Raw genomic sequence first — 288358 nt, 5'->3', positions numbered from 1 at the left:
AAGTGATACCTGTATAAGTATAAGCGATCATGGATTTAACCTTCCAAAGATAGTCCTTTGGGTCTTCAAAGTGATTTAGGACAATCCAAAATTTTGTTTACATGTTAACTTGAGCCAGTGGTCAGTGTTTCAGAGGGCAGAAACTCTTGGAGGTGTTGCTTTCAGAAGTTAAAATAAAAAACTACAGAGATTTGGGAAAAAAAGAATAATCCTGTGTAAATATTTTCCACTTTATACTTAACACATTACTAATGGGCATCATGGAAAAAGTGGCTGTTGGACGTGAATGTGACTTCATACTAAAAGCCTGTATTTCATAAGTTTGGTGTTTATCTTCTGTGCTGTAGTTAATCATGCTGCCCTTGTGCTTTAGAGAACTACAGAAGAGATTGAAGCCCAGCAGAAGTAGGGGTTTGGTAGGTCCCATACTAAATGCCAGTCAAAAACAGTCAAGCTGTCATGCATGCTTTGACCTAGGATGCACCACCACTTCACTTTAAGACACGTGAAACAATATTTTTTTTCCTCTTCTGTACCAGAACTTAGCTGAATTGACTGCTCTGGTTTTAGGCTCCTCATTGCAGAAGGCTGTGGACTAATTAAAAACTCAGTATGGAGAAACATGATTAATCTGATTTTTAACACAGAGGAAAAACATACAGTGGAGCTTTTCAATCTTGAGATGAGAAAACTATGGCAAGATCAGAGACACAGTGAAACAGAGGAGTAGCTGTTTTAAATACTCTTTAAGCCACAGAAGAGTTCATCATCATGGCTGGGCTTCGCGAACGAAGATTTGGGAAGGCTCTATCCACATTTGATACAGGTACGCTGGTGACTTATGAGGCCAATACGTGACAGACAAATCCGATTGCAAAAGGCACAGCAGAAAGACTCCCTAGGTGGTATATTTTGCAAGACACGGTTCTTTCTGCGTTGCCTTTTTTCCTCGAGGGTGATCCTGCGTGTGTTCTCAAAGGAGACAGCTGCGTTATAGATGGTGTGTCTCCAGGCCTCCCGATTTGAGGCCAGAGTAGACCAGTTATGGTGATCAATATGGCCAAGGCTGAAATGTTGTTTCAGAGAGTCCTTGTATCTTTTCTTCAGGGCTCCTCTCATGTGGCAACCAGTGGCAAGTTCACCGTAAGGCAAGATCTTAGGGAGGCGGTGGTCCTTCATCCTGGAGACGTGTCCTGCCCAACGCAGCTGTGTTCTCAGCAACATGGCCTCAATACTTGTGACAGCTGCTTGCTCTAGAACAGATGTGTTGGTCACATAGTCTGACCAGTGGATGTTTAGAATCGTTTAGAGGCAGTGTTGATGGAAGCGTTCTAGGAGACGCAGGTGGTGGTGGTAGATGGTGGTGGTGTGACTCTTTAAGCCACAGAAGAGCTATGGCACCTCTAGAACACTATAAAGAGCCAAGGACTTAGCATTCTGCATACTTGGAAACTGGTGGAGTTAGATAGAGGATGTGTACTGCTGAGCACTATGGAGGTGGGAGCAAGACCTTCACTGGGAAAACGAATGAATCACAGGCAAAATCTCTCATATTCTAATATCCTACAAAGTTTGTAGAAGTCTTTTAGATGTTGAAAGAAAATGAGCTGTTCTCCAAATTCACTAGGGATAAGGTACAAAAATGAGTTAAAATTGTCAAAAAAAGTGTGTTCTGACTGAACATAAAAAGATAGCATTATTTATGTGTAGACTAGCAGATGTCCAGCTAGACAGTAACAAATGTTTTCTGAGCAATAGAAGGTACTGCTTGGTAGGAATCATGGAATTTTCTTCCAAGAACATTTTTTAAAAAATAATTCAGAGAAAACTCTGTTTTGAATAATGTAGAATTGGTAATTTTTGTTGCTTTGGAACAGAGAGATAGATTTAATGGCTTATTTTGATTAGAGTAGATATTCTATTGTATATACCCTGGGAATCATTCTATCACTGCAAGATAAGTGACAAGAATTGATCTACCATTCTTTCATTATTCTTCATTAAACATATCACTGTATGTTCAAGAAGTGACAAGCTTTTTATGAAATAGTTAGACATACTTTTTGTGTTTTGGTTACTTTCACAGTGTTCAAATTTTTAAATTGGGATAGCAGATATGTATAGCAAACCACCTATGGTAAGAATTTTTATAAACTTTCATATTCATCCCAATGGTAAACACCATCAACCCTTGTTATCAATGATGTAATATCATAAAATCATCCAGAAAAATACTACCTGATTACTCATCCTACACATTTTAAAGCAGGGAATTTATATATGTATGCCAACGTAAGAATTATCAATCCTATTTTTAATAATGACTTTTTAAGTATATTCTTACATGCACACTTTCTTTTGGGTCAAATTGTAACTTATGGCTTGCACATAATTTTATAGCCTATTCTTTCATTAGCATGCTTAGTTTGAAAGCACAACCAACAGAGTTATGCACACAAATCAACTGTATGGTCAGATACAACATTATTGTTGCAGTTGTTAATTAGGCATGCACAGTCTGTGTACTTCTGATGTGAATTTGAGGTACTATTGCACAAATTGCACACCTGCTTCTGTAAATAGGTTACCAAAATTTTAACCACAGAAAATACATATTTGTGTTCATAAAAGCAACACAGACCTGGATGCTACAGAGCTGTAGCTGGATGTTACAGGCTAAACTAACTCTCAGAAGATCAGAAGGCTGCTGTGGTTAACAGATTTGCTATTATCCAATTTCTCCTATCCACTTACTGTATGTAGGCACTCCATCTATCAGGATGGAGGTAATGACCTCAGTGCACTTGGGCGCCTGAATCTGCCTTCCACCTCTACCTTTGTACATCAGGGAGCTGTCTAGCCTGAAAGAAAAGAAAAGAAAAGAAAAGAAAAGAAAAGAAAAGAAAAGAAAAGAAAAGAAAAGAAAAGAAAAGAAAAGAAAAGAAAAGAAAAGAAAAGAAAAGAAAAGAAAAGAAAAGAAAAGAAAAGAAAAGAAAAGAAAAGAAAAGAAAAGAAAAGAAAAGAAAAGAAAAGAAAAGAAAAGAAAAGAAAAGAAAGAAAAGAAAAAAGAATGAAAAATAAAATGAAATGGAAGTCTAAAAGATTGAAAAAGAATAGGAGACAACATATTAAATAAGGTTTCTGACTTGAATGTGTCAATTCAGGCATGGATTTTCTACCTAGAAGCAGACCTTTAAGTACCAGGTTTCACACATCAGTTAGCAATTTTCCTGCTATTTCACCATAATTATAACTTTTACTCTGTTCTTTCCATTCAATGATTACAAGCACTGTCCATATATGAGCAAACAAATGTTCAGCCACGCTGAACATCTATGAAAACAGTATTCATATTTTGCAGGGGGAGAAATGGGAAAAACAAAAATACTTCTTAAGATTTTCCATGAAGTTTGTGGCAGAATTGCAAAGGAATCTGACTTTTTTAGTCTTTAGCTCTGCACAATATTTTCTGGCAAAATTTTTGACACAGTGAGTGAGAAATATTGTCATCATATGAATGGATGGAAATTTCCAAGGAACAAGTTGTTTATGTCACTATTATATAGGGGTAATTAATTACAGAATATACACAGCTCCACGCAATTTTAGTTTCATCTTTCTTGATGTTTTTTGCTTTACCCAATCATTACTTTTCAAATACATTACTAGACCTAAAGGACCAATTCTAATACACAGAGTAAAAAAATGAATTGACATGATGAAAACTCTTATTTTCTCTGTTGCTGTGCTCTGACAGATATTTAACCTGAGGGGGAAAAAATTAAATTCCAAACTAAGAAAATTTTTCCCAGTTTGAGTAAATCACATGGAGAGGAAATAATGTTTCTTGGAGACATAATCTTGAATGCCAATATTCATAAATGGAGAAATCCCAGGCTAGAATTTTTTATCAATATTTCCAGAGATGGAGGCCTTACTGCTTCTGAATGTTCCTCTCCAGGAAATTAAAGCCTTCATCTATTTGTGGTGCTTCTGCATTGTCCAAGCAAACTCTGTGAGTTTCAGTGGGGATTTTGTTGCTGTTGTCATCATGCTATAACACTCAAACTTTTGAAAGTGTCTCTCCAGAATCTGAGAGAAAATTGAGCTGATAAGATAACTCTGTGTGGGCCTGGCAAGTGGGTTGTCCATTTCTTTATTCTAGAAAGCTACATCTTACAGGCAAAACTGTCTGTAGCTATCAATGTATTCATTATCGCTCCAATTAACTGTACGTATTTAGGAGGCAATAACTATAGTAGTGATTTTTTCTTTATTACTGCCAATAATAACTGAAGTGAGAATTTGACTTCTAGCATGCCAAAAACCAGCAAGAACTGCAGAAGAAACAAAATATTCTGACCAAACTATAATTGCTTGGACAGCCACCTTCCTTTACCCAAGTGCAGTCTTTACGAAAGCTCTGCCCCAAAATTGTGAGTTAAAAACCAGCAAACAAGCAGTGATACATACATTGCCAGATATGTCTGAAGCTTGCTTTGGCAGTATGTGTAAGACACTGCTTTAACATTAGCTGCATGAGATACATAGTAGAATTCTTATTCCACTATCAAAATAAGCAGAAAGCAAACACCAATTTGATTTTTCAGAGGAGTAACATAGGTGTAACACTTGATAGGAATTCCACTTTTACTTTTTACTTTCAAAATTAAATTCAGATATGAAGTTTGCATTGGAGTACATTTGCAGGGTCATGTTTTAGCCTTTCCTTTAGGAAAAATGTCGATAAACTCTTTTACCTTCTTCTTTGTTCCCTGAAACACATAGCCTCTTACATACCTTTGACATCATTGTTTTGTATCAATTAGCATGGAAATCAGTCAGCAGATGGACATGCTCACAAGCAGAATGATCACAAACATAATTTCCATAGCTAACTGGTCTGAGAGTTACTGAAATTTGAAAGACAAACTAGTATTATCCTCCTCATATTTGTTGTGGAGGCATGCATTTGGGAAAAATGTTGATTTTTTTCTCTACTACACACTCCTGCCAAGACATAACTACTACTGACAGCAATGTAGAAGCAGATCTAATGATGCGCGGAATAAGATATTAAATCAATATTGGATAGAACAATGCAGAACTTAGAAGTAGGTATTTGCTCCAATGTAATCCTCAAAATTACATAGGGTTTCCAATCCCTAGGAAATTTTAAAGATTGTACATACTGCTTGAAGTAGGACGTTAATCCCTGTGGCTTTCTTCCCATTTATGCATCTATCCTATGTTAAATTCAGAATAGTTTACTAATAGTAGCCACACGTTTCAGGTTTTATATACATAGATATTCTCAATTTTTGTTTTTTTTTGCTGAAGTGACAGTCAATGCTTTCTTTTGTAATGACCTTTTGTCAGATCTCATGAGTCACCATCACTTAGGTCTCTACCATGCAGTGATGGATGAAGCTGGTCAGTCCCCAGTACCTGGAGATACATGGGCTGAATGTAAGAAAAAAGGATAGCTTTCTCAAGCATATCTGCAAGATTAGTGTCTCCTTTGTATCACACTTCCTGGAACAGTGGTTCTTATTTTAAGAATTTTTACAGGCTAAGGGAACATGATCAATCTATTTCTCCAGCTGATCTTTTCATGTTACATTAGTAAATAAACTGCTCAATATTTAAATTAGCAAACTACACATTTTTTTTGGAGTCCTGGTCAATATACTTACATAGAAAAACATTAATTGTGTCTACATTATGCCAGGCACTGTTGTCTATCTTTAGATGCATATACCTATGCATCTATCAGATGTACAATGTGTGATAAAACAAAGGAACCTCTAAATTATACACCTTTGGGAATCTAGGAAGGATTCAGAAGGATCCAGAATCTAGGATCAGATGTTGGATGTGATGCCTGTGATCCTTGTGCAATGCCTAAAGAGTTGCAAGCCTGAGAAGACATTTGTAAACTGCTGAGGGGGGACACTTCTAGCAACATGGCAAAGGCAAAATGCTAGGGCTAGGGTATTTCTGAAACTTCATCTTCTCTGGAAATGAGATAGGGGAGGCAAGGCTGCAGGTAGATTTCCCTCTTCCTACAGGCTTGAAACCTGAAGGTATGTAGAGCTATTAATTTAGGCATAAAACTGGAGTTAATTCTTTGTTTTAAAATGCAATTATTGATATTTACAGCAAATGGGAGACTTAGATTTAATATATCTTAAGCCTAATGAGTATACCAAGTTGTATCTTTTGCCACAAAATGGTCTGCATGGTTTGGGCTGTTGCCAATGTCCTTAACAAAGTATTTTAACCAGGTAACACACAATAAGAAATTTAGGAATCTAAGAAAGAAGACTAGAAGAGGAGAAATGAATGGAACCTAAATATCAAGCTCTGTAATGAGTGAACTTGCTGATGTACCAGTAGAATAGGACTTCTGTGGATCAGAGCCTAGGATTCCCCAGATTCAGCTCAGGATTAGAGGGGCATCAACTTCTCCTGACAGGGTAGAAAGTGCCACTCCACTTAGCTCAACAGCTAAGGAACTCTCCTGTAAGTAGAAGTTTGATTTGAATACTTAATTCAAATTGTGGCAAATCTAGCTATGAAGAGAGGTAGATGTTTAAAGAAAATTGTAGATGATTCCTGCTAATTTGTATAATTCTAGAATGCTAGACTTTCATAATTGTTCTCTTCTGGTTGTCTTGGTGCTTTTTTTGTATCAAGCTCAATTTTGTTCAAGTATCTGGTTGTCAGGTATTTTAAAGTAGGGGCAAAATATAACCTTACTTTGGGACCCTGCTTATTGTCCTAATTTTCAACATTCAAAACCAGTATTGGCTAAAATAGTTGGATCCTTGAATGAAACTGTCAAAAAAGATGTTATTGATTTTTGCTCTGCATTTTATATCCTTTTTCTTAGCCATATCTACATGTGTTTTCATTTATGATCCTAGGTGTTCTACAATTTGAAGAATATATCATTGTGCTACAACTTTTTCATGATGCTAGGAGATTGATTAACTTTTTATTTGATATTTATACCATTCTTTTTTGTATCCTGAAACTGCATGTTCTTTTTCTTTTTTTCCCTCAGCATAGAACAACTAAACACCACACTGAATACCTCCAAATAGTTTGACAATTATTGCTATGTTGATTTTTCTCTTCATGTCAGTTATTTTCAGTATATATTCAGTAATTTTATAAAATGGATTAATGTAAATTTTATTTCTTAACTGCTCATGCTTCTCAGGAATGATTTGTTAAGCGAACACTTAAATGAACCTATATGGTCTCTTTTGAAAAGCAGAGGGAAATCCTGTAATAGCTTGGACTCATATTAATTGGAGCAAGAATAATTTGAAATTTAGAAGAATTTATTTTCAAATTTGCATTGGTACCAAGACATGTAGAGAGGGGCATCATATTGGCAAGTAAGATCTCAATGTGACTTTAAAAATTATATTGGTTAGATAATTATTTTATAATTGTTTTTATTCACAGGTGCATAAATAGCCTGCAATTTTTCCCACTATGTGGACATAAGAGGATGTTACGGTGAAGTAAGTCTGGGTGTGTGTTGCATAGGTCATGTCTGAATGTGTGTGGTTTTACCCTGTGACATGTGAAATATCAAAGACCTTTTATTTCCTGAATATTGTAAGGAAGGCTTTAACCCAGATTAGTTTCATGGTGGACTTCATCACCCCGGAGCTTGTGTAAGCGGTCTCTTTGAGCGTGATACAGGAAACTGGTTGCTAAGAGGCCTGAGACCTATTTAGCTAGATAGTTGAAACAGTCCACTAGTGACATTTGAGACGCAGTTTGATCATCTCTCATCATCCTCACTGTAGTGGTTTGAACCTTGTTTTCCCCAGAGGCTAAGAGAAGTGGTAGACCCCAAGGGGTGGAAACCCCTGGAAGTTTTGAAGTTCTGCCCAATGGGCGCTCCTGCAGAAATGTAAATATATCACAACCAGACCGGAAAAGAAGAGTTGTAGTTTGGTTGGAGGAGAGGTGGCCATGTTGTAGAGCCACGAGGTAGGGGCTCTGAGCCCCTTGGGGCCTCTGGCCCCCTCCCAGCCCCTGGCTGGGGGCTGCAGGGACCTGGAACAGCATAAAGCTGGGCTAGGTGCCTGTAGTATGCCGGGAGATGTTTTCTCCATGGGCACAGAGCAGCAGCCGACGCTGACCAGAGAAACAGTGGCAGAGAGCCAGAGATAAGACCTGAACTGAAGAAGCAGCAGAAGCAACATGCAGCACTGCAGAGGAGACTCCTGGAAGGAGAGTCGAGGAAAGGAGAGCCAGCAGCTGAGAGCTACAGAGTTCTTGGGGGTAAGACTGATACCAGATCCCCAAAACTCCTTTGAGACCTCCTGGAAGGAGGAAGATGATGGACTCTTACTTGAAAGAGCCTTGAAGTGCGACATGCACTGTAGAAAGGAGCTAGAGAGCTCCGAGAGGAATGCAGGGGGAGTTGACCTTGGCTCCCCCCCCTTGCACTGCTGCCACGGTGGCAGCCTGAGAGACAGGGCACAGAGGCCCTGCAAGAGATACCAGACCGTCACGAAGACCCCCCTGTGTCTCGTGATATGACGTGGTGAAACGACCTTGTCTGGGGTTACGAAGTCCACGGAAGACCCCTCGGTTGTGAGGCGATGGGGCCGGGGGAGCTTGAATACCTCCCTCGTGGATGCTGGCAGAAAGCCAGCTATCAGCTGCTGCATGAGAAGAAGAAACCTGCTGCCTCAGAAGATGCTGCTGTTCAGAGACTGGAAGGGATCTGTCCTTCTTTCCCTCCTGGACTTTTATTTGGAGGGGAGAAGAGATCTGATCCATTGTAAATACTATATGTCATGGTAGAGATAGTTTGTGATCATGTGTATAATGTGATATGGTATTTATTTGTACAGTCATTGTAATATATTTCCCTTTTCCCCATTTGGAGTCTGGTGTGTTTTGTCTGGAAAAACCCATCTCACATTAGGTTGAGATGTGGGAGGGGGAATGGAGCTAGGGAATTGGATGTTGAGGCTATCTCAAACCATGACACTCACTTCTCTTCAGGGTTTGCTACCACATAGTGTATGGGAAGAGAGGACTTACCTAAGATCAGATAGTCCTGGAGTATTGAAGTGAAACATGCTGAGAGGAAATGATGAAATCCGTATTCCTCATGCAGCCTCAAACAATACAGCTGGATATCTAATGTGATATGGTGTGACAGCAAATATGGAAAAAGAGGGTAGGAAAATCACTAAAACCACCTGAAATATATTTGCCTCTGGAAATACGTGGAAGATCTCAGGTAATGCTTTCTTGAAAAAGTCAGAAATTAGAACAAAAAGACAAGGCAGAGCAACATTCTTGGAGCAATGATGTATAATATTGAAGCACAGTAACAGTAGACTCCATTATCCAAACTAAGCACAGAATAATGAATGGAAGTTAAAGCAGGGTGATGAAACACTATGTCCAGTGTTAGGTCATACAGATGAATGTCAGTATTTGTGATGCTTTTTCTCTCCACAGAAGTAATACATTTTAGTACTCTTCAATGGAAGCCAAAATAGGTATGATCTTAAACAAAGCTATAGGATAATTAAATTAGAATAAAAGAGTTATTTTATCAACATGATGCTCTGTCATGAAAAAAAGCAGTTTTGAATCACAGGTGGCGTGCTCCCAAATATATCAAACCAAGACATCTTGACAGCAGAACAATGTTGTTTATGAAAACACAAAATCAAGGGAGGTGTGATTAATTATGCCTGTTCTTGGAAGGTGTCAGAATTGATTAGCAGATAAATGGCTGAATGATTCACCTCCTGCAGGTCAAAGTGATTGCACAAAGCTGAAATTAACATACTTAATACAGGGGTTGCCTCAGCAGTTATCCCACTGCAGAAGAAAGCACTGGAAAGTGATATCAACTACTAGCAACCCCTCTAGCTTGGCTTGTGCTAGCTCTTGATTTCACAGGAGATTAGAGTTCAAGGAATGCTGTACTAATCATTCTGCATGCAAAAGATAGAGATTTTTTTTGAATTTCAAGAATAAATGTATTTTGGGTGACTCCTTTTGCATCCTTTCTATTCTTTCTAATGTGAGTCTTTTTCAAAAAGCTAAAAACGAAACACTGCTTAAGTTAAAAAGAAAATGTGCAAAAAACCCACTGATATTAATGAAGTAATAAGATATTTGGGAAGTTAAACTGCATATAGATCAGTGTATCTGGAGATCACTCATTCTTAGTGTATAGTAAATAGCATATAGTATATGTATAGGAAATAATACATGAATGTATTGAATACGTAGAGTTTTGAAAAAACCTTGGAGGTATAAGAAGTTCTACAAAGCTTATAGAAAAATTGTACCATTTTACCAATCTCCCCCAAAATGTATTTCAGTCAATTTCTTTAAGTATTATTAATATATATCATAGTTTTTAACTTCTGACATCGGCCGTGATACTGGCCGTAATTGGAAAAACACTGCAGTTATTTCTAGTTATTTCTACTAACTTTCTTCTTCACCTATAGAAATGAATTTAGGAATTAGTCTATTTTGGTGATATTCCCTGTCATACTCACAACTGATACTCTTCAACATTCTACCCTGAACGTGACTCCTAGACTCCTGAAGATGCCGTAAAAAAATCTATCTTGGTAAAATGCTGAAATACTTTGGTGTTAAACACCTTAAGAAAATGCAGAATGGCAGGTAATAATTCTATATAGAGTTCAGTGTTTTATATATAAAATATAAACCCATACATTTTGCCATGAAGATTTAGAGATACAACAGGTAGGTTCTCATTGAGATTAGGTTAGCCTGTTACTCTTGACGGAAAGCGTCTTAGAGCTGCAGGTCTTCTTTGGGCATCAGCTGGAACTGTGTTTAAATGAAGAAGGGAAGAAAAAAAGGGGGTATATTAATAGTGCGTAGGAAAGCAGAACTCTGATATTTCTGAATTTTGAATTAGTTGCATTAGCAGTGTAGCAGTGTTCTGAGACTGCAAGAAGAAAGCATCTGCATACACACACGCACACCACAAAACCTTGGCTGAAAACAAGTAAAGTATGGTACTGCTTTAACCGGTGCGTGAAATTTAGGAGCTTTGATCTCAGAACAATTTAGTACTGTAAAGTACTAAAGAAAAGACTTGCAGAGATTTCAGGGGAACAGAGAACATTTAGGTACATCACAGTAAAGACACAGTCAGCAGTTCCACCAGTTCAATAAGCAGCTCAGTAGTAGCATTTCAAGAGTGTTTAATTTTATTTTTTTTTCCCCTGTACTTGGAGGAATTGTTGTTTGGGTTTTTTTGGGTCTGTTTTTCCTGTTTATTTGGCACATATAGCTCTCCACCCCGGTTCTCACAGCTTTGCACATCTTCCTTTACAATTCACTTTTCATCTTCAATGAACATTTATCAGAGCAACATTGAAGTCCAAAAAGTTTGCTGAAGGGACAAATCCCTAGAGCTGCCTTCATCAGACCAACAGCCCAGCAGACACCTGTACTGTAAGTCAGTGTGTTTCTTCTCAGGAGCCAATGAAGCTCTGATTCTAAAGGCTTAAAATTAAATCAAAAAGTGCAACCCGTTCTCAAAGAAGTGAAACCAAAACACAGCAGATGTCTTGCACCTCATTTTGTCTTGATGCAGATGCTGTTACTTCTAATCAGTTCTGCTGAGGTACTTTGCAGTGAGTGTTCCTGATTCGTGAGCACCAACTGCCATACAGCATAGGTAACATTCTGAGCACAAGTAACACTCAGAGCTGATTCTACCAGCATATGCCGATTCACAAAATGGTCTGATGACTCCTTTTTTTATGACACCTTGCCACAGGTACAGACTTTTCTGTTATTTTCCTCTCTCAACCTAAGTAACCTGCAGCTATCATTCAGAAATCAAGTTTTCTTCTTAGTGTTAATAGCTAAAGTGCATTTCCACTTCAGTAGCAGCGACACTGTTAGTGGTTCTTATCTATCATCTAACATCAAGGTTGCAGTCAGGCTTTCCTGCAAGTTCTATGGGAAGAGAAACTATTTTTCATGACAAAAATCTGGAAGAAATGTTTTCAGATTGACACTGGAGTTTTTCTTGTGTTTTGTTTTGTTTTGTTTTCCCTGTGGTTGTATCCTTTTGCCTCTGAGAACTGCAACAGCTGAGTACATTTGAGTACGCACCCTTTCCTTTGCCTCTCAAACCTGGCAAAATGGCTACATGTCTAACTTTATGCCTCTTTTGAACCCAAGTTTGCAAAACAAACAAGCTATGAAAACCAGAAATCTTACATAGTGACTTTGTAATTTAGATAAAAGTGTAGTAAAAAAGATACTCCTCATTTTATCCTTTAATTCTACTTATCTGACTCACTTAAGCCAACTTTGAATGAAAACTATATATATACACACACATATAAATTGTGCCCAACGATATGAATTACTCTTGCCACATTTTCTTTCCATATATGACACCTGCAATGAGGTACTGAGTCCTGCTCAGCACTGAATCACTCATTTTCAAAATTCTTGCTTTTAGAGAAGATGTTTCCAGAATAAGCAGCTCAGATCAGTAAGGGACATGGAAACCTAAATTCCAAATAACATATTTTCTTTACTAGTGAGATAACAGGTAGCTAACAGAAACTCAAGTACAGAGATGACCAGGTCTAGAGTAATTTGAGAGATAGGGTGTTTTGTTGGTGGTAGTTTTTTTGTTTGCCTGAGGTTGTTGGCATTTTTTTCTTTGATGTTTTGTTAAGGGTGCTTCCTTTAAATTGCTTTAAATGGCATGAAAATTTACAATTTTTTTGTAAGATAATTGCAGGCTCTATAACTATACATTTTCTGCAGAGTGCGGATCTGCTGGCTGCAGATGTGCCTTGCTTAGGTTTTAAATTACAGATGAGAAAGTAAAGTGCCTACTTGAGAAATTATCTTAAACATTGCGTCTTCACTTTGCCAGGCTCCTGCAGTGAACACTGCAGAACAGCAGGAGGTTGCAGAATGCAGATAATGCAGAAAGAAAATGCACTTTCTCCTATTCTGCCCTAATCCTATTAAGAGCAAACATCAGGGCAAAAGAACAATGTGGGTGGCATTATACCAGATGCTTTTATCACCTGCTGGAAGACTGTAACTTTACAATGTATCTCTTATCAATTTAATAAAAGAAATAATTTTTTTCTGTCCAGATATGAGAGTTTTAATGCTCCAAACTAATGTTTAGATTTTCTTAGTAATATCACAATTCTCTGGAGTGTGAATAGAAAGAAAATCTAATTATTTCATCATCTATTTTGATGCCTTTCATAATTGTTAATGAACTTAACATCACTGAATCAATTCAACAGGGATCCTCTAAGTCCAGGTGTTAAGCTCAGCTCAGTGCTGGGACTAGCAAGCATTTTACACAAACCCCTTCCTGCTGTGAGCTGGTTAGCTAAAATGTTGCTAATATTGGCTTTTTCCATGAATCTAGGAGCTGGTGAGTGACTAGGTGGTTAAACCTGGTCTAAGCTCTGTGGCTGTGTTTCTGCAGACAAATTACACCATAATGGTACTTGCAACTTGATTTCAAAAGAGGTAAGTTCAAAGTTAAATATGGCCAAATTAATTAGTGCATTAAACTGTTTTCCACACTGCATCTTTGAAATGCTGCATCAGACAGTAGCAGGTGGAGGATGGAAGTCAGCAGGACTAAGAAGACAAAGATTTGGAAGACAATCAGGAGCATGAAACTAGCTGGAAATCCCAGCTTCAAAAAAACTGTCCTTAGATCCATACATATCTGACGATGTTTCACTATTACACTGAAACTGAGGAGCACATATAGCTCTACCAGAACAGGGACTTTTGTCCCCTCTGAGCTCCAGAGGCAGAAACCCACAGTCACTAAGGTGACAGGCCGCCTGCTTTGGGGATCCAGCTGGAAGGGGAAAGGAGGCAATGTTCTTGCACCTACTCTCTGTTGCCTTCTTGTGCGGACAATGAAGAGAAAAAGGCAGTTTAGTGTGCTGCTAGAAATGGCTCCAAACCATTGAAACCATCTGGATTTGTCAAAAACTTGACAGATCTCTGCTGCATCTTGTGTCTGAATTTCAGCTGATAACACTGTGCTCTGAAGTCTTTATGTAGTTGTAACAAGTCTGTCATTTGGAAATTGGCTTGCAATTTAAGACTTATAGGGCAGAGAGGCATCACAAGACTTCAGGTGAGCAGAGAGAGTGAGCACAATGCACCCACTGACATAAGACTATTACTAAAATTCCAGCGATATTTGAAATAATGATTTTAGGCATCATCTTGCCACATTTAAGGTCTTCTTTTGCGGTATATGTACCCAAAGAAGCAAAAAAAGTAATTTGAAAAGTCTTATTAAATTAAAAACAAACAAAAAAAGAAAGTTGAAATCCCTTTCAGCGGGTTTATATTACATTGCCACTGGAGATGAACAATAATTAAGAGCAACAGAAAACTGACAGATTAATGTGACAGTACACTGGTGTCATGGTTTGAGAGCCTCAAAATCCAATTCCCTAGTCTAAGCCCCCTCTCACATCTCAACCCAATGTGAGATGGGTTTTCCAGACAACCACACGAGACTCAAAATGGGGGAAAGGGAATATATATTACAATGACTGTACAAATAAATACTACAATACATTATATACAATCTTAATTATCTCTACCATGACATAAGTATTTACAAGGGATCAAATCTCTTCTCCCCTCCAAATAAAAGTCCAGGAGGGAAGAAGGAAAGATCCTTTTCACTCTCGGAGCAGCAATGTCTCTAGGGTAGCAGGTCTATCTGTTTTGCTCTTCTTCTCATGCAGCAGCTGGATCTCTGCCAGCACACACGAGGGGTATCCAAGCCCCTCGGCCACTCGTCTTCAATCGAGGGTCTTACTCTGTAGGCTGCGTTTCCCAGGACAAAGGGCGCTATCACCACGTCATACCACGAAGCGCAGGGGTCTTCGTGACGGTCCTTATCTTCAGGGGATTCAAGTTCCCTACAGAGCTCTGTGCTCTGTCTCAAGCAGCGGGGGGGGCCAAGGTCACCCCCTCCGCATTCTTCCTCTGAGCTTTTTAGCTCCTCTCTGCAGTGCTGTTGCAGGTTTAGGACTTCCATTCACTAGGAGTCCATCCTTTCCACTTAGGAAAGGTCACAAAAGGAGTTTGGGGTTTTTATTTCAGTTCTTACCCCAACTTCCTCTCTCTCTGCTGCTCTCTCTCTCTCTCTCTCTCGGTTCTCTAAGACAACTCTGTGTCTTCCTTGCTCAGTTGCATGCTGTTTCTGCTGCTTATCTTCTGCTGGCTCTTAGCCACAATCTCTGGACACTGCTGCTGCTCTGCCTCTGCTCACTCATGGTGCAGAAAACTTCTTTAGCTTTCAGCTACAGGTACTTAGCCCAGTCTTATGCTGTTCCAAGTCCCTGCAGCACCCCCCCAGCCGGGGGCTGGGAGGGCCCCAGAGGCCCCAAGGCGCTCCGAGCCCCTTCCTTGTGGCCTCAGAACACAGCTACCACTTCTACCACCAAAACTACAACTACCTTCTCTTCCGTTCTGAGTGTGATATGTTTATATTTTGCAGAAGCACTCATGGGGTAAAACTTCAAAACTTCAAGGGTCACCACCCCCTGGGGTTTTACCCTTTTATAACTACAGGAGGATAAACTGTTCCCCCCCCCCCCCAACTCTAAAGGAAGGAGGCAATTCAGTCGGATCATTGACTCAATGCTTAATGCCTCAAGTCCCTTATCATTTAAACCGGAGTGTAAACTTCTACTGTGTTTGGCATCAGACGGAAATTTCATGGCAGTTTCTTTAGTAGCAAGAAAAAGCTGGACCATCACTGGCCCTTAGCAATAACTCACACAGAAACCACAATGCAAGTTTGTTCAATGATTATGCCAAGAGCATGATGCTAGCACAATAGCAGAAAAATTCAAAAACTATCAAGATTTGGCTCTCAAGTCTGATTCACCCTTGAAAATGCTGTTTAAACTTGATCATCAAATTACAGAACTCTTTTATTAATATAACTGTTATCTGTACTTATTATTCTAAATGACTTTAGCAAACCGACGACAGCTATGGGAAATACAAAGGTTGTCTATAAGATTTGAAAATGCATCCTTTGTTTCTTTACAGAGAAAAAATATGACTCATTCCATTTTACTTTTTTTTTTAATTTTTTTTCAGAGAAGAGGGTCATGTCATTACAGTTCTCATCCATAGATGCATATTGCTGCCATTGGAAAGATTGAGGCTTGATGTGGAAGAAAAGGCCTTGCTTCCTACAGACAGGAAAATAAGCTTTTCACCTACATTTTTTGACATTAGAAAAGCCAAGAAATGACAACGTTGCAGCTTTCATAATCTCACTGTGGCCCATAGCTGGTGACATTATCACACAACCCTTGTTAAGCATTCTTATGCCATTTTTTAAAACTGTGATACCTCACATAACACTATACACAGTTGTATTGATCAGTAAAATTTAACTGGCATGTCTTTACCTAAGCACTGCTGAAAAATGTGAAAACTGCCAAACAGACAGGTTTGCCAATCTCCAGATTTTATTGTGGGTATCAGAATGTTTATTGCTTTTCTTAAATATCTAGTAACACAAGACTTGTGAGCAAAGGGTAACTTCTTTCCCCTTTAAATTAAATAATAACAAGTAATTAGATTCATTTGCAATCAATTCTATCAGCTAGTTGAAGAAAACGGATCATCACTGCAGTGTGCACTATGGAGATACAGAAAGCAAGGGAAAACTTTCAAAACATTTTGCTATTTAAGTGAACCTTTCAAGGGAGACACTGATTTGACTACTGAAAGTTTTCAGTGGTAATAATGTACTACTTTATTTCCCTTTTATGCATGCACACTCTGAGGCTGCTATGGGTATTTCTATATGGGATGATAAGACTCTTAGTTAAATAAAACCTACTGAAAAGCTCAAATGTGCCAGCTGGGGTATAGAGAAATTTTGGAACAAATTAAGGAACAATAAAGCTTGTTCTGAATGTTGAGAATAGGACCTTAACTCAAACAATCTCGCACAAATCAGCATGTCTACGTTCTGAGCCCAAAAGTGGAACCAGCTTAGGCATTGCTGCACCATATACTCCAGAGCTTCCAATGCTGAGGTCAAAGCCTGTGCAGCCATAGCAAAGGATAAAGTTGTGTTTGCAATGGGCCCCAGGTAAAGACAGAGCTTAACCTAGATGGAATGGATGAATCCTTCACTGGTCCATTATATCTATAGCATCAAACAAGTGTTTGGGCCCCTGTTTTCCCTGCTAGTTTGCACACCTTGCTCTTTTTTTGAAGGCATAGGTACATGTGTTCTTATACCTAAAGCTCCTATTGAACAAATAAAATTGACCTAAGGCAAATACTCTATGAAAAAAGCAAAGTCTATTATTGTTCAGCTTTTGATTCATTGTGACAGCAAGAAACAAACTGCCACCTTTGTGTGCCATTACCAAAACATCTGGTTTGCATGAAGAAACTAATTCAGCAATGTCAATGAGTGCACGAATAAATACTACTGGGTATGCTTCTTCTTCCTTACATATAAAAGGATTCATGGTCTTTGCTTATTTTCTTCTGGAGTGCTTTACTGGTTTAGGTACAGAACATGAGTTTATGCTAATTAAAACAGCATTAGTTAGAACGGTGCAGATTACATGTATAGAAAGGTTTATTTTTGATTAAAATTGTCTTATTTAAATTTGATTCTATGCAACTTCAACTAAACTGAAAGAAGGCTAATTTAAAATGATGAGTTTTCAAGCTTCACTGATTTAGTGAAATTGTTTGAAATCATATGTCAGATTGATCACTACTGTTTTTTATATAAATAAACACTAAAGCTAGATTTTCATGTGCTCTACATCTAGTATGAATAATTTAGCTTGATACTTGAAGCATTGGCATTTGGTGCTGCCAATAATTTATAAAAGAATGTTAACTTTCTGTGTATGTAAATGCCCACCTAAAGTGGAACGCCATTCCTTTCACCATCTGTGATCAGATTCACAAGTCAGTCTATCCTTGGCTTACACCATACAGACACCTAAATCTGTTAGACAGAGGTCCTAAAGCACAATAAAAGTGGTCACAAAAATAATAATCAGAGCTACTCTGTTGATTAGAGTGAAAGATATCTGTATATGAAGTAGAATGAGAAGTCGTGCCATTTTGGTAGCACAAAGCAGGTTAATTAGTTGTCCCTCTTGGTGGCCTCTTAAGTAAAGAAGGCGACAAATTTGGAGAAGGGACTGGAGAGTACGTCATATGAGTGGCTGAGGGATCTGGGGTGGTGTATCCTGGAAAAAAAATGAGGCTCAGGGGAGACCTTATCTCTCTCTACAACTACCTGAAAGGAGACAGCAGCAAGATGGGGTGTGGCCTTTTCTCCCAGGCAACTATCAACAGGACAAGAGGAAATGGGCTTGAGCTGTGCCAGGGGAGGTTCAAGTTGGAAATCAGGAGGAATTTCTCCACTGAAAGGGTGGTTAAGCGTTGGAGTGGGCTGTCCATGGAAGTGGTGGAGTCACCACCCCTGGAACTAGTTGGCATAGTAGTGTTTGGTCAGAGGTTGGACTCAATGATCTTGGAGGTCTTTTCCAACCTTAATGATTCTGTGATTCTAAAACTACTTTACTGTAGTATTTGAAACCACTGCTGCATCAAATCTTGTATAAATTCATTGAATGATTTGTGTGCGTTACAAATGTTTTCTCAGTTCCATTTGTGACACAAAGAGAAATTAGTAATATTTTCACATATTTTTAGAAATGTTTAAATTGTATGGAACCTCTTGAGATCCTGTAGTCCAACTACAAGCAGGATCAGATAGATCCAACACTCCTGGAGATTGTCCAGCCAGGTTCTGAATATCTTCAGGGCTGGTGACTCCACAACCTATCTGGACAGACTATTCCAGTGTTTGACTATCTTCAAAGGAAAAATTAAATTTATTATGTTCAGATGTAATTTCTTGTGTTTGTTTTCTCTTGTCCTGTCAGTGGGCAATACTGAGAAATGGCTGGCTTCTTCATCTTTATCCCTCACATCAGGTATTTACATGTCTTGAGAAGACATGAGACTTCTCTTTTCCAGACTGAAAAGTTCCATCTCTCCTGTCCTGGTCCTCCTCCCAAGGGTAAGTCTTGGTCCAAAACTTCCCTCTGGCCTCAAGGGTGTGGCCAGGATCCCTAAAGGACAGTTTTATCGCTAAAGATCTTTTTTAACTGGGAGGGAATTTTTCTCTCACAGTTAGTGAGAAGTGTGTCTGGGATCTTCCCTCTATCATTACCAGAAACCACTTATATGGTTCAGGAACTAAGGTTAGTCTGCTACAGTTTAACAGGGCCTTGCTACAGGCTTAGTTCATCAAAGTGTAGACTGAGGAATACTCCTACTTGAACGGCAACTGTATAGTATGGACTATACTGGAAACAGTGTATTCACCCCTTCAGATTTCAAGCAAAGGGCTGAAAAACGCATCCAGAACAGCCTGGGGACCTGATCTGTAGCTGGTGATAGCTACAAGTACAAACGATTAAGGAAGGAGTAATGATCAATGCAGTAAGAATTATTAGTGGACAGCTTCCAAATAAAGCAAGTTAATAAAAATGGAGTCTAATTAAGTCATACTCCCTGTGTCTTATCTCTGCCTGCATGCCTGATGCAATGGCTTTCATTCAGGTAACCTGTTTGGAAAGCACAAAAGAAAAGAGAGTAGTTTCTTGCCTCTACTGGAAGAAATTAAGTAGGAAAATGGGTTACAAGAAATTCTACTGGGAATCTGGGGGTTTTATGATTTCTGTGGAAAAAATGAACTCTGACATACTTTGCATTAAAACTTTTTGGGTATAGAACTGCTGAAAAGTGATATTTTGTACTTTTGGTTCTGGAATGTATGAGGTTACAATTTCTCAATTCCTATGTGTTCCAATCAGTTAAAAATATAATTACCATCTCAATAAATGGTTTCAGTAACTTTGCTAATGTCCCTCTTTCCTGAGGGAGTGCTCATTGAAGCAATATTCTCCTGAAGATGGCATGAGAAGCATCTGGGGCTCTTCCTACCACCATTGTCATTCAAAGGCAAAAAACCTTCAAGCAGTGGGTACTGCTTTTAGATGGAAGATGGAAATGCTGAAATAAATAAAGACTTTTGGTAGGTAGAGCCTAGTCTCCCATGTAATTACTGTGAATTTTATGTATTACCTAATAGTAAGAATAATTTAATTTATATATGGCTGTGGGATAAGTTTTCAGATTTTTGACTGTAATAATAAAATTTATCTTTGGTATTTCTGCTAGAAAAAAATATATGTGCCTAATTTTTCAGAATGTTTCTTTCTCAGCCATCCAGAAAAATAAAATCTGTCCTTTCAACTCTTCTCTCACATTTATTCTCTTTACTTGGGACTTTATTGCAAAAATTTTTAAATGGCGTCCAGGCACAGATCTACCAAGTAGGAAGAGAGAAACTAGCAAGATGGGTGTCTGTCCATTGACACAGTGCATGATGTCCTCTTTACTCCTGTCTCCAAAACATCACTACTGGCAAAGTATTAAGGAGATTTTGCTATAATTTTTCCATAACACTTCAGTTTTTATCTTATGTTTCTTTATTTCTATTTGTTCTACTGCATCCATTGTTAAAATACTGTTGACATTCACAGAAGAGAAGGAGGGATACCTTTTCTTTTCTGAAGGTATATATTCTGTGAATAAGGTGGGGGACTAAGGATTTTTTTTTAACATTACATTATCAAAAAGATGTGGAGAATATGAGATTGTGCTGAATATTAAAATATTTTATGTGTGTTAATGTTAAGCTCTACTTGCCTCTCTTTTAATTAATCAGACGGGATTATATTTGTCTTGCTCTGAGATGAGACAATGAATGTTACACAAGCACTTAAGCACTAGGTATCGATGCTACATAACTAGGAAGCACTAGGCCACATAACTAAGGAAATAATTTGGTTATGGAATGTGGAGTTTCTGCCAGATCTTTGCTAATTACAAAGAATGCTTAGGAGCAGCTGTCAAAGAAAATTGTAAGCATAATATTTGCTTAGAAGAGAAAGGTTGAGAGCTAGTCAGTCTAGCAATATCTTGGAGGGAGTTGAAATCTAGGAGAAGAATCACTTCATGAATGGAAAACAAGATGGCCTATTACTTTGTTATGTGATTGAGAAAAACTTTCCATCAGTGACACAATTATTTATAGTTCCAGGGCTTCCCATGAATCCTTTTTTTTCCCCCAACTGTTCTGCTATGACTTCTGTAATGTGCCCAGAGCTATAGGAAAATATCTGTGCGACTTCCACAAAAAGTTTGTGTTTGAAATATCTTATCTGATGACAGATTTTGACTTCTGATGATCTTTAGGTCATGACTGTAGGAAACTCTACCACACACTTATCCCAAGTGTTTGAAAATTTCTGTGTTTGTCTTGTTACCTTACAACAGACTTTCTGTATTGTGTCATCACTGAATATCAGGTTTTGAGGCTCTGCTGTTCTATTTTTTCTCCAGTAATTAAAAAATCTACTCGATAGTGGTCTCTCTCTCTACTTATCTCTTATACGTGAAGTGTGTCACTCCATCCATGACACCTACCCAGTCTGAATCCATTTAACTTGAACATAGTCAAGTGGCTTTTTCACAATTGTATTAGTACCCCACTGATGCATATAAAAGGATTGAGAATTATACTTTCAGTTGATTTCTTCCTTGACAAGCATTTCTAAATTACCACTTGGCCTGTTTTTAATCAGATTTGAATTTCTGTCAGGCTGAGACGTATTCTGTGTTTAATGAAGCAAATTGTTGATTAAGGCCTTTGATATCATTAAAATTATTTGGCCCTTATTTTCCATTCTTTTTACCTCTGTTATGAGAGAATTATGCTAATTTGGAATGATGAGGTTGACAGTGATATTTGTAGCAGACTTAGTCTTTATTGCCCTGTTTGTACAGCCTTTATTACACTAATACAATATACTCTTTATTATACTAGTGCAATTTTTTTCTTCTACAGCATAACCAGAAGTGGTCCATATATTCCCTTCAACATCCTAACTGTCAAACCTTTCAAACTCAAAATAAATATGAAGAAAAAAGAAAAAAGTTTTGTGCAATCAGTGTCCACAAAATTGTACATCATCCTTTCTCATTGTTGTGCAAAAGATAAAATTACTAGTTTGATACCCTTTATCTCAATTAAGCGCAGGCTAGGTGTTATTTATGAGTTCCATATCATTCTTGCTTTGGTAAAGATTATTTACACCCATCCTAACTTTGCCCATCAGCTATATTGACTTTAAATGTAATTGAATATCATCCTAAATTTCACTGGAAGTCACTTTCTAGTGTCCAGTCCAATTCCTACTGTAGGAAACTGTTAAGTACTATCCATTTTCTAAATTTATTAAAAAAATCTTGACATTAAAAGATTGAAAATTGGAAAAACACCCCCCTAAAGCCCATAGTCTATTGCTATTTTTGCTATTCTGCTTCCCATTGATATTTACTAACTTTTTCTTTCAGTAGTTTTAATATGCACCAGGTACATGGCCAAGTTAAGCTCCTTTACTTTTTATATCATAATTTTTTAGTCAAACAGGTCTTTTTTTGCTGCAGTGATTACCTCCTGTTGTACGCACAGACAGTAGAATTGTCCTACACTTACTTAGACTATTATAAGGAGATGTTATTTGCACTTCATATGGTAATATCTAAGTTCCTTTTCTCTGCTTTCTCTGTATTTGCTCTAGCATGATCTCATGTTTTCTGAGTACAGGTGATATGGGTTTTATTTACCCTTCCACATGAGTTTTTTATGATGATATTAATAGTTCTCCATCTTCACAATACCCTATCAACTGATACATTCTTGACTTTTTTTTTTATAATTATACTATGCTGTTGAATGATAGTTGAATGATAGGTAATCCCACGATTACCTAATGGCACAGAATCCAATTCTCTTTTCTCACTTCTAACTGATAAATTTCATTTCAGAGCAGAAATTCTCAGTATTTAAGTGCATGACCTCGCATCTTATTCTCTTAGACAGTGTTTTCATTTTTTTGAATCTTCTGATCCTCTGCAGTGTGAAGGTTATCACTCAGCTTTCCCTCATCTCCAGACGTCATAAGAAGAATTCCACTCCTTGTCCTAGAGTTCCACATTTATTGGAATTTTTAAGTGGCTTCAAGATCTACTGAGGAGCTCTGCTCTATATATGCTCTACATACTCAGATTGTATATTTAGACCTACTCATTTTTGTCCCCCTCCCCAATAATTCAGTCTCTTCTCCATTTGACGGGATTTTATCAATCCCTACCCTCTTCAGCTGTAGTAATAAAATTTATTGCATGACATCCCTTCAGATGATTTATACTAATCCAGAGAGATTAGATCAATTGCTTCTCATCTGTCTGACAATTTATATAGCTCTTCACGTGAACAATAAATAAAAGTAAGATTTGTTTAAATAAATGTCCAAATAATAACACAGAATTGCATACTAATGTAACCCCCAAACTAGAACACTTCATTTCTTTTTAAGTCTTTGATGAAAAAAAAGGGTTTGATGCCAAAATCCTTCATTCTTTAATTTGTTGAATACATTGACGTAGAGCTGAAAGGAAAAAAAAGAGATTCCCTTTTGTGATTTATTTTGATGTTTGTAAAACTGTTCTCACTCTGACTTGGATCAAAATACAGAAATTTTCATGTTTGCTTGGAAATAGTATGGGATTTTGGTGCCAGGAACATCTACCTGTCTTTCTATCTTGTGGCTCCTGGAAGATCCGGAGCTAGGGGTCATGGTACCCAGCAGGTGCTTTATTGAGGAACCACAGAGATGAGCTGGCAGGATACCAAGAAAAGTTCCAGAGCTTTTCTGGTGGCAGATTTCCAATGGGATTTCAGCACAACTGGACTATTTTAGCAAAAATTTGCATTCTGAGGAAATAAAAAATCCCAAAGTAAAAATATTTTCTCTGAATTTTCTGACCAGTTTTAACGTTAATTGTTCTTGCTATGGGAGAAAGCAGATAATCTCTGGGTGATACACAGAGTACAAGTTATTTACTGTGTTGGCACTTGCTCTAAACACACTTCTGGCATGTCCTGGTGGGGTCTTGATGGCACTAAGGACCCACCTGTCCCTGCCCAGCTTCTCTGGGGTTTCACCCCACCCTGCCCAAAGCCCAGGACTCCATGTCAGCTGCCCAGGACCATCAGTCCCTGTCTCATCAATGCTGAAGAAGGGCTGGTCTCCTGCTCCCCACAGCTCTGTCATGCCCAGCCATGGGGACACATGACAAAAGACCTCCATGGCTTCCAGGTTAAGTTGATGCTGACTTGCCAGATTGATACTTTGATGAGATGTGCTCTTAACCTGGTTTTCTAGCTGGATTGTAACCCTTTCTGTTATCATGGGTATACTGAGATCTCAGAGCTGGCAGCAAGTCTTAGATGGTTAGTAAGGCCCGTATTTATCATAACTCTTGCTGTAGACAAGGAAACAAGTTTGGAGAAGCGAAGTGCCTTGCCAGTGTCACAAGAAGAAGACACTAAGTCCTCACAAAATTTAAACTTTTCTCACAAATAGCAATCTCACAAACTCATTTTAGACTATAACTTCCTCTGGATTTATATGGTTTGATATAAGTGAATTAATTTTATTTGGAAGTCTTGTCATAAGGCAAAATTTAGGGCATAAAGTACTTAAACTGTAGCCATATATGTTCTATTTTGATAAACCTAAAAAATTGGTCTAGGATTAAAAACAAAATTATTCCTTATTATTATCTGCTGTAAAGCCACAGTTGGCAGGATTATTAACCCCATGTAAATGTCTGGAATAATGTCCACTTGCAAATTTTAGAAGAACTATAAACTACAATATAGTTTATAGTTTTTCAATGTTTAGAAAAACTTCATTCTATGAAGTTGATCCAGCTGAAAAGTAATAACCCAGGTATTTTTTTTATAAAAAAATTTTTTTTTCTTCACTTCACGTAACGTTCCCAGTTCAGTTTAATGTAGGATCGAATTTATGAGCTGGAGCACTGGGCTGAAGAGGAAGACAGATATTGCAGAGCATTGAAAAACAGCCAGGATATAAGGAGACAAGAATGTGAGTATTTCAGCTGCCATTTCCTGCAGAAAAGACATAAAGTGATGAATTACTAAATAGGTTAAGCGTAGCTTTCTTTTTTTTTTCCTTATGTTTACAAACCTTTCTAAATATGCTACTTACTTCCTTTTGTCTGTAAATTAAACTGATGCTGACTCAAAGGTATAGCTCTGGGACAGAAGGCAATCTACTCCCTTTTTGTGGTAGTCCATTTAGCTATAGAATATTCATACCCAGCTTGGATCTCCAATGTGTTTCTTGGTAGTAACTCAAAAGTTGTGCTTTCAAGGCTGCAGGAATCAGTTTGTGAATTTAAGAAACAAAATATCATTTCTCAAATGTTCCATACAATATTACAGTTATTTTGGAAATGCACACTAACAACAATTATAGTCCAGGTTGTAAAATTTCTAAACTGAAAGTTGCAACTAAAACAGCATTCAGGGCTTCATCTCAGCTTCAAATCAAATTCACATTTCAGAATATTGATATTTCCTTTCAAATCTACAGTTGTAAAAATATTTTTTATCCTACCTAATATACCTAATATTTAAAGCTTACACTCCAAAGCACAAACCAGTTATTAAGCCACAGGAGGGATGAAGAAATGTGTCCTATCAGCAATTTATCCTGTATTTGTCAATGCTGGAACTTTTTGGTGCTTTCTGAATCATCTGGTGCTAATCACAGTGAGACAGCATACTGAGTAAAACAGGCTAATGGTCTGATCCAACCTGGCAGTTTTTATGAAGCTAAGTCACAAACGGAGGTGGGTTTATCCTATAGACAACAATGGCAATTACATACTTGTTAGTACAGCTTGACCTAGTTTTCCTTTGATTTTTGCAGAAGGTGACAACTAAAGCTAATCTATGACAACTATTGTTAAAACACAAGTATGGCAGCATTCTAGAACCACATAACAGCAAACACTGTTGTTTCTGCTGTCTCCAAATATCTAAGTCTCTATACATGTGCAAATTTTCTTTTGTCTTTTTATCTCCTAAAGTATGGCAACACTAACTCATTTCAGTTCTGTATATTGCCACAGAATATATACTGACTGTTTATTGCCCTGTCTGCCTCTCTAATGCATTTATAAACTCAAATAACTGCTGTACTGGGAATTAGACTGCATCCTAGAAATTGCGACTTTGAATGGATTAAAGCATACTATTTTTTTGGCTATTCTTTTTGGGGTTTTTTCACTTTTTTAAAATTTTTTTTTATTTTCACTCTAGAAAATATTCTTTTCATCTCCATTTGTTTTTCTTAGCTGAGAAAAAATGAGCGAAGACTTCAGATGTTGTCTTCCCAGTATTACTTCCTAGCAGGACTGTGAGGTCTGAAATATTTCTTGAACCAACCTTACTGTGCTTTTATTCAGTCTTTTTGATCAGTTGGTGTGCCCTGCAGAGATGCTATGTTACTCCAGTGATTTACCATCTTTACACTCCTGAAAAATAAGGAAGTCAATAATATTAAATAAACTTTTAGCGTTCACCTCCTGTAGACTTTGAGTGCTTCCTGTCTTCATGAAATATGTTTTTCTTAAAATGTAAGCTCTTCTGGCTATAAACTGTGATGTTTTATGTCTTAAAAATCCTGGATACATTTATTCGTCTTTAAAAAAAACAGCTTGGCAATGTGTTAGGTGGCTAACCCTGCAGTGCATGGAGAGAGGCAGGCACTGTTAACTGGGGTGCACCTGTCCAGAGCACTGGGCAAAGAGCTGCCTAAGCAGGCTGGTGGGGACTGCAGAGGTGGCAACTTGCATTTTTCTCCTCTGTTGTCTTCAGCACCCATCTGGGATTGAATGGAAAGATTTACATTATCCTACGGTCCCTAGCCTATCACTAGAGTTCCTCTGAAAAACAAGGAGGGCTAGGGCATGTCTTTGTTTCAAAAAAGCTACCAGTGAAGATGATATTTGAGTGGGATGAGTTTGCTTGTTTGTGGAGGTGGGAGGCCTGGCTTCAACGCCTTCCTTTGCTTAAGAAGGTATATTTCACACAACTGAAATTTCTTTAAACACCAGCTGTCCTGGGTTGACCTTTTTTTGAACTTCTTTCATTTTGCAAAAAGCAATAAAAGATTCATTGCCTCAGGGGCATGGATAAAGGAAGAATGCCTGGATCACAGGGCAGCACCCAACATACCCAGGGAGAAGAAAGAATAGCAGAAATGCCAAGTCAAACTAAGGAAAATCGAAGCATTAAGGCTCTGTCTACATTAGCAATTTGGTTTTGGTGGCAGTGCAATACTGAGACAAATCCCTTGATTGCCCCTAACAGTGGTTTGTTTCACAAAGAGGTTTAGGTACATACAAATGAGACTCCTTTCAAGGATAATGACATTAGAAACTCTGCTTCAGGTGCTCACCAGATGCAGTCTAGCCTCTAATGGGAAAATAATGGTCCCAAGCAAAGATTACTTCTTCCAGCAGATCGAAATCACATGTGGTGAGGTGCCAGGTCCAAGAAACTGACTAGCTTGAATTAAACTCCCAAATTACATTTATTATAGATGTAGAATTCTCAGAAATTCCTTTGGTCTTCTCTGCTCCTCTAGTGCTGAAGTTTGGATCAGTAGATAAATAAATTCACATGATATTGGACCAAGAATGAAAAGTTAGATTTTTGAAATAGATAGGAAGAAAGAATTCAACCAGGAAAATGGATGCTTCCTAGACACCTCTAATATTACACTCATTTTAAAGCGATATGCAGAAAACATTTTTTTAAGATAGGAGCCATTGAACTGAGAGGCAATGGGAAACAAGAAGAGTTTAAGTACCATTAACTCATTTTAGTGTAATTTTCTTTAGTTCAATTGGTTCTTGAACTAACAGATACAAGAATACAAGATAACACATAGTTTTTCATTGAAGATATGTAGGCTACAAGTACACACTTATGTTCCAGCTATTGAAAATATGGTTAATAGAATTTCTGAATGCTTTCCAATCATTCCTTTTGATACTTACAGCGTCATTTGGGGAAACTACATTATGCATTTTTAAAATGCCTCAATGACCACTTGTAAATTATTTCTGTTGTTAAATGTAGTTCTGTTTTCAAATGCAAATGAATTATTTAATAGGACATATTTCAGTAAAATCACTATTTTTCTATTACAATTACTGTTTTACCTTTTTAGATAGTCTCCTAAGAAAAAAAATCTGGCAATTTAAAATCACATAGAAAAGTAGATCTTGGACTAAACCCTATCAGTTTTTAAACAGAACTGGTTTTCAGTTACATTGAAATGAAATGCTGATAAAAACAGTAGTATTAAAAGTATTATACCGTATTTTAGAATGCTCTAAATCAGATAGTGTAATCTAAAATTGCATCTATATTCATCTGCTTTATGCCCTCCTTCTGGCATGGTTTCAGCAGTTAATAAGAGAAGAAATATATAAAACAGAAACAATGCCTAGAAATTCATAGTTTCTTGGAAATCAGGATTAATTATAATGGCATTCATAAAATTTAAATCTGTCTCAGAGAATAGTTGACACATTTAGTTGATAAAGGCTTTGGAAAAGAGGGTGTGTCCAGCAACACATATTTCCAGGATGACTAGAGCCTTGACAGAGGCTTGCAGAGACTTGGGTTAACAATATTTTCAGGCAAAAACAAGGAGTTTAATGCAATAAGGAGAACTACAGAACATCCTATTTCATAGCAATGTTTGACTCAGAAATACCTTGTTCCCAGAATGACATCCAAAATCTAAAGTTAGGTGCATGGGAGGCAGAAACATTAAAAGAGGAGATCAGAAATGCAACTACTGAGCAGGGCAACCCCTAAACCTGGCTGACAGAAAATGCTGGGAACATCCTGAAATTTTGCCACAGGGCATAAATAAGTACTTGGCACAGGGCAGAAGGCTGACATCTCTCTCTAAGCACAAGGCACATAAAATTATATTTCCTAATGTCTGTGTAACTTGACCTTTTATCTCCATGTGATGGAGTGAGCAGGCATCTTTCATGTGAGGGCAATGGAACAGTTGCTCAGGTAGCATTAAATCTGAAGGTTAGTGCAGTGTGCATGGAAAGGCACAGGTTCCTTTAATCTATGCTAAAGAGCTGAGTCCGTTGTGTACAGCAGATTACAAGATGATTGCATAGGTTGAAGCATTTCAGTCACAATGTACATGTAAAAATCATAAGCTAAAATTTGTCATGAAAATGTGCATATCTATATTTACAAGCAGGCTTTCACAACTAGAAAATTTAATATATCCTGTAATCAACAATGACATGTGGTATGCAGCTACTGGAAAGTGCAAATTGCCAAACTCTGGACCAACTACTTTTAGTATGGAACAACAAATAGTATTAGCTCTTGGAGGAACGTAAACTAAATAATAGGAAAGGAATTACTACTAGCTAACCATGTAACTAAGTAGGAAATGTAATGAATACTTAAATACTGTTTTAGAAATCTATCACGTGTGGTCAAATCAGGCCACAGCTGCTAGTAAGTCACACAGCATCCAGAAATGAAGTGACAGGTACTTCGGATAAAAGAATAATATACCAAACAGTTCAGATGCACATCATATCACCCAGTTTCAATCTAATCTTCCATGAGCTTAAAGAGTATTGAAATAAACACGAAAGTTTTCCTTCTGCCACAGCAACAGAAAAGTAGAACATTTTTTTTGTGTGTGTTAGTAACAAATTACATTTTGCATCATGGTGACATTTGAAAGCCACATCTTTCTGTGTTGGACAAGAGTCCTACCAACCATTCATAGAAGTCACTTCTGTTCTGAAGATCTTACAATCTAAGTGTACAAGCACAGCTGATAGATAAAACAAAAGGTGGGAAAAGACAAGAAAAGAAGAGACACAGGAAAGTAATACAATACCATTCAATATCAATCTGTTATAAAGAAATATATTCATATCTCTTGTATCTCTGGCTGGGCTAAGATGTAGTTGGTAAAGGAACACATTTTTAGACAGCAAGGCTGCTGTTCAGATTGCAAGATACTGTCCTGTTTTCAGAATTCAAGAATCATCATACTGTGTGTGTTTTTTCCCTGTAGGACTTTCCTTCAATAAATCTATGGTCGACTTGGAAATAAAATCTTAGCATGTTGTAAAAACTGACTAGTTAGCTGATTTAGGTTAGTATTTAGCAGCTTTTCTCTTAGAAAGAACATGTGGTTCAAATAAGTCATAAATAGACCTAGCAGAAGAATCTGGGGTATTGTTAGTTAGGAATTTGCATTACAAGTGAGCTATTGATGAATGACAGGAGACACAAGGTGTCTCTGTTAAAGGTAATGTAATGATTAGTATGCATCGTGAAAAATCTACAAGTTCAGTTTTGGAAGCAAAGAGGTCTGGACAATTTCTCTGCATGATTAGCTAAAATTAAATGGTATATGAAAGTTTAGAAGGTCATCCATTCTTATAAGATTCAATGCACTTTAGGTTGTGGTTAGATACTGAAACTGTATAATCCAAGCCATTTGTGTGTATATATACATATATATATATATAAAAACATGTCTAAAGGAAATTTATATATATATACATATATATGTTCCTTCGGATAAACTATTTACTGAAAATGTCTCACAGTTGTTCATAGTTTTTAATCTGAAATAAGTGAGGCTAGTTGGACTGTCTGAAAATACTACTTCTCTCCTCCTTTGTTAATTACGTTGACTGCCTAGTATGAACTGGTTTTTTAGCCTCTGAAGCCCTCCAGCTGGCAACTGGAAAAGAGTAAGCACAAAATCTGCACTACAATGCAGCGTGCTTGAGTGGTGACTAATGTGCTTGAGTTAATTTGGATACAGAAAATTCACATTTATTGCGACTGCAGTTAACAAGATCCCTCCCTTTTGCCCTGTCATTGAAGTTTGAAACTGAGGACTCCTTCACAGTGGGGAATCCTGATCTCTTTAGACTTTTAGACTACTGTTTTGCATTAGCATACATGGGTAAACCTGTATTGTCTTACTGTGACTCTTCAATAAGGGTGTCTGATCATACCCTGGTGTGGTGGGAAAAAAAGTGTTTTTTCCCCCTGGAGTTAAAAAAATGGTAACCCCCGAGGGAGTGGTGTCCCTTGGGGTTGATCCAATCAGCGCCCCTGAAAAATTAAACATATCACAACAGACCGGAAAAGAAGGTTGATGTGGTGGTAGTTGGAGAGAAGTGACCATGTTCTGAAGCCACGAGGAGAAGGGGCAGGAGCCCCACTGGGGGCCACAGCCCCCCAGTCCTTGGTTGGTTACTGAAACTTGGAAACATTGTTAAACTGGACTGAGGTCTGTAACTGAGAAGCTGGGAGTTTTTCTCCACTGTGAGTGGGCAGCAGAAGACAGAAAAGCGGCGGCAGAGACAGCAGTGAAAGGAGACTATGGCTGAAAGTCAAGAGATAAGAGAGAAGCAGTAATGAGGGCATGCAGCAATGCAGAGAGATATCCTGCAAAGAGAGAGAAAGAGAACCAGCTACAGAGCAGGACTAAGCTCTACAAAGAGAGTTTTGGGGTAAGAACTGAGCCAAACCCCCCAAAACCCTTTTGAGATCCCTCCTAAGTGGAGGGGGTGGACTCCTACTGAATGGAAGTCCTAAAATGCAACATGCAGCAGAGAGAGGAGGTGAAAAACTCAAAGACATCCCAGAGCTGGACCGGGACGGCCGGATGGAATGTGGAGGGGGTGACCTTGCTCCCCCCTACTGCTGCTGCCAGGTTGGCAGCTTGAGACAGAGCACAGGAGCTCTGATAGAACGGTTGAGGCAAAAACTTTCCACTGAAAGCTGCCCTAACGTTCTGACTCAAGGGAGTTTGAATCCCCTGAGGAAAGGGACCGTCACGAAGACCCCCTGCACTTCATGATATGACGTGGTGAGGTGAACCTTTGTCCCGGTTATCGCAGTCCACAAAAGAGAGAGAGACCTTCAATTGGAGTCGAAGGGCTGAGAGGGGGAGAGGAGAACTCCCTTGTGTGTATTGGAAAGAGATCCAGCTACAACAGTCCAGCTACAGCTGCTGAATGGAAGAAGAGAGACACTGCTGCCCTAAGAGTGGAATGGATCTTTCCTTTTCTGTTCTGGACTTTTACTGGAGGAAGAAGAGATCTGATCCATTGTAAATACTGATTTATCATAGGAGAGAGAGTTAAGATTGTATATATAATGTATTATAATATTTATTTGTGTAGTGATTGTAATATAATTCCCTTTCCCCCATATTGAGTCTTGTGTTGTGTCTGGAAAACCCATCTCACACTGGGGTGAGATGTGGGAGGGGGGCTTGGACTAGGGAATTGGATTTTTAGGGGTCTCAAACCATGACACCACGTGACCACTTCTGTCTTTATAAATGTCATACTGACATCTTGCTTTTCTTGGAGACTAGGCAAGATTAGATCTTTAGAAGATTAGATCCATCTAAAGTTACCAGCTAATGACCTTGTCCTCTTTAAAAATAAATAATTTTGGAATGAAACTCTGTCTTTTCACTGCATTATGTAAATTTTTCTTCTATCTTACAGATGTGTATCTTGAGCATCAGGTACAAAGTGGGATATAAAAAGCTCCATCATATAATTTATATTCCCTTACTCTGGGAATGGTTCCTTTTAAATTTAGTTTCCAAAATGTTTCGGTGAGGAAAAGTTTAAACAAACTAATTTCAGAATTGTTTTTTTCCACTTGTTTCTTTTAACACCTTTATCTGAATTTTATATCAGTGCATAAATATTTTTATTCACTCAGAATTACCTTTTCAGGAATAAGTAATTTAAAAAGTCATAATTTCTAATCCTAGGGAATATGTGCAAAAGCATAAATTAGTGACATTGCACCAGTGGTAGTCATGCTGGTATTTTCTAACTTATTTTGTTTCTGACTTTTTTGCCTTAGTAATGTTCTTCTAATATAGATTTTGTATGTGTAATATATTTTATTATTCCTTCTTCCTTTCCATAATATTTATTCAGCTGTAGTCTGCAAATTGGCTTTGTATGCTTTTGTGTCTTTAAATATTTGCTCTTATAGGAAGACTCCTACATGTACATTTCTGGTGATGATTCTAATGAGGTACCCCCAGCCTTCAGGGCACAGTTCTGTCAGCAGGTGTTCCATACAAAGCAATGTTCAAGCTTGCAGGTTATCTTCACAACAGTGTAATTTTCTGGAATGATTCAGCATACAGCGGGGGAAACGCTGGCGTAGGGCCCAGAGAACTTAAGCATCTCTTTTTCTTCTGAACTAATATTTATAAATTAAATCCCACATGCTTTATAATATAAGTTGAAGGTTAACATTACTAATACCAGTGGCATTGTACTGGCAGTATTTTTATGGTGGTCAATTTTGCTCATTAAAAAAAAAAACAACTGGAGAAGCCCACTCCTCAACCCCAAAAGTTCAAGTTATTATTAGATTTGTGATTACAAAAGCAAAGATGTTTAATGTCAGTTTTAAGTTAGCTAGATTTGCTTGCAGGTCTCTCTTTTCACTCTATTTTTTAGTTACAAACAAGAAATAAACCTGATATTATTCACCCTTCTGACTTATGCAATGATTATTCACAGTGGCCATGCATTACACAAAGACCTCTTTATGTACTTGTGGCAACACGTGTACTATATAAAAACACCATGTATTTTATGTACATCATAAATTTCTTTTCACTCACAATGGGAACTTATTAAAATACTGAAAAAAGAAATGAATTATTAATTCATTTGGTATTTAAAATCCTTTATAGTTACAACATTGTTTGCAAAATAGAGTATGAATTAAAAATCTATAATTAAAGACTTTGAATTTTAAACAGAATTTTAAAGAGAATGCTATATACCTCCTTTCCAAACTTCCCTATTACAAGTTCATGCTTATAATAGAAGAGATTGTAAAATTTTAGTAAAAAGAAAAATCAAAGAAAAATCATCTTGTTCAAAAAGTCAATATGTCAAACAAAATTTTAGTCAAAATGACGCAGCCTGTCTTTAATCATTATTTTTTAATTTTTACAAATTTTCTCAATGAACAGGTATGACCTTCTAAAGTTTACAGCAGAGAGCAAAAATTGTTGTCATCTCTTTATGCTACTCCTTAGAATAATTGCAGACCTGAGTCCAAAAGTGAATTCCATAAACGATCTTTGCTGGAAAGCATTTTTAAATTATTTTCCAGCAGTTAAGTGTATCAATCATCAGTCTACTTTTTGACAGTGTTCTTCCTGGTAAAATCAATATTAAGTCACACAGGTAGTACACAGTTTGAGAGATTTCCATTTCATACCAAATGCCAGGAGTTATTGCCAGGAAACAGCTGGAGTGCTGCCCTGCATAGACAGGAAAGCTGAGATACAGGAGCTGGAGGCAATGGTGGGGAGGCAGGCAGGACTAGTGAAATCATCAATTATAGAACAATTTGTGTTTAAAGGGACCTTCAAAGGTCATCTAGTCCAACTCCTCGGCAATGGTCCAACCTGACCTTGAATGTTTTCAGGGATGGAAACCACCTCTCTGGGGAACATGATCCAGTGTTTTACCATTCTCATTGTAAAAAACTTTGTCCTTAAATCTAGTGTAAGTTGACCCTCAGTTTAAAACCATTTCCAGTTGTCCTATTGCAACAGGTCTTGCTATAACATTGTAGAAATGATGTGGTTGTACCTACATGGTACGGCCTACCTCACTTTAGTTTCAATATCAGCCACATGCCAGTCATCTCAGTGAGGAGCTGAATTCAAGCTAACATACCCACGGTGGTACTCAGTGTCCTGCTGGGGTATCAGGTGTGTGCAGGATCCATCTGCCAAATATCGTGCTCCAGGGGCCATAGGCAAGGGAAGACCAGAACTGAGAGTGTCAGTCAAACTGAAGCGTGAGGGCATTCACCCTGTCAAAGGGTTATTACTTACAGCTGTCATGCATCTTTGGGAAGCTTATTGTAGAACAAACAGTTAAACGTACTTTCCTTTTACTTCAAAATTCTCTTATACTTAAAAGATCCATATATTTAAAAGATAATAAAAGACCATCAAAGCAGGGATTAAAAAAAAACCCAACAGATGATAAACTGAATTAAAAATTTGGACCAATGGGACTACATATTTAAACTAGTTCATAAACATCTTCATTGGCAAAGTAATTTACTATAAAAGAAGGACATTGATGATAAATGTTGTCAAAATGAAATGTTTCAAACAATTCTGAATAGGATATTACCAATAGGTTAAATATAAATTATTTATCATGAGTCTTCATTTAATAGACAAGATTTTTCACTGCTTCATTTGAAAAAGGTCATTTAAAGATAGTAGATGTATGCTTGGAAAGGCCAGATGAGAACCTGATCAATTGTCTTTTTTTTGTTGTTGTTGTATGTATTCAGGAGACTGATCCAGATAAAGTATCCAGACAAAAAGGTTATAGATACAATTGCTATTTACAGCTAGTAGCTTATCATTACAGAGTGTTTGTACTGAAGATCCTTGGATTTATCATGTTTTTGCAGGTGTCTTTCATGAGATATTTTAAATTTTTAAAAAAATTCATGTGTTTGCAGAGACCATATGAACATCTACTATTTATGAAATACATTTATAACAGCTTCTTTAAAAAGATTTTTCGAGTTCAAAATTTTCACTGAAACCATATTTTGCATGAAGAGTAAATGATGATTAAGAATTCTCTTTGAAGTTGAACACTTGTGGAGAAAGAAATGAAACATTTTATACATTTGTCTCTGTGCTTTCACCTATCTAAAAGTAAAGAATTTGCAGATGGTTTTGAAGAAGGTGGAAGGGAAGGAATCAGATATTTATCTCATTTAGAAATAAAATTGTGCCATAATAGTGAGATTTTAATGATGGATTTTGTTTTGAAATACAACAGAAATAAATATTACTCAGTGCATGAGAAATCCTAGGTTTCAGGAAATTTGATGTGAGACAGTTTGAAATCAACAGCCAAGATAAATAGCAGCTGCCTGAGAACGAAATAAATATTTATCGTAGTGCTTGTCCTGAGGCAGATCAGGGTGCCATAACCACAAGAACAGAAGCGTACCACTCAGTAGTATGACATATGATTTATTTACACAGAACATGAGATAATGACTTCTGTGCTGAGATCCCAGTTCTAAGATGTCTGTTCCTTGACACAAGCACACTATGCAGTCATGCCAACACAAGCTCTGGGTTTCTGCTTGACTTTTGTTCAGCTCAGACATCCTGATGAACCTGAGGAAAGAGGATCCACACCAGCCGAGTCCTGTCCAGCAGCCCCAGCCTCTGCTTGTAGCTACCCTTCAAGCCCAGAGTGATACAAGGTGCCGAACACCCAGGCACCTGACACCCAAGCAACCCCTGAGTGGCAACTGTTTTCGCTCTTTATTGCTGTTTAAAAGCAGATTGTTAGCATAAGCTGCTGAAGGCTTTGCTGCTTATGTAGCCCCACGCTGATGTCTGTGATCTTCCCCATATCGATCACCGGTCACAATTTGTTACCTGTGCTACCATCACCTTCCACTCTCCTCCCCCAAACCACTACAGAGATATAAAAGCTGCTAATGGCTCATCTGTTTTTTCACTCTTTTCCTGTATGTACCTAAAACACTCGAGCAGGACAGATCAAGCTGTGTCACATTTAGCAGTGCTCTTGGCTAGGCATCCCCATGACGTTTATCCGTGCATTTCTGTTCTCTGAGCAGACACCAGTACCACCTGACCAGTGAGGTTTTGGCAGCTGTAGTCAAGGTCCCAACTTCCTGAGTTATGTTTTCAGATGGGCTTTATCCTAAGTTATGCAGTCATATTTCCAAGTTAAATATGTCTGTTACCAGCACACATTATTTCCTGAAGGTAGAATTCCCTATCAGTTATATGCATAATTTAAAAAGTTATTTAAAGAAAAGACCTTGTCCCTTATAAAAAGCATGACAGTCTAACAGGTGGTCTAAAGCTGCTTAGCAATTTTCCTGGTACTATTTTTGCATTCCTTTGAAATAGCTTCAGAAAAATAGGATCATATTTAGGTACTTTGTGAATTTTGGTTTGGGGTAATGTATTATGAGAAGAAAATAAATGACTTTAAAGCTTTAGACACGGGAAGAAACATTCTGATTTCTAGCATAGGTAGTCATTACATTTACTAGGTTTTCTGAGCATTTATGTGGAAATAGTTTCAACTGCAGGCAGCCTGATACTTCATAATAAAACAAGAAGATTGATTTTAGTGATCTGAAAACAGAGGGGTAATTATATTCTCATTTTCATGTTCATGATGTGCACAATTCTCCTATCAAACTTTAATGGTGTTACAAGTGCAAAAACATATGCAAGAGCCTAGGAAAAACACCACAAAGCTGTTAGCTTTGAAATTCATTGTCAGATTGCAAGTATTATCACTATAAATCTTAACTTTCACAGCCAACGAGAGCTGCAGGGTAGACTAGAGAAAAAGACAGGCATGGAACTGTGTGTTAAAAGTAACACATACTCTATGTTGCTAAAATATGTATTGTGATTAAGTTAATATTGAACAGGGAATTTTATAACCTTTTCTGATTTTCTTTTCCCCAGGCAAAAATCAACACTTTTCTAACTGCAGTATCCTTCACAATTCATTTTCTGTAGTGTCAAAAGAGGTGTATTAAACACTCTGGGAGAAAACACACTCTCTGATATGGTGGCAGCAGGGTGCATATGGTTTCATAACAATATTAAAAGCTCATCTTTCCTTCTATCTCTTTCCAGGAGTTGCTGTGGGAAGGGTGACACAGAAGTGAGAGTGTACTCCCTGTGGTTGTTTCTCAGAGAGCTGTGAAAAAAGATGGCATGGAGGAGTGCAGGGTGTACTAAGTAACATCTGTTCCTAAATGGATGCAATAACATCCAACCTGCTCAGCACAAACAGAAACATGTCAAGTTAAATAGGGTAACAGTGGGACTCAAAGTGCAGCAGGTGGAAGTCATGAAAATAAGCAAGTGGACCACTAACATTTGTGACACCAGTCAAATGCTTAAACAGGCTGCTGCAATCCCGGTGACAAGTCCGTTTATTGAAAATGTGGAATACCAGCCATTTTACAAAACGCAGAAAAGAAGTATGTGGAATTGTGATTTACAGTATGTCTTTTTTAGAAGGCTGGAGGACAAGTAAAGAGTTTTCTCTTAGTTTTTGACCCAAACAAAATTTTGAAGGTGAAGATGGACAGTTAAAAAACCATGACAATAAAAGGAGGGTGAAGTTTACAATCAAAGAGAGCTGGACTGGAATTTGAAGGAGTAACCAGAGAGAAACCCTTTCCTGTGCTTTCCAGGGACTAGGTTGTTTGCTTTTCTTTTTCTTTCTTAAGATTAATGATTTTTTTCCCCCAAGCCTTTTCTGCCATCTTTATTCAAGTTCAGCATATGCTGTGTATATATTTTGGTTATATATATATAAAAAATCTAAGTATAATTATGCACAGACGTTCATTCCTTTCTCAGAGAAAAAACTCTCCCATTTACAAAAAAGCACCAAATCTGCAAGCTATCTAATGAAACCTCAGTGAAGGAGGGAATTGAAAAACATCAGTCAAAGTAAAAATAGATGTTTCAAGACAAAAATTAAAGATAGCACATGACACAAGTGAAAAGAAATACTGGGTGGCTGATTTAAATTAGGTGTAACAGAAAAGTTAGATTTACAGGTAATTTGATTAATTGCTTCCTATGACATTTGCAACTGTGATGATTTTAGCCCATAGCTTTACTCTGTGGCATGGCACCACCAACATGTCCTCACCCATATGAGTGCTCCATGCTAAATCCTCCTTGCAGGAAACATTTCAAACACATCTTCTTCTTCAGCCTTTAATTGCAAGTTTTCCTTTCCCCAAAAAAACCTTTTCTAGTAGAAAAAAAAATATGATTTTTGTGTCTTATTGGAAACACCACGGAGACTGTAACATGTTGGATAATTAAATTTTTTTTCCACCAGAAGAAAAACAGAGAACAAGGACACAAAAAAGAAAATCTATAAGTTCTTTTAATAAAGGGTAAGACTGTCTCTATCAAAAATTAGATGAGGTTTTGGGAGGTAGTTTTATACTTCCCTGTAGGGGGAAATAATTTTATACTGCTTTTCCACCAAGTACATTAAACATAGGTCTAGCAGCTTCATCTAGCTTTTCAGTCATTCTTCACTCAGTGCTACACACTGAGCAAAATCTGACTCACTTTACACTGGTAATGTTTTTAGTGAGTTGCCATGAAAAACAGCGTGGCATTTTAACCTAACAGTGTGAAGGTATACACTCAAGCATCTCTACTGGGAAAAATATAAAATAGAGGTAGATAATATAACCAATTCTACATGCATAATGCTGAACCACTAACCAAGTGCTTGTAAACATTACAAAATACAGACACTAACCCACAGATTCTGCACTTTTAAAGTTTAATTTTGTGGAGCCCCTGTGCCTGGCAGCAAACTCTGCAGCATCCAAACTACCAGATGCCAACTTGTTTTGGTTTGCTCTTTAGTTTACAGTTGGATATTGCTAAGTGGGTGAAGACTATCCGGTTTATTACTTTGTCTCCTTATTTATTTATTGGTTTTCATGCACAGGATATAAACAATTCTCTGTTTAGCTGCCAGTAAATCTCTGGGCTGGAGTGTATGGTGTGACAGTCCTTAGTTGAATTAATTAAGAGACAAAATCAAACCAAAGAGTGGCTGTGGAAGAAGGGGAATCAATTTGCTCTTACAACACTCTCTATGAGAATAGGTCTGTTAATGGGGGATGGTTTTGTGTGTGTGATACAGGGGTGGAAAGCAGGAAGGGACATCTGTATTTGGGAAAAGCAAACTAGCCAAAGCATACTTTTCAAAATTCTTTGATAAAACAAACTCCATGTTTTATTGTGGGGAGGGAAATTGGGAGAAACATGCTTAAGCATTTCAGTTAGCATAAAGTGTCTGATCTAATTTTGAAATTATAAGTTATGTTTTTTAATTTTTTTAAGATCAGTTTTGAAATTAAAGTCGTCTTACGACAATTACTTTTGTTCTGAAAAAATACATGAATTCATTTGGTTAAATGCAGAAATTAACAGGTTGGTTTTGAGGATAAAAATAAGGGAGAGAGAAAAAAAATGAGAAAAAATTGTGGCAGTGGAATATCTTTAAATTACTCCAGAAGAATCATAATAAAAATTAACCTATATTTGCAATATTCTTTTAAGAGGTAGCACACCATCTTACTGATGTGAAATTCCATCTGTCTGGAAAGACTAGATTATAAAGCAAATTACTCTGCCGCTGCTAATGGTGTATACAGTTTTAAATCTTGTTCTGAAAAAAGAATAGAAAGTAGTTCACAGTTGGTGGCAGGTTCTTTCAAATACAGAAGATTAAAGTCTGAACTTGGTAAGGTTTTCTCAAAACAAGTAGAGTAGGCTTCATCTGGCATTGCTTTCAACTTCTATATCATAGATAGTTAGATCTAGATGAGACAGGTTAATGTCTCTTTTTAGACAGTTCAGAAAGAGAATTACAACTCAGCTTACCCTGAGATAAAAACATGGAATGATTAAGTTACCTGCTAAAAAAATATCTTCTTCCTCCTCAGCTCCTTACAGAATTAACAGTCAGGTGTAGACATTTATATTATAGACAAATGAATTCAGTTTAATAAACCCTCCTGTAGCATTTCTGGGATTTCTCAATGCTGTAACAGTCTTCTCTGTGTTCTGGACAGCTTCCGGAGGAGCCACTGTCCATCGCTGCTGTGGTACAAGGCTCCTGAGCCTAGCTGGCCAGCAGAGCTGGAGGTACTATGCTGGTTTTGGCCAAACACACTGTTATAAAAATTACCCAGTTGACCCTGGTAGACCTAGAATAGAGTCAAATTTGTAGGACAGAGTAGAATGTCTTTAAATATTTTGTAAATCTACTGCTGGTGATTATCAGAGCTCATGTTTAAGGAGATTCCAAGTTCCAAATGGTTTAGAGGTGATTAGGCCTTGTGTTTTGCATATTTTCAATAAGCATTGTCATTCTCATCCCAGCATTTCTGTATTAAGTTTGTTTAAAAGGTAAAAAAAGTTAACACCTATGATGTTTGAACTAACCTCCCCCTCCATCTTCAAGTGAAGTGGCAGCAGCACATCTTTCAAGTTTAGTCATTGGCCTTGCAACAACACTGTGGCATTTGTTTTTCTGTATAACAAGAATTACTTTTTCATCAATAAATCTTTTGGGTTCAATAGAAGAATAAATTTTATTGATGCTGTTTGTAACTGTATATGGTTTGGAAGGGGAAGCTGGGGGAAGCTGGTCTCTGGAATTCCTCTAGCTTTACCTCCAAAGGGTTTATATTACTATACTTGTTAGCTTCCTCTCTATCTCTTAAATTTTTTCCATTTTATATTGCATCGCATTAAAGGCTGCTGAAAGAAAATCCCACAGGTTAGGACAAATAAAAGCATTCTTTGGAAGGTATAGGGATGGCAAGGACTCTTCAAGCTTGCCTAAAGAACGAAGAGTTCGGACAGGCTGATCAACAAAACTCTCAGCAGCATGATCAGATGTAGTAGGCTCTGGGAAGAGAGCAAAGGAAACTGCTACTGTAGAAAAGAATAGGCTGAACAGAGCAGCAGCAAGAGATTTTGCTCACCGATAATGTTGTAGATAATGTGTTACAATAAAGAAGAATGAAGGATGTAGGAGAACAAAAAGCTGACTGACAAATAGTATATAGTCTCTTTATCAGGTACCACTAAGGTGAAAGTAGAGATCCTGGACTGGGGCTTTCAGGAGCAGTTTAGAAAGAGTTTTTCAAAGCATTATCATTTCCAGAAAGGCAAATGATAGCTTCGTTTTTCACCCTAAATGCTAAGGTGCCTCTAAATGCAAAATATCTTTTCGCTAGTCGAAAATGAAACATCTGGTTTGTGAGATACATGTCTTCATTTTACAAGTTACTTTATGAAATTAATGATTTAATTAAAAAAAGTCATGGCAATTTTACATACAATTGTTACTGTACAGAATTTATTTTAATTTATTAGTTAACCTTTGATTTTTATGATAACACATACTATGTTAAAGTAATTATGGTTAAATTACGATGATGATATTAAATATTCCTAACATATTTTAACAGACATGATCATTGATCAGATTTCATAGTTGCGCTGACTGTGCACCCTTACGATCCTTATAAATATATATTTGGTACAATTTTTTAAACTAAATCTCTCTTGCTGTAAATTAGACAGCTTACATAACTGAAATACATTAATTATCCACCTTTTCTTACAGTAATACAGTATTCTATAATATAATTTGAAACTGAATTAAACTTGTTCTACATTTCAGAATTTTGAAGCTTGCATGAATAGTGGTTAATTTTGAGAACTTGTTGAAAACTAAAACACAACCTGGAATTTTTTTTCTCTTTGTTTACTTTTTAAAGCAAAAGTAACTATATTTGTCTTTGTAAGGACTGTCACATGAACAGATAATCACATAAACAGGAGTGCATGGTGTTATGTGAAATGCAGGAGTGAAAAACAGGTATGTTATTTCCTTCTATTCTTCTCTAAGCAAATCCAATTCACTTTTAAATGTTTCCTTCCAGGTTATGTTTTCAAAACCTTGTATTTCTGTTGTTCTTTCAACTTGTTTCAATTTGTTGAGATCTTTCTTAGTGTGGTATCTAAAGCTGGACACAGTAGTCCAGCTTAGTCTTACCTTGCATGGAGCAATGTAAAATAATTACTTTCCATAAGATAATAATGACACTCAATTATATTATTTCTTTTTTACTTAGCAAAGTGGCCATTGAATTTTTTTGAGTAATCTTTGGTTTTCTTGCTGTCTGGTAGGAGAATCTTTGCTCTTCTTGTTTGTTTGTCTTGTTTATAAAAGCTTTCCTAACTTTGTGTCCCTTACTAAGTGTTATTTCTTTCAATCTTTTGTTTTTCTGTTTTATATCTCTATATGGGTATGTATTTTCTGTGAGATTGGGTCTTAGAGACAGAGACAAGTTAAATACCAACCTTCTTAGTTTCAAGATTTTGTAGCAGTAATGGCATATAATTTCCCATCTTTTCTCTGTGTTGAAACAGTATGTTCTTTTGACTTAACAGTGACATTTGTCAAAACCAAAGCTTTTTCTACACTTTTTCTTTCCCTGCCTGGGGTCTATTCTAGAAATTCTCTATGCTGAAATTTGCATTTATTTGAACATTTTTATTGTTCTACTGCTCTCACTGTTTCGCACCTTAAAGTCACAAACTATTGCTTTGTGATCAGTTTTATCCATTGTTGTTTTCTACAGTGTGAGTTAACGCCTTCTTATTCAAAACATACTCTAAGAAAGCTGCTCTTAAATATTGCTTTCAACCTTTTTATAACCTACTATTTTCGAACACATACTGCTATATATTTTTTCCAAAAATATGGTGGTAAAGACCATACTTATAAAGACCATCCATTACTGTTTTTTGTTTTTGTGACTTACCTGATAAGTCACAAATAAGCTTGTTTCACCCATATCTTTTAATTATTTTTTAATTAAATTTTTATAATTAAATCAATTTTGGTTTATTCTGGTTTATTTTCAATCATGTTTTCAGCAGATATTTCTCTCAATTCTTTATAAGCATCAAAAGGCCTGAGAGGATAGAAGTTGTTCATCAAATGTGAAACAAGAAAAAAAGCAGATGGTGCACACATGTGTGTAACTGTCTTCAATTTTTTTAAAGTAAAACTTTATTCCTACACTGATTTCAGACAGTTTATCCTTTTTTTTCCCCCTCTAGTTCTGATAAAGTCACAGTTTGATTTTTGTAATTATACTCATTTTTTCTGTTTGATCCCTGTACTCAGAGTACAGTCACATGTTATTTTGCCCAAGACTCCATTTAAATATGCTGCTATTCTACCCTACTTCTATGAAAAAGGCCTCTATCTCTCTTTTTTTGGTAACCTACTTTGTGGACATTTTATTAAGTTGACAATTCTCCATTTAATATCAGATCTGCGTCAGCAAGGAATGCTGCTTTCACTTAATTTCTTCCAAGTATAATGGAATCATAGAATAGTTTGTGTTCCAAAGGACTTTAAAGGTTGTCTAGTCCAAGCTCCATGCAATGAGCAGGGATATCTTCTACTAGATCAGCTCACTCAGAGCCCACTCTGGACTCAGAACCCAGTCCAGACCTTGAACAATTCCATGGGTAGGACACCTGCCACGTCTCCAGGCAACCTGTTCCTGTGTTTCACCATCCTCATGGTAAAAAATTTCTTCGTTGTATCTAATATAAATATACCTTCTTTTATCTTGAAACCATTACTCTTTGTCCTATTGCAACAGGCCCTGCTAAAAAGTTTGTCGATATCTTTCTTGTAAACCCCTTTTTGCTACTAGAAGGCTCCTGTAAGGTCTCCCTGGAGCCTTCTCTTCTCTGGGCTGAAAACCCCCAACTCTCTCAGCCTTTCTTCATAGGAACTGTGCTCCATCCCTGATCATTTTTTGTGGCGCTCCTCTGGATCCACTCCAACAGGTCCATGTTTTTCCTGTGCTGAGGACCCCAAAGCTGGATGCAATTCTCCAGGTAGAGTCCCACCAGAGCAGAGTAGAGGGGCAGAATCTCCTCCTTCGTCCTGCTGGCCATGCTGCTTTTGATGCAGCCCAGGACACAACTGGCTTTCTGGGCTGCAAGCACACACTGCAGGCTCATGTCAACCTTTCATCTGCCAGCACCCCAAGTCCTTGGCAGAGCTGCTCTCAATCACTTCATCTCCCAGCCTGACTGATACCACCTGACTGATATGTGCACTGTGTCATATTACAACCAAAACTGAGAATTTTTGTGCTGGTCTTAACTGAAATGAGGAGTCCCCCTCTGTACTCTTCTGTGCCAGCTTCTGTGCACCCTATTGCGTCTGTGAGCTGCACTTCAGACATATCTCTTTTATAAGCCTCTCTCTAGCACCACCTAAATCAGTGTTTGACCATCTGAAATCAGGATGACAGCTTCAACAAAGGCTTCAGGCACCTTTAGGTCAAGGACAGCTGGTTGAACTCTCAGAAGGTGACAGAGCTTTCTTAGTTCTTACCTGGCAGCAGCAGGTACCCTCAGGTTTCTCAGACTTGAAATCCAGGCATTCCCTAACAGTCCTGGACCTTGTCCCCAGGAGCTCCAGAAGCTCCCAAAGCAGAACCCAGAGATGACTGTGCAAACTGTTAGTTACACTTGTCAGTGAAGGGTATGTGCCACGTGTATAACACATTTCAAAGCAAGAAATGTCTTTCTTAATAAAGAAGGTGAAAAGCAGGTCACCAGTTGAAACAATCCCAGCATTTAAGGGTTGTTTCTTTTCACTAACCATTGCAACTCATGAAAAATGGTGGAGAGGGTAAGAGAGAATCCAGAAACCTCAGCTCCAGACTATCCTTCTGCATTAACAGAACATCTCAGGGAAGCTAACAACATAATGCTCAAACCAGCTCTCCTTTGTGAATATGTGAAGGACTTAAGTTCTTGGGCTGCCACATAATTCTTCATAAGCCATTTCTCGTATCAGGGGAAAGAGAGCGCACCGTGGAAACTGTCTTCCAAATCTGAGAGGTTTTTTGTTTGTTGGTTGGTTGAGTTGGTTTTTTTTTTGTGAAATCTTATGCTCATTTCCAATCCTCTTGCAATACTTTTGATCAAATAGCACATCTCATCCCTACTCCCACTGTTGTATAATATCACCTCCAGTAAAATTTGGTGTTTGTGGTATTCATGACACCTACTTTCTCACTTTAATATTATTAGTTTTGAAAGAAAGAAACGGCCAAATTTTATCAGGCCAAGGGTTCATCTAGTCCAATATCTTTGCTCTAACAGTGGCAAGTAGCATATGCTTGAATAAAACGTACAAATAAAAGGAATCTATTAAATATCCTTCCTTTAAATGCCCTACTGCCCTCTGGCAATCAACAGTTTTGGGATTCCTGCTGACTTATTCCTACTTGCATTAGACAGTATATATATCTTTCCTGTCACTCTACAAATTCCAGTGCAATCATGTGAAATAGTGTGAAAATAGGAGGATCATTCACTGAGGTGCTTTATTTCCCATAGTGTGATATCACTTAGGAATTGAGTATAACCATATACATGGTTCTTTTCTTAGTTGCTTTATAATACAATGATACGAACATAGGCAAGAAAGCCTCCGAATTATAGCTATTTTCTATGAAAAATAATAATCAATTGGCATGGTAAATAAATCAAGAGAATTAGAGATAGAAAATTTCTTTATTTAGTTTTAGCTCTGTATTTACACATATATATCTCGACACAGATTAAATGATTTAAACTTGATGTGCACTTTATGGTTTCAGCCAGAAATTACTCTAAAGCCAAAGAAGTTATAGGATCCATGTACCTCAACTCGAGAATCTTCAGGGAAAGATTACTTGAGGTGCCGAGCACAGCCTGTGAAAGTAAATATTTTAAAAATCATGAAGCACCCTAATATTATAGAGAGGGGGGAATGCAGTTACTTCAGTTCATGATGTACCTTCTCCTGTCAAGCTGACGTAGCTTTGCTGGTTTAGATTGTAAACTACAAGGTTCTCTGGAAAAAGTAAAAAAAAAATCAAGTAAATTATAAGAAAGAGCAACAAATGCATCTGGAATTTAAATGGAACTGAGAATTAAACAGCTGGGTCAGATTCTGCAAAAGCCTGTGCATTTTGTGACTGGTGCTGAGCATTCTTGACTCCCATTACAGCCATTGAGTTCCTAATGAGCTTACCTCCTATTTTAAATACTTTGCAATGGAAGCATTCATCACTGGATAATCTCATTCTTGTAATGACTGCCAATATAGCCATTATGCTAATAAGACAGCTAGAAATGAAAGGAGATAAAAGGAAAAAATGATAACTGAAATCCAAAGCAGTTAACGCTTCTAGTTTTAGTTTAATTATGTTCTTCCAAAGAATTATGACTGAATTAGGAAGAAAGGAGGGTAAATATTGCAGACTAAAGAAGAAAATGCTTTAGTACTTGTGTAGAGTCAGAGGCCATTCAATATTCTCATTTATGTTTTAATAGTTAACTTAAGTAGGACCCCATCCTGAAAGACTTCCCAGAGACATGTTTCAACTTCAGAGAACATTGGTAAGCTAGATGGCATTATGATAGTTAATAGAGACAATAAAATACTATGGCTAAAGGAAACCTTAAGAGTTGAACTGACACAACAGCACACGAAACAGAAAAAAATAAAGTGAAATAGAGTTAAAATGATTTGCTTGAAAGATAATTAAATTATGAAACAGATTAAAATAATAAAGTATGATTCAACATAGAAAAAAATGAAAATATTAGGATGGTTCTAAGACGTGTACATGACCAGTTTCTATGGTTAAATACTTTAGAGAAGATCTTCATGAACCCTTTGGACACTAATAAAGCACAAAGTCCATCCAACCTTGAACCTAGCTTGGGAGAACAACTAATGATTTTTATTTTATGCCCTAAACAAAAGTTTATAGTGACTTGAGAATAATATCACATTAATTAGTGTTGCTTTGTTATCAGGAATGTTGTTACCCAGCATAATTTGGAATAACAGATGCCTGCAATAGCCTGCACCACTTTAGGAAAAGTGAAATAGTGCAGAGGGAGTTTGAAGCCCACTTTGACCTCATTCTGACAACCAGTTTTAGATGTCAAGTTTGACTTGGGAAGGTCTCTTTCTTTAAGAAAAGATTTTGCCCTGAAGAAAGATCACTGATGCAAACTTCCAGAACCTGAATCTTGTTCATTAACTTCCCTTAAAGCAACTTTGCAAGACTCAAAATTCTGTTGACTTCTAACAAGATTTTTTATTTTTTTTAATGACAGCTTTCCAGGTGGTGATGACTAGTCCTTAGTCATATTCCCATGATGTTTTTCATTCCATGACTTCAACCATTTCCAGCATCCTAGCCTGTCACATTCAGAAAAGTTGGAAAGCTTTTGAATACCTCTCAAGAGTAATTCTTTGTCATGATGACTGCACAGAGCCATACAAGTAAAATGCTGGCAATAAATAAAACTTGCAAACTGCATGAAAGTTGATAAAATAAACATAGGCTGCAAGAACAAATGCCTTAAACAATGCACCATTAAATTAGTCTAGGTGTTCTTAAATGGAAAGTTAGAGGCAGTTGCCACATTACAGAAGTCACCAGTGAATCAGTTTGTTTCTCTCTCATCTTACTATCCTCCATGAGGCAACGGTGGACAGTGAGAACTCTGGTGTCACCCATAGGAAAAACAAAAAAAAAAACTTGAAAAAAACTTTGCAAACATTAGAAAACTGTATGTTAAAGAGATCCAAAACAAAATAAAACTGCGACTAACTATTAAAAGATGAAGTCTACATTATCATTGAACATTTCATCAGATCTTGTTGTTTTTTATAAACATGTCTAGGTTAATGATGATATACAGAATATATGTCAATAGCACTATGCAAATTGCAAAGGGGAAAACCCATAGATCTTGTGAGTCTCACCACTATGAGAATTACATTTCAGGTAACAGAATATAGTTTCTGTAAAAGGAAATTAAAAAGTAATACCTTAAACAAGAAAAATAACTCACCCAACAACAGCTGTTGAAACTTAGGAAAGTTCTAGCTTCTTATATTACACTTTTTTTTTCTCCAGTAGACAAAAATCAGAACTAAACAAGACCTGAGGAGGATCCAAACAAATTTTAATCCAGATTTAAACATTTACCATGGAGAAGATGACAAGGATTAGTGGGGGGCAAAGATATGAATGTGTAACAGGAAATAAATCAGATTTAATGATGGAATATTTCTGTGCAAGCAAGAGAAAAGCTAATAATGCTGGCAAACTAAAACAGCAAACAGAAAAAAAAAGTGCTCTGATTTGGACATCAAGCATAGAGAGGTAAAAGACTATCTTTTCATGCCAAAGAAATTAATTTAACCCAAGTCACAGAACAGTTTTTAACCTTTTTGCTGAAACAAGTTCTTCGACGTGGAAATGCCAGTGAAGACTGAACAAATGTGTCTCCTGATGTTACACAGTCGTCAGCCCCCTCTAGTCCACCCCCACAATCCTTCATTTGGGAGAAATTCGAGGTAACCCTTCCTACTGTCCTTTCTCTTCCAATCAACCAGAAACAGATAGGTATTAAACAGCCTTGAGATACTGGGTTAATTTTGTTTGTTCGTTGTTGAAGGTTGGGGTTTTTTCTACAGTGAGAATGCATTTGTTTTCAGTAAAGAAATTCCCTTCCCTCACCACCTCCAGTTTTCTTTAAGTGAGGCCATTTGTTTTCAGTAGTGCTGAATTTTCTTCCCTCTTGCAAACATGTTCACTTTTTGCAGCTAGAGTACAAACAGCAAATGCTCACCAGAATCACTCATGTCTACTTTTTCCCTCCTTCCCCCACACCCTCAGCCCAGCTCCTTCAACGAGCCTAGCAGTGGTATGTCTATGTTATACGTTAAAGACAGTCAGAGAAGTTAATATTCATCACTATGCTGCCTGCATTGACAGAAATTGCAGATTCAGAAAAATTACGTTTATTTTCCTTAACTTGAAATTTTCTGAATTTCTCAACAGATGATAACACTTTGAGAAGTTGCATAGTTGAATTTATTAATAATTTTTTCCTTATGCCTTCCAACAATTATTGCTATGTGTAATTATGGGAATGCATCTCCCTTTTCCTCCAGAAGGAAATAATACTTTTATCTCTTCTATGCATACACTCTCATGTATACTCTATGTTTCTTATTTAACCAAAATTGACATAACTTACGAGTTCTGAACAAGAAGCATCCTCCTTCTAGCAACAGATAATGAGCAATGCACCTATTGTCTAATCAAGATACCAGAAACCTCAGCCTCCTGACAGAAATATGTAACCTTTACTTTGTTTATGAGTGTTATATTCCTGTCGTGCTGCATAACCTTTGGCTTACAAAAAGATTGTATCTGTGCTCTTTATGCAAAAGCTTTTCTTTGTATTTTTAAAATGGGCAGCAGTGGGAGTTTTGCTTTTGCAGAATCAGGTTTAAAGAAAACAAAATCTGCGTTCTCAGAGTGGAGTAATGTAGGCGAAACAAATATGCATACAATACATATAGAAATTCAAAAGTCATCTGCATAGTCAGTATTCTTCTCCTATAGAAGTGCAATGAGGATTTTTCTTGCTCTCTGTAATGGAACCAGTGTCATTGATTTTGCAGTGCTGCTTCTGACTATTTGATGTCTGAAAACATCCATCCACAGCTGAGGGAATATTGAGCAGAAAAAAACAGTGAAGATGAGACGTTGAATGTCCTCTCGGTAGCACAGACTGTATCTAAACAGCTCTTTGTGCTGAGACTATTCAATATTGCCTTTCTTAAACAACGACAGACAATTGATGCTTCTTTGCATAACTTTCACACTTGGTTTTGAACGAGCCAGAAGACACCCAATTGTGCAGGTATGAGTATCACTGTTAAGTATCACTTGTCTCCAAGATCAGTTCAGTAATCTGATTTCTTACTGTCTGTGACTAGTACTACAACATGCCTTCTGTAAATCATATCAAGAGCAGAAGTCCAGAGGCCAATTTATTCTGAAAAATCTGTCTCTATTTAATTTCAAATTGTCTATATAGACAGAAAATATTGCTGTGAATTCACTAAATCCAAGATTCATTGTGTTAAATTTGAACATTTTTTTCTCCGAAATGTGTTGTTTTTACTTCCAGTATGTTTCCACCTTTCTTTTTCAAGATGCTAAGCCAAGTGAGAGCTTGATTATCTGATCTGGTGTTGTTTTTCTGTAATAGCTTATGCTTGTCTTCTTTGAAACTATGATCCATCTTCTTGAAAGCCTTCTTCTTGTATCATCACTATACTACAATTGTCTATATGATTTTACAGGATATTACTCTGATATTTCCCACCTCACAACCCAGATCTCTTCATTCAGCTAGTTTGTTTTTTATCCAGTCTATTGTCTACCAAACTGAACCTCCAAGGGTGGGGATGGCAGGTGGGGATATGTACTTATTTATACCAGGGAAAGCCTAGTTTAAATTTCTTAAATTCTTTTCAAGATCTGAGTATCAGATCAAGCCTAACATGGAATACTATGTAAACATTTATCACATGTACTTTTAAAGTACTTTTGAAAGTTAAATCCTAACAGACAAATTCTTCACTGGGTAGGTTCAGGACAGAATAGATGATTTGGGACTGGGGACACTACGTACTACTGGTTCCCATTATTACTTTGAAAATATTTCTTCCTAAAACTTTGCAACCATTCTCTGATTCCCTCTTACTGTAACCTAAACAGTTCTGTTATGAAAGAAATTTAACTTAAAAGAAATTTATTGCCTCAGTAATCTCCCTCCCACTATCCTTTCAAGTAAAGCATTCAGGAGGCGTCTGAAGCTCCTAATGACCTCTCTGGTTTATATTACCCTGCAGAAACAGTCCTTTGTGAAAACACCAGAAAAATTAAATTGCAGGTTACACAAATTTTTACGGTGTGGTAACAATGAGAGATAAACTCTGCTAACTAACTTTGAAGAAATGAATTTATTCTACTAAGAACTGCCAATGTTCAGTTACTATATGCTATGATTTATATGCTGATTTAAAAGTCAAAATTGAGTGTGAAGTTGAGTCAAGATGGCAAAAGTTTATATGAGCAAAACTGGAAATTTCTACTGTATTTTTCAAGTATTTCATGACCCCAACTTTCAGTAATCTTTTCAAATCCTTTGGAAAGGACAATTTCTCCACTGTTATCATGATGTGAATTATTAAAATTTAATTTTGCAATTAACCTTCTTGAAAACCAGTATTCAGTCCTGAACTATGTCAAATGAATCCAAGACATGTAAAATTGTCTAAAATACATCTGTATCAGATGTATTTTTAACTAATCAGGAAAACTGTTCACTATAAATGAGGAATGGATCCCCCTTGATGTCTGTGTGTGCGTTCGTGTGTGTTTATGTTCCAGCATTGACTATAATCTTGTACGTGGTGAAAAAATAATAAAATGATACCTTCAAAGATGTTCAAGAAACTCTAGAGTAGTCCACTGGGAAGTACAGGCAAGTAACTTCTGAGAAGTACATGATGGTGAGGACTGAAAGCAATGTTTTTCAGGAAGAAATGGTAAACATTTCTGAGGCAGTTTGCTAGATCTCTTTGTGGTGGTTCCACCATCTGTTCTTTGTTTTAAGGTACTGGCAAACTGGTCACTGGACCATTTGGATGAGGCTGTTGTTATTCTTCAAGTCTGCTTGTACATGTCCTGAACAGTTAAATAAGCAGCTCCTGCAGCTCCTAGGACCTAGGCTAAGCAGCAGCTTACTTTCCATAGCGCTTCAATTTCTTATGCAGTCAGGTTATACTGGACCTTCCAGAAAACATGGTTGTGATTATTACGGTTTTTAAAGCTTATGGTGCCTTTTGCACATTTTTTTTTTTTTACTCACTGCTAGAGCACTTGCAGATCCTAAAGAAACAGAGAATTCAATCTTTTTTCTTCAAGTTTTAAATTGGTGTCTCTCTCTAGGTATCTGCCAAGTGCCAGCCTCAGTACAGTGAGGCATCTTTTCATCTTTCTGGCTGAAATTGGGCCTTGGTGCATCCCTTAATGCAAGATTTCTGGCACTAGGAAGAGAGAGGCCAAAAGGAGGGAGAAAAATTATGTCTGTGCCCAGGACTATTTTGTATTAATCAAATGGTTGGTAGAAAAGCACATATCAATGCAGGAGAGGTGTTCAGATCTCTCTGAATGGTTCATGCATTAAGGTTTGCATGAAGAGTTATGAAGAGTTAACAGTCACCATCAGCAAAGGAAAACAAGCCTTTCTCAGCTCTTTGCAAAAACACTTTGTAGCTGTCTACCATCAGTATTCCTGTCTCCAGATCCTGATCAGATATAGAGGCATCTGTTTGGAGCCTTTAATAAGCTGCTCAAAACTCAAATGTGAGTAGAAATATAGGCACTGTCTGTAGCATTTGCTTTTGGACTGGTACCTCCCCACTTACTCTAACTTTGGCCTTTGAGAGCAAGGTCTTGAAAAGCAGTTTTCATGGCAACTTTGTCCTTATACAGCTCTGATTCTCAGTCACTTGCTCTCTCATCAACCCCATCTGGTAGAACAGAGAGTTAAATACAGGTTTCACTTTTTCTAATGATTGAAGCTCTTGAACTCTATTTTGTTTGCAGTATCTGTCAAGAGATGATTTCCTTGTTGAATGTAGGGCATAGGGAACTGTATTTGCAGATTTACTTTGGAGATCAGCTATTTATTTCCTGTCTGTGTTATCTGATTCCACGCTATGCAAAGACTCTCTCTCTTGCTGAGAGAGTTTTTAATAAAAGTTGGTAACTGATGCTTAGCATTACATTAATATTGATATAGTAGCAGCATTTCCTGCTCCTTCAAGAGGATCTTCAAAAAAAAGCAGGGGAACAGGGGAGGCTGCCACAGTCTTTCACTGTTTTACTTCCTGTAGCAGCTACTTTCAAATAACTAAAAATTGCACAGATTCCCCAAAATCAAGAAACAACTTCTCTCAGATTAAATATCCTTGTGAAAGTAAGCTGGTGTCATTGGTGTGATAGTTCAGCAACCCAGGATAATATTTCCTATGAATAGGGTCCATAGTGATAGGCCCCTTGGAAATACACACAGTAGAAAAAGAAAAAAAAATCTTTGGCAACGGCGAAAGCACATTTCTGGAATTTGGCATATTCTAGTTAGACTATAGTTATCTCTTTCTTGAATAAAGACCGGTGCTATTCATTTGATGTTGAGACGAATTAGAAACCCTGCTGAGAACTTTAATAAGATACCTAACAAGGGAAATTCTCCACATTAGGCAGTCTGGCTAGCTGACAGTCACTGCTGTGCTATTTCAAGATGCTTTAATATGCCTGTAGTTAATATAATGGACCTCTAGGATGCTTCAATTAATTCCGGTTTTGTATAATCTTTATTGAGATATTATATAAGTATACATATATGCATATAAACACACACATATATGTGCACTTACAAGATGAAGTATTACAGCTGTATGAAGTTATATCACCATGTGAAATTGCTGATCATGGTACTAATCCTTCCATTTCAACCTATAAAAACAACCTTGTGTTTCAGAGACAGAAGCTCAACATTTAAATGCTGCTGTTGTATGCTAAGAATTTAATTGAAAATATAACTCGAAGTGAATTTCTTCAGGACTCAAACTCAATCAACTTGAAAATTAACACAGAAAAAGAGAATGAGTTTGCAAAGTTTTTAAAATTTGAATTCTTTATACTCTTTCCCACTTTCAAAATACAAATTAATACTTTTAAAATTAGCAGTAGCTTTGAAAAAAAAAGAGTCTTGCAGTTTAAAAATATAATTACTTTTTTCTCAGGCTATTTTCAATAAAATTTGGTTGAAACTATAAGTACGGACAAGCAGTGCCTATTGAATGACTAAAAATTATTAAATGTTTCTTTTAATTAACTGAAGCATTTCCAACAAAGCCTACTGACAAAAAAGGAAGCTTTTGTTTTGTGAACCTATATTTGTTACGAATTTATATGGGGACAGTTGGAGTAATTCCATCCATTCAGCTTGGGAAAGAAATCTGAGAGTTACCAGAAGCATTATTATATATGAAGCATTTCTGCTTGAAGGGGATTTTTCAATGTAGAAAGTATAGGAGAACAAAATAAAAATAAAAGTTTTTCTCAATGTACAGCTTAAACATGCATGAAACTCTGGAATACGTTGCCTAATGAGGGGGAGGTTCTGAAACAATTTGATGAAGTCAGCTGTTCAAATAAAAATCTCACCTGATTTTTCTGTACTGCTCACTTTCTCAGAAGACATGCATCTGATCTTTGTCTTGCTGGGTGATTCATATTTCTTCCTGCCCACCTAGACTTGACCCACAGATCCTTTTTGCAGCCTCCACACTTGCCAAGTTCTCTCATAGGATTTGTTTGTGTTAGCTTGCTAGCAAACCCCCGCATAGTGTTGTTTACCAGATATTTGTAAAAACAACTTAGCATAGTTGACTTTACCTTATGTCATTTAGCACTTTCTGGATTTACCTTCCTATAATGTCATTACTTACTTGAAAAAGGCCCTGACAATTTTCCTCTTACAAGTGGGATATTGATTTAAAAACTAATTTATATATTCACTTGTTTGGATTCCTGTAATTTTACCTATTAAACTAGCTCTTGTTATTTAAAACAAAATGTTTCTGGACATGATTACATTTTTTTTCTATCTTTAATATAAAGAAAAGGAAGCAGTTATAAATAGATTATGAGAATCTGTGCATGCACAGTGATTTTTAATTGTTGAGAAGTTTCTACTACATACAGCTTGCAGCTGGCTGTATTGTTATTGTGTTGGTCACATTATAGTCGGCTAACTTATTTTTTGCCTTCCCAGCTATATTTTGGACTTTGGACTATGCTTTAATAAGCCCAGATGGATTTCAGCTTAAGTAATACGTTTAAACATAAAATATAGATTAAACTAACTGAAAATATTGCTTCAGTCCCAGCAATGTTGGGTTGCATTTATTGTCTGATATTCCTGCAAATAGGTAAAATGATGTATGTTGGTTTTGGACAAACTGTGTTTACATACGAAATATGATTTTGTATATGAAATGTTGGATCATGCTATCAAACCCCATAATGATGATTTTGTTCATCTCAACAGAGGTTCTAGGTTTATGCTAACACACCCATATTCGGCAAAATACTTAACTATGTGCCAAGTTAACAACTGCTTAACTTTATATGCTATTATATAACAGGCAATATACAAAACAGATTTGTACACTTTGGTGTTTTGTTTTGTTATGGAACATTTATTCTAGTTTGAGCACACCTTTGAGAATTAATCTGACAGCATGTATCCAAGCTACTCTGAAAGTGCTGGTAACATGGCAGAGCCTATCCCTACTGGAATCAGCGCTAGGTCAGTCCACTGACTTCCTTCCTGCTCAAAGGAAGAGACAGTACAAATATGTTTACATATATAAAGCAAGCATACTGCTTAATTATTTGATATTGTCTTAGTGTAAGTTAATGGCTTACTAATAACTGTGCCTCCTATTACCTGCCACACATCATATTCACACGTCCCAGCTGGTGCATTGCTTGCTGTTATAGTGGTGTGTTATTTTTGTGGCTTCATGAGACTCCAACCAGGCCGCCGTTTCATTCTCTACTTTGATCAACACAAGATCTATCCTGACACTCACAGTGAGGATACTGCTGCATGCTTGTGGTACTGGCAGCTTCTGTGAAAATGTTGCAGCTAAAAGAGAACTGCAGTGATTAGTCAAAACCTCTGAGACAATAAATTTTTTTATTAATAAAAAAATAAAATTTTACACAATTTTTTCTCCAAAACACATGGTAGAAAAAGGAGTTGTGCTTCAGAGTCCTCATAACTCTGGGTGTTTCTCAACAGAAACTGTCACTTTATTGCCATTTTTAGCAGGTGGTCCAATAGCAAAGATTTTTAATAACTATTTTATATTAAATACTACTATACAGATGAGAAGTAGTAAACATGGTAGATATGTTTAAAAAGTCACAGAACACATAAACCAAACACTAGTAGTCTTATTCCAATTATTTAAATGTTTTAAAAAAGTTTTTCCTTTAAAAAGTAAAAGTAATCAGACACAGGAGTAAGCAGGAAAGTGGTAAAAGTATATAATACATATTCATCAAGTCCACCTTGCTGTACTTATATGATATTTCCTTTGATAAGGTATGTGAGTTTCTAGACAAAAGACATTTAAGTTGCTGTTAAACTAAAGAAGATAATGTAATAGTCTAAAAAATGTAGGCTGCACAAAAAAGCTAGTAAAAAGATTAACGTTGGTTTGAAAGGAATATTATTATACTACTTAAAAATTTTCACAGAGGTAAATGCTGTTTAGTATTTTAATTTCTGACCATAGCACAGACACTAAGAGTGTTCTGCTATTTTTTTTTCCATCAAAAAGTGGGATATATTGTCAATATGTGGATAACATAAAAGTCTTAAAAAGAATAATTGTGATGAAATAATCTTTTTATTAACCACAATATCACTCAGCTAATGATCATGTTAATGACTATTACTGTAAGCAGGAATTTGGGCTAAATAACAGAGGGGGAAGAAAACCAAAGCGTATTATTTAGCCATGAAAGACAGTCAAACATCAGTATAATATGGCTGTGAAAATCAAAGAGGCAATCGTAAGATTTACCAGCTGCAATACTTCTTTAAAAATATGAAAAAGTAGTGCCATTTTAATATTCAAGTGAAAACAGAGGAGTTCTGGCCATCTAGCTCTAAAAACCCCACCAAATTCTATCTGAAATAGCCTTGGAAAATACTAATCAGATAACCAGGAAAAGGAGAGCCTATATTCTGTGAATCTAAAATACATTAGATTCACAGATCTTCTTTGGTCAAGCAAAACAAAGATTAATGTCTGTGATTAAATCCAAGAACCAAGCAGCAGGAGGAGAAAGCATTTCTTAAAGGATGACACCTATAAAGGAAAAAGTGATTATGAATTGGTAAGGAACTGATTCAGACCTGAATTTTCAAATTTTCAATCATGTTTGGAAGAAGTTTATTGAGAAAATTTCCAATATGAATTGCAAGGCAAATAATTAAACTAGTTTTGAATGGTCCTCCATTAGTTTAGGAATGGTTTTTATGATTCTGCATCAGATACTTTGCTCTACCAAGAGGTATGGTGATATCTTTATGGCTGACCAAGGAAATCAGAGTTGTGAAACATTTTTCTGGTTTTGCTATGAAGAATTTTAACTATGGTAGCTATGTTATAAGTCACAGATGGTTCATATTAGCAAGAAACAACAATGTTTTAATATGATTAAAAGCATAATGATTCTACATTCTTAATCAACTGTTGACTTTTTTCCTATTTCAGTATATCCACATCAGTCTTCAGTAGCTCAAGGCTGTACACTTACACATGTTTTTTCAGGAGTCACGTCCAAGAACTGAAACTTCTCCCAAGTTTCTCTATCAAAATATCAGATATGGTAAAACAATTACCTTCAAGTGACATAAATCAATTATGTGCATTTTATACAACATTCCTGAACAGACTTAAGAATAATTAGTTTAATTAAAATTCAAATTATTAAAGATAATTATTAATTTGTCTTTTCTGACAGAAATTATTTAACCATCCATGCCTGCTTGTTTCTTTCTTTTTCTGTACAAATTTTCATTCCTTTATACAGACAGCTGAGGGTTTTCATCTGCTTTTCCTTTACCTCACTTCTCAGTACTCAACAGTTTTGAGAACTGCTTTTACCTTCTTTCTACTATTTCCATTCCACGTTTCCATTCCATTACTGGGACACAAGTATTTTTTCAGAAAAGGACAATGCATTTTCAAACATAGAAAAAAAGAGAAATCTTCCTAGCACTATATCAATACATATTCATCATTGCTACATTGGAATGAAAGAGAAATTTTTACTTGGAAGCTCAATATTTCTTCAAATAAAAATAATTTTATCTTTGGAAATACAAAAACCTTCTTTCTTTTTTTGTATACTGCAATGCTTCCTTAAAAATATTAGGGTGCTCATTGTTAAACATTATGCAGTTTGGTCAGATTCTGAAAACATAAAGATGTAGAAAATAAATGAAATGAACCACAAGTACAAGTACAATGTACTGTCTTAGTACAAAGATATTCATTGCAATCAAGAGGTACTAACAATGATGCAGGCTTGCCTACTTTGATTCAAATTACGTGAGCACTTAGCCATAGATTGATTTTTAACCACTAGAAAGTGAGATGAATTATAAAGCAGCCAAACCCCCGCTCCTGAGCACTAGAAAAGAAAAGGATGTTGTGCAACTCAGTGCCCAGAACGCATAAAATAGCAAACGAACCAGGTGTGATAGTTGATATTTGCTCCCTGAAACCTAACCAACACATCTGCAACACTTGAAATCTACTCTTGGAAATAAACAAAATGTGAAGTTGATTAGAGTTTAATGAAAACAATATCTAATTTCAATTAGTTACAGTGGAAGTTTACTAATTTTCACTCGGCTAACTCCCAAACTCCGTAATTTTAAAAGAAATGTTATCTCTCCCTTATTCTCAAAAGCATTTAAAAACCAGAGAGCCATGGGAATACCGTGTCAGAAAGAAATTATTACCTTCCTAAAATATATAGCATTATATTACAGAGTTTGTACATGGATTCTGTTGCATCATCACAAAAGTTAACTGGTAATACCTTGATCATACTCTTTGAGGCTCCTTTGACACTGTTGAAAATTGAATCTAACCCTTTAGTGCTATATTGTGCTTGCAGGATTGAGATGCTTAGTTTGTGTTTCCCAGGTCTTCATTATTAACCCTGTGAGCAAACTTGTGAGATGACTGGACTGCAAGTAGCTCATAGCAGAGTTTTACTTTTGGTGTACTAGAACTGAATTAATCTCAGTGCACATACAAACAAAAAACACTTTATAGAATTCAGAAGAAGTGCCCAGGCCTAAAGTAGCTCTTAGCTATTCCTTCATTTTATGGAAATTATCAAAAAGAAAATGTGGGATTTAAATTAAACTGTAGTCTAGTCCTCACAGCATGACTAAGCAGGTACTAAACAGGTAGTTCATTCTGATGAAAAGCTGCCTCAAGTGGCTTTTCAAGTAGTCCCTATGTATAATCTAGTAGATTAGTGTGCATAGGTTAATTAAAAACAAACAAACAAATAAACCAAAAGCCAACAATGGCGGCATCTTTATAACAAACCTAATGGAGCATACTTAGAACCTTAACAAGGTTCTACCTTAACAAGTGTACTTTTATTACTCACTGGTCATGTAAAAAAAATAAAACCAGAAATATCTTCTAGTGGAGTAAAAGATCTTTAAAAAATAAAAACTTTCACTAACAATGACAGAGAAAACAAGACAGAAGATTTGCCTAATCATTGATCTTCTTTTGGAAATGAAATCAACAGCTCTGCATGAATCACTTAGCTTAATTGTCACAAAGGATTTCACTTTTTCTCTGTTTTTATGTAGGATACTGTCTTCAGTTTTATGAAATTAGTGGTTCACTTAGAGTAACATGCTGGACTAATCTGTAGCTTTTTATCTTTTTTACAAGAAATAGCCTTCAATGTGCAGGAGGTTGATAGCTGGTGTAATTTATACAACACTTAAATTTTCTTTTTATTTTCTTTCTTTTCCTCCTTCACATAGATTCAGGACTACTTTCATTGTGTTATCTGCATAGCTGAAGACATCCACATTTACTCAGAGGTTGTAAAGCATATTCAGTGCTTAATCATATTCTTTTTGGGCATTGCATGATGGTCTTTTTTCAAAATTAGAATAATGAGACACATGGAGTCAAACATCCATCTTAGAACACAACAGTTTGTAATTAAAGTATGTAAAGTATGTATTTAGTAGTGATCAATCCTGAAAATCTTCCTTAATGTAGAAGTCTTTACTGAAAGTCTCCCACTGACTTCAAATACATGGAATGGTGATGTGTACAGATATCTGCTTATCGGGATATCTCTCTGTCCCTATTTTTAATATTTACCCTAAGCTTTGTGATGTGTGGTTACTGCTCCTGACAGTTTTACAGAGTTGTAAGGGTTAACAGTCTAAAAAATTGCTGCTCCAGGCTGTTTTTTTATGGTATTCCACAGAGAAAGAGACAACAGTTCCCTACGTAGATTTCTTCTGAGAATGTAATCTTTACTCCGTCTAGTGGAGTCCTCATATTCTGGTTGCTTTCTCATTCATTGTTAGCACATAATACAGGGTAGATAATGATTTCCAATTTTGGTTGTTTTCTCTTATTTCTAATGTGGCAAAGGAAGCCAGTGACAAAGCAAAAACATTTTCTGTTTTGTTTTGAAGACAAATATAACACCTTAGTGGAATCTCAACTGACTAACAGAATCTTTGGCAAACATTTTTAGAAGGTTGTAGCTATAACTATAATTGCCCTGGAATTGCTCTGATGTTCACTATACTTCAGATCTTCATTTTTCTGTAAGGTAATCTTCCATTTTACTATAGGCCATCAGACATCTCAACTAAGGAGACCCCAACACCATTAGTATTGAGAAAATAGTTTTCTAAGAGGAAAAAGGCTTGTAATTTAGTGAAGTATACTGTAAGTAAAACACTTCTATGTTTTTGCCTCCTAGGACAGATCAGATTCTGCTGATAAGTGTATAGAAAACAGTCTTTCCAGAGTAGCAGTTGCTTTCAACAAAGCATAAAATACATTGCTTTGAGGTGAAGTGTGATTATACTACAAGGTGCTCAGTAGTTATTTCACTTTGCATGGCTTCCTAACTAGAGGTATTTGAATGCTTTAATAACTCCCAATGCATTCATCATTGGGACATAATTTACAGGAAGCTTACCAGGAGGTTTTATAAGCTAACGCAATACCATCAAAAACGTTTTTGTTTTTCAGTTGACTGAAGACAAAGAAAAAGTTCTCTGGTTTGTCATCTCAATTTCTTAGTATGAAGGACCTGATTATGTTTTCAAGACACATGTAAATGAGTTTTCTGTAAGCAGTTGTCTCAATTTACACTAACAACTGGTTTACTGTTTCTTTTTAAATATTTTGGGTATACCTTAAGCTTTTGGTTTACTTCAGGCTTACCTTAAATAATTTGCATTGCATTAATAAACAGGTATTATTAATGTTTGTTGATTTTCTTGTGTTTACTTATTCTGTGCTGTGTGCCCACTTGTTAGTGTTTGCTTGTCTTCTTTAGTTTGGCATCAGAGTTTATTTTTTTACCCTCTCTTCCTTTCAACCTACCTTATCATCAAGTATCTTCTACTGCAAGCTTGAAAGTAAATGTCATGGTATATTCAGAGGGTGGGCTCAAACTAGGCTTCGTCCCTGTCCTACTGACATTTTTTACTTGAAACATGAACTCTACAACATGTGGGTTTTTTTTAGAGATGAGTTTAAAAACTAAACCCAAACTTTCTGCACTTTAGGGATTTTCTTATAAATTCAGATCTGATTCCAGGCACAAACATTGTTAACCTAGCATTGTTTGAGGTTAGTATTAGTATTTCTCATGGTTTGGCTTCTTGACAGATTTTTTTCTTATAAACAATGTCATTTTCTTTCAAGCTGGAGCTTCATTTACACTATTTAGAATTTTCTCAATTTATTATAACAAAGTGTTCATAAAAAAGTACACTTTCCAGAACTGTTAATTAAAAGGGCTTGCTGGGATAAATAAACCCATATGCTGTTGATTAACCACCTTTTAGGGGTCAACAGTTGGAATCTCCTGCTGTGCTTATTTTAATTGTTGTCCAAAATTTTACCAGAAACTGTTTTGTCCATATGGCACTTGCTGAAGATGTAAGGCCTATAGAGAGAATGAACAAAGCACAAAGAAAAAAGGTATCTCAGGCTGTGCTGTATATGTGACAACTTCATGGTGGTACTTGAACTGCTCTGTATCTTATCATATGTAAAATACAGAAAAATTTAAAAAGCAATGGAGAGTTTATGTGGGTGTATGCGTGTATTCGCCATTATCATGTCTATGAATATCTCTTGCTATTTATAGAAAGAATATCTACCTGCATATAAGGAAATATAAAGGTAGATTTTCTAAACAATGAAAAACACAAAGACATAACAATATGTTTTAAAGCCCAAAAGTACTGGGCAAAGAACTGATATTGTTGACTCTGGACATGTTTTTCAGCTGAAAAGAAAGCACTTTTCCTTGTAACACCCAATATATACTGACATTTCTTTTTGTTGGTTAATTATCCCCTGAAGATGTCTGTCTTCATGGAAGGTGAATCACAGAAGTGTCTATAAGAGTGGAAGATTTACCCTTTGATTCTCTTTTTTGAAGTTTAAAAACACAGTTACCATTACTAAAAACTCTTTTTTTTTTGATTCTTTTTAAATTTTAGGCATTCAAATTTTTCACTTCCATCATTCAAAATGCAAATGTCTATGAAATAATTTGCAAATGAGTTAGAAAAAAAGCCAAACAAGCCCCAGACATTAATATGTTATGCAGAGATTTAAATGAGACGAAAAGTTTTGCCTAAGACTGTTAAAATTCAGTACCTATTTCACCACATTTCTGCTGAAATTATGAAACACTGTTGGACAAGTTTGAGCTTTAAACAGTGGTATCATCAGGTGGGTCAGAAACAACTCAAAAAAAAATTTGTATTTATCATTTCTTTTACTTACTTTTTAAGAGATACAATCAATCACTATTGACAAAGCCTCAAACATTTAAAAAACCCTCTACTTTAGTTTCAAAAGGAAGAAGAGAAAGGGAATAACTGAGATGTAGATTAATTTAGTTTAGTTTGGCAGTTCCGAAGGAGATAGTAAGTGACATATCTAAACACCTGGATCACAGGTGAGGAAAACCACTATTTTCAGTGTGATATTTGCTGCCCAAAAGTTTCTACATGGAAGCTGACTTCCACTGAAGATCTGACTCTGCATACAGTCCTGCCCATTAAAGAATGAGAAAATCCTGTAACAAATCTCCTTCAGTTAAAGAGAACAAATTAGCAAATTTTTTGTTTCACAGATGACCAAATGATGCCAACCATGTGGCTGCCTCCACTCACACTGCAACAACTGTGAGTTCTACTCCAGAAGAGTTGGAGAAAGTGATGGGCTGGATGACAAAAATGCAAAGTGTTTGACTAGGTTGAATGATCTGTGATACCACAATCTCACAGAATAAAACCAATTTCTCTTGGTCCAGTCCATGGTCGTATTTCACATTGTCTGGCAAAACATTTACCTCTTTGTCTGGAGAGAAAAAGTAATGAGGTGCTTTTGGTTTAGGAAAAAAAAATTATGAACTATTTTAAACAAAATATTGCAGTGATGTATCTTTGCTTTGTAAAGGGGCAGAGTTATGTCTCATTCTCCTCAGATTCCTCAGATTTTAGTGTGCTTTGAAGCAATATTGTATAAATATTGTTCAGCACACAATCTCCTTTCGTTCTTTATTGGTCAGAAAAACTAGTCCAGAAACTCCAAATTTCAGTCTGCTTCTGCAGACTGTTCTCCTTTTCCACTAGGTTTGTTCCCATCTTTGTTGTATATATGCCTGTGATCTTACTTAAGGAGTATTTCTAGCTTATTATTTGATTCAACTCTCCTCTACAAAGAGCAATACAAACCACAGACAAGTCCTTCTGGATGAATTGCCTCTGAAGCCATTCAAGCTTGAATTGGTATCAGCAATGGTACAGTAAAACTATGGAAACAAAAATGAAAGTGGATTTCTTTCTCACTTGCTTGCTTTCTCTCTCCTTTCACGCTCTTATCTTTTGCCTAGATCCTAGTTTCTTGGCTGTACAGCTAGTTTCTTGCCCTCTCATGGTGTCCCTCAGCATGTATTTCCTGGTTATTGTCAGGGAGGACCCAGCATGGCATTTGCTTTGCTACCCCACACAAGTCCAGGGCTGGGGTAGTAAGAGGTTCCTTGGAGAGAGAAGGTGAAAAAATAAGTCCAAGGTCAGCCTGTGAAGTCAAGTGAGCAAGTCAGGGACCAGGGAGGGATAGAGCTGGAGACAAGCACTCCTACAGCATCGATGGGACAGGGAATGGTGGCTCTGGGATGGGCTGAGATGGAGTCATCAAATATGGACAGAGAAGAGGAAGGCACTAGGGCAGGCTGGGCAACAACAGGTAGACACCTCCATGCTCTCAGGGACATGAGAGGTTATAAGCATACCTTGTAAGTTCCCTCTTTCAATAGATATCATTCTAATGATCTCCAATTTCATATTTCATCCAGCATAAGCAATCACTCAGGTCCCCTTGCTCCCAAATTATTTTCAAATATTTCAGTTGTTAGTGTTTTCCTCTCAGTACAGAGCTCCACTTCCTCTTTGCTTATTATAACTAATAGGAGGATAACAAAGTGAGTAATTCTGTTAGAACTGCCAGTTTCAGAATGATAAGAAAACAATTAGGTGAAAGGAAAAGATAAAACTGGAAATTAGTCATGTTCAGAGAGCAATAGAGAAATTATTGTTTAATTCATATTTCCACTGAGATTTTTTTGGGTTTTTTTTTCTGAGATCTCTTAGGTATCAAGCATATTTTCTAGCAAATATATTTTTCTAATAAACATATTTTCTAAAATAGCCTGCAAATTTTCTGGAAGTAATCATCAGATGCTGCCCATGTCAGTACCATCTAAAGCTTCTTGAAGAACTCCAGGCAAAACTTTTTAAAGAATACCCACTATTGAACAGTTGAACAGTTCCAAAGGTCAGGTAAAATCCTATTCTCAGCAATGGCTGATGATTGCTGAGGGTACACTTTTCTGTCATTTCTCGTATACTGTCAGAGACCTGCTGCATATTATTGCTGGACTTTTCCAGCTAAACTAGGTTTATTAATGTCCTTGGCTTCTTGACAAACAACAACTTCATATAGCACAGGATGAAACTGTGGGAATAAAATTGAAATTAAATCTCTTGCAATAGCAACTACACACTTAAATAAAATACCTTCTGCAAATCCACCATTAAATGCTAAGAAATTCAGTCTATGAGAAGAAATCAAAACAACTTCAAAAGAAAACTGGCACTTTTTAAAATACCATAATTTATGGACAATGGCTATGAATATGAACAATATGTATAGGGTATGGCCAAAAAATCCTCTGACAAAACCTAAAAAAATGTAAAAATAAAACAATTAACATTCCAATTCATTTGTCTTTTGTCTTCCAAATGATAAAAACATTCCTCTTAAAATGCAGGAATTCTACACGTAGATTTAGACCAAACTCATGTTCTGTTTATAAAAATATCAGTTGGTTGGTGGTTTTGAAACTAGAATTGGTACTCTGCTTTACCGCTGTAAGAAAAGCACTACACTGAAATAATCTGCCTTAATGAAATGTGATTTCTCTATGAAAAAAGGAATAGTATTACCGAAATTTAGATTTAAGAGGTTTAGATACTGGGTTTGGAATGATGGTTTTTGGGATATTACATTGTTATGAATGAAAATTTTGATGTTTTTGAGTAGATTCTCAGCTGGTACTAGGTTGCTCAGTGTAGTTGTTCTGATTCATGCCATGCAAGGATTGACTCTCACTCTTTGTTCATTTGTACTAAAGCTGTTTTCCTCTGTATCATTCATTAAAAAAACAATTTAAAACCTGAATGAAAAGAGTATCTATAAATAAGAAAACTTGCAGATAGCACCTTGCTTAATTTAGTATATCTGCACACTCACATGCTGAAGCTGTTGATGATAATAGATGCACTGCCCATTGCTCAGAAACCTGCTTTCAAATTTCAAAGCAATCTAGCCTTGGGTTAGATAGTTCTGCAGGAGAGAATATAAGAAGCCAGAGTGACTGTGATGAGTATTCTCTACAGCTCAATACACTGCTGATCACTTATTAATATTCTACCAAAATATGTTATTAGATTTTAATTTCTTTATCACCTTTTCTTCCTTTGGTTTCTATCAGAAATACCTGCCTGAGGCACTTGGAGATGTCATTTTGCATAATGAAAGAGGGCTAACATGAATGCAAATTTACAGCAAATATTTTTCTTTTTTTTAGAGACAAATTCTCATGAAATTTTCTCAAATAAAGTTCTCCTCCTTTGGTACTTTTACTGTATACTTCTGTATACTTTCCACAGCCTCATTTTGAGTGTCAAATTCAAAGGTGAATTAAAATAGTAATTTAAAGCAGTTTAAAGTATCTCCAGATGAATGGAAATAAAAACCGCAAAATTTTCCCATTTCTTATTACTCATCTTAGAATGTCAAACTGGAGAGTTTATCCAAAGTACTTACTGCTACACTGCTGAAAAGGGTCTCTTTATAAAAAATTCAATTGTTTCTTTTTGACATGGTACAAATAAAGTGTAATTGAATATAAGAACTACATTTCTTGGGTAACTAATAGCGAAAATCAGAACATAAAAATCCAATTCTTCCTCGTCCAGTATGCATGTTTCAAACTTTAGTAACGTCAGTTCATTATTCAGCAGTACCTTTGGAAACTAGAGAAGTGCTTCCATTTAAGTGCTTGTTTAGTGTTTACAAAACTAATTTGAGAAAATGTCCAGATTAGTCATTCTCCAGTGACTAAGTTATCATAAGAAACTGAAAACATTAAGTAAAAGGAAAAAATAGGTCAGACACACATAGGAGCAAATAATCTGGTTCAAACCCTTGCTAAATCAGGCGAGGACATTGTATAAACATTTCAGAGATTTCAGTATTATTGATGCTGACTCAACCCCCAAGTCTACATCCTTGTTTCTTGAACACAGATGCAAATGATTACTTTAGTTTTAGTATTACACAGTGGTTATCTTTAATGTCAAGAAGATGAAGATAATTGCAGAGAGGGGTCCATTTACATATTATTCCCCTTTTATTTGAAAAAATAACTTTTATCATTCAACTTTTGTCATGTCTGTCTGCATTCTTGTAGTTTTTTCATGATTCCTTTATCCAGTTCCCCCTTATCTCTTGGTAAACTCTTTTTTCAGTTGATTTTCATGCATTTCCTATTGCTTTAAGTACAAACTCTAACTAGTTTAATGTTTTTAACTTGATATTCTAAGCTGGTCCTACATCTGAGGACTAGAAGTACCTTTGTCTCTCAGGACTTCTAATTAGAGCACAATTTTCATGGAGGTATAGAACATTGTTCTAAAACTGCCTGACGATAAATTCTTTGCCAGTCATTCCCCAAGTGCTTTAAATCTAAGTATTCAATTTTTAAAAATCATTTTTTAACCAGTATTTCATATAATTAACTTACAACACTACCTCAACATTTTTATTATTATCTTCCCTTATCAATACATAGTTTTCCACTACTCTATTTTAGTCATGTTTGGCTTTGACATTCTTGTAACACTAGATCCAGTTTCTGCATTTTCTCGATCCTGTCCTTCATTCTCCTGCAACTTGCATTCACTGAGAGAGAATAACTCAGATAATTATAGAATAAAGTGTAAAAAAAAACTAATTTATGAAATTGAAATGCCGTGACCTGAGTGTTGAGAAAAACATACAAAAATTCACCCAGTTTTTTCTGAACACATGCACATTGCTATGTGGCTTGTCAAGCCTTATATCCTCCTATTCTGATTTCTAGGCAGGAGAAAACCACAACTGTCAGGTTTTTGACAACTGTCATCTGCACTGTAGACATAGGTGTGCATTTCAGCTCCTGGATTCAACTGCATCCCTTGTCTGTGACTCTTCTGTGCTGGTCTAGAGCTGGGCAACCACCGCTTTCCTTCCTCATGAGGTACGTATGAAGGCTGTGTTTGGAGTCAAACATGGTATTCCAGTAGGTATAATAAGCACAGCGGGACTTTGTGAGCTTTGGCCTCCACATAGTAGTGTTTATCTTGAAAGCTATCTTTTTATTATATGGAATACTTTGCATTTAATATGCGGTGGAAAATGATATTAGTTCCTTTTTTTTTTTACTTTTTTTATTCAACTGCAAGTCATTTGCAACTGATTGTAAACAAGGAAAGTTATTTTACCTACTGTCCTTTCATTAAGAAAAATAGACTCTTTAAACAGTTTTATGGAAGAAAATTTCCAATAAACTTGTCTACTGTGATTAGATTAATTAATTACTTATTCATATGAATCAAATCATTTTCCCACAGAAATGAAGAAAATATTTAATTGGCTTTTTTATTTACTAGTTTTGATATAGGTTTCTTTCTCTTTAATAAGGTGAGATATTATGATAATGGTTTTTCCTTTCTCTTTTATAATTATGTGTTTTCCTGCTTAGAAAAGTTGCAACATAATTTAATACTATTTTAATATTACTAATTTAATATTTGTGCCCAGGTAATTTTTGAAATGCCTTTTTTAGCAATCTGTGTGGAATTATTTCTATAAACTCATATTTTTTGTTGGGTGAAGTAACCATAATATCTGAGGCTGATTTTTTCGTACAGCATTTGACTATGCTGTTCGCAAACACATCAATGCCTGTTTTTATCCCGACAGTGGTTGAAAGACTCTGGTTCGCTCTTTCCTTATGTTTAGACATGCTGATAAATATTTGTCAACCGTTAAGTGTATTGCATCAACTCAGGAACAAAAGGAAAACTTTTCAAACAAAATTGCTGTGATTTCTATCCAGTACATGTGAATGTCTTCTCTTCCACAGAAACATCCACTAACGTATCATTGTCAATATCTCATCCTCCCTCAGCAGTCAAAACATGCTTAGAAAATAAGTGCCACCTACCCTTAACATACTCCAGTGTAACATACAAACATACACACTTTTTTATACTCCTCCCATGCTGGGTGATTCCATCTGAAATATAGGTAGATAGCTCTCTTTCTCTTGCAGTTGCATAGTGTGTTGCTGTGAAAACAAAACCAATTTTAGTATCAGGAGATATTTTCGAGTTGTTTTTTTTTCTTATGTTTTTGCTACCCCGAGTCTGCTGCTAGATTCTTCAGTTACCATGGTGAGCAGGGGTGTAGGCAGTTCTAGTCAGGGAAAAAAAATAATCATGAAATGAATGCTAATGTGAGAGGAAACTGGCAATACTCAGTTTTATAACCCAGTCCGGTTCATAAATACAGAGCTTTCCACCTCAGGGGGAATCACAGGAAAAGGTCATAAAAATAGGTGCTCATCTTGAAATAAATTCCTCGCTTTTTGTTTTGCAATCAAAAAAAGACCATGCAGAAGAGAATAGTCCAGTGATTCAAGAAAGACACTAGGAAATTAAAAGTCCTCTGGCTGTAGTGCTGCCAGTCATTACTGAATGAGGTAGGTGAAAGGCAGGCACTGCAATGATGGGCAGTGGTCTCTTTGGCAAACCAGCATTTGGTCTCCTTCGTTGAGAAGCTCACCCCACAGTTTTTTTCTTAGGAAAACACTAATTTGATTCATCTGTGTGTACTAGAACATCAGAAATAGAGTTAACTAGAAAACGTGAAGTTTTACACACACTTATACTTTTTAATTTTAAAATTTCTCTTTATTATAAAATCAGAGATTCATAGAATGGCCTGAGTCAGAAGGGACAATAAAGATCATCTATTTCCAACTCCACTGACATGAGCTGGGACATCTTTCACTGGTTTTGGTAGCTCAGAGCCTTATCCAATCCAGATTTAAACACTTCCAGGGATGGGGCATCCACAGCTTCTCTGGGCAACCTGTTCCAGTGCCTCACCATCCTCAGAGTAAACAATTTTTCCCTAATATCTAATCTAAACCTACTCCCTTTCAATTTGAAGCCATTCCCCTTGTCTTGTCACTACATGCCCTTGTAAATAGTCTCTCTCCAACTTTCTTGTAGACTCCCTGAAGGTACTGGAAGGCCACAATTAGGTCACCCCAAAGACTTATTCAGGATGAACAATCCTAATTTTCTTAGCCTTTCCTCAGAGGAAAGGTGCTCCATCCTTCTGATAGGGTCTTGGTGTCCCTCCTCTGGACTCACTCCAACAAATGGATGTCCTTCCTGTACGTGGGATCCCAGAGCTGGATGCAGTACTTATCACCCTTCAAAATATATCACCCTTCAAAATATAGCAATTTTCCATGAATGACGTAAGTTTCTTCATATCCATGTGAAACACTGTTTTCCATTCTATGCTTTTCTTTCCATTCTACCTTTCCTCTACATTTTCTTAATTTTGTTTTTCTTCTCTTATTTTTTAGAAGAAAGGCGTGAAAATAGAAAAACATTAAAGAAAATACTAATTTCTTTGAAGGAAGCATCATTTGGGGAGTTTAAAAGCTTTTCACAAAACACCTTTTTATCCTCCCTAGCAATCATCTCTCTAGGAATATGGTTTATTAATCTATCCAGTGAAAGTAGTCAGCACTTCTTTTTATAGACAAAGAAAAATATTGGCAAATGTTTGCTGTAATTTTAAGCTGGTTGGCATCTTCTGTCTTTCATCTTTGAGACACTCAGCAGTGCTTTGGTTTCTGACTGGAAGTGGTGGCACTGGAGCTATGGCTGTCGATGATCTGATTCCTCGCAGCTGCCCGTCCTGCCTGGACAGTGGAGCGAGTACTGACTCCTTGTGAAATTGCTGCAGTTTGCACACATGTCTGTTAAGCTGTTTTCCCTTTTTGATTCTCTTAAGATACTGTATTGTAGACTCGGATAAATTAGTAACCTCTGAGCTGCCTGGGTATGCTCAGCTGTGGACTCTGGGCAGCATGGAGCCAGAGCAGGGGATGGGACAGGAGAAGCACCTGGTCCCAGCTAAACTTTCTAGTTTAATTCAAGTACTATTAAAACCAGTACTACCAGGGCTACTGTATTTGTGGTTAAAAGACAGAGTTACTATTAGGTGCACAGTTAACTTTATATCATGATCACCTGAATGCAATGTATCATGTCAATGTGACTAGAAAGTAAAAACTATTTTATGAAACACTGAGTACTTGAAAAAAGTAGATGTTGACTTTTAAATAGTGAACGTACTACATAGCTTATTACTAGATATAAGGGTTATTGTAAGGCATAATTAACATCTGTAAGGTATTTCAAAATCTTGTGCTATACAAATGTCTAGCATTACTGTCATTGACGTGGAACCCCTTAAGAGATGTAAGAAACTATTCACTCTCTTAGGTTTAATTTAGAGATGGTGATCCTGTAGATTACTGATATTAAATCAATATCTCATTGGAGGAATAGCAGTATGTTCCCTCCCAACATATTATTTATGTGCTTAATAGTGGAAATGTACTCTCTTTAGAGCTGGATGAAATTTTGCTGTTATGGAAGCTTCTGAAAAGACAATTTTAAGTTCTGCTTCTGAAAAATATCCATAATAATACCTTTTTTTATTATTTGCAATTGGAAATTTTGAATCTTTGCTTAAGATTAGATAATAAATTATCTGTAACAGTCAAAAAAGTATTTACAGTATGTTTGCAATGGGAATTGCTTTATATTTAGGTAAAATTTGGGGTAATTAATTTTTAAATTTTCTGTAAATGAAAGAAATTTTCTAGAAATAACTACTTTTACTTGTTCAACCTTAAGCTTCTTGATAGCTAAAACTCTGTGGATAATTCTTCAAATAAATAAAATAAATTGGTTTGCCTTTTGTGTGTTTATGTGTGATGGTTATCTGTTATTATTAACAGATGGTAAAGCACAACAGTTCCTAGCCAAGTCTAACCTAGGATTTACAGAATCTTAAACAGACAAGGGAAGTTTCAGATCTTCTTGCCGGGGACAGGGAAATGAGCCACAGAAGGCCATGAAGGCACCTTCTGCATGCAAAACTTTCTTTAAATCTGAGGTCAAGACAAAGCAATTGCTCATTGCACTTATCCCAGTAAATCCCTTTATGACCAAATATTGTATGAACAATGCTTTAGTCAAGGTCTAGATGCTCTGAAAATAAACATTTTACTCTTTTCTAAGTTTTAAAATACATTTCCTAGCAGTTTCTTTCATGTGTTTAGAGATATCACTTGACAGATATATTCTATCATAGCTAAACTGAACCATTTGGCTGCTAAGCACTAAAAATATTTCAGTTTATTTATTAATAATGATTATATCCTGGAGGTTTAAAATAAAAACTTTTAAAAAATCAAGCCAAAGAAATTCTCACAAATTGGAAAAATATCTACATTTAAAGATATAGAGGACTGGAGCACCTCTCCTATGAGGACAGGCAGAGAGAGTTGGGGGTCTTCAACCTGAAGAAGAGAAGGTTCTGGTAATACCTGACAGCAACCTTCCAATACCTCATGGAGGCTGGAGAGGAACTTCATACAAGAGCATGTAGATATAGGACAAGTGAGAATGGCTATAAACTGAAAGAAGGTAGTTTTAGATCAGATATGAGGAAGAAATTCTTTACTGTGAGGGTAGTGAGGCACTGGAACATGTTGTCCAGAAAAGTTGTGGATGCCTCATCCTTGGAGATGTTCAAGGCTAGGCTGACTGTGGCTATGAGCAACCTGATCTAGTGGAAGGTGTCACTGTTTATGGCAGGGAAGTTGGAAGTAGATGATCTTTAATATCTCTTCAAACCCAAACCGTTCTATATTTTTATGAAAAACAAATCTTGATGTGTTTCACCCACAAACAACAAACTACATGACCAAGATATTTGCTTCATACATATTTTATTACTACAGTCTTTATAGTGTTTATCTCTTTTTCCTTGAAAAAGAAGTCTAAAGAATCATAATCTTCCAGTAAAGCTCATAGAGTGTTGCCTGAAGAAATTATTACTCTTACCCTATTCATTTAAACAGCCGCTCTTTGGGATGATATAGAAGGCATGCAGATTTGCTTCAGCAAGAAACAGGTTAAAGTTAATCCAGGTGTTTCAGATAACTCTCTTGTATTCTTTTCATCAGAGTAATTGGTACTAACATTGCGCAGAAAAGATGATTAATGACAGTATATTCACTGCAGAGCACAGCAAATGTTGAAGTCAAATTATGTGGCTCTAGGCATTTTGAGAGACAGAATAAACAGTGATTCACTGTGTCACAGTCCTCATGACCCACCTTCACTTATGAAGCTGCCCATGATTTATGTGTGCCTAAAAAAGAGAAAAAAAGTACACAAATATAAGTAGTAATTAAAAAGTAAAATAAAAATGTGGTAAGGAATGAATATATCAAATATTCATGCTGTTGTGAATAGGGTTGGATGTTTAGGTATGGATATGAAGCCCCCGTAGCAGTTTACTTTCTTCTCTGTCTTTGTCCCAGAATACCTGATATTATGGGCTGCGCTAACAGGGGAGTGGATAGCACAAGCAGCACCCTTGTAAATCCCTCTCTTCATCATAAAAGAACCCCAGGATTGAAGGGGGAAAAGCACTGCTACATAAGCTTCAGTGGCAAATAGACTTTATGGATTGAGAGACAGATTTTAGATAAGAAGAAAAAGTAAAGTCTAAACTAAATTAAAGAAAGATAAAGCTTGGGATCTCTTAACCTGCTTGAATATATAAAATCCATGGGAACAGGCAGGATGCTGGTATAGCCAGCTTTCTATCATCTTTGGAAGATTATGCCAGCTGGGAGAGCTTCTTGATTTCTGAAAAGGACATACATCACACTGCAACCCTGCAGGTTATGGAATAAATCCTACACAAAGCCGTTTCCAGGCCCGAGAAGAACAAGGTATTTGGGAACAACCAGCAAAAACTAATGAAAGGGTGAATCATGTTTGACCAACCCAGTAGCCTTCTATGATGAGATGACTAAGCAAATGAGAGTAGTGAATTTTTGACACTGACAACATTTTCAACGTAATTTATGATAGTATACCTTGTAAGAAAAGTAGTGAATATGAACTGAATAAATAACTGAAAAACTGGCTGGAGAGCTGGACTCAAAGGGAGGTGATCAGGAGTATGAAATCCAGCTGGGAGATGATTATTAGTGGTATCTCTCAGGGACAATGTAGGAGCCAATACTGTTTAGTATTTCTGTTAATGGTGTGGAAAACGGGACAGAAGGTACCCTAGCAAATTTGCAAATGATATCAAACTGTAAGGGAGTGGTTGATATAGTAGAAAATAGAACTGCTATTCGGAGAGACCTTAGAAGGAAATATAAATAGGCAGAAAAGACATTTCTGAAGTCTAGCAAATGCAAGATTCTGCCTCTGGGACTGAATAAGCATATGCAAAAGTGGAGGCTGGCAGCTGATTGGCTAGGAAGCAACACAATTATATGTCTGGCTCCATCCTTGGAGATAGTCAAAAGCTGTCCGGTTATGGTCCTGGGCAACTGTTTCTAGGTGGCTCTGGTTGAGCAGGGAGAATGGACCAGATGATCATCAGATATCTCTCTCAACTTTCACCATTCTGTGAGTCTGTGACATATGGTACTAATTTGATTTCTGGTAACATTAGGACTGTACGGGCACAGTACTCTGTATGGTCTAGTTACCACTGCCGATTATATATATATATATATATCTATATACGTATGTTTCTGTGTGTATACATATATATATATACACACACACATATATATATGTATATGTAAAGCCAAATGAAGCACTAACTTCACTAGCATATGCTTCTTATGGTGTCTGAGACAGCTTGAACACCTTTGCATCCTTTCATCTATGGCATCCTTGGCAGCCCTGAACTATTTTACACTCAACTGATTTGAAAGCTCCATTGAAGTTCACCAGATCTCACTTAGAAATATTGAATCCATTGGCATTGTCAGAAGATGACAGTAGGTTATGCCTTGCATAAAATCCAAGAGGAAAGATTCCAGTATACTCTTCAGATTCTCCCTTGCCTGGGGTAAAGTAGCTCTGTATCAGACTCCAGTTAGGAAAGTTCTCTGCCTGTTCTTATGGAGTGACTCATTCAAGATAGCATCCTCAAATGACAGGAGCCAAAATAATCTGAAGTAAGGTATTTTCTATTTTATTTTTTTTTAAAGGTTGTTTTAAAAAATAGATAATTAAAAAATACAGTGATCCACAACAGGAAGTGTGTGAGCATTCTGTGGTAACTGAGATACCAATCTGGTATATCAAGGAGTAAAGTTTGAAACTCTTTACTTGGCAATGTGTTGCATAAGAATGGGTTCATGTAACTAGGAGAGGATTCATGGGGTTAGGAATTACAAATGCTGTACTAAGAAGGATCAAAATGTGGGACTTTAGATGAAGAGGGAGCCTCTAGAGCCTCTAACAAGCAAACTTAGGCAGCTCAGAGCTCTGGTAGCTGACATGTGAATGTCACTCTTCAATAACTTATTCTTATGATGTACTGGGGGAGGGTAGCTACACAAATTGGATTTTAAGTTACAGCAGATAGGTTCACATTTATTGACATAAATGATCTTATTTGGACTTGATTCAAAGAAGTTGGTTGTTGTTATGCCTCATTCTCCTTTAATGAGCACTAGTTTGCTCATTGAATCCATATTTCAACACAGTGCGCACTGCTTTCCTTAAAAATAAACCTACAAAACAAACATAAACCTTCATAACAGTATATAGGAGATGTAAATGGTACTCTGAAAAAGAATCTGCTTTTAGAGGCTTTTGGCATACCATCCTTGTTAAGCATCTAAGACAGGAAAAGTCTTGCATGACAGAGAATCTTAGAATTTTTTGCTTCTCAGTTAGAGATGAGCTTACACTGAAACTGTACCAAAATGTCATAAGTTGGGCCAGTCTCAGTGTTCACAACTTAAGCAGGGATAATCCATGTATCAAATCAGTTTATGCTTGCTGCGAGCAAGATCAACATTAATCAGTAAAAATCAGAAGAATTAGTTTCTGTCCTAGATGAATTCAGTAATTTTGATTTTATCACCAAAAAAAACCCTAGAGCACTCAAATCTCAGTTGTTATTTCTTTGACACTGGAGAAGAAATTCTTGTATTAGATGGCAAGGTTTTGTTAGCAGGAGGGAAACTACAGGAGCAGCTTATGGAGAAACTTCTAGAAGCTTCCCCTATGTCTGATAAAGCCAATACCAGGTGACTCCAAGATGGACCTGCTGCTGGCCAAGGCTGAGCCCATTGGTGACGGTGATAGTGCCTCTGGAGTAATAGATTTAAGAAGTGGGGAAAAAAGGAACTGTGCAATTGCAGCAGGAGAGATAAGTGAGAATATGTGAAAGAAACAGCCATGCAGATGCCAAGGTCAGCAGAGAAGGAGGGGGAAGAGGTGCTCCAGGACAAGTAAGGTGGCCTAGTTTTCCAAAACTGGAAATACTGTGTTTTGGCAGCCCAAGTTTTAAAAATGTTAAGATTCTAAGTGCAATACCCAAAAGTAAAGCATGAAAAATCAATATGAATGATAAATAAATGATAAATATCAATGAAAAATCTTCTGTCACAAGATTTTACAAATGTCAAGTCATCAGTTTTTAATGTATATAAAAGATGACACATTTAGCAGTACATTGCCATCTAGTATTGTGCTGTATATGGACTTAGATTTTCTAAGAGGTCTGGATAGTCCTAGGAAGTGTCTGTTCCAAGTAGTAATCCATCCTGACCTGACCTAGCTTAGGAGATCTGATGGGATCCTAGTATAAGATAGTATGTCTAATGGCAATTTTTCTTTAAAATATTAATATAAAAAAATTTACCAGTGTGGTTCTGCCATGTAAAGAAAATTATAGATAAAGAAAATATAAAATGAAAATGAAGATCAAACGACCAAAAATCCAATGATTCCATTCCCTTGGAATGTAGTGAATTATCTAGACTTCCAAAGAGGGAGTCTTGAGTTATGAGCTCGACAAGGGAGTTTACTTTAAAAATATACAGGGCTCCAACAATATAATTTAATATGTATTGCTAGACAAGGAAAATTAGGTCCTTATTAATTTAGGTATTTGTAAAATCCACTACGCAGCTCTCCTGAGCTTAGGTACCTGAAGATTTCTTTATACTCTCTGGTGTTGTGAATGTGTATTACAGGACATTTTTATTAATGACCTCTACTAAAGTATTTAAACTACAGCTAGACTGACTCTCAGAAATTGTCTCATTATTTCTGATGGGGCAAAGAAGTGCTGAAAGAACCTTTATAAAGAAACATCTACTCTATTTAGAATAGAATAGAATAGAATAGAATAGAATAGAATAGAATAGAATAGAATAGAATAGAATAGAATATTTTCTTCTTTATGTTTCACATTAAGAAAGTAGGACTATCTGGTTTATTTTGAAATTACCATACAAAGTCTCCCCTGGCAAAAGACAATATGGGCAAAACTCAGGCAATAAAGAATCAGGCTGAGACAACAAAGCCAGGTATGATCTTATTCTTAAAAAAAAAATTTCAATTCATGAAATGTTTGGTGTTGGCAGGGGATAGTACGGTGTGTTCAAAATCACATATCTTATTAGCTGTAGAAATCCTTCCAAGAAACTGATTTCATCAGACCAAACAAATATGATGGCTGATTTTTTTCCCCCTCTGCTTTATAATCCATCACAGTAGGAACATCTTGAGGCATTTTCTTCATTCATTTATTGTTAGTAAATGCTTCTAAAACTGAATCTTCAACTAGATAATAGAGGCAAAACAGGACATCAACTCTTTGCACTTATCAAAGCACACATATCATCTCTGGAGAGAAAATTTTTGATCCTTAGCCTTGTCTTTTAGAACATAAGTGAAGCAGGACCTTAGATTTCCTAGAATTACAGTGAAGAAGCATAGAATCATAGAATCATAGAATCGATTGGGTTGGAAAAGACCTCCGAGATCATCGAGTCCAACCCTTGGTCCAAATCCAGTCCATTTACTAGATCATGGCACTCAGTGCCACGTCCAATCTGCGTTTAAAAATCTCCAGGGATGGTGAATCCACCACCTCTCTGGGCAGCCCATTCCAATGCCTGATTACTCTCTCTGTAAAGAATTTTCTCCTGATATCCAACTTAAATTTCCCCTGGCGGAGCTTAAGCCCGTGCCCCCTTGTCCTATTGCTGAGTGCCTGAGAGAAGAGACCAACCCCCACCTGGCTAGAACTTCCCTTCAGGTAGTTATAGACGGTGATGAGGTCACCTCTGAGCCTCCTCTTCTCCAGGCTAAACAACCCCAGCTCCCTCAGCCTCTCCCCATAGGACTTATGCTCCAGTCCCTTCACCAGCCTTGTTGCTCTTCTCTGGACCCGCTCCAGCACCTCAATATCCTTTCTGAACTGAGGGGCCCAGAACTGAACACAATACTCAAGGTGTGGCCTCACCAACGCAGAGTACAGGGGAAGGATCACTTCCCTGCTCCTGCTGGCCACGCTATTTTTGATACAGGACAAGATCCCATTGGCCTTCTTGGCCACCTGGGCACACTGTTGGCTCATGTTGAGCTTCCTGTCAATTAGTACCCCCAGGTCCCTTTCTGCCTGGCTGCTTTCCAGCCACTCTGTGCCCAGCCTGTAGCGCTGCAGGGGGTTGTTGTGGCCAAAGTGCAGGACCCGGCACTTGGCTTTATTGAACTTCATCCCATTGGAATCAGCCCATCTCTCAAGTCTATCCAGATCCCTCTGCAGAGCCCTCCTGCCTTCCAGCAGGTCGACACTCCCTCCCAGGTTGGTGTCATCAGCAAATTTGCTGATGATGGACTCAATCCCCTCATCTAAATCATCAATAAAGATATTAAACAGGACTGGACCCAACACAGACCCCTGGGGAACACCACTGGTGACCGGCCGCCAGCTGGATGCAGCTCCATTCACCAGCACTCTCTGGGTCCGACCCTCCAGCCAGCTCCTAATCCAGGAGAGGGTACACTTGTCCAAGCCATGGGCTACCAGCTTTTCCAGGAGTATATTATGGGAGACAGTGTCAAAGCAGATGAAATCTTGACACATCTGGCTGTAAAATGTGCTGCCATTTAGCTCGTTGGCAACCGCAGAATGCATGACAATGTGCCACAAATGTTAGAGTATTATTCACCGAGCTTTACTTTCTGTGGTGAAGTGTTTAGGAGTTATTCGAATGACAAGCCCTGACAGCTCACGTAAGTATTTTCATTGTGCTGAAGCTGAAGAAATAATGTGGCCAAACTGCTCCAAAGAGAAGAATGAATTGTCAGAGTTTGTGTGAGGTCTGCTATTGAAAAAAACAAAACAAAACAAAACAAAAACAGGTACTTATAGGCCATTATTTAAAGGCTGCTTGGATAATAAGGAGGACTAAAATGGCTAAGACTGTGTCCATCAGAGATGGGCTTTCCTCTGAGGGGGGCATTAAGCTCACAACTACTGACTAGCAGCTAGTGACTTTTGAATTAAGAGAGACCTTCTTTGTGAAGATTAAAATGGAAGTCTCAAGCCTGCGGAGAAGAGGTGTCTTGTTGAAAATGTCAAGCTTAGAAGACTTTCAGGATTCAGGAAATTAGTTATTTCTCCTGGGGTTTGAAACCACATTTCGAATTCTTACTAGAGATAGGAAATAACTCTTTTCTCTGAGTCAAATTCACAAATTGTAGTATTAGAAAGAACAATTATTCTTAAATTCTTATTGAAATTATTCATTACACTCTTTTGATTAGTATTATTATTGTTTCATTGTGTTTTTATTACATGTCTTAAAAATAATCTTTTCCACCTAGGTGCAAATGAAGCCATGTGATTTTCGAAATCACTAACACCAGTTCAATATGGTATAATATCACAGACATTTACAAGGCTTTGAAAATCCCCTCTGTGACCTATCACCCCAACAAACAAGACCACTGGTTCCTTCCAAAAGCAATTTATACTGAAGAGCATTATACTGAAGAGCATTCTTCTATGAGTGTTCGACTGCCTTACCAGAGAGTCAGTGTTGAATCATTGCAAATACCTTCTGAATTCATATTTCCCAGGGGAATATTTTAAACTTTGGAATATGAAATTGAACTTTTTCTCTTGTCTCATCTTGGGGTTTGGGATTGAGTTTTTTTGCATGAATTCCAATTGTATAGGCACTTCCCAAAAACAGCTTTCAAACTAGCCACTCTGAAATACAGGCAAGGTCATATTACACAGGCAGTAGAGCCTGAGCAGTTATGTGAAGACAGGACAGAGGAAGTTCTGTACCTTCCCATAAAAAGAAACACTGATACTAAGGAGACTGATGACTGTTCATTATGCAGTCATTATTTCCCTGCCCCTGGGTTGAATGATGGATAGTACATAGGTGACAAGTGGGCTTCCAGCCTTTCGGATGCTTCACATCATGCTTATTTATACTCTAAGATGAAAAGTGAAGGTCTATCAGTAAGATAAGTATTTGCATGAGTCTTTTCAGGTCTCCAAACTTTAATTTGCCTGTAAATCCATTTTTATGAATGGTTAAATAATTGAAGAAAAAAGAAATCCATCTGTATTACTCAGATCCCAGACTTAGGACTGATTATTACAAGAGACACTGTTCAATGTTAGGTGGCTGCACTGTTGCCTCTTTCACATCATCTTATGCTTCTAATTATTTTAATTCAAATCAACTTTCAATAGAACATGATCACTTAAAACAAACTAGATTTTAACATATGATACAGAAATATTGTGGGGTTTTTTCAAGAAATTTTAAAGGTTGCATCTTATCAATACTTAAAAAAAATGTATTATATTACTGGCATTTCATTTGATGTTGATTAACTAGGAATACGATTGACAATTTCAGCTGAATTTTGAGGGGAAAAAAAAGAACCATGCAATATTTTGACTAAATATCATTTTACTTTATATGTGTCACATCCTGTCAGCCTGTCTTATTCTTCCTCTCTTTTGCATGCCTAGTGTCTACTTATGTTAAGTAGAATAATGTATACTGCCTAAAGAGACAGTACCAGAAATCTTCTGGAATTTACTGGAGACGGGTAACTGCAGAAGCAAAAGCGACTTGGATCTGAAAACCTGTAGTTACTGTTGCACCACCTAAAGATAGGATTTTTATTATTTATAGCATAAAAGTTCCATACCTATTTAAATACTAATTCTGAAATTAAATTAGAAAATTAAACTAGGACTCATAATTTATGGATACATTCTGGAAATTTTACTCCAAACAAAATAATTGGTCTGACTCACCATGACAACTTACGTGGGATTTGAAGGAGTAATCAATTTGCTCGCAGAAATCTTTGCTTCACCACCTCCCAAGATTAGGGTAAAAATACGTCAGGCTATCCATAATCTTGATATTTTTAAGATATTAAAATCTTTATGTTAAATCTAGTGCAGTTAATCAGAATGACTAAAAGTCAGATATCTTTCATATTGACAAAATAAACTTGTAGAAACTAAGAATTTGTGTTTTGTAAAGGCCATTTTAAACAAATGAAAATACACAAAATAATTTAATTTTCAAATTTAATTCTGTAGTGTATTACCCTTCATATCTTTTAGTAAAGATATTCATATTGATCATATTGATTTTCATATAGATTTTCATATCCGAAAATGTTTCATATTAGTAGGAAAAAAGCACTAATAAAGCAATGTACATCATTTAAAAAACAGCATTTTATTTTACAGTGGAATTAAGATCTGGCTTATTTTGTTATTACTATCTCTGGACACAAGTTTCCTTAAAATTGCATACAGGACAAAAGAAACACACAAAAATTCCCACACCCTACAGAGAGCACAGTGTGCACAAAACACATATTTTCAGGTGGTATTTTGTTCTTAAAAGTTGGCATTCTTCTCTCTTGGTTCATCGTGGCTGACACCACTATAGTCTTACCTCAGTCCTTCTGTAATACAATGATTCTAAGGAGTGAGGTTATATATTCCTAAGTTAAAATTTATTTGGACTTTACCTGAAATTCTTCTGTATTAAAAACTATAGAAATAAATCTTCAAGAAGTATGCTCTGCTTTTATTGCTAGTATTGGCTAAAATAGGCTATACTGGTGATGCAATTTAACCCACAGCATTAAGCAGAATAAAATTCACTTTCATTTGATTTTTTTTTAATGTCAGTGTAGAACATCTGCATCCATACACATCACTGAAGACTAACTTACAGTCAATGGGGAGAAACAAACACTGTCAAAGTGTGATTCATCCAAACAGGTGTAGATATCTACTTCAGGAAAAGACATTTTACCATTAAAGTGCCTATTTCTCTGCAGTGACTATGGATAGACCCAAAGTTGACCAGCTCAGATATAAATATGTGCAAGGTCTGCATTTGATCAAATGAATCATAACTCAGGAATCAGCCTGATCAAATTCAGATGTTACACATCTAGGCAAAAAGCGTTTAGTTGTCTGTCTTGACAGAAAATCAGAAATCATAATGATTTTTTAATAATTTAAAAGACCAGCTTGACTTTTTTAGCTTTGATTTCTATGTATATGACTGGGGGAAAAAAAAAGAAAGATACGTGCATATCTCCTTTTATGGAATACAAGAGTGAATTAAGAGCTTAAGTGTGTTTTTCTCTGTAATAATTACTATGTTTAATTGCCAGTCCAAAACATGAACTTCTGTGAGAATAATTTTACTTAAGCGTGTTAAGTATCAACTCAAAATTTTAAAACACCCTTAGAAATTTCAGTAGGAATTATGTCAAACATGATTCTTAGCAACAGCTAGGCAATCATCTAGTTCCTTTCAACAAATGTCCATCATCCATCAAATTCATGAGCAGATGTCTCAAATAGTAAAACTTAACTAACAAAAGCAAATATAGTCATGTAATTCACATGACGTGATTCTGATTCGAACTAATTTTCCCCCCATCATACTATATATTGTTAGAAATCTTTTTTTGTCAAACTGCTTCTAAAATCTTAATTTATTATGAAAAGCATTTTGCTAGTTTCTTAGTCTGTTCCTTTCTTTTTTTTTTTTTTCCAAATGTGTTTCCATTTTTGTTTCATAAAACCAATGCAGTACTCTCTGCTTGGGATTTTAGCACTCACAAATGTTATAATTCTGAAGAGTTAATTTCCTTCACTACGTTTTCCCCCTAAAAAATCGTTCATCTGTAAAAATTGTAGAGATTTTTCACCTATGTGAAAGAAAGAGCAAAAATAGAAAATTTTTGAACATGATTGAAGACATATTTGAAGGTATTATTAGAGGAGTTCCAGAAGTTAAATGAAACCAAAATGAGAGCTAATACTTGACAAGTAGAGATGCTGTACATTCCCAAAATAATTAGGTGTGCAGAAAAAAAGACGAATTGATCCAGCTGACTGGTTAGATAAAATACAAGGAAGTTAGACTGTTTGGGGCAATTGCGTTACGGAAGGTTATGAAATTCAGTGGCTCACTTAAACGTTTTGTGTCATACAGTTGAGCATGACTAGGAAAAAATCAATTTAAAAAAAACAGATACATTATAAATCCTAAAGCTATATTTGCAGAGCTTAAAAAATGAGGAAAGAAAATATTTTTAAAAAATTAAAAAAGAAAATTAAAAAATCAGGGGACTGATTCCAAATAAACTTGTCTCTGGATCCGTTTCCCCACCCACGACGTGGGGGAGCCCAGCTCTAGTTCCATCTCCATCTGAAGAACCATTCCGACGTCTTGAGGGACGGGGAAAGGGAACTCCAGGGGTTTCCTCAGGGGTTTCTCAGGCCCCAAGCCTGGAGGGGAGAGGTGCCCTCCCCTCCCCCCAGCACCCACGTGGTTCCATGGCAGGCACAGAGACAGCACACCGGGCGAGGAGAGGAGGCAAGAGAGTGTTTATTGCTGGGGGTTGTTACATTTATAGGGTTAGGGAGAATCACAGGTTAACCAATTAGAAGTCTCAAGGGGCTTACAGGAACACCCAATCACAGGAAGGGGTTAACAAGGTCCAATGGGAAATACCTTAGGACACCTTCCCAGGACATTCCTGAGATAACACTACCGTGGGGGGTCTTGGGAAGAAGAAACATGTGTTTACAAAGAGACCACCAAAAGCCATTTTAAGATATGTTTAAACAAGTTTCTCATCAGATTTAGTGCTACACTCATCCTTTACTAAGATTGTGCAGAGGTAAAGCCCTTTATGAACATGATCTTTCATCTTTCCTTTCAGGTTTGTAAATTATGTGTCCACCCCAACCTTCAAGTAGTGCTCAGGAATTAAGAGTTCACAGGGGAAGCAACCGCTCTGTAGGCTCAGAAAAATACAAAGGAAGAATGTGTCTTTTTGTATGTTTGTGGTGGATACTCAAATGAAACTAAATAGGCTTTGTAAAATAAACTCAGCTGAGTCAGATGCATGTTATTTAATATGGAATTTACATATCTTCATATATGTACTTCTAACATTCTGAGCGTTAGCTAATTTTCTCCTCCCAGAATGATGGGTGCAAGAAAAGTCTCCAGTCTAGTCAGACTGGAGACTAATTGAAAACAGTTGAGCATCAGTTTTCTGTGTCCTGCTGAGATGTCAATAAACAAAACAACTATTGAATTATTGTGTCTTTGGTCTTAGATTCCAGGCGGTCATATGTACTGGTTCATCTACTCTAAGTTGTGTAAAGTGATTAATTCTCTTTGTGTGGAAGCATAGCCATATCAAGTGTTAGAATATCCTCATCTTTATCTCTACCAACACACATTTTATGGTAGTAATCACATCTTTTTTCATTCTTGGTGCTGGTCTTCAAGATTTCCTTATGTTTGCCAAAAGGGATAAAGTTTAACAGGGCAGTCAAGATGAAAGAAAAACAGAATAAATACTGATGACATCAATTATCTACTTGAACACAGCACAAAATGTCTATTTTCTAATTAGCAGTATTAAATTTCTATTTAATGTAACTCAAATACAAAACAATGCACCTTGGATGCAAAAAAACCCCTCAAATAATTCACAGGACTGAAAACTTAACTGCATTGAGAAATGCACCAGGTTATCACTGCAGACAACTCAGTGTGCATCTGTGTCAAAAATTATCAACATGTTATGCTGCATATGCAAAAAAAAATAGAGAATATTATAATTCTCTAATACAAACTAGTGCTGCAATTTCATCTAGAATAAATGGTCTTGTGCTAGTCTTAACAGTTTCAAAAGAAAAACAACAAGAAAACTGTTAGCTAAACGTGAGAAGAATAACCAAGACCTCCCATTGACTCATTTGAGTCAATGCTGTAAAACATGCAGCAAACAACGCAACCGAGCACTCTACCTGATTGAGGCCATCATCATCTTTCAAAATTATGCTGTGCATCACAGCTATACAGCAGCACATTTCTTCCACATGCTCCTAGAAGAAGTGTACCTAGAAAAAAAGTCTTTCCTGAATTTGTCTCCACCTGGAGAATATTGCTGCTAGCACAGCCTATTCTCTGTCTCCACCCTCTTCCCTCAAACATGTTGTGTTACCCCATCTCTTGGTCTTAGGACAACCACAGGGTTACTCTAGAGTCTGGCCTGGAAGGGCCAGAAATGGCTCCAAGAAAACAATTCACAGAAAAAGCTGCAGCCCATATGAAATGACCCACTGGCCACTCTAGACTGTCTTAAGAATCATTAAGGTTGGAAAAGACCTCCAAGATCATTGAGTCCAACCATTAACTCAACACTGCCATGTTCACCACTAAACCATGTCTCCAGATGCCACATCTACATGTTATTTTAACACTTTCAGGGATGGTGACTCCACCACTTCCCTCAGCAGCCTATTCCCATGCTTGATCACCCTTTCCATGAAGAAAGGTTTCCTAATATCTAACCTAAACCTCCCCTGTTGTAACTTGGGGCCATTTCCTCTTGTCCTGTCACTTGTTACTTGGAAGAAGAGTCTAACGCTGATCTTGATACAGCCTCCTTTCAGGTTTCTCTTGACATGCTCCTGCACCTCATTGTTTTTCTTGTCATGAAGTGCTCAAAACTGAACACAGGATTTGAGGTGTGACCACACTAGTGTCGAGTACAGGGTAAAACCACTTCCTCTTTAAGAAGTTGATCATGGCAGGGAGTGGAGTGGCTCAAGGCATCAACTGAAGGTCAGAGGAAGAAAGGAAGAAAATCCCTTCATGAGATTTAAGATTCTATCCCTCACTGAGAATTCTTACACTGCAAAGAGGGCCTGACCTCATTGGAAAGAGTGGCAAAGGTACATCCTCAGTGACTTCTTCCAAACAGGTGTCTATCACAGTGCTGGTGCCATGCCCAGACCAGTTGCCTTGACTGATATGAAAGACACCATACATTGCCCCTTACATTACGTTTTATTGATTTTCCAAAATCTGTATGGCTTTCCTGCATGCTTTTTCCTCTTCCTAAATATTGATTTTTTTTTTAAAGTAAAGGTTATGCATAGTTCAGACTTGTCCTAAAGCCTTTCTTAAAATAGAGGCTGCTGTCTACTGTGATGTGCAGATGTCTTGGCAGAGGTTGTCTAAGTACAGAGATCACAGACATGGGGTTATTGAAGGATCTTGTCTAGCTATGATGGCTTCTGTCATAATGGTTTGCAAGCTTTATTTGGCATAAAAAGAATGATATGTGCTGTCCCACATATCATCCCACTAGTGAGGCACTGCCACCAGAGTGCCAAATCTCTGTTCTAGACAACAGGTATTGTATGCAATAGGTATTGCAAACAACAGGTATCGCCTGTATCCTGTTGACTTAGGCATGTGGTACGTGTAGACAAAACTTTTCTGCCGTGTATAGGCCAAAGGACAGCATGTAAGTCTTGTGCAATACATTTTGTGAAATCACAGGGCCTGTGCCAGCTGACTAGCAGTTGGAAAAGGATACTCTGCTTTGGGAGACTATGAATGTAATATCAAGGATGGGTAGAGAACAAGCTTTCATAATCTTAGCACAGAACTGTCAGGGAAATGTACATCGTGTAGTTAGTACTCATAGTCCAAGCAGAGATGGTTATAGAAATAGGACCAGTGTATTCTTGGAAGGAATAAGTGGAGTGCATGAATAATTTCAAATATGTTTTCCAAAACAGGTAATCTCTTAACAATGATTCTTGGATAAGAGAAGTGAAGAAAGGAGCTGTTAACACCGTGTCTGCAACTACTCCTCACTAGTACGGACTGTTCAGTAATTTATAAACCTTAAATTAGAGTACTACAAGGTGTTCTACTCAGAATCCTTACAGAGCATTTCAGTGGTTCTGCTCACACAAAAAGTCTGGCAAACTGTCTTTATGAGCACATAATGGAAGTGCCCTGTTATTCAAGGAGCATTGCTTTTAGAGAGTGTCTTTAGAAAGAGAAAAGAAGTGGGGCGGGGGGAGGGAGGTATGGGAGAAAAATGATGTCAGATGTGTATTTTCATCAGCAGAGAGGAAAAAGATTAATTTATACAGAAGTAGTGGAAACAGACGGAATAACTAGAAAATCCCTGACAAAATGTTTATGTGGAATTGGGTCTTCATGAATATTACTGTTTAGCTATTTATTATTTGTTTTTCATGTCTGAGATTTTTTAACTGATCATGGCTTCCTGAAATGTTCCTTGTTAATATTTATTTAATCAATACTTTCTACTTTTGATAGCTTATTCAGAAATTTTATGCTGTCCAAACATGTTTGGTCAGACAAGACACCGGATGTGGCTTTTCTTTCTCAGTTAGAAAGCCTTTCCAACTAATATTTCTCTGTATTTTCTATGTCATCATTAATTTCCTGTAAATGTTTGCACTGGAAACTAGCTAAATGGATGCATGAGCTCAAACAAAACAGTTTAATTAATAATTGGTGCTTTTTGGCCTTATATGTTTACTCAGGAACAGTGGCATATTGGCAAACCTAGTAAAAATGGGGTGCTAATAAGAACGAAAGCCAGTAGGGTCCAGTGAGGTGAATTAATCAGGCTAGTTTCTAGAACTGTAACCCAAAGTATTATTTCTATAAAACAAACAAATTGCTTTAAAAAACATGTTTGGAAGTACGACAGAGAAACCAAAATCTTGTTCCAAATTTTTCAGGAAATTTAAAAAAAAACAAACCAGAAGTTAATTTTCCGTCTCATCTTATGTCCCTATAAGTTCACCCACTTAAAGTACCTATTCACTTCTTCTGCATTAATTGTATTCTCAGATCTTCATTTAAAACATATATAATCTTTACATGTTACTATGTTTGAAAATTGAGGGCCCTCCATGCATATTTGTTAAATGTTTTCCACAAGGAAACTTTCTCTCTTGGGGAAAGTTTGAAACTACAGTTCCTCAGCAACAAACTTTTCTGATAAATGTCCATCAGTAGCCTTGAGTCTGATACTTGGAGGACATAAATCTGCAGAAAAAAATTAAAATGGATGCATGACGACAGAGATTACATGGAGATGAAGGTTGTTGTAATATGATAGGGACTTCAACTCTGTATTTCTGACTAATCTTTCTGAATACATATATTTTCTAGGAGAACAACAGGTTAAAAAGAGGCAGGGATACAATTAGCTTATTTATGGAAATGTAAAGTATAACAAGAAATACAAGCTTTATACTGGCAGAGGAATTAGTTTTTTGTAAATTAATGCAGATAGCTTTAATTAATATCAAATCGTATACTCTGCCCACCTTGCTAGCTTAGATTTAAGGGAAAGCTTTGAGAAATATTTATCTGGGCAGATGTCTCACTGAGATATTTGTACAGAAATACATCTAAGAATTATGCAGCCCTTTCAAAATTAATGTTGTTTAGTTTGTTGTGTAATTAAGAACATAATTGAAAATATAAATGCTTGAATTATTAATAAGGCCCGGACTGTCTATTATCCACTCTGAATACTCCTCCATGTTTAGAATGAGAACAAAGACACCACTTAGAAAATTCCTATAGCCTGAGTGAGAGAAACAACGTAGTAATTGATTAGCCACGTTTATATCAGCAGAACCTTATTTCTCCTTTATTTTTTTTATGTTTATGTATTAAAACTGTACTGTAAGTTTGCTTGTTGTAACATTAGAATAATGACAGAACCACTTTTTCCTGCATACAGAATGCTTCTGCCCCTCCTAGGGGCACAAACATTCATTAATTTAGGAAGTGAAGAATTACTAAATTCGAAAAACTGAGGATGATGAGTTCCCCTGTCAGTCCTAGGATTGTTTTATATTCCCATGCTTTTCCTGCTGCCTAAAATTAAGTATGTTTGGACAATATCTGCATAGCATCTATGGAAATATTTTGTCAGGATGAAGCTCATTCATCAAACCCTCAAAGCAGAAGATGGACAAATCTAAATCCTCTACTGTGAAAGTTGCCTGGAATGGTGTGCCAGTTTAAAAGTAAACTGGTGGGAAAAATGAACCCAACCCAAGAGAGATTACAAGTCAGAGTTACAATTTAGTAAAAAAGATTACAATAAATACAATGATACAGAGGAAAAACTAGCTTTAACCCATAAAGACAGATGTATGACCCCATCACCCTGGGACAAGAACAGAACAGTGTTTGTCAACCTCTGTGCTGAGCACCACGTTGGCCCCCTGGATACATAGTTAAAGGAAAGGAAATCCTGTTAGTCCAGGTGATGGTCGCAGTTCTGTTGAAGTGATGATCGCAGTCTTGTCGAGAGTGGCAGTGGCAGTCCTGTTGGAGTTCTGGTCCTCCTCTGGATCTGACGAGTGGTCCCAGAAATCCCAAAACCCTAAGATTATATATGCTCAGGTTCAGGTGGGAATGTCCAGTACCTCCCCCAGGGCAGGGAGTTTCACAATGGGTGATTTATGGGATATCGTGGGATATTTTTGGAATCTTTGATGTCTAGGTGTTGCAGCTGCCTATTACGCCAGTCCAGTATGGCCCATTAGCAGACATGACCCTCAGGCTGGGTGTGAAGGTGCTAATGCCTCCACGGAGGGGAGTTATCACAGATGAGTCATTGGTGTGAAGACAAAGAAACACTTCTCACAGGGTTCTTTGAGACCCAGCTTGTAGCCTGAGGTGTCAGGTGTGCCCTGGGCAGCTGCTGCAAATGGTCCATTGTTAACAGTCCATCAGAAATGACATAGAGGGTATAGAATACACAGTTTTGGTTATACCCACATAGTGATAAACCGGTCCCAGCCCCTGTAACTAGGACAAATGTTTACATGTGTAGAAGGAAAAGAAATTCCTAAATTCACTTTAGATTTGTGCTTTTAGCTTAGTGGCTCAAATGTTTTGTAATTCATGGTGTGTGGTGGCATACATTGTGACACTGGATAACAGTCAAGAGCAGATTACCTTTGTCATCTTTTCCCGAGAATAGATATGTGAGAGAGAGATTCACAACTGTTGAGGCAAGAGGGACAGAGGTAAGCCCCTTGCAAGGAGGCCAAGCCCTTTCACCCCTGCAGTCAGACTGCAGAGCTCGGGACAGCTCATAACTGGACCAGATGCCTGTAGCTAGCTAGGGGGCCTTTTTCCCCCCACACTCTAGGTGGGGGGTGGATGTAAGGCTTAGTATTTTAAGCTGACCCACGGAGGAAGGGCTGAAAGAAGCTTGGTGCCAGGAGAAGAAAAAACTCCAGGCGAAATTGGAGACGGGCCAATCAGGCTCGGAGGTGCCATACGTTGGGTTTGGACGTGGCTACCAAAATTGAAGCTGCAGCAGCTGGAGAAAAGTGAGAGAACCAACTAGTAGCAGGCATGTTCAGGGTAAGAACTCAAAACAGCATCTTACCCCTGGGAGGAAATCTTCATCAACCAAGGAGGAAGGACTGTTTTTAGGGGTGGTCAGAAGGAACTCTTTTCCGTGATACCCCAATGAGAGAAAGACTGCTTACCTATCAGCCTGAGGGCTTCTCCTGAACTGATTGTGGGAGGGGCTTGAAGGGGTGGTAGAAGTGTGTTAATATCGTGTATATAATTGCTCTTTAGTTTGTATAGTATATATTTTGTATAGGAATAAATGTATAAATTTCCTTTCCCCCATACAGAGGTGTGCCTGCCTGAAAATTTATCTTTGGTGTTGAGGTAAATTGTGGGGAGATGGAGGAAGCTTGGAGATTGGATTTTTATGGGGCAAACCACCCACAGGCTTGTACAATTTTGTACAATAAATTAGGAGCAGCATTCCCAAATGCACCTCTGAAACTGAAAGTTTTAATTTTCATCTCCAAAATAATTTTGGCAATGGAAAGCTAAGCTTCCATGCTCTGAAGTACCCTGAAAGAACCTTTCTTTTTTTTTTTGGCAAGTAGGAGAAGATTCTTCATTGGGATATAATTAGCTACTAAAAAATAGTTCCTGTTCCCCCAGGAATCACCAGTGTACATGGTTATATTATTATAGTACCCCGGGATGGCAAAAGTTACCTAGGAAATATGACAAAGCCTCTAAAATGAAGTTATGTAAAGTACATAGACTGGCTTTATGCCTATGGAGCATATCATAAACATTTCAGTTACCTACATACTGTCTAAACATCTGTTAACTTTTAACATCTTATGAAGTTTTTTGACATACCTAATATTAAAAATATTCCATCATTTATTCATCTGTATCTTCGTCATCCAAGGGGTAGATAAATTGCAATTAAGAAATCAAATTTCTGCCAGAAGGCTATAAAAAATTATGAAATTTTTAAGTCCTAACTCCACATTTCTGGATGGAATTTCTCCATATGACATAGAGTTCTCCATATCGCTCTATCTATAAAGCAAATAAATTTTTCATTTTTCTTGTCCATTCTTTATGCCACTTCTTAACCTAGCTATGCTGGTTTTGCTTTTGAAATTCCCTAAGAGAGGATTTTATTCACTCTAGTGGTAAATTTAAAACCTGTAAGTCAAAGCATCATTTAATTTGGTCTGCTCTGACAACTTTTATGAGCAACACAAGTTTCACTGTTTTGAACACCCAAATCTGTCTTTTCATTCAAGCTAGTCACTGCAGAAAGTTCAGACTGAGAAGAAGGAGGGTGACTTTTAGAGCAGCCAATAAATAAGGCAGCCAGAAATATTTATTAAAAAAAAAAAAAGGAAAAAGAAAAACAGTGGTTTTCCATTTCAAAAGGGTTTCTCCAAGTTTCAGTAATGTTGATATGAATTATGATCTCCCCACTGGTTATTCATTAACTATGTATTTACTGTCATAACACTCTCACCCTTCCCGATCCTATGTCTATCAACCACTTACTACACCTTCTCATGATTTTAATTTATGTGCCCTGCACATCAGAGACTCTGCAGAGCAGTCTTAAGCTCACTTTAGGAGCTAAACCAGCTCCTTCCTGAGGCTCAGTGAACAGACAGGAGAGACAGAGGTTCTCCTGCAGGATGATGTAGAGAAGGGCCTAATTAAAATTATTCCTTTCAAAGCATCCTATCTGTCTACACCGACTAAATGAAGGACTTTAGAGATTAGCTATCTTTATTGAATTCCCTCTTTTTCAGTGTTAATTTAGGTATCTAACATATAGTGGTGATTCCCACTACCTTTTTGCATTTTTTTTACTAAAAGGGATCTATAATTCAGGATTTCAAGAAGTTGCTTACTATAAGTAATTATAAGAGATGTTAAAAAACCCTAATAACAGTGAAACTGAACTATTTTTTGGAGGAATACCAGAAAGGAGCTGAAGATCATTGCCCTTCTGTGGTATTTTCCCTTACTGTTTCATGGAGCCCTTATGCAGCAGAGCTAGCCAACACATCATAAAATTATGATCTGTGAACTCGGAGAGCATGCAGTCACCTCAGCAGCATACAGTGCACTTCCACTGGCCCTGGACCAGCCCTGTTTGTGGTTTCAAGAAAATTATAGCTATAATGGTGGTACTTAGAGGCAGAGTCTGTCTGCCTATCCCTTGCAAAGCTCAGAATGTGTAAGGTAACAGGCTGGAAGCAGTATTTGCTTTGGCGCTATGGGAGAAGTGAGTGTTAGACAGACACAGCCAGCCATCAGGGCTGTCTCCAGAAGCAAAAAAAGAGAGCAAGATAAAAGGAAAGAGAAGAAAAATGAACTTCAACAGAATGTAAGAGTTAAATCTAAGACCCGGTGAAACTAATTAGGAGATTAAAGTACCCAGTATAATTAAATTTCCTTTCTCTGTCTTCCCCCGACAAGAAAAAACCCATGCAAATAAAGTCCCCTTTTCCAGCAATTCAATGTAACGAAAATGTAACATATCACCAAATGTCGAGTAATATATATTACTGGAAAATTAGAAGAGAAACACTGTTCATTTACTCTAAGATTGAGAATGATCTGAATGGGATGCCTTTTGTAGTAACACACAAAGATATGTATGTCACTCAGAAAGGGAGAGCAAGCTCTTTGAAACAATAACAAATATTCAGTCCTTAGGAGCTAATGAGATAAGAAATAACACATTGTGCTGACCTATAGTAGCCCATCCAGAGGAAAATTAATTATTTCTACTATTTAAAACAGCAGTTTGCAAGCATTACCCAATTCTCCCAGTCTCCCCTGTTTATAAACAAAGATGCTGAGGAAGAAGGAATGTATACTTTGCCAGAATCATGACCCATCTAAAGAGTGGAAATAGAAGAAAATCTTGGGAGCTCTTTGTTTTCAGCCCGCACTCAGTTCTCTGAATCTCTTGCAAGGCATATGAAACAGAAGCCAAAGTTTATAAAATTGCTGGTGATGTTGCAGACAAAAGGAGACATTTGCCTTCAGGTCAGACACATTAAATTGATTGTGGGATGACTCCGAAAAGACCATAAGAGCTTGAGTCATCCTACAACTTGAGTCACATGCCTTCTTCACAGGAATAACCCTGGAAGGCAGAGAGAAAAAAACCACCCTCTCTCTCCCTTGCTGGCAGATGGCATCGCAGCCATTTGGCAGAAGGAAGGATGTTACAATTTGACGGAAAAGGATCTGACCGGGCTTAAAAAATAACGACTGTCAATGTATGGCATTCATGTCTGCTTTACTAGTAAACAACAAAATATGGTATGAAAGGAAAGATAAAAAAAGTCTCACATACGTATTTCAACACTCATCTGCAGCTTTTTTCCTGTGAAGACTCTTTTGTAGGACACAAAGACAAGGCCAAAAACCTGGTTGATTAACTTAAAATGATTGCATATCTTTTAGATATTATAAGCTGGGTGCAATAATATCATGTGTAAACCCCAGTCAGCAACACAGCCCCACGCAGTTGCTCGCTCACTCCCCTCTAGTGAGATAGCAGAGAGAATTGGGAGGGTAAAAGTGAGAAAAATCATGTGTTGAGATAAAGACAGTTTAATAGGGAAATCAAAAGCCACACATGCAAGCAAAGCAAAACAAGGAATTCAATCACAACTTCCCATCGGCAGGCAGGTGTTCAGCCATCCCCAGGAAAGCTGGTCTCCATCAGGTGTAATGGTAACTTAGGAAGACAAACATTATTATTCCAAACATTCCCCCCTTCCTTCTTCCCACAGCTTTATATGCTGAGTATGACACCATGTGGTCTGGGATATCCGTTTGATCAGCTGGGGTCAGCTGTCCCAGCTGTGTCCCCTCCCAGCTCCTTGTGCACCCTCAAACTGCTCGCTGGTGGAGTGGGGTGAGAGGCCTTGATGTTGTGCAAGCACTGCATAGCAATAACAAAAACATCCCTGTGTTATCACCACTGTTTTGAGCACAAATCCAAAACATAGCCCTGTACTAGCTACTCTGAAGAAAATTAACTCTATCTCAGCCAAAACCACCTTAGATAAGCATTAATTTAAAGTTAATCAGGGAGATTTCTTCCATAATCAGTGTAAAGAGATGACAGAAGATGACTGGCCATACAAGAGTGCCTGTCTTAGAAACCTATTTAAGGATGGAATAAGCTGTGCTCTGAAGGTAACTGTATTTTTTATTAGTAAGATGATGAAAGGATAAACTTTGACTGGATGCTTAAGTCTACATAGCTAAGGCTAGATGACATGAAAAGTGCTGAAAACTGTTTATTTTCAGATATATATATGTATGTTACAATGATAATTATTCAATCTATAGTCAAGCTCTATATCAAATTTATACATAATTATGTATGTTTCAGTAGTAGGGAGTTTTTTCTGGTCAAAGGAAGAAGAAGAAGAAACCCCTATATGTGTGCATGTCTCTTGCATGCCCACGCTGTCATGCATTTAAAATTTACTCTGCGGCCATGAATACTTAAAACATATTACCAAAGATATTACCAAACTTTCATATGGTCAGTCTGAAAAGAGTTTTCTAGGATGGTATGTTTCCCAGGAATGTGGAATAAAATGTGGGGTGAAAAACGGGGAGGTTTACTTGGTAGCATGCATTATTTCTAAATTAGTTCTTTTTTTTCCACATTCTTCATACCACAGACATGGGTAAACACAGGGCCACAAACAAGTTAGTGTGAATTCTGGAATAGCAAGATCATATCAGTGCACCCCAAAAAAACCTACCTAATGTAGGCATTGTAGTTCAAGCTGATAAAAAACATTCTACAGTAACATGCCTCAACAGGAAACCAGACTATGAATGGAAGTGAGGTTATCTCTGAAAGTACTTTTTTTTCCCCCTTTTGGTGAGGCTGAGAGAGAGCAAATAAAAACTATTTGATTGATCAAGCAAAACCTAAGACTTTTTACATAGTGCACACATATTTAAAAAAAAATATAATAAAATATTTCTGAGAAAAATCAAGTATTCTCTTTTTCCTACGAGGTGAATTTTGACACAAGGAAGGGCTAGGATACCTATAAAACAACCAAGCAGAAAAGATTAAAAAGATGTCTTTGATGTCTGTAAAAACTTAACCACATAATCAGGCTATAACATTTATTAGAAAACAGGAAGTGTTTACAATTAGTTAGAGAAGGAAAATAGGAAAAAACCGTTTCAAAAGCTGTAATCTACCTTTTGGTGGTGCTTTCAATCCATTTTCTCTCATCGTCATATGGGGTGAATCTTTATTCTTCTGTCTATTTCCTTTCTACAAACCTGGTTAAAAACCCATTGCAATCTTTTCCCTGATCTCAGCGTGCCGTGGATCAGACCTTCTTTTAACAGACATAGGCTAATTTGCGCAAGACATTTATATTATCTTTTTCCTGCTGCAGACATGTGCAAAAGTTATATTTCACTTGTTTGATGGATTCAGTTAATGAAGAATAGCCTCAGTTCATTTCGGCTCATGCCCAAATATACCAGCTGGATGTAATATTATGACTGAGCTCTCATTATAAAGATGTCATGATAAAGATACCTACAATTTTTGGAGAGAAATTATTGGACTCCCTATGTTATCCATTCATTGTTCCATGGCTGATAATGTCAACAAACAAATATATGTTCTCATTCTCTAGGAAGAAGTCTCATAGGATACTGAGCAAACATCTGCAAGATAATTCAATCAAATTAACAACATCAGTATCTTTGAAGTTTGTAGTGCACAACCTTTTAAAATTCAGTCTGACAAACTTTTATAACTTAGTGGGTGATAGTTAATCCTCTAACTCGGTAAGAAAGGATGAAAAAAATCAAGCCAAAGGGGCAAAATTGAAGGAAATGTGGAAAGCAGGAAAAAAGAGCCTGCATGAATTTAAAATCTGAATTAGTGCAGTTCGAACAGGGATTAGGAGCTTCTGTGCCTGATGACATTAACATAAATTTCCCATTGCTTTGGGGCAATCAGGCCTAGATGCCTGAAGCTTTCTCACAGTAATTCAGCTTTCCAAAAAATACTGAATAGGAATCTAAAACATTAGGAATGTGATGAGAAATAAAATGAATTCTACAGTGCTCTTAACTTCTTTGTGTCTTAGAATCGTCATGGATATTATCAAATGGATTCAGATAATTAAAGCTCTGACTCCCCTCCCAAGTACTGGGAAATATAATACCCAAACTTTGTTGTAAGAAATCAAAATAAAACAAAAAATATACAACTGTGAGGATGCTAAACCACATACTTGACATATCTTTTTGCCTATGAAGACTGTATAGATATTCCTGTAGAATACAAATTGTTTAACCTTTTAAGGAATTATTAAGAGGAACTAATAAAGGGCCTGATAATGCTAGCTTGGTATTAAAAGTGCTGGATGAGCCTCCAGTGCAAGGGTTTAACTGAGTATTTCTGTTAATAATTGTTGCAACAATTGCTACTATCAGTAGAACCAGTCAGCCCAAAATTTAACTGAAATCTACTCTTTTAAAAATACCTTGTTTTTTTACAAAAAGAAATTATGCTTAGCAATTACAAGGTAAGTTTTTTCTTGTATAAAGAATATGCATTACAAAGACAAGATGTGGCTCTCAAACCAGTTACAATCATCTGAAAGACCTACATACAGTTCTTTAGATATTACAGTTTTGTAATCAACAATCAAAGTAATGCGAGAGAGTAATGCAGAAAATTACTGTATGCGTGATATTAGGCAGAAACAGCAAAGCCTTCTATTCTGACAAGTTTATTACCATTAAAATGTTATGTCAAATATTTCTACTTCTTAAGCTGAAGTATTTTCACAAAGAAAACACATGGTATGCAGGTGAAACAATAGCTTCAAGTATCTTGAGTTTGTGCATGCTCATTCTATTGGACTTTGTCCTCACTGCTTGATAGATCATCTATCTTACATATTATGAGTCAAGCAATTATAGAACATCAGCTCTGATTGTATTGATTAAAGCACAATACAGCAGAGCCGACACTGAACTACATTACTTTAAGGAGATCCGTCTGTGAAACATCTGGTGACTCCACCAGCTAGAGAGGCAGATTTCCATGAGTTCCTCACACTTGCCAAGCTTTGGAACAAGAGTAATAAATATTCCCAGTAAAAAGTGAAATTTCAAAGTGAAACGAGTATTTTGCACCACTAGAGTTATTTAAGAAGAATGATGAATACGGGTACATACTTTTGTAATGGTATTTTTGAGGAAGGTTTTTCCCTTTTCTTCACATTCATATAATTCGTTAAGCTATTTTAAATAAATGGCCATTATTTACATCAGATTTATGATAAAAAATATTGAAGGAACTTTGAGAGAAAGCAGCTACAGTAAAAAGAAAAAGAAAAAAGTAAAAAGAAAGCAGTTTCAGATTCTTTCCTCCACTACATGCAGCTTCTTGGTTTTCATGCATTATTTTATAGCCTTATTTTTTCCCTTGAGCTCCAAGACCTAACACTAAGGGGCACCAGAGAACTGAACTGCATTTGTTCATATCCATCAGGAACCAACTATTGCAGCTAACATTGCAAGTTATTCACCATGCTAGGTGGAGAGGGAATGGGGAAAACACAACAGACAAAACAACAGTTCTGTGTGACATATTCTTTGTTACAGAAAACTGCCACTGGAAAAGCAAGGATGCATACATTTCAAAAATACTGAATGTCTTATTACAGTTTGTTGCTAGGTGTTGAAAAAGAACTCTCACTGTTTTTCCAGGCAAAAGTTGGGAAATGTGTGAAAATATGACATGACACAAAAATGGATTATTTTTGAGAAGTCAAGTGTATCTAAACAATCCTAGCATATTGAGTATATGTACTTTGATCTTAGACAAGTGTATACAGAGGAACGCAGATTTAGGAATTCATTTGTGTATTAAGTTAGGATGAGATTTGAATGCCAGAATGTTTTCATTTCCAACTCTTGAAGTTCCACTATGGAGATAAAGAACTTTTCTCATTTTTTTGTGGATTGTAAAATTGCCTATTATCCTCTCATGTTCCCAACAGGACAAAAGGGAAACAATATTAAAAAAAAAAAAGTACATAAATTAACCCTGTTTGCTAGGTGCAGACCCCAATGCCAATTTTCTTCACCCCAAGTTTGGCTGTCAAACACAGAATAATTATGCAGCTACTGCCACGTATCTTAATAGAGCACATTTTGAAAATCTCAAACCTGATATCAGGAACCTGTTGTTTATCCCAGTTGTGTATGGTTTGGTTTAGCTTTTTTTTTTTGTCCTGTATTTCTGCTGCAGTTCCTTTATTCTATCACGAAATTCATAATCAAACTAGCAAAAGGAAACTAAATAAATGACATTACATTTTAGAGATGTAAAGTTATTCTGATTCCCTTTTAAGAGCTTGGTCACAGTATCATCCTGGAACAGAAAGCATTACAAAAAGGCAGATTCAGTACAGGGTCCAGTGTGTCAAATCATTGCAATCAAAGCTTCAAGATCAAAATTAATAATGTACCATTAGCAGATGGTGTGACTAAGAATTGCAAACATGCATTCTGATTTGAGTACTGTAGACCTTTCCTTATAATATTAGCACTTATTTCTGTGTCTTTAAATAGCCTATCAAAATAAAATCAACAGATAACTCCTGCTCAGTGTAGTATTTGACTCAAAGATCTTTTAAGGCCAGATGAGACCATTATGATAATGTACTTTGACCCCAGCATAACACAGGACATAGTATCTCTCTCTGCAATTCCTCCCTTGGGTCTGCATCTTCTGTTAGAGGTATACTGTCTCCTTTTGAAAGACATCTAGCCTTGATTTATTGCTCAAAGTGACAGAAATTTCAGTACATTCCTTCTAAGCTCACCCCTCAGTTAACGACAGCTGCAGTCAGAAACAGTACAGGTTTTGTTCTCCTCTGGTATGGTTTAGTTTTAGATTTCTTTCCACTACACCTTTCAAAGTTGAATTTGAGAACCATCACCAAGCTATATCAGCTTATACATGGTCATGTTTGTTAAGAAAAAAAATCTTTTTTTAACCAAAAAATATGACAAGTCACCTTTTGGGATACATTGTACACCTTGTTCAAGGGCCATTAACAGTTTCTCAGGACAGAGAAAGGACAGAAGGTGGTTGATCTCTGCTGTGGGTCCAAGTGGAAATCATCAGCGATTCATCACCCTAGCAGGAGAGCTAAGCCTGACCTTTCTGTCTTTCTCTCTAGGCACTGACATCTAAACTGGGACACACACAGACTGGTAGTATTTACCCAGCTCAAGTGCTGGACCAAGGTTCTGCAAATCTCCTGGGGGAACAGCTTGGAGTTTATGGTCATTTTCCTTTCCAGCTTGCTGACTGAAAGACAGGCAGCTGTGATCAGGCATTTTACTGTGTGGCCATAACCGGACAGGATGCAGAGCCCGGAGTTTCATATGATATTTGTGATTTGCTATGACAAGGACAGACACGGCAACAGACCTCTCCAGACAGTATCCTGCATGGACATGGTGTTCCATGGTCACAATGGGAAGGAGAGAGGGGTGGAGAGTGGTACCGAGCAGTCCCTTCGGTGAGATGAGTAGAAAGAGTTGCACCGATGAAGCCCCTTGGAGGGGCCATGTGGTCCCCAGTGCCTCTCCCACCTCCTCCTCCTCCTCCTCCTCTGGCAGGAGGAGACAGAGTGGCTGCTGCTGCCAATGCGCCAGGATAGAGAGATCTCGGCGCGGGAGGAGATGACGCAAAAGGGAGAGCTCCCCCCAAAAAAGTGTTTCTCCAGGACGAAGATGGCGGCAACTTAGCCCAGGGGCCCAAGATGCCTGTGCCCATCGGGGGCCCCCAGCCAGGCAGTTCCGCCCCGTGCGCCCGGGGACACCGCGCCCGGCGGCAGCAGCGGCGGCAGCCGCAGCCCATTGTCACCAGCAGCAGCGGCGGCGGCCCCGGTAGCCTCCTCCTCCTCTTCCTCTTCCTCCTCCTCCTCTTCAGCATCCTCAGCAGCGCTCCGGGAGCCTTGCAGCAGCGTCTCTCCAGTTAGAGCGGAGGGGGGAGAGAAGAAAGAGGAGACTAAGACAGCGGTGCAGGCATCTGTGCCGCGGCTCGGGGCTGAAGAAGAGGAGCAGCGGCGGCGGCAGGGAGGAAGAAGAGGCGAGGAGCCCTCCCGGAGCCGTCCGTCGGCAGCGGGGGACGCGGCATGCGGTTGTCCGGAGGCAGTGGGCTTTTCTCAGGAGGGAGATGGGGAGCTGCGATCTGACCATGCCTGGGTGAGAGGGGCAAAGGACCAGTCGCGCAGCCCTGCCACCACCAACTATCACCACTACCACCACCACCATCTCCTCTCCCTCCTCCTCTCTCTGCGTTATTGCTCTTATCTTCTCCACGGCACTCCGCGTTGGATGGACTGGGGCTGCTTCTTGTGGTGAGACCAAGGTAGAGCCACCGGCGAAAACCAACATTATCTCAGAGGAAGAAAAAGAAGGAAGAAAGAAAGAAGAGGGAGAAAGAGAGAGGGGGGAGAGTGGAAGAGGGAGAGAGCGAAAGAGCGAGAGAGAGAAGGGAAGGCAGACAAGAAAATCCCCCCAATCTTTTAAGTCAATGCATATTGTGGTGACACTGGCAAAGGAGCCCTCACGGTGGAGTCGGCCAGGGCTGTGCGTTCCCAAAATATGACCAGGGGTGCTTGGATGTGTAGTCGGCAGTATGATGACGGCTTAAAAATCTGGTTCGCACCCCGGGAGAACGAGAAACCCTTCACGGATTCAGAGAGGGCTCAGAAATGGCGACTGTCCCTGGCATCGCTCTTGTTTTTCACGGTCCTGCTCTCTGATCACTTGTGGTTCTGCGCCGAGGCCAAATTCACGGGGACCGGAGAGAAGGAGCAGCCGCCACCCGAGAAGCCGGAGCCCGCGGAGCCGGAGCTGCTGGCGGGCATGGGGGAGCCGGCGCCCCCCGCGCCCCGGCTCCTCGCCCCCCCCTCGCCCTCCCTCCCGCCCTCCCCCGGCAGCAGCAGTGGCGGCAGCCGCGGCAGCCGCAACAACGGCACCGAGCCCCGGCACGGCAAAGCTGCTTTCCTAGGGAACTCCACCACCAGGCCCCTGGAGACGTGTCCCCCCCCGGGGTCCTCGTCCGGGCAGTGCTTCAGCGTGGGGGACGCGGAGGCGGTGTGCCGGCCGCGCAGGGGGTCGGGGCCGCCGCCGGGTGCGGGGCAGAGCCCGGCGCCCGGCTGGGACCTGACGGATTTTTACCTTTCCTTTTGTAATTCCTACACACTTTGGGAGTTGTTTGCCGGGTTGTCCAATCCGGACACTTTGAACTGCAGTCTGGATGTGGTGCTGAGGGGGGAAGGCTCCTGCAGCCAGTGCGTCCAGGCTTACCAGCGCTACGACCAGCACGCTCAGGAGAAATATGAAGAGTTTGAGGTTATGCTCCAGAAATATTTACAGTCGGATGAGTACTCGGTGAAATCGTGTCCTGAGGATTGTAAGGTAGGAGCCCCTGCTGTGTTTCCTGTCCCTGGCTGGCGGGCTGGCGTGCCTCCCTCGGCTTGTTGTGGCTGCCGTGGTCCCTGTTGTGCCTGCTTCGGTCTCTGTCCCTGGCGCCGGCGGCCGCGGTTCGTACGGTGCAGGCGGAGCTGTGGGGTGTATCGGCCGGGATGCCCCCGTTAGCGCGTTGTTAAAAGGGAGGAAGAGAGAGGGGGAAGCTTGGGAAAAAGCAAAAAGAAGTGATCCTCGGTCCTCTGGGAGCGTAGCGCTGGATTTCCCCCTCCTCATGAATATGCGATTGGCTCCGGCTCGGCTGCCGGCTTCCAGCGGGCTCGGATGCGGCTTGGCGGCAGGCAGCGACAGGGGTTGCATGACAATGAGCGGGGCTCGGAGCGGCGGTCGAGGCCGGACTGCCCGACAGTGCTGCCCTGGCCCCCGGCCCTCCGGGCTGTGGGTGGCCGCGGTGCCCCCCCGAACTGGTTTTCCGTCCCCCTGCGGCGACCAGGGGCACACTCCGGAGGCTCCGGATGGTTCCGTCGGGCGCTTGGCCCCGGGGACGGCGGTGCCCTAGGGGCGGCGGAGCATCGTGGCGCCGGGCCGCCTCGGGAGCGGAGAGCGGGACCGTGCTTCCTGGCGCTCTGCCAAAATCTGTGGACCTGGGAAAAGCTGGAGGACGAGGGTGTCTGTTTAAGGGCAGTGCGATGAACCTTGGTTGGGAAGTGATGGTAACAACGTTTTGATAAGACACAGCTCATTTCTTTGGTGCCACTGGTGACGGCTCAAAGAGATCCAGAGGTTTTTCTTTTCCTGTGCTAGAAGGCAGAGGGTCCTACTTTGTCTCTTGTTGTTGCCTTCTCTCTACTTTTGCACAAGATTAGTTGGCCTATCTCTCAAGACAGGGCAGAAAAAAGTGTTGTCCTGAGCACCTAAAATAGCTACCGACATTCTTCTTTCCCCGTTTCAGTACTTATTGAGGTGAATAGTTTCTGCCCTGAACTGGATTATCTCAACTACTGTAGCTCTACACTAACCAGTCTGAACCAAATTCTGCTTTAGCAGTTAAACACAACAGTGCACAGGCATCACTGCTCTGAACAGGAGGCCTAGAGTACCTCTGCACTTTGTAACTTCAGCAGGGCCTTCTCAAATCATTTCATGGTAACAGTCCATGCCTAAAGAATCCCATTCACCAATACGTTAGTGTAATTTTCACGTCTTTGCCACAAAAATCAATCCACAATCCCTCCAGGAGCTGAAATAGCCCATTATCTAATTGGATAAAGTAGGAAAGTTGCTATATTTATTTGTTCTTGTTAAACCTGACAAGAATAAGGTAGATTCATCAGTAGTTTTGATTCCACTGTTTTTAGGTTGCAAACTGTGTGTGTACACACTCATTGTATATATACTATGTACTCAGTTACTGATAATGTAAATCCATTTTATTTCCAGAGTGAATTGGAAAAGTAAAAAAGGGTGTCAAATGTAAATAGATGTCTACTGCTGTAAGGACATCTTTACCATTTCAGTATCTCTTTAAGTAGAAATTGACCTACTATTCTGTGCTGCCAAACGATCAACATCTACTTGCTTAAAGTGATTTTTTTGTGTCACAGTTTAGTTTGGCTGAACTTTACTGCAAAGTGCGCATTTACTCTACAGAATATGAAAGTGTAAAAGATGTTGAAAATGAACAGAACAGTAAATGTATACTGTATAATGATTTCCCCTGCAGACACCCAATGAGAAGGAATATTTGTCTAATGATGGGGAAAAAGTTGTTGACATTAAGATGATTGTGTGAAACTTAAATGAGCTAGACAAACACAGTGCCAACGACCTACATCTCTCCAGTTCTGAGTGCCAGACGATATTGCTCTATGTTTTGAGAATTTGGCCGACCAGTCTGTGTTAAAAATGAAAGATATTCCAGCAGGGGAAAGGAAGAAAACCCCAACCAAGGGTGCGACTTAGTGGGTTTTCCCTTTTTCCATGGTCTCTGGTGGGCAGTGCAAGTGCCCAGCTAGTGCAGGTGCGGAGGGCAGGGGATGAGCCCTCTGGTGCGGGGCTGGGCCGGGCTGGGCTGGGCTGGGCTGGGCTGGGCTATACTGCGCTGAGCGGTGGGCCCGGAGACCGCTGTCCAAGGTGCTGCAAGGCAGCCCAAACAGCCGGGGCCAGGAGGGGAGAAGCCTCTCTCTGCCCCGCGCCCTGACTTGGTGCTTTTGGGTCCCTCTGGAGCCTTTTGATCCGTGCGGGTGGCCGAGAGAGAGAAGCGGATGGCACGTCCAGCTGTCTGATAGCCGTGTGTGTTGATGTGCTTGTGCGTGGGCTACTCCGAAGAGTGTAGAGGTGAAACTTGAAACTCAAATACTTTGTGACTAATGCAATGTTTTGCTGGGCTTTCTGGTGTTTTATATATTCATTTATAAGACTCAATCAGGAAATTATTATTTTAATGTGTTGGATATTTAGATAATTCTTAGCTTAAGAATCAGAACAGAAAATAACTCGACATCTAGCTATGTGGCTTAGACACATGCTATTGGTTCATGTCATGATTTATGTGGTAAGTTGCTTTTCTTTTAAACAAAATACTGAAAATACTGCCTTTATTCAATAATCATGTATGTAAGCCTTGGCTTAATGCAATGAAAGGCTTGTTAAATAGTATATTTCTATTTAAGACATCTTTAGCATTCTGGGAGGGTGGTCCCATTCACAGAAAAAAAGCTTTTCACCGAGTTCACCAATTATATTAGATGATAAAAATCAATAAAATTTACACTGAATAACACTCAACCTAAAACTTGTAATTGGGTGTTGCTTTCTCCTTCCCCATGTCTCCTCAATACTATCCCCCACCTTTGACACAGTCACTTCTCATAGCAAAGTGTGAAAATCATGGGGGATTTCTCAGTCCAGCAAGATATGCTTTTCCTGAAAGTACTATTGGTGATAATAAACAGTACATCTCAAAAATGCCTTTGGTGCACGAGTCTAAACCTCAGACTTTATCTTTATTCATTTATCTGAAACCAGAAGAAAATGACCTTTACTTTCAAAATATTCCATGTTCCACTACATGTCTCCTGGTCTCTGAAGAATACTTTAAATTAATTGCTTGGTATTGCAGAAGTTTGCAGGCAGAAGCTGTCTGACTTATCACTTCACATTTAGCTATTCTATGTGGTGAGCTTTGGTTTTAATATATAAGTATACTCAGTCTTTTTTTTCTTGCTGTTTTTCCTTTTTTTTTTTTAAGAGTGCTGTCCTGTAATTAAGGTCTTACTATTAAACTTGTTATTGAATTACACTGAAGTTTTTGAAAGTTTTGTAGAAAATGCTGAGAATTTTGCACATTTAGAACATTAGGAAACCCACTTTTTTTGATAGTATCAATGAACATGCATATTCATTTTATATTATTAGAATGTCGGTAGACTTTATGTGTTGTTCAGGGATATCAGTGTTGTCTCAATATAAATGCATCTTCAATTTATTTCTTGGAAACTATCTTTAAAGTCTGATGTCTCTCTATATTGTTTCCTTGTTAGGATAGTCACACAACAGTAGTGGCTAGACAGTAAATATAAGAAAAATATTTGAATGCATTGCATATTCAACTAGATGACATAATAAATTGCTGTAGCTTTATTGAATCACTAAAGTAACGGAGTAACTGAAAGTCTGGATCTACATTTCTGTTTTTTTGTCCTAAATTTAATTTAGATTTTTAAAAAATATTTATGAAATTTGGCTTTTGCATATTATAAATTTGTGATTATATTTGCAGGGATTGCTCTTGACAATATCTATAATTTCTTGATTTCCAGAATATCATTTTTATATGCAGTGTGACACAGTACTGTATTCAGACAATTAACAGAAACTGTATTGACTTGATGCTGGAAGACAGAGTTCCTCATTAAGACTTGTCAGCCTTCTATCAGGGGAAATACTCAAGTTCTTATTCTTAAGGCAGCAGGCAATTGCTCTGTGGAATAAAAGAAAATTCTGGCTACTTCTGATTAAGAACTGGGTCAAATGACTAAGTAGGACATAAAAATGTAAAGGTTTTTAATTTTTTTTGATTTTTTTTTTTAGAGATAGAACTTACATCTTTGTGATAAGTGTCAGAGGCCAGGGCTTTCTTGGCAAATGTATTTGTTAATGTTTGAAGATGACACTAGTCATCATTTTTTGATGCAGGTTTCTTTAACCTAGTGAAAGTTGTGAGTGTTTAAAATGTGGTCTCACTTGTGCTAATTAAAATATTGAAATGTATAATTCAGGTAATGCATTAGAATTAAAATAACATTAAAATTATTCAGTTTCCCTCCTAGAATATCAAAGGAGAAAAATAAAAAAATACCAACTCTTTTTATATCAATATTGTTAAAAGCAAACTTTGGCTGACATCCTAGGTGCTTAACACATATACATAGATTTTTGTTTTTCAGAAATTAAATATAATTTGATAATTTCTGATTTGAGGTTTATGATACTGGTATGTATATGATATGATATATATATGATATTGAGTTATAGCTATTTATAGTTATTATAGTTATTATGGTTGAGTTATAATACTTCTTAGTTGAAAAACATGCATATCAATAAAGGGTTTCATCATTAAACATAGATGGTGTAGCTGATAGGAATATACAGTTGGTATTTCTGTTACTGAAGAATTTTTTTTTGATCAAAGAACTGTGTTCAACCACTTTTATTTGAGTAAGAGGATGATTGAAAGTTATTTAAAACAATTAAAATCACATTTCTTTTTAGGTGTTATCTGGAAATATCAAAGCTTATATGAATCATTACTTTTCCAAGAACTTTTTCCTAAACAGCATATGTAGTCTAATTAGGTTTTAATTTAAACTCTCAACTAAGCTGGCAGAAAAGAGCAGATGAGAAATATGAAACCAAAAGCTCAAATGATAAAAGAACCCTTCTGTTACAAAAGGTTACACAGACCAGCATCTGCCACAAAGTTAGATATTTCAGTGTCACATCTTAATCACATATTTCTGCTATGTGCAAGAGTGATACCTAAGCTAATCAGAAGAAACTCTTACAAATTAAACCTTGAAGATCTGCACTGATAGTCTAGTATAAAAAGGAAAAATCCCATTAATTACTGAACTAAGGCCTTTTCAGAATCTTTTGAAATTTAAGTCTTTATTTTAAAGCTCTCTTTAAAATGATTACTATTTACTCTCTTTAAAATGCTATATTTAAGCAGGTTTAAGTGTTTAAAGAAATAAACATTATTTAAATAGTATAAAATATATACATTAAAATTTATAAATTATATAAATTACATAAACATAAATAATATTTAAATGTTTATACTTTTTAAAATTTTGTTTTAAAATACTGTGAAACTAATGTGACTGTATAAATTGATGTTTGCACAATTTGATGTTTTTTTGATTTTATTTGGTCAGCTAATTTTTTAAAAAAGTAGAAGTTGAATTATTCTTCAAAACTAATTTAAGACAAATATATGGATGAATTTAGTATAACTCTTCTTGTAATACTGCACTGATATAATAAAGGAAGTTACACTGACTGTGTGCTAATGGATTTGTATTTTGATCCAAAATCCTGATTCGGCAGTATGTTTCAGTCTCCAGTTTTGAGCCAGATGAATGGTACTGCACTCAGGGAGAACTGTGCACATGCTTGTGGTCGTTCAATTGCTTAACTGCTCTGCTGAATCAGGATCAGATCTCTTCACTCCTAAAATTCCCCAGGGTGTTCTTTCCAAGTGTTTTAATCCCACTTAACTTTTTGCAAGTTTACATCTAGTTGATCATCTAGATACTTATCCCATTCATAATGTCAATGGGTACGTCATTCCTGATTTAGGAAAAAAAGGACTGTGGATGACTGGCACAGAGTAGTTGAAGTGGATTCTACCCTAGTTCAACAGCTGCCATTTAATGTTTCATGGTGTTAACGTCACATAGCTAGGGATGTCATGGCTCTGACCTCAATTTTACTGGGTTCACTTATTCTCTTTACATCAAGCAATATGCTTCACATGTACCTTGCAGAGACTGTGACAATCATACTTCATTTCGTGTTCTTCTAGGAAAAGTAATCAAAATGCAAATTATAGTTCTATCACTTATCCTGCCTAAAAATCATTTGGTCTATACTTAGTAATTTATCACTTCAGTCTTGCACTAAGATCCATAATGTATTTAGATCTGTGAATTGCCTAAAAGGGAGAAAGTAACTTAGAAGCTGAACTCTTAAATATTACTTTTTGGTAAGTATCAGTCATAATGTCCCAGAAGATAGAAAAATAAAATAATCCATCTGATAAAAACAACAACAAAAAAGTAGATATCCATTATGGACATCCACACAAAATATTAAAGCTCAGACTCTCTTTGTAGTCAGTGGAGATACATAAGTAATTTTAGAGTCTGAGTCAGTTCACAATAAAGTGGACATCTAAAATAGGTCAGGTGGATTATGCCCTAAAAGTACCTATTTTCTGTCCATTTTCTCTAAAGAGGACATACTGTCATTTTATCTCAAATACACACACTTCCACCCACTGTTGACCTCAAAAGTCATATTAGATGAATCCTCAAAAGGGGGTTTTGGTAGAAAAATTAAGTTTGGAGGAAATTATGTTCATATGCAAAATTCAATTGTGAGAAAGTTTGTAAAATCCCGCTACTCGTGCTGTGCCACACCAGCCTAGTGAAATCACAAGTCTCTTTCACTATTCTGTTGCTGAAGACTGTGTGAGCTATGCAATCTACTTCTTAGGGGTGAGAATAGGAAAGTGTCTTGTATGACATAACTGTATTTTTATGACTTTTTTTTTTAAGAGAGGGGAGACCAGGAGTTTCTACATATGGCTCCTCCGGTTTTTATTTCTGTTAAGAAACCAGACAATAACAATTCTAGGTCATCTTCTTAATAGACAATGTTGCAGGTAGATCTATAGAGATTGTTTCTCTTATTCTCCCTTCTATCTGTAGAAAGAGGATGGATTTCTTTTTTTTTGTGTTGGAGGTGTCTATATGTGTAAGAATTCCTATACATTTCATTTTCTTCCCTTAGTCCAAATCAGAGGGAATTTCTAAGACTCCCTCAAGAAGCACATAGACATTTATGCCACTTTACTACAATAACTATACTTTACTTTTCTATGTACTTTTCACTGTACTTTTCTCTTGTCAGAACTGTATAGCAAACATCTCTAAGTGAGAACGTGTTTGAGCTTGATTTACTTTAAACATCAATCAGTTAGATGAATACAAATATAGTGAGGCACTGGAGATATGTTCTGGCCTGGAGAGAGATTTAATTAATTTGAAGATATGTTAAAAGAATAAAGACCAAATTTATTTTTGGATTCGTGGTCTGACCATGTTTGCAAATGGGGTAGATATATGAAATATGTAAATTGCTTCTTTAGAACATGCACATTGAAGAGCTGTACCTAATGGGCTCCCAGTCCATAATGGCAAAAAGAACAGGGTATGAGGTAAGTGGCTTTGAAGGGAAGTAGATTAACACTTAATATTCTCCCACCCATCATCTCATCTCTTTCATCCAACTGATGGGCGTGTCGAAACCTGTGTTTGAAATGACATCGTTATGGAAGAACCCGGTACGACCCTTTGAAACACTGGTTGAATGCAACCAAATTTTTTGGGACGAATGGTGATAATATGCCAAAGTGAAAAGCTTCAGCAGTTATATGTGGGTATTTTGGTCCTTTGAAGTGTATTGGAGAACCTGATAGGGATGCTTGCCTTTCATATACATTGCTCTTGAGAGTTCATTCAGTGGTTTCACATTTAGAAGAAAACTTTGTGATTAAAAACAGTAGTGAAGATGATCTGAAGTTACCAACAGCATGTTTGTGTCTAGGTTTTTAGAAATTCTGCTGCATTTTGGAACTCATTGTCAATGTTTTAAATTACTCCAGTGAAATTAAAGGGAAATGGTAGCTGAGCGACTAAAAAAAAAAAACAACCCACATTTTAATTTTTGGGATATGACATTGACATTTTTATGGGTTTTTTTTTTTGGGTTTTTTTTTTTTTTTTTGTGTTACAATTTAGGTAATTTAATTAGTTAAGCCATTATATTTTCAAATATATCCATTCTAAAATTTTTAAAAGGAAAACGATTGTATTATGTTTGCATTTTAGAATGTACTATATATTGCAGTATTTAGGAGACATTTTCCATGGAGAAAGCATGATATCTAGAGTGCTTTTTTAATGCATTTTTAATTCTTGTTGATCCTCTGCATGTTAGATGAGATGTTGCCTTCAATTTGCCTGAAAACTTATGTAAATGGTGTCTTGGGCCTGTCAACAGACTTAATCTCTGTAAAACATCAAAATGAAGTATCTTTATTACATATTAAAGATATAAGCAATCCAGAACCAGAGGACATTCTTTATTAAAGGGATGGGAAAAAGATATTTAGAAAAAATATTTTTCTCATTTTATTCACTCTTTGAGGAGAATAAGAGAGTTTCCAGAGTTTGCTGACTGATGATTTACTGATCATTGCTCTATATTGGCTAGCTTGTTCTCTGTATTTGAGGGGTTACACTCACAGGTTATTCTCAGAAAAATTAATTTTGCATGAGATGTATTAATTTAGATAAATACTTGGATTTAAAGGAAGAACTTGAGCAACTCTTAAATAGTTTAAAATCTGTATTAAGTTAATTACATATCTTAGAGATTTCTGTGTGTAGCAATAGACAGTTAAATGTAAGATGAGAAATATAAGAATTTATTCATGTATGCTCATTCTTCATGAGAAACTATACAGACAGAACTTATTTTTCTAGTGTGAAAATTATATTCTTAACTCATTAGTTGATTTGTTGTGCTTATGAGTCAAGAAAATACAATTTTTTACTAGTATAACTTCATTATTTAGAGAGGTATCTTTATCACTGTTAAAGTTATATTTTCAAAGGCACTAAAAAGATATCTGTTGAGACAAATGTTTGTATTTGTATATGTGCACATTGGATTAAAAAAATAGATGCTCCTTAAAGTAAAACCCAGCTTGTAGAAGAACAACAAAAAATAGCAAATGAAAAATCCAATTTGTTTTTATTTGGAATAAATAATACAAGTATATATACTTAAAAACATATCTACAAAAATTACATGCAAATTTCCCATGAATACTTTTAACATTGCCTTCACATATATTTGCTGAAATCGGATTTCTGGATAGAAGGGCTTCAGGATAATGAAAACTTCAGAGTTGGAAGTAAAATTTCTTCTGTATTGAAAGACTTGCAACTGACTTTTAAAGAAAAAGATCACATTGTAGTGAAATCTGGTATAGCACATCTCACATGAAAGGTAAATTATTTTTAAAATATGAAAGAACTATAAATTCCAGTGTATAATATAAAAAAGATAAAAATCAAATTACGTGTCAGTTGTAATCATTTTAATAAAAACTTCTACAAATTATCCCAAATCCATGCTTTGATAAAGATTAAAATCTCTAAAAGATTTGAAGAGAAATAATACTGTAACATCTATTTAGAATACAGATCATTTGTAAACTCCTTAAGCAAGTTTCTGGTGATTTTGCAGTGGCATATGTCTATACTGATTCCAGCCATGTTAAAGTCAGGTAAATAGTGTAATCAGTGCAAAAAGATCCATGTTGTCAGAGTCTCATTTACTGGTCTTTTTATTATTTAATAAAATATCCCAAATGCATCTATTTTGGGACATTTCAAATTTTATGCCTCTTGAGGTATAAATCCATCCTTTCATGTTTTTCCTTTCACTCTGTGTTCAAGCTGTTAATGCTGTAGTACAGTACTTTAACGAGAGACTGGGCAGTTTTTATTAGAAGAAATTTTTTTTACAGAAGGGAACAAGTATGGGAAGCTCCCAGCATCCTGTGCATGGGGATGTCCTGGCACATGCTGCCAGCCAGGAACATAGAAGCTCTGCCCTGGACCAGTGCCAGGGCTGAGCGATATATGGGCATTAGATTCCACTGGCTTGAGGTTCTGCACTTAAAAAAAGGAAGCAAGTCAAAAACATGGCCAAGGTCCCGTGGGATGGCTTTTAAAATTCTTCGTGCATTCAAAGGTGAGATGTTCATTTCCAGTCCTGTTCTGCTGTAGAGTTAAAATCTTAAAGTAATATTTCTGCAGAGAACCTGACAGAACTTGGACCACTATTATGAAGAAGAAGGAGTTTCTGAACAAGATACATTTGAAATATTACCCGAATTATATTAGAAACAGAATTAATTTTTTTATTTTTACATTTTTTTCATTTATGCTTTCTGATAGTTGGGGAAATGACCGCTATTATAAGCTGAGTTTAGCTAACAAGATATAGCATAGCACAGGAGTTCAGGAAATGAGGCTTGCTGTTTTATATCCCAATTCAGTTAGAAGTGCATTACGATTTCTTTTGCCTCTATTTAAATCTTATAAATATACATTTTTTTGCAACCTCACTATATTAATGAAATGAAATCATTACTATAGCACTAGTTTTTCAAAATCTGGGTACTGGGATTGATTCCTGGGACATGACTCAAGTAAATGTACTCTGTAATGATAGATGTGAATTTAAAAGATTGTTTTATTTTCATTTGTAAATATGGACCAATTTTCTTTAGTCAGTAATCTACGGTGACAAAAACCAGGACTAACTCCATTGAAATCAACGGCTTTGCTTAAATGTAATACTGTTCTGAGAGAAGGAGACACATTATATGCTTTAAAACTCAAATGTATGAATTCAGAGGGACAGATTTGACTCAGACTAATTTGTTTTACAAACCTTGCTACAAAAAACAATATGCAGAGTGCTTTAAAAGCTGTTTTCCTTGTCTTTGACTGACATTACTAATTTGTTATTGTTGTTAGATTAATGATTTTTTCCCTTTTCTTTGTTTTTGTACAAGGTCTTGATTGTATTCTCTTATTCTTTTGATTTTTCAGGCAGTACTGTAGAAAAATATTATAAGCTTAACTTGTTCAGCTATCCAGGGATGGGAAAACCTTGAAGAGAACAAAGGAAAATTAATTTACCTTTTCCAGCCAAGAGTGTACGTCATCCACAGGGTTAAAAGGAGAGATGCTGATCAGTAGTATTGCTAGTTTAAATCCAGAGAAGTTGCTTTGATTGCTGTAAAGACACTCTGTATTTATGTTGACATAAATACAGTTAAATTTAAGCATAAGTTGAAGAATTGATAAGGTAATGGAAGTTTTGCTCTGTGGTACATTACAACACATAAAAAAGGCAGTCATTTTAACAATGACTCATCTGAAATAAAAATTACAGGTATTATACACACATATGTATGTGTGTATCTATCTATCTAGATATATCTATATATCTGTATATGTCTTAGAGGAGGTGGGACAAGATATTATTGAAATTGGATCAAACATCCTGGAGAGGCTAGGACAGTCCTGAAGTAGAGTCCTTTGGAAATCTGAAATGTCATGGATTATGCAAAATTAAGAAATAGTTTAGGAAGTACAGGAAAATGTAACAATTGTTAATAAATGGTCCTTTAATTTTTCAGTCACTGATTTGTTTTTTTTTTCTGACTGATCTAGAAGTGTAAGTTACTTAGGGTGTTTTCTTTCTTTCATCAATACTTCAGAAAATCTCCACAGAAAAAGTAGAATGCACAAGCATCGATTTCTAGGATGTCATAGCCAGGATATGCACTAACCCTGTCTTACACTGGTCTTTGCAGCTCATTTGCAGAAACCCTTTGTAAGTTTAAACTGAAAGTTGGATCACTGCTTGGTACAAAACCACCTAAAACTCCATGTGTCTCTGTTATCTAGTATTAACCGATAATGGAAGAAGTTACCTTAATGTTCTATTTTCTTAAGTGGAATATTTTAGATTATTTTTATTTCTGCTTCTTTATTTGCACATCACAATGAAGTTTATGTTTTTTTTATGTTTGGGGGTTTTAAGGTTAGGATATTTTGATTGCTGTAATTATCTGGGAGATCGGGTTCAAATTACTCTTGTATAATGTGATTTTTATATTTTTTCTGAAATATTTTAAGAGGCAGAATGATGTTAGCTGGTGCAATATATAAGCATGAATTATGGTGACTTCCCAAATATTTATTTTTTTATATTATGTTTGTATTATTATGTATATTTAGAGAATAAATATATCATTTATATATTTTTCTGTAGTTTCCTTTGTAATTTTTAATTGCTGAAAAAACAGTAAGGTTTTTATATAGACCTGATTTGAAGAGAGGCAATATTTCAGATGGAAGAGACCTTTTTCTCCTTTTTTAGCTGTTTAGATCTTCAGGAGGGGGAGATATTATGTTTTGCAGCCTGGAGGAAATATTTAAATCTTTTATTTTTACCAAAATCATGACTGACAAGGAAGATCAGTAGCTCATAGGGAGGAATAAGATAACTGTGAATATCAATAAGCTTTTGTTTTGGGATTCCTCTAAAATTGTGATCCTGGATACAGGATAAAATATATACAAATAGAAGGATGTTTGAAATGATTTTATGATATGTTTGAAAGAGAAGCAAAAGACCTGAAATTCTTCAGTGGTTTTTTTTTCCCCTGCAAGTAATGGCACTATTGGGGTACTCAAATATTACAGTAATTCAGCAGTGCAGGGGCCCATAACATGTAGGTGCACCATGAGGTGCACCTGTTATGTGGCTCAAAGGGCTGGTCCTGCTTCAAACTCTGTTCTTCACTTCACGTCTTAATAGAGTTAAAAGGCAACTACTTATTTCTTGCAGAATCTGTGCACAGTCGGGAAGCTCACAAATCTCAAGTGCTTGAGCTGTGTACAGACAGCTGCCCTCAGGCTGTGTCTCCATTAGCATTTCAGTTCAGGTCAGGGGTGTGCTTTTGAAACAAACCTTCCACTCACTCCCACTGCCACTCTTACTGCATCTTGATTCACCACACAAACAGGGTTGCTTTCTGCTGAAAGCAAAGGTAAACGAGTGCCCCAGAAGTGCTCCTAAATTGAGTTGGAGGCAGTAAGGGACATGCAGCCTAAAGAACTAGGGCTAGCCCGAAGTAAAACTGCTGAAACACACATTATGTGGATGCCAGGCTCTCAGCACTGTTTCAGTTTACAGACTGTGTCTACAGAGCCACACTCCTTGTTAATATTCACATAGGTATAGTTAAAAAGACTGAAATTCAAACTGGAGATAATTCCCAGAGTATCTCAGCAATTTCTTCAGGACTGCAGCGCAAACTCAAGGCCCTGAGCCAAATCTCTGAAATTATTTGCTTCACCTGGCTGTATAGAATCATGGCATTAGTGATAATCTATTATCCTTTATTAATTTTTTTTAAAATTTTTGTTTAACTTCTGCTGGCATGCCTAAGGAGGTGATGCGGAGTTTTGCTCTATGCCTTCCCTGCGGCTGCCAAGCCTCAGTGCAGCAGAACCACTGCAGCTTTGTGCATTTTGGACTCTCGGGGCTGCCTCTGTCCTCACCATGGAATTCACAGCACCTTCCCAACACACGGACATAAGGCTGAACAGAACTGTCTGTGAGTGCCTCTTTATAGCAACTCTGGAGTTTTTGATTTCAGAATGGTGCAAAAATACCTAAAGAATCATGAAAATGAAAAATTTGTGTGAGGGAAATCAGCAGCAGTGAAAGAAGTCTGATCTGTCTTAAAAAAATACTAGCCTCACTATCTCCTAACTTATTTTCTTGTTTCCTGATAGAAGAAAAAAAAGAGTTCAGTCTAAATTTTAGATAGTCACTGAACTGTCAAACAGATATGCAGGAAAGCATAAGCAACTGATTTTCTTTTTTAATTATTTCAATTTCTGTATACCTGTGCAGACTTCATTTTCTTTGGATTTTTTCAGCATAGAGGACAAAACTGTCTCTACAGTATGGATTGATATTATTTTTCTTCACAGAGTAAAGCTTTTTTCCTTGAGTGATTAGAAAGTGATGCTTAGTTCTCTACAAAATATGACACTGGAAGAATATTGACATGCTGATAGAATATTTGCTGTTAGTATGGGGAACCACTACCATTCCAATTTTTGTTATTTAGGTATTTTTTATTGCAATACTCCCAGTACTTAGAGGTGGTCATTGCTTTTGAACCCTGAGAATTCATGTCACGTTGTGAGTTGTTTTTAAGTAAATTTACTGCAATTCTAGGAAGAAAATCAGTTCTTCTAGAGGTTATATTCCAATCATAACAATATTCCTGAAGATCTGTGGGGTTTATGCTTTTAGCCTTTGGTACACCAGGAAGTTTTCTTACCTTTTCCCCAACTTTAAACCTGAGTAGGAATAAAAAGAGACAAGAAAGGAGATACATTTGCCTAGCAAAAATGGCTAAAGAAATAATTTGCTGAAATAGTATCAGTGTGTGTGATTGATCAAAACATAAGTGGAAGACCTGCCAGATGATCAGCACTTTCTGCACCACCAGATGCTACTGAGGTGACCGGGAAGTGCAAGGGAGACCAAGCAGCAGAGACATTGTCCTGCCAGCAGGAAAAACAATCAGAATGGCAGATAGCCAAAACTGCAGATGTTTAACTTAGATCATCGTAAGAGTAGATAGACAATATATTCATATAAGGCTTCTATTGGATGTATCTCAGATTATACTCATGTTCCTTTATCCTGAAGCCTGAAGGAGCTGATCCTGAAGAATCACAAAACTGAAGAGAGTAGGTTTTGGTAAGCAGGGTATAGGAACTGACATATTATGCTGCTCCGTGATCTACTTAGTGTCTTGTCCTACCTCTGGGAATAAGATTGGGAGGTAAAATGAATGCTACAACAGACCAGAAAATTGTTTGTCAGTTTGCAAAGTTTCTTCTTTATTCATATTAGGCAGTAGTCAATTTATCATGCTTATAACTCAACAAAATGCTTTTCTATATTCTTTTCTATTAGTATAATTTCATACACGAAGGGATATTTTATTGTTAGAGATAAATGGTTAGAGATAAATTTAATTTTCAATGGTGTTTAGAACGGTGTTCAAAATCTAATTTTTCTCTCACTCTTATTTTTCATCAAAATATGGTTCTTTCTATGTTTCGAGCATTAGTTCTCTTGGTTCTTTGTAATAATTAAGTTAGGATCTCTGTTCCTATAGTTCTTACTAATTTTTCTTTGTGTAGTTCCTGTAGAATTTTCTTTTTCTGATGTTTAAAGGCAAATTGTTAGATTGAAATGGAGAAGGGTGGAAGGATATGATTACATGTATGTGAATTATATTAAAGGGGTATAGCCAAAGCAGGAATCAAAATCAGGAAAATATAATTTTGAATATACTGAAATACCAGTAGAGAGATATGTTTCTTATATACCCCTTGCACATAGAGTTTTTGGGCTGTATTAGTGGCTACTGACTGATAAAGGCATTTAACTACAGTTTCTTGCACAGTAGAGAAGGATTTTGTGTATTGTCCATAGAAATGAAAACGTCTGTACATCTGCTGTAACACAAGAGTTTCCTACAGCTCTGACCATTACAATGTAGACGTTATCTATGATTATTGGTAAAAAGTATGCATGTGTCAAGTCCTTGTGCATTAAGCTTTCCCCATGAGCAGTTTCTCATAGGCACATGTTACTCTAACACACTAAGGGACGTTTTTACACAGAACACTTCGGTTTGATGCTGCCAGGGTTGTACTAAATACATTTCCAATTCGTGCCTACCAGTGGTAAAGATGGCAATTTAAAATACTTCTTAGGATATAGCTATACTTTTCGCTTTACTGTTTACCACTACCTTGCCTTTTCTCTTTTCCCCCTCCTTAAGCTCTTTACAAACCAACCTCTCCTGATACTTTTGACTGTGGGTCTTTGATGCAGTAATATACTCTACTAAGAAGAACAGTTTTCTGAAAGGGGAAATGAAACATGAGTAACCATGACAGAAGAGTTGCAACTGAAAAGAGTGGCTTATGATGTGTAGAAGTTGCAATAAGAATAAACTGTGTGCCCATGAAACAGAAGAGCAAAACTAGCTTGATTTTTCATTTACTGTTTGTATTGGTTTGATTCTGGCTTACTGTACAGAACAGAGTACTGTGAAGAACTTTTATGCATAAATACACAGAAAAATCAAAGTCCTTCATTAAAACGCTGTTACCTTTAGACTTGGCAACATCAGTTATGAAGTTCTGTATCTTTGGTTTAAATAATAATAAAAAAATTGTTTGTTTAAATTTTCAGTTTTGCTGAATTCCCCATTTGTTTTATGAAAAGAGTTACTATATTCATGATTTACATTTACTTATTCATTATATCTTTTTAAACTCTTCCTTTGGGGGTGCCAGGCTTCCCTCCTAAATAAATAACTCTCAGCCTTTGTAGCCTTTATAACAGTATTCTTCCCTTTTTTTGTTCTTTCTCAACAATGTTTTTATTTTAGATTGTGGTTCATCCCAGAGGTAAATTTTGATTATCTGTGTATATCAAGAGGTTTTTCCCACCCTTCAGTGGTCATACTGAGTTTTTAATTCAAAATGAAGTGTTTCATATGGTTCTTTCTCCTATGCTTCTATTAGGCTTGGCAGTGCTGTGTTCCATCTACCATTGTTTCCCCTTTCACTGAGCTCTTTTAAGGAACCCAAAAACTCCTTGGCCCGCTTTGGCCTTGATCAATCTAAGACTTGTTGTGTCCCTTGTAAACATATCCATCTTATTGTTAATCCAATTTCCAGATGATTAATAAGTAGATTAAACACTTTCATCCTTTGTAGAGAACCTGAGGGCACCCTGCTGTTAACCTTTAGCCACATGGAGCAGTGACCACTAATAAATGTATTCTGTTTCTGTGTTCTCGTTTTTGTAGCTGGTTTCTAATCAATGACAATGCTTTACTTCTCACCCTGTGATTACTTAGTTTCTTTAATAGCCTTTTTTGAGAAGCATTCTCAAAGGCTCTTTTTAAGTCCAGAAAACTTGTATCAGCCAGTTCTTTCTTATCTGCTCTTTGTTAACATGCCAAAAGAATATTAATAGGTTAAGGAGATGCACTAGACATTAAGGCTTCTAACTTTAATCCACATATTTAACACTTTTGTTTTTAATTGGTTCTTCAATTATTAATGCACTAATAGGTGTGTGAAGCTGAATTTTTTCTAAGTTTCTCTCAGTAATTACAGGAAGATGACTCTTGTCCTGCGTGGTTCAGTATACAAACTGTTTTCAATGTGAAACTGCATAACTGTGGATTTCTTTTCATTAATCTTAAATTGCTTTGGGACCCTTGAATAAACAGCATCTCATTCTTGAGATACATTCATCTTTTACTTATTGATTTGTTCCAGCCATTCCTCTTACAATATCTGAATCATCAAAAACTCCTTGTCTTAACTTGGAAATGCTGGTATATCCTTGGTTCGCTGAGACAAAAAGTGATGTAAAAAATAATTGCTTTCTCTTCTATATACTTATCTTGTTCATTTTCTCCTTTAACTTCTTGGGGGGGGGGAATTCATGGTTTCTCTTGGTCATATTTTTTCTACCTAGTTACTCCATATATTCTCATTTAGCCACCGCACTTCCCTATTCAGATGTACTTGTCATTATTAATGCATCTTGAAGACCGTGTTTTGTGCCAGGTGCACTGGAAAATCCACAGATAGCTTACTTGTTGCAGTCCCAAAAGTAACCAGAATCTTCCATGTTCAAAGATTTGATTGAGTTGAAGTGTAATTTATTTATTTTATTTTTACTTTTAACTCTACCACCTGGAAGGGAGAGTAACATGTTTTTCTCAAAGAAAAGGTGCAGAAATGGAGCTATGTGTGCTGGGTCATGCAATAGGGTCACAGGTTGAAAGGAAATAGCAGGGTCAACTTACATTCTGATCAGAAATCTAGAACGAAAGAGAATCCTGAAAATTTTTACTGACATACAGTCTCTAAGCAAACTGTTTTCCAGGTCTTTCTACCTGGATGTGTTGTAGCATCTATGCACACACATGCCTCATTTTCTCAGGTGCTACTTTATAAAACCACCATAGTATGCATGGTTTCTGTACTTTTTCTTTCAGAGAAAAAAACAGTTTGGGTTTTTTTAAAAAACTCTCCCTCAACGGCTTTGGGATGCCCTTCTCCACTATTTGTGTAATTCCCTGGTAGCTGGAGAACTTAGTTAAGATGTAGGGAATTTATTGGTGTTATTGTTCAGTGCCTTCCACAGCTTGAAGATATTCAAAGGCACTTAAACATCGTGAAGCAGTAGGAACATCGTCAAGTGGTAGTTGACGGGCTTTAGATGATAAATATGTAGTGATAAGTTGCTTTGTCTTCAAAATTAATTGGTTTTTTTTTATCTGTATTTTGAAATTTCCAGTTAGATTTTGCTGAGAACTATTTTTAATATGATTAGTACTAGCAATAATTCTAAAAGTATTTAATAGAAAATCTTCAATCACATCCGTTGAATTATTTTGATCACATATGTCTCAGCTATCTCTTTTGCCTCATACAAAACTGCTGCTGCACAAAACCCCTCATCCTCTGAGCAAAGAAAGGTACTTTTATGCTACAAAAAGTGTGAAGTAACTGCTCAAACTCTCCTATCTATCCTATTAATGATTTTGGGCTTTGGACAGAGCAATAGTGGAACAACTAGCCTGTTTGAAGACATTCCCACCTGACCATGCCTATATCAATATATGCTCTCCAGGGAATGTTTTAAACCATTAAAGGTTACAAGGTTTGAAACTTTACCAAAGCTATATATATGCAGCAAGAGACTCAGAGGAACTTTTGCCTCAGTAATAGCTTCTTTTGAGTCTTCCAGCATACACCAGGGTTTATTACAAACATCAAAATATGCTCAGTGGGTACAGGCTACATTTCAGTTCCTCTAGGGACGTTTTACAGCAATGGAAATAGAATCCCTTCTGTATTCCACTCTCATAAGCATTCAAGTAGGAAGTACTTAGAAGGATAGAGTCAGGAAACAGTGTCCAAAGGAAATTAAGAGGAATGACCTGGCTTTCAGAGGTGCTAAGCGCTCATATCCTGAGTTGGACACAAATTAGGATCTAATTTCTATCAAGTGAAAAAAGTTAACACAGGAAGAAATGCTTTTTAATGAACTGAAGACAGTTTAATGTACTTGGTAGGAGATAATGCAGTCCTTTTTGAATATGGAATATTTTTTCATATTTTTTGATGTTTGTCACTGATCATTCTGGATGTTTCTGTAAGATCATCTTAATGCCATTATAAAGAATGAAGTATTCCATAGTATCATTAAAGTGAATTTTGTTAGAGGGGTTTGTTTTTTTTTCTAATGTACAACACAAATAGGTAGTGAAGGCAGCCTACAAGAAAACAATTGTCTTCAATACAAGTGATTCACCTGAAGATGTTGCTGATGCACTAGACTTAACATTCACAGCCAGGTGAAATGCCTACCTCTCTTTACATGAGAAAGAACGTGATGTCTGGCAGGAGATGAGGTCTCTAGGTTGAAGAGAAATACAGAGTTTGGTCTGCAGATCCCTTTAATATAAACCTGAGCTGCTTAGCTGACCTAGTACTAGGAATTTTGTACTTGTAAGCAACTCACTTCAAGTTGACATTATGTCTGATTTTGCATTCTGTTTGAATGTGATCAGTCATACATGCAAGGGTGAGGGATTTTTTGATAAAGTATTTCTGCTTTCTGTTTAACTAGAAAAAGACAATTGATGGGCAGCTGCAAAGGTATTAAAAGAAAAAAATATTTGATTTGATTCTGGTTAAGCAGCATATTAAAAGAAGTTCTTGCATTCACTGTGCAAAATAGTGACAATAGAAACTGTTTGGGAAAACCCTTCCTTACACATAATTTTTCAAAGGTTTACTGAAGGTCAAAAGCTTTATCATACAATTTTCCTTCTCATGAACAAGTTCTGTATTGTTTTCTTCCTTTCTGTAATGAGAAAAATACCTACTTACCATCTACCCAGTTATGCCATATTAATAAAACTCACCCAAATGTCTTTCAAAAGATTCTCACAGACAAGGTGAGCCCAAATTCTTTTAGTAATATTTCAGTCAAAAGAAGTTTTGCACAAAGCCTGTTTTTTTCTTCTTCTAATAGTCACCTCCATGAGAAGAATGGCTGTTTGCCAGAACTACTTTCCTCTTGCAGAAGCTCACCATTCAAAGACTGAAAGAGCATATGTACCATCTCTACAGAGTGAGGACAATTTCCATACTGATGCCTTTTAAAACAGGTGCAGCACTAACCACTCTTATAGGTAACACTCCATGGCCATAGTGTTTCAAGTGAGATCTTTGGGACCATACCGTGGGGCATGTATATTTAGTGCTTTATGCATCATTCCTCAGGAAAGCAATTGATTGGCTTGAAATAATGCCTCGTGGTTTCCCACCCTAAAACCAGATATATTTCATTCTGTCTGGCCTGACTGTAAGATGTTTCCCTGTTCAAATGTTCCCATGTGCTGGCAGTCACTAGCAGTTGAAGCAGTTCCTTGAGATCATCACTAAGAATAAGTAGTAGCAACTCATAGTTTTCCTAGTGGCTGGCATTAAGGACAAGCTGAAGTAGACATTTTGAATGAGTGTTGGAAAAAAAGTTAACTATCTTTTTGTGCAGTATAATTGTTTTCTGTACATAACACCTACTTTTCTAAGATTTTTTTTCTGCCAAGTCAACAAAATTAGCTTTAACAGCATTAGTTAATGAGCTCCCTGTGTCCAAAAGGGAACTAAAGTATGGCTGTTTTGTAAAAAAAGGTTTTTTTGTGTGTTTTTTGTTTTGTTTTGTTTTGCTTTAGTTATTGGGTTTTTGTTGGGTTTGTTTGGTTGGTTTTTGTTTTGGGTTTAGTTTATTAGACAGAAGATGATATGTTTTCATGCATCTTTAAACTTTTAATATACAGAAAATTCCTGGCACTTCAGGACATTAAGGTCAGAATTCAAGGTACATTAAAATAACAATGTTATGAACGTCTTAAATGATTCTAGACTGGAAATTTGACTGGCCACTACAGGAAGTTTAGACCGACTGCAATTTGGTGCTCTCTGTCTGTAATATCTGTAATATTCTATTTGTGTAAAGGAGCTTGAAAGGAAATTTTAAATAAAAAAAACTGGATGGATGCCTTTACTCAATAAAAAATGTTATACGCAGGAAGCCTGTTTTCTGTTTTGTTAATTCAGGAATCAAGTATGGGATCCCAGAATTTCTTGGATCTAGGGGATCAAGTGTGTTTGTGATCAATAGTTTGCTTAGAGAGAAACATCATCTTTATTTTTGAGAGACCAGCTGCATGCTGACGGGAAAAGTTAGAAAGCACCTTCTAAGATTAATTTTTCTGTATTATTGTGAAGAGTTTTACCTGGAGATGAATGATGTTTTGTGTCTCAAATTTGTGCTTTAGGCTGGTAATTGCCCATTATTGAGTTAGTAAAGACATAAAATGACCTATGTTTTCTTAATGTAAAAGAACAATAGGACAGTGTCCCTTTGAAAGGTCTGAGTGCTGTAAAACCTAAGAATAAAAGTGTGGTCAATTAAATGACTTCTAAATTCCACTTATGAACACAATTTGCAAGCAAATTATTTGTTCCTTCAGTACTTAGCACTTCAATCTAAAAGATTCTGATCACTCATAAAACAATTAGATTTGCTAACATGAAAGTGCATTGAAGTAGTGGCCTTCTATAAGAAATTTGCAAGTTACCTTTTTTACATACTGAAATTTTTAATGAAGAGGGATTTTTCGAAGCTGACCTTTGCAATTGTATTCCAGCTATGTGTTGATTGAGGACTTGAAGATAACCTAGTACGTTAAAAGTGATATTTAGCTTGGAGTTGTTTGTCCTACTCTCAAAAAAAAAAAAAAAAAAAAAAAAAAAAGAAGAAGAAGATGAGGAACAAGAAGAACAATAAAAAGAAAAAAAAGAAGAAAAGCATCTCTAGGTGTCCCTGAATTATATTTGTCTCAGTCAGAGAGCTAAATCATGACTCCCCTGTGAAGTCTGAATAAGCAAGCTTTATGACGGGTTTTGCTAGGATTTGAAGGGATAGAAAGAAATCCCCTTATGGGCTGCAGAATGCTTGGTATATAATTCATTTTAGCAACTTTTACTGTCCAAAAGCTAAGTATTCAGTTAAGCAAGTTAACTTGGCTCCCTACATAGTTAATGGGAAGAAAATGGTTTCCTCTCTTCTCTAAATAGGCATTTAAAATAGATGGGTTGAATTACCCTCTGGAGTTTCTGCACTCTCTCCATTAATTAGGGAAAGATTAATAACTTCCAACTTTATTGTCTAAAAGTTAGACTTCAAAGTCTTAGTTAAACTCTGTTTATCAAAGGGGGGAAAAATAGCATTTCCAAAGAATCATTCATCTTCCTCTAACATGAGCATTTGTGACATGGCAAACGAATCTCTGAAGGGATCCTAAGGAGGTATCTAAAAAAGATGGGAGGTTAGGCTAGGTAGCTAAAATGAAACAAGATGAATTTCTTTCTGGTTACTCTGACACCAAGTTAGCCACAATAACTGCAGATCAGCTGTTTCTCTGCTCCAAGGAAAGTAGGGTTATCATGTTATAGATGTGCTGCCGATCTCCCATTGCCTTTTCTCCTGATTTTGTGTTAGGAAAAAAGCTGTATGGTACTTCAAAATATGTTTGAGAAGTGAAGTGCCTCTGCAGGATGTCTCTGCATCAGAGCTTTCTGCACAGTGGAGGCTCTTGAATGCTGTGCCTTTGGATGCTTTCCGCAGACATTCTGCAGGTTTAGATGTCTAAAGGAGGTGGGACTGTTGTTTGCAACAAGACTTTGTGAGTGAAAATACTACATTTCCTACATGCCAAGGGATGTAGCTTCAAATTACTTTTCCATGCAACAGCAAGGATTAGGGAATCTACTGAATGGAATTGCTCAAGATGTACATGGTTCCCATTCTTAGCAAATGATGCTGTTCTGCATAATATTTATTGTACTTCTCTACCATTCAGTGATTTCCTTTTAACTCACACTTAAAAACAAGCTTATCTTTAGCAGCAGTCTGTATTTTAGTACTAGGGATTTGGTTTTTTTTGGAAAATTTTCAACTATTTACTATCAATGAGTCCCTGCTGCCTAGTTTGATTGCAAACCTATTTCTTTAGGCTTTGGTTTAAGGAGTAAATTATTGCAGTATCAAGTAGAATACAGATGTGCAGGGTGCCAGCTACTACTCTAATTGCCTGTGTGCAAATACTTGTTCTCTGACAGTTTTGAGAGCAGTTCAACACTACTTATTCTACCCACATTGTCAGTATTATTAGGCGAACATATGGAGATACTGAAAGATATATTAAGAGTACTTTTTTTCCACCTCTCTTTTCTCTCTCTCCCTACCCCTCCTTTTCATCCAGGGCTGCCCAAAAAAAGTGTGGGGAACTAAAAGATAGAAGAAGCACTTTTCCTCATTGTCTCAAGTCAGTTATTCATAGAGGAGGGACAGTTAAAAATTGAAAGTAACAATGGAATGGTGAAAAGCTAAATAAAAGTTAAAGCTATAACAATGAACCTAAGGTCTTCCATTTACCTACCCTTTCTTACCAAGGCAACTGTAATAAGGTTATCTTGAAGTTCCTTAAGGTATGCTTAAGGTTATCCTTAAAGGTAATCCTTAAAAGTAAAAAGCCATATCTTTATGGTTTTACTCTATCTTTATTCAGTCCTGGACTTGATCTTTTTATTTTCAGTCTCCATATGTCTCTTTCCATGATCATATCATCATTCCTCTTGGAACTATTCTAGTTGAAACCCAAACCAAGAAAGGAGTGGAGACTAACAGTTTATCTAGCCCTCTAAATTAAAAATTGGTATGCCCTGCAAAAGCAGAAGGTGAGTCAAAATATTTAAAGATTGTGAAAATTTGCTAAAATTACATTATTTTTATTTACCTGGTTGTTTTTGCTTTAGAAAGTTTTATATTTTCTTGTGTTCCTCAGAAAAAATGAGGATAAGTACTTGCCTCTTTCTTTCTGCTGTGAGAATTATCTCCAAATTGCCTTTAAAGAGCACAACATCAGGATATGACACTTTCAGAAAGAAAAATGCAGTGCCATGAGTTAGCCTTAATTCAATGTGATCGATACTACTAAACATTAATCTTTTTTAGGGAATCTTCAATGAACATTTTCATATTAGATTTCCTTCCTTTACTTGTACACTGGTTGCTAAGGAATGATAAACACAAGATACGTGTCTGATTAACACCACAAATGTAGGTATCAGGAAGATCAGGCTGAGAACTGCGCAGAGCTCTCTGAGAGAAAGAAGAATTTCTTCTGTATTATACTGAAGTAATGAGAGAGTTCAAGTTCTAAATCTCATAGAAGGGGTGTTTATAAATAAGATTTCTCCAGGTAGTTGCTGTGTTATTTTTTATATATATTAGACAGAAAGTATTTGTCTCTTTTTTTGTCCCTTTCATATCCTATTGATCTAATGTGCTACTTAATCTCCGTCTTTGGGGCTTAGCATTTACACTATTTGACTTTTGCATGAATAACCATCTGTCTCCGACTGAGATTCCCATCATATTTTGTCCCATCAAATGAATGTTCAGCATATGGTAGGGGAAAGCATAAGACTTAATTAGGTATAATTGTGGCATAATGGGGAATTACAGTAGAGACCACTGGAAAAGTAGTCACTGTTGCTACATACTTTAGGTGAAAAAGAAAAAGGAATGTAAAGAGATGACAGTCTAGAAGAGGAAAGAAAGGAGTAATGAGTTAAAAAAATAAACTGTGTTGTGGCATATAGTGTTGGTTTAAAGGGGTGTTATTACAGGGCTTAGGAAACAGTTAATGAAACAAGGGAGAGGTCTATGTTCATGTTGACACTTTGGTATGTTCTTAGTCCAGTGGTTTTCCTATTGCACTTCTGGGTACATCTTTGGCATAGTCAGATGTGATGGAGAAGGAGGATCAAGAGAAGGGAAAGGGAAGAAGATAATCTGGGAGAAATATAAGAAGTCTTTATCTGCTGCCAGGCTGAAAGAAATTGAAGGAAGCCTTCACATCTCTCAGATGCAATTTGAAAGTCAGATATATGTTTTGTACTAGCTATAGTAATTTTATCAATTTTATCACACTAAACTGGGTGAACTTCTATCTACATAGAGGAAACACTTTAAACACCATAGGGTTATAGAACTTTTAGAAAGGGAAGAAGCACAATAAATATAAAAGTAGCTGAAAAGTAGCAGTTTCTATTATGAAACTTTCAGAGCAACACTGTACAATTCATACAATTCATACAATTCATAATTGATATAATTAGTAGCATCAGCATTGAGTATTGTAATGATCTAGAGAGCACAAAGGATGTACTTCACATTTTAAAGAGAAGCTAGAGTAAGTCTTGAATAGAAAAATTGTGTGATATCAGAACTGAAGAAAAATTTAAATATTATATGCTTAAATCTCAAAATTTGCATGTTAACCTTTTGTTTATACAGTTAGTTCTGAGCAGAAACAGGAACTCTGCTCTTGAGTTCAGAAGAGAAAGAGCGTTAGCCATGGGATTTTTTTCTGATTCTGAGAAAATACTGCAGAATGCAGACTGTTCAGAAATACTACATTCCAAATAAGTTTTCTTTGTAAGAATTAAATAAATAAAGAGAACTCCATAGTCTGGTCTTGAAGATAAGCTTGAATCTGAACCAACCAGAAACAAATATTGCTATTTGAAGTCTGTGAACACAGCATGTGAAATGATTAACTTGTGTTACAAGAATATTTATGGCTTCTTCTTCACTAACTCTGAAATCTAACAGTGCATGTTCCAATAGTTGAATACTGACAATTTGTAACAGTGGCAGTTTAATATCTTGGTCAACAATAATATTAAAAATCCCTTAAGCTGACCTCTCAGATGCAAACAAGCATCTGAACTTGAGTTGCCTTATCACCAGTTTGCTGTCTTCTCAAAAGCAGACTGTCAGCTACTGTTAGCTAAACATAACAGGGAAATAGGGCAGAAATTGCTATGATATTGCTCTATTTTTTAACTCCTGTGGTGCCTTTGCTATCAGCAATGCTGATAGGTGGACAGGTGGACTTGTATAGAGCAGATTTAAGGCTAGAGGATTCAACTGTACTTCTGAGATGTTATTTCCTGACTTTAGCTTTGGTTGGTCTTGTGCTGAGAACAGAAGTTGCACATATTTTGTGAATGGAACAGACTAGAAAGGACTTGCCAGCCCACTGTATCAGTCACAAAAAACCCCAAAAGAATCAGTACAGTCTAGAAAGTCTGTACTTACTTTAACTGTCTCTAAATGTAGATAATATATGATTGAAGTATGAAAAGTCAACAGGAATGACAGAACGTATAATTCCGTTTCAGGCAAATTTCAGGTATGCTTCAAAACATATTTGAAGCTGTATCAGAAACTGTGCAGTTAGAGCACAGAATCACCATGAGAATGCTACATAAGCTCATGGGATTTGTCAAGGAATTTAGCTTCTTATCTATAAAAAGAACCTTTTTATGGGTTTAATCATGGCTTTCAAAAAGACTTAAACATGTTGTGACAGTCTAGGAAATACGTGTGTGGGCAACTGGATGTATTAGAACCACAGATTCATGGAATCATTAAGGTTGGAAAAGAACTCATGAAGTCCAGCTGTCAATCCAGCACCACCACCATGCTCACCACTGCTGCTGGTCAGGGAAATTGCCTGGTTTCATTGCTCAGAAAGATTTTCCTTGTTTTCAGGAAATTTGGGGAAATGATGTTAAGCAAGGGAAGCATAAGAAGAGAGAGACCTGTACTAGAGTAAAATATATCAATCTGATAAATGTTCAGCTGAAGAGCTCTACTAGAACTGTGATATGTATTTAATTTTATGCACAGCAAGTACTTCCTGGAAAGACATACCAAGACAGTGCATATGTCTTTGTGAGACAGAATCCTGAATTTAAATCATCAGTGAGTTAGAACTTCGAAAGCATAACCGCCCATCAGATGTCAGTAAAATACTCATGTCTGCCAGCATCTTCTTGATTTACAGCTTCAAATATGTTCACTGCTCTAGACAGAGGCTAATGGTGGCAATGGGATGGTCTGTTAGTAGAAATAAATAAATCTGACAGAGAAGTCTGAGCATGGAAATGGCCCCTCGAAATGGTGTAGATTGTGATAGTCACTTCCACCTGAGAGTGCTGTCAGTTTATACATCTGTCTGTATATACGACCCTAATTGTTCTATATTCTTGAGAATATGTCTGAAAAAATGCTTAAAAAAATAGTTGGTGCACAGATGTAGCTTTAGAGAGCAGTGAAGGACAAATGAGTTTCATATCTGAATAGTTTAGGTTATTGCTAGAGGGGAAAATTTAGTTCATACAAGCCAGTGAGGCTTTGTCAATGTGGTGTTCCAAGTAGCTGTTCACAGGTGGTGTGCTATTGTACCTGCACTCAAAATAGCGTTGCCTGTTTTTTAAGCCATAATGATAATTTAAAGTTTGGCAGTCACAATACTTCACGTCATTCAACTTTCAGCCTGCTTGGTGGAGTTAGTTAAAGGAAGTACAATACGCTGAATCTCTGGCAATTGCACGGGAGCAGCTTTTGTGGCTGAGGGTAGGCTTTAAAAAGGAAAGCTATACATAGCATAAGCATGTATCATTTAGAATATCACTTTTCTTACCGTCTATGGCAGTTGCAGCTGAGATTAGCTGGAGTGCCTGTGCTAGCAGAATATCACTATTTCTTAGCAGGGGTCTATGATGCTGTGGATGTAATGCAACACAGACTGTTGACTAAGAATCTGTCTGACTTTTTTGGACATTGTCTCATTAAATCTAGGTAAGAGGAATCACATCAAGCTGCTTGTGTGAAGCTGAGATATTGAAGTTTGCTGTACGCTTTTGTCATACAGTCGGGGGAATATAATAGTTTGTGTCATTTTCAGCTACTTATATTGTTCTAGAATATTGTTTTTGTATTTCATTGGATGAATTTCGCATTTAGATAGAAATACATTAAAAAGATAGAATTTAATGTAGAATCGGATTTTTCTCATTTGAAATGAATAGGAATAATAGGGCTTATATCTTTGTGAGCAAAGCAGGGCCACAGAGAGACCATTTTTTTTCCCAGAGTATGCAACACGCCAGTTTTTGGCAACTGTAGCCTAGCCATTCATTTTAGAAAGATTTTTCTAAAATGACTAAAACCATTTTTTTTGGAAAGAGACTTCCAAGTATGACTCTCCACACAGCTGAACCATGTCTAATAATTTGTTTCAGTTTATAGGTAGATAGATATTGTTACCAAATTAGATTGTGTTATCTTTGTGAACTGACTTTGAATTAGTGCAAATGAGCATATAATAATCAGGGCAGTGAGAAGTCATGCTGTTGAAAAATGGGTTAGCTAGTGCTACAAATCTGCTTCCCAGGAAAATGGCCAAGTGAAACCTTCAAAAGCTCTTATTTTTGCTTGCCTTCAATCAGGAGATGGAATAAACTTAAGATGTGAATCAGATAATTTGTAGGTTAGTGAAAAATGTGAACAAATCTGTAGCTAGGAGCTGAAACCTGAAAGACCATTTGAAATGAGATCCTTCTGGCTTCATTTTGAACTTTGTCTTTTATTTCCCTAAACAAACAATTATTTTTTTTTTTGTTCCCAAAACCTTGCTACAAAATATTTACCTGGGCAGAAGGAGAGGGCCATGCAGCTTTTCATCAAGACTGATTCAATTAAACTCAAATTAGGAAATGTTTGGCTAATTGTACTGGGTGAGGCAAAAGTATAACTTGAGAGTTGGAAGAAAGTGGTAAACCTGGTGTGACTTCTGTTCAAAGGTGTTGGATTCTCTTATCCCGTATAGGAGATATACATATATGTATATCCTAACTACACATATATATGTGTAGTTCAGGTCTAACAGAGTTGATATCACTGATGTTATGCTAGGTTAAAAATTAAGGAAAAAGCAGTAAACTTGAGAATAAAGCTGAAGATAAAATAAGAACAATTTGACTCTAAATTTAGAGGAAGCTGTAAAAGAAGAAAAATCCACATCCCATGTTTTTATCAGGGACATGTAAGCATCAGAACAGAGGAGACAGAAGATGAACATCTAAATCACTTATACTTAAAAATCCTAAAAATGCCTTTTCTTCTCTGCTACAATGTGCTGATAAGTCTACATTCCCAAAGCAGTAAGTGTGGAGAACCTTTGTGGTTTCCCCCCCCCCCCTCTATTTTATTCTTAAGAAGCCTATTTTTTAAAGGCTGAGCTTGTCTTCAACAACCAATATGAAGTACTCTCTAAGAATGTAATTTTGTTCTAATAGAGAAAATTTCATGGTTTATTTAAAAATACTTTAGCCTCATTGTAGCTACTCTATACTTACCCATCAATTTTATGGTGCTTGCATAAATTTCTGCTCTCATAGAAACTGATGAAAAAGATCCAGAAGCAGAATGTAGGTTGAACTTGGTCTTTTCTATGGTTTGTATAGGGGAAAAAAAATAGTCTAAAGGTCATTATCAGTCCTTTTCTATGAATGTTCTTGCTAACAGATTCTCCTGACTACTTAGATTACTCTGGGAAAAAAAAAAATCTAGATGTCTTTTTTTGAGTCTTTAGTGATTTTTGTATCACTCAATTTAGCTCTCTAGTAGTCCAAAAGAATGGAAATTGAATTTCAGAATTCAGCCCCAGGTTCTTCCGGATCTATCAGCTTTTTCCTATTCGCTCATTCCAGCACCCATGAGTCAGGACACCAAATGTTCCCAGCGAGGCTGCTTCCAGTGCCCAGCTGAAGTTGCAAGCATTTAGTCACAGATGAAAACGGCATGGATGAGTATCCATGTGCCATCAGAAAAAATACCATGAAGATATCTTTTTCAGCTGAATAACAACTGACTGAGATACTTACAGTCATAAGCAACCTTTTTGCGGGTGAAAATGGGAAGGAACTTTCCCATTATGAGGCAGTGGGGGAGAGGGCAATGGCAAGATGGCAAGGGTTATCTGTATGCAGAGGGAAGACTGAATTAAATGAACAGTGGAGAGAAATATTAAACCATTTGTATTCTTTAAAAGTATATTCCACTGTCAAATTATGAGTTGTTAGATTTCCTTAAATCAAAGTGTGATTTATATAATTACTGCATTATGATTATCTTTATTAAAGGACTCAACATTTTGTAATGGTTTCTGAAACTAAAAGGAAATTTTTTTTTTTGAAGGGAACTTCTTCATTCAATATTTAAATGAATTCAGTCATTGTTTGGCATTCTCTGTCTCTAGATTATGTATTCTGACTTTTTCCATTTCACTGAAACTTCTTGTAAACATAATCTGTAATATGGAATCCATCAAGATCCAACACTCATACACAGGAAAAAAAAAAGCCCAAATCCAATCCATTCTAATTATTGAGTTAATTAAAATATGCTTGCAGTGATTTTATTTGTTCAGTTGATTGTTTTTTTTCTTCATGGAAACATGGAAAATATTTGGTTTTGTCAGCTTTAAAAAATCCACTTGCTACATTTATCTTGTTATTTAGGCAAAGTAATTTAACATTTAAAACCATATGTCATAAACATTTGTTAAATCTGTATATGAATGATGTTCAAGCCAACAAAAGAAATGAAGCAGAGAAAGAAAGAAGAACAATCATTTTTTAGTTCAGTCAGTAGTAGAGCTCATATCATTATGTATGCATTACTTCTGTACAGGTAGTCCATGTTACAAAAACTTTGGCAGAGAATTAAAAAATGGAGAAATGTTGTTGCTTAGGAAGATTAATTTGCAACATCACATTTATAACTTTTTTTAAACTCAGCTGTGTCTCATGAGTAAGTCAGTATTGTACATTTCTGAACTTGTCTGTAAACAAGAGTTGTTTTCCCTCATCATGGAATGAAGTTGCACTTACTGAGGCTGTCCACACTGATTTACTCCTCCATGTACTGTTGAGTTGAAGAATGTATCCATCCTGTTCCACATTTTATGTTGAAAGAAAAGGGTCAAAGGGTCAGATTCTGCATTATAAGCTACAGTGATAAAGGTTTACTTGGTGAAGACCCAGAAAGCAAAGGCAACTAGCAGGTCTCATCCTGAAACCTTAAAATAGTTACAAAGTCGGTATAGCAAATCAGACAGCTGAAACTAAGGGTGAAGTTAATCACGTTGGTGAAGAGAGCTAGCACCAGCCACAGTGCTGAATTCTGGTGTGTTGAAGTCAGACAAGAGGAAGGTTTGACTGAGGTGTGGCTGAAACTCTTTATCTTTGGTGTGTCAACGTCTGAAGAAATGGAATTCTGAACCCAAAAGTCATGTACTGAGCATTATGGCATATGGCATCTTTTCTTCAGAAGTGAGACTGCTCTTTGTTTAGGAAGGAGAGGTTCGAGGATTCCTTCACCTCAAGTAATCTTCTCCTATGACTTAATCACCAAGGTAAGGATTTCTAGAGATGATTATTTCTTAGTCCCTCTCTTAGTTCTACACTACAGTGCAAGCAGAAATGCAAAATTCCTGGACCCGCATGACAATAAGCCAAAAGACGCTTTACCCTGAAGTCTGCATTTTTCAGTTTTGATTCTGATTTCCTTCTGCTTTTGATCTAATGGTGTTTCCATTTTCGGCTATACCGTTTTCTGTAGCATAATACTTGGCACTGAACTGGAAAATAATGGCCATAAGTTCAACCTCCTCAAAATTCCACGAGGTTAGAAAACAGTCTCTGTTTTCTCTGTAAGTCTTATCACCAGAAGGCTGTCTTGTAGTAAAGGAGTAGTAGGACCATTTTCAACTGAGATCTGTGCAATCCTGTATGTACTAAACTAGCAAAACAAGTTGATTAGAGTACTTGAGTGAATGATTGCTTTCAGGAAAATAGGAACTTTTTTGAGTTTATATAATAGCACAGCTTGAGACAAATAGAGAATTTTCCCAGAAAACTCCAAGTTTTAAATCTCTTGCAATTCTAACTAGGCATTCTTGAATTAATTTTCTGAACACAGATATTTCTGAGTTGCATGAAACTTGTAGCCTAGACTACCCTTTCTACTGAGAGATGAGTTGAGAGTGGTTAAAGCCAATCATTATATAAATTACTATAGAGTTCTGTCAGATAGTAACTTGAATCCAGTTTAAACCACACAATTCTATGAAGGCAGAACTGATTGATTTTGCATAATTATTTATTTATTGACATTTATAATCATATAACTATTTTATTTTCATCTATATAAAGATTATTTTTGTTATTCATACAGTAATTTAATAAGTTAAATGATTTAACTGTCTTAATTCTGAACATATAATTGTTTAATACTTTGCTTCTTTCATTTACTATAGTACATTTCTAGGTGTTAACATTTTATGAAAGTAAGTAACATCCTTTTCAGCAAGCAACATTAAAGAATCTTTCAAGATTTCAATAGATGTAAAACCTAGCTGATTTAATGGCCTTACCAAATGCCTCTTATGATTAGAGAGGGGAGATTTGTGATATATCTGAAACAAATTTGTATTTTCACTGGACAAGAAGTTAGGTGATCTTAATTTACCATTCATGTTCGTCAGACTTTAGAATATGTCTAAATGTGAGAGTGAAAATGAATCTATGCATGCTCCCTCTAAGCTTAACAATGATTTAAAATAGGAAACATATTTTATTTAGAGAGCAAAAATTAGTGTGAGTAGCTATATTTTTTTTTAGTTGTTAAAATGGAAAATAAGAAAACTCACTGAGGTTCTCCGGGCATTGTAGATGTAACATATCTTATGTTAATGCTTAATTGAAACTTAAAAGTTCATTGAGGTGAATAGGAATAGAAAGGTGGGATTTATCAGATTTGTGCTACATGATTAAATGGGATTTTTCTGTAGGTCTTTGTTTCTTAAATTGGTTGTAAAGACAGTCTAAGTGTTTGGCTTAAATGCGGACATCCGACATCAGTTGTTGACATCCAAAAATAAATTAGGTTAATCCTTCTCAAAAGAACACTGTTTTTTTTTTGTTTTTTTTTTTTTTTTTTTTTTTTTTTAAATTTTTATTATTATTATCATTTTTCAGTTTACTAGAATTACATGGGACTTGGCTTTCACAAATATTTTAGTATTTTGGTTCTGATCTAGATTACTCTTTTGACGTTAATTTCTTGATCACTCTTGTTTTTTGAGCTTTGGTTCACCTTACAGGTGTCATCAGAGCATGTGATCCAGATTTCTTTGGGTTGAAATTCAACTGGAAGATGTGCTTCAGCTGCTTATAGGCATTCAGTCTGTGCAGCCATGCTAGACATTCTCTGAAATCCCCATCCCACAGAACATAAATACGATGTGCATCAGAACATCAGAACCAAATGCTTCAATCTATAAATTCACCCATATTGAGTTGCACTGCATATTCCTAGAGAAAACCTCAAACATAATTTCTTGTTGACAGTACAGTCACTACAGATAGTGCAGATAACTGATGAAGGCAAAGAGAGGTGATGGTAATGTGCTGGTGAAAAACAATAAAAAATTCAGCAATTTTTGCTATGTTATTACAAAACTGAGTGCCAGAAAGGGAGTCAGGGCAATTAGACATCCTGAGCTGGCAAGACAAATATACAAACCGAAAATAAAACACTTTTCATATTTTCATTAAAAACCATGAAACAACCAACCATCCAACATATCTAATATTAATTTTTGGTATTTTTTCTGGAAATTTTGAACAAAATTAAACTGGTTTTAAAACGTAACCTGATACCTAAAAAACTGAACTCCCAAAGTGCTCACTAAAGTAGTGTTCATTATGTTAGTAATTAGGGTTTTTTCCCAAAGTGTGAAAATTATTGGTTGAATCGGCTTAATCAGAAATTCGTGAAGAGGCTGATTGTCCTGTTGAAACAGAAGTAGAGACAACAGTATGAATATAACAGAATTTCAGAGATTGATCTCCATCAATTATATTTATGAGTAATGTATAACATACATGTAATTTAAAGCTGGTGGCACCACATTTTGAACTACAGTTTTCCCAGTCTTTTTAAATAGATGAAAGTTGGTTACTGCTTAGGACATAAAGAAAATTAAATACAGAAAAGGAAAAACTATTTAAATTAGCAAAATTGCTCAAAGCCTGTTTAGGTTTCGAAACTGTTAAGCAGTCCTGTATTAAAAAATTGGCTGTCAAGGTTAGGACTGTGAATAGGGCTGTGATAACTGTGCTTTTGCTGGGCTGAACTCATTTGAGAGCACTCCTCACAATTTGGGACTCACATCTGTTTTGATTAGAACCCAAATCTTTGCCTAGTGTCTGGGTTCAGCCTCCTACAGATACCCTCCTTAACCAAACAGACCCAACAGCTTTTGTTATCTGTAAACTCATTTCCTCTGGAGATCTGAGATGACTCAGGTATGCTTTCAATCACAATCCATTTTTTTTTCTTCCACCCACAAGCTGCAAAAATGTGGAGCAGACAAGATAAAATTTAACAAGAGACCAAGTTATAAATTTTCCTAATTTAACTTAGTTTCTATATGACTTGCTTTCTGCTTTAGTTTGGAACACACATTCTGCTTCATGCAGTCCATGTGTGTGATTATGTCTGCCTTGTATTTTAGTTCAGGTCTATGCCTGCACAAAAACAAATAAGAGAGAAAATACAACATAAATATAAACCCGAGTCACTCTGGGGAGTATTGTTTTTGAACCAGAGAAAGACTGAAAAGTCACAGCTCCTTAGCAGCAGAAGTTATACAGTTTCTACCATAAAGAAGTCAGTAGTCAGTAAAACATTTACTGCACATCAATGGTATAATGATGTAAGAAACTGCTAGTTACCCTTTCCCCTCAGAGAAGATGATGGAGTTTTGGAGATGACTTCCATTTTCACCCCTAATGAGTTCTTCCCAGCACCAGTCAGGTGTTATAAATGTCCCATCAGGTGTGTCGCAGCAGCAAGACAGCGCTAGCTTTTGAAAACACATGGGATTGACCAGAATGCTTTCTGAATCCTCAGGTTTAAGCATGCTTCTTGGAGTTCATCTTTGTATAATGGTCCAGTTCACTATGATTGAAGAGTTTTTACCCATTGAGAAGAATATTGATGAAAAAATGAGAAAAGAGGCTTTGAAGGAAAACAGATGCAGTAAAACTTGTCAAAATTAATGCACTAGGTTTTCCTGTATTATATTACTTTTATTTAATGTTCTTATGTAACTACAAAAGTAAGTCCCTTGAAAGTTCTATTCCCACTGACAGTTTCCCTGCAATTTTAGGGTTGGCATCCTCTGTAGTTAATGGTCTGTCACAGCTTCCACTGTAAGTTCTGATTTGTCAAGGCTTTATTGTAGCAACAAAATTGTTAGAAAGGGATTTCATTCTGTGTGAGACAAAAATTAATTTTAGTTTAACATGGTCTAGCTATGTATAAATTAGAGGCAAAGATTTTTTTTTTTCATTTTTCAGGTTTATTTGTCTTTTTCTTTAATAGATCAATTTCTTTTCTAATATAAACTGATATAGTTCCTCTAAAGTTGAAAAAAAGAGCCAGAACTTTGGCCACTGACTAGAATATGTCTTGAGAATCAAATAAGTAACTATTTTAGTGCTTTCAATGCACTGCAGATCTGAGTCTGCAGATATGAACTTGGGCAATTTTTCAACACATACCCAACAGTGGGAAAAATTTATAATGTGTGAAGGAGATGTACAGATGCTCTGCATGGCGAAGCCCCTGACCAGTTTCTGACTTACTTACTTACTTACTTACTCTGCATTACTCTTTGCTGTTCAATTTACATCTTCAGCACCTAAATGTTACTAGATTCTTTACTACCTTTTCAAATCTAAGTAACTGTCATTTAAGAAGTTGGCTCTTTTCCTTCCTGCACAGACCAAAAATACAATGGAAAGACTAGGTGTTGTACTGAATCCCTCATGCTTGTGTCACTGAAGGTAGAGTAGACATAGCGCCCTATTTTGGGCACCCTGCTGCAATATCAGGCTTTTACTTGATAAAACTGCAAGTGGTGTTGTGGAAAAAATACAGCACAACCTTTGCTGAAAAGCCATCCATAAGAAAATAGCTTTCTGCATAAACTGTAGAAAAACCAGAAGTGTAACAATATGCCACCTACATAAAGTCAATGTTCATCTGTTCTGGACAGAGAAACAGCAGCCTTTGACCATACTGTAGCAAGACAACCTCAGATTTTTTCAACAAGGACACAAGAATAGGCCTGCACTGCTTCTTTTGATGTGTTCTTGCATGCATAAATTCATAACTTAGAAACAGCCTTCCAAAAAGTATGAATTCTGATTTTTTTCATAAGGGTTAAATAATTGATTTTACCATGTACAGGACTTGACCTATAATTTTAAAGAACATCAAATGCATAGGCAGATTTGATGTTCATATTTAATATTAGAGGTTAAAATAATGGTTTAGATAAATTGTTCACCATTTTGAAGATATAAGTCTGTGAAATTCATAACTAGCTCACTTTACTAACAGAGGAGTCTGATGGAGGTCCTTTTTCTGTCAAAGTCCACCTTCAAACTTTGTGGCTCTCTTATAAATAGGTTTTTATGGATTGCAATGACCAGTAGCAACTCATTTTTGCAAGTGGTACTGCCTCTCAGTCTGTTGAGATACAGTGGACTTCTGAATGGTGGAGGAAAAGACCTTAGTTTCGCCTGTTCTATGAACACCTTTCAAAGAAGTGAAACATTTTTGGGTGCTTACCTGTTTGTTTTTGACATCAGCATCTAAGTTTTGCAAGAGTCTTATGAAAATGACCTGTAGTAAAATATTACAGGAATACTCTGTGTCTAAGGATGTAGAGTAACATGTAGAAAAAAAAAAAAGAAAAGAAAAATAAGTGAAGACTGAAGATTATATAAATAAACTATACGTGTATAGTATGCAGATATTTTTCTCAAATGTGCGGATGTGTGTATATGCAATAATTTGATTATCTTTGTTAGCATTCTTTCATTTCCAAGTGGCATTATTGATCTTTATGGTACATTATAATCTACAGTGTTGCTTATGGTCTAACACTGCTGGAATTTTATTGTGAAAGTTTACTTTTTTATTGCAGAAAATATGTAGTTACAAACAGTTGCAATAAAACAAGCTACCTGAAGTGTTTTCTGATGGGATCCTCTTGAAGCAGTCTATTGCACTACTGTTAGGTTTTTGTCTGTCTTTCCTCTCCTTTTAGGACAACAGTGTGAGGAAAGCAATTACCTGGCTGTGAAACATATTTCTTGAACAGCAGGATTTGGCTCAGTGGCTTGTTCCTTATATCTACAGAATTATTCAACAGATGATGGCAGGAGGGAAAATAGGTGACCCTTTAGCATCCGCCTTTGTTAGTTAAACTGTTGATTGTTTTTGCTTAAAGGCTTTTTTTTAAGGAGGGTGTATGGCATTCTGTTTATGATTTACAATAATTTCTCCTCTCTTATGACTATATGATGTTAAATTCCCAGTGCCTATATATTAATTAAATGTCTGTGTGTATAAGGGAGGAAAAAAAAATCTCACTTTCAAAAGGATAAATATATATTAAAGTGTTTTTAAATAAAGATGTGCCTTTAACTTCAGACATAGATCTTGAGAGCTTGATTTGTTGACAAGAAAACAGGTAATTAAATTGCTTCTTCAGCAGGATCCAAAAAAAACCTTCATCCTCTGCTGATGGGTTGATAAACAGGGATTCTCTGTTGGTAAGTTCAGAGAGGGAAATGCATGCTCTTTATTTTATTTCCATATGTTTTTTTTTCCTGGAGGAAAAAATACAGAAGCCACCTTCTTACCAGAAGTTTTCATCTCTGACAGCAAAATGCGTTCGTTTTTCTTCTTTTAAGGTGCAGAGATTAGTAAAGGATTCATTCTTTGCAAAGTTCAGTGGAAGGGTACATGTTCTGCCTGTTTTTAAGGGCATATTTAACCATGCTGCAGGTAGCTGTGCACAAAGTACTTAGGGTTTTGCTACCTGCATAGGGGGGTTCCTGGATAAAGATCTGCTGAGTGAAGATCTGACATTTTTGTTTGTAAAATAATTTTACTTCCAAATCAGTTGCTTATCAAACACACCACTGGATAAGGAAGGTTGACAAAATGTCTGTGTGATCAATAAGAGAATATTTTCAAAGCAACCTTATTATTTTGTTCCATTTAAATTCATGGTGCATTATAGTTTATGAATGAAATATTTTTTCAATATTTTGCAACAATCTCTTTATAGTAGAGTAATCCAAAGGACACACATTTTAATCTGCAAATGGCGTATTACGTTCCAGTGGCTTACTGTATGATAAAGCAGTGGTAAATAAAATAATATATATAATTTACCATGAGAGAAGAGCTATCTAATATGGTAGATTAAAGATTTTTGTGCTGTTAAGATATTATTAATGATATAAAGAGTGATTTTGATGCATCATAGTAGTTGAAAACTGTCCAGATAAGCCAGTCAAATATTAAATAAAAAGTTAGAATGAGTCCTCTTACAGACACTTGAAATGCAGCTAGCTACTCAGTATCCCAGCAAAAGAAAGACCAAAGTAATATAAAAACCTATATATTTTTATTAATCATGAGGCAATCTGTGAAAAGAAAGTCAAAGACTGTATCCTGGATAAACAGAGAACTTAAAACTTGTTATTTAGTTATCTAGATGCCCTCAACAGGGACCTAGACTCTAAAATATCTTTGGAAAAATGTAAGTCTAGAAGAATACATAATGTGATATGCTGTAACACCTACATATTTTTAAACTAGGTTATATCTATAGGACCACAGAGATCTTCCCAGTTATTAAGATTGGTAAAGCTTACACCAAGGTTATTTTATTTGGAATTACAGTATATACCATGACGGTCCTCCCCATTCCTCCACATTGGTTTCAACTGGAAGAAAGCAGGGGCTGTGGGTGGAAAGTGAGTTGCTTTTCACAGCCCATGATCTTCCATCTGGCCCCTAATCTGGATGTAACCATAGATGCCTAAGGGAATGTTTGCATCCCCCAGAAGAGTGACTTTTCCCAATAATATGAGATGATCTAATGGAAGATATTGATTCTACCCGGAATGCTCGCAGTCACGTAATTACAAACATTTACATCAGATGTTCTCTTATTAATTTGTAGGAGATGCTCAGTTTGTAGCACAGAGCCTCTTTATTATTCATAGTTAGCACCTGCCAGAGTAGAGCCACATACAGTCACGTGCTTTGCTCACAGTTCCCAGCAAGCATGGCTGCATTTGCTGCTTCTCCCTTCCTTCATCTAGGGAAAATAACCTCATGTATCTAGCCTGTTTATTAATTTTTTTAAGATTTTGCACCTGCACCCTAAACAGCAGGATACCTTAAATCCTAGTCACTACCCAGCACTGCTGGACCCATCCACCTCTCTCTGGTCCCTTGTACATTAAAAGACCAGTTTAGCTCTGCTGCAGCAGAAAGCAAGGAGCAATGTCTGTAGAGGAATATTTAGTTAAAGACATTCAGTGATGGGTTAGAATCACTCAAGCACTCCTGAAGTTTGATAAATCAAAAATCCAGACATGCCCTCTCCCCTTTATTCTTCTGGGAGTCTGATTTTTAGCAGCATTCAGGCTGGACATGCTTTGCACGTGAAAAAAGATTCCTGTCTTGTTTACTTGCATGCAGTTTCTGTCTCCCTTGGCCATATCTTTAGCCGACCGTAGTCAAACCCTGAAAGCACCTATCATTATTGTGGTGGTGAGATTCCTCTCACTTCACACAGTTTGCCCATTCTGAAAGTGTTTGCCATTAAAATAATCTGCATTTTCCTTTCCTTACCTTCCTTTAGTTGCATTTGAATTTTGCCAAATAATTTACATCTCGGATGCTTCTGTTCATGTGCATGTTCCTTCCATCATGTGATGAATACCTGTTTTTGCATAACCTAGGAGGATATCTTAAGTCAGAAGTAGAGAATTCTCTAATATTGCCAGTGTTTAGAATTAGATTTATCTTTATTCGTGTTTACAACATTTTCCATTGAAAATTCTCTTCCAACTCTCCTTGTGTGATATTCACTGTCATATAAAACCTGGTATTAGTTTGCTGTACTTGCCTGTTTCCTTAGAAACCTTTCTGAGTGATTTCCTGTAAAAGAAATTATCATCCCACATTTAGGAAGGTACAGTTACAACTGAATAATGTTTTGACAGAATTATCAAAATTAAATTGCACACCTTGAGTATCACATCTGAATTAGCCTAATTTATATTTTCAAATCCTAAATGCCTTTCCTCCAATACTGAGCTGCAGATCAATGTCCATCACATTTAGAAAGGCATCAGATGAAGAAAGGTCATGGCTAATCTAGACACTGAAGCATTATATGCAGTAATTTCATTTTGTAAAGCTGATTGTTTTAGAGTCTTTTTAAGTGACAAACCAGACATTTGCATCAGACTTGGGAAATGTTATTACACCATCGGTAAATTTTGCTACGAGCCTTTACTTCAGGACCACACAATGGGCCAAAAGTTAGGCTGTCTCTGAATTTGGCCTCCCACAGTGTGCGGAATTACTTGGGGATGTTAAGGCTTTGATTCTGATTTGTAATCAACGGGTTTACTTGCGCTGACTGGTGGTTGTGTGAGACTTCAGATACCATGGGTCATCCAAGAAATTCAGACATGAGGCAGAATCATTTGTTTTATCCTGCTCGTTTGTGAGCATCTGTAGCAGATTATTTTAGCTTGTGCACCCCTGTGTGTGTGCATTTTGCCACTGTTTTAGTGGCACGGTGATGTTACAGGGCTGGCAGCAGCTGATTATTCTTAGTTTGCTTGCTAAAATGTAAACAACATTCTAAAAAGCCTTAGATATACATTTATTATTAAAGTAAATGATACATGATATGTATTGAGGTAAATAATGTTGTATTATGTATATTATAGAATGATATTGGATATGATAAATTGAATGCCATTTGTTGCAGTTGCCCACAGCCATGAACTCTTCACTCAAAATAACCCAATATATTGTGAATCTTTCAAAATTAACAATGATCTCAGAGGCACTACTTTCCATAAGACTAGCAGAGATATTTTTATCCACTATTATTAGATGTATATAATGAAAAGTAATGTTCTTGGATTTTCTGCTGCAAATTAAATGAGCTGAGCATTTCTGGTTTCAGATAAAATCTGAAACTATAAGTTATATTAGTTTATGATTGCTCCCTTTTTTTTTTTCACTCTTCCATATTTTCTTTGTAAGGAAAACACAGTAGTGATGCAGGTTCATGTATATGTAAGCATTGGAGGCTGATCCTTGGTTTGGTAGTGTGTGTCCCTTGTGGTCAAAATATATGAGATTAAAATGTTGTGGTTCATTGCTCTCTACTTCCAAATGTACACTGGTATTCCTTGCCTCTAATGCCAATTGATTTTTTTCCTTTACTTGTAAAATTTTTGCTCTGAAATTTTGTGGGTATTCAACTGAGACTCAAGATTTCCATCTTTGTTTAAAATCCATCGATGGATGTTATTATACCCATGAATGCAAAATATGTAGGTCTCTTTGTAAAAAGCTGTGTACCAGAACAATCTCACCCCCCCAAGTTTAACAGTACATCATGAATTCATGGAAAGAAAGTGGGATGACATTTTTTAAGTAAGAAAAATGGATGTTTTGATTGATTATTGATGCATTGAAAATAAGTAACAATGTATACATACTGTGATATATTAAGAATGTATACAGCTAAAGCTTTACAAGTTAAATACTTAACTTCACGGTTACTAGTATGCTGATGAAATGAGGTGATAAGATTAATTAATTCTGGGCTTTTGTATGACACAGTATAAGGTAAAAGCTAGAGCTGCTGGGCAATAAAACTTACATGGATGCAGCGTTTTCTTAGTCACTGATCACTTTGCTGCTGTTAATTTTTAAAATCTACTTAGTGGTTTAGACTTGCAATCTTCTGACTGACATGGAATCGTATCATAGAATCATAGAATCATGAAACAGTTTGGGTTGAAAGGAATCTTCAACCACTGGACCAAGTTGCTCAAAGCCCCATCCAACCTGGCTTTGAACATTTCCAGGGAATAAGGCATCCACAATTTCTCTGGGCAACCGGCTTCAGAGCCTCACTGCCCTTATAGTGAAGAATTTCTTCCTTATATCTCTACTTCAGCCATTCCCCCTTTTTGTATCACTACATGTCCTTGTCAAATGTCCCTCTCCATATTTCTTGTCAGCTCCCTTTAGGTACTGGGAGGCTGCTATAAGGTCTCCCCAGAGCCTTCTCTACTCCAGGCTGAACAACCCCAGCTCCTCATCCTGTCCTCATAGGAGAGGTGCTCCAGCCCTCTGATCATCTTTGTGACCTCCTCTGGACTTGCTCAGACAGATCTATGTCCTTCTTGTGCTGAGGATGTCAGAGATGGATGCAGTACTCCAGGTCTTATGAGAGTGGAGTAGAGGGGGAGAATCCCCTCCCTTGACCTGCTGACCACGCTGCTTTTGGTGCAGCCCAGGACACATTTGGCTTTCTGGGCTGCAGGCGCACATTGCCAGGTCATGCTGAGCTTCTCGTCAACCAGGAGGCCAAGTCATAGGACTATTATAAATTTGATTAATATTCTGACATATCACTCTGATTTGAATTAGTGAGCATAAGGTAGATTATACAGTCAAAAATAGCTAAGCAATGTCCCTTAGAATTCTGATATTTCAGATAGGTACGGGATTTAAACACTGTTTTTAAAACCATTCTAAGAGAAGTGGTTTGGATTTTGCACACATAAAATTAGAGAGTTACTATACAAACTGTATCTGTTTTTTTCAGATGACATTAAAATCCAGACCACAAGCAGCACTGTCTTCAAAAAGATATCTGATCTGATGTCAAATGGGATTATTAAACCCAAACTGGGAAATTCGGAGAGTTCTGGATATTCCAGTAAGAGATACTCTCCTGACTGATGACCCGAGTTTAGGAGATATCATGCATAACACCATTTTAATGCAACCCTCTGCTAGTATACACATTCAGAAATGCATTTGCACCTACCTCAGTGATACCTAATATATAATATTATAAAAAACCCACAAACATAAAGAGACATGTAGCAAAGTTTATAGATTATTTAACAAAGCATATTTTTAAAAATCTAAACGTTTCTGCTAACGATTTTTTTCTTTTTGACAACCAAAAACCTTCCCAGACATATATTTATAAGAGGTCCTGTTTTATGGGCAGAGATGTAGCACCAATAAAATATTAAGTCTTTAAACTACTGAATATTTTTATGCTATTTGCAACACAAAATAGGAAATGCATGATTTCAATTTATGGATAAAAAACTTTTATTACTCTTTTCTAGGCCCTATCCAAAGGATTAATCTGTAGCTCAGCCTTTCACTATGCGTAATGTGTAGATTGTTGAGTCCTTAATATAACATATCTGCTTTATAGTTTACTATAAATTATAGTAAAGTGCTTTTTCACAATCAAATAGGGAAATACGGTGCCATTAATTAGTCATGTTTTGTTGTATTTTGCTGTGCTCTTGTGAACCGTGTGCTGGTCTGAGCTGTAAAAGCCAAAACCATTCTGAGTAATTATTAGGAGCATCGAATGTATGACACTCATCCATAAAGAAGATGCCGCTGTGTTAATCATTTTCACATCACAATTGTTATAACTGTAGCTCCAGCTGTCTTCTTTCGAAGGATGTTTCATGCAGTTAATGAACCTTGACCATTAGTTCTTTTTACTGAAAAACATGCAAGAACTAATGACTCACTAGAAATACACTCTTTCTTAAGTGTTACTCTTTAAACTAAGTGGAATGGAATGTACCTTAGATGTTGGCAGAGAAGAGGCTTTTTTCCTAATGAAAGAAACTAGGAAAAGTGCTAGGAAGATAGCATTGGAGACACAAATAAATGATTAAACAGGCTATATATCAGCATGACTATCTATCCTTTGGTTATATGTGAGTCTGTAACTCCCTTATGCACAGTAATATGAATCAGAATGCATCATGCCTTTTAGTCTCTCTCAACCTTTCATTTTAAAATTCTAGAAGAACTAATTTGAAGTATATCTTTATAAACATTTGATTTTCATATTGTTCAGTTAAATTATAAAGTTTAGAAAAAATTTTGATTCATGCCCAACACGATGTTTGCAGTTTTAAAACCAACCAAAAAAGGAAATATAATAGGTCAGCTTATTCACAAGGTTTACTTTAATTTTCAAAATGGTTTTTAACATTTTCTGACTTATACTGAATTATTTTTAGCAATCTGTAGCAAAATGATTTTCATTTAATTTAAATTTGTTTAATTTAAAATCCATAAAAACACAACTGGACACTTTTTTAGCATGTTTCTCAATTGTTTTCACTGCAGGAGTTTGAGAAACATTTCTTAAATGTCTTGGTAAATCTAGAGCTGAACTCCATCTTTTGAGGAAAAAAGCCTGGTGCCTGCAAAACCTATGTATCTTTAGTATAATGCACACGTGATAGTTGAACAGACAAGTGCAGAACTTTTGTGAAGAATCTCTGCATATTTCTGTGTCTCTACAGGAATAGTTTTCAGTGTTTTACTGCATTGGTCTGCCTCAGATCCTGTTATACACTAGGGTGGAAATCTAAATAATTAATTGAAACAGTGGATCTGTTAGCCTTACAGCTGATAACCATTGATAGCAAAAAATAAGCACCTCTATACCTGCTCTTTCATTTAATTCACATTAGCATACCCCAGGTTCTGAACTAAAATAGTCTATGTAAACATATGTGGAAAAATTGCTGTGTGGCATCTACTTTAGAACTGTTTTCATTTACTGCGTTTGAACAGTGTAGCCAAAGTCCTGTTTTGCCTAGTATGGTGCTGGGGAGGGAGACCTAGATGTCAGGTTAGTTAGCTAGTCACTCCTCACTGCTCATCTAAGTGTTTATCTGGCCTGAGAGCTGATGTCTTCCCAGAAAATTGTCACGGCACACCATGGCAGGCTGCTGTTGCCTGTCTATCAATCTGCTGCTACTCATATTGTGTCATTAACAATTGTTCTTTCAAAGATGTTTGTGTTGCAGTGCACAAGTTCCTGACATGTTTTAATCTATTCAGTACTTGGTCTATCTGGATTTTTTCCTAGCATATAGGATTGATGTTTATACAGATTATAAGAGAAAGAAAAAGGCTAAGCTTTGTGAGCAAGGAAAGATCAGCTGTTAGCTGAAGTGTACATAATTTTCTTAGAAGCACAGTGTCATGGAATGGTTTGGGTTTGGAAGGGACCTTAAAGGCCAGTTAGTCCAACCCCCCTGCCATAGACAGGGAACCTTCCACTAGACAGGGTTGCTCAAAGCTCCCATCCAACCTGGCCTCAAACACTTCCAGGGCTAGGGCATCCACAGCTTCTCTGGGCAACTTATTCCAGATTGTCAGTCTTTCAGACCACTTTTTATGTGATATATCACAGTTAGACTTTTTTTTTTTAAATTTTTTTTTTTTTGGTATTTTGTTTGAGTATTTTTTGCTGCAGCTCTATGTATAGAGTAGAAGGGATATTTCAGGTACATGTGAAATCATGTAGATGTACTCATGAAGATGACTGCTCCTATCAAGGCCTATAGACAGATAAAAGATGACGTGAAATTGCAATTCAAATACTCTTTTTGTTTACTAAGATGCTTAAGGCCTTTACCACCTGCTGAGTGCCTGGAAGTATGAATAAGCATTGGAGTGACAGGTTTTGCACTGCTATGTCATAGATTTGCATAGTGGGACTGAGTGGTTTCCAACACCATTGACTGATATGTTTTTCAAATAAAAGCGTGTGTTTCAAATGTTGAGAAAAAAAGATTATTTTCATCTTTTTTGTTCATAGATTAAATTAACTTTTTACCTAATCCTTCCTGAAAATTATAGAGTTGCTTCGAGTACAGAAGGAGCATTATACTAGTCAATACCCTGAAGAAGGGAATATAATTTAGGAGCTTAAACCCACGAGGAGACTATACACATTTATATTTGTGAAAATTACCAGAAGTCATTATTCTTTGTAAATTGTCTCCTTTAAAACTGTTCTTTTGTAAGAGCAGTACAGATACCAGTTGGTAGAAAAAAAGGCAAAAGACATAAAGTAAATCACTTTGTAATTCAATTACTCTGAGCCAAGGTAGGGTTCCCATGGTGGCAGCCTGACACATTAAGTGTTGAGACATTGGAATGATTCCTCTGATCATGGTGAAGTTAGACTTGAAGATATTTCTTTAGGCAGTTAGTGCTCATCCTTGGTAAGCAGCAAAGCTTGCATGCCATTCTTTACAGTGACTTGTCTGTAGATAGTAAAAAAGTAAAATTTATTATTATTCAAATGTTCAGTTACTGTTTGGCAAGCCTCTAAAGATGTCTGTGTACAAGAAATAAAATAAATACACATTTAAATTGTTGATTAATTTCCAACAATAATCTCACAGTCATTGTTAATAAACAAATAAGGAAAGAAACATTTAACATAAAACAGAAAGAATTTTAGGAACCCAGAACTCTTTTCAAATAATGATTGAGAAGTCCCTGGGTATAGAGGCAGCCACTGTAATTGATTTTGTAGATAAAATTATTGAGACATGGACTGATGTAAGTTTTTGATCACAGGCAGTCCATTTTGGAAGTCATCAGCAGAATTTAATGGTTTTTTCTTTCATATTTTTTATGTATAAGGACAGCCATGGGATTAAAATCTAATAGCAAATATTAACAGAAGAGTGTGATGTTCAACACACCAAGATAGCTTAGCAACCAAGATACTTTCAGTAAGGAGTAAAATAAAAAACTGATGTGGTGGTGTGTAGAAGAAAGTTGATGAGGGTATAAACGGGTGCCTGTGTCCCAGATTTAAAGCTGCACTTGCTGTCCTCTTCACAACAGAAGAAATAAAAGCCCATCAGGATGCATGCAACAAGGATTTAGTTTTTAAAAAATATTTTGTGTGGGGAAAAAGTTACTTAAAATTGCTGAAACCAGAAAAAAAAATGCAGTTGTCATGGAACACAGAAGACATGAATTCAATTTCTTATTTCAACTTTTCCACAAGAAGATCCTGAAGTCAAGTGCAGGCCAGCCCAACTGAGTAGCTTCTGGGTACTTTCTGGATGGAGTGAATTATTCTATATTTATGTTGTTGATACTCTTCCAGTTTACGTAAATAAACAGTTGATGGTGTGGAAAATTAAACTTGAGTCTCTTCTTCTGAGATGAGCAAACTTACAACTAAATAGAATCAATATCTCTTATGTAGCTTCTCAGCTTCTTTAGAAAATAGCTTTTTCTTTTTTTTCTGGTGGCAGCTACCACCTACTAAAGCCTATGCTGGCTTTTCTTTACTACTATTGCAAAAGAACATAGTATAAGCTACAATTACACCTTCGTTTTGGTAGCTGACATATTATATTGCCTTCATCACTGTAGTAACTTGGTGCCTCCTACTCATAATGTATTTATCTTCACAGTACTCCTATGTTGTTGAGCAGATGGTAAAGTGAGTCACTAGGTACAGAGCTTGACTCTTGAAGATGAGACAAGAAGACTGTGATGAAACCAGTCCCGGTTTATCTTTCTGCTAGACCCCTCATGCTCTACTGGGAACTATGAGAATCTCCCCTCAAGGGACAGTGGACACGGGTTATAGATAGTGGACAGATTCTCCTCCTTAACCTACACCTTTGGGGAAAAAAGAAATGAGGATGTCCTGTGGTGGACCTTGTCTTATGTAAACCTCCAAAAGTGATGGTTCAGGTTTGGCATAGCTGAAAAATATTAGAGTTCTCAAATTAGTTTGATTATGAGACAGTTTTGAGACACAAAAAGTACAGCTCTCTTATGTTTCCTCTGACTCCTACTGAGTTCAGCCAGCAGATGATTAATTTCAGTCTATCGATTCTACTGGCAACTGCTACAAATGTCTTGGATAAGGACACGGGAGCTGTGAGTGATATATTATACCGCTTCCGTGTAGTCCTCTGCACAAGGTAACTCTCTGGCAGCACTTCTTTGAGATGTGGTGGATATGACTGAGCGAGGCAGACTCTTTTCTGGGAATCTTCTCATCCTCCTAGTGTGAGACACTGTTGTTTCCTAGTCAACTCATTTGAAAAGTATTTGGCTCTGATGCACCACTGGCAGCCTTTTTGGGAGCGGAGGTGACGGTACCTCATTTAATACTCTTAAGTGATGTGAGCTTTCACATTATTAAACCTGTATTCCATTAGCCATCTAGTCTAGTAGTCATGTTATTTTGTGTAAAATGTAAATGCATCAGCATGACATGGGAAAGGTTCCCAGAAAGTACAGAAAAAGGCTTTTGGTCTTTAGTGCTAACCTGACGCAATCGCCGCAGAATACAGTATATTAAAGCATGTCAGGTGCTACCTTTTCCTAACAATCCTAGATTCCAATTTCGTTTTCTTTTCTCACTGTCTTCTGTTGTCCCTCCTCCCATTTAATCTGTTACATTCTCAGGGCAAATAATTTAATTATGGAACTTTTTTTTAACTATAGGTGGTCAGAAATTTTTCTATGAAATAAATTTGTTTTGGGGTTTAGTTTTGTTTTGTTCTTACCTTGAAAACTTTTGTAGAAATTTCATAGAATATGCTAGTTTTAATATTTTTGTATGCATGGTTGATATGATTTAGCATGATCAGAAGCTATGAAATTGAAATATTGATACTCTACATGCTATGAATTTCAAATTTAAAAAAACAAAACATTTTTCATGTCTGAAGTCTAAAATTAAAGGGGAAAAGTCTAGAAAGTCTAAGTTAGGGTAAAGTATTAAAGGATTTTGCCTAAATTGATTGTTTTTTATTTTATTTGGATCAATGAAATTTCTAATTTTTGATTTATTATACCATTCATAGTGGAAAAAATAATTAAAGTCTTGAAGTTTTTATGAGAAAAAAACCCGAAAAATTTCTTCTGTAATTTCTTTCACAATCTATCCAATAATTTCTTGGTGTAAATTTTAGATTTGAAGCATTTTAAGCAATGGAACTTTAAAGATCTCTCCTGAAAAGGTAATGTTGTAGTTGATACTGTGGTAGAGAAGATGTTTATTGCTTCTGCCTGAAAAACCTGGCAAAGGAACCTATAGGAGGATATATAAGACAGGGAAGATAAGCCACAGCCGCATGTCTAAACTTTACAGAAAAATATAATGTACGAAATTTATATTCTGAGATTTTGAAAATAAAGTTTCTTCTTTTTTTCCATTTTGAAGTTTTACATGAAATAAGCAACTTTAAGCAATAATTGATGTAGAATACTACAGATTTCCCAGAATACTTTTACAGATTTTTTTTATTATTTTAACTAATGTGTTATTTTAGTTTGTGTTTACTTTTGAAATTACCGTGAATTAGAATAAAGTTTTATTTGTTAATATACTAATAAGTAGGAGAAGAATTTATAAGAAAAAGTGGAAACTTGCATAACCAAATTTATCTGTAAACCTTCTGCCATTCCTGAAATTCAGCAGTATTTTAGGGGGTTATATTGAAGGAATAAGAGGAAACCTTACCAAAATCCCTTCTGTTTATAGCGTCTTTACTTGTGCTACTACGTAACATTTAATTTTCCTATTCTTTACTCTCCACTCTGATAGGTGTCAGACTTTCCCCTGTCCTTTAATGCTAATGTGGTCATCTAAGGGTATGGAAACAATGAAAAGCTGCTAGTTGTCTATGAATTTATTTTCAAGTGCTGATATTTTTTGAGGATTGCAGAATACCTGTATGTGAATTCATGTGTCTTAAAATGTTATTACTATGCATGTCAAGTTTGTCAGTCCCCTCTGAAGCTTACATTTCTCTTTCTCTTTATTTTTACAGTCCCAGGGAAGTTGTAGGAATAAGTAAAAGTCTTCTTGGGCAGAAGACACCACCTACAATATAGAAGAGGTGTAGATTTTGGATGCCACACTGCAGTGTTGGGGCCAGGAGCTGAGAGCTCTACTTCCTTAGGAAGACAATTTGGAAAGAGTGCAGCTCTTTGCCTTCCAGAAGGTCCAGGAACTGGTCTCCACTGGCAAACGCCGTTAAGATTAGATCAATAAGGTGACTGGCAATAAACATAATCCTGGATTTGAGAAATAAACCTGCAGTTCACAAACTGTTCTGGTCAGGTTGCTACATCTGCCCTAGGGAGTCTGTATATATGATGCAATGGTGCAGAACAAATTACATTTTAAAAGAAATGAAGGAAAGGATATCAAAATGCCTAGAAATATTAAGCTTGGTAGCAAAATAATCAGGACATGAGCTGAGTTAGCACTGTTAAGCCAACAAGTAGGGTATTCAGTCTTTAAGTAAAAGACTGCTACAGAAAAAAAGAAGTGTCTAGTTCTCCATGGCCACTGGAGATTAGGCAAGACTTGGTGTAGATACTTCTGCTTTTGGACAGGTCTGTTGACCAGATGACTCTCATGAGCCTTTCAACCATACGTTTTGTAAGGGTGAATCCACATAACATCATCAAACTGAAGAAGAATTGACAGAGTGAGGAATTTGGTGTTTTAAAACTTTTGTTTTTAAACCTAAAAAGAACGGAAACCAAACAGTTGACTGCTGATATTAAGGCAGGTCACTCACAGGGGATTTTAGCTAGGTGACAGGTGGCGAGCAGCTCCTTAGTGTCTCTCCAAGGAAAAGCTGATGATGGCATGTATTATGGTTTTTGAAGTGATGATGGAGGATGGAAAGTGCATTTTTGGGAAAAGATCCTTGAAATTGTTTTTCTCAGCTGCCCTCTTAAAGATCTGCAATCTCAAAAACAAGGAAATACTGCATAATGTAGAGGGTCCAAAGACAAAAAAATAAAAGAGCGTCTTGAGAGTATTACATTCTGGGGAACTTCATTCTGTCATCTCTTGCTATAGGAAGAGAACAATGGAAATAAACTTGTATTGATTTCATTATTTTGTGTGCAAAGAAGGATGTGCCAGAGGCTCTGTTCAGGAGTTTCAGTGAGATATAGCTTTGTTCCAAGAGATATTACCATCTAAATTTTAAATATGACATGATGAATGAGGATGACATGTAGTAAAAGAGATGCTAGGGTAAAGAGGGACAAAGAGCACAGTGATGAAATGTTACAGGGCTCAGGTTAGGCGTAAGAATAAATTGCATAAGATAATAAAGAAAAATAGAATGGTGAGTGTGTTGTTTTGCCTACTCTGGTCAATAAATAATTTCGGTAATGTTGTGAATATCATCCATCTTTATATATCACATCAAGCGAGACCAAAGACCTAGGATCTATTGCTACCTGGCTTCATTCAGAGCCTCTCATCACCCACGTGCATGTGGCATCTCTGGTGGCTTTGCCCAGCACCCTCCTCACTTTATAAAACTGTTTTATCCTTCCCCATCACCGCTGTGGTGCCAGAACCCCAGCTCTGTTGAAGAGGATGGGCAACGTGCCCCAGGTTTCAGCATAGCCAAGATTATGCTTGAGCTAAGAGTAGAGTTTTGCCATGGTTGGCAGACAAGCTCTGCTCGCTCCTTCTGCCAGAGTGGCAGCAAGGGAAGCATCTGGAAATAGAGTTGGTGCTTCTGCCTTCCCCATGCTGGGTGACACTCTGCCAGCCGTGGGGTTGTAGTGGGCACAGAAATAGCACAGAGATGGGTTCACATTGAAAATCTGGGTAGATGAGCAGACAGCTTTTGGCCAGAGGAATAATAATAATAATAATAATAATTTCTGGTCATAGAAATTGTCACAATACTGCCTGCCAAGACATGTAAAGACTTATCAGGCAAAAAAATTGTTAAAAGGAAAGAGATAAGGCAGCAAGATAAAACTAAAAATTGAAACGTTCTCTGTGAATGCGGTAGGGTATCTCATGGTCAAACGAGAAACATTTAGTTTGTTTTTCCCATATAATGTGGCAAGTTCTGCATTGTCATTCTTGACTGTAATATTCATGATTTCAGCGAACACGATGTTAAAAAATAATATCATTTATTTTCTTGAAGTGCTTACAATCTTCCATCTACTTATTATTATGAACACAAATGTTTCCTTCATGTTTTAAATTAAAAATGACAAGCTTATTAATAATAGAGAAACTCTACAAAATTATTCATTTTGAAATATTAACATTGCAAACCTTTCCCCAGCAGTATATAAAACAAACACTTCACAATCACATTTTGTTGCCAGATTCTGAGTTTTGATTAAGGCAGGCTTATGAACTGATTTCTTTTACCAAACCAGTAACTCTCTTTTGAGTACTGCTAATCTTTAGACTTTAAATTGCAAATTAAATATAAACTAATGGAGGCTTCAGTTGTTGCAACAGAATATCAAAACCACATGTAATTTTTTTTATTAAAATGTATTTATTTGACAACTTAAAAAAATTACTTCTGTGTCAAATTTGAGTAGACTAATTTGGTTCACAACCAAATTGGAAATGAGCATTGACTCTTTTTTTTTAAAAGCTGAGCTTTATGCCTTTGTAGTATTGAAGAAAAAGAAAAATTATGTGCATTAAATATTTCATAATTTTGAACTGTCTATCCCATCTCATTGTGAAAAAATGATCTTTTTGTTTAGAAATCTTTTTTCCTATGAATATTTACTTGTAGCTACAAAGGTTGCACATGACTAATGAAAATCAGAAGTCATAAAATATAAGTCTATTGCACACTCTAAAATTGTTCCTGCATGGAATTCCTTTTGTGTCCATGTATTTGTTCAGGTTTTCTCACATATAAAAGCAAGACCATCTACTCTGTCTGATCCTAATCCCTTTAAAGCCCACTTTTCCATGTGGGTTAAGAGAACTGAAAATATGTTTTAGGTTTCAGGTGGAGCAACAAGATGTACCACAGACATTCCATGTTCCACTGCAAGCTCAGGTCACTTCAAGATTGTCATATCCAGGGCAAAGAATCAAGTTGCCCTCTATAAACTTTTTTTTAACTTTGGAGGTCAAATTGCTGGGAGACAGGTTTTGGACAAGACTCTGAGAAAGGAGTAGGGGACATGGAAGATGGTGCAGATGTCATTTATCTCCAGAGCACAAAGTCTGCTTGCGTAGTTGGGGGTGCCATTTGCAGAATCTTGTTTATGGAAATGTGGACAACTGCTCCTGCTTGAAATTTCCTCCTCATTATCGAAGAACAGACCCCTGTTTTTTTCTTCCTAGTGTCCCTCCTTCTATCCATCTCCTCACCCCTGTCAAGTCATAGCTTCAGGTGAGTATTTGTGAGCAATTTACATAGTATGGGACTGAACTGAGCTTATCTCTGTTGGAAAACCAATGTAAAACTCTTGCACTTTTACAATGAAATATATGATCTTATAGGGGAGTTTGAAGTTGGTCACCCTAGATGCTTTCTTAAATTAGGACAGCAGACCACAATACTAGGGATATACTGAATAGTGAAATGGTTGTACAATTAGTATCAATATAATTCTATCTATAGCAATATAAATCTACTAAATTTATATTAATATAATATATTTATATTAATTGACCTGAGAACAATCTGGTCTAATGACAGTTCTTCCCACAAGGAAGTCCATATGCGGAAACATAAATACTTTCTTAGATCATCTTTATTTCCCATTTGAGACGTATATACCTCTTGTGGATACCACAGTGCTGGTAGAGACAGTTTGACTACTGAAAGAGGGGTTCATCTGCCCACTTGTTTTGTAGGGCAGGCATGGTTGATACTTTGGTTGTACAGTATAAACATGAGTGATATTAAAGTTCTGCATGCTCCAAATGCTATTTTTAGAAAAAACTGTATATTGGAAGTTCACAGAATGGAGAATATGGTATAACAATGCCAGCCCAAAATGTTTTAATGTTTACAGAACAGAAGTGGCAAGGCCTCAAGCTTAGCTCTGATTCCTTATCATTTTTACACAAGTATATTTACATTATTAACCCTATGTTTATTTAAAGAAAATAACCCTGTACTCATGATGAAATAACTTTCTACTGAATTTCTTAGAAAGAAAATGTCTGACTTGAACATTTTAAATATGCTCTGCTAATATTTGGACTGGCATTTTTAAAACTAGTATAATCAGTCAGTTAAGTAGAAATTGGTTTTAACTTGACAGAAAATTTATTCCATACCAAAAGATTAAATTCTCTGATTTCTGACAGGATGCTGTGACTAGAATGCTTCAATTCCTATTCCAACTTGCAAAGTTGAACTCAGACTTTTCTCTAAAGCTGTGTTCATCGCTTCCAAAAAGCCACAGAAATTCTTATTTGTTGTTAGAGATACTGTTTTACAAGTTAGAAATTCAGTGCTTTGATCTAGAATTGTTTGAAAAATTATTCTAATCAAGTTCTGATACATCTGTTTTCTCGACAGCTAAGCTGTATATTAAATCTGCTTGCAAAAAGCATTTAAACAGCCTTTGCCTTAAAGTGGGAAATACCTGTGGAGCTATATATACCAGTTTTGGAAGATACAGAGATAAAATCCATTCAAAATAGAAAGGAGAAAAATAAATCATCTCAGGAAGAACAAGTAAACAAAATTATATTTGAAATCCCCAGCTGTAAAATCACTGTTTGTTACTGCTTAGCACAGGAAAAAAACCACAATAAACATGAGACACCTGTGCCAACAGACAGTGATTTTCTCGATCAGTGGGCCAACATTTCCCTCTGTTTTTGTTCCACCTCCTGTTTAGCTGTACATGGGATGGGGTCAAAATGTTGTAGTAAATGAGACACAAGGGGAACATTATAGGTAAAATATTTAATAACACATGTGTTAAATTTATTTTTACCTCTCTCTGCATTATATATGTATCTCCTTCTAAAAAAGCCTTCTTGATTTCTGTGAATGAAAGCATAAGATGATAGTGCAGTATCCTCTTAAGGAGTAGCAAGAGGCTTAGTTTCTTACACTGGGAGCCATGGGTAGTCAGGAAAGGACTGTGCATCCACAGATGTTGGTCCTCTTTGTCTTTTTAGGGTCCTTGGTGGACTGAGTTGAACTTCTCTGCTTCTCACTCTGGATTTTGACTGAAAGTAAATTTTGTGTTATTGCAGTCCAGTGCTCGTGAGGCCCTCTGGGAAGCCAGCAAGCTCCCCAAGCATGACAATACTTGGAGCTACTATTTTAATTTTACTTTGGCTTTAGTTTGCAAGTATCAAGAGTCTACAGAAACAGTTTATCCCTTGATAATTTAGGAAGGAATAGAGGAATGCAGTCATGCACAGTATCCTTTCAGATTAGTCACTTTGAAGTCAAGCTGGAGTGAGGCTTCCAAATGAGCTGATAAAGACCTATTCAGACCATCACACATAACCAAATTGTATGCCATGCACCTTTTCCTACACACTTTAACATAAACTGCTTCAACTGTAGTTTAATGCCTTCTTATTCTGATCCTGCTTTGTACTTTGTGAAAACCTTTACACCGCTGAGTATATATGTAAATTAAAAAGGGCAAGGGCACTGCAACCCCGATGGTCCACAATTGCAGTGTTTACAGCTAGGACAGTTCCTAGGTCTGTTTAGGACAACTGCATCTGGGTTTTTCTCGCACATTTCCTCTAGAGAAGGGTCTAGCCTTAGGCAATCAGTGTGAGCCACAAGAATCAATCCCAGATTATCTTCCATTTAGTGCAGAAAACCAACTTATTATGACACTAATTTGCCATTTCTCATTTTCCTCAAGTCAGCATCCAGGAATTCTTCATTTACCCCAATACAATCTATTTTTTCCAGCTTGTCTGACACCCAAAAGTAACTAATGGGGCCACTTGAATCTTCATTTTTTCTGTCAAGGCACCCCCCATTCTACATGCTAATAACATCTATCAACCTCCTGCATCTACCTCTAAAAGTGAAATCTACTCTATCCAAAGACTTCCTGTTTTTCCACTCTGCAGTCTAGGGACCACCAGAAAGTTCTATTTCTCTACCTTTTCTTTTTCCTCTTTTTCCTTTTTTTTTTTTTCATATATATGTACAACAGTTTTTCTAACAAAATATTTTGCAGGTATTGAGACAGCTCATTATATTTGGATCTGGAAGCAGAGATGAAAGAGCATCAAAAGATTTAGTAGAGGTGCTTGTTTGGCTGAACAGTCCTAGCAGGCAAATTTTTTTTGTGTTGGAGCTTTTTGGTTAAAATTGTTTTTTGCATTCTGTTTTTATCCAGCCTTTACTTAAGATGCAGGAGGAATCTGAAGGAAGTAATTTTCTTCTGACGCAGCTGAAGTTTTCAAGCAAAGTCCTCCAGGTTCAATTTTTCAGGGTGTTTTCTTTGACCAAAGATTCCTGCCAAAAGTCAGAACAATCTGTTTTAGATATGTTCTTGAGTCTAAGATCTTTGATAGTCCTTTTCATCCTGAGGAAAGGCAAGGAAATAATAGCTGAAGATGAAGAAGAGCTGAGAGAAGAATACTTAAATGAGGAAGAGTAGTAGTCGAATAATTGGAATTTTTGTTAATGTTTCTCTTCAGAAGCCTATAGTACTTGATGCAGCTTGACATCTATGTCTCATATATATCCGATCTGTGTCTGTTTAGACTATTTTTCTCTTTAGGTGTCTTTAAATATTGTTGGATTTCTATAGATCAGTCTTCACACACAAACGAGCATATGGATTATATATGTGAATAAGTGGCTTGCCTGGAGTTACACAAATAACAAATGAGGTTGGGAGTATAATTCCAATTTATTAGATTACAATTGGATTTAGCTACTTGTTTTCCACTTCTGTGGTTAAGTGCAGATGAAAAATACAGTGAAAGTATGAAGCAGAAGTTCAGGGACAGAAGTAATCACACTGGCACTGTGAGTTTGGAGAGTATAGAAAATACCTTGGAGGTTTGCATTTCTTTGTTTTCTCTCTGAAAAAAAAAATCAAATTGCCTGAGTATGGGTGGGGGAAGACACTGAAGTAGAGTGTGACCCGATGATCCACCAGAGAAAGTTCTTTTCAAAGATAACATCAGAAGTATGCTAACTGAGAAATTAACCATGCTGCGTATGACTTTCTGGTACCTAAGGTAAGCTTGAAATAAAATCTGTTAAGGAAAATGGTAGGTAGCACTGTGTGGGAAAGATTAAAGATGAAGATCAGAATTATGGTAAGATGGTAAAGAAAAATTTGCAGTTGTGTTTATTCCTCTGAGTTTTGTCTGGGGGTACATTACAATTTGCCTGGACCGTGACTTGCAGTTGTCAGTTCCACAAAAAATGTTTCTGTCCCAAGGGTTGCAAAATGGTCCCTGTTTCCATTCTGACTCTGTTTAGCTTCTTGCTTCCCCCAAGTCTAAATCATACACTTGTCTGTAAGCTGTAATATGGTCTCTTCTTGAAAAGTCTTTTAAGTGTTGAACAATAACTAGTGACACACTTTTCCCAACTTTAATACTGCATGGTAAGGTATTTTGAGATGCTATTACCCAGTGTGTCCAATACTTTTGTTGCACACAAGCTGTTAAAGCAGAACTCACATTTATGCTAAAGATTAAAAAAAGGCAATGCAATCTCTAAATTGGTTCATTAAATGATGTAGGCTTTTTACAGAGGTGAGGCTATGGTGTAAATGTGTCTTAAAAATTTGCAATCTTTTGTTAATATTATTTATTCCAAATTATTCTCTTTATTTGAAATATATTTCATTTTATTCATTTTACTTGGTATAATCATTAACTTTTGACAAATATTCAGTAAAAACATATGTATCTATCACTTGGTTAATTTTTACTCATAAAGGCAGAAATAGGCTGGAGTTGAGTTTCTCTTTGTTACCTTGGAAACAAATGGAGGCTTGACTTCAAGTAGCTCCACACTCGAAATGAGGGGCGGAGCTTTGATGTTGCAGTTCTTACTGTGATGCAGAAAGGGAAGGCAATTCTTGAAGAGATTCTATGAAGTCTAGCTAACATGACAGGAACCAGGTAGTTTCATGTAATAGGATGAAAGGGAAAATGGCAGTTGCATCAAGTCATTACCCTTCAGCTTCTGATACCGGGTTGAGTAGCTCATCCTCCTGCAAAGATGCCTAGACAAGACAGGATAATTGTTGCTGTCAATTTATTTATCTTCCATGGAAAAGAAACTCTGCATTTTTCCTTGCCAGTAATTTCCAGCATCATCTGTATAAATGTACACTGTTTATGCTTACAGTAATAATTTATTTACAATTTTCGAGTCAGTTCATGGACTGAATTAAGTTTCAGATGTTTGAAGGAGTGTATAGTAGATAATTTTTTGTTGCTGCTGAAACAAGCTTTGAAATTTGACCAAGAATCCCTTTCTAATAAGTCATTTGGATAAGAAGATGTTTTGAATTGTAGTTTGGGTAATGATGATATCAAAATCAGGTATGTTATTTAGGATTTTGTCACTTAGTTTCTATTGTTATCCTTTGCTTATGTAGTGTGAACAATAAGATTGATATATATTGTCAAGACAATTTCAAACTAGAAAAAATAAGTTATGGAATGTTACTACTTTGTTGAATTTTTCACAATAGAATGAGATAAAGGACCTCTGGGATTTACAGGGATTTGAATTAATCCTCTCTATGCTCTGGTTGTGGTGAGAACTGTTAATATACCCATTTTACAGTAAATGTAATTAGGCTTTAATTCCACAGTTGTTAATACCTGATCTGTGTGCTATTGGGTCACCCAGGAGTGCTAATTTCATCTGGATGAGGAATGGACACACAATTGCATTTCTGGCAAATTTACCAGAACACATATATAGAGCTTATTGGCGTCTCACTTTTATGCTCCTTTTATATGGGCAGCAGTGGACAGGCAGTATTTGAGCAGTTGCCAAGCTTGCCAGTGTAAAGCTAACTCATCAAAAAAAACCTGCTTTGAACTCAGTTGAACCAGCAACTTTCTACATGATCAGTGGTTTGCATCATGAATCTGTGATGTTTTTGATCTGACAAGGTATTTCAAAGCTGGATTCATTTTAGTATCAAATTCCATACTTAGGCATAGCTTTTGGCAACTAGTTAATCTTCTGAAGGGATTGTATAGGAGTAGAAATAGGAATACGGAAGACTAAAACCCCGATTCACTTTTCTGTGTCTAAACATTGGTTCACCAAAGCCTGTGAGCACGGCTACTTAAGATGCTACTAAAAGCATCTTAAATTTCTCTTTTTTATTAACATTATCTGAAATCTGCTGCTTCTGCAAATGTTTGTTTGGGAAAGTATTTTGTATGTGGTTGCTGTTTATATGTGAAGACTAGCAGGCTGTTCACAGGGATTTATAAAATTGGTTCCTAATTTACTTTTTACTTTTTATTCTTGCTTCTCAGTATTCTAGTTTCACTTAGGGTGGGTAATGAAAGCAGCCTGCTGTCTGTTTCAGTTAGTTTGAGGTGTAGTCTCCAGCCAGTGTAATTTTATGGTTTACACGTATTAGCACAGCATCGGCATGCTCAAGTTTCCATTTCAGCAGGAACAAGAAAACCAAATAAGTAAGTTGTTTCAGTTGATTTCCTCTGTAAAATACATCATGACAACATTACAACTAAGGTAAATCTGTACATTAAATAAAAACACCTTCCCTCTGGTCAAACCCCAAACACTACCAAATAACTACCAATTGAGCAGGACTCAATTATGTGAAATGTTTTTGTTTTGTTTTGAGTTTTCTTGTGGGGTTTTTTTGGGGGGGGGGGATACAGCTTTATAGGATAAATTTTGGAGCTTTTCTGTCTAACTCTATTACTAATAAATAGGTAGATCCTAATTTAGGAGTGATTTTCTTCAAGAAAGTTACTGTCCATGGACAGGGTATTTTAGGACAGTGTGCTCTTCAATCTTGTGCATGGCAGGAATTCAGTGGTGACTCCTCTCTCACAAATCTCAGGCACTAAGGCTCCATCTCCTATGGCCATGTGTTGTGGTGGCAGTAGCTCTCTCCCTCCCCTGCCAGAGCCCGAGTCATGCAGCCAGGCAGTGTGAAGTACCACAAAGCCCTCATGGCATTCCTCCATCTGACTGGCTCGTGCAGATCCAGGGGGAAGAAGATAATATTTTGGGGATGCAGGGAACTGGAGAGATTTGATCTTACTTCTGCTGGTGATTGCACTTCCACGGCACTTTGAAGTATCACTGGCTGAGGATTGCTGTTGAATTCACGGTACCAAATGTGGTATTCTTGCAATAAATCTGAATTAGCAGATCAGACATTTGTTTCCTGTACTTTCTGTATTGTAAATTAAGCTGCATAGCAGTGACATTGTCCTGTGGCTTTTATAAACCTGCTTTTTTCCCTGAATATTGTCAGTTTAATGGGATGATACGGGTGACGTGGGTCTCTCCTGCTTCAGGGAAGCTGTCAGGATAGTCGGACACATAGAGTAGATATATATACTACCATATGATCATTTTAAAAAGAGTCTTTTTTTTTTCTTCCTGATTAGATACAAACTTTGACCTTTTAACTACTACTGATTTACTTACACAGTATGTTCTATTGATCTACTTACGTATGAGCTCATTAAACACATAAAATGAACTACAAGTGGAGCACAATATGGCATTATTGAGACTAACAGAGAGATCCCATTATTATATGCCCAATAATGCCCAATACTGCTGTTTATCTAGTTCCCTGGAAGGAGAAACCCTTTTCTAGCAGATATCTTTTTGCACCACTGCACTGGTTTATCTCCTGTCCTGCACATAGTTTTGGTAAATGAAAACATAGTTTCATCTTCTCGGCCAATGAACATGCTCACAGAAATGCTCAAGTGTTGTACAAACATAAAATGGCAAAAGCATTTGTGAAAGTTCCCAGAATGTGTGGTGTTATATGCAAAAAATACCAGTAGTCTAGTGGCCAAACATTAATGAAAAAGTGCTTTCCAGTACTAATACATGCTTTCCTGCTGGATTAGAATAAAACATAGTGGCTTTGTTTATAGTCATTAATCCAATTTAAGAGATGAAAACATCCCACACTAGGGGTGATTTAGTTTGGATAATTTCTGTACAAAGCTGGATGCAATATTTTCCCATTCATTTTCCTTCATTTTTTCACCTACTTATTGGTTTATCTACTCCTGGCAAACTTTGGGATAATTCCTCGGAGTTAGGTGATGCCATATCATATGCAGCTTTTATGAGGACACTAAGCATTTGGCATAGGAAAGGGATGAATGAAGTAATCTTCTTTCTCTCTTTCTTCCTTCCCCTTCCTCTTCCCCTTCCCCTTCCCCTTCCCCTTCCCGTCTCTTTCTTTCCTCCTTGCTTGCTCTTGCTTTCTTACTTTCTTACTTTTTTCTGCCCCTCCTTCCTTCCTTGTTTCAGTGGTATCCAAAACTAAGAGGAATACCAGGGGAAAAAGTATCAAAAGCAAATAAACAAGACTATCTTCAGATCAGCTGTCTTTTGGCAGTTTTAAATGTAAACGATACAGAGTTTATTTTCTTTTTTTAAATAATCTTAAAAAATCCCTAGCAGTTCTGGAAGACTAGCTAGTATTCTCCAAACAGTTATTTACATAGCTTTTTAGTGACAAGTAGATACTTTATCTAAGCAGTTATGTATGATATGTATAAATATCAATATCAGCAAGACTGCTTTCCCTACTATTTTTGTTTCATTGTGATCCAATATTTTTTTATGTTTTATATCTAAATTATAATACATGCAGTCATATTATTTTATTATATCTTTCCACTATTAAAATGGCCTAAAACCTTGCATTAGTTATTGTGAATCTACTAAGGTTTGGGAAAAGAGACTAAGAAATACTGCTGACACTGAATATCATTCATGGTTGATTTCAGAATTCATCTATTGAAATGTTTGCTATTTTCATTCATGTTTTCACTGATAACGTAAATTTGTATGTAGAGGTGAGCAAATAATTGAAATGGTACTTTCTCTGTTGTGTGGTTATATCTTCAGGAATGATACTGTTTCCTATAGATGTGTTTGTCTTCAAAGCCACAGATCCACTGCAGTCCAGTGTTTGCAGGTGGGGGTGATTGCAAGGAAGAAGTGTTCTGCACTTACAGGATAGGAAGCTTTTGGGGAAAAAGTTGAATAGGTTGTTAAGGGGTCCATATATAATGTGATCCGACTAGCCAAATCTTCTTACAGGAAAATAAAAGCAGCCAAAACTGGTAGTAGAAGTCAGTAAGGAGCTTACGTGCTTTATGATGTGGATGAAGGAATTTATATCTTCTGTGTGCAGATTCTGGGGGCCTGGCACAATGTCCTTATCCTCAGGTTTTGCATGGAGTTATGGAGATCTCTGAAAACACTATTGCAAAAGACCAAACAAATCTATGACAGCTACATTTTTAGCTGCAATTTTTGTTTTAGAAAAATTTTACCTCCATTTTAGATTCATTTGTTGTTTAAGGAAAATCCTGAGCAAGGACATGCCTGGGCAAAAATGATGGAATTTGACCATTAGCCCTGTCTGCCTTCTTCTCCTGTCTCTGCTTGTTGTGTACTCAATTCCCTTGAGTAGTGAAAATTATGATGAATTAGGTCATATTTACAAAACACTTTGAAGTTGGAAAGCAGTGAACAATTATTCAGCATTATAACTTTATTTTTCGTTAGAGTGAGATACTTGCTGTAAAGCAATGAGTGCAATTTAAAGTTACCATCAAAGACTACAAAGGACATGTGCTCCTTTTTGCTTTGAAAATGTAATTATCATGTGTTAATATAGTCTAGGAAGTAGGATATCTTCTCATGCACAGGCTCTTTTGAAAAATGGTGGAGAAAGCCAGAAGACCTAATTTCCTGTTTGGATTGCTCTGTGATGTGTGTAGTATAAAAATGGGGAAATGTAGGTGGTTACTGATGAGATATGAAAGAAAATGCCTTTGTACTTTAATTCTGTCTCTAGATTTCCTCAATGGTTATGCACACTTTAAGAATATATTTCTTATTCTACACAGTTAAAAGTAGGTATGAATTACAGACCCACAAAATCACAGAATATCCTGAATTGGAAGAGACCCATAAGGACCCATAAGTCCAACCCTTAGCCCTGCACAGGACCATCCCCAAGAGTCACACCATGTGCCCGAGAGTATTCTCTAAATGCTTCTTGAACTCCATCAGGCTTGGTGCTGTGACCACTTCCCTGGGGAGCCTGTTCCAGTGCCCAACCACCCTCTGGGTGAAAAACCTCTTTCTAATTTCCAACCTAAACCTCCCCTGACACAACTTCAGACCATTCCCTTGGGTCCTGTCACTGGTGACCACAGAGAAGAGATCAGTGCCTGCCCCTCCTCTTGCCCTCACGAGGAAGTTGTAGACTCCAATGAGGTCTCCCCTCAGTCTCCTCCAAGCTGAACAGACCAAGTGACCTCAGCTGCTCCTCATATGGCTTCCCCTCGAGGCCCTTCACCGTCTTCAACATGAAAGCACATAAGAAAGACTTTTCAAAGCTTTTTAGGGAAGTCACCCTATTTTAGTCTGACAGTTCTAGAGCACAAAAGTGAGAAAATCAACAGGCATGCTTCCATGCCTTCCAAAAGACATTGCCCCAATAAAAAGAGCAATTTCCATTATGTATATATATGCTAATAGTACTTTGCACTGGATGCTGTAACTTCTACCCAAACAAACCTTAACTTTTATACCCAGTGCTTGGATGATAAAGGTCTATCTGACTTTGGTTCCAAAACAAAGAACAGCTGAATGCTGTGTTGGATCTCTGAATCCTGATGATTGTAATTTAATATAGCTGAGTGGACTGTGATTAGCAGACTTTTATTAACAGTGAAACTGATCAAGAATTCCTATTCAATTATCTGTACCTTAGGAAAAAAAATCATAAATAAATGTGGAATACATTTTTAGTGGATTTATTTTATATTGATAAAGTTGAAATTGTAAATAATTGTAAGCCTGTTAAAAAAAAACCCCAAAGCTACAGGAAACCTCCCCAAATCTAAAGTACGCTGTCAGATTAAGTATGCTGATACCTCCCTTCTCCTGGGTGAGTTATTTAGACAAGAACATTCCAAAGAGAATTTATTACTTAGTAGTATAGAAGTAGCATGCTGAAGAAGCAGCTTGTGCTGTTGCATATATCTTGTTCACATCTTTTTTTTCCCCCCAAAGTTTTGTATCAAGTATGTGAATATTTCAGAGAATCGCCAAAGCACAGAATGGTTCAGTTTGGAAGGGAGATCTGCAGGTCACCTGGTCCAATCCCCCTTCTCGAGCAGGGCTATCTAGAGCCAGTTGCCCAGGACCATGTCCAGATGGCTTTTGGACATATCCAAGGATGGAAACAAAGCCTCCCTGGGCAACCTGTGTTCGGTGAATTTCAGAGTAAAAAGTCTCTTTTGATGTTCAGAGGGAACCTCCAGTGTGTCAGTTTGAGCCCATTGTCTCTCATTTTGTACCACTGAAAAGATCCTGACTGTCCTCTCTGCACCCTTTCTTCAGGTATTTATACACACTAACATGGTCACCCCTGAGCCTTCTCTTCTGACTAAACAGTCCCAGCGGCCTCATCCATTCCTCACAGGAGAGATGCACCAGTTCTTCAATCATCTTAGTAGCCCTTGGTTGAACTCTTCTTGTACTAGTCTTGTATTGAGAAGACCTGAACTGAGCATAGCACAGGTTGATCTCAGTGTTTTGTTTCTTGTAGCTTTTGGTTATTTAAGAACAACATTGTTCAAAATATGAACTTTGGCAGTAGTTTAGATAAAGCTTCTTTGTGTTTGGGGGGTTTGTTGCAAATATTTATCTTTAATAAAAACATTTGCCATATTCATAACATTTGAATACCATAAAGGACAATTATATTGATTCTACTAGCAAAACATGGGAGCACATTGTATCATCGATTTTGTATGTAATAAGGTTACAATGGATAATTGAAAGGAGAGTTTAGCCCATTGCTTCTGAAACTTAATTTTCTTCCTCCCAAACCTGCCTAGGCAGACCAGCTGGCTCCAGGCAGGACCTATTTAAGTGCTGAAATAGTGTTAAGCCACTCTAATGTGACAAATGGCAAAAAGCACTTTGTAAAAATTTCATTCAGAAACAAAAGAGTGAATGGTTGAGTGAGCTTTAGGGGAGGAGAGGTCATGAGTAGATTTTTATTTCACCTCCAAAGAGCTAAGAAAAACAAAGCTGGGGAACTGGGATAAGAAGAGAAAAAAAAAGTGCAAAGATTGTCTAGTTAAAACTGCCCAAATGATTGTCTTTTTAGTGTTAATTAGTATTAAAAAATTAGTTGGTGGTAGCTTTCAACTACCCTCTGACAAGATGCTTTTTTCTCATCCTTCTTTAGGAGATATTTTGAAGAATGGACTCCACTGAACTAATGCACTTACTTTCTTAGTGACGGCTGCCAAGGTGCTGTCAAAGCCAGCTGTCTCATTATTCCTCTTTCATCACAGTTTCTTGTTATTCCTTGTACATAGGAGAAGAACCATATTAAAGCATTCCCTGTGACTCGGTTATAATTGCACCCTCTGTTAGTAATTGCTCATCCATTCAAAAGCTTTGCTGCAATATTTTGAAACAAATTGACATCATTCTAGTTCTGCAGTTAATCTGCTATTCAGAAAGGCATAGCAGGGGGATGTCTTATTGCTGTACTTTCTATGCATGGGTACTTTGGAAAGAAAATTAGCTTTGGAGACACTGTTTGAACATTTAATGAAACCATTATACCTAAGAGACTGTAATTTCTAGATTTCAGTCTGATACCAACTACCCCTGTTTATGGAATATTGTCGCACTCTGGCTGTGCATGTCTTGATTTTGCATTACATATGGTACAGTTTGTACTTCAGTGTGCATAGGAAGTTTGACATTTTACTATGTGAAGTGAAAGAGAAGAGATTTAACTGTCATACTGTCAACTTGTATGGAAACACTAATGGAGACTCATTATGCAAAACGAGTTCTCTGAAATGTGATGGTCAGGCTTGTGTAGAATGGCTTCCTTTGACGTAGCGTGTCAGAAAAATAATGTATATCACTAAATTGAAAGATCAAAAGACATATACTGTCTCCTTCCTAACAGAAGACTCTATTCCCCTCCCAAATGGAAATTGTCAAGGGTTAGCCTGAAAGACAGCGTTGTAGCATGTGCAAGCAGCATTAAGAATCAGGAAAGGTTTGTCTACATATTAGTATTTTGCAGCAGTAAATATCACCGACATTGACTTGAATTATAACATTTCCTGACTGTGAAGAGTGGGACAAGTACTGACAAATGAATATGAATGATAATTTTTCCAGACAGCACGTAAGCAGTGTTTTGACAGTTAAGGATAACCACTACTTAAAAAAGCATTTTCCGCCAAATCTTGATTTGAAAGTGAATACAGTTTGAAATTTAATATTTCCCTGCTCCCCTTCATACCCTGAAAATAAAAGCATTGTATGACTTGCTTGTAGTTTTGTCTTCTGACCTAATGGGTTTTATCAAGGCTGTAAAAATTAAAATTATTCTTCACGGTGCGTTGTTGGTTGGTTTTGTGGTTTTGTTTTTGGGGTTTTTTTGTGTTGTTTTTTTTTCTCATGAAGATTCCCATTGCATTTATAACCACTGCTTTCTCTTTTGTGAAAAACTTTCTTCTTTCAGGGCCCACAAAAATAGTGAAGGAAATGTGTTATATGCCAGGATATGGCCATTTTCTCCCCCCAGATATTTTCTCCTGAAGACAATATATCAAGAAACTCAAATTTTGAGGGGTTTTCAAATGCAAAGTGGTATATCACACAATTATACAATCACATCATTTCTTTATCACACAGTTATACAATCACATAATTTCTTTCTTTCCTTACACATCAAAACTTAGACTTCTCAGAATATGTCTTTGCCATTCTGTTAGAAGAGTCAACAGAAATTTTATAAAGTAGTATTTAATTTTTGAAATGAGAGTTATCCTGTATTTAGCCTTAGATCTGTACAAAAATGAATATATTAATGATGGGGCCAAGGTAAATATTTCATTATGCTCAAAACTGAAATGGGAGTTTTGGACCCTGTATTTTATTCATCTTTCTCTTTGTCAATATAGTTTTGACAGCCACTGGTTAGTGCTTACTACTATAATTTTCAACAGCTTTATGTAACTTTTTAAATTGCTGTAAATTTTAACTACTATTTCGTCAGGTGTTTTTTATGGATCATTAAGATAAGGAATGTATGTATCCTTGGCTAGTTGAGTGGTGATAATTCTAACAATGTTGTGAGATTTCTCTATGGGAAACAGAAGTCAGATCAGGAAAACATCCATTTTTGAAAATCGTATCTATAATTCATGTAATTATTTTTTTTACGGAGCTTGGTTTGGCTGACTTTAAAAAGAGGAACTGCATTTAGATATTTCCACAAATTTCTCTTTTTGAAAATTTATAATGAGCACAAATCTTTCTGCAGTGAAAGAAGCGTATGCTGTAACTGAAAAGTACACTCAGAAGGCTTTTCAGGTTTTCTGACTTATATCTGGATATCTGAATTTATAATACATTTCTTCAGGCGTGACTGGATTGAACTGTAGCTCCACTAGACATTTATGCAGATTAACTATATGTGCCTCAGATATCTTGTTACTCGGAAAAAACTTTTTAACTTAAAAAATATTGAAGGAATAGAGGATAAAGGGAAAGCCTACAGCATAGCACCGAAACTTTAATTTGTTCTGTTAAAGAAGACACAATAATTAAGACATAAACCCCAGAATACTCTTAGAATATTGACTATAGAGTCAACTAATTTAACCTTCTTGCAGACATACAATTAGTATTGATAGAAACATCTTAGAACTCTGCTTATTTCACTTTTTATAGTTTCTGGCAAACTGTTCTGTTTTGGATGCTAACTTAGTCAAGCCAGTATGACTTGAAATTATCATACTTAGAGACCATCCCACTGGTATTCAGAATGAATATTTTGCTCTGCATTTAAAATGAACTTGTTAAAAATTGCTTACGATATTTCACTGTTATTAAAAATGGCTTTATATTTCCTAAGTATGTCTGAAGTGAGTTGTTTTAAAGGTAGTGTTAGTTGTTCACTTGATAGAAGTTTTGTGTGCTTTATCTTTTGAAGAATTGGGTCTTCATTGTGTTTGCATATTTTCCTACTTGTCCTAATTACAGTATATTTATTTTTTTTTTTACTTATTACTGGAATATTAGTATGAATTCTTGAAAAAAAAAAGCATAGGCTGAGAGGATCCTTACAATATCTTTTTCAACATTTTAACAAGACTTTTTCCTTAGTATGTCTTCAATAAAATCTTAAAATATTTCTACAGAAAAATATCTTGTATAGTGTCTAGGAAGCTAAATATAGGGGCTTACTTAGGTGATACAACTTAATTGGGCTTTGCCAAAATAAGGGTTTTAATTTAATTCACCTAACATTGCAATACAGCTCCAAACATACCTCTACCTCCTCCCTCCATTGTGGAAATAGAGGAGATGTTTCCCAAAGTGCTGCACATTTTTAACTCCTGTTAGTTCTGGGACTACACAGAAACTCTGAAAATGAAGCTCAAATTTTTTACCTCAGTCTTGAAGCAGCTGTATTTATTGAATTTTTCCGTGCATCCATCTTGTATATCAGGATACTTCCTGCAAATATCTATACCTTCCCTTTCAATATTCCTCAGAAGGTTTGTATGCATATGTATACATACTCTAAAATAAAAGCTTCAGAACATAAAGTACATTGGATTCCAGAAAAGGTAAGTACTTGTCTGTGAAAACAAAGAGCAGAGAAGGAACCTGTTTTCCATGTCCCCTGTAACTAGGCATAGAAAATGAGTTTAGTTAGCCTAATGATCAGTACAGGCTCTTTACTGACAACAGAATTCTTCCTGGCTTGTCTTTGCTTATCCTCTTTGAAAGCGGTAGCTCTGTGCTATTCTTTAGCAGGCTAAACTGAGCTGGCCTGTAAATCCTATAAATTCTATTTATCACAGAATCACAGAATCACCGGGTTGGAAAAGACCTCTAAGATCATCCAGTCCAACCCATGATCTAACACCACACTGTCAACTAGACCATGGCACTAAATGCCACATCCAGTCTCTTCTTAAATACCTCTAGGGACGGTGATCATCACCTTCTGGCAGGTAATGTCATAGTCTTACATAGAAGGGCTTTCAGATTATGTAATTTCATTCCAGAAACAGATGGGACCCACAGGACTGGGTCTAGCATAGTACAAATCAAATCTATCTAAAAAAGTGTGTGCTGGGGGCTGTGGTATGTAGCAGTGTAAAATCAAATTTTCTAATCTGTAATTTTATGAGAGTTATCTCAGACCAAACCTGACTTTAGGCTTTTATATATATGAAAAGTTTCTGAGGAAAATATAAATTTTTATATGGGTACAGTATTTGTTTTTATAAACAACATATTCATAACTACTCATGCAATTATTACAGATTTCTTTTCTGATATACAATCAAATGTACAAAATCCTTGCTGATTACACCTAAGACATTTGAGAATATTTTGAAAGCTTCTCAGATCTACAGGCACAAAGAATACATGATATTACGAATCAAATGAACTCGTGCTTTTAGTATACCTGTGAGCATCCTAAACAATGAGGACACAATTGTTTCTCTTTCTTTAATAAGGATTATTAATTGGTGATATTCCTACCTGCTCCTGGAATATTTGGGCCAATATGAGGATTATATATTGAATGTTTTAAGCTATGCAGAAGTTCTTGACAATATAGCAAGGTTCTCATAATATTTCTTGAGGATATTCTTTTTTTTTCTTCAATAAATGAAGTCTTTACATTTAAATATTTGACAGTTAATACTGGTACTGTTTGAGCAACCATAATTCAACAACTAATTACTGAACTTAGACTTGCCAGTAAGGTGATTAAACATAAATTTCATAAGTGTATTAATTTGTCTATCAGGAGAAAGCAGGAATATGGGCAGATTTACTGGAAAATTAGTGAACTAAGATATGACATTGTAGGAAGAATAGGGGAAATGTTATGCTCACTAAGTCACTATAAAAAAATCATTTTGAGAATCTTTACACAGACACTGTGTAGTAATGAATAGTGAAAGATAGCTGACACCATCAAATAGATGGCATCTAAGGGTACAATAGAGCAATATGGATTTCTGCTGTAATGCCTCCAATGAGAACAGTTTGATTGGTATTGAGTTGTGCAATTGATTGGTCATCTGGAGCAAGCTGCCCAGAGTTCATGTATTGCTCAAATTAAGGCAAGGCTTCTTTTCTTTGATTAGATTAGGGGGAAAGCAGTTGGGAAGTATAATGAGAATTAATGGTACAGCTGAGCATCAGTAACATCATAAATAATACAATCAATAAATGTGTCAGATGAAAATCACTTGAGGCACCAGAACTTGAGGTACCAATCTGATAGCTGGAAGATATGGAGGAACACTCTCAAAGGCAAGAAAAATGGGAAAGATAGATCCAGAACTGTCTGCAAGTACCAGAGGAGTACAGCTAATACCAGAGTCCAGCTCAAGTTGAACAGGATGCTTCCATGGATATCAGATACATGGTATATATATCATGGCTAGGCTTCGCGAACGAAGATTTGGGAAGGCTCTATCCACATTTGCTACAGGCACACTGGTGGCTTATGAGGCCAATACGTGACAGACATATCCGATTGCAAAAGGCACAGCAGAAAGACTCCTTAGATGGTGTATTCTGCGAAACACGGTTCTTTCTGCGTTGCCTTTTTTCCTTGAGAGTGATCCTACGTGTGTTCTCAAAGGAGACAGCTGCGTTATAGATGGTGTGTCTCCAGGCCTCCCGATTTGAGACCAGAGTGGACCAGTTATGGTGATCAATATGGCCAAGGCTGAGATGTTGTTTCAGGGAGTCCTTGTATCTTCTCTTTGGGGCTCCTCTCTTGCAGCAACCAATATATATATATATATAATGTCAGATACAGAGTCCCAGATAAATTAATATATAAATAATAGCAGGTCTGATATGGAAAACCTGTTAACCTGTTGAATATGCACAGTATCTGAGACAAGTAAGTATTTAATTAGACACTTGGCACCATTTTGTTGTGATTTTGTAAACTAATAAGCAAGCTACAGATTCCATCATCACAGATCAGTGAAAGTAGAAGCAAAAAGAGATAGGACAAGGCTTTCTTTGTTTTCCCATACAGTGAATAGGCTTAGAGAAGATGTGATATATGACAGATGTGTGATAATTTTCCTATGTGATAGCTGCTCTTGAAGCAATTTCTGCATTGCTGGTTCTGCATTACCTAAACAAGAGCCTTGAAATCACCCACAATTTGGGACTGTTTCAGTTCTATATGTTGCTATAGGAGGGTAAGACTGGAGTTTTTGGTGGAAATCTTATGTGCTGTTCTTAAAAAACCTCATTATATCTAGCTCTTTAAAAATGCTTGTTTATTAAAAATGTGAATGATTAATGTTTTGGAATGGGCAGACTCTGAAGTGATTCATAATGTGTATAAAATGATAATTGACAGAGAAATGAAGAAGACCACGGGGAAGAAATAGAAATGTCAAAAATGATGATGAGATTGTAGAATGTTAATACAAATGAAAAGCGAAAAATATTAACAGAAAAAATGAAACATGATGTTCTGAAATACTTAACTGAATGATAGTCCTAATGAAAGGAAAAACAGATTTACAAAAAATTTCCCAACTTTACGTTTTGTTTATTAATCAAATTAATCATCAGCTGCTATGCAACAAATATGAGAGCACAGCCAGGGACACATATTCCCCTTCTGCTACAACTTCTTTCAGACTGCAGGTGTGGCTCATGCGATCTGTGCAATCTGCATGCACACTTGAGGTGAGGGAGCAGAAAAGGTCAGTGTATGGATTCAGCCCATGTCTATGTAGGAGGGAGAGAAAGTGACAGGAGGTGGCTGTAGCAAAGGGCTTCACTGCCCCTAGAGTGCAATGGGAGGAGATTGGTAGGCAGGGGCCTTTTCCTCCTGTGCTGGTGTAGCAGTGTGTAACCCCACAGATGAAGCTCAGTCTTGTCGTGTAGGTTATAGGTAAACACCTATGCTTGGTGTCTGAGCCTCATTTTCAAAGCAAAGGAATTATGGGAGAAAAGGGTTTTCACATTTTCTGCATTGTTCACGTTAAAGAGTTGCTACTAGCCAAGATTGGGAGTCATTTGGAAGAAAATGTGATTTTTTGAAAACTGTAGTTCTCTACAGGGGAAAAAAGAATTATTTTGCAAAATTCCTGCCTTATTATGTTGTGTTAGGTATGACTGGTTACTAGTCAGGATCTACATTTGTTTATTCTTGGCTGATGTTCCTGACTGGCGTGCACCTCCCAGGATCACTCTCATATTTTTTTCTGATACAGCCTGTGAGAGCTGCCTGCAGAAGACATGTCAGAAATGTTGAGAAAAGAAGAACAGAACTCAGGCTAGAGCTAATATGAAAAAATACAATATTAAAATGAATGTAAAGGAAGTGTTTTGCTGAAGGACATTAAAAAAACATTCTTTGGGTTAAAGACAGTAAACATGCCACAACGACATGCCATTGCTAATAACATTATTTTTAGGAGCTTTCTTTATTTTTACTTGTTTGTTTGTTTTTTTGGTTCCTGACATAGTAGGAAAAAACCCTACAATTTTATGTCTGTGAAATCTATGAGACATTCTGAAGAATTCAGTTTTGAGATTAGTTTGCTTCCATGCTCAGATATGAACACAGACACAGGCACAAACACACACTTTTATGCTTCTTAATGGGGTAGCTCTGGGAAAACTGTGTTGTTCAGACTAGACTCTTGGGTGATAGGGAAGAAAATGAGTATATACCACTGTAATCGAAAGTTGATTACCCTGAATTGAGGAGTAAGGGAAGAAAAGAAGATTATTTTCCCAACTAACCTCCCAAAGCTATTTCTTCCCTCTTAAGCACATACTAATTTTTGGCAGAAATTTTCATGAGGTCTTTTAGAAAATCCTTGTGACATACAGTTTTGGCCTCCGATTTGATTTGATTTTCTGTTTGATTTTCATCTACCAGGGTTTACCTCTGAATGACAGGGTTCACAAGAAGTCTTCTCAAGCTAGCATATGAGTCCTGACATTTTCTTTGGGTTTTGTTTGTTTGTTTTTTGTTTGGGGTTTTGTTTTGTTTGTTTTTTTTTTTAATTTTTATTTGTTTGGCTGTTTTTTTGTTTTGTTTTGAGGTTTTGTTTTTTTATTTGTTTGTCGTGTTCTTTACTTTCGGGTTTAAACCAAACCCTAAAGAAAGTGCAAAGTTTCATCTAAGGGTACATTCATATGTATGGTATTAAAGACTCACATATACTCATAGACAGAGAGTAAAAATTGTCAAAAGAGCTGGTAATGAAGCAGCCATATGGTTTCATGTACTGCTATATGGTAATGTGCACTGGGCGAATATATTTAAAATTAGAGAAATTATTGATGTACTAGTATGCACTTGAAATGGATATACATTGACATACAAATGGGGATCTAAGCCAGTCGATTGACTGGAAGCTAAGGAAAATAACTTGTCCTTCACAATGCTTTGCCACTGCATTTACGTAGGCTTAATTTTAAGCACTTTCCAAACATTTCAGTCTGTACTTCTGTACAGGTTTTTACTGGGATAAAATTAATTTTCTTCATAGTATCTTGTAGGGTATTATGTTGTGGATTGGTAAGCAAAACAACGTTTATAACACAGTGATGTTTTTAAAGCTTTACTTTATGTATTAAACTGTCTTTTTCTCAACCCAGGAGATTTCGCATTATTTTCACCTACTGGAAATGGAAAAATATATGCAGGAGAATACTACAAGCTTGAAAATATCTTCGTTATGGTTATTTTTTAGAAAAGTGTGCTTTTTCAGTGGTATTTTTGGAGTGTCTAAGTTTTGTGGTGTGGTGAAAAAAATCTGCAAATTCCAACTAACACAAAGAGAATAAAAGGTGAAAGATTTGAGAATAGAGCTCTGTTTAATTTTGTTTCTTCAGCTAGTGAGTTTCTTGTAAGTTAATGGTTGGTGTATTGAGTTGATCTTAAAATGGACTGCAGACTATTTTTATATCCTGCTGGCAGTTATTACCAGTAGAGGTCTAGTATGCCTGCTGCAATATTATTCAGTGTTAAAGCGTGAGCAAATACTTGCATAACTGTGATATGAAGTTTGGGGTTTAGGTTTCTATCCATGCAGCAAATGCTATTGTGGTAAAAATGACAGCTTTTCCATGTTTGCAGATTTTTGCGATTGCTCTGTTCTTCTTATCCATATGTAAATGTTATGAATGCCAAGCAGGATTAACTGAGAAGTGAGTTAGATCTGGATGGAAGCCTGCTTACCTGATGCTTCCATTAAGACAACAAAATCAAACCAGGAAAAAGTTTTCCACCCAGAGGGTGGTTGAGCACTGGAACAGACTCTCCAGGGAAGCGGTCTCAGCACCAAGTCTGTCTTGACTTCAAGAAACTTTGGACAATGCTCTCAGGCACATGGTGTGATTCTTGGGGTGTTCTGTACAGGGCTAAGGGTTGGACTTGATGATTCCCATGGGTCCCTTCCAGGTCAGCCTACTCCATGTTTCTATGAAACCCAATCAACAAGTAAAATGCTCAACACAGTGTTTCACATTCATTTCATTGTTTAGACTCTTTCTTTTATATTACTTTTTGGATATACAGTCAGTGATTTTTGATGAACAGCTACACCACATAAACTAAAGAAGTTACTGATCAGTCCTAGCTCTGCCTGGAAACTAATACATGTGACAGTGAAAACCTTGCTTATGGACAGCATGCTGGAATAGAAGAAGAGTGCTTCTGTTGAGATGTTCTTCAATAGACTCTTGGCAATGTATAATGTATTGCCTTAAGTAAGCTTTAATTAATTAGGAAAGCATTTAAATAAGTGCCTTGACTTCAGGCAATCCTAGTTATTTCATGGTTTCCACTGAATCACTTGATGCCTTTAACATTTGGGAATATGTCTCCTAATTGCATGCCAAACTAGAAAATTTATTAACACATTTTTAAAGGAGATTGGAGTTGACATTCTCACCTTCTAAAAAAATCTGAAGCCCGTATTTTCTTGTTAATTTAAAGTGTTATCGATGTCACTAGATAAGACATAGGTAAGTTTGACACTAGATAAGTTCTGACATAGCTAGTTTAAGATTTTTGATAACGTATAGTATTTGATTTCATGGCTGTTAGAACTTGTAATATAAATCTTTTCTCTTTCCATGATCTGGTACCTATAGAATTCTCACTTTTGTATCAGACACCTAACAGTTCATTTTCAGCTTCAAGACACGGTGTGGGCACACATCCACATGCAGCAAATGCTGTGTGCACTCTTAAAGCAGGTACCTGCTAGGTAAGAGAGGGTCGTCTGACTGGAAACAGTAGTAGACTGATGAAGCTTTTCGTATCCCTCTTATCCCCTGCATTTCTTTCCACTTTCTCCAATGCATTAATGTGTTTCTCAGAATTACCCCTCATGCACCTACAGCAAGATGAGCTCATATGTCATCCTCACTCCCATTAGCACTTAAGGGCACCATTCTCCAAATCAGACTGGCAGATGGAATCTACACAAACCACTGGTCCCTGTCTTTTCTAGGAAACAACTATGTTAAGACACATGGGAAATGAGATGAAGCCAGCAAGTATGGCTTCATTGAAGGCAAATCATGTCTGACAAATTTGATGGCCTTCTATGGCAGGGTTGCAGTGTTGGTGGAAGAAGGAAGAGCAACAGATGTCATCTACCTGGACTTGTGCAAAGCATTTGACGCTGTCATGCACAAATCTTGTCTCTAAACTGGGGGGACATGAATTTGATGGATGGATCAGTTAGTACATAAGGAATTAGCTGAATGGTTGCAAAGAATTGAAGTAAATGTTTCAATGTCCAAGTGAAAGACTAGAGATGAGTGATGTTCCTCAGGGATCAGTATTGGGACCGGTGCTGTTTAACATCTTTGTTGGTGACATGGACAGTGTTTTTGAGTGCACCCTCAGCAAGTTTGCTGCCAACACCAAGCTGTGTGGTGTGGTCAACACGGTGGAGGGAAGGGATGCCACCCGGAGGGATCTTGACAGGCATGAGAGGTGGGCCTGTGCAAACCTCATAAAGTTCGATGACGCCAAGTGCAAGGTCCTTCACTGGGGTTGGAGCAATTCCAGACACAAATACGGGCTGGGCAGAGAATGGATTGCTGGAGGTGTTGCGCAAGAAGCTCAATGTGAGCCAGCAATGTGCACTTGCAGCTCAGAAAGCCAATGTTATCCTGGGCTGCATCAAAAGAATCGTGACCAGCAGGTTGAGAGATGTAATTTTGTCCACTCTCATGAGTCCCCACCTGGAGTACTGCATCCAGCTCTGGAACCTCAAACATAAGAAAGACATGGACCTGTTGGACAGTGCCCAGAGGAGGACACAAATGGTCAGAAGACTAGAGCATCTCTTCTGTGATGACAGGCTTAGAGAGTTGGGTTTGTTCAGCCTGGAGACAAGAAGGCTCTGGGGAGACATTTTAGCAGCCTTCCAATACCTAAAGAGGCCTACAAGAGAGTTGGAGCGAGACTTTTGACAAGAGCATGTAGAGATAGGACAAGGGATGATGGCTTTAAAATGCGATAAGGTAAGTTTGGATTATTAGATACTAGGAAGAAATTCTTTACAATCGGGGTGGTGTGGCACTAGAACTTGCTGTTCAGAGAAGCTGTGGATGTCCCGTGCCTGGAAATGTTCAAGGCCAGGCTGGATGGGGCTTTGAGCAATCTGGTTTATAAGAAAACATTCCTGTCCACGGATGGGGGATTGGAACTAGATGATCTTTAAGATCCCTTCCATCCCAAGCCATTCTATGACTTTAAATGACACAGAAACAACCACAGAATGATTCTAGATTAATATCCTAGCTGGAAAAGCTGATATAAACTGTTTCAAGACTTACATATTTATACTTTGCATTCTCATGGCTGCCTTTAGAGCCTAAAAGCCATCCTCATTGATAAAGAAGCTGCCTGACTGAAATACAAGTTAGAAGAAATATATAGAACACTACCTAGAGGAAACACATGATGGGATGTCTATTAAAACAGTATTCCTTTTAGAAGTGATATTGGAATGTTTTTAGACAAAAGTGAAATTTATAAGTACATACCTTTGAATATGTCTGCATATTCTCATGCCCCAGACAAGCTCATGCAAAATGGGTTAATTCACTACCTGAAAGGGAAGTTGCTTAGCTGACAATCTTTTACACAAACTAAAGTCCAGACCAGTGTTCCAAATCAGAGCTGCTAACAGGTCAGATCCAGGGAGAGATTGTAGTTGGTAGAACTTCTTGGAAAGGGACCTCCAGCCATACTTTTGCTTTAGGGGAAACACCCATCAGTTCTTACTGCTTGGATAGGGCATACCCAATCTATGTCATTCAATCTGGTTTTACTCACACTGAACTAGTTACTGTTCAGTCTTGTCCTTCTCTTCATGAATCTTCTCTCTCTTTTCATTTAACATGAAAGACTCTTTTTTTCCCCTCCTTTTTTTTTTTTCTTTTCCCCCCCCTTTTTACTCAGTAGGTTTGAGATCTTCCATGCTGTTAAAACTTCACTTCCTGAGCTCTTAGAAGCATAGCTGCAGCTGCTCTGGGGTGTTTGCGCTACTTTTCTACATCTATGGCAGGGACACTGGAATCAAAGAAACTTGTTTCTGAGCTGCCATAGCCCCTATATCCTCATCTTGCTGACAAAAAAACCCCACAATCCATCAACCAAAACAACATCCTTTCACCTAACTTGTGGAGATTTAACAAAACACCACATGAAACGCAGTTATTCAGGAATGTCCCTAGCCTCTAGAAAGACTGTGGGAACATATCTTGGAAGAGGAACCCCTTTAGCTGCTTTAACTAGATCCAACCAATTTTATGAATCAAAGTTCACAGTCTCATTTTCTAAGACTTGCCTGTAATTACATTACGCAATAATGTAATTACAGGACCTTATAATTTTTCTTGCATTCCTTTCCCTTCTTCTTCTTTTGTCTATTACCTTCAGTTTCTGTGTTTATCCACTTCTGAACATAACACTTCAAGACAGGCATGAAACCTTTTCATTACCAGAGAATGCTATGCAAACTTCCAGCTATATAAAAACATTGATCCAGCTATATAGAAACATCGATTTATCCTCTCCTTAACTAAACATGTCTACTTATTCACTGAGATATTTCAGTGTCGGTGATATGGATTACTTCAGTAAGTGTATTTCAGTTAGTATTGTTACAAGCACCTAGGATACTTATGGCATCCATGACTGTTTAAGAACCCCATAAAACTTGGCATAGTTATTATCATAAAACTAATTTGAGGTAGGCATGTTTTTTCCCCTGTCAGAATAGAGTAGAGCACTGATTAAACCCAACTTATCATGCATATCAACTTATCAACTATTAAATTACTATCAGTTTTCGTATAATATCAACCTCTTTTTCTGTAATTGTATATAATGTCTATCAAACTTTTAAAAATACAAATAGATAGCATAAACATTTATACTACAGTATTCAGTTTTTTTAAAATTCATTGTGGATATGATAGATTATTTTACATGTATGATAAATTCCAAGATTTGTAAGCTTCTACATCAGAGTCTCAAAATAAAAGGTGATAAATTAAGCTACAGAACTGCTGGAAAGTAGATTATCAGTAAAAGACAAAGAATACAGAAAATGAGTGCATTTTGTTAAGTAGAAGTAGTTGGCCCATAGGTGTGGTGAAAGGAAAGATAGCGAGGAGAAAGGAAACTATGGGAATTACACCATGGTAATGAAGAAGCCGCATGATTCACCTGAATTTTATGACAGCTATTTGGATTTTAACAGGTTGCTTATGGTTGCCCAGAATGGAATCTGTGTCTTTTATGAGAACTAGCAACACCATTCCAGTTTCAGCACACTAAAGAATTCCCACCTTCAAATTTAGATGGGTACATATGTTAATTCATAACCATTTAAGTACACAGCAGTAATGAGTTTCCTACTAGGTTAATTTGTGTCATATTCAGTGTAAACACTTGATATCTGCTGGTAATTGTTGTATAAAAGCCTGAACAACAGCATGATATTTCTTGGGAAAGTTCTTTAATTATCTGGGGAAAAGATGATCATTATCACCTTATTTGGTGTTTCCTTGAAGTAAGCAGAACACACGCTTAAAAAAAGAAGAAAATAAAAACATTTCAGGAACACGTCTGTTGTAATATCATTAACTATGTGCCAGAAAGAGTCTTTAGGAACACAGTGTGAGCTGTCTGAGACAGGTAGCCGAGCATCTAGATTGCATTGGCATTGCTTATTACATTGAATGTATGATATGCTAAGAGATAAGGCAAAAAATATTTGAGTCACTTTTTTAGACTTAAAACTTATTTCCCGTAGATGTAAAACCTATTGCCTAAATCTGGATGAAAACACTCTCTGAAAATGCATTTGCAGTTTAAATGGTTGCATATGTTTTCTGGATTTGTAGTGGATTGATGATAATCTCTCCAGACTTGGCTTTTCCCCATTGAATATGGTGAACATTTTCCTATTGATTTTAAGTGTAAAAATACCAGACTTTCTAGCCCGACTGCCCCTGTGAAACACTTGATCAAAAACAATTAAATACTGTGAATTCAGTTAGAAGGTTATATTGAGAATATTGGGGTTTTCTATCTTAACAGACACACAGTGCTTTAATCTGAAGAACACATAAAACACATTTGAGAGACTATTTCAATACCGTTGTTGATATTTTGTTGTAAAATACTATTGTTTACAATGGATTGTTATAGTCTGTGCTGCATGTAGGTAGTGAAAGATTGCAATTCTGTCATTCTCCTTTTGGTTTAAGGTAGCGAACCTGAACACAACTGTATTTTACCATTTGTAGAGAAAACCCCTTTTGTAATGCTTAAATTACTTTAAATGCCTTTAGTTGAAGCATTTAGTTTCAAATTCGCTTTTGAAGAATGGGAATGTTATTCCTTGATAGAAAGACTTTCCCAAAATTTCTCAGAGCACCATTTGTATTTAGTCATGCAGAAGTGATGCAACAGTCATCTAGCCTCAGAGGAGAGAGTGAACGTTTGTAGAAGAAGTGAGAGGCAGGAAATTACTTGCTAAGAAGAAAAAAAACAAGAGTCCATTGTGGTAGAGCAGAGGGTGCATAGACAAGGGGAGAACTGGAAAAGGAAAATTATTAAACTTTATTAGTTAAGGAACAGTGTTTTAAATCTATGATCTTCCCAACACTTAATCAGAAGTTGTAAATGATGTTATAAAGGTACACTTACAGGCACAGGTTCATCTGAAAAATCAATAGAATGATCATAATGATCCCTTACGGTATGCAGGGAAGATAGGGTCCTTTTGGTGACTTCTTTCTCCGTATAGAAAGCAAAGAAATATTGGGGATGTCAAAAAGCCATCATCCTCACTGTCTGAGAGAAGAAAAAATAAAATCAGACTGCAGAAACTACAGTGTAATGTTTTTGTTTACAGTTTCTGACAAAATCTTGGCCAGATTTCTTACTGAAATTTCTTACACTGCTTTGCATGCCATGTCATCTGTTGTGTTCTGCCTGATGTACATGCTGTGACTTCAGAACCAGTGATGTGTATATCAAGTGATATTGGGTATCTTGTCAGCAGCTGAAAAAATGTAGGCAACATGTTGACAAAAACACCCGACACTGTGGGTAGACCTAGCTAAGAGAATGAAAGTTTTAGTGCCTAAGGGACCTTACTGATGTCTTGAACTTGTTCCTTGAATTTATGATGCTTTGCTGGGGATTATATGTTGAGGCTGGAAAGCACTTAGAAGCTAGTGTAGCTTGCTGTATGAAAGAATGAACATGTTGTTTAGGAGAATAGATGCACAGACACCTGTGAAATTTATATCAGCAGCTGGAAGACTGACAATAGAGTAGGGCAAAACATTTGGAATAGGAGTAGCTAAATTTTGGAAGGAAGGTAAAGCTAATATTCAGTAGAGTAAAAAATATCAAGTGCAGCTGGCAGTAATTCCAGTCTTCTTCCACTATCTATATAACCAGTGAAGACACTTCTCTCTTTGAACTCTTTTAGCTTGAAGGATGAAGCCATTGACGTAATTTTCTACTGAAACTACAAAAGTTGCCTGAGCTTATTTGAGTTACAACACAATATTTTTCTGGGCTTGTTTTAAACAAACATATAAGCAGAGAAGAATTGGAAGTATATTGATATTTCAAACAACACTTGGAAACATTTTTTTACCTAATTTTTTTACCCAAAATCAAGATTAAATTTTGTTGGGGAGTCAGGCTGGTCTTTTTGTATGTCATTTGAGGCAGCTTGTCTATCTTTAACAGCACAGTCTTATATAGCAGCCAAAGTAGATGGGTACTCGAATATTCTTTTTGAATTCAATTTTAAGGCTACATATTTGTACTGAGGTATGTACCACAGAAGTATCTATAATCTAAAGGAGGAGTTTTTGCTGTGAACTTTTTATTCTGCACCATCTGTCACTGCCTACTTTCCTGTTGCAGAAGATACAACAAACTTTTTTTGCCCTGCATGGATTTCCTAGAGATCTTTTACAGTCCTCCAACACCTCTTCATCTTAATAGTGCCTGCCAGTAGTTTTCACTGAAATTGCAACTAGGTAACAGTCAAATGCAACCATAATTCCAAGATTTTCCCTTCTAAGCTTCTGGCACTGTGGTTTTGAGAATAATTCTTAATTTGTATCACCTTGTACAAAAAAGTATAAAATCTGGACATTTTTATCAACCTTGGTAGGGTAGGGTAAGATGCATGATTTTAGGTGATATTGCTGTTGCTATTTTATACCTAGTTCTGAATTATTGCAACCACTATAAAAATATCCATTCTGGTTCCTGGGACATTCAGGTGGTTACTAATTCATAAAAAAGCTCTAATAAAAAACAAACAAGCCAACCAACCAACAAATCCTACTTGGGAAATCAGTTGTGGTCTTGCAATACTCTCTTTTCAGAAAGGCCTGTACTCATATGAAGTTCTGTGTAGGATCAGGCCTTACACCCACAACAGGACAAGGCAACAAATTCACACGTTGCTCACAGAAATGCCAAGGCTCCATCCTTCCTCCAACAAAAAGGAAGATGGAAGGCTGCAGAGGCAATAAAGCAGGTAACCTGCCATCTGTGGAGCACGCTGACCCTGCAGGTGGACTTGTGACATGCAAGGGCAATGCACGTAATTGTACGATGTTTTATGCAGCTCTCTTATTAATTCTGGTTAGTTTCTTTGGCTGGGGAAAAGTTCTGGTGAATAATCTGCAGTACAGAACTAGACCTCAGACTGCACAGCTGGCTTCATGATTTGGGAAGGACAACAACTCCTGAGTGTTTCTTACAGTGTTAATGGATATCTAAATCTCACACATCAGTGCAGCATAATGCTTTGATAGTTCTGACGTATAGAGAAAGAATCAGACCTTTCAAACCTCAGAGTGCATCCTCCAATAACAAAGTGTCTGGGAATTCAACAATTTTAGGATCCCACTGAAAGTAAAAAATTCATATCTATTCTAATGAAAAGTGTTCTTTACAAGTATGTCCTTGCCATATCCCAAATTGGTTTTCTCATTGTGTAACTACAGAATTAGGAAGAACTGAGAGAAAAGCCTAAACCAGCTTTTTCCAAGGATCTACAATCAGTATCTAAAATTAATTTGATGACTGTCAAGTGCAATAGTAATAAAGCAATAAGTTTCTCCCCCTCCCTTTCATGCTGCCATTTGAAAGTTAAGCTATCAAAGATAAAATTATAAAATGAAAAATCCTTAGTTGTTTAATGACAAGATACCTATCTTGGATTTTTTTTTTTTGCTTGTCTGAATTAAAAATATTTTTTTTTGTGAAAACTTATTCCCAGTTAGAAAATAGTAATAATAATAATAATAATAATAACAATAATAATAGTTATGGGTTTCCAGAATTATTTTTTCTTTAATAAAAGAAATTACATCTCTAAAAAGTCCAGTTGTCGTGTATATATTCCTAACAAGTTCAGAAAATAAGTAACTTCCAGTTAAGTAGAAAAGAAGTTATATGCTTGAAATTTACTGTTTCAAGGAATTTTTTGTATTAATAGTGATATATATCTTGCGGGGAAAAGAAAAGAAGAAAAGAAGCGTGATTTTATAACGGCACACCATGAGCTGGAATGTTTGTAACCCTGTCTGTTATCCAGCAGCTACTGAAAGCCCTGCTAAACAAGAGTAACACCAGTATTAGGGTCTCTGTTTATTTCAGCATCTTAGACAAAAACTTAAGGCAATTCATACTTATAATGGAGTTTGCATATTTTGCTTTTCAAATCTGGTTATGCATGTATGTTAAAATATATTTAACCTAGAGTGCAAGCCTGTCTATACTGCCTTTCAAAAACTCATTCATAAACTCTTGCTTTCACAGCGAGGCTATATACTACCAGGCTGTCAGTATCTGAAATTACTACAGTAAAGTTTAGAGAGTAATTATCTTTCTTTTTCAAGGAAAACAAGACAGGTGAGTGTTAATTAAGTGTCAGGGAAGAATAGCTTGACCACACTTGAGCATTCTTCAGTCTACATCTATAACTTCTGTACTTCCGTCATCACATTCTGCCTTATCAATCATCTTTGCTACAACTGTCTCGGTGGGATTAGTCTGGTGTCGTGCCAGCTGCTGAACACACACATCATAGGAAAACACTGTTGTGCTATGGGAATGCCAAAAGTTATAGCAGCACATAAATAGGCTCCTGAATTAGGAGCATATGCTGAACATTTGTAGATACGTGTACATACAATAGTACAGAAGCATTCGCATGTTTTCTGAGCATTTACGGACAGGCGCATAAAATAGTTTTTAAGAATTCTTTCTTTTTTAAACATCAGGGAGATCTTGAACAATAAAATCATCTCTATGAAAATAAGGCTTTCAGCAATAACATTTGACATCCAGTATTGGAAGGGAATAAAAAAATCAGCAAACCGATTTGAAACTATATTAAAATATTTTTTTTAAATTACTCAAAATATTATTAAAAATAGATCCTTAAAATTAAATTTGCTTGAACAGTTATTTTTACAGAGATCTAGCATACATTTCCAAAGAACAGTACTAAAATTGCCAATTTAGCCTAAGGGTTAGACGTTTCTTCTTTTCGTATGTTGTCTTTTTTTCCTGTTTCTCTTTCACACAGTAACTGACCCATATTATATTAGTGAAATTGATATTCATAGTACACATCTCACAGAAATTAATTAGAATAGTGAAATCTCTCCAGACATACTGAGTATTCTTGAGGTGAGGATACTCGTAATACAGAGAATTACCTATTTAAAAATTCAAAACAGATCAAAGCATTCAGCTAAGTGCTTAACTTGCAGGGAAGACAAATTAGCAATATATAAACATATTAATAATAGCTCTACACGCACATTTTATATCACTCTAGAGTTATCAATACTTTTTTAAATGTTGTATTTTTCATCCAAGTCTCTAAAAATGTTGCATGAATACTAAATATGCCAATCCCACCCCCAGTTTAAGTCATCCCCAAACTATTTATGAATCTGTGATGAATTTATAGGAAGACATCAGATGAAAATAATTGAAATAGGTGAGAAAAGTGGGATGTGGGAGGTGTGAGATAGCCATGAGATTTAAAATTGTGTCTTCTGTAGGAGAGATCACTGTGCATATCTTGCAGAGTATGCTAGCTACTAAAATAGTTTATAAAAGGGAATCTCCTCTGCTAGGTATTTTCTGAATGTGATGCTCCATTTTCTTCTAATTTTCTTTTTTTTTTAAAATTTGCTTGTTTTTTATCTGTTTTTAGTGTTACTCAAAATATATTTCCTAAGAAAAAATTTTGGAGAAACCTCTTAGTGGAGGAATAAGAATTCTATTTGAATTTCTATATTCTTTTTAGATTAGTAGACAAATAAAAAATATATGTTTGTGAAGCATACATGCTGCTTTATAATCCAGTTTTTTGTATAGCTGTGCTCCTTTAGAGGCATACAGGGGATGGAAACAGACTGTGATTGATTTCATCAGTACCAACTTCTCAAGAATAAAGCTTGTAGCACTGAATCTTTTGTAGGTGTACAGAACATGGAAAAACCCTTACTACATTGCCCCATTTTTGTTAGACTGGAGATTGCCACGGCCACAGCATATGAGTGCTTCACAATTGCTAATTAATTTCTTTTCACAGGACTCTTGAGATAGCACAATTTCCTTGTCCTCATTTTCTAGAAATGGAACTGAAATACAGAGAAATTAGGTGCTTTGTTCAAGGTCATAGAGGAAGTTGGGACAGAACTTGGAATATAGCCTAGCTCAAAAATTGTGCCTTAACTAATTTATCACTTCCCTCCCCCTGAGGTATCTATGCAAAGGTAGTCACAACACAGTTCTTGGTGAATCAAAACTCCTCCACAAATAGCAAGCAAACCTTGTAAAGTTTAGTTCCAGTAGGAGTATCACTACTTCCTAAGTAAAGGACATATTCTAGAAATGCCCTTTTAAGAGTATTTTGAAATTTCTACCTGAAACAAATGAAATTCAAATAGAATGATAGATTTTAATTTTTTTTAAGATTTTAGATACACTGCTATATTTTTGCTATCATTTTTATTATTAATGGTTTGCTTTGTTCAAAAATTAGGCTCAAGGTTGCTTTTTTCTGAACCAGTTCTACTGTCTTGCTTCAGAGCTTAACCATACCATCCAAAAGCACTATTATCCCATTGAAGATTTACAGGCAGATTTGTAGTTGGTCACCTGAAAGCCAAAAGAATTCAAAGAAGATTACCATAGGAAAATAAAACTTTTTCATTGTCTTTTGTAGAACTGGTTGCTTTTTGTACAGTAACTAGATCCCACAGTTCCCACTTTCCCCACTGAAGTGTAAGAGAAGAGAACATTGTAGTGGTATCAGATTGCTTTTCAACAACATCTAATTCCTGAAGCAATTTATTATCAGGGAATAACCGGATTGAATGCATGCATTCAAATTGAAGCTGAAGGCCTATTTGTGGATGGAGGTCTGCTATGTTATAACGGTAATCTGCTTCCTAAACAGACAATCTGAAATTTGAGATTGAAAAGTCTTGCTTTCATGTAAAAATCAAGTAAGATTAAATGAATGGAAACATTTCAATGTGTAAAATGTACCCATAGATGCACTGTAAAGCTAGTAGCCTGGCCAGGATAACTTCTTGTGGCTACCTACAAAACAGCATGGGAAGTAACATTTTTGTTTTGCTCATTCAGTATTTTGTACCTCCTGAAACTACTGCAGTGGTTGGTTTAGACCCTTGTTACAATCCAGCTGGTATCCAAGGGTCTAAAAATTGTGTATGCTGTTAGCAGTCATTAGAACCTGTACATTCCTGAGTCTGCATGATAATTTTTATTAAAATTGCTGTTACTCTGTGTTTATCTAATATGTCTCCAAAAAATTACTGGCTGGTTTATGGCATTACAGATTGCTTGTGTCTTTCTCAGGGTCTTTCTTGTGAAATGTGAAACGACTTTTTAAAAACACATTTTTGGTGGAACTTGGTCTAGTTTAAAAACTAACTACTCTAACTTTATTAGATCCAATCTTTTATATTATGTAACATATTTGGCCCCAAATCCCTTCATAGTCTGTTACTTTTCCTATTGATCAAGAGCTTCTCTGCAGTGGTTTGTACAGTAAATGCCAGTAAATGCTGTGCGCTGGAGTCATCTTTGTATTTTGGAGTAGATTGAAAGAGACAGGGCAGCCGCTGCAGGTCAGATCTGATGGGATATCTCTTGTCATAATAAGCCAGTTTCTCAGTAACTTACAGCAAGGGAGTTCAGAGGCAGCCAGATCTAGAGGCTGCTGAGCAGACTCAGTATTGATTGGAAGGGAAAAATGAAGGAGACGAGTGACCTTCTACTCAGAGACTGACAAAAGTGTGGCTGGAATGATGCCCTTGCAAATGCAGCACCTTCCTGGTTACCTGCACAGTAGATGGAGGCAGCCACGCTTCCTTTCTGCCTCAGATCCTCCACTTTTGACTTCTGACACCAAGTCATTGACTTTGTTAGCCTTGCTCCTCCCTTGGTGGTTCCTAAAAGGAAAGGAAGAGGAATTCTTCTGAACTTGAGCCTCATCAAAGTCATGAGAGTCATTTTCAAGTACAGTATATTTTTTATCTGTAAGTTACATAAAAAAAAAAAAGGCATAGTCGAACTGAAACTCCCTCAAGCCTACCTTTATTTTCAGCAATTAATGGGGGAAGTATTTACCATTCAAAAGGCTTTTGCTGTTTGGATTTCCTCCAGTTCAGAATCAGCTCTATCAAATTGGCCAGTGCAATTTATTATCTCCTCAGGGACATTCAGCTGTCCCAGCTAACCTTTCTCAGAATAGATCCAGCTGTGTCCTTCTGGACAAAATCTTTCCACTTCCCTAAAAATACAGTCATTGTAAGGATGTCCTCGACAGAACTATTAAAGATACCCTTAGGCCCAGCTCTGCATTAATGACCTATAAGCTCATGACTTCCATTTCAGCTGTATATATTTTGATGTGAGGGTTAAGAAGGATAGCACAGGTTAAAGCACAGCAGCAGGATCCCCAGGGAAACAAAAGTGCAATTATTCTGTAAATGGCAATTCAGAATTAATGGTCCAGGAAAATGACTTTGCAGAGAAGTTCAGCTCCCATGATTTTATTTGGAATTGACAGCACTTGGAAGGCAGTCCATTACATGAAAACAATGCCTTGCATTTTTCTTAGTATATTTAATCTATAGATCCTGAAACATTTCCATATCTTGTCTCAGTTTTGTAAGTGCTGGAAGTGAGAAATCTGGAAATGAGACAATGAGTTTAATCTACTTGCTTAGAGTGATGTGTTCAGCTGGTGGCTACTAAATGGAATGGGAACAGCAGCAGCCTAATTCCTTGGTGTAGTACCAGTTTATTCTGATTCAGGCATTGTACTTTCACAATCATTGATGAAAAATTAAATTAATGTTTTCATGTGTTAGTGTTTTCAAACAGTACCTTTTGCTTTAAATTGTGTAGAAATTCTATATGGAAATATATGCAAGACAGGAAATAACTTAATTGAAAGAATATATTAGAAAACAAGACAAGAAGGGAAATAGATTTACCTAAGACATAAAAATCATCTTATTTAATAGAAATATTAGTATAATATTTAATGTAGTTTTGTATATTGCATGTAGATATCCACATTTATATGAAGAATTTCAAGATAAACAAGAGGGAAAAGCCTGCTTTAAATTGTTATTTTCCTGTTTAAAAAGTCAATTAAACTCTTAAGTCCAATAGATTATTGCATAATTAAAAAACACAAACAAACAAAAAAACCCCAAAAGAGTAAGAAAAGAAAAGAAACATTCTTAACTGGGCTGTTGGAGTGGAGAGTGGATTTTCCAATGATGGAAGATGAAGTTAACACTTCAGAGGGTTTAAAACCACAATCAGCTAAGCAGTGTGGCTCACAATGTTTACTTTATTTCAGATGTGCTTTATCAGTCAGACTATGACCTAAATTAGGCTTGCTACTTATCAGGCTTTTACTCAGAAGCTCATATCGAACTCATATTGCTTTATGGTCATGATTTTAATGCTGCCTTGATGACTATAGCTGTTGAGCGAACATTTAGGTTTTTTCTTTTTTTGTTTGTTTTTAAAGAATTTAAAAGCAAACAAAGGTATGCTCAAAATCTGTTGCTGCTCTGTCTTTATTCTTCTATGGAAGAGCAGTATTTTTTTCTTGGGTATTCATCTTTCAGGGTGTTCATTTTCAGTGATCTCCATAATTTTAAGCAACACTGTAGGTAGCTGTGTTACCAGAGAAGATGGAAAGGCTCATGCTAGAGCAATTTATCACCTTTACTGTTCAACTCTGAGGTAGGCAATTGAATGTTGGCCTATTCTGACTACAGTTTTACCAAAACACCACCAATGAATGGATAGAAATAGTTTCTGTGAAGGGGGGTAGATGTCCTTCTGAATGGTGAAATGCTTTGCTAAATCTCTGCATTAATGTTGGTAGCTACATAGACCCTTGTGTATAAATTTTGCTTTAAAGCTCTTAAGTTTGGTTTGGATTTAAAATTCAATTTCAGCTTAGAGAGAAGGAAAAAGGGTATCAAAGAGATAATTTGATAAGTTCTTATAGGTCTTCATGTTAGTCTGTGGTCTTCGTGATTCATCATTTTAATTATTTTGTCTTAAAAATGTATTTCCTTTTACCATAATGTGGAATGGAAGGCTCTCATTTTAGAGCAGCTGAGGTCTGACGTGAATGATTATGAAGATGGTATCTTGCTCCCAACTAGGATTTCTGTGTGCTTTACCAAATAAGTCATTAATGTTATGGGTGCTAACATCAGAGACCACATTTATGTAAATGTAAACAAGCTGCATAAACATTTACACCTGTTGTTTGACCTGGACAGCTATTTCTATGAATTAGCTCAGTATCCTGTCTAGGCATTACTCATAACTAGCTAGGTATACAGCAGGCATACAGGCATGATTTGGGTGAAGAAAAAGAGAACGCTTAAAACACATGTGGTGTGATAAAATACATGGAAATCTCATTCTGGTAGCATTTTATAAACGGATTAATAAGAATTTTAAAAAAAACAACAACCCTGTTCTGTTTTAGACTGTGAAGCATCCATAATATGCACATTAAAGAGTAACCAATTTAATTTCTGGAGTTCCCAACACACACACACACATGCACAGACTCACAGACACACATATACACAAACCACAAGATATAAAAGTGGGCTGATATTGGAAGAGTTTCCTTGCAGAGACATAATTAGGAGATTGTGGTTTTCTTACTTCTAAGTTTGCATTTTCCAGTCCAGAGTTTAAATTTCTTTATCATTTCATCTTTGCTTTGAATTCCTGGCTTTCTGTGGTTTTCTGCTCCTTTGTTGTTTTTTTTTTCCTAATGCTTTATTAGGCGCTTAAGTGTTTTTTGAAAATAAGATAATTTGAGAATATTGTGGGCCTGATCCTGAGTGACATTGCCTGCTCACAATTCTACCTGTTTGTTAAGGACTCCGAGGCCTCAGCTGCTCTTATGTTAATGTGGCTGAGTAGCTACATGAGTACGTGAAGAAAAGCTTAGACTTTTCTTGATGAAGTTACAATACACATAAAGGTCAAAGGTGTATAAAAGAACACTAAAAGCTCAAAATGTAATGAAAGAAAAATCCCTTTACCAATGAGGTATGAAGGTAGAAGAGCTTCTTTCCAAGAAATTCTTTAGTGCTGGTTGTATACGGAAGATGCAAGGAAACCAGAAAGTTATAGAGAAGGGGAGGCTGCAGCATTGTGTACTCCTAACTCCTATTTGGTAAGCTTATAAGATATGGCTTTATCTAGACAGCATTTCAAATGTACTTTAGTTATAAGTATAGGAACCTCTGTTACCCTAAAGCAGATCAGACTGGAAAGACAAAAAAGAGTGGAATCACCTCACCTAATCTTAAGATCTCAAAAAATGTGTGGTAAACTCCCTATGAATTTGCACCTGTGCTCCCTGCTGCCTGGAGACACTTGCACTGTATAGGGGATTTGTCAGAACCTAAAGTGCAGTTAGCATTATTTCTTTTCTCCAAAAGCTACAAATTATGTGCCATTTGTCTCATAAAATGAAGAAACTCATATACGCAAGTTTATATTTCTAAAATAAACTGTATGACAGAAGAAAGGATAAAAAAATAATGCAAGACTAGATAAAAACTTTAATTAGCTTAACATTAGACATTTCGAAGCAATATTTGAACATAGCACTAATTTTACAGTTTTGTAAAAAGTAGACTGTGTTCACTTGCTCATTGTTTCTTTAATTATAACACTCTTTCAAATATTAACTGTTGAGGATGCAATTTTTAGTGAATAATAACCCATGAGAATGTCACATCTGACTTATGAAATGATTACATGCAAAATATATTTTTATAACAAAAATATTTTAAGAGATAGTAAAAATTTCTAACCTCTCCAAGATTAAACCACAAACATTACTAAAATAAGACTTAAGGAAAATAATAGACTTCTAAGATCTAAAGTACTTTGGACCTTAATTGCATTGTGCTGGAAATTATTATCTGGGAAAATGATGATAAGACTAAATACATATATAAGGAATAGATGTGACAACAGGTTTTCCTAGGAGCTATCATAAAAAACTTCATTCTTGTTGAAATCTATAGTAATATTTGTTTATTTTTCCAACAACATTTGTATTAACTTTGCTTTTAGATGGATTTTCACTGCTTTGTTAACCTGTTTCTTTTTTTGGATGGAATGCAATTCCCATGATTTTAAGCTTTGACTTTAGATATTTAAGGCAATCTCTGCATGTATGTTCCTTGTTCTTTATTTCTTTTAGTTCTACTGAGTAACCTTCTTCCCCTTATTTCCCTTTTGAAATCAAACATATTGATCACTATTTTAATTTATTGTTTAATTTAAATAATATCACATGGGAATTAAATCATAATAACTTTAATCAGATTTATTTTCTGTCTCAAATTCTTTATCAAAGTCCTTGCTAATTAGGAAAGCTGAGGACTGTCGCAGATGGTTCACTGAAATGAATGCGTGAAGCTATCACCACCTTTCATTATTTGCCCTGCCCCTGAGACATTTTGACTACCTCCCTGAACAGAATTCTTTATTCCATTTTTGAGCTAACTCCTGGTTCAATATGATTTTCAGTATGCAATCAGTGGAGATGCAATCTGCCATCAGTTTCTAATATATCTTAAAAGTCTGCCAGAGCCTTTGCTTTCAAATTGTGTAACTTCACAAAATCCTCTGGGTATGTCATCCAGGAGTAACTGGACTGGACAGAGCACTTAGCTGCAAGTGTTTGCAGATGTGGTTCCAGTTTCTGTGTGTTTCTGTCAACTTGTGATGAGGACAGTCTCAGGAAAACTGAGAGAGGGGGTTAGCATTGAATTGGTACATCATTTAATAGTGCTGTAATTAGAGAATGAACTAATGTAAAAGGTGGATAGCATTGCCTCTTCTAGCTATGTTTTTGGACACAAGTGGCTGCAGCTGCTGCATGTCATGGGGAGCTTACTGGGAGCTGGTGGAAATGAACCCCTTTTAATGTTCCTCTGACCATGGTACTGCACACATAGAAATTTTATGAAAGGTGGAACATGAGGAAGACCTCAGGCCAAGAAGGGAGATGCCAAGTGACTATGGGTACCTTTAATACAAAGTGGCCTCCAGAACCTGGAGCTAATGCATTAGGGGTTTTTTTGAATTTATTTTCTATATTCTACTTATGTCATTTTAGACACCAAAAAATCTTGAAGAATCAGCTCACTCATTGGATATTTATTTATTTCCGGCCCTGGATGGGTCTAAACATGAAGACACAGATACTTCTATTGTAAGTGATATAATTTATTGCTGCCATTCTAATTGGTGAAATCAAATTTGCTGAAACAGTTTTATATGACTTCCTTTTCAGAGAGCATCAGTGTGAGCCAACAGTTTATTTATGTAGAAATTAAAGGAGGACATAATCAGGAAAGAGCATCACTAAGACTTATATCAGTCACAAAGACTTGGCAACAGTATCATATATTGCAGATACAATAAATACTAGTTTCTCTGAATCATGATGAAAACCTTTTAGAGAATTAATGCTGCATTCTAGCTTATGTAGGTATGAAAATAATGGTTTTACTGTGGAATAATAATGTTATATATTTTTCTGGGAAGTGGTGTATAAACAGAGACTAATGAACTTTAGAGAACTAAGGGTGTTGTAATATACACTGCAATCCCCTGGGCTATTTCTGTAGAAGAGAATGTGTGTGCAGCACACAGGTAGCAACCCTTGAACAGCACAGTATGGGGAAGCGAACTGAGCAAGAGTATTCCCTGTGGTTTGTAAAACTGTAGAGCAGTCTGATGAGATTCCTTACACCTTGTTAAAGCAGAAACTGCTCTATTAACGTATCACATGAGGAAGAACGTTAAAGACTAACAGCTTGGTAACTAATTTGTGCAATACTCTTGGCTATCCACCTGCTTGCAATTGTGACTGCATTTCACTTTCTCTCACTGTCCATCTGCCTTTTCTATTTTCATCCCATTTTGTGATGTACGTCATTGCTCTTTTCTGTGATGTCAACAGACTTTGTTGTTGGTGTAAACAACAGTGGACTCTTACAAGGCTGTCTTTGTGAGTCATAAGTACCTAGAGCATGCAGTATTTTATCAGCATCCTTCATTCTGTATGTGGGTATCAAACACTCCCTTAGGCATCAGTACTGTTATCACGAGAGAGATTTATCAAAATTTGGGGCCAGGAAGAGGATCCTAAAGAGCAAACAGCAATCTGAGCTGGTGATGAACATATCCAGCTACATACCTGGAGGAAAGGTAGCGTTGCTTTTAGAAGAAAAGCCAACAGGGGGAAAAAATCAAAATGCATCATCACTGTTCAGATATAAGCACATCATAATAGGTGATTCTCCTAGCGACCACTAGAGCCTATGAATTCTTTTTACTCCAGCCATATCTCAAAAAGTGACTATGAACACTTGCAGAGGTTCCAGCTGAGACTACACACAGATTTATGAGAACTTTTTATCTTCAAAACAGATATTTATTTCAGAATACGAAGCCATTTTTAACTGACAGATTCCTATGCTGTAAAAAAATAGCCAGATCATAGTGCAAGTATCCCAGAGACTGCAATACTATTACTTGGGGTTTTTTTGTTGTTATTGCTTTTGAGAGAACAATTCAATGTAGCAAACACAGTATGAGAAAAGAGTATACAAGAGACTTCTCAACTAATAAAGATTAAAAGTCTAAAATCAGCCAAAAAGTTGCTTGAATTCAACATCTGAATTAAAAAAAGAAATTTATCTTGGAAAGAAATGGATATAATAAATTATTTGTAAAATCAATTTCATGTTCACTTGAGAACTAGCCATGTTTGAATGTGTACTACAAAACTACACCTAAATAATAATTTTGCATTGTAATAAATATACTAAAAATACACTAATACTTAAATTTAAGAATCTTTAAGAGATATTATATGGATTTTACAACTTGTAATATATGTGAAATCTATTAATGCTTATTTTAAAGATAGAAAAGCAGAGACACATGAATCTTGGCTCTCAGTATCATTTGTACTATCACTTTGAGAAATAGGTATTATAATTTCAGACTAGACAACTGCTTCTTCAAAGACCTAAAAATTTTCATTTAGGTTCAGGAAAGCAGCTGTGAATGTGTGTTTTTTTTCCAGTGTCAATATTTAAACTGTAATGACCCTATATTAATTTTATAGTTTTCCATGTAAAAGGAACATTATCAAATTTATTTGCTCTTTGTAACTGCAGTAAATATGCGTAGAAAAAAATTGTGATTCATTGTCATGTAAAATCCAGTACCTAATAAAAATCATTACATTTTAGTCATTTTGTTGCTGGTTCTTGTGATTTTTATCTCATGATAGACAATTTTCCTGAAAGCTCCAGACTCTAGATTCATGCAAATTTGTCAGTATTTTACGTTTTATTAGAAAAATCAAACAGTTTGGTGAATACCATGTGACCCCTTTCAGTATCAACACTAAGTTGCAATATCAAGAAACTTTATTTTTTTAAAACAGACTTTTTTCACTGATAAGGGAAAGATGTCTTTTTTTCTTTTAAAAAGTACTATAATTGCAAATTAATCGTTTTTCTTTGCATGAGTGATGTCAAATGTTTGCCACATTGCTAACAAGAGCCTACTCTTTGCTGCATCTAAGTTTAGTTAATTATAAATTGATATTTAAATGTTTCAGCTAGGAGAACTCAAAATTTCCTTGTTAAAAAATTTTATAATTGTTTTTCTTTTTTGTAAGTGCATCTCAGTATGCTTTTCGTAGCTTTGCATAACTTCTCTATCAGAACAAATATTAGGTTAATGAGTAATGTTCTGGTTCCCTATATTTGGTGAAAATTTCCCTTCTTGAATATTAATATTCCAAGCATGAACTGCATTTTCTGAGGCAAACATGATCTAAGAACTATGCTGCTGATTGTACACAGAAAACCAAATCAACTATAATTAAATGTCATGTTAAGTTTCCTTGAAATGTCAGTGAGGAGTCGCAAATGTATTTTAAATGTACTTTTAAATACTTTAAAAACAAAAACTGCCTTATATTCCCAGGTTTATATTATGTTATCAACAGGCAGATCTTTATTGTCATTTTAGTATGCTTCTTAAGGAATACACAGAATTTGCTGTGAATGGTGCTGCTGATTGTAAAACAGTCTGTGTATTTCTATGCAGCAACTCACGTTCATTCCTGAAGTTTGTTTTCACTAGAATTCTTTGGTTTGACCTTCTGTAATTAATATTGTTTTTCACACTTCATTCTGCATTACAAATATGCATTCTCAGGACTAACTACGTACTAGAGAGGCAAGGGAGCATTGCATGCTTGGAGAGCTGTAAGGGAGGCTCTTGGGGAGTACTGAGATTCCTCACTGGCCACTGAAGGAAAGGCTGACTGGCTATTACGAAATGTGAAGTTTGCGTCACGGACAGTCTTCCTGTTCCTTTCCTCAGATTGCAGACAAAGAGAAATCTCTAAAACTGAACTCCATTTTGCTGTTTGGGGATGATCAAAGGGAAAAATATCCACTTGAACTGTCTCACTCACTTCTCATCCCTTCAGAAGGAGGCATAGAGGCTGACCTCTGTGTTCTAAAACAGATATTTTTATCAGGGTCTTCTTCACAATTTATGAACTTTCACTCCACAAGCAGTAACACAAATGTATTTTAACTATTTATATATGGAAAATAATAGTTTTCAATATATGAATTACAATTTCCTTTATTCTAAAATTGAGGAGAGTGATTAGATTGTCAAAGTGGTTTTCATGCCTTATAAGAAAAAAACAGTGAAAAAGGAAAGATTTGTTTTGGTTTGAATTTTTAATCTCATGCAAAAACTACAAAGCTCAGACAAGAACTATTTCTGTGTATTTGTTTGTTTCTTTCATTTTGGGGCTGGATTTCTACCACATTTAACAGTTTCCATTATTCATATTTCTATCCACACAGCTTATGGTAATAATGATAATGGCAATGAAGGGCAGCACTAGAGAGAGCACTGTGAAATTAGCGATATGTGTAAGCAAGTGCTGAAATGAAGTAGCTGGAAAGAATTTTGGACTGTGAGAGGAACTTGAATTTTCAAGAATTTTTTTTTTTCAGGAATCTCCATGTGGAGCGTATGTCTCTGCAATGTATGTAAAAGCAGCCAGTATCAATACTATATTCTTTAGTTTAAATTCACAACCAAGGCAGATATTTCACTGATTGCAATAAGAGATATTTGTTGCTACTTATCACACTTGTATTTTGATCACTTTTAGATAATGAAAGGTAGAGAAATCTTGGAAGATGTGTGAATGGATGAGCTAAAGCATTGCAACCAGACAGCATAGGAGTTGGTTTTCATTCAGCAAAGTCTAGACTCTTCAGTCGCATTTAAGGGAAAACAGTCTGCCTTGATTATTTGGACTTTTTGGATAATGGTGAAAAAAGTAAATCTGGATATAGCAAGTTCACTGGTTTGTAGGACACAAAAACTGTATTTTGGAAGGAAATTCTTAATCACAAGTATGCATCCAGAGTCTACATCCGTTGAGGTTTTGCATCTCTGCAGAAGCATGCACGACAGGCATCCAACCTGGAGCACTTTGCAAGCAAGTAATTTGTCATATTTAAACATATACAAGCTTTCTGTTCTTGACAAAATGTGCTTCCATGGACTTTGAGAACTGTTCATACCGTTTTTATTTTTACAGATCCTGTGTCCATAAGTTGCAACTGTTTTACTACACTGATGAAGCTTTAGTAGAAGAGTACAATTCAGCTATTTCAGCATAATTTCTAGTATTTTTTTTAGTATTTTTTAAAACACGCAGCCTATTAGCACAAAAAAAGTGAAAAAGAAGTGAGAGGAAAGATGGCTAGGAGAAGTCTTTGTAATTTATATATGAGGTTGTTCTGCATTTGAAGAGCTGTCCTGTGAGAGGCTGCCTGCTAAATGTACTGATTTAAAGGAGAAAATCCTCCCTCCTATCATGGTCTGGCACAGTTCCTAGGTGTTGGCCAGCCCCAAGTAACCTGAAAGAGCAAGATTTTGGGACAGACTGGCAAACTTGGACTGTGATCTCTGCTGTCCTGAGTTCTGCTGGTGACATGAGTCATATTCCTTGCACTGAACATAAATCAGAGGATTTTACAAAATCTAGATGAAAAGCATTGATTGTTTGTTAAGTCTTAATATGGACTAATATCCTTAAAAGTGCTTTGTTTTCACAATTCTTGTCTTAAATATTTTGTTAGCAATGCACATATCTCCAAGGCTCTTGCAGAAAGATGACTGGAGTTAAATCAAAGAAAACAGGGAAGTTACACTGACATTGTAACAGAAGCTATAATGATATGGAAATTATAGGGTGAAATGCAGTTGCTTCTCTCTAGGTGGAATGCACTTAGCATGCCCAAAACTTATTCCACAATGACTGCCCCCACACACAACCTGCAACCTTAAGCACATGCTAAGGGGGATGAAAAGGAGGGTGGAGCGGAGTGGAAACACTGTGGCCAGGCTCTGTTGAAATCTTTGCAGAGAGGGGAACTTATGGTACTTTGTAGCTGATTAACCACATAGCAGCTGTCAACCAAGTTGAACCACCCTCCGATGCAGCACGACTGTTCAGTGAAGGGTCCCCATTACAGCGTGTTGACAGACTGGTCAGGCACAAGGGTCTCGGCTTTCCTGGGGCACTGACATCAAACACAAACGGTTGGAGAAAATCTCCCGTTTTCACATGACAACTCTGAAAGAAGGCATTATTTATAGTTTTAAGCCCATTAACTAAGCGGGCAGGATCTTCCTCCAATACTTTTCAAAGTAGCTCTGTCTAGCCACCTGCTAACTAGGAATTGCTTTGAGAGCGCTGCTGCATCAGTGATGTAAAATTTAGGAATAAGTAAGATGCTTCTGTCAAGCAGACTATCAGCTAATTTTTTGATACAGAAATGCATATATTCACAACTAACACAACTAACACATTGGACCAGTATTTATATTGTGTTGTATTGCATTTTTATTTTGATATTTGTTTCACACTGTGTGTACAATTTTCTATTGACACCCTGCTTCACTGTAAACATCATCAGCACAAAAGCTGGAGTGTTGTCAGCTTCTGTCAGAAAGGAATGAGTGGAGCTTTTTCATACATTTTCATGCATACTGTTAAGAAGCAACTTGTTTTACACTGTGTAGTATGTGCCTCCTATATTTCTACTAAAAATAATGAAAAATGCAATTAGTATCAAATAGTGAAATACAAAAATACAGCTATTAGGAACACCTGATAAGATGAAAAAACAATTTCAGAACTGATGTTGTAAAACAGGCCCTGGGGAATAAATCACTGCTCTGTTGAGGACCAATGCAGGTATAACAGATTATTAGTAGAGAATCTGTTAATTAAAATTTTTAACAGAAAAAAACTCACAACCCACAGTTAAAAATATATATTCTTGTAAATACAGTTTTCTTTTACTTTCCATTGAAATGGGAAAACAAATGTGGAGCGCAAAGCCCCCTTATTGCCTGGAAAACAATGAGATGCAATGTAATGATAATTTTTTGCCACCAGAGAACTCCTATTTTATTGTACCAACAACTCTAATCAAATATGTGTTCATGGATGCCATAATTAATTCTAGTGAAGAGAAAATACCTTTATATTTATATTTTGTCCTTTACTTTGTTCCCTGCTCTACTGGTAATTCCCACAGGGTTATTCCCTGTCATCAAACTACACTAAGGAAAAAACAATTCTGCATAACTGACTGCATAGCCAGAAATAACATTTCTAAAAATCACACAAATTAATTGCTTACAGAAACTAGTTTAACTTGCTATTTTTTCCATAATACAATTTAAAAACCCTATGCTTCTTATACTGTCAAAAAGTCCAAAACTGTGAAAATTGCAATATATTTAAAATGTGTGTTTTCTGGGAAGAAAAGGGAGCCAAACTTCAAAGAACAAATGAAGAAAGAGGTTGCTGAACAAAGGTAGGAAAAGTATTTTTTCAGGATTTGGAGTTTAACTTCATTCAAGGCATTATTAGTGATGCAGAGTTTAACTGTTCATGGGCAGACCCTGTTTCATCTAGGGCCTCATGTATGACTTTAATATATCACCAGGCTGAGCAACTAATTTTTTTTAGTAGCTTACATCTTTAAAAAATAAACCATACTGCCTATATATTTGTTTTAATGGTTGTGACATTCACATTTCTGCTTTAAGTTTCTGGAACCATGATATAAGGTTTCCTGTCTGGTAATGATGATAGTTATTTTTTGGTGTTGAAGTTCAACAGGCTTTATAGGCAACCCTCTGATAGATCAACATTAACCTTTTCTTCTGCTGTAACTTTCAGACTTTTACTTACTCTGTATTTCACTATCAGCCTGCATGGTTAAAAAATTGTAAATACCTAGCCTGAGTTTTTTTCTTACAGCAAATCTATGATGAACAAACTTTTCCGATAACTTGAGTATTTTTAGCAAAAGCAGCTAATAAGACAAAAACAATTATGACATTCAGAGTATCTTCCACAATACTCCACAATTAGATATCTAATCTTAAGTCCAGGAAGGAATGAGATTTTTCAGGAGTGCCTTCCTCCCTCCTAGAAGCCCCCTTCCCAGAGCTTCCCTACTTTTGAAATGCTCTATTCCCATCAGTACCTCAAATATTAGCCTTAAATATTCTAAGATGACTCATGTCCTGGGCATAACTGGACACCTGACTGTTCTGAACTTCGTTCCTCATGTCCCCTAACCAAGATTCTGAAATTAGTGGTGGTATTTGTCTGGTCACAGTAAACAGTGAGACTCAAGGTGAACTTCTGATGAACAAATGAAGAGACACAGGCAAGTATATGGATGCTGAATGATTAATTCAGACCTCTACATCTACCTTTTGGAGAACAAGATAGGTGATGCAGGTCTCCAACTCTTGTGGATCGTCCTCTCCCATCTCCCTCCCATGGTTTTCTTCCCTTCCCATAGCGTATGTGCATAGGGAGGGGTGATATAGAGGATAAATACACCCCACGTGGTTGGAAAGAGCTTTTCCCATATCCTAAAACCCTGTCTCTGTGTGGGCTGTGACATCCCTCAGAGCTGACAGTGTGTTTCCCAGGCTGAAGAAACTAGTACAGCAATATTGATTGCCATTTCTTTGAAGTCTGCATTAATTGTAGAATAAGCTAGCTAAATTCTTAGGGAGGCTAGATTTGCTTTTATATTCCTGAACAATCTCCATGAATCATGTGGACATCTGCTGTAGTTATGTAAGAAACAGGTAGTGTCTACTTTTCCTCTCTTTTTCTTAATTCCAATGTCTAGCAGGATTTTGCACTTGGGACTTGCAGTAACCCACTCACAGATTACTTGGCTCTTAAGGTGATTTGTCAGTTGGATTTATCCACTTTGAATTGAGATGAGCTGCCTGGCTTCTACATTTTCATTTTTGCTACTAGGAAGAGTTTGGTAGAAGAAGCTACAGAATTACGTTCCAGATCTCCAAAACACTCAGTTGTAGTGTCATATAAGGTGATGTTTAATCCCAGAGATGGGGGCGAGAAGTCCTCCTCACAGTGAGGAGTATTTTTGGTACTCTGTAAACCATATTTGTTATTAGCAAATAAAAACATAATTTATAGGAGACATTTCTTCTTTGTCTCTCTTCCTATCATGCATGTCAACACTGTGTATACTGTGTGAGAGAGAACTTTAGTGAAATATTTCCATTGCATGTGTTTAATTTTGCATTGCTGGGCTCCACAGAACAGTAAGGGTCAGGCAAGGTCTGCTGAGCTGCCAGTGATTTCATTGTCTTGGAGAGGACTTATCTACTTGGCTATTCAAAGAAATAGCATGCTGTGTAGTAGATCTACAACTGACAGGTTCAAGGCTATCATCTTTCACCAGGTCTGTTTATGTGGTTAGTATTCTCCAGAAAATCCTCCAACTCCCCCAAACCAGGATCTGAAATGACGGTATTTCAACGTATGGCTAAAGCATAAATCACCCCTTCAGACAAGCTTTTGATTTCACTTGCAATTCAGTTCTTCATCATTTGTGATTGGAGATGTGACTGGAAAAACAGCTCAGCACAGGCTGAAGTTGCCAAAATACTGGGCTGCTTCCGGGTACATGGAGGTCTGTGGCATAGGTGGTGGTGCAATTCCCACATTGATTTAAAGCTGTGAGTAAGCTGCAGTCACACTTCAGGATACAGCTGAGATTAGTCTTACCCCCAGTATTTATATATCATCAATGCAGCAAAAAGTAATCTCAGAATGGACTGCAAATAGCAAAATTAGCAACAGTTGTCTGAAAGCTTGGTATTCAATTGCAACAAATCAAACAAATTCCTCTCTAATTCAAAAGAGTAGGGAAGATGAAAAAAGATTGTACATACAAGATGAATTCTGAGTAGGACTTCATAGTCTAAATAAAAATGATAACTTTCCATTCAGTTAATTTTTTAATTCATAATGTAGTTTCCATTCCTGGCTAACTTTTCACAGTATGCAAATTCACAATATGCATTTCCAACTGATGTTGTATTTCTGCAAATAAAAGATGAAAATCTGATTGATTTTATAATAATTAAAAAAAATTATTCCGCTAGTAAGGTCCTAAATTAGGTGGGAATGTCTAATTGTACTTAATGGATTATACATGGAAATCTGTAATACTTCTTAATTTCAAAAGCATTTCTTCAAGTGAAAGAAAAAATTATTGCAAACATTTTTTCTGACAGTCTAATTCTGGTACCGGTTTTCATCTGTTCGGTCAAATCTTGGACTCAGTGATCTCAGAGGTCTTTTCCAACCTAATTGATTCTGTGATTCTGTATCAGACATGAATTAGAGACATAATTGTGACAGATTTTTTAGATGCAGAGGTTTGGTTTGTTTTTTGTTTTTTTTTGTTTGTTTTTTTTTCTTAATTAATTGTGGGAGATCCTGGGAAAAAAATTCCTCTTGTGCATTTAATTCATATCAGTGACATGTATTTAATAAATTCACTTCTGCTCAACAAAAGAGCAGTTATGAAGTTAGTTGAAAGGGAAGAAAATATTTTAAAAGATATGCTGTTTTTACTTCAGGTAGTTCCCTGATCTGACACCAATGTAGCAACCAGGGAACACTTTTATATTACTGCTATTTTCATGTACAAATTGAAATACAGGAGAATTGATGGAGTCATGTTTTTATAAGGAATGTCTCTGATTTTATTGAAATCACATTTGCAAAACTGTGAGAGGAAGTCTCAAAATGTTTTGGAGATAACTCAGTAATCTCCACATGATTCAGCACATAGCTCTATGTTTTCCTCATCCCACTCCAGTGGCAGCCACTGACTGAGTGCTACTGGCCAAGGAAGGACGCCAGCCACTGATGGTTAATGTCACCCTGCTTTGGAAGGCACTGGCCAGGGTCATGGGGTTATGTCAACTCCGCGTTGCTGCTCCTGTGAGGTAGCTTTAGCATGGCCTGCAGCTTAGTGTCATGTTAGTCAAGGAGATCAAGATCAGCCTTGTGCCATCAATGACTAAAATGCCCTCAAAAGGCCCTCTGCTATGGGCAGGCAGCAGGGAGCATTCTGTAAGGAAGCCCTGTTACAGAGAAGTCTATTTTTGGGGAAGCCTTGGCAATCTGCATTGTTTCTTCTCTCTTACTCCTTTCTGCCCGGTTGACATTTTGATGTGATAAATCTGTCACCATTCCTAAATCCCCAGTTCATTTCAATGTAGTACTTTATTCATATTCTGAATGGCTGATCATGTGTAGACCTCTTTTTTAGCTTCAAAATCAGTTCCAAGCAACAACTAAAATACACAGGTGTCAGTTTCTTATTGTGCATAATGGCACATAGCTGTAAAAACAATTCACAAATACATGCAAGGGAGGTATATTTTCTAAGTAAGTGATGAACAAATGATTGTGAAGAACATAAAAATTGCAAAATAGCAGTTATTTTTATGTTCTTCACTAGCTCACACATTAATTTGACCATTCAATAAAACAGAAAGAGAAGGAGCTTCAGATTGTTGTATTTGTTGTAATCTATATTGTAATTCAAAAAAAGTGAATAAAGTTGTTTAAAACAATTATTGTGAAATGCCATTATGTCATTTTTTCAAGTCAGTCTGTTGACAGAGGATTACTTACAAACCTGCAAAATCCCAGACTGTAAATACAGTCTGAGTGATTTCCAAGTAAACGGGCAGGTGCATATATTTGCATCTGTAAACTAGTTTGCTGCAGAATTAATTTTGCCCTTTAGAAATCAGATTTTTAATTCAATTCCATATTTCAAAGTAATAATCTTCAACATACAAACTGCAGAGAAACAAAATTATTTTCAAATATGGACTGAATAAAAAAAATTCCTTCAGAATTAAGTATACACAGGTTGCGGAGCAGAATTGTAAGTGCGACCAATGTGAATATAAGGGAGAAGCAAAATTTAAACCCACTAAGAAGTTTCCCAAGACATGATGCAATTGTTAGACAGCTAAACTAGGAGAAGATATTAAATGTTCTTTCCAAGTCCTTTTATAATGGTGAGTAGGTCTGCCCAGTGCAAACTTCTTTTCTTAGTCAGAAATACTTGTTAACTATCACATCTGTCATAGAGACTGCTTTAACTGAAGTTGTTTTGGTTTCAAATGATAAAACTTAAGCTTTGACTTCAGCAAAGTATTCATAACCCTCACATGTATGTTTTTTTACTTTCATATGGAGTGCTGCATTGTTGCACAGTCTCACAAAATAGAAACATTTAGTTAAGTGAAAAACAGTGTTAAAATCAGGTACCATAAAGTCTTTGAGGACTCGGGAAGCTACACAACTCTATTATGTTATATATTCATTTTCATTTTATCAGCAAGTAACTTTTTATTTGGGTATGAATCATGGTTACTGATAGCAGAAATGAATGAGCTGGATTCCTCTGATTAACTATAATGGATTTTTTTGGGAGTTTGTTTGGTCTAATCTAATCTGAATTAGATTAGAATTTAGGTGTAGTGATTTATCTGGCTATAGGGAGCAAAAATGTGCAATTAAGTGCATGTGAGTTGTACCAGTTGGAGAACCACAATATAAAACTGATACCCAGACCAAAATTCATCTGAAAAAAAGAGGCAACAAATAGCTGTGCATTACAAAAATACATACTATATATATATATATATACACTTATTCTGATTTGTAAGTCCTAAACTGCATTTGTAATTTTTATAGGGTTTTTTACTATATAGTTAGTCTTCGGTGTCATTACATCTCCTAGATTAAAAAAAGTAATCAATCTATATAATCATTTATTTTATACATATAGACAACATCTGTTTACCAAACTACTAAAAAAAAATTGTATTTTAAACTAAACTAATGTTAGGTGTTTTGACCACTGTTGTTTGTTTTCATCACTATGCACAAAAATTTGTCCTAATTCCTTGTGTGTGAGAAACATTAAAAAAAAAAAAATCCCTTTTAACAGAGCTAGAGGATCCTGTCCAGAATACTCTACTTCTCTCTCTGTTAAAATCTATAAAAATGACAGCTTGTTAGTAGATAGATAAATTCAGGCTTCCAGTCCTTGTCTTTGTTTTCCAAATGAGTATCAGCAACCACTATGTAAAATCAGCAGCATACAAGTAAACAGAAGTAGCAGATGGGTGAATTTCACATAGTCTTTTCAAAATTAGTATGGATGGGTATGGGGGGAAAGAGAGGGAAGCATGGGAAATTATATAGTGTTTTGTTGGTATAAAATGATGGAGTTGAAAAATATTAGCTGTTTCACAGGAACAAAAAATGTAGAAAATAGGAAAAAGATTAAAGCCTAAATGAAATGTTCTGAATAGAAACATTTACCTACTTTGACAAGTGAGAGAGAAATTTTCTGTGCTGCTACTATTTTTTACTTTTCTCTGTATTAGGAATAAAATCATGGAAAACTTAAATCAAGCTCTCCTTCCATTGCCTTGTAAGAAAAACATGATGGACAATTTTGGGGTTTTAAATATTTTTAACAACTGCTTATAGAATGAAAATTAACCTTATTTGGTTACCATGTATCTTGCACAGTCTTTTGGTATGTGAAAAAGAAGTGATAATTCACTGTTGATAATAATATCAGCTGTCACTCAACTACTTTGGACAGCGTAACACACATACACCAGAAGATAGAATTTTGCTTTATTTTTATCTTTAAATACATTATGTCTAAGAAACTGAGTTAAATATGACTAGCTCAATCATCATGCATATGCAGATAATAGCCTTTATACGATATACTAAATACTTCAAATACTGGCATTGAGGTAATTTGCATTTCTGTTAAGTGTAGCTAATCATTAACTTTAATTAGAATTTAAACACTACAAAAAGCACATGCCAGGAATTTCAAGCCTAATTCATGCCTTGATGTGTCTAGAAATAAAAGCAAAATGAAAAACTAGAAATCCAGGGAAACAGAAATCCCAACACAGAGTTAACATCTGAAGTTTTCTGCAGAGATGTGAAACATGTAAAAGCCCAGGGAAAAAACCAGTACCTTGGTAACTAAAATTAGGTTTCACAGCTTATTACAATGTCTGTGGTTATTATGGAGATTCCTTAACCAAATGTATACTCTACAAATTTTTCTCTGTGCATTTGACTCGGGAAATCTATGCAGGAAGTGATTGGCAGAATCAGACTGACAATACATTTAATCCGTTGCAATGATGTGAAGAATCAGAGTGTGGGTTATATATTCTGTTTGGTATTGGGGAATTGCTGCACCTATCTCTTAGACAGAGAATTCTATTCTGAATTTAAGGTCTGGTCTCTTCACTTCTGTGTTGTGTATCTATATTTTACTGCAAAGTAATAGAAAGTGACATGAAAAAGTATTGCAGCTGTCACAGGGCTCATAATGGATTATCATTAAATGCAGTTTTTCAGTCAGTCAGACAGACCTTATGAATAAATGCACACCTATCATGTAGAGCAAACTGGTTTTTTACATTTAAACAACAGTATTGTTATTAATGAGGAATTGTATAGACCTGACAGGAGTCAGGTCCTTTTAAAAGAATGTGCACCTTACGTGTACAGTGTGCCTTCCTCATCATATTAGATAGAGTCAGAAAGAAGAAAAAATAAAAAAAAAGGAAAAGTAAAAAAGTAGGAGAAGTACAAATATTTTGACAAATCACATATAGTTGCTATAGAGGTGAGCTGTAAATCCAGGATTCCTCTCAAGGTTGAAGCTGTGGACAGGGGAATGTGCTTGCACTATTTGCTGCAAGGTGCCAAGTATCAGCACTGCTTCAGAGAGCTTGCTAATTTATTTTGTAAAGAAGAGATCAGCAGAGGACCTGTGATCAGGACACATAGCAGAAGGAGGGAAAAGAAAAGTCTTCCAATTTGCCAGCATCAAAGGATATTTCAATATATTATATTAGCTAAAGGGCGTAAGACTTAGCCTCAATAGATTTCTGGGAGCAAGCTTGGACAGCTTTGCCACAATTACACTATCACTGTTAATTCACCTGAACGCTTTAATCTTGGTAAGAAAAGCTGCATTTGTTTTCCTATTGCATTGCACAGTTATTTTACCTTTTTACCTTAGGGATTCTCTCTAATACATGAAGGTATTGCTTACTGTCTTATTATTAGTGGTGTTGGTGAATGGAACAGCCAAATGAGCCTAGAATAAATTAATAACTTGTTCTTTAAATAAAAACCTGACTGACTATGTTTAAAATATATTTAAAATATATATATACACACATACTTAAAAAATATCATTACAGAATGCCCCCTGTAAACCACTTCAGATACAATTTTCTGTTTAGGTTACCAGACAATGGTAGTCATTTAACAGTGCAGATGATTTAGGCCGTGGTGAGCCCCACGAGGAAGGCACCTCTGTATGTCTAAATGTTCCTGTATTTGAAGCAGGTTTTGTACTGACTGTACCTGTGCACTGTTTGTAATGAAATTCTGAGGAAGCAGTGGCGATATCAAAGTTCAAGAAATCTTGAAACTTATTTATCTTAAGATTTGAAAAGACATTTGGAGTGGCATAAGAAACAATGAAAGAATAAGAAGTTCCCAGGCAGAGTTTAATATAGTATGGAAGTAAGAAAAAGAAAAAAAACAAAACCAAAGACCACCAGTAAGGGGTTAAAAGTCCATTAAACAATACTAACATAATTGTATTTTTTTTGTATTATGGCATCTGGTTTCCTTACTGACATAAGATTTGTTGACAATCCGGTCTTGCAGACAAGAATTGCATATGTTTTTCACCAGGTTTTAAATCAGGACTTTCACCATTGCAGCATCCTACCAGATTATAGTTGTCTGGTGGAATGAACTAGAAAAAAAAGTAATAATTTTTGGACGCTGGAAAAAATTCTACTGACTGACTTTAGATAAGATGCCAATGAAAAAGCAGAAATGTATCTAATTTCTGCTGGTTATAAATAACCAGGGAAAATAAATAGGACAAACTGCTGGTAGTAATATCATTAATCTTGCACTGGATGGTTTCCTTCATGAAAAGAAAAAAATTACTTTTAAAAGTCACTAACTATTATATTAAATAAATATTTTGTTGAATCAGATCCAGAATAGTCCCTGATCCCAGAGATACTTGCACTTGTGCAGAGAAGCAATCAGACATTGAAGCAATTTTCAGTACTTATTTACTTTGAAAAAATTTATTCGATTGGAAATGTAGGGATTGATTTATCCGGCATATAAAATTATCACCTGCTGTTCTTTTCTAGCAAGAAAAAACCCACTAAGATTTCGAGTCTTGTTTCTAAGAGAGTGCCCTAGACTTCTCACTTCAGGGTAGCATAGAGCAACAAAGGTAGTTGGCTCAGCATTGTAGGTAAAAACCTATGAAATGCAAATACTTTCTTACGTTGTTAAAAATAAGTGCCAGTCATTCAGGTGCTAAAAGTGTGAGCACAGGATACTAGTGTAATTAAAACCTCATTGTAAATCCTCATGCAAGATCAAATAATACAAACATTGATAGAAAACTGTGAAGAATGAGGTCAAGCAGAGAGACACAGTTAGGAAAAGTAATTTTATACAGGCTTTTTAAAAAATGTGAGGGCCTAATGGCTGCATTATACTGATTAAAGACCATAGATAAGATGGACTTATTGTGCTTATATCTGCACAACCCCAAAAATTTGAGATCCCAGAATACACAGTTTACAAACTGCAGATCTGATTCTTCAGCAGACTCCTTAATGATGGTCTCTGGAAGGAATTGGTTGTATCCTTTGCAATGCTATGTTTTTTTATCTAGTGGCGTTCCACTTTTGTTTCTTTTTTTCCTACATGCTGTAGCTTAAATAACTTTTTATTTTAAATATCTTTTATGCATGATCCCACCATGGTTCCAATAACGAAACACAGTTTACAATGGTATTTTTGTGGAGAAGACTTCTCCTGTCTTGTAAAGATAGGATGGAGATCCAAAAGGCTCAGTAGTTTTCTTTCCCAAACTTCACACTTTCTGTTTAAAATAAAGTATTCAAGGAAATTTTGACAAAAGGCTTCAGATTTTAAAGAATTGCTTGAAATGAAATATTTAGTGATCATATGTAGAGAGATCTCAAACACTGAAAAAATAAAAGAAAAATTTAATTCCTTTTTAATATTTAAAACATTCATTTTTATAACATTCGATATGTAACTTTGTATAATATAAAATATTTCTTTGCCAATACTGAATATATTAAAAAAAATTGTATTACATTTCTGAAACTATGCTGTATATCATATGTGTTGAATTTAATATTATATACAAATTGAACAGAAATAAAATAAGATTGTGATATTGAACATTGTTGCCATACATATAACATTACCAAAATAAAATATTTGCACATTATTGAAACAAATATTGACACATATGCTGAAACAAACAAATATTGAAAAAAAATCCACAATACTGAAATATTTCATAAATTGGAATTTATAAAATGGCATTGGCCAGATGATGTCTATCCAAGCTTATTTTTACACACTTTGAATTTTACTGATAGAGTTGTCCACTGACTCTCAGATCAGGAGGCAGCAACTTGAGCAAACCTCATGTTATCTCCTGTTGGAGACACTTTCAGCTATGGTCCTGTCTTGAGATGTTAAATTGAAAACCCTGAATAGTGTTTTTAAAAAGCACCTACCACCTGCAGTAACACTAAAGGGCTGTATTTTTAACTGGTGTAGTGTAACGTAGCTTCACTCAAGGAACGGCTTCTGTGAAATCCCTTCATGTCCACTACCTGAGGATCCACTCCTTAAATATATAAATAATTAAAATGTGGTATCATAGAATCATATGATAGTACATATTGTAAGGGACCTTTAAAGGCTATCTAGTCAACTCCCCCTGCAATGAGCAGAGACGTCTTCAACTCGATTGCTCAGCGCCCTGTCCAACCTGACCTTGAATGTTTCCAGGAAAGGGGCATCCACCTGGGAAATCTGTTCCAGCGTTTCACCTTCCTCACTGTAAAAAGTTTCTTCCTTTAATGTATTTGGTATGTTCCAAATGAAGTCAGATATATTTACTGATAAAGATGAAATGAAAACAGATGTTTTCTGCCTTTTGTTAAGAGGCAGACTCCAAGTGCATGTTAATTAAAACAGAACTTCTTTACTATTTATTTTGGACATTTAGAGATACTGTTAAATTTTTAAAATAATTTTCCTAGAAGTGTGAAAATGTTTAAAAGCAGGAAAGGAACCAAGGCCAAGCAGTGTTTCCAAGTCATTAGAGCTGAGCTGAGGATGCTGAAATAGCAGTAAAAATGGGAATGCTCTGATTTTAGACTGAGTTTTGCTCCTTGGTTTCTCTCACTCATGCCATTGCATCAATCCATATTCTAATGAAACGTTAACACAGAAATTGCAAATGTGCAAGAACCTGCTGTGGTTTCCATGAGGCCAGCTTTTGCTGTCAAATCTTTTGTGTGGGAGGCTAAAATTTAATGTGATGATCTGATTTAACAGGAATTGTTCTCAATTGCCACAAACCTCAAATAGAATGCCTGTCAAGAGATGGCTAACACAGACAGGCTAGGCAAAGCTGAACAGCCCAGGAGCTCTGTGTGCTCACATCAGATCAGACTTAGTGAACTGATAGAAAACGAGCCCAGACAAGCCTCCAGGTCATCTGTTTTGTAGTCTGCCTACTTTATGAAAAAACAAAAAATAATGCAGAATTGCTACGAGTTTTTTGAGTCTCTGTTTTCGATCTACCTACTTGAGAAAGAGGTTCTTTCCCAGGTAGGAAATAAGTAGCATGCATTTTCATTGTTGTGGAAGACTGCTTTTTAAAATCTCCAAAAAATTTCAATTCGCTCTTCCCTGAGCAGCAGGAGCGTGATCCTTCTAATCAGGATATTACCAGGATTTCCAGGCATTCTCTGTGACTATGGTCTCTCATAAATTGCACTGTTAAACTCTCAGAATTTCTTCATCGTATTAGGCGAGTGTAGTGCTACTTCGAGCTTCTTTGATTGCTAGCATTGCAAACACCCACAGTATGTATTGACTGGAACCGTAACTAGCCAATCCTCCCTCTTCTGCAATCCTCTACCCAAATATAACCATTTCCTGGCAGAAAACAAATTCTTTGTCAAGTTTTCAGCATCAGTTTCTGAATTTAATTTGTATTCAGGATTGTACTGTTGAAATTTGCTGCTAAATGAAGCCAACAGCTAGACCCTTCTCTTTGCCTCAGTACAGGATGCATTTCTAAATACATTGTCCTGAGCACTGAACCTGCTTATACCTCCTTTCATCATCCAAAATTTCCTTATGGTGCAGTATTTTCCTTATGGTGTGATGTTTGCTCACAACGGTTTTTTTCCTGCATATTTGTGATAGCTTCAAATTTTGCAGAAAAATAAAAAAAATCCTTTTATGAAAGTATTGATCCTTAATATGGTCCAGTTTTTTTCAGGGTGTGAAAGCACCTGAGAAAGCAAACATGGTAAAGTCCATGAGGGTTAAATAGTGTGGTGACCTTCATATGGAATGTATTCACATGGGTTTCAGTCTAAAGAGCTCGTGCAGTCCTTTGATAGGGTGTGTTAGCTGGACATCCATTAAAGGCCACATGAACTGGGCTATAAGAACCTTACATGTTATAGTGTAATGTGTTCTTTGGATTGTGTATGTTAGTAGTATATTAGATATTTCTGTTGCTTTTAGGGAAACGTTTAGAAGTGTAAAAATAAGGTGTTTTAAAAGTGAATACCATACTTCATTATTCTCTATATCCCAAACCACACTTCTCTGTAATTCCCTATCATAATTACCAGCATTTTAATACAATGCATTTCTGTGCTTAGTCAGCTCTTCTGCAGTGAAACTTCTCAAGTCTGAAAAGCTTAAGAATAACACTGTTCTCATAAACATCAAAGGCAACAAAACCTTTATATGTAAAGGTAAAATGTTGTGTTTTAGCCACATTTGTCCTTCAAGAGAAAGTGGAGCAGGAAAAAGAATAATGGAACAACCTTTCCTTGACTTGTTGTGGGTATATAGCCATATAGCTTTTCATTGTCAATGATTTACTCAGAAATCACTCCAATACTTTTCAGTGTAGCACAGCATTAGCTAGATCAGCCCTTCTCTGTCCTCCCTTCTAACTGCATTAACCCATTGTCCTTGAATTTCTCCTTCAAGTTGTGAACAAAGAGCTCTTCAGCTTGGGTGGACGTGGGAAATGTGGTTATTGATTTAGTCATGAATAAATGAATGTGTGCTTGAATGTATGAACCAATAAATGGATAAATGCTATTAGTTTTGTATATTGTAGAAAACCTTCTTCATTTTAAGACAATATGCACAAGAATACCAATAGTCAGACACACACATACATTACTTCTGAGTCTTTATAATGTTTTGAGACTATCTGTGTTTATGTGCTGAAGTATGCATTTTACAGCCAGATACCTCTGAAAGCACACTGCAGTCTTTTCTGGAGGAACACACACTGGGGAAGAAACACACTTGCGAGGATGTTTCTCTCTGAGAAAATCAGGATGCACCTCCAGAGTGTATCCCAGGAAATCTGCAGGCTCTGTGCGTTAATACAGACTCCGAAGCCCCTTCTATAATAAGACTATAAACACCTTTTTTTTTTAAGTGGTCTGTTTCAGTTTTAGGTGAAAAAAAAATCTATATTTTTTCTGTTACATAACAAAGTCATATTCACCTATGTTTCGTTGCCTTTACTTGTACTAGCACATCTTCATTTCCCTGAAATCTGTACTTTCTAGAGGTTTCTTTACATAGTACTCCTAATTATCCTACTAGCTATATATATATGCTGTTAATGTCTTGTAGAGTGTAAAAAACCATAGCATTATATTATTAATGCAACACAAAGAAAGATGTGCTTATATCAGGATAGCTTATTTTGATACTAGATGGAAAGGTACCTTGTGTAGTGCGACAGAATCCAACAGCATCTTGTTAAAATCAAAATTGAAGGTTTATTTTCTTAATTAATTTTGTAAAAGCAGACTCCTCATAGGGAAATTAAACTGGTGCAAAAGTTATGTGTAGATCATCCTCAAGGGGAAAAAAATGAATTAGACTGTTGTACAGGCATGATTTTCTGATATTAGCTGAGTATTAACCAAATCAAATGCCCAGTAGCTGAAAATCAGGCATCATATGTCAAGGGGAAAATGCTACTGGACAGCCTACTACAGGTTTATTTTCCAAAGAACCTAACAACTAAAATGAAATTAATAGTTATTTTAAGAGCTGGACATCTTATTGCTTTAGATGGCAAATTTTGAATCTAAAGAAAAGGAGGAAGGAATGTATTTCCTTAGCATGGTTGAGTGAAACAGTGCTGCTAAACAACAGTAGCAGTTTGTGTTTGCTATGGCAAAGCAGCTTGTTACTGAGCCCTGGCCACTCTGGTATTAATGTTACTGAGTCAAGGAGACAAAGGAAACCATAGAGATTAAAGCTGATTATAGTTTTTCATCAGAAATGCACAAAGGCTTCCAATAGACACACTTCACTGTTAGACAATAGTTACCAAGGCAAACATATAATAATTTTTTCTGTGCTTTCTCCATCCTAATGTTTCACCTGTTCTAGAGGAAAAACGCAGTTGCCATCATAGCTGAGGAGGGCAAGAGGAGTGGATTTGGTAACTCTGAGGTGTCAGGGAGTGCAATTGTATTGTTGCCTTGTCCATTATTTGTCAGGAAAGTAAATTAAGCTTCACTTCCCTGAATAAATTTCCAGAAAATGAAGGAAAGAATTAAGGGAATATGATGAAATCTGAAGATGTTGTAATCCTTTGGGAAATTGCAACATTGCAAATTGTAATAATCTGAAACCTTGATTGTGACCTCTCTCCCATTCTGTTCAATTAAAGGAAAAAATGCAAATAATGGTCTTTGACTTTTTGAGAGATATTTACTCTGAAATGTGTGAGAGAGAACTATAAAACATTTTTCAAGCTTTTTCATATTCAGAAGTGATGACAGTTCTTCTTAATGTATATGTTGTAATGATGTAATGAGAATGTAGTTCTTTAAGAAGTATGTATGTGTATCTATTTCAAAGGAGTTTTTTAAAGACTAATATTTTAAAAGCAGTCATTTATTAAGACAACCAAAGAAAGATGTTGTTGGTTTGGAACTGAATTTATGAGTCATCATATTTCCCTTACCTAGGATAATAGACATAGCTGAAGGACAAAAAGGATGATAGTATTTATACACCACTATTTATAAACAGATAACTAATAATACAATACATTGTATTAATACAATACATTAATACAAGACAAGGTAAATTAAGAGTGCCTCAGACACTTTTCCCCTTTTGAGGTTTAATATACTGATTTGTTAAATTTTGTTTTCCTTTTCTCCTTAAGGATATTGCATATGTACTGGTAATCTCCTACTTACTAATCTTGTAGCAGAAGTTAGAAGTAACTGAAAGCATCCATCAGCTCAGTACTCTTCATTGACTGTATTTTGCAGGTCAGATCGACTTCCTCTGATACTGTTAAGGCTTGTAAAAGTAATCTTTCTGTATGTGTTTCACCTTTTGCTTCTTCAGAGAAGTATCTTTCTTCTCTAAGGGGTGCCCAATGCGATTTTTTTTCTTAAGAGATTTCAGATTATTTGTTATTAAAGATTTTAGATTAAGATTTTAGTTTTTTAGTTATTAAAGATTTGATCATTTACCACCTAGCAGCGACTGATACTGTGTCAGTTTCAAAGCATTCCCTATTTATGCTGTATTATAAAAGTTTGATGGTTTGAGACCTCCACTTATAAGCAAAATGAATTTTTTGTTATCTGATGCCATTTGGAGACTAGATTTCAATGCAAAATCTATTTCATTGGTAATCTGTGGCATCTTTGCCAGTGCTGACGTACGGTGGTTTTGCCCCCCTCCCCTAGATTTTTGCCTTGCAACATGCATGGCCTTCTTTTAACCTTCATTCAAGGTCTTAGGCTAAAATGAAATATTTAAGGATAATTATAAAATGCCTGGTTGGTAATTTACCTTAAACTACTAATATGCACTCTCAGTAGCAACTCCATTTTAATTTAGGTTTTGTCAGAGAATCATTATACCTACAGATAATTAACTAATATGTTTCCCAGGCTGCGTAACAGATACAGTTATCACAGCATCTCAGCTTTGTTCAGCGTCAGGTGAATTACATTTCTCTCATAGGCAGTCACCGTTAAAGACCTTGAAATGAAGCTTTCATTATTTGCTGACTGCTTTCACTGTAACAAAACAAAACTCCAAACATTTTACTTATTCTTTGTTGTCCATTATGTTCATAAACATAAAATAAAGTAGCCATTAGCATATCTTGATATTCTGGAAGATGACGTCTGACAAATGACCTTGTTTGTGTATTCCTCCCTGTCCTTCCTTTAAGTCCAAGTGTGCCACTGATATCAGAAGACTGTGTATTTTACAAATGTGACCTGTAGCAAACCAAGCCCGTGCCTGCAACATGTCTGTAGCTGCAGTGGGGTGGCCACTCCTATTGAGAACTTCCAGAACTGGAGAACTGTGGGATGTTTGCACAGCCATGAAGACGCCTTCTACCATAAATCTGACCTTTCCTCTTATATCTGCCAAACCATCTAAACTGCATTTTGTAGCTGGATCACTTAGCAGCACATGGACGTTTTATTCACTAGTGAATGGGAAATAAGTTATTAGTGTTCTTATCCTGAGCCCGTGCTTGCCTTCCTGTGGGCTAAAAATCATTCCATGCAGCTTACCAAGAATATTAAGAGATCTTTGTACTGAAAATCCCTTGACTTGCTTCACTAATATTACTTTAGATACGGACTTAGTTGCTACAGCTGTCTCCTGGGTAACATCTGTTAAAATCCTACTTCTTCTAAGGGGGCCCCTGGGAATTGGTTTCCTGTCAGAGCCTGTTGATTTCTGAGCTCAACCCTTTTCTTGTGAGCTAATGGGTACAAATTGAGGAAATAGGCAGCATGTTAGAGCAGTGTGAATAAAGGAAGCTTTGCTAAATGAGGTGGGTGGTGGAACCATCTGGACATTTGAAAACTTGCCTATTTCTCAGCTAGATAATTATCTAATTTCACTATTATTAGGCATGCGAAGTCCAAATGGCAATAACTTTGCCTGTGACTTAAAATACAACATCAAAATGCCTGGGTTTTTTTTTACATGTTAAGCTTGTTATTCTTCTCTGCTGCATTATTTTTTAGTTGCATTTTTATTGATGCTTCTTGTGCTTTTATTTATTAATAGCTCTATGCAGGTTTTGACCTTTTACCTTAACTTTAATGATGTTTTGAAAAGCCTTTTACATCCACTTACAAGTTAACAATAGTGTTGAAAGCTTTTTAGATAATATGCGTTAGTGCTTGTTCACTATTTTAAATTTTGAGTAGTATGAAAACAATTGTGCAGTTCAGTCTCTAAACTGCACCACATAATCAGGGGCAGCTGCAGAATATAGTCAAACAGAGCAGTGAAACAGAATGTCTTCAAGCCCTGTCGATCCAGCAAACAGAACATTTTCCTAGGATCAGCCTAAAAGATTATTCTTTGTAGCTATTTCTATGTGAATTCATAAGGAGACAAATTTTCAAACTGAATAATTAGTTGTAGGCCTTTTCCTGTCTTTACAGTTGTTTTTCATCTGAGAAACTTGGTAATATTGAGAGAGATGGCCAAATATAAAACCACGGTGTAGATTCACCTTGCATCTTTAAAGTTCTTGTAGCATTTCTGGGAAACATGGTATTTAGATAGTGCCCATTTTTTATTTATTCGTTGAACTTTACTAGAAAGTCTTTGCAGTGAAAAACAGATTTTGCTTCCAAATGCATGTATGTAAATTTTATTTTACATTTATTAATGGAGAGCATAAAATGGAAAATTTTAGACATCTTTTCAAGGAGGGGGAAAGAAGGACAGAGCAAGAAAATTAACACCAAAGCACAGCAAGAATAAAAGGTCAGTCTGACTGAAAATGAAAAAAAAATCTTTCCTTGATTTTTTTTTTAACTTTTAACTTTCACATTGAGTTCCCTCTCATTGCATCTTGAATCATGTAATTCTCAGTAAAATAAAAATAAAATAGAAGTAATTGTTCCAAATTTGATTGATAATTAGCATTATTAACTAGATGGATATTAAAAACAAGTATTCACACTTTGAATTAAGTTTTCAATCCCGGTATTAAAAACATGGTCATACTTCTATTCCATTGATTTATGGCACTTAATTAGTGCCAGACACTGAGAAAAGAGATCCTATTTTCTACTATAGAATGTCTTTCCTTCCATTGCATATGGAAATATGTATGCAGATTCCCAAAACACATGGACAGTTTGGTGGAGTGTTCTCTGAAGATGCAATTATTTTGTATGTAATAAAAAAGAAAAAAAGGTGTTTTAGAATCATGTCTTTAGTAACAAAAGAGGTACTTTATGGCCAACTTGTGGATAATTAGTTTAATTAATGCCCCACACTGTTGATAGTAAACCACCTACTAACTGGCATAAAGTGACAGAGTCCAGCTCTTGGAGAATCTAAAGATGAAAATATCCAAATACTTTAGTTTGTTATTGTTATTATTAATGGTGTCATGTTTTAACATCAGCCGGCAACTGAGCCCCACACAACCATTCACCCACCCTGGTGGAATGGAGGAGAGAGAGAATCAGGAGGGTAAAAGTGAGAAAACCCTTAGGTGGAGATAAAGACAGTTTAATAGATAAAGCAAAAGCCATGAACACAAGCAAAGCAAAACAAGGAACTCATTCACCCCTTCCCATGGGCAGGCTGGTGTTAGGCCATCTCCAGGAAAGCCAGGGTCCATCATATGTAGTGGGGACTTGGGAAGGTGAGCGGCACCACTCCAAATGCTCCCCCCATATTCCTTCTTCCCCCAGCTTTATATGTTGAGCATGACTCCAGATGGTCTGAGCCATCCCTGTGGTCAGTTGGGGTCAGCTGTCCTGGCTGTGTCCCCTCCCAGCTCCTTGTACACCCCCAGCCTTTTCGCTGGTGGAGTGGGGTGAGAAGCAGAAGAGGCCTTGACTCTGTGCAAGCACTGCTCAGCAACAGCAAAACCATCCCTGTGCTATCAACACTGTTTCCAGCACAAATACAAAACATTGTCCCACACCAGCTACTATGAGGAAAATTAACTCTATCCTGGCCAAAACCAGCTCAAATGGGTAAAATAAGAAAGTAAAGGACCTAATCCCGCCTGAGACACAAAAAGCCATGCACATTCTAAAGGAATTAAAAAACCTTCAAGACAATAATACACAGATATTCATATGCATTCTTTCTAGTGAATAACAGAAGAAAACAAGAGGGACTTGTGTTCCTTCATCAGAACTCCTGGAGGTGATAAATCATACAGGATTAGCAGGAATTTTTGACTTTTTATATGCTCTACAGTTCAACTTAATCAACAGATTAAGTGAATGAGTTTGTCCTGGGAAGAGGACAAGGCAGGTTTTTAGCTATCTGTGCTTATACAGTGTCTGATATCACCAAGCTGAACTTCTTCACCCACCAGCTGCCCAGAGCAGCTTGAACACTTGCCAATAAGGGGAGAGCTCAGTTCACCCATCCCCCACCTCTGCTAAATGCCCAAATCTCTCTTATCTCCCTCCTGTGTTTCCTAGTGTATCGATGTGCTTTCATTGCAAAACGCCCTTCCCACACATGCTTCATAGAGAACTGCAGCAACAATTTCATCAGTTAAGCCTTTTAGAGGACTATCTACACTGGCATAGGATCAGCCCATGTTTGACCAGTGAATCCATGTCTTACAGGTACGGTAGCTCTTCCACTCTTGACTGCACCTTCGTTCTTGTGTCAGGAGGATGTCCTACAGCCTTTGCATATAAACAGACACAAATGTCAACACAGAGATGTAAAATATTTCTAGGTTTCTGAGACTGATTATTGAACTTTAATTTCAGTGTATTCTGAAAACAGAATACACAGTATTCTGCCGCAGTAAAAATGATTGTTAATATACAAACACAGCACAGTGCATAAATCAAGACCTGATCCCCATCTACTACCCATCCAGCAGCCACAAGTATTGTTCTGTGTCACTTAACAAAACACAAGCTACAAGACATCACAGTTATTCAGAGGAGTGCTATGAAGTCAGTATTAATCAGAATGCCTATATAGGTGGTGCTAGTCAGTTTGGGGAACTATTTTTTATGACTAGGTGGACTTCTCCTCCTAAGTGTTTGTATGTTCTGGTAAATCCAAGTTTTTCTCAAAGTATCAGTGTTTCCATGACCATCATATCACTGGGTTTATTAAATAATATAGAATTGACAACATAGCCAAAGTCACTTTTTTCTTTAGAGTTATTTGTGCTTGACTGTCTTATTCTAGTCTAAAAGGGAAAACATGATATTGTTTTTTTCATTTTTGATTTAGCTTGATACATCTTGGTGGTTCTCATGCTAAATGACTTTGGGGTTCTGTTTCATGCTGTGCTGGTTCAGAATCACAATATTAAAGATACAGTTGTATACAAGATTATTTTTGTAATGAAGTTTCCGAGAACCCGAGTGAATCTTGTAGAGGAGGGAGGAGAGGTCAAGAACAATAGGAGGTAAACAGCAATCTGTAAAAGAAACAGTGGTGTCAGGGATATTGATAGCCCAGTGGACTGTGACAGGTGTAGTTATGCTCAGTCTCTGTGTGAGATCTATGGATATAGCTGGATGCTCTGGAAGAAAAGCTGGGGACACTAGCTGTACAGTGAGTTTTGCAGAATCTCAAGACAAAGCTTGTTGATTTTCCTCAAACTACAACTGCTGGGAAAGTCAGGACAGGTTAATAAACATGGAAAATAGGTTAAGATGTAGCAGATGTAAATCCATTTCTTCCTTGTGTGAGCTCTGGATTTGGCTTTGAACATGTTTTGACTGAACTTTTGGGAATTTTGGACAGAAGGCTTCCTTAAGCCGTGTCTGTGAAATATGCCTGAATATAGGTTAACTCATATTTACCTGTGTACAGCAATAAGAAATTGCATACTTATGAATATTCTAACCCTCTAGTCTCAGTTTTGAACTAACTTTAGTTCAGTATAGGTACTACCAGAAACAGTTATGGCAAATTAACAGATTCTGAACCCCACAACTTCTTTCTCGATCCACTTTCCTGCTCCCTGCCGCTGCCAATGTCCACAAGCAGTCCTAGTTCTCATTTTTAAAGAGAACTACATGACCTGCCCAGTGAAAAAAGACGTGCTAGTAGAGTCACAAAGATGCCTAAGATTTTTGGATGCTGTCCCTTTGCTTCTGCTTCCAGACAAATTTTCTTCACCCACATTTTCTCAAAATTTTTTGTGCTGAAAGTAGCTTTTGATATGAAGTCAATGCTGGAAAGTTGCTACATATTATTTTCTATGTGCAGTGACTATAGATCATGACAGCAACAGGAAGTTAGATTTGAAATAACCGGTTTTGAAGGTTGAAAACATTATGAATTTATTATTAACATATATTGATGGCATATAGTATTTGCAATTTAGCATCTGGGAACATTTAAGGTTTAATTAAAAGTCCTTATTGCCTCTAGGCAAAAGTGTGTTTAGTCCAGAAAAAATTATGTGAGGACAGGACTACAAGGAAACACTTTTAGCAGTGCATGCTAATCAGGTCAAAATTTTATTTATTGAAATTAGTGCAGTTGAGTAATTATTTTTGTTCAACAGGAAACATTTTGGAAAGACTTGGCTTCCTAGGTTTAATTGACAGGGGAACAAATTTCACTACTCACCCCTATGAAAACAATTCCATGGCCTTAACATTAATGTTTCATGTCTAGCACTGTTCTAATTACTCCAGAGTACTTGACGTACCTGAGCATAGGTTGCAGGTGTTGTCTGGGATTTGCAGGAGATGCCCCTTCCTGTAGCAGCAAGTGGAGACATGCCAGGGTGTTCAAATGGCATCACCCTTTGTCTTGACAGCTGCATCCCAGGTTTCTTCTCCTTTTTTTCTGAACCTAGGCAAAGATCAGTCTTTCAAGAGTTAGAAATGCTGCTGGTGTCTTCCCTTTCTTGTGAAGGTTTTTGTGATTAAGATGCTCACTGATGGTTTCAGAGACACAAGCTCTCTGATTAGTATACTCAGACACATCTTCAAGAGTCTCTTAATCACCCAGCAGTCCTGGAGAGAAGAAGCAGGATTTGGCATGTCAAGCTGTTTCTTTTTTTTTTTTTCCCCCAGAAAATAATTCAGGATTCTCCAAGAAAGAAGGAAAAGGAACCACGTTTCTGTGTACAACTGGCTAGAGCACTCTGCTGGGGTTGCAGAGACTTGACTGTTGGTTTCCACATTTCTTTTTTTTGGTCGATGACTGTTTACAGAGTGAGTGAAGAACAAATAAAAAGGAAATGTTATACTAAGTGCTATTAAAATGAAAAGGCAGTGTGAAATGTGTTCAAGGACTACTTATGTAGACAAATGCTATCACTTGACTTTTATCTCATTAAAAGATAGAAGTTTGTTAAAAGAATAATTCTTAATTCAGGCTATGCAATTACTAATGAAAACTAGACTAAATTTGGCTACAATAGTTGAAGCTTAATTGAAAATTCAGACACATTTCTTTCAACTAGGATTAAGACTGAACAAGAAGTGTTTGCAATTAAACAGAAATTAATAAAAGAACTCTCCCAGTGTCCGTTAAAGCCTGCATGTAAATATAGTAGGAAACTACATGCCTGCTGTAATTCAATGACTTCCTTGGAGTTATATTAAGATGCAAGTTGTGTAAATTATTGATACCAAACATCCTTAATTTACATTAATGGTAAAACAAGCTGCTAGTAAAAATAATACCCATTTTACTGAGAAATACTTTGAACTCTTAGTACTAAGTCTAGTATGATGTCAGTATAATTTCAGGTCACAATGGCTTTTGGTTTTCACATAATAACATTTTTCCTAGAATTTCCATTAACAGATATAATTAAATTATTGAGTAATTGACAGAATTTGAATGAACACTAAGTACAGCTAACTCATTTTAAAAGCTTTGAAGGAACAACATTTTTCAGAGTTGTTACTTGAATGTTGACTCAGGGCTAGACTCTTACCCAGGCAAAGCCAGCTGCAGGAAACAAAATATAAATTTTTGTCTCACAGATAGCACAGAAACTTGCTTAGAGGGGACAGGAGCAGAGATCAGAAACAAGTTATCTAAGGAAGTTTTAGCTCCTACTGCATCAACTGGTAATGTGTGTGTCCTGGTAGTAATGTGTTGCTCGGGGGTAGTGGTTCTATCCAAGTACTCTACTGAAGAATTGGGGAAAGGAATGCCATGAGTAAAATTTTGACTACTCTTGTTTGGGGAACAAACCAAGCACTTGCATACCAGCACTTGCATACCACAAGAGATATTAATCAAGTGTCTTGCATCCTTAATACATCCAGAATGAAAATTTGAGAAAAGTTGAGCACAGAAATGAAGAGGAGGTAGTTCCTCTAATTATGACAGCATCAGTAAATTCAGCAGAGCGAGGACTCTGGCTCGAGCACTGTCACGTGTTCATCCTTAACAATCCTTCTCAGAGTTTCATAACACACTTTCTAATAGAGCTCTTGGCTGGACCAGCACATTTCCAGATTGTGTCCATACTCACTTCAAAGATACCGTGTTTAGGACGTGTTCCTAACAAGTGGCATAGACAAGACCACCCACTTTGGGGTGTGAAAAACTATAGGGACACAAGTTCTGCTTACCACTTACTTCCAGTATTACAGACCTTGCCCTTTTTATTTAGTAGAACAGTTGTAGTTTCTTGGCCCAGGAATAGATGAACCTGCTTACTGTGATTTCACATTCCTACATTTTAGCAATGGCAGGAATAACTACCACTGTAGGCTTTTCATGGCATGTACAGGTTTTATCTTATTTTGTTACCTCCAGTTTCATACATTTTTGGTATTATTTAATATCAGAGAGAGATGTTGTGGTGCATATAATAGTGCATATCAAAAGAATCCACGACTCTGCCTTCATCACCAAACCAGTGGTAGTAATATTTTGATAGCTGTTGCTGATAATTGTTATTGTTTGTAGAATAATTCGTCTAATTCAAGGAACATTACTTCCAAAAGTACACTCAATAATTTAAAAAAATGGTCCAAATTGTTTATTAAGGATTTCAAAATATGGGATATGAGTACAAGATTCAGACTGATTTTATGAAGTTTGACACTAAATTAAGAAACATTATATTGTGAGGTTTAAAAACAGATATGTTCAGGCAAAGCTCATCTTTCTCCTCTTTGTAAGCATTCTAGTGTAGTATGACACTCAGCTGCTTAATCACTTTCTACCTTATTTTTCCATTTATAGTAACCTGCATATTTATGCCTCTGAAAATTAGAAAATCAAGTTATGATTTCTTTTTTGGTGGCTTTCAGTACTCAGTTTTACAGGTTGTATTTCTTTCTCTGCTGTCTCTTTTCTCACCCTAGTCTTCATTTTCTCTGCTCTGTGTGGCTTCTGGCTGATTCTTCTTGCCTCTTTGCTGGGCGATACGCCTCTTACAGGTAGATTTAAGCAACTATAAGTGTCACAAACCTACAGGGACTGCTGCAATAGGATCACTGAATAGTTAAATATCCATGAAAATAGGAACTGTGGTATCACTTCTTTTGAAATCAAATAGAATAGAAAAAGATCACTTTTATATTTATTTGGGAAATGTTTTTTGAGGTTGAATATGATATTTTATCTAAAGTATAGGGCTACAGTATGGGCAGTAAAACAGAGATCACAGGTGTACCTCCTGTGTAGTTCTGTCTAGGGAACTGGAAACATGACCTACTTGATAACATTCATGGTAGTTATTAGCATTTCCAACAGCATGCATTACGTAGGCAGCAGAATAAGCGGGCAGTTAGTTTTCCAGGTAAGTAAGTGAAAAAGAAACCCAGAAAGACAGTAATTTAAATAGACGTAATACATCAGGTAGCCAAGAGTGACAAAGGTCACTGGAAGGACAGGCAGAATAACAAAGGACTAAAGGAAAACAGAACATACTTTGAGGAGATTAAATTGGAGCAGAAACTATGAGAATAAATTAATGTTAACAGGCTGACAGAAGGAAGGGGTTTGTTAGGACAGGAGCTGAAGGATGAGAATTATAGTGGGCTGTGTGATACACAGAGAATCAGTAACCAAACAGTAGCTTTGCTACATCAAATCATGTGTGGGAGAAAGAGACAAATTTCACTGTACCGCTAGGAGCTCAGGTCATAATATTGCAGAAGAGCAGACATAAGCACTGAAAGAGTTTAAAAAATGGTTGAACGTAAGAAGAGATGAAAATGTAGCAGCAACTATGATGGACTATGTTACCCAATATGCTAACTTTTACTGGCCAGTGGAAGATTTTGAGGAAAGAGGATAAGAAATAGGAAAGTACAGAAAAATCCTTCCTGTTGAAAGTCTGGAAATTAGTGGTTTAGGGACCTCCAGATTTCAGACTGAATTGAATCAGCAATGCCAGGCTAGATGTCTCGTGATTTTTCCACGACATAAATTTTCCTAAAGTTCTGAAATTTTGGAAATATGTACTTTTTGATGAATAAAAACTTAATACTCTTTACACACTGAATTCTCTCACATCCTGAGGCAGTGAGTTTCGTAATTGGATTACTTGTCAAAAGAAAATTTACCCCTTAATGTTTGCGTTTTAGTCCTACGTTTTGTAATTTTTTGGGTTTCCAGTAGGCCTTGGATGAGAAAAAAAACAAAAACAAAACAACAAAAAACCCTTCCCTAATCTTCCATATAATTTTTTAATTTATAATAGATTCCTACATCTTCTGATTTCAAAGCAAACCTATCCTGGTGCATTTCTGCATTTCTCTCTTAACAGTTCTTATCATTCGGCTTGTCTCTTTGATCACTAATGAGAACCACTATATCTTCAGAGGACTATCAACAACATTTGCAGCATCTTTTTCTTGTATGAAAACAGATAATTTAATTCATCATATAAATACGATTAGAATTGTTTTTCCATTTGTGTTAGTTTGTGTTCTTTTTTATCAGTCACCAAAATGAAAGGTTAAATTCAGTTCCTTAATAACAGGGACATTAACTTCTCAGTGTCAGCATTATTCTTGACTATTGTGAATGATATTGAAATTGTGAATATCAATCATATTTTCTTGGCCTCTGAAACTTCTTTTGGCTTTAGTTGAAAGGGATTTCGAAGAGCTTTTTGGAGTTCCAGTTCTTTGTTGCATTCATTTTACTCATATCCCATGCTCACTGAGTTTATCAAAATGCCGTATAATAATTTTGTGCGTTCTGATTAAAAAACTACTATTGATGTTCACCGTAGTTACTATGTGTCTATTAAATTTATTCTGTGTTACACTATCAATGTGTCAGCTAGAAATCACATATACTGGAGTGCTTCAGAAACTGGTATTATTATTATTATTGTTAGGTATTGTCCTCTGATACTGAGGCTGGTTTGAATGATAGCTCATTGCTTTTGCAGTTTAATTCCTTGCGAAACTCAGTGATGTATCCAGTTTGTAGTGGACTTTTTAGTGTTCTTTTTCTGTGTCCTTCCAAAATCTCTTTGACAGATATTTGAATTAAGCAAGATATTTCAAATGAGCAAGTTCTTCTCAGGTCTTTCCCTTTAAGTTAAAATTCAAGATGTAGAAGCATCCTAAGCTTTTTTGCAGTCAACACTGATGTAAAAAGGCATTTTAGTTTTTTCCTTTGAATTTATTATCAGTGAGTGTACTCTTTACACCTTGCTTATCTGTTAGACATACCATGTCTTTGCCAGGTTTCCTGCTGGTGTTGAGGCCATGATGAACATTTGGTACTTGATATGGAAAGAGATCAGAAGCTGGAATAGGGTTGTAGACAGACAAGAGACACGGTTAAAATAAAAACAAAGGAGAAAAAAGCATTTTGGGACCTCTTTGATAAGTCCTATGTAGGAATTGCTGAAGCAAGTAAAAATAAGCTTTTGGTAAACCAGAAAAGAGCTGGCAAGGTCCTAGAAACAAAGGAGGCAAGATTTAGAAACTTATCTCTAAAGGATGGAGGTGGTGATTCTGAAAATTTATACATTTCATCGTTAAAAAAAAAAGGATCACTCTCTCCAAAGTGTTCACTTTCCTAACTCTGAACACTGGATCAAACCAGCTGGAGAGATGACTTTTCCTATTGTACCAGCTCATCTAATTGCCAGGTTCGTGACACATAGAATGAACAAGTGATATCTCCTGAGGGCCATTTCAGTTGACAGTGATGTCAGACCCATGCACAGCTGTTTGACCCTGTTGGTTGGTATGAAATCAATGAGATGAGTTGAAATTTCACATCCCTGGTAATCAAACCATGTGTCTAGCATCTAAGGGTAGATTTTAAGGGAGAAAAGTTCTAGGTATTTTAGTTTAAATGTTCTTCTTAGTCTTCTTACTATCTCAGTTTCTTTACTTGCAGGTTATGGCTGACAATATTTACTTATTCTCAAGGAACTGTCAGTTTCTGCTCTGTTGTTTTTAGTTCTTGGGTCCAAATGATTCCCTGAGGAATGTTAAAATTTGTAAAGCTCAAAATGGAATAGCCTTTACAAATGCTGAATACTTTCAGAATATGTAGTTTGAAAGTGCTCAGGCTTGTATGGGGTGGGTGTTCAGAACATTGCACTTTGAAAATATAATTGCCTGACTTTTCCTACCCTTTCATTTCACTTCAAGTATGAATATCAGCAAAGGTTGTAAAGAGCTCATGAAAATATAGAATAATCGATCTCAATGTCAAACAGTGGAAGGTGAGTACTTGTTGAACATGGAAAAAGAATGATGAGGGGGGAAAGATTAAAATATAGTTGACAGTTTTATCTAGTAATAATCCAGCATGGTATATAGACAGCCGAGTTTCTGGAAGCATGGTGTAAATGCATTCTTCATACCTCAGCTTTCTGCCGAATTTCTTATGCTTCTGAGCTGTTCTCAATGTAGCCTGTCTCCCTTTGCCATCCGGCCTTGCTGCATAATATAAATGTTGTTACCCAGGAAAGATTTTGTGCTGGAGAATTATGTTGGCAAGAAGACATAATATTTTTTTGCTTAAGCACTGAGTGTAAAACTCTTCTACATGCCCACTGAAGGAAATGGCCTTATTTTGGCAGGGTAAATAGCATTCTAGGCTCAAATCCCCAAGATGTTTCAGGACAAAAGACAAATGCATGTTGTACTTGTACATTACTAAATATTCTAATGTCTGTGACCTTTGTTTAGATTCTCTTCTTCACCTTCTCTCTGCTAGCTCCACTGTTTTCCTTAAGCAGGATTATGGAACATGCCAACTCTTGGAACTGTTAAATTGTATCCAGACAAATTTACACCCATGTTGTTAAATTTGTAGATAAGATAAACTATAAAGGATCCATAGAGATTAAAGATACTTTTTCCCCCAGAAATATTAAAATAAATCAAGATTTATAAATAATTTATTCTTTATTATCTTTTTATTGCTGGACATAATTCATATACAGAGGAAACAATGATTTAATTATTTTGTTGCTGATTTTAGGCTACAAACCTCTTCTTTCCTTCCACATTTCTGAAGCCAGACTTGAATAAAGGTTAAACTTCATAAAAGCAACATATTTTTTTCTGTATTACAATTTTATCATTAAATATTAAGGGGTCTAGAAATCTTCTGATCTTAAAATTAAACTTACATAAATTTTATACGTGCAGGCTGTGAAGCATACAGCTGGATAAACACATCATGTGGTGGGTGATCAATTTGCTCACGAGTTGAGCACAGAGTGTAATAGTGAATGAGGTGACATCAGACTGGTGACCTTTCACTAGTGGGGTTCCGCAGGGCTCCATCTTAGTCCCTGTGCTCTTCAACACCTTCATAAATGACTTGGACGCAAGACTGGAAGGGATACTGAGCAGTTTGGCAGAAGACACAAAACTGGGAGGAGCTGTTCACTCCCTCGAAGGCAGGGAGACCCTGCAGAGAGACCTCAACAAATTAGAGGAGTGGGCAACCACCAACCACCTGAAGTTCAACAAGGGGAAGTGCTGGATTCTGCACCTGGGATGGGGCAACCTCAGATGTACGTACAGACTGGGGAATGAGATGCTGGAAAACAGTGCCATGGAAAGGGACCTGAGGGTTCTGATCAATGGCAAGTTGAATATGAGTCAGCACTACCCTGGCAACCAGGAGGGTCAACCATGTCCTGGGGGGCATCAGGCAAAGCATCGACAGCCGATCAAGGGAGGGGATTGTCCCACTCTGCTCTGCACTGCCTCACCTTTGATATTGTGTGCGGTTTTTGGGCACCACAATATAAGAAAGGTATTAAGCCATCGGAGAGCATCCAAAGGAGGGCAATGAAGATAGGGCCTTGAGGGGAAGTTGCATGAGGAGCATCTGAGATCACTTGATCTGTTCAGTCTAGAGAAGAGGGGACTGAGGGGAGACTTCACTGCAGTCTACAACTTCATCGTAAGGGGAAGGAGGGAAAGACACTGATCTCTTCTCTGTGGTCACCAGTGGCAAGACCCAAGGGAATGGCCTGAAGTTGTATCAGGGGAGGTTTAGGCTGAATATTAGAAAGAGCACCCAAAGGGTGGTTGGGTGCTGGAACAGACTCCCCAGGGAAGTAGTCACAACATCAAGCCTGATAGAGTTCGAGAAGCATTTGGATGATACTTTCAGACATATGGTGCAGGGCTAAGAGCTGGACTCAATGATCCTTGTGGGTCCCTTCCAACTCGGCATATTCTGTGATTCTGTGAATTCTCTTTTTTTAAGTAAAATATTATTTGAAAAATGTATTGGTGCCTTCTGGGCACCAATATTTTTGTCAGTAATTTTATTTGAGTGTTCACCCTATATCCATAGATAAGTTCCAGGAAGTACCATGTTCTGTTCTTCACAGTTAAAGAAATCAGTTAATTTTGGCACAATGAGGGTGCAGATGTAGTGCCTTGTTTTTCTCTTATTATTTCTTTTTGTTGATATAATAGTTTACTTCTGGAGAGTATTTATTGTTGTGTTAAAAAACGAAATAGTCTGGCATTTTGCATTTCACTTCTCTATTATTTTGGTGCAGTTTTTGGTTCCATAAGATGCCCATTAGTGCCTAACATGTCAAGTGATTATTTCTAATTATTTTCTATATATTTGAATTAACTATCCCAACGTGAATTTTTAAATACTTTCCTCGTCCCATTCTGTTCTTAGTAGTGTTGTTCTTTTCAAAAGGAGGGCTTAACTCATTCTTCAAAATATTCCATGTCATCAGATGTCTTGTCCTGAGAATGTGGGCCTGAAGTTGTGGTTCTGCACATGGAAAATCTGGTAGCCTTTTAGTGACTTTAACTGAGAACATATAGTTATGTCAGTTTGAGAATTTAGTCCAGGTCCCATGCTATCACATGTACGGATACAGAAGGCTTCTGAGATTGTGTATGTTAGTGGAACTGAGACAGTACCTTGAGGTGAAGCACACAAATTGTGCCTCAGATGCCTTCCCTTGCTTGCTTTGCAACTTGGACTAACTCACATGGTGTTTTCATGCCTTTGTTACTCCCAAGTTCTGAGTGTCATTCAAACCCTCATATGAATGAAGCAAAGCCAGGTGATGTGCTGTCATTTTCTTTACCCTAAAGAAGAAGATGATGACACCCCCAGAATTAGATTTAGCCTCATTCACTTCAGCTCCCAATAAATTTGGGTGGCAGAAACTTGTGCAACTTGCTCAATTTCAAAAGAGTATTTCATCTGCCAACAGGTCATTGATTTCAAAGATGAATAAGTATAGTAAGTACTTGGGGGAATCAGAATGTCAACAGAGAGTAGCAGAATTTGGACTGAAGGTTTATTATGCTGCTATTGGTAGCCTGATACAGTCTTCTTCTTTGTGTTAACAGGAGATCTTCAGCCAGTTCATAGAATCATCATAGAATCATCATAGAATCATTAAAGTTGGAATAGAACTCTAAGATCATCAAGTCCAACCATTAAACTAACACTTCAAGGTTTACCACTAAACCATATCCCTAAGTTATTTCTTTCAACTTAGCTTGTAGAGTGGTGTCAGTGAAAGATCTGAAGACGGTTAATATCTTTGAGATACTTTGAGAATCATGTGTTACCATTTATCAACTAATGCAGCTTATGGATTTTAAATCTTAGCTTTGTCTTCTCAGTAATTTTCATCTGATTATAAAAACATGTTATTTCTTCTAAGGAAGTCTTTGCAGCTGTGACAATTTAAAGCAAACAAATGACTTCCTAGCTTGAGGTGGTAATAGAGAGAGCTCAGAGGAGCAAAAGGAGTGATGAAGGCCTTGTGATTTGTCCTCAAGAAACTTGCAAACTCAGTGCAAAAGTCAGTGCAAGTGGTTCCTTTACAGTGAAATAGCCTTGTTTTTCACGATACCAAGTCAATTGACTTTTGGCCACAATCACAAGCTGTAAAATTTTTATAGTTTTCAAAATACTTGAGATAATTTGCAAAATTATCCTACACTGTGTGAAATTATGGAGGATTTTTTTGTTTTTTTTTTTTTGGTTCAGTCAGCCCAGAAGTAAATTAAATACAGTATGGTTGCTACTACAATGTAAAATTGGTGGAAATATTTTAGAAATTTTACTTTTGTTTTTCTTTTAATTTCTTGTTTTGAGCCACCCGTAGAATTGACCTTTTTTAGTTGAAATTTTGATGTGGAGTTTTCAGTATCAAAGACCTATTTGATCCTTTCAAATTTATGGTTACCAGTGTGATAGAAAACCATCTAATCTGATTTAGAAACTTGTTCTGGAAATGTTTCCTTTTTATTTAATATAGAGGATTCTTAGGGGCTTTTTTTAAAGTTGTTAATCTATTAGCTATTAATCTATTTATTTATTAATCTATTATATTATTAATGGGCAGTAGAGAAAAAAAACACCCCAGAAGGACAATGCACTTGTAAGCTCTTATTAAATTTACTGAAGTTTAATTCTTATATGGTATAGAACACAGTATTACAGTCTCCAGAACTGACACTGATAGTTCTGATGATATTTGATGATATTTGATTTGCAGATTTAAGATTTATGGCGCTTTTCTGTCAAGTCCAGTCGTGCTCAGTGTTTACCTTCACTGCATGCTTGTATTGTCCAGATATTGTTTAAAGCCTTCTGAGTCATATTGCATTGTCAAAAATAAAAGAACTCTATAATCATAGTTAAATATTTAATTTAGCCATAGTTATTATATTGCAAAAAATTATTGTGCATCTTACCTATGTAAAACATTGTTCAATGGTAAAATGTTTTGGTAAGCTTTTTAAATGCAATGTGAACTGGGAATAAATAATGGTCATCATGGTATTTTGACAAGGTGTTTCTCCCAGGATTTAGCTAAATAACTCTGAACTTGACTCTTAGGGATTAATAAAACACATCTATTTTACTACCTGCTCAGTGTTATAAGTTATAAACAGAGATTGTACCCACAGATACAATGGTGTAATTGTGATTTTGCATGCCTCATTAGTGTCATTATTCTCTTTTATTTCCACTCCTTCTGAAGTTATATCTTATCATTATTTTCCTCTCATATTTTAATATAAATGCAATTCTCTGTTTGTTTTGTGTGGATTTTTGTTTTGTTTTATTTTTATTTGGATTTTTTTGTTTTGGTTTTTTTTGTTTTGTTTTGTTTTTTGTTTGTTTTTTTTTTCTTCTGAGAAGCAGTTGTTTGAAATATTTTTAGGCTCAAATTTGTCATGATAAGATGTCTTTTTAAATTGTGTTAAGGTAAGTAAAAGGGTAATAATTTAGTAGTATGAAACCCGAGACGCCATATAAAAAGTGGATGCTGTAAATGACAGTGAAGCTGAGCAAGCCTGAAAATGTACAAGTGACTTAAATAGCGTGAAGCACACAAGCATTTTTGCTGAAAGACTGGAAGGCTGCCACAGCCACATATAGATGCACCCCAGATTTTAACTGTAGAAGGTCAGAGACAAAGAAACCTTGAGCCTTGGATTTATGCATACGCAGATGACAGTTGTCTCCTGAAGGAGATATTATTACAAAAGAGGGGACAAAGTCAAACTGATAAGAGCTTGACAGTGCAATCCAGGCACTTTTTAAAATTTGTCTGAGTGCCACAGCATGCAGGCAAAATGTAGTCCTGCCACACCAAATTGTGAAATAAGAGGGTGGGCTCAGCAGCACAGTGAAAAGTATTCAGGATGCACATGCAGCTGTGGGTTGTGCTTGTGTGGCGGTGAGAAGTTCAGAGCATCACTCCCTTACTCCTCTCATATGCCCTCTAGCTAGTGCCATATTAAAGGATGGAATAAACTTGTGAATTAATTTTGTTTTACGTCTTTAAAAATTAGGCAGTTAGTCTGAGCTAGCTTCATAGTCGTCTCTCTAAACAGTGAAAAATGGTGCAATCCATGTCTCGTACTTGGCCTTAGTGAGAGAAACCACATTATTGGAGAGAATATAACAAAAACCAGCCCTCACAACCTGCAGAAGATGGAAAACAAAAGCTTATAGAAGAACTATATGTACCTGCACCATAAAACCCATGAGAAAGAAAAGTGACTGTCAATACTTGGGGAGCAGCTGAATTTTTTCTATTGTTTTTAGAGCAAATCTAAATTAAGAGTACCTTCCCATGTCCCCCCATTTTCCTCACAGAACAGCTCTACATTGGGCAAAATGTGGTGTGGTCAAGAGAATTTTCTTTAAAACACATAAAAGAAAGATCTGAAGTAATTGTTGAGATTAAAGGTTTTGGAGAAAGGATTTTGGAGGCTGAAAAACAAGTACCTCTGGCTAATGAGAAAAAGAAAGCTATTGCCATTGTTTGAATTCTTTGTAAAATTAGAACCTTTTTTGTGTGTCCATAATTAATAAACATATATTTAACTTGTTCTAGCATCTCATTGGTCTGTGTATAAAGAATGTCACTGTAGTTTTCTTAAGGTTACTTTTCTTTGTTGGCAGAAGTAGACTTAGCATAACACTTTGGAACTCACAGTTTAGGAATTAATGCAGAATTGAATGTTCTGTAGTAAAGAAGTAACTCTATCTAATACTGGTGAACATGATACTACTAATTATTTACACCAGTATAAGTACTGCTTTTAGGAGAATCACCTTATTTATCTGGATATCATCAAAACCAATACCAAATTTTTGCTTGAAAAAATTCCTGACTGAAAAACCATCACACATTAGTTGCCCCTGATTTAACACTCTGGGGTGCTTTTGTGGACAGACGTACACTCAACATAGACCTTCCAATAAAGTGTGTTTGCCTCTCTGCATCGGTTGCATTAATCCACACTGTTCTTAAGATGCTATTTGGTAACCCTCTACAATGTCTGGGAAAGATCTTCAGGTTTGGCCATAGCAGGTCATAGGCAAATATGCCAATGTTGGGGTATCCAGCAGTTTTCCTGACATCTCCTCATTTACTCCTGATGACCTGCTAGGACTTGCTATGAATTTTATGAAGACGTATATGAGGGGGGTGTCATTTGGTAAGAATTTCTAGACAATACGTGCTCTGAGCAGCTGGATATCTGGAAATCTGCTAGATTAACTCCCAAATTGCCCTGTAAAAGGGAAAACTTTAGTGATGGATAAAAAGCAATTCCTGAGAATCAGATCTTTCGGTATGAGTGACTTTCTTTCCAAGTCAGATGAAACCTCAAAGTATTTGTCATCCTATTTTTAATATATGTCTAATGTTTTAAATTTCTTTGTACTCTATGACATACTGACTGTATAATTACAAGGTTTTGTACTCATTCCATAATGGAGCATAATTTCTGTCATATTCATTGGAGTTATATATATATAACTTTATATAAAGATGGACCATAATGCTTATATTTCTAGAATTGAATGTGGTTTAATATCAATTTGCTTTGTTTTGTTTTGTTTCTCAGTCAAATAGACCAAGTGTGAGATGGAGTGTTAAAATACGCTCTCTATAGGGAATTTAAGTCAATGGAGTCTAGAAAGTAATTCAACCTATCTATCTGAAGAAGACGCTCAGTGGTTAGGTATTCAATTGTTTTGTATATTTCATTAACTGCAATAGGTTGGCCTCCACACTCTATAATAGATATCTACTGTAGGTGTTTAAACCCTGAAGTAAGTCCCATCTGCAGACTTTCTACTTGTGACAATAACTTTAGTGCGAGGAGTGAAATTGCAGTTTGCTCCTCTAGCATTTCATATTGCAATATGTGTAAGCAAATAAGAAGCAGTAGCAGCAATAATTTGAGCTGTTACTTTTATAGCTCTTTCTTTTCATGCATCTCCTGAGGATTTTCAAACTTTTGACTTTTTAAACAACTTGTCTACAGATGTATTCTGTCATTTGAGATGTAATTTCAATGGATGAGAAAAAACCCAAAATATCAGTAAATACATTTAAACATATGGGTTATGTCTTCACCTACTAGATAGAATTCTCAACCTTTCTGAAGATACATGAAGTTCAAGGATTGTTCTTAAAATATAAAAAGAAATTGATGTAAAAGAAATTTATTCATTGACAGTTCTTATTAAAGAGTTAAACATAATTAACTAAATATGAACTGGTCTGTGGCATCTATTTTTTTTCCCAGTCATTAGAAATGACAGGATGTTATCTCCAACTGTTACATGGAAGGTAATTCAGTTTTCACAGAACTTTTATATAATGCTGATTGAATTATTATTTAAGATATGTGCCATGTCTTATGTAGGGCATTATATGCTTGCTGCATTTATGTATGACTGAAATGTTTTAATACCTTCTAGGTATTCACAGATGTGATAGGTCTAGAGAGATATTTGCAATGAATAGTGGAAAGTAGACTTTTGAGATTTTTGTATCATATTCTGAATTTTTTTAGTGTTTTGTGGAGAACACTGTCTTTAAACCATGGATATGAATGGTAAAAATGCATTGCCATCATAAAAAACAGCAGTTCTCCAGGTCAGTTTGGAAATGTGGACTTAATGAGAGAGTATTTGTAAATGGAGGAGAATGAAGATTCAAACCAAGCATTTTGCTGAGAGATGCAGTAGGTGAATTACTTCTTCCTTGCTGAATGAAATCATTGAGTTCTGAAATATGTAATAACATCTATAGGAAGGGAATAACTGTTAACATAATAGCTTCATTTCAGAAAATGAATAGAATCATAGAATCAGCTGGGTTGGAAGGGACCTCTGAGATCATCAAGTCCAACCCTTAGTCCACTACCACCGTGGTTACTAGACCATGACACTAAGTGCCACATCCAGTCTTATCTTAAAAACCTCCAGGGGTGGAGAAACCACCACTTCTCTGGGCAGCCCATTCCAATGCCTGATTACCCTCTCTGTAAAGAATTTCTTCCTAATATTTAATCTAAACCTCCCCTGGCAGAGCTTAAGACTGTGCCCTCTTGTCCTACTGCTGGTTCCCTCGAGAAGAGACCAACCCCCACCTGGCTACAACCTCCTTTCAGGGAGTTGTAGAGAGTGATGAGATCTCCCCTGAGCCTGCTCTTCTCCAGGCTAAACAACCCCAGCTCCCTCAGCCTCTCCTCATAGGACTCGTGCTCCAGTCCCTTCACCAGCCTTGTTGCTTTTCTCTGGACCTGCTCCAGCGCCTCAATATCCTTCCTGAACTGAGGGACCCAGAGCTGGACACAGTACTCCAGGTGTGGCCTCCCCAGTGCTGAGTACAGGGGAAGAATCACTTCCCTGGACCTCAGTTTAACTCTTCCCACTGCTAAATTTGTTCCTCAGCACTTCATTAAGAACAATGAAGGAAAATAAATAGTTCTATCTTGTATCATCCCCAGGAAGATTTCAGTGAAGTAAAGATTTGTGGAAATAGCATTTCTCTGTAATTTAAACAGCAACATATGTAGACAGAATCTCTCTACCATTTCTGCACTTTAATTCTAAACTTTAATTTCATGCCATTTTATATTTTTCATGGTTTTAGATGTTTATTTATGAAATTATTAGTCATTATTTATTTATTGGTAGTGTAACCTAATAAATACTGTAACCTACCTATTTATTGGTAGTGTAACCAATTAACAGTCCTTTCTTCAGTGTCTGGCATATCAAAACATTTACATGCCACTAACATGACTGCATGAGCTCTGTAAAACAGGAGATATTTTAGTATATACCCCAGGAGAGTTCTACTGGAAACTAGCAGACCACAGAGAAATCTTCCTTGCAGCAGTCTTAGCCTCGGAAGCATTTTAACTCTTTCTAGATACCCTTCAAAGCAGTCTTGCCTTTCTTTATACTCTTTTCTAAATAGAGTAAGTCTAAAAGTAATTGTCTTTATTCTGTTGTGAGAAACAGAGTTAAACCACTGTCTTTACAGAAAAGCTAAATGCCTGCATCTTGCAGGACATGGGGGAATAGTCTGTTGTAAAGCAGGGCACGTGTACACCTCTACCTTTCCCATTCTTGAAAGCCCCCATAAACTCTGTGACAGAAGGAAATAAGGGCTCAGCAAGGTTGTTGCAGTTGATTTTCACTGGTAGTTCAAGAAGCTGAACTGTATTGATGACATTTCAAGAGGGTCAGTAAGTCAGTGCACAAGGCGACTTTGGTCCACCGTGAGTCTGGCAGAGATCAAAACAAGTTTCTTACTTCTTTCATAACATTAATCAATTGGAAGATATGCGAGGAGGGTCAATTGCTTGATTTTTTAAAACTTGAAACAACAGATGCAAGTCGTAGCAGACAGGGCCTTTTGCAATTGGATGGCAAATAGAGCATCTTCAGATATAAAAAATGTGCTGCTAGGTTGGTGGACTTTGAAGAAAGAGATATGGTCAGTATATGGAAATACCAGGATCCAAACTGGCATTTTTTTGGTTTGGAACATATATGGACAATATCTTCTCAACAGCAGCAAGTCTATTTCTAGCACTGTATTCTAGCACCTAATTACTTACTTTAGTACCTAACTACTGACTGAATACTTATTCAGCACAGTTGAGAAGGTTTTCTTTATCTTTATGGAAGCAGAGCACCTTACTTTACATTTGATTGTATTTCCAGGAACTCTGAAGTTTTCCTGCCCTCTTGGTAGAGAAATGGAGATCATCATTTTAAGGTGTCTCAAGCTACTCATGCAAAAAAAAAAAAAAATGACTCACTTGATACCAAATTTTTAAAAGTGAGTCATGGTTTTATTTATAAGGAGTAGGTGGGAGGATATGAGAACTCCTCAAGTCCCCTTAGACTTTAGGAAACCCACAGTGAAAACAACTTTTAGTTGACTCTTCTGGGTAAATACTGTCACTGTCCATTTTTCCCCAGTACCTCAATAAACTTCCATTTTTACTTCATGGTGTGTTAATTTGGAGAAAAAGGAGGGAAAATATCAAGTAGTAAAAGTAGGAAAAGAAACATTTTGCAATCACTCGGCACCCCTTTTTCAGACTGTCTTGGAAACAGATTCAACTCTGATGGTGAGCTGAATTCCAAGCCATCTGTGAATCCTCAAACTTGCACACCCACAGTGGAAAATGGATATAATTTGTTTCTATAGCTGCTTATGGGATTTGCCAAACTTTTTTTTCTCCTCTTTTGGTTGCTTCTCTTCTCCATCTACATCCGTCTTCATCCTTATTTTCTCTGAATTTCTGACCAGCAAGAAGGGGAAAGAAACACCATCTGTTCTTGAAAAGCTCTAAGTTTGGATTCTTCTGCTGTTAATCAGCAGCAAATCAGACTGAAGCACAGCAACTGATATTCCTCAGCTATATCTGTTACAGCAAATGTGAACAAAGCTTAATTGATCAGTGTTTAGTCATTAAACTAAGTATGACATGGCTACAGTGGCATTGTTGTTTAATTACTTCACAAATACATTGACCAACCCACATTTTTCCTCCTTGAGGACCTTGTTAACTATAATCCAACTATATCTGAATATTTCTCATTCTTTTTGGTATTTCATTTGCAGCCTTTACCTAGGTATAATTTATATAACTATCAATAATCCAAATAACTTCTTCATCCAACAATAGCAGTAAATGTTGTTTTGCAGCAAGTAGAAATCACTGTAAAAGCTGTGAAGATTCTTTTCTTTCTCTTTGTGTCTATTGGACGGACTGGTATAATGTAATATGTAGGAGAATTCACACTGTCTAATTGTAAAAATTATGTTTTGCTGTAAGACAACATGCTTTACTGTTAAAACTCCACCTGTCCATTACCGGCAATAAACTTGTGAGTTTTTCCTTCTAAGCATTGAGTATTATAAGCCATTAGTTACTATGGGTTCTTAGATGCAAATAAGTAAAAATAATTTAGTAGTGTGCATGACTTCATCAAGAAATGAGGTAAAAATTGCTGTTTGAATCTGAGTAGTGTGCTGAGTTGTGTGCTGTGACATTTGAAGACTGAAAATGCATGTATAGGGAACACACATTCCTCCCCTTGCGAAAATGGAGGAGTAAATCTTAGCAGTGTTTTGTCGTGACTCAAGCTTAATTTCAATTCTCTGCTTTTATTGCTACAGCATATCCAATCTTTTTTCAAACCACTACAAATAAAGGCAGAATAGTCAATTCCCAGTTTCTGATGTTATGACAAACCGCAGAGAAGGCCCATTATTCTGTCTCCTTTCAGTGAGCAGTAGATGAAGGAGGAATTTCACCCTAAGTGTTTTTTTCACTGGAATCTCCAGATGGTTTGGTGTTACAGTGCTGCATCCGACACACTGACAAATAGGCTGTCAGGGAAGATTTTTCCTGTAATGTACACTGTGAAACGAAACCATCTATTTGTTGATATACATTGTTTGAAGTGTGTGCAGTTTGCCATGAGACATCATGAGAAGGTGACACAGAGCTGCCTCTATATGAATGCAGTACTTGATTGAAGTAAAACTGATGTGGTTCTTTCATATACTGAGTTGTCAAATGAAGTAATGCGCCAGTGAAGTAGCTATGAAGAACTAAATCAGAAGTATTTCTCTTCCTTGCAGGGTGTTGTTGGCTCTGTGTAGGCCCTCTGTATTTTCTTATGTGATAGTTCTGACTAGATGTATTTAGCTGAACCCACCAAATTTTGATCACCTACCATTAACTGAAAGAATAGGCATAGTGATCCCCATAAATGTTTAATAATAAAAGAGGAAGAACCCAGACAACAATTGTTCAGCTGGCTTGTAGAAATGATACTCAGTTCTTCATTGGATTGAAGGCTATACAACGCTCTGATTTGGAAGCCTAAGTAAAGTGGAGGAGTTACAGTCTTAATCTGCTATCTATTTCCACCACTTGGCTGTATTCCTTGGTAGAACTTCATTTGAAGTAGTTTAATTTCCTTCCACTACTGCTGTGGATTTTGCACATAGAAGTTTTCATACTGACTAAACTGGATGTTGATAACTCATTAGTTTCAACAAATCACACACTTTTTTCTTGGCTTTGCTGTTTTATAGTGAGTCCTAGTTCAATGTGATCAATATGGGGCTGCTTTTAATCTCACAGAGTTTGTTTCCATTTGTTGACAGATAATTTGGCTCTCAAACTATTTCATTCATGATCCACATGTATGTCATTGGTTCACTGCAGAAGAACATAGTTTACCAGGAATAGGTGTACATTGGTCTTCCACAATGTCCTCTCTAATTTGATGAGTGGACTGTTAGATGGAAAAGAAAGTGGTTGGACGGTCACATCCAGAGGGTAGTGGTCAACAACTCAGAGTCCCAATGGACATCAGTTACAAGTGGTGTCCCTCAGGAAGCCATATGGGGACAAGTGTTACTTAATATCTTCAGTCATGACATAGATGAAGGAGTTGTTGCCTAAAAAGACCGTGGAGAAAAAGATTCCTGGCCAATTTAGTGTATAGGATAATATAAAAGGACCTGGTCCTTTAATGAGGCCATAGGCCCAGGGGAACACACACCACGCGTGTGCACCCGGACAGTGGTTCTATGATTTTATAATAAGGTCCATCCAATCCCCGATCTGTCCATCCCCAGTTCTGCCCCATTCTGCCCCCTGACATGCTGCTTTGGGAATTGGGTCTGAGGGCATGTGGGACCCCTTCTTTCTCATCTTCATCTTCTTCAGAGCATGTACAGTCCTTGGAGCTTTTCCAAAGTTCTGGGCTTGAAGGTTACTTTGTCTGCACAATATCTTAGAGTGAGACGTTCTTAAATAGGGGTATTTTTCTACAATTCTACCTTGAAAAAGACTAAACGTGCAATGGAATTTAGAGGGATTGATATGAAATGGGATAATAGTGTTACGCATGTGTAAACTACTTTGTTAAGGGTAAGGGATATAATACAGCTACATTAAAATGTACATTTCCTACACAACTACTTCTAGAATCTATAAAAGTTAAAAAGTCAAAAAAAAGCTCTGAGGCATCAGGGCCAAGTGTACCTTCAGCAAATTTGCAGATGCCACCCAGATAAATGGTGTGGTTGACACACATGAAGGACGGGATGCCATCCAGAGGGATCTGGACAAGGTTGAGAAGTGGGTACATGGGAGTCTCATTTTAACAAGAATCTCAGTTTAACAAGACCAAGTATAAGGTGTTGCACCTGGGTCAGGGCAAACCCTAGTATCGATACAGGCTGGGGAATGAACAGATTAAGAGCAGCCTTGCCAAGATTTGGGAATGTTGGTGGATGAGGCGATGGGTATGAGCTGGTAAAGTGCATTTGCCCAGTCGTATCCTGGGCTGCTTCAAAAGCAGTGTGGCCATCAGGTTGAGGGAAATGAGGTCTACCTCTCTAGTCCACTGCATACTATGTCCAGCTCTGGGGTCCCCAGCAGAGGAAGGACATCCACCTCTTGGAGCGAGTCCAGTAGAGGGCCACCAAGTTGATTAGAGGGATGGATCACCTCTGCTATGAGGAAAGGCTGAGAGAATTGTATTTGCTCATCCTGAAAAAGTCTTTAGGTTGACCTAATTGCAGCCTTCCAGTACCTCCAGTAAGTCTACAAGAAAGACAGAGAGGGACTTTTTACATGAATATGTAGTGACAGGACAATGGGGGAATGGTTTCAAACTGAAAGAGAGTAGGTTTGGATTAGATATTAGGAAGAAATTCTTTACTGTGAGTGGTGAGGCACTGGAACAGGTTGCCCAGAGAAGTTGTGGATTCACCATCCCTGGAAGTGTTCAAGGTCAGATTGAGGGGAATTCTGAGGAACCTGGTCTTGTGGAAGGCGTTCCTGCCCATGGCAGGGGGATTAGAATAAGGTCACTTCCAACCCAAAGCATTCTATGATTCTATGATTTGATGATTTATTTTACGTATGTGATATTCTTCCAGAAAGATGTTTTGTTTGGAAAGGAAATGTAAAAGATCTCTCTCAAAGTAGTCTTTCACTAGCTGCAGCCAAAAAGAAGCATAGTACTACCACTACCTGCCTAAAGCTACCCATCAAATGAAGCAATTCTGTTGCTTCATTTCACTCATTATGCAAGTAAAAGAAATGTATGATATATTTTTTAATTATGCTTTAAGTGATTAAGTAGTTTCAGAAGTTTGGAGTTCATTGTCCTGAATGGTTTTGAGGGAAATTCTGTAGTTTCTCCGTTCAGTTTATAAAGATGAGAACTATGTATTTATCTGATTAGAATTGTTTTCAGATCCTTCATTTTAGTTGGAAATGACGATCTATAGATAAGTAATTTATCTGGCTCTGTATGCATAAGCTGAACTGTTACATTGCAGCTTTTAATAAGACTTCAATATGTATGACATCACTCTTTGCCTTTGTTTTTTCCCCTTGACCCAGTCTGCTTAATTAATAGGTAATTACTGCAGACAGATTCTGCTACAATTTGGTATTCAATGGTTTGGATGTAAACCATAGTGAGTGCAACATTAGGCTAACATTAAACAACTTAGTGAGGTTTATTGTGCTCTACCTTACAGAAATGACCAAATCAACAAGTAGTCTGAGTCCCTAAACCAGGCAATTTCTCTTCTAGAAAATAGACAAGGAGATGAGTGGGAAAGAGGTGGGCAAATCTTGTCTGCTTCTAAATAGCGTTATCATTCTTATGTTAGTATAGAATTATCTTAGAAAAATAGAAAGTTACCAGTGGGGTTGGCAGGAGGTGACTTTCTGAGCCACATGTCAGTTATTGACGGAGCAATCTGAAACATTGCAAACTGGTAATTTGTTGAGATTGACTGAATTTATACCTGTTCCATACATTTAGTTTCAAGAAAAAGGCTAGGGTCATAAATAATTTTAAAACCACACAGATTTGAAACAGAATAATAGGCATTATGGGATGTTGAGAGGTGTCTGTACCAGAGAGAAATATCCATCGAGATTTAGCCAAATGGCAAAAATCCTAGCTTGCATATGCTCAGTGGTTGTTTCTGGACACCAGCTAGCTGATATCTTCCAGAAGACTGACCTAATAATCTATAATACACATGCTTAGTCTGTACTGTGGTCTCAGTAATACCAGACAAAACATCATTGTAAACATCTCTAAAGGACAGAATACTTTGAAAAATAAGATGTTAAGTAACTTGAGTTGGTTACACAGTGTTGAAATAAGTCTTTTACTTGAGTGCATCTTTTTTGCCTAGATGGATGTTCACTAAATTCTAACGTCATCGAATAGCTACAGAGGAAAAGAAACCAGTCTTTTCAAATACTGTGCTGTATACACAATCATTCCAAAATTCTGCAAGGAAAGACTAATTGTGCCTTCAAAGTAGGTTTGAAATATATACAATAAATAAGTCCCCATATTAAGCAACTCCAGAACAAGAAAGTACTGGATAGTAATTTAATGAGCGTAGTATGCACTGAATATAGCAGAGTCTGTATGGGAGAAAAAATTACACACAGCCATAATATACACGTACAGGAGAGCATATTTCATGTTACCCTTTCCTGGTTCTATGGGGCATCACTTTTAACTTTAATAAAACTTAACATATTTTCAGGTTGGCAATATATTGTAAAGTATAGCCTTTAAGATCGCATCGTATCTCCTCAAATGTAATACAACACATGGTATTCCATTAAAAATGTATTGCAACTTGTATAGACAAAAGTGTGTGAACATACACACTAACAATTTTAAAATATATTTGGAAATATTTAAATAAGTTATTTTGTTACATATTTTGAAAATATTATCAAATTTCTGCTTCAATTCTTCTTTGATTAGTTATCTAAGAGAAGTTAATGTAGAAGAATAGATTATTCCATACTTACTTTCCTCTATTTTAAAAATGTGAAAATCTGAATTACTCATTTGATTTTGACCAAGACTGAAAGCCAGGACCAAAGATCCTAATTCATTATGGTAATTTCTGAATCACAACAAAATATATGTCAAGGAAAGCTGAAAATCACCTTTCCTTGAAAATGATCTGTTTGTGTATTATTTTCCTTCAGACTTAATGAAGAAAAGTCTTGTGAAAAGTGCAGCTTTTTCCAAGGAACAAAATTTCTCAAGGACATCCACAGTTTTCCTTTAAGTGTTTTGTTCAGGTACCTCTGAAAAAATCAAATATCATTACAGAGAGTAAAAATGCACCTAGGAACATCGGCTCTGTTTTTCCTAACATTTTATCATCTCATTAGGCAGTATGTACTGCATCTTTAATGCTTGCCTTTTAATCCACTTATAGCTGTTCTATACCGGAAATGGAATACTGAAACATGAAGAAATGAGGAGATGAGGAGAACACATGATACCAGGGGAGCTTAGAAAGCAATAAAAATGAATTTTGTCAAAAAAGTAAAAATCATGTTGTAAAAATAGGTAATTTCTTTTCATCTGTCATTACTATGAGAAAGAGATTAATTCAGTGTTCAGAATATCAGCAAAAGTGTTCACATACACAGAGGACATGAAAGGAAAATATGGTTATGTATCGTATGGAGAATTATTATGAATAATGAATGATGTGTATGGACTGGACATGTACATATATATTCAGATAAATTTCAGTTCATAATCTATTGTGCAGTATGTTCCGGTCTGTCTGGATTACCATAGTTGAAAAATGCTATAAAACATTCTTTCTGACAAATTAGCATCATAAGGAGCTAATTGTACTGCAATGTTACCTTCTAGAAACCAAACAATACCTAAATTTGGCAAGAAAACCTCTAACAATTGCCTCCATGAGCTGAAGATAGGGTAGATAGCTTCAGTTCAGTAAGGTTAAATTTTAAACTGTTATTATGTATTTTTCATGCAAGCCAAATAGAGAGCTACGATGTGAAGTCATTGATAAATTCAGACTGTTTTGAAATCTCCTGAAATAAAATCTCATCTTTGCTTATTGAGTTTCCCTATTGTTTCTTGTCGAATTCTTTGAGCAGGAGGAACTGTCCAATCTCAAAGAATTATTTGTATAGAGAAGTTATGTTATCCACTTCAAGCAGCGCAGGTGCCCTGAACTTCTGGGTGCAGTCACTGGAAAGAAGTGACTTTCTTCAGGATGGGGCTTCACAGCATCACACTTGCACTGCAATTATATACCTGCTTTGAAGGCATCTACCACCTTCAATTGGCTGTATAGGGACATTATTAGTCAACTAAGGCTCCTTAACTACATGCTTACATTTATGTGGGGTGGGATGTATCTAGGTTTGGCCCTTATAAAATTCTCCCTCTTTTCTACACCTTCCACCTTTCACAGATTTTTTTGTCCCCCTTTATTTTTATTTTTTTTTGTTCGTGCTATTGTTTTGTACTCTTCCTGCCCTTCCTGCCATCGTGTGTCAACACTTAGAATTAGAAGATAAGGTTACAAGCCAGGCTAAGTAATCCAGTTGATTCTGCAACGTTTTCTCTGCCTGTAACCAAGTTTTTAAATAGCAATAGCTGGCTGTACTAGGATCTTACTCTTAAGTTTATTTTTCCACCATTTGTGTTTAGCTGCTCTCGCTTCCTACGCAGTAGTATCAGTCTTCTGAGCGTTCCCATAACTTTGAGCTAAACAGCCATGAAAAGAAAAAGTAAAGGGGGTTCTGAATATTTCTTGTTTCTTTAGAGATTTTAATCTTAGTAGATGGGAAGGAGCTGTAGGGAAAAACTTATTGCTTGCTTCAGCTTCACTAGTAATCAAACTAAAGCTCCTTTCATTGGAGGTGCTTGAAATATACTAAACAAGTATAAAGGTGATTTTTTTAACTTGAAATTTTCACAGTGTGCTTTTTGAGGAGACCTAGTCTTTGAATTTAGTAGAGGCTGTTGTTCAAAGTGTCTGTTAGCTGCTGGCTGTTTCCCTGAATTCTGTGGAAGTTCCTACTTCCAATGTATTGGCACTTTAAAGTCAGTGCCTTTCTTCTGCACAGGTCACTGGCAGTCCCAGGGGAAATCCATTCAGACCATATGAAATCTCATTCTCTGAATTTATAGAGCATACTTCAAATGAGGAGATCAACATTCATATAATTAATGCCCACTGCCCCACTCTTGAGACGTACTATTTCAGTGTATTTTAGGTCCATCAATTGATGTTTCATGAATTGGTGGGTAAGAGAATGCATATTAAATTGAGCAAGAATAAATGGATTTAGGGTTTAGGTGAAAAGGCTGATGGACTTGGCAAGGAATTTACTTAGGTAAAGTCAGATGGCTTGGCAGTAAGCAGAAACGTATTTTATTTTTTGGCAGGAAAACTGTTATGCTCAGGGAATATCATATGTCTTGTTGACTGAGGTGGAAAATTTTTGAGAGATCCTCTTGTAAAATTTCTGGAATTATATCACAGCCTTTGTCAATATGTAAATAATTCAGGATTGCAAAGTCATCTGGAGAACAGTCAGGAAAAGAAAGCAGGGATTTTTTGACATTGATGCTTCCCTTATATTCAGAATAAAATAGTTCCTTGATACTTTTTATATAAGCATTGGGACTGTGCCAGCCAATGAGATGCTGGTTTTAAATCATAAAACAAAATGCTATGCAAGTAAGAAAGAAGTCTGAATCATTAATCCTTATAAGAAAAAAAAAAAAGGAACAGGAAAAAGAAAGAAAACAAAAAAAAAATAGAGAAAAAGAAGAACAAAAATTAAAAAAAAAAGAGAAGGGAAAACATTTCACTTACTGAAATGGCCTCTGCTTTCTTATATTGTCTTCACACTTCATTTATCTCTTTAATAAAAAATGGTGTCACTAAATCATGTCTCTTCAATCTGTTCTTTCCTCACTTAGGTTTGTTTAGAAACAAGGTTTCAAGGAATTTTTAATAATTTAAAAGTAGAAAGCATAACTGTGAAACCTCAGTAGGATTCAAATTTGGACAGTTTTTTGTTCTAATTTTATTTTGTGAATGAATTATTGCACAATAAAGGTATGTTTAAATTAGATTTGATTTGAGGTTTCATATGACACCTCTAATGGACATATATAAAATACTGCTAGCTCTAATGATTTTTTTTTTTTTTTTGAGAAACTGATTTTTCTATGATGCTTACTATTTATTTGGCATTTGATTAACCTTTGGCAGTTTGATTAACCTACTATTATGATTTTTGTTCTGCAACACTCCTGTATTTAATTTCAGCATGCAACTTGGGTAGATATAGTGGGGGGAATTTAAAAGGGGCCTTCTTTTGGCTGCAGACTTGATCATCTCTTTCCTACGCTCCTGGGTTGCAATGAGTGGACCTGATTGGTGTTATATACCAGCAGTAGAATATTTAGCCTATACTCAACAAGTGATCGTAGACTCATAGAATCAAACCAGTTTGGGTTGGATGGGACCTTTAAAGGTCATCCAGTCCAACCCCCCTACAATGAGCAGGGACATCTTCAGCTAGATCAGGTTGCCCAGAGCACTGCCCAAACTGACCTTGAATGTTTCCAGGAGTGGGGCACCACCTTTCTGGATAACATGTTCCAGTGTTTACCCCCTTCATCATTAAAAATTTCTTCTTTATATCTGGTCTTAATCCACCTTCTTTTAGTTTAAAAACATTACCCCTCAGTGACAAAAATATTTGTGCTTGGTCACTGAAGACAGGACAGATCATGGCAGAGTGGCTCTTCAATACCTGGAGGCATTTCTATATGAATATAAGTGCTTGCATCTGTACATGCATGTGCTTTTATACAGACAAGATTATGTCTATAAGTGAAGTAACATATATCTGGGAGATGCATATTTCCTAGCCTGAGCAGATATTTAATGTTCTCTATGCCCAAAACCAGCTGAGATCCTCTGATAAGAATAGTCTAAATATCCTCTCACCAGGAATATGCAGTTATTTGTGTATAGGTACATCTTTATTTATAAGTAGTTGTGGTGACCTGTTCACTAGTGATCTAAGTGTATGTTTCCATCTGTATGTTTGTGAGAAAGTGTGTGAACAGTGGAATATTTATTATGAATATAATTTATTTCTCTGAAAAAAAAAGTGTACATAGCAGCATATAATTTTACCCACATGCACTACATACAAAGGAACAATTATGTCCCCATTTTCTTTTTGAAAATTCTTATTATTTAGTGGAAATTGAGTTTCAGAATATAATAAGGAACTCTGTTGGCATGAAATGGGAAAATTTTTTATTTGTACATGCAAAGAAACCTCTCTAGTTAATCGTAACAATGGATTTTAAGCTCATTTTACAGCTGCTTTTAGGGTACGTATTGCATCAAATTTGAGACTCATTCTATTTTTCTATCTTTAAAATAAATTTTTATTTTCTTGTATATTGAATATAGGTGTGGGACATGGTCTTTCAGGGCTTTTTTTCTCCCAGGCTGCAGTTTATGGGAAAACATAAACAGCCCTAAAAATTTTGGTGTACTGACTAAAGCCGGTCAAAAATTCCAAATTAGACTACTCTTTCCATAACAGAAAGTGTTTTCTATGTGAACTTGAAACCTTTGGAACTTTTTTAAATAATCATCACTCCTCGATTTTTTGCTTTTTTTTTAAGAATAGTAGATTTTCATTTTCTAGTCATATCTGACACAATAAATGAAATTAAATGTCATTTGTCTGTGTGTGCTGTGCCATGGTTGTGTTTCCTCCTGATTGCAATGATTTTTAGTCTTGTGATGCACCAAAATGCTGTCTAGTCAAATTTTCTTCAAAGAGAATACAACGTTGTGAAACCATTAGACACATAAACTTCAGAAAATTAGTCAGGAATTCAGCTTTGTTTAGAGACTGCTAAGCAGAGAAAAGATTGTTCCTGGTGATATTGTTCGAACTCTATTATGAAAAAAAAAGCATACAGGTTTCTTAAAGAGGTCAAATTAAAATTGCAAGCAAGCAAGCAATTTGTTATTATGCAAAATGCACAAACGTAAGTCTTGTAAATGATAAATGCTGAACTATATTTTCTTCTTAATAGACCAACATAAGCAGATTTTGTTTAAAAAAGAAACTGCTTCAGTTGCAAAAACCAAATATATTTATTTTACTACAAACTAAATAACTTTTATGAACATCTTCTGTTTTTCATAATTGCCATGGAAGTTCTGTGAAATGGTCTTGTAAACAAAAAAAGGATAAACTGAATGAAATGGTCAAAACTGAATGAATATGTCAAAATGAAAGACCATGCTTTAGGGATTTAATCTACTTTTTCCCCTCTTTTTCAGTCCTTATTCAGGGAAATAGAACTTCTATGGATTTCCCAAATTGCAGAGTCTCAAATCTATAATGCTGATTTAAATTTAGGGTTATTTTTGTTTCTCTTGAAAGAAAAAGCCCCAAAGCTATAAGCATACTGTTAGCTCTCTCTCTCATAATAAGGGCTTTACCTAAAAATACCTCTATCTTTCCTATGATTCAGTAAAATAATTAAATATCAATATTTATAGAATGTTACAATGTTTAAACAGGTGTAGTTTTGCTGAATGAAAACTGACATATGTAGAACTAATTTTTCAAAATAAAGTGTTTGAAAACTATGACTGGATGTGTTACGGTTTTACTGCTATTCTTTTCAAGTATTACAGTAACACATGGCTTACTGAGAAGGTGCTGAGCTGGACTGACAGCTCCTATTTAACACACCTTTACATCCATCTGTTTTCAGATAAATTATTGTTTTCATTTTTAAATTGTAGAAAGTGAATAAAAATAGGTCTGAAAAAACAGAAAAGTAGTTTATTTTTTTATAAACAGCTATTACAACAAGTGTCATAATACAGGCTTGGAGCTGCACTGTTTTCTGTATTCAAGCATTGAGTGGAAAGCCGGGAAAAATGCATCAGGTGCAGTTAAGAGAGAGAAATATTGGTTTAACTCACATACTGAAGAAAGTGAAAATATGACTTAAGATTGGTCCTGCTAGGATGTGCTACTTCTTGACACATTTCTTCTGTTTCACCTTTTACTGCCTGGATCTGTTTCTGAAAAGCCTTGTACACATGAGTGCTCTTGCTAAGCAATGGCTGGAAGACTTGGCAGACCTGAAGCCAATACATGTCACAAATCCTCAGCACTGCAATGAAACCAACTGGGTGTCTGGGGACGTTGGTAGTTCAGACCTCAAAGCCTCCTTCCATGTTGCTTTCATGCTGTTTTGTATGTTTTAAATTATTTCCTGTCACCCTCAAAAACCATGAACATTGCTCTTCTCTCTACCCACTTCAGCTTTCTTGCTCTGTCTCCTTTCTTTGTTTGGAAAAACAAAAAAATAGAAAAAAAACTACCTTGAGTACCATCTCTGATACTATATATACAGGAAATAAGGCAATGAAGGAAACTGTAATTTCTCTGTATTTAAATGGCAATGCTGTGCTGGGAAGTCTGAAAGGCTTTATCTCAAGCCATTCCAAGCATGGCTATGTTGTAATTGTTTAGCAGTGCATACTCAGTGAACATATTCACTGTAATACACAACACCAGGGGGAGTTTGGGCCTAAGTAGTAAAGATTTAAGATACTTCCACAGTGTAATTGTTATAGAACTTTAAAACTATTATAAATAGAAGAAGTCAATATTGGTGTTGTTTCTTCCATTATTAATATGGACAGGAACAGCTCCTACCCAGAAAATGGATGTGTGAGATCAGGTCTTTGCCTCAAGAGTCTCAATGAAAGGCTCCAAGGAATCTAATGTTAAACAAATGCAAAGAGAAAAAGAAAAAAGTCTCAAAAAACCATGAAGAAAGTAGAGGTTTCTTTGGGATATAGGATGAATTCAGAAGACTTGAGTTATACCAGAGACAAAATATTGAATTGTTCTGTGCTTTTGGTATTGGATTGGTATTTGATTAATCTTATGCTCAATAACATCTTACATCAGAATGTCAAGGGGAGAAAGCTATCATGTGTAATAATATATGACAATATCTGGGGAGAAGAGATACTTAATTTTCCAAATTGCCCAGTGCAATGGAATGAGAAAAGAAACATTTCTAATAAGAAATTGGAAATTACTTCTTTTTCATTTCATCTTTTCCATTTTTTAAAAGCTTTAGAAGACATAGTACAGTGTCATATTAACTCAAGTATTGTTTGTTTCCTCTGTATCAATCAGAACATCTGTTTAAAAGCTTTCTGTACTCTTTAGGTGATAGTGACTTTGCAGTAACACCAATGCAGGAGGAAATGAACCTGCCCATTCGTATGGCCAGACTGTGATTTTCTTTTATTCTTTCATTTTTCACGTCATGCTGCTGCAGCATCAGTAATTTTACAGCAATTAGCTGAGAATGTGTCTAACATTCCATTTACCCGGTCCTGAACTGTACCTCGTTGTACTGGGATCAAGCTTTTGGCTAACAACAACGTTTAAGAGCTGGGAAAAGCAGATAGTGTCACAGAGTTTTTGGTTAAACAGTTGGGTAGTTTGAGAGCACCCTGTTGCTGTATGAAAAAGCTTCTGCATTGTACTAACCTTTAGAGACATTTCACTTTCTTCCCTCCCCTGTATGAGGAATAGACTTTAACTTTTTATATTTTTTCTGCATGAGGTGTTATACAAATGTTTCCAGAGTGGGTTTCTTAATGAAGACACTTTGAGGGATATTGACAGAAAAGCATATGTGCAAATATAAAACTATTAGAGGCAGAGTGTGAAAAGAATTCAAACCCTTTTTGAGAGCCAATTAATTATTAAATTTGTACAGTACACAGAACTTTTTTGTGCTACACTTACTGAGAAGCATTTTATACTATGGTCTGTTATGGTTATGCATAATCCTATCATTTGCATACCCTTCTGGAAAGAAAGCTGGTAGACTTTTTGGAGTCTAAGTATCTCCTGTTTTCATGAGAACCATGTCTGGATGAGTTGTTGGATATTTTATTGCTTTTATGGGTATTTAAAAAAATGGTGACATTAATTTCATGCATGCCTTTGCATTATTCCTCACACATTTTTCTTTCCTGTTCATGGTCAGCAACCCAAAAGACACATCTTTGTGTCAGTAAAAAAATAATGGTCTTGTCTTACATAAACTAATATAAAAGTGAAATCTCAATCACATTAAGTGATTCATTGTTTTAATATTCATTCAGAGCTAAATAAGAAAGGTTATGGAAATGTTAAAAACTACTGTCTTGTTTTTACCTCAGTTCCACTCCCTAAGACAAGGCTTTAGATCATGCTATCTTTGTTATTGCTACACCTTTGGTGAAGTCTGGACACTGGTGACTGGAAATTGTGAATCAAGGTCAGCAGCCCAAGAACAAGAATGAAACAACTCAAAAGTAAAAAACTATAGCTGTATGAATAACTCATGTGTTCACTGTTCATTATATGCAGAATCTGACTTTTAACAGTAAGGGAGTAATACAGTAGTTGACTTGGTGGAGTCATTTTAAGGTAGGAAAACTGCAACACTTTTTTTCTCACTTCACTGACTTCCATCCGTAATGTGATCATAAACTCACCACCATTATTGTAGGCTGTTGATTTTTATGGAGGACAGAGGAACTTTTTTCCATAGAAGTTAGTGGTTGAAGTCCTCATAAGACTTAATCTTTCTTCACAAATGGCTTGAAACCCCTATCTTCCAGTGCCTTTTTTTTTTTTTTTGGTAGGAGTCTGTTTTTGAACATACTTTTTTCTTTCCTGATTGCTGCCATCATTTCAGTCACTTATTTCCACTCTTTTCTCTTACATCTCTCCTCGAACAGAAAATTAGGTCTTTCAAAATTTCTTGTGACTGGATATGATCCATTAGTATATTTTATTCTCCTTTCCACTCCCTTCTCCAGAAAATGATAGCGTTTATGTATCCATTCGCTGTGCACCTTAATTATCACACCAGTTATGGTGAGAAAAAAAGTTGATAAATTAAACTTACAAACCAATGGGAAAAATAAATCTAAGTATATTAGCAAAGCATGAATGTTATCCTTCATTTCCTACATCATTATTCATGAGATTGTAGAATAATTTAAGAGCATCACACCACTGGTAGCTTTGTAAATTTTGTAGTATTTTGCTTTGTCCATAGTGAATTCTGATGCTACAGAAACTTTGTAATAAGCAACTGTGCATGAATGCAGTGAGTATAGAAGTGAAGAATTGGGTCACCTGGATACTTCACAAAATCTCTTTGAACTAATTTGAAGGTTTGCATCAACAAGATGGCAGCAGCATGCTGAATTACTTTCATTTTCTTTACACATTGGCCACAAACTTTAAAATAGTGTATGTATAAATGGAGCAAAAATAACACTTTGATATAAGTATGGTAATCTTTGCTCCATTTATATATGCACTGCATAAACAGCTTTTAAATATGCTATTATGATATACAAGAGTCTATTTCTGTCTGTGATATTCCTGTGAGAATATCACAGACATTCCTGTGAGAGAGAAAGACGATTGGCTGAAAGGTGCATTTGAGTGGGAGAAGCAGTCTTGCAAATTACTTTGGGTAATGGGGAAGTGAGAGCCATGTTCTTGTTGGTTAAGAATAACCTCTAATACGCGCTGTTGAGCATTTTGGCAGGAGTAGAAGCAATTGTCTTAGCTTTCCAGGGGTCTGGCAGGGCCAGCAGTAGAATTATGGATGTCTATGCCTTAGTCAGCTCCTCTCAGTCTGTTGCCCATGTTGTTATGTGTAGGTTAGACATGAGTCAATATTCATTAGCACACTGCATGTAATTAGACAGTCTAGTATCTAAGCCAGACTGGTCTTTCACACCATGTGACTGCTTTTCTGACTGGCAGGTTTTGCTGAAATTTGACTTGTATCCCAATTGAAAATATCTTTCAGTGTATGGACAACTTCTTGTTGAACTGCTGCCCTGCCAATGAGGTGATGCAGAGTCCGCAACTGTTCATTACACAGTGTATGTTTTTAATATGGAAGGCTGGTTCTCCAAGTTCAACTGCTATGACCATAACTCAAAAAGGATGTCAGGGGTTTCTCCAAACTCTCACTTTGGGCCATAGTATTTTTTATGAAAGGCCACTTAGTCCAGGATTTCTCATGATATTCCAGGGCAAAGAGTCCACCTAGTAGGAAGTCAATGTCATTTCACATTTCATCATTCTTTCAACAGTTTCTGGGGTCAATAAATAAATAGTCAATCTGTTCCTTGCTGCTAGTGACTATATACATGTAAGAGGATGAGACTGAATATACACTGTATGTAATGAGTACATTACTAGAGAATGTTCCATCTGAAAGGATACTGTGTCATAATTTAGTCAGTTTATGCAGGTTGCAGATTTAAGTGATGATAACACCAATGCAGACCAGCAACAAACTTGTGTAAGTGGTGGTACGGGTTTTAACCCTAAATACATACTAATTACACAGCATTGTTTTGAGATAATTGTAAGAATGACATTTATGATATACAATGTAAGAATAGCCATATTGCAATATTGCTCAATTTTTGCTGTTTCTATGTCTATTCTGACTCACGAGCCCTTTCCAATGCTGCAGTCTTGCCATATTGTATCTTATTATATCAAGTGCCAAGAGCAATAAAATAAAACCTTTGTTTTTCCTACATGCTCTATTTAATCTCTAAAAGCTGGACTCGGCTCAGTGGAGTATGTACATATACCAGCATTACATCAGTCCCGTTCTGGAACCACAACGGCCTTTGCTCATAAATTTCTAGACCACAGCAGTGCACAAGTCAAGCATATAGGTGAAAACTATGAGAAGTTTAGTATCTAGTAAATTTAGCAGTCACTTTCTATAGCATTTGCAGTAAACCTCTTCTAGATGATAGTATATTAAAGCTACGTGCTCTAAAGACATTTAGCCTTGTCTTGGCACTGGCTGAAAGAATAGAACATAAAGTGTGCAGAAGTTCATAATGCATTTTAGTAAGCTACTTCACTTATTAGTTCTGGGCAAGTGTCTATGGGGGAGGAGGGAAAAGGGAGGATGCACTTAGTTCTAAGAATATAAATTTAAAAAAAGTCAAGCTGTAAACATGGTATTTGAGTATAAATATAGACTGCCATATTTACAATGACACTCGTACAGCAATTAGCACTTTTTGCAAGTATATTATTTGCCTCCAGAAGGGGAAAATATGGCTTTACTGGAGCTGCATGTAAACAGCTTCAAGTACAAGTTGACATGATTTTTCCAAATAAAAAAATCTAGAATAGACTAAGACTCAACAGTGCTTGACACAGAAAAGCTACTGTTGATGCATACATAATGCATTTTCTAGAAAGCTAAGAAAACCAGTGAATAGTAAGCTAAGACAGGAACCTATATTGCCCAAGTTTAGAAAATTACAGTGTAGTGGGCTAGACTCTCCTGAAATGGTAATTTCAGAGGATCAGACACTTAGAAGGCATAATGAATCCCTTCCCAATGTACAAGACTACTTTGCAGGTAACTCAGGTTCAGTGGATTATATATCACTCCAAATGACCATCATATTTATTTTCCACCCATTGCTAACATCTTCTGGTAACTCAACTATAATTTTCTCCTTATAGAAACTCAAATTTTCAACACATTGTAAACCAAACTTATCAAACTCATCTCATTCAACCATCTTTCCTCCCAAGTCCCACATTTATGCTACCCATGGAAGTTTAACATAGTGAGCTGAATGTGCTGAATTGCAAAGGAAGAAGCTTGCAAAATGGGATACTGGACAACTGACACTCACAAATGGAGAAGAATTAAGGGCAATAGTAATGTCTCATGGTACCTGTGACTGGAATAATATGTGGCTGTCAGGTATAAGAACTGAATGTTAAATTATTTTAAATTTTCTTAACCCTGTGTCACATCTGTAGTTTTAAATTATTGTACTTGTTTATTTTCTCTCACTTTTGCAATGGTAAGCACTAGTTGCTGTGGCATATAAAATTCTGCATGCTTTTCATTTGTGGTTTCTCAAGCATCAAAGTGTACTTTCAGTAATGTATGTTGGATAAACTTACTGTTCCAATCAAAGCAGTATTCCATCTTCAGTGGTCACTTATATGTTGTTCAGGTTTCTTCTGAGTGAGCTTAGTAAGCCATCTGCCAACTTTGCTTGACAAAGAAAATCCACTTTTAGTATCTCCCATCTCAAGTTTTACCCATTGTCGGTTTACAATTGTAGGCATGAGGAGGGCTGGAAGAATCAGAAATAGAAGCCATAAAAATACTGGAGTAATAAAAAAATGCTTCATTTCTTCAAATATCATCACATTTGAGATAAAAATTGAAACCAGGCACAGTCTAATTGGTGCCTGTCATTTAGGTTTTTCAGCCTTATAGACGCAGTTTCTAATTTCCCAGCTGCATGTGCTCACTGTAATTCAAGCATTATTCAACTTCTACATCCAGTAATAAAATGTGATCCTAGCAACCTCATAAAGAAAAACTCCCTGCCCTTTCCTAAATCCTGCATTTTAAAAGTCAGCATTTCTTTAGTTCATCAGAATGTTGTAAAGGAGAGAAGTAGTATAACTTTCCAGAAAAAAACCCCAACACCCTTAGAGATTTACGTAAGTTTGCCTCCTAAGATAAACTTCTGGGGTGGGTTTTCTGTAAATTCATTAGCTCCCTTGTAGCCTTATCAGTTAAAAAAAAATGAGTTGACATTGATGAAGATGTTGCAAAAAATAAAGCAACTGAGGCTTAAAATCAGAAAATAGGTTTTTTGATGGGTGACAATTGATCACTAAAACCATACAAGAAAGAAAGATGAGAGGAGGGAAAAATTCACTCAATAATCCTATTGAAATGAAAGTGTAGGGAAAAGAGATAAAATTTCCTCAAAAGAAGAAAAAACCCTATTTCTCCAAGAAAGTAGGCCATATTGGAAGCTTGCTCTTCTCAAAAAGCTCTCACATATACTTTTCTAAGTTATGAAACTTTTTTCCACTTGAGGACTATGTTTACATTTATCAATATTACTCAAATGGAGGGGCAGAATATATATATATATTATATATATATAAATATATATTTTCTTTCCATTTAGTCAGTATTCCATCAAATTTTTTTACAAATGTAAAAATATCAACATTATCAAGACAGTTAAAAAGAATAAAATTTTAGCATGCCATTCAGTGAAAAATAATATATGCAAGCTTAAAGTAACTTCAGTATTTTATATACTGCATGCTGTACATCAACTTACATATATTTTTAAATCTTTAGCAAATGTAAAAAACCCTACCTATCCAGATTCAACAATTCATTGCCTCAATTGATGTTGACCACAAAGGTCAAAAATTCAGTTTTTATTGTCAAACCAGGCACTGTAGTGTGTGAGAAAGGTAGCAAGGGAGTTGCAGAAAAGAAGTTGAAAACCGAGCACAAACATAAATTTGTTAAAAATAGTTGAGACGAAGCCTCACTGTTCTTGAAGTTGATGTACTGTACTTTCTGTTACATAATACAAAGAAAAGTGATTATAGCAAATTGGCTGTAAAAACACAGACCAGTGACATTTTGTTCTTGTTTTGTTGTGGGCTAAAATGAATTGGGGGCTCTGGGGACTTGAAAGGAAGTACACTGGGGGAAGTCTGCAGGAAGATGTGGTTGAGAGATGAATTTCCAACCTGCTAAAGAAAATATAAAATGAACAAACCTAAAAAAAGAAATGTGAAGGAATGAGCAAGATGCACAGCAGGAGAACCGAAGATGATGCACAGCCAGTTAAGCTTCTTTCAGAATAAAAGAACGAGTGTCAGACTGGGATGATTATTCAAATCCACCTCTTTCCTCACATTTTGATTCTTCACATTACTTCTTCTTTTTCTGTAGAAATTGTAGGAAATAAAGTGTATGCTCTATTTTTAGGGTCTCTATCTCAGGAAACATGAAGTGTCAATAGGCTACATTGTTATGCTGAAGTTGCTGAAAGAAATAAATTTTGTAAGCAACTGATGAAATAAAAAATTAGTTATCATCTGCCCTTTAACTGATAGGAAAAAATGAGGTGGATACTGGCTGTCATATTAGGAGAGAGAGCAACCTTAACTGAAAAATTGTGTTGGAGTTTTAAAGAATAATAGTTCTATAAAAGCTACCAAGTGCACAACTTCATATAGATCACACACAGTCCCTTCAAATGCTGGCCTGTATCTGCATGAAGATACATGACAAGCTTGGTATCAAGTTCTTCACAATTTGCTGGAAAAGAAAAAAAAAGCGTGAAACAGTAAATAACCTTTATATTGTCCTTTGACTTAAAGTCTTCAGTTTTGCAGAAAAGGACATAGGGGGGACATCAAGTTGAACATAAGCTGACAAAATACCCTTGCTGCAAAGAAGGTTAATGGTGTCCTAGCTGCTTCAGACAAAGAATTGCCAGCAGGTCAAGGGAGGTGATCTTTGCCCTCTGCTCAGCTATGGTGAGGCTACACCTGCAGTGTTATGTCCAGTTCTGGGCACCCACTACAAGAAAGAGATAGACATAATGGAGAGACTCCAGTAAAACGTCACTACGATGATTAAGGACTGGAGCACCTCTCCCATGAGAAAAGGCTGAGTGAGCTGGCAATGTTCAGCCTAGGAAGAGAAGGCTCAGGGGGATGTTATTACAAAATATAAATACTTGAAAGGAGGGTGCAAAGAGGACAGAGCCAGGCTCTTTTCAGTGGTGCCCAGTGGCAGGACCAGAGGCAAACTGAAACACAGGAGGTTTTCTCTGAACATTAGAAAGCATTTTTTCACTATAGGTGTGACTGAGCACTGGCACAGGCTGCCCAGAGAGGTTGTGCAGTCTCTATCCTTGGAGATATTCGAAAACCAGCTGAACATGATTCTGGGCAACTTGCTTTAGCAGGCTGGTCTTGAGCAGGGGCATTGGACCACATGACCTCCAAAGCTCCCTTTTGACCTCAACCATTTCGTGGTTCTGTGATTCTTCAGTTGGTTGAAAAGATATGGTTGTTTTTAATGTTTTGGTTCAGCTGCAAGTATCTTTTCAAGGTGCTTGATAAAACAATTTTTTTTTTCACATCCTTTTCGAGGAATTCCTTTCTTCTTTCCTTGAGTGTCAGAGTAATACCTAATACCTTCTTCCTTTTAATTGTCACAACTCCATTTGTATGCTCCCTGGTACTCTTTATATTGTACAGACAGGATTACAACAAACTGCTACACTTTCAAAATCAATTTCTAAATTAAAAAAAAGTTTAATTGCTACAATAGCAAAATTACCAAACTTCTTGATTAATAAAGAAAACAAAATGTTTCATGTTCACCAATGTTTCACATCAATAATTTGTAGCACAAATTTATGCCCTATAGCACAATTAATCAATGATGTTTGCTCACTTTATAACCCTTTAACTGAAAACTGAATGCAGTGAAATATTACATAAATTCAAAGCTTACAGAAACTTATGTAAATGAAGTACACATGACTGAAATAGTATTCAAGTTGTGCCAAATTTCAAGAACATTTTTCTTCAATTAATTTTGTTACCAATTTTTACAGAAATACACCCTTTTTATCTGCTGAAAAATTCAGGCTAAAGTCCATGTCTTTTTCTTGAAAAGCAAAGACTTTTCAGACCATGAAATTAATGTTTATCATTCAAATTAATAATTCAAAATATATATCTAAGGCCCTATTTAATTTAAGCAGTCAAAGAGGAAACAGAAACAAAGTTATTTCAATATGGAAGCAGAGGAAAGTTACATATTGTATGAATACTTTTTTCAAACATCTGTCTATTTTAAGGGGAAGTTTATCCAGCGAGGGGCATAGGCTTCTTGTTTTAATAGCTTCAAGTTATTTAACAAGGAGAAACTTTCAACAATACAATCACTTTCTTAGATAATACTAGTTAAATAATAGATAATAAAAACTATTCTCAAGGTTGACGAGATTATATTTATCATAATTAAATCATGTTATTTATATCAACTTATATTTCAAATATACAAGACTTTTTTTTTTTTGAATGCAGTCTGCCATCAACCCCCTACAGTAAGCATCTGCAGTTTCTTTTGCTGGCTAGTATAATACAGATTTTAAGGGTTGACAGTTTAATAAATTAAATGGAGTTAGGAAGATGGCCATATTCCTAATTTTTCAGATTTGTGGATCTGTAAGGGTTTTCACATCTTTCCTTGGCCTTTATAGTTTGTGCTATTATCTGAATTTGGACACTAAAAAACCCATATAAACCACCAGACACTTATTTCATGCTTTTTATGACTTTAGACATATGCAGTGGAGGTCTAATAATAAACAAATTGAATGAGCTTACCTCATAGAACCATACAAGTTCTGGTTGGGGGAGACCCCTAGGAGTCCTTTAGTCTCCCTGCCTTGTCAGAGCAGCACTTTTGAACACTGCACCACCTCCTTGTGTTTTTTTTCCACCTGAGTCATGGAAAGATTGAGATTTCGCAATGTCTCTTGCTGGCTTATTCCAGTTGTACACTACCGTACTAGTGAAAAAGATCTTCCTAAAGCGTGGTTTGAAAGTTTAGGTGACTATGTTGTTCTTTCTAGTACCACTTGCTATTACTTGTGACAAGTGTCTCATTTATGTAACTGCAGTTCAAGCAGGCTGTTGGAACCATGTCCTGAACTCTTTGTCAGAATAAATGAACACTCAGTTCTCCTCTTAGGCCTTCTTACTATCTTGCTAACCCTTCCCTGAACTCTGATTTTTGGAGAGCCTTTTTGAACTTGGATGACCCAGAACTCAACGTAGCATTGCTCTACTAAGCTGCAATCTTGACTTTTAACATTTAGGCTGACTTGAAGGAAAATATTGTATTTACGGGCAGGTCATGCAGTTTTAATAAAGTGTATAACAGATGTGAAAGTCCTTGGTGAAATGAACATTTTCCAGTTGCTTTGTAAGGTAATATTTAAAAGAAGCCAGATACTTTTCATGTGGATCGCTCAGGTAGAAAAATTCAAAAATTATGGGGCCTGTGATGTGCTGTCCCTAAGTACTGATAAGTGACTCAATTTAGAAGTGTATTTTCATACACATTTTAGCTAAAGTACCTGTGAATTTTCATACAGGATAATTAAACATTACAGGTCAGAATCTTAAAAGAAAAGTGCTATTATTAGTCTTTTTAGAACTATCTCATAGCATATTTCATCTTAACCACCTACTTTTATAGTCTAGGTAAACATTAGCCTTCTTTTCATCCTTATTTTTAGCTAGTGTATTGCTTGTGTGACTGTGAGAGTAAGTGCTTACTTTGATTTCTTATGAGGCGGATTTCGAGCCATGTTACTAGAATTCATTGGTCTAAGTTACTCATAGATTACTGAGATAATATTGCTTTATCATGAGTGTGTGCCACTAAAATTATATTAAAAAGTAAGATGGAGGGAGAAAGAGAACAGAACACACTGTTCTGATTATTTTTTTTCAAGATCCATGCACAAAATCCCTGCTGCTCTACCAATATTCTTACTTCAACATTTTTCTACCGAGCTTAAAGTAAGCTCAACGCATACTAAAGAGCATCAAAAAGAAGGGTTTTTACTGAACTTAACCAGTTAATTCAGAACATAAAGCAATGGTGTAAGGACTTTACATAGGAGAACATGTTAACATTCCCACTTGCCTCAGCTACATTTTACTGTTGCAAGTGATAATATGCATTGCTGATAAGGTTGTATATTTGATACCATGCCCACTTTTATTCATGTCAGCAAAACAGAATCTGTGTGCTGTCTTAAGCAGTGAGTCATTGTTGCCTTGAACTTAACTGCCCTTGTAGGTCCTGAGTTTGACTTAAAGGCTAAGGTGGGCAATCAAAATTTGCCTACACAAATCACACATAACCTGTGTTGATTTGAAGTACTTGGATAGGCACCTTCAGTGATAGTAAGTTTGATTAGCATCAATAACTTGATTAGTACAAAAGGACTTGGGGAATGTTTAGGAAACTTTGTTATCTAAAGAAATGTTGAGGGGAACTTGTAACAGATTGTTTCCTTAGAAGAAGTAGTATATAATTTTGTTCCTAGAAGACCTAAGGGCCTTTTGAACAAGAAAATAATTGTTATATCTTGAAAACTGAGCCTAGGTAGGCCTGGGGCAAAGGAAACAAGTTCTATTTCCATGACAAGTCATCCAGCAGTATGATTTTGCTGTTGATACTAGTGCTATCACCTATTTTTAATGGGTGATGTTACTTTACTATCTTAAAAATACTATTGGAGTTACTATTCAGGTATTAGGCCAAAGCTTCCCGTTCACTCTCTCTACAAGACAGAAAGGGAGAGATGAACATTGTGTTTTATGCAAGAAAGAATCAAGAAGAAGTCATTTCAGTGACTATCTGCTATATGCACTATAAATGGTAAATATGAATAAAATATATAAATTCAGAATATGTGTTAAAAGTCTATCCCAAGTGGTAGGCTATAACTCAATGATTTTGGTTTTATATCTTCTGGAAGAATAGAGTAATGAGACTTTACCACAAATCTCTGGTGCTGCTTGAAAGCTCTTTAAAAGGTAGTTATTAGTCATCAGCTTTAAGTCCATTTTCAGCATCTACCTTGGAGATGCTCTTTGCCCTTCTGTGTTCTCTGAAGTAGACAGGCAGAGCGCACGATCCTGCTCCTTACTGGTGAAGACTTCTCCTGGCTTCAGAAGTAAGTTCTGTCTGTATCCAGCAAGCAGCATCTTTTATATAACTTTGTAAATACTAAATAGAAAAAAAAAAGTGAAGCTATGGGATTTTACTGTCTAAAAAAATTGTTATTTGTTTTAATTTACAGGACTCTTCATCTGCCGATTCTGTATCTGTCAGCAAACATTCTTCTGTAAGCCACAGTCGCGTGCTGTCACTAGAGAGTCGCTGGACATAAGACTGCTTGAGCAGTTCGAAAGAAAAAACATGAGGCGACAACAGTTCTTTGTAAAGTTCAGTAAAAGAGAGACAGCCTTGAAGCAGAAGCTTCTGTTTTTCAAGTTATTTTCCCTCGTCAGCATCCACCCAGTTTATCTCAAGCAGAGGTGTGTGTTACTTCCAATTTTTTGAGACAAGCAGGTATTATACGTAGATACTTAGAGGATGTACACAAAGGAGAACATGCCCTGCCTGCCATAATGGACTTGAACTGATGAGAAAAGGACATAAAAATTCAACTTGCAGAGGAGAAGAAAAGCCAGTTCTGGACCCTGGAGCAAGTATGTGACTTTCTTCCAATTTATAATCACATCTACTTTTCAAAATTTTTCTCTGCAAGGAAATACTGAAAGAATATCGGTGAGAAGGGAGCTTTCAGAGGAGTATCTCAGGTCAGTGAAGAAAGAGTCAAACCCAATGAATTATCTTTCAAGTTAACTTCATGTTTTTACCTATGAATTTTGGGGGTCAATGGTTTAAGCTAGTTTGGAAAAAGTTGAAAACAAAGGCAATTTTTATATCAGAGTATCTTACATGTTCCAAGGGGAGTTATCTTTGTTGGCCAGTCCTATAAGAACTGCTGCAAGTATGTCTCATAACTGACTCCTTTTTTAAAAAAAAGGAAATAGCATGGAACCCGTGGTCACAATACATGTAAATATGCACATTTTATTCTAATAATGTAATGTTATTTCAAAAAGCACAATAAAAGTTTTCTTTTTTTTATGACTTCTATGAGTTGGGGGTTTTTTTCTATTAAAACTAGCATAATTAGAAAAAATATAATTTCCCATTCTTTCTGTAACTCAAAGTTTTCATTTAGCTGCTCTTTTTTCATGTTCCTCTTTTCACCTCTCCTAAGATATACCAACAAGAAAATATCTGTGTTTAGAGCACAATAAATATCAAATAGTAGAAAAAATTAACAATCACAGGCTAAATCATAATGAATCTGTTGGGAAGGCATATGTATTATGGAGGCAATTAATTGTATAAGTGATGTATGTGTAAATATATATATATGCAGAAAGAGAGAGAGAGAGAGAAATTTTGTGTGTTGATCTGTTGGAAGGAAAAGGTAAGAAAGAAGTAAGATTCAGGAGGATCTTTCAGTATCAAAGTTAAACTCTTATGTTCATACCTCTAGCCTAGTGCACAAAAATATTACAAGGCAGAAATTTACTCCAAAGCTGCTTACTAGAATCTGAACAACCATAATGGTGCTATTAGTGGATGGTTCATAGAGAACACAAATAACATTTTCCTGTGTTGAGGTGGGATTTTCATTTCTGTTTGTTCTGTCTGTACTAGTGTTAGAGAACCTAGGAAATGTACTTTTCATGACAATAAAAAGAAGAGGTACACAATATAGCCTTACTCCTTTTAAAAGTAAGAATTACCCCTATTTTGTCATCCTTCCCATGTACCAGTAAAGTACCAGTGATGAGAAAAACCTCTTATAGTACACTAGTATCCATTAAATTCAAGACGCTTGATGGAATGCTGTCCCTCTAATAAAAAATTTGCCGTAACTTCTGATTTTTCTACAAAGCCCCTCCATGTCTGTTGCCTGGCTGAAATTTGTGAATTCAAAGTCAGTAGGGTACTGACTTATTCTGAGGCAATTTAAATCTGGGAAAACATTGTCATTGCAAAAAACCATTATACTATGAAAAAAAAAAAAGATGCAAAACCTTATGGGTTTACGTTTATTATTTTATTTGGGAAGAAGAAAACACTTTATGTTGAAATCTTGGGAGAAAAGCCAAACTAATCTTTTCTATGTAAAAAAGCTAGGAGAATATTTAAAGTGCTTAGAAGGTGAGGAATGACCTCTTAATGGAACTTACTTTAGAGATAAATACATACTTACTTACCAAGAGTCACACTTACAATTATTGCAACTGGGAAGACTGCAAACGTACATTCATGAATCAATAAAGGAATTTCCAAGCTGATAGGTTGTGGTTCTGCTGGAGGCAGAGCATCACTTCTGTTCTGCTAAAGCTCCAAGCATGAAGAAGCCAGCAGTGTACAACAGTAGTTTGCTTATCCACTGATGAGAAATGCAAAAAGGCAATAGACAGGGTAGCATAGCATATCACACTGGTAATGTGGAAGAAATAAAACAGAGATGAAAAAAGAGGAGGAGTGTGTAACAAAACAACCAGAGCAAAGATGTGAGCTTCTGAAAGACTTAGTGAAATCTAATCAATAGCAACAGATGGGCTCAGATGTGTCAGAAATATGAAATGTCAGTAAAGTCTGGGATCAGTGTTCTTTCACATCTGTTGCTAAACCATAAATTGTATCTCTATTTACTCAATCAATATTTAGAATTACAGAAAAAATGCTAAACTTTTTGATTAAGCTTATGTTTGATTGATAGCTAAAAGTTTCAGTGACATTTTTAACTGAGTTGCTCTTTTTCTGTCCCTCCCACGTGTGGGACCTGATTGAAGTCTCTGAGGGGTAGAAAATTTGATGTGAATTAATTTTAAAGGAGACTAAGCCAGCTACAGTGTCCTAGAACAGTGTCTCCATATTTCTTTATGTGGGTCTTGTCATCTCAGCCTAAAGTCAGCACTTCCTTTACTTCAACTGTGCCAACTAGTAAGCATCCTTTGTCTGTTCCGGATGCATTTGGGAATTATGGCTGACTGAGCGTGCAAGGAGAGAGAGCCTTCATTCAGAATAAATGTTTGCTTCACGTTTTATTTGTCATCCTTAACTCACTACTGCATTATTTAGTGGAATGAAAGCACTGACATAAAATATGTGGAAAATGACCTTATTTCCTCAGTTTTGAGCACAACTGTTGGGGTTTGTTTTGGTTTAGTAGCAGAAATTTTAATCTTAGCTGCGAGATCAAGTCAAGTGAACCTTGACTTGTATAAGGTGATTGACGTGGTCCAGCATAAGAGCCTTGTCACTGAATGGGGGAGATATGGACAGACTATTACATGGATAAGGTATTGTGTGGGTGGCTGCATCCAACTAATTCTGGTCAAGGGCTCGAAGTCCAAATGGAGATCAGTACAAATGTCCCTTAGGGGTCCATGTTGGGACCTGAACTGTTCAATACCTTTATTAATGACACAGACAGTGGGATTGAGTGCATCCTCAACAAGTTTGTGGATGATACCAACTTGAGTGGTGCAGCTGATATGCTTGAGGGAAGGGATGCAACCAGAGGGACCTTGACAGGCTTGAGGTGTGAGGCCATGTGAATCTCATGAAGTTCAACGAGGTCAAATGCAAAGGCTACACCTGGGTCAGGGCAATATCCCCAGTGTCAATAGAGACAGAGCTAATAAATGGATTGAGAGCAACCCTGCAGAAGACTTGGTGGATGAAAAATGGAGTATGAGCTGCCAGTGTGTACTTGCAGGCCAGGAAGTCAATTGAAAAGCAGTCTGCATCAAAAGCAGTGTGGCCAGCAGGTTCTACCCCTTTACTCTGTTCTTGTGAGACCCCACCTGGAGTACCACATGCAGCACTCATTTGAAATCAGTGGATTTACATAAAAGCTGGGAGATGGTGCTGCAGATCTGTTTCATGTATTCCATGGAAAGGAAGAAAATAAAGATCTAAAACTTTACACAGTGGGATGCACAGAGGTGTGATGGAGAGGTAAAGTTAGAGTTTCAAAGTAGCAGGTCAGTTCAATAAATCTTACTGAATTTCCTTCTGAATTTTTTATATTCCAGTATGGGTTCATTTTTGTTTGCCCAACAATAGTCCTACTGCTGTGAATGTTATCTCAGGAGGTAGTGTAATACACTAGAAAGAAAAACAACATTGTAAGGGACCACTGCAGTGACTGTTATATTCAGGGAAGTTGTGATTTTTTTTTTTTTTATTTGGGAAAATAGATTCACCTAACCTAATATATACATGAAATCTCTATCTTTTCAATTTTTTTATGGTCTCTGAGTGTGTCAAGAATGTTGAATTGTTCTATAAGTTCTATAAATAGAATTGTTCTAAATGTTCTACAAATAGAATTGTTAGTTGATAATAAAAATAGTAAATAGAAATACGGAAAAAATTCTCAAGTGACATAGGATGCTAGAGAGGAAATATTCAATAATGTTTGAACCATGGGAAAGTACACATTTATTCACTGTACCTCTGTTTCCCCCAACATTCTACAGGCTTGAAAGTATTTATGTTTCAGAGCAGAAAAAAATCATCAATTTATGGCTAAGCACACATGATTCTCATAAAATGAGTAATCCATTTTAAGATAATGAAACTGCTCTTTAAGACGTGAAGAAAAGTTATCCCAAAAAAGTGTGTATTTTTGAAAGATCATATGAAGACATTGATACTTATTGCATACTAATGGTTCTTAGAGGATCATCCGTCTTGAAAGAAATACTCAACATAAAACAAACAATTGCTTCAAAACTGTTTTTTTCCTGTCAATAATATTCCCTTATTTTCTATAAAAAATATTCTCCTGGCCTAAATGAGGTTTTTGGCTTTATTAAACCTTAAAGGTTAAGGTGTAAGATATGTTTGCTTCTTTGTGATGATAACTTGGAGATGGGAAAAATGAAACAACCTTTGTCTGATATCGCCTACATACTTAGTTCATTTTTTTTTCTGAATTCTACAAAAATATTGGTGGTTTTTAATGGGATGTTTTCTTTACCTTGATTAAAATTTGTAGAATTGGAAATTCCATCTTAGTTTGAGGAAGTTTCAGTAGAAACTTGGGTGAGTTAAACATATTATTAACACTCATGCCTGTATAGATTTTAATGTCTACGCGTGTTTCTTTAAACAATAATATCACTGTCTTTATGAATGGAGACCTAATTAAAGTCACGAAAAGAAAAAAAATAGTATAAAGTTCATGCAGAAATGTAGGGTGATCTTGAAAAATAACAGTCATGTCATAGTTCTACAAAATTGTTGAGTCTGAACCTCAAGTGTATTTCTACTGTCAGAAATAATAATAAAATATATTCTTAACATGTACTTGGACAGAGTTCTTCTTGATTGCCTTGTGAGTTTTTTCTTCTCTCTGTTCACAATTATATCCTTATTGAATGTTTGTTGAGTCCTTCAAATATGTGCATACGTGGGGTTTGTATAATAAACGGCTATGACAAAATTCTCAAGTAAAATATGCACACATTGTACCAATCCAAATATTTTTATTTAGCAGTGAGAAAATCAACAGTCTTACATAAAATAACAGCTCCAAAACTAATGACTGAACTCCAAATAATTTTACTGTGACTTAAAAAAAAAAAAATACAAACAACAAACAACACAACATTGATCTTTCTTTGTATACTTTCACAATCTTTATGATTTATTCTCAAGCATACTTCATTATACTTCTTTCTACCACTTGGATATTACCTTTGTAATACCTCCCCCCCACCCTGCAATGTGATTATACATAGACTTAGTGTTTGCTTTCAAAAATGATAAAAAGGCATATTAAGTATCACACAGCCTTATTTTGATTTTTAGTCCCTTTTTATTTCCTAGAAATTTTCAATTAAAAACTCCCCTACAAATCAAATGTGAGATTTTTAAACCAAAAATTTTTTAGCTTTTTCCAATGAAGAAACCAAAAAGGTCCAGTTTTCACAATCACAGAATTTCAGTATAGCATAGAGAAGAAGAAAATGTGACAGTGCTTAAAAGTGTATGCTTAAATGTTCAGATAAAATCTGAGAACCAATTTGGTTCAATGTCACTGCAGAAAATTGTAGTCTATGAATGGAAAATCAATTTACTAATTACACAACTCCAATTGACTTTCCTGTAAGTATCTTTTTATATATACATTAGCTATCTAAATAGTAGTTGAAGATAGAAATTTTTTTAAACAACTTTTCAGTGTTTTCTTGCTGGCATCTGAGGAACAGAGTTAGGAAAAAGCATGATTCAGGAATTCAGAAAAACACTGTTGCAGGCCTTGAGCTGACAAAGGTGTATGTTTGCATTTAATTCTCTGCATGTGGGGAGCTCTGTTACACTACAAATCCTGTTTAAGTGTAGAAAGCTAATCACAGTCCTTAGACCTTGTTTTCCCACTGAGGTTAAATTCTACTTTTTTTTTCTGCTCACTCAGGTTTCAAGTAAAATTAATTCCCTGGGTCAGCTGCAGCATGTCTGTTCACAGTGCCAGTGCTCGGCTCTTCTCAGAACTTCTTTGGTCTTGAGAAACCTCTTGACTACCTTCCTTTTTGACTCCTCCATCCAGGGTTTCATTTTTAAAACAGAAACGAAATAACCTGTATCCAGTGATCATTTCTCAGTCTCTTACTGATTTTCCTGGAGATAAATTCTACCTATTAGAAAACAAACATCTGTCTCCTGATATCTTATAAAAAGAGATTTGATCTTCCTTTGCTTCTATGCATTCTGAGTTTTAATGTGATAGCAAGGCAGGGTGTCTGATGGGGTTTTTTGGATCCAGGTAAGCTAGACTTTTTTTAGGTCAAATTCATTATTTCGTTTCACCTTGAGGTTTCAGAGTCCTCCAGTATTTTCCAATAAAGAAACTTAGGGCATCTCCACCCTATGAGATCAAGTGCAGAAAGTCTTGCTGTACGCCTACAGGTTTGATCGGAGTTGTTGGATAATTTCCATGACTTTCCCACACAACAACCTCTGCTCTTATTTCCTTCTGACATCTCAAAGTATACTTAAAGTGGCAGAAAAATTGATTCTCTAGTAATTTGAAAATAAACTCTATTTGTATTGGAGAATCTTCCTTTGACTTATTCTATCATGAAAAGCTTTTTCTCTTTTTGTTGAAAAAGCTATGACTCAGGCCTGTTTAAGGGAAGTGCTCTGATGAAGGCATGTTATGTTGCACAGGACTTGCAGAAGCCTGTAGATACAAATGCGTGATGAAGCATTTTCAGAGACATATATCTGTGCTACTGTTTAGCAACTTGTGGGGAAATGTTTCAGCAAATAAAGACGTTTTCTCACTGGTTGTTGAAGTCCCACAACCTGAAACTGATGAAATGCTCCATTACTTTCCGTAGTGTCGAAGTAAAGGAAAATGAAGCAAGATTAGCAACCTAGGGAAAAGTAAAAATTTGAGAAAGATGTGAATACTAGTTTTCTTCAGCAGTGGCTGAAACAGTGCTGGGTGTATGGATGACAAAGAGGAAAGCAGTTTTTTATGCACGATGTGTGTTTGACGTAAAGAGAGCAAATGGTCTTCAGGAGGAACAGTGTAATTTCTGAACATTGTAAACAATGTGTGGAGAAACTGAACTGGGAGGCGAATAGTTGCCTCTCAGCCATCCTACAGTCACTAACAATTGTTTTGGTTTTAACCTCATATTTCCCATATATCTTTCCACTCTCTTATCCATAAAAGTATCAAATCAATAACTCATGTAAAATTAGTCTCAGTATGGAATCAACCTTGTTAATTTTAGTTTCTTATGCTTATGATTTTTAGTTAATATTAAGTGATCAAATTGTAATTTACTGAATATTTCATATTTTAACGTATCCTCTGAGTCTGTCCTGTTGATATTTTAATTAAGAAATTATCATAATTCATTAGCAGAATAGCCAAGATGTTACTTGCAGTCCTTTAGAATCTTAAAAAGTCCCTGTCAGTTTGTGGGAGCCAGGTATCAGATGAGTTTTCTTTTATGAAAACCTGGAAGGTTAAGTACTAAATCTGATCAGAACGCTTTCTCTGGAAAATTATATTTTACTGAAATATCATATGTCTTTAGGATCATTCAGGCTGGAAGGTATGTCAGGACTCCCCTCGAGCACCCATGCTTCAAGAAGGGTCAGCTGTGAGGTCAGTCCAGGCTGCTTGAGATCGCCCAGATGGGGCTTGAAGCCCCTTGGACTTGAGGACTGGAGCCTGCTGAACCTGAGCAACCTATCCCTCTGCTTGCTCCCTGCTCTGCCTGTCCTCACGGGGAAAGGTTTCAGTAGCCAGCCTGAACCCCTCTCATTTCAGTTCTTACCTTGCCACACACAGCTCTAAAAAGCCCATCTTCCCCCTCTTCATCCCCTCCCAGTAGGCACTGGGATGCCTGTGAGGACTCCTCAAAATAATCTCTGCCCCAGGCTGGACAAGCCTTACTGTCCCAGGCTCGACTCACAGGACACCCTCAAGTCCTGAGTGTCGTGGGGATGAACTCCCTTCAGGTTATTGATGTCTTTCCTGCGCTGGAGGGCATTAAACCAGTCATGGTATCCAGATGTGGTCTAACAATGAGCGCTGGGCAGAGGCGACAACCCTGAGCTTCTGGCAGTGCTCCTGCCGACACAGCCCTGGATGACGCTGGTTGCCTCTGCTGTCAGGGTTCACTGCTGGCTCCCGCCCAGCTCCCAGGGCACCAGTGTCAAAAGCCAGACTGAAGTATAGGTAAAAGCTATCCACGGCCCTCTCTATTCACAGAGGCATTTTGGTGCATAAGGCAATCAGGTAAGTTGTGCATGATTTATCCTTGGCAAATCCACAGGGACTGTTCCCAATCATCTTGTCCTTCTTGTGTCCAATCAGTGGCTCTGTCAAACCTGAAGAGGTATGAGAACAGAGAAAACAAATTCTAGCTTTACTTCAATAGTTAAATTCTGACTTAGAGAAGTGAGATGTGGTTGAAAGCTTTGTTCTGTTGATGTGAAATGAAAAATTCTGCTGTGGATCAGGAAGCCCATGGACTCGAACGGGCAACTTTTACTAAGCCACCCCAAATGCTGAGGAGGACATTTCTTTCCCCACAATGCTCTGTTTTATGGAAAATGGTACCCTGCCATATGCTGTTTTAACTAAAATGCTCAAAATGCGTCTGTTCCATCAAGAAACAAAGATAATTCTGAAAACCTCAAAAGTTGCCCAGGAAAACAATTTTTGTTCTTGGTTCAGTTCCTATGAATGTTAAATGGATTTGTTATCATGGCATCTAGTAAAGAAACTATGACACAAGGCAACAGTCACATAAAGTAACATTAACTTAAAAGGAGTCTGCAGTAGCATGGGTTATTAGAAGTAGATATTTTTCTGTACACGTACTTCAAGTAGGTTCCTGCTGAAGAGATTACAGAGTCTTTAACATCCACTTTAGTTGGAGGAACAGCATGCTTCACGTTGGTTTTATAGAATTTTTCTGTCTGTTTAGGCTGCAAATTTCTTCAAGGAAATGAGGAACAGAAATGTATTAGGCCAACTGAGGCTGCAGTAATGGAAAGGAAGGGAGAGAAATGTGAAAGGATAGTCTTGTCAAATACATGTTTTCAAGAAAGTAGTCATTAAAAAGTGATTTCAATTTAAAACATAAACACCCCTCACCAAAAATCCCAATCTAGACCTCTGCGTAACAGAGCTAAGGAAATTATTAAGTGGCTTTGGCTGCCTGAGTTAAATAGTGAGATTTAGAAAAGAATAATTGCATAGTGGTCATTGACTCAGGAAAAAGGCAACATCTATCAACACAAATTATCATCATGAAAAGAATATAAGTTTTATTGTCATTTAAGTTGTTTGGATCGGTGAATCTCTTTGAAGACCTACTGCACATTTCCTGGAAAAGAGTCGATGCTTTTCATTTGTCATTTTTTAAAATGAAAATTACTAAGGAAATATTTTCAAGGATTTTAGATGAAAAAATTATATGCGCACCTGTGTAGATGCACACAAAAGCTTTGTCTGCTTCAGTCACTGCTTGGACTGCATGCTTTGGAAAATCTTACAAATTGGCAATAAAATTTTGGGTAATAGTCATTCCTTAAAAACATTACCTTGATGGGAAAATGATGATATTTAAAAAAAAAAAGCTGTTTAAAAGTAATTTTGGGGATGCCTTTCTGTGAAGGATTTAAAACACTGCATAAAAATCTCGCATTTGAAAAGAGCAAACAAAATTAGCTAAACTGTACAGTCCAATTACTTTTTTGATACATAAAATAGTTCTGCAAATTTATTTTAGCTCATTATCTCTTCAGTTTGTCATATTCATGCAAACACATTTTTATTAGTGCATACTTAATATTGTAAAACATTTAATGGAATGTTACAAGGTTTTCACAGTCCTTTCAAACAAAAAATAAGTTAGATAAAGGGCCATTCTGCCTAGAATAAAATCACTTCACAAACCTTTATTGTCCTAAGTTTCAAAATTACCTGCTACAGATCAGTTACTGTGTGCACTTGACGCGGTGCTGGTGGAAAAAGGCTAAATCATTCAGACAAACCTGTCTGCCCTGCCCTACACACACACATGCATGACTTAGTGAAAATAGTAGGAGATGCTCTATTAAATACTGTTTAGACTTCAGTTTGCCTGCCAATCGAGCTCTAGAAGTGCAAATGAAGTGATTTAAAATATCAAGCGATTTATTAAGAAATTGATCTGTACATGAAGCCTGGTCTTTTATCTTTTCTACTCTTATTTGAATTGAGACCTTGTGTGAGATAAAAGCATTAGGATTCTATTAGACTCTTAATAGGCTTCCATCAATCCGATTCGAAATAAAGCCGGTCTGTGCTAGCAAAGCAGATGACACAGGTAATTTCCCCTATTTCCTTAAAAAATAATAAATCCAAAACAAACAAACAAGCAAACAAACCCCCTAAATCTCTTTTGCACATTTTTGGAATGCAGCTTTTTCCTTTAGAGCTGTTTTTACAATGTGTAAGAAATCTATATGAACTGTCTGGCAAGAAGATGTAGTCTCTTGTCTTTTAAGTCCAGCTTTTCCCATAAAAGAGTATGTCAACAGTCTGAACATCTTCAGGTTAAGGGTGTTCTATTACAGATTCTTATCTATAGAGAAATGCACCTTGTGCTTAGCTGCCTTGCCAGATGGGAGACTCTATAATAAATAATGGCATGGGCTAGAGCTGAGAACTTATAAATTGCTGTTCAGGAAAAACAGGTAAGCCACTCTTAGGTTATATATGTGCACAGCCAATTCCCTCTTTTTCTTTCCCTGTTCTTTCACACCTCTGTCAGCTTTGGATAATCTAGTCAATATAGATTCATGAAGTACAACTGAACAGGAGACCATGAAGATAATATCTTGCTATCGTTCTGCTTGCTATACCTGAGCATATTGGATGTATAACTGATCTTTTCATGGAGGAAGAGCAAAAGCATCTTGATTACTTTCATCTGTCCTCAGAACATATTACTGCCTCAGTTATCTTTTTAAAGTATATGCATGCATGTATACAATTTACTACAGTATAAGTAATCACTTCAAAATATTTTGTGTAACACCTGGTAGGAAATTATGTTTATTGGTGGGAGGGAGAAGGACAAGAGAAAAAGGAAAATGCAGAGGTGTTTTGACTTACCTACAGAGTCAATGGGAATATTAAGAACCTACAGGAATAATTACCTACAGAGTCAATGGGAACAGCAGTTCTCAAGAAAGAGTATAGTAAGAGTCATAGAATCATAGAATTATTAAAGTTGGAAAAGACATCCAAGGTCATGAAGTTCAACCTTTGACCAAATACTAAACCACAGCACTAAGTGCCCTGTCCAGTCATTTCTTAAACACTTCTAGAGATGGTGACTCCACCACTTCCCTGGGTTGCTATCTAGTAGCTGAGGAGTACTAAATAATGAAAAGTTACCATGAACCTCTACACACTTTATAGAAATAAGTATGCATACCTCATATTCCTTTCACCCCTTAAACTGTCTTAGCAAGTTTTTTCTTTTACTGTGGCATTTTGTGATCTTAATCTATCATATAAAGTTTTAAGAAATAGCTTTGCTTTTTACACAAAATCACTTCCAACTTCCTGCAACAAAAAATGCAGTTTTTCCTGGCTACCCAAGTCTGACTGGACTTAGGTTAAACTCTGAAAAAAGAGACAAATAATAGTAAATAACTTGAAATTTAGTAAGTCATCACATAGAGTCTTGAACTTCATTATAAGATTTCTAATAAGTGTCATAGTAAGTATTATAATTAAAAAAAAAAGGGAGCCTGAATATTCTCTTTCATTTTGATCAGACAGCAGTTGACAAATTATTGTAATGGAATCAAGCTGGTATCATACTTGATCTCTCAAGGTCCTCATTTCCTTTCATATCTTCTCAAACTCACTCCTTAAATCCCACATGCCAGAGGAAATATTCATATATTCACTATGTAATTAGAAAATTTCAGACCTCTTTTGGTTGTATAAAGCATAGTAATTAGCTTACTAAAGGATATTTATTTTCTGCTGTTTTGTTTGCTTTCTTTATGTGCTGCCTGAGTTTTAGTGAAAAGCCCCAATATGCTTTGAAAAATTACAGACCCTTTGATTTCAAGAAATGTTTAGAAATCGGAAAAAAGACAAGTGCACATGTGTGTACAAAAGAAAGAACTACTGTGAAACTTCGAAGCATTACTCGAAGATTTTATTAATATTTTTGAACTTATTCTGTCTTGTCCTATTCTTGTTATTTTCTTTACAGATCACCTATCTTTTTGATAGCAATCCAATTGAAAAATGCTGAAAGGTGAGAATATGTGGTGTTCATTTCTGTATGTTTATCAACCTACTAAATCTAAAAAACTTTCTGCAAATGATTTCATGGTCATTTCTTTGGAAGCTCTTTGTTAGGAGGTCAAATTCACAAGTTGAGAGAAGTTTCTGTAGCCAACCTTTATCACATTGCAGACAAGTGGGTTCTGTGCCATTCAATAGTGACTCCCCCACAAAACAAACAAACAAAAAAAAAGGCAGTTTACCTCAATAAGAGTTTGTGCAATTTAACAATATCCAGGGGATGGTGGGCATTGTAAAGATCAGGGACCATTGTTTTGCTTTAGAGTTGGGATATCACATTTCAGATTTGTAATGTGTACACTTGTACTCTGTGCTGGTGAGTCTCTGAGTTCTTTATACAAATATATGCAAATACACTTAGTTGTATTTGCATTTATAGTGTAGATCAAAAACAGGAATTTTTTAATTGAGTGAAGACACTGGTTTTGAGTTATACTGCTGACGAACCTACAAACTGAATCACTAGAAATCGAGAAATCATTGGCTTGAAAAGAAACTGGAATAAGTAACTACTAATGTATGTCTGGAGTATGACTCATAATCCAATGTTTTCAGTATCTGTCTTAACCAGCTCCTTTGTTTCTAGATAAATAATTCTATTAGTGTCAGATGGTAAAACAGAGTATTGAGTATTTAAATATTGAAACCAAGGTTTTTTCTCGCTAACTGAGTGTAATGTCCACAAGAGAGAAAAGAATCCTGCAGATGTTTCTGTAAATGGCAAATATACTTATAATACTACATGTTAAGAAGATTTAATTTATGTAATGAAGATATGTGTATTTATATTTAATAATTCTTACCAGTGATCCGGGAAAAATTGAGCTCTATTAAAGTATAAAATGGAGCTCACTGTTTTTGCTGTGGCTTGGCAGACGTAGATTTTGTGAAATTGATAATTTGGGTTTTTTTGGAAAGTACACTGAAGCTGTGCTGAAGTAAAAGGTGGTCAGTAAGTTGGAAAAATACCCTAAACATAAAAATTTAACTAAGTTTTTTCATTGTTCACACCATTTCGTTTCCTCATATGGTCTATTTTCATGTCTACTTAAAATGTGAACAGCATTCTTTGTAAAAGGTTTTTTGTCTCTTGATAAACCTCTGCCCAACCACTCTTCTATAGTGGATAAATTCCTTATGGTAAGAAGACTTTTGCCTTTAGTCTGGTAAGTACAGTCTCAGACTTAATACATCTACATTGCTACTTCTTCTATGAGCTGTATTATTGTTTTATAATTTAGAGGCACTCCATCGCAAGCTTTCAATTTTCATTGTTTTGGTGATATTTAAGGTGTCTGGGTATTTTTTATTCAGAATGAGGTGGTAGCATTGCCATCTTTTGTTTAAGAACTTAGTTCCTCATCCGGTCTAAAACATGCTTCGATGTCTTGGTGGTAAAGTTGGAATAAATGTCTAATGACTACAAGTCAGCTTCCATCCCATGAGAAAACCTCTGGAATTGTAAACCGGGACAGGTCGTCTTGATTATTGCCTTTAGTTTTGTAGGCAAGATGTTTCAATTCTGTGCTACATTCTGGATGTGTATAAAACTGTGACTGAACCATATTTTAAATTCCTCTAAACTCCTCTTTGTTTGCTAACATTTTTATAGGCAGAGCGACATCTTTTCTTTCTTAGCACATACTTCGTTGAATATAAATAAACCATGGATAGCCTCACTTTCTATCTGTAAATGCATACTGAAGACCAAATGCTAAAGATACATTTTGTTAATGCAGGAAACATAAATGCTGTGGAATTAATTTTAGCAGCTAAGTGTTCATTTTCAATAACATCTGTTTCATAAGTCTATAATAATTACTTAAGTAATGTCTCTGGTTATTTGGTGATTAACATATTTTAATGATGGAAAGATTCATTCATTAAAAAGAAATGTGTGTTTTTCCTTATGGTAGGGTTCTTCTTCCTTCCTTGGTTAGAATGGATAAAAAGAGTAACAAAATTTAGACAAGTATAGCACTGTTTATCAGAGCAGACAAATGTTCATGGTCTCCCATTAACTGCTTCTCTCCTTTCGCATCTCTTTTACAACTGAAGGAATAAAGCTCTGTCTTTGTTCTGTCTCAACATGCTGAAGTTCTATGGGGCCTTAGCTGTGCTCCCAGTCTACATCCCTGTGTTTGGAGTCAATGCAGAGCCTTCTATCTCAATGGGTTCTGGGGAAGTTCCCTATCAAATAGAGAGTGGAGTATGGGATCTATGCCATTTATTTCATCACAAGTCACTGTGATGCAGAGAGAGCTTGAACAGCAAATTACAGATTAACAAATCAGCTCATAGGTACCACTATATGATTTTTGCCCACCAGAGTATTTTGCCCAGAGGATCCCAATCTTAGTTCTGGAAAGAGAAGGTTCAAGTGGATCCGAATGTGTCTCCTTGTTAGTTTGAACTTTTAAAAGCTGAGAGTTTTCCAGTTTCTCTCCTGATTCTTATTTTTGTAATATTGGATCACAATCATTTACTAGTTCCAGGAACATGCTCCAACAAGCTTCTGCTAAAAGCCATCTTCTAATTCAGGTGCTAAAGCTAATTGGACCTTGTGCCCTCAGGCTTCAGCATGACAGTACAGTAGAGAGGGCTCTTACCTTTAAAGAGTTAAACACAGGGTTTTGGAAGACAAGGATGACTAAATGTAAAACTAAAAGACTAAATCCCTTTGATTTGAAATTAGAGTTTTGTAAGAAACTGCCCACCAAAATAAATAAACTGAACTATTGAAGTTATATTCATTAACAGAAATATCAATATTCATCATAATACCAGTCTTAAAACATTAATTCAATACCATTATAACTCCCAACCGTGTTAATACATTACTGACATTGACATACTAATTTCACCTGGCCTTCAGCTTCTGAATAATCTCCCTGCTCTTCTTTTACATGTCAAAATAAAGATGCAGCAAAGATTACCCAATTTGTAACAGCAAAAGTTCTCTCTCGCTAATTAAAAGGTGTCTTAATTTTTTTATATACTCCATATTATCAAACTCGGAAATATTTTTTAAAAGAGTTCTTGTTAAAAAATTGATATGTGTTTCTACCTGAATTGTTAAATAAGTTTAGGGTCAAGGCTAAGTATATAATCAAATTTTAATTCAGTAGCTAAAATAAAATTAAGGAAAATAAGGAATTTCTTGAACTGGAACCTTTTTTCCTAAGATTTAGTTATAAAAAAGCTACTACATTTTCAAGAAAACTATATTGAGTAAATGCATAGAAAATATCTCATTTCATTTTAATGACTCGAAATATTTTTACAAGATAAAAAGGTCTGATTCAAAATTTAAGAAGCTTTATTTTGCTAGTTCTGAAAGGAAAAAATTTGTGGAAATGAAATTAAATGTTTCATTTTGGAAAAAGTTACCATGAAATTATTTTAACGGTCTCAGAAATTCTTCTAATTCCTCCTTTTTTTGGCTAAATCATCTGCAGTTGTTATTGTGAATTGATGCTAAAAATGTTTAAAATCATCTGACATTAGATAACTTGTCTCTAATGCACAGAGCTTGTACTTAAGACACCTGTTCTGTTCCTTCGTGTCTTTTCTATCCAAAAGTCACTCTTTTTGCACAGCTGCTTTAGGTCCAGAGAAGTCTTTGTTTGCCTCCATGGTTCATTGTGTTTCTGCTGTACAACACCCTACTTTCATTAACTTGTTTTCCTGAAACCTTAGAAAAAATGTTATAAATACAAGAAAGTTGTTGGGTTCACCTCTGCTGTTAGATGAACCATGGCAGAGATAATTCTTCCACCAGGAAATCGGATTTAACCTGACACTTAATAGTGCCACGTATTTTTTACAAAAATCCAGCAGCTCCTCAATACGTACATGAAAGCGTTATTTCAGATTTAGATGTTTCTGAAAATATATTTGGAAAGTAGGATTATTTGCTTATTATACTTAAGACACAGTGACTACTGCCTTCTCATCCACTGACACATCTTTATTCTTTCCACCGTGAGAAATGAGAGCAGGCTAAGATATATCCAAGTCAGTTGACTGCATTTACTTGAAATAATTTTGACAATGTATGAAGTGCAAAAAATGTGGATGGAAAGAGGTCAGCATAGTTTGTAAAAATACAACTTGGTGAATTAAAAACTTATTTTCTTGTCTTCCTCATTGCTTTTTGAAATCTAACTACCTTCCTACATATTTCTGAAGCCTCTGACTGGATTTTGAACTGGGTTATGTGTTCATTTCATGAATGGAAGATAGAATACTCGGTGCAATTGCCAGTGCAGCTGCCTCCGTCTGTCTCCTTTCACTAAAGAGCATGAGCTGTCGGGTGTAGGCATAAGCTGCTTGTTATCTGAGTTCAGCAGCAGGTCAGTTCTTTTCTCAATAGGTTTCACTACAGTCAGAATCAGCTACCACAGATTTTTTTCATTTCCTTTCCCCAGACGAGGAATCAAAGAAACTTAAAAGCACAATTAAGGTTTAACAAGGGGAGCGGTTCTGCAAAATGATATGCTGGCCAATGTTTGTACCATACTGTGGAAATATTCTCCACAGAAGTTCGGCTTTTTGACAACAGTACTGATATATGCATATTCTAAAGTATTACATGGCTATTTCAAACCTTCTTGACATACTCCAAAACAAGTTAAAACCCACTGAAAATATCTTTGAGGCTTACACCATCCTATCTACTACAAAAAGCTCTAATTTACCCATATTTGTTATCCTAAGCTACTTCCTCATGGAGGTAGGGTATACTCACTAATTTTATGCATATGTATAATATGTAAGATATGTATTATATGCATAAAATATATAATTTAATGTAATATATGTAATCTACGGGTATTTAAATAAATGCATTAAAAAATATTCATATTTATTCACGCGCATATTTTAGGAAGGAAACTACCTTTCTCTGGCATTTTTTGTGAGCTTGCATCCTGGAACTCTCTCTTCTCTTCCTCCTATTTATGTATGTTTATCACTGTGTTTTCTCCCTACAGTCATAGAAAAGATCATACAACATTTCTGCCATGTCTTCAGACGCAAACATAACATTCAATTCACCTTAGATGTAAGACACTAGTGACTAAGAGAATTCACTTGTTCGCTTCCTGTTAACTCTCCTGTTGACCTTTCAGAAGGTTACCAAAGGTTTCTCCTTTGTCAATATTTATCCTTCCTCCACATTTTAGTGGGGCTTTTTTGGCAGTGCTTTTGTTTTTAATAGTCACCTATCCACCTGTCTTTAAAATCTAGGGTGGGAATGACCTCACTGCTGTTAATGGAACACCTATACTAATTCTGTTAATGCTGCTTTACTGACTCAGTATTTTATCTTCTTACACTTTGTCTTTTTTCTCTCATGTTCAGAAGTGCATGAGAAGGATTTCCATTGTTCTTATAGATGATTGTGCCATAGCTTTCACTGAGAGGGAAAATGGGAGCAAGACCAAGGGTTCAGTACTGACTACCACCTGGTTCTATAACCAGTGCAAGTTGTAAACTTGCAAGTAGCAATGTCAGCTCATCACAGTGTTAGTCTTGGGAAAACTGGAATTTCTGGCTATTATAAGAAATTAAATAGCATAATGTGGGCTTTTTTCATTGAACTTTAATAATTGCTAATAAGGAAGTTTTCTGCATTTCTTATATATGTCTAATATGGATATATTTTAATTATCTAAGATGACTTTGGGTGATTTTTTTTGTTGTTGATTTTCTTAATAGCAAGCCCAGAAAGTAGTATAGCATAAAAGACAAATATTAGCTTGTATAAGTGTGGGATATGTACATGTGCTGGTTAATTGTCCTCACAGTAGCTTGCATGGTGTCATGTTTTGGATTTGTGCTGAAAACATTGCTGATAACACAGGGACGTTTTAGATACTGCTAAGTACTGCTTGCATAGAGTCAAGCCCCTTTCTGCTTCTCATTCCACTCCAGCAAGTTGACTGGGAGTGCACAAGAAGTTGGGAGGGTACAGTAAATCGTTTGGATAAATAAAAGGTGCCTCACTAATGTCAAATATCTTATGATAAGATTAAATCTTTTTTTATTTCTGGTATTGAAATAGAACTGGACTGAGTTAGAAATATTTTCTAAAGTTTATGTGCCCATAGTTTATAAATTTATGGCTTGGATAAATTTTTATGGTCATTAATTACAGTCAGATCTAATAACCTTTATTCCTATTGATGAGATCTTTGCCTGAGGAGTGACTACTCAACTGAGACGTGATTAAATACATATAGTATAATTTAAAATGGTTAAAACACTTTTAAAATCCAGGACAAAAAAGCCAAAAATTTATTTGAAGGAAACGAGGTTGCTTAGAGTGGGCTGTTAGCTCAACTAACATCATCAGGAGTTTTGTCATTCATATCAAAGGACCCTTTCCAGATGCCAAACTAGTTTTTCAGGCTTTAGGTCTGCATGGATGCAAAATAGAAGTGGGGTGGGTATTTTTTTTGTTTGCCATAACAACTATGTTGCATTGGTATACACTATAATTATATTGCACAAATACATAAAGCTTGTTTAGGAATGTGTACTGATGCATAAATTTGAAGGTTGGCTGCAATATAATCAGTTTTATGAGGTATAGGAAAAATTGGTTTCATGGATATTCCTTGTGCAAATAGAAAAAAACAAAACCCAATGCTTCAAATGTGTGTTCATGTGTCCTGTTTCTTTCTCTTAATGTAAGACATGGTATTTGGGTGATTCTTTGAAATCAATTTTCTATTGCTGTACCATTACTCTTTAAAAGTTTCATTTTAAGACTTTTTATGAAACAATTTTGATATTAGTCTGTTCAGTTGGGATTTGATCATGACAGAGTGTGAACAGTGTTGAAAAAGTGATTCCCTTGGCTCTCTGTGCTCATTAAAACGAGAGAACCCCACAAGGGCAGTGGAAAATTGGTCCACAAAGACTGTTGCATACTGGAGTATGTGGCTTACACAGGCTAACATTATACTGGCAGTTCATCAGTTTATCAGAATTAACCAATATTCATAGACCAATATTTTCTCTGGAATGACTGTCTTTGCTCCTTTAGAAAGAGAAGGGAAGATAGAAAGTTGTCATCACTAGAGCTTTTACATAGAAACTGTCATAAAAAATACAGGAGAAAAGAAGACACACTGAGGTTCATATAAGATATTTTTGCGTTTTCCTTCTTTCAATGGTCAGTGATAACTATTTAATGCTCATGTTGCCATAATGAAAATTTAATGACTTCCTCAAAAATTAAACATGTTTTTCTGGCCATTCAGACAGGTCTGCTGGTTGAATACACATGTAAAAGCAACATTAATCTTAGTATCTGCTCAGATTGAATTAAACTTCTACTGTAGCTTCTAGGAAGCTACATTCAACCAAACAGAAACATTTCCTGCAACTAATCCAAAATCTTAAAACAAGCTCAGCTTGCTGACAAGATGAATAATACTGTTGTCTTTCAGACTGGGAGCTACTGCACAACCTTAATTTGAACAAATACATTTTCTAACCAAAAACCTGCCTAAAACTCTGCTTATTTTGCCAGATCATCAAACTCTATGAGCAGACACTTCAGACCATGTTCTATGGACAGCATTGCTGTAACAATGGTGGTTAGGTACACAGGAAAGAAAATATTATCATGTCCTGAACATCAGATAAACTGTTATATATTAATGAAACTATTTAAAAATAAATAAATAAATAATATAACAAAATTTCAGTGTCATTATGAATGGGTATTCAAATATGAACATAATGACTGTTGTTTAAAAGGAATTTGTATGTTTCATTAAGACATGCAAGTGCAGGTAAACTTACATTGCTATTTGTGACTGTCAATGGGATTTACAAATTAGTAACATCTTGGCTGGAGGGAATTTAAGGCTAGAGTTATCCTTTTCTCTCATTTGTAACAGCAACCATGGAGATGGCACCATATGGAATAAAGAAGGCACAATAAAGAAGGCAGACTACAGCTTGAGCTTTTATTTCTTGTTAGCCAATAGAAAAATGACAAACTGATCTGGCATATAGACCATTTATAATTATAAGGTAGTTAAAAGTAGGGAAATTGTCAGTAACTGCAGAGCATTTGGACAAAACCCCTGCAATTTGAGTTAATTATCTCTCTAGAGTTCTTGTTCTGAGCAAAACACGTGTTTATGTAGTACTATTGTATTAGGGCTTTATTTATACTTGCTTTTTACATAGCCTTATTAAAAATAAAAATAGAGATCCGGAAACAGTATTTGAAAAGTTTGTTAAAATAGATCAACTGTCATTAAATAGACATTGGAATGTAAATAATTTTTAACAGTCTGTTTTCAAGTAGCAAGAGCAAAATGCAGTATCACACAGGAGAGGGTGAGTTGTGTTGCATAATCTTGACTGCATTCTAAAGCAGCACAAGGGCATGTAGTTCTGCTGAACTTTACCTGCTTTATGCAGCTATTTCTGGATAATTATGATTTAAATCAGTGCTGCTCTTTCACTGTGTTTGGCTTTTTCCCCCACTCTTTTAAGAGCTGTCCTGGAGCTTTCCACTGTGGAAAGCACAGGAACTTTGTATCTTTCATTAATGTACTTTTTGAACATGAACATTATGGATTTCTTCAGAAAATGCAGTCAAATATTAGGAATCAGTTGTTTTAGTGTAAATATAAGTAAGTAGACTTAAATATTGCAAGCAATAGTGATAAAACTCAGAATTTCTAATTCCCTGTCTGAGCTAAGGTGGACAAAATTTTTAAAGCACACAGCAAACTTTAAAAGTAAAGTTCAGTAAAAACTGTGTAAAGTGAGTAAAATTACATATTTCCATGATTAAAAATATGTTGTCTTCTATTATGTATGGGAACACTGCTATTTTGATGCACCAAGTATAACTAGAAAGCATAAAATTAAACCATAAAAAAGCATATTTCTAAAAGATTTCCAGCTTTTTTTTCATGATCATAAATGATGGTGTCCTAATCTAGAAGCATGTATAAAATAACATACTCCTGCTTGACATAACCAGGCAAATAAAAAACCCGAAGTAAAAGAGCAAAACAAATTTATTTTTTTTTTGGTCAGACCTTAATCTCAAAAACAATGACAATTACAGAATAAATGAGCTGAGAGATGTTTTGTTTTTTCCCCTATTACTCTTTAATGGCATCTATGTATCTTTCAATAACTGAGGGCTAGACCCAAAAGGAACGATAGACTATAGTTGGACAAAGCTATCTATTCTGCTAGAGCTGTTGTTGGCTAATTAATGCTGTATTTGAGGATAGTAGTTGCTGATTTAAATTTTTTTACATAGTGCAGCAATTAGAGCTCTATTTTACAATCTACAGACCAACGGGTTATTTCTTTATGTTTCAACATCACTGACAGATAGAGTAACCTGGTCTAGTGAATGGTATCCCTGCTCATGGAAGAGATTATTTTTAATGTACCTTTAAATGATTATTTTAATTTTGTTATTCTATGATACTGTCTTTGCTTCTTCTATTATATTGCCTCAGCTGAACAAGAAAATGTTTATGTTCACTTCCTGCTCTTCTGAGACAACCTTTCGCATTTGTTTTTGCCCTCTCAGCCTGTGCACGCCTACATTGTTCATAGCCTGTTCTTGTGGTGATGCTCTGTGGTCTGCCAACATTGGTGTTTTTGTTCAGGTCAGACCTGCACTTTTAAAGGAGTCTCCAAAAAATGGCTGGTTTTATGATCTCACAGTGGACTCCTCTCAAGTAAAACTAGCCAGCAAGATACACTCCAGAAGCTTTCCTAGTGCACTCTGACTGCTAATGAATGCTCCCTTTACAGGACCCCATCAGAGCTATTTGAGAGTAAACTTCCCCTGACTCCTGCAGTGTGATGATCAGCTCCACTGCAGCAACTGTTCTGCACTATGGATCCATTGCTGTTGCACCACGTTGATTGCTAGTGGAGACACAGTCTGCAAAGTCAACATCCAGCAAGACCGGTCAGAATGACTTAAGGATAAGGGTGAATCTCTTATTTGCCTGAGGCTGTGGCAGAATATGAATTTTAGGCCAGAGACCTGATGAAAACTTTCTACTCCTCAACTATTAAAAAGGCACAGGCAAAAAGCACTCTGCCCCTAACTGACAGAAAAATCCTCATGAGTACGTTAAGTCATTGCCATGTTTTAAGCTTGAGTTACTTATACTAGAAAACACTGCATTCAAAATAAAAAGAAAAATTCTTCTATTATGGCAGCATTTTGGAATAGGGAATGTTTTCCCTTGCTTTGCAATGGAAACACAATCCATACCACATACTAGGGAGGCCAAAAAAATTATTAATGCGACAAGGCAGAATGTAGCAGCATGGATAAGCACTTGGGTCCCACGTTGATAAATTCCTTTTTGTATTGAGGTAATGTTCCAAGGGAGGTATTTGAGATGGAGCCAATTTTATTTCTGTGTTGCCTTGATCCCTGAAGTGCCTTGAGCTCAAATGGTGATATCCATACTGATGTGAATTTCCTCCTCAATATCTCCCTGTTAGGACTAGTAGAACTCACCAGTCTATCTTAGACTGTGTAGCTGGGTGAGTCAGTGTTTTATAAAGCTGAACAAAATGAGGTTTTGAACTAGAAGGGATGCACAATAGAAATACAGTGCACGAAACAGCACTTATATTTTGCTTGGATCTCTCTTTTTTTTGTGTGTTCCACTTATAGATCTTGATGCCACCCTATTTTATGACAACCAAACAACCTATAAAAGCAAGTTGTGACCTGTTACTATTGCTGAATATTTAT

The 288358-nt window shown here is 36.5% G+C and overlaps 1 protein-coding gene across 1 annotated transcript; it reads left to right on the top strand.

Annotated features, from left to right (window-relative positions):
• The first annotated feature begins 101061 nt into the window (after positions 1 to 101061).
• Positions 101062 to 265781, top strand: FAM155A (family with sequence similarity 155 member A). Its single transcript, XM_027710123.2, has 2 exons — positions 101062 to 102820; positions 264922 to 265781. Exons 1-2 carry the CDS (start codon positions 102002 to 102004, stop codon positions 265009 to 265011), a joined length of 909 nt encoding a protein of 302 aa, XP_027565924.1. The 5' UTR covers positions 101062 to 102001; the 3' UTR covers positions 265012 to 265781.
• Positions 265782 to 288358: the final 22577 nt, after the last annotated feature.

Source organism: Pipra filicauda, unplaced genomic scaffold (genome assembly GCF_003945595.2).
Source record: "Pipra filicauda isolate LSUMZ 115617 unplaced genomic scaffold, ASM394559v2 scaffold439_size563993_pilon, whole genome shotgun sequence".
NCBI classification, from domain to species: Eukaryota; Metazoa; Chordata; class Aves; order Passeriformes; family Pipridae; genus Pipra; species Pipra filicauda.
Note: the sequence above shows the minus strand (reverse complement) of the source record. Positions and strands in the feature narration are given on the sequence as shown.

Excerpts from the sequence above, each read along its gene's own strand:
- FAM155A (XM_027710123.2), top strand. The coding sequence starts at position 102,002 with ATGACCAGGGGTGCTTGGATGTGTAGTCGGCAGTATGATGACGGCTTA. Across the intron at positions 102,821-264,921 it reads CGTGTCCTGAGGATTGTAAG|GACTCTTCATCTGCCGATTC; the intron begins GTAGGAGCCCCT and ends TTTAATTTACAG.